The sequence below is a fragment of the Hetaerina americana genome, unplaced genomic scaffold, assembly GCF_022747635.1.
Source record: "Hetaerina americana unplaced genomic scaffold, ioHetAmer1.1.p SCAF_21, whole genome shotgun sequence".
NCBI classification, from domain to species: Eukaryota; Metazoa; Arthropoda; class Insecta; order Odonata; family Calopterygidae; genus Hetaerina; species Hetaerina americana.
The window spans coordinates 2,930,532-3,218,889 of NW_027286775.1; the positions used below are offsets into that span (position 1 = coordinate 2,930,532).

General features: G+C 41.0%; 4 protein-coding genes across 6 annotated transcripts in view; all 4 read right to left on the bottom strand.

Moving 5' to 3' along the window:
- Positions 1–8,480: 8,480 nt before the first annotated feature.
- On the bottom strand, positions 8,481–197,196 carry LOC139688654 (mucin-4-like). Of its 2 annotated transcripts, none has more exons than XM_071586220.1 (8): positions 196,853–197,196; positions 194,298–195,767; positions 107,479–107,602; positions 89,586–89,769; positions 48,306–48,598; positions 39,548–45,239; positions 17,184–17,484; positions 8,481–9,506 (listed from the first exon to the last, which is right to left on the bottom strand). In XM_071586220.1, the coding sequence occupies exons 2-8, from the start codon at positions 195,671–195,673 to the stop codon at positions 9,302–9,304; spliced, it is 8,175 nt and encodes a 2,724-aa protein (XP_071442321.1). In that variant the 5' UTR covers positions 195,674–195,767; positions 196,853–197,196; the 3' UTR covers positions 8,481–9,301. The 2 variants fall into 2 exon arrangements, 1 of the variants encoding a protein (XP_071442321.1); XR_011700775.1 differs by lacking the exon at positions 8,481–9,506 and adding an exon at positions 29,720–29,921 and having other exon boundaries at positions 17,379–17,484.
- A 23,746-nt stretch (positions 197,197–220,942) lies between these two features.
- Droj2 (DnaJ heat shock protein family (Hsp40) member A4-like) lies at positions 220,943–240,250 on the bottom strand. Its single transcript, XM_071586217.1, has 8 exons — positions 240,128–240,250; positions 239,891–240,037; positions 238,891–239,179; positions 236,378–236,562; positions 231,321–231,475; positions 229,064–229,182; positions 224,844–225,009; positions 220,943–222,179 (listed from the first exon to the last, which is right to left on the bottom strand). Exons 2-8 carry the CDS (start codon positions 240,020–240,022, stop codon positions 222,029–222,031), a joined length of 1,197 nt encoding a protein of 398 aa, XP_071442318.1. The 5' UTR covers positions 240,023–240,037; positions 240,128–240,250; the 3' UTR covers positions 220,943–222,028.
- Positions 240,251–240,363: 113 nt separating this feature from the next.
- Positions 240,364–257,158, bottom strand: LOC139688635 (acidic leucine-rich nuclear phosphoprotein 32 family member A-like). Of its 2 annotated transcripts, XM_071586195.1 has the most exons (9): positions 256,992–257,158; positions 255,476–255,619; positions 255,113–255,232; positions 254,935–255,038; positions 254,502–254,584; positions 253,583–253,624; positions 248,012–248,103; positions 241,417–241,576; positions 240,364–241,309 (listed from the first exon to the last, which is right to left on the bottom strand). In XM_071586195.1, the coding sequence occupies exons 1-9, from the start codon at positions 257,037–257,039 to the stop codon at positions 241,248–241,250; spliced, it is 855 nt and encodes a 284-aa protein (XP_071442296.1). In that variant the 5' UTR covers positions 257,040–257,158; the 3' UTR covers positions 240,364–241,247. The 2 variants fall into 2 exon arrangements, with proteins under 2 accessions (XP_071442296.1, XP_071442297.1); XM_071586196.1 differs by lacking the exon at positions 253,583–253,624 and having other exon boundaries at positions 256,992–257,157.
- An 11,951-nt stretch (positions 257,159–269,109) lies between these two features.
- LOC139688624 (sorting nexin-4-like) overlaps positions 269,110–288,358 on the bottom strand; it is a 32,369-nt gene continuing 13,120 nt past the window's right edge. Inside the window, exons 8-11 of the mRNA XM_071586179.1 lie at positions 284,245–284,455; positions 276,531–276,663; positions 272,211–272,325; positions 269,110–269,313 (exon numbers count right to left, since the gene is read on the bottom strand). Of these exons, the coding sequence (XP_071442280.1) occupies positions 269,263–269,313; positions 272,211–272,325; positions 276,531–276,663; positions 284,245–284,455 (510 nt within the window). The 3' untranslated portion in view covers positions 269,110–269,262. The remainder of the gene's footprint in view (positions 269,314–272,210; positions 272,326–276,530; positions 276,664–284,244; positions 284,456–288,358) is intronic.

Sequence of the window (288,358 nt, forward strand, 5' to 3'; positions counted from 1 at the left end):
TCATACGCAATAATTACTTTCAAAAAGATTTCTCAATGCTGGAGTGCAGCATACCATTAGATAGACCTCAGAAGTTACTGACCTGAGGGCCTGGGTTTGGTTCCAAGTGATGACATTGGGTCCCTCATCTACCATTGATCTACATGGTAACTACCCACAATTACTATGGCGTGAAGCAGGGCCAAATTACACAATAAGGATGTGACATCAAAAACTAAGTCTTTCATAATTTTTAGTCACAATGTATTTCTGTTAAGTTTCTGGTTTTGTTTCGTATGTCTCAGAAACGTGGCCATTGAAGCAAGTTGATAGGCGTAGATTGGAGGCTTTTTGGAGGATATGTGAAGTGGAGTAAAAGGAAAACAAACGGGGAGTGGCGAGGGAGGAAAGGGCATTGCTGGGGGAAATCCAAAGGAGCTAGCACTGATGGATTCAGAGCTCTCCGCTATCCAATCGCATTTGTCCAAAGCATCAGCAAAATTACATGCTCACGGATAACACTGTGACAAAGAAATTTCCCACATACATAAAAAGGCATACAATATGAATTAAATGCAGTTACAGCAGTCCGGATCATTTGGTCAGGTAATGCTGGGCATAGCCCCTAGAATGTGTGCGCGCATATATATCTCTATAAATTAAAATGTCCCTCCCCGGACTACAACCTTGACGTGGTGGAAGGGCTTGTGCATTCCGATGACCCCTAGAGCTGTGCTGGCGGGAGTAATAATAATTGCTCCTGGTAGGGTCACCCATGCCAGTTAGGTCAAAGGTTAGGAGCCAGACGAAAGGTAGTCCAAGCAGCGTCTGTTCCTCATTGAGGCATCTGCAATGGCGTCTGACCCCAGTGGGGCGGCCAGTAAGTGATGGTGTCACGTTAAAAACACTATTGAGGAAGGCAACGGGAAACCACCTCAGTTATCATTCCCAAGATTAACATGATGGACTATACAGAGATTTTGAGTTCTGGCAACTATGGGGCTCGGCCCAATCGGCCGTGTGTCGTGCCCGGCAGCGGGGGAGGCAAAGCTTCTGTGGTCGTCATCCCACGAAACCCTTGCAAGGGAAAACCAGCAGCAGCAGGACAGAAGACGCAGGAGAAGAAGACCAAATTAGTTAGAATAGGAACGTGGAATGTCAGGACAATGATGAGGACAGGGAAATTGGGGAATGTTAAGAGAGAGATGGAAAGGGGAAATATAGATATTTTAGGTCTATGCGAGGTGAGATGGAAAGATAGCGGGGATTACTGGACTGATCCGTATAGAATAATATACAGCGGTGAGGACGAGAGCCAACGAGGGGTTGCCATAGTATTAAATGAAGAGGTAGGAAGAGGCGTAGTCAACATAGAGCAGGTAACGGATAGAATACTACTAGTAGAGATAAAAGCAGAACCGACAAACTTAGTTATTATTCAGATATACATGCCACCGAGCAACCATAAGGAAGAAGAGGTCGATAGGATATACGATCAATTGGAGGACATAATCGCGTGTGTTCCCGTAGGGAAACATTTGATAGTGATGGGGGATTGGAATGCGACGGTTGGCGAAGGAAGAGATTGTGATGAGGTGGGGGACTACGGTGTAGGCACGAGGAATGACTGCGGGGAGAAAGCAGTTGAGTTCTGCAGGAGACAGGGGTTAGTCATCACCAACACCTTGTTTAGACACCACAAAAGACGCAGGTACACATGGAAAATGCCAGGTGACTCAGAAAGGTATCAGCTAGATTATATCCTGATTAGACACAGGTTTAGGAACAGTGTGATAAATTCCCACAGCTTCCTGGGAGCGGATGTGGACTCTGACTACAATTTAGTTGTTATGAAATGTAGCGTTTGTTTCAAAAAGATAAGGCAGGGGCGGCTAGACAGAAAATGGAATGTAGAAGCATTAAATGGTTTGAAAAGGAAGGAATACAAACAGGTGGTAGAGGAAATCATGGAGGATAGTTAAGAGCTAAGTACTACCGAAGAAAAATGGGAAAGTATCAAGAAAGGGTTGTCTAAAGCCGCAAAATACACTATTGGAACCGTTAACGCTAAAACGACTAGGAAACCATAGATCACGGATGATATGATTACAAAGATGGATGAGCGGCGAAAATGGAAGAATGTAAATACAGAATTAGGCAAAATGAAGTACAAAGAATTGAACAATAAACTGAGGCGGGCAACAAATAAAGCAAAAGAAGCATGGTGGAAGACGCAGTGCGAGGATATGGAAAGTCTGCAGAGGAAGGGTGAAATCGGTGCCCTGTACAGCAAAGTTAAATCTTAAGTAAGAAAGGGAGGTAAGGGAAGGGAAGTAAGAAAGGGAGATCAACGATAGCAGTTAGAGATAAGACGGGTAAGGTAATAGTTGATGCAGGGAAGATCCAAGAGAGATGGAAGGAGTATATAGAAGAACTGTATAGTAAAGAGCTTAGACCAACAAAGTTAAACATTGAAAAAGAATATGACGTAGAGGAAGATAGCTCAGGGCCAGGCATACTAGACGATGAGATAGAAAGGGCATTAAGGGAGATGAAACTAAATAAGGTGGTGGGGGTGGATAACATTCCTGCGGAACTATTGAAATGTTTAGGAAAATGTGGGAGGAAGAGGCTATATGGGCTGATCCGTAGTATTTATGAGGAAGGAATCTTGCCGGAAGACTTTGTGAGATCAGTTTTAGTTCCTATTCCGAAGAAGGTAAAGACTACATTATGTGAGGACTACAGGACGATAAGTTTGATTTCCCACGCAGCTAAAGTTGTTCTCAGGATCATAAACAAAAGGATAGAGAGTAGGGCAAATGATTACTCAGGGGATGATCAGTTTGGGTTTAGGAAGGGGATAGGTACGTATGATGCCATTGCAGTAATGAGATTATTAATCGAGAGGAATATAGAACACAACCAGGAGGTATTTGCCTGTTTTGTAGATTTAGAAAAAGGATTTGATAGAGTGAATTGGGAAAAACTAATGAGTATATTGCAGAAAATAGGAATAGATTGGAGGGAAAGGAGGCTAATCCGCAACCTGTACATGTCTCAGACGGCTCAGGTGCAAGTGGGGAACGGGTTGTCCAGATGGGCAGTATTAGGAAGAGGTGTAAGGCAGGGTTGCCCATTATCACCATTGCTGTTCAATCTGTATGCAGAGGAAATGATTAAAGAGGCATGGGAAGAACTGGAGGTAGGACTGAAAGTGGGCGGGGAATTCGTAAAATCATTTAGGTTTGCTGATGACCAAGCTTTAGTTTGTCAGTCAGCCAAGGGGTTGCAAGCATTGCTTGGTGAATTGGAAATTCAGTGCGACAGGTATGGGATGAGAATCAATATTAATAAAACAAAGGTTATGCGATTTTCTTAAAAGAAAAAGGCTAAGGCAAACATCAAAATAGGAGGGCATAAACTAGAGCAGGTAGAACAGTTTACGTATCTCGGTAGTGTTTTGGACCAACACGGTCAAAGTAGTAGGGATGTAAGTAGGAGAATTGCGGTAGGCAAAGAGGCTTTCACAAGGAGGAGGGAGTTGATGACAGGGACATTGAATAAGGATGTTAAGAAAAGACTCGTAAAAACTTTGATATGGCGCGTAGCTATGTACGGCACGGAAACGTGGTCACTGAGGCAGGAGGATAGATGTAGACTGGAGGCTTTTGAAATGTGGGTGTGGAGAAGAATGGAGAAGGTGAAATGGACAGAGAAGGAAACAAATGAGGAAGTACTTGGTATGGTGGGCGAAGAGAGGGGTTTGGTTGGATAAATCCTATGGAGGCAGGAAAAGTGGCAGAAGGGGGTATTGACCAGCAGCGGGACGTTGAAGGCTGTAATTGAGGGGAGAATGTTAGGCAAACGAGGAAAGGGAATGAACAGGATAGGGATGTTGAACGGGATGAAGAAAGTACTCATAGCTGAAGAGTCACCTGATGTAGAGTAGGATGTTGTGTTTTGCTAGGGGCCACAAATTATTTAATTAGTAATTACGTCCATCCAAAAACCTAACTTACCAGTTAGATTACCTAAAAAAAAAATTAAAATGTTAAGGCTTGTTCACTCAAAATCTTAGATCTTCAAAAGTTCTTCACAGATTGCTTTGAAATTTAGACACAAATTTGCATTTGAATACACGCATTTTTATGTGCCAACTACATATTATGTAGATGTCACACCTATGACAGGCAGTGCCATTTGTCGGACATACGTCTTATTAAATATAGGAAGAAATGCTGTGGTAACAGAAGGTTGTTCATGGTAATGGAGGATCCCATGGAAAAGGAAGACATACAGCTAAGATTGATGGTAAAGCCAAGAAGAAATCGATAATACATCAAGTTTTAAAAATTATTTTTCTTGTTTTTCAGGGCAGACAGCAGTCGATTTGAGCTCTGTCGATTGCATTAGAATCAAAATATTTTTTCAGCATTTATTTTATTTCTTCATTAGATGGTATTTTTCCCTTTTTTAATTTTTTGAAATTGAATATGTTTTTGTCATAACTTTCTCTCTTCTTTCATCAATTTAGGTCATCAAAAAAATGCCTTGCAGAAGGCTGTTATGACCAACAGAACAGCGCATCAAAATTATTAGATGAGCTAGATTGGGAATCACTCATGGAGCGATGGCTAAATGATGCAAAGATTAAATATCTTGCATAAATTATAAGGATGTCTCTTTAGCAGTAAGGTTGAAAATGTATCATTACCCCCATCATATTAGGGTAAGAGCGATCGTGTCAGTAATATTCTAGAGATTAAGTTTGGAACTGATAGATTTAAGATGTTATTTTTCCCACGAACAAAAAGGGATCACAATAATGATGATGCCCAACCGTGATAGGAGGGGAAAAGTATTGTGTGCCAAAAGTTTTGCTTGCAATCCCTCCTACCACAAACCCTAGCAGTGGCTTGCAGGGCACTTATGCACTAATGGTAATAAAATCAAAATGAGGAAAAACAGGCATCAATGAACGAGCAAAACAGACTAAGAATGGCTCAAATGTGTGCTAAGCAAGCAGCAGAGTGACATGTAGCCTGACTTCAGGAGGCATAGTTGTGAGAACAGCAATTACTTTCTGTAGCTTCAGATCTGCTTCGCTCTCAACAGAATGAAGGCTACAGGCTCAGAGTGGTTAAAAAATATCAACGAGAAACAGCAGTTCAGATTGAATTCACTCGATCCCCACCAGGGTCACCAAGGCATGTACTGCATTTGAACATCTTTGCATCAATTATCATGCTGCAAAACATCAACCAGCCAAAGCTTTGCCATGGAACGCAGCTAGCAGTAAAAAATTAATGCAAAATATCATAAAAGCAACTATCTTGACACGACCTTTCAAAAGGGAAGATATCCTCATTCCTTGCTCTCCCATGTTTCCGATGGATAAGCCATTTCTATTTTATAGACTGCAATTCCCAATTCGATCGGCAACAGCAATCGCCATCAACGAAGCCCAGGGCCAAACTTCAGAATTGCGTGGCTTAGATCTTGACACGATTGCTTCTCGCACGGATGTGTGGTGTGTTCTAGAGTTAGCAAATCAGACAATCTCCATAGACAATGAAACAAAAAAATTGTTTACCCACAAGCATTTTAAAATGAAACATATTAGTAATGTGTGCTTTCCCTTTTCTTTTGTTTCCATTTGACCAAATGATCCCCAACAATGCGTGGCCAGGTAGAGCTGGTATATATATAAAGGGTAAAGGAAAAATGAGATCAAACGCAAGATGTAAATAAATTGCCATGGAAATAATATGAAAAACATCTACGAACAGCCCGGGACTTCTCGGACGAGGGCTGAGGTCCTTGGTTGGGTTCCTGGACGTATGATATTTTTTCCATGGAAATTTACTTATTTCTTGCATTCTGCCATATATTTTTCATTGCCTGTCATTCATTTCCCCTACCCTGATGTGGTTTTAAATTCCCTAGGGCATGTGTGTGCAAGTATGTCTATATGTCCGAGTGTGCTCACACAGTCATTACAATCAATGTGTCTTGTTCAATGAAAGTTGATAATTTAAGAATGGAGTTCCTCATCAGATGAACATCAATTCATACTACGGCATTAGATTTTCTCACGTTGTGCCCTACTTTTAAGTAATATGCTTAATTTTCTTAAACAATTCATAAATATCAAAATAACCAAATGAAACACACAAAATCTTGTGAGAATATATATGTCATTAAGCATTCTTCGGAATTTACAGCTGCAAAAGGAATCTATTCCTACTTGCTGCACATTTTTTTGGACTCTCTAATTAATGTGTGTTTTACGCACGAACACGCATGTAAATATGCATGTGCGCGAGTGTGCGTACATATTTGCACACACACACACGCATACATACACACACACACGCACACACATCACAGACACCTGCAAATTCACAAACACACACGCACACACACACACGCACACACATTAACATACCCACACATTAATGGCTATTTATAAAACCAGTGCACACCTTCTGGTATTTTTAGAGTTTTGTGAAGGTCATTTTAACATCGCAAATACAGAATACATTTTACAGCATCCATATCATGATAAAATTAATTGCAGCTTGAGTGAAAATGGCATTTGCTATAAAGCTTCAAAATCAAGGGAAAACATGATATGCATCAATACTGAAACATAATTACAGAAGATCATGAGAAGTCAATGGTACAATTTACATTTTTATACAGAATAAACTATATTTCACTGAACAAAGTATAAAAACCTTTTAACATTCTACATAGTATAGACAAGCACAATAGGTAACAACAGTTTACAAAAATTTACAGTTTCCTCTTTAGTTTAAAGCCATATGTGGGCTCCTAACTTCACAGAAGTTCTTATTCCGTGCGTCTTTGGTAACTTGTGGGGTAAAAAAAGGTATTTTAACAATGAGGAATTATTCTAGATATATAATAGAGATGGATTCAATTCAATGTTTCAAAAGTTAGAATACTGAAATGAGTGTTAATTTATTTCACTCCTATCTCAATGCCAATCCATCACTTTCCTAAATAAGACTTGGAAATACATTGCCACCTTCCTCCGTCTTCAACAAGTGGGAAGAGGAGTTGATTCCTTTAGTGACTTGGTTCTAGTGATAAATTTTAAAATTGTATAATATTCCCAAGAATGTGAGGGTTTAATGGTTATTTCCACAGACCATCACCTAAACACATTCTACAGCAACATAATGCCACTCTATTTGCAAGGGAAATTAAGTTAGTCCTGCCAATCTGCCAGTCAGTAATGACACTCTATCCATCAAGACCAGATCACCCCTGACACACTAAGGAGCTCAACACATGCAGAAGTCCAATAAAACTGCTGTACTAAACACAGCAGCGCTCGGCAAACAATGAATAGTGCTTTATCAAGATACTCAAGTGAGTTTCTCATAAATATAATTTCAATGGTCTCTCTTTGGTGGGAAAACTAAAGCTAAATTGTGACATAACCGAGACTAATGAAATGGCCAAACTGACGGCACTATAGCAGCAGTCACAAGTAATCACATCTATGACATGTCACTGCCTACAATGCCAAAAGGAGAACTAAATACATGAATACGTTTGGAAATAGCATGATGCAAAAGCAAGAATTGCAAAGACACCGCAAGAAGTTAAATTTCAAGCAGACTATTTCTGGACGGCAAGTGTATCCCTGTCTCACTCTAGGCACAGATGATGAACTCCTATCAAAAACCAATGCTATTCCTATCAGTCCCTGAAACACCAATTTACTTGGATTTGGTTTTCACAAAGCTAAGAAATGGATAAAAAAATGAGAGGTCTGCTTTTTATAAACTGATAAAATTTTACCATACTAATAATTATAACAATAATAACAACATAATTAAATTTTTGAGATAATTACTTTTTGCAAACTACCTTAAACCATTTTATAAGACCGAGAAATTTCCACTATGTTCTAATAAGTATATAAAACTTCTGCAGAGTTACAAAATTAGTCACTTGTAACACTCTGACTCATTCTCTTTAGATATCAAAAAAGCCGGTGTTATTTTTTTTAAAAATAATTTTTTTATGAAGTCAATTCTTCAATAATCACTGGCAACAACAACTCCAAGGATTGAGGGGAGTTATTATAACCATTACACACCCAACTGTAAATAGCGGTAGCCGTTGATGGAGCCTCAAAACAATTCTCCAGCCACAATCAGTCACTAATTTCCCACACAAAGAATTTCAAAATCAAAGGTGAATTGTGATTCATTAATATATGCCCAAAAACCTCTTACCTTAAGGACTAAAAAAAATCTACAGATCAGGCAAACAAAACAATTTTCATTGATCACTCAACATTTCCCCAGAATTGAACTCAGCATATGCATAATTTAAAATAATCCACAAGCTGACTGTTCCATTCACAATCACTGGAATTCAAACAAGAGCCCCACTTCTCCCCCACCTTGACCCTAGATCACCCCTCTCCCACCATCTCTTCTACCCCCCCCCCCCAACACTGGGGCAGCACAGTTCTCCCTTCGAAACTGGAATGAAAGTCACACTCTGTAAACATTGCAGCATACAATATGTATCTTAACAGGCCACATCACTGGAGACTGAGATTAGTTATTCACCTGGATTAAATTACAACAATATTTGATAAATTGATCATATGCTTATTGTCTGCCATTGAAAGTATTCAAAAATGACGAAGCAGATTGTAAAGTGACTAGAAAGAAAAAGGCTTGGAAACCATAGTTTCCATAACTTATTATCACTGCTCCTTTCTTCTCAAGCATTTTCAACTTTACACATTTATGTACAACATTTTCTTGAAAGCCCAATGATTTTAAGTCCTGTACTTACACAGACAACCTATACAAGCCTTTGAGACACTGATATAACATAACAATCTCCATTAACACCATTTTTACCACATTGGAAATGCAGCCAACAAACACCAAGTCCTTCCAAAAAATGGTGACTAAGAGTCTATCACAAAATGCAACCATTATCACCCCAACACCAGAATGAAGACAAATAAGCAAGCTGAAAACAAAATAGACTCAAGTCTTGATGAAGTCTTCACTGGCATAAAATGCATTATTATTGTGGAAACCCACTAGGTGGTTTTCAATCAGCCAGGACAGGGAGAGAGAAAGGTGCTCCATTGTGTCTCTGACAAAATATAAGAAGTAGGCACCCTCTGCTCCCTGCTAACATTAATTAGGGCTATCACCACGACCATCTCTTTCATATATGTGCACCACACACACACATCCACACACACACACGCACGCATCCACACAAACACAGAAACTTTGGCATTCCCTCGTCATCGGTTCCTCCTTTGTCGACTGCCTGCCATGCCGGGCGCTGACCGGGGAGGTACCACTTGTGTCATTGTTTGTGCACTTGTGGTGCTACACTCCCCCCCTCTCTTCCACCCGGTGCAGCCACCTGCCTCCTCCGTCATTTTGTCCAGTTCCACCATAGCCTCCTGGATGGCGTTCTCCAGCTGAGTGTTCATTTTACGACCTCTACCATAGGAGAAAAAGAAGAGAAGGGGATGAGTCCTCAGGGGAGGAAAGGGCAACTCAATGCCAACATTTATGCACTGGAAATTTGACGAGTGCACGAACAAATTCCTTCCGACAACTTCCATCACATGCACACACAATCAGCTAAGCAGGTGATTGATTACTACGATAATGCAATACTAACTCCTTAAAGGCATATCTTTTCAACTGTAGGAGTTACGTTCCTCATACACCCCATGGCTAAATAACCTGCAAGTGGTCAACCACCATGGAGTGTACCATTTTCAGGGGCACCATTACACCGAACCTATGCAGAAAAATTATCTTCTCCTTTTTGTGGCGATCTTGTAATTAATATCTGACTGCTGTACCAAAAGCAAAGGACACACTGCCATCCATATTAAAATTCTGATTACAAATCCACTCACTCTGTCACCCTATTTATGGACAGTAGGAATGAATTTGAATGGCAGAATGAATGGCTCACTCTCTTCCCAGCACTTGTACATACACATCTTATTATGTTCCTGCAGAATTTAAGAGGTCTGTTCAAAAAGTTCCTAAACTTTTTTATTACAAAAAATACTTCACCAACAAATTATTGGTCAGGGTTAAGTACTCTCCTCCCCTATGAATACACTTTTCCCAACAGTGTTTCCACTTTTTGAAATAGTCCTGGAACACTTCTTCCCGAATACCCATAAGCTCCTCCGGCAAATTTTTCTCTATCTCTGGAATGGTGGCAAATCTTTTTCCTTTGAGCAGGGCTTTTCATTTGGGGACCAGGAAAAAGTCACATGGGACCAGGTCAGGTGGGTAGGGCGGGTGGGGAAGCAGCAGCAGTCTTGTTTTTGGCTCAAACTTCACACGAGTTCCGACTAGCGAATGAGTCAAGTTAAAAAAAACCACTCACTGCTCCTGCAAAGTTAGGGCCATTAATGCCTCATTCTCTCTCTTAGGTGTTTCATAACCCGGCTTTAAATGACCTTGTTGATTATTAAATGGTTTTGTTGATTAGTTATGGCTGCAACTTATCAACAAAGTGGTTGAATGTCGTTATTTGGGAAGTTTCCAAGGACACACCTCCAAGTGTGTTAAAAAATAACCACCGGGAGGCATGCTATTCAAAAATTCAGGAAATTTTTGAACGAACTTAATATGCAAAAACAAATAATTTAAAAATAGAAGAGTATAATTTTTTGGTGCGGTCTATGGTGAATTTTCCTCAGGTTTTCTCAAAATAGTCTAGTAATAGCACACAGTAGTGTCCTCATCCAAATGAGTCCAAATCCACATGAAACATTCCTGAAATGAATGCTCAGCCTTGAATATCTTACGCGTCACATTTTTATGATGGTTCTGTTCAAAATAATGGCATACCATGCTGAGAATGGTTTCATTACAGTGCATATTGTGCCCACAATTTCATTGCTAGCACTCTCCCCATTCAAAGTGAGTTTTGCTTTCACTTTTCAACCACCTATCTTATAATTAACGACAAACATTTCATTTTTCTTTTGTTATTCCTCAAATGAGCAATAATTTGCATCATTACTCAAACAAATTCCAAAGAAACTGCGGGAGATGCTGCAACAGTAACTTTTAACGGAGTCATCTGCTAATATGCATTTCAATGCTACAATTTCAGAGTACAAAAATCATTTGCCTTGAACAGGATTCGAACCCGGATCCCGCAATGTCCGATCGAATGCTTTAGCCAGTTAAGCTATCGAGGCATCCTCTTCAACTCTGAAATTTTGGGGCTTTTAATCCCCGTCAAGGCAAATGATTTTTACACTCTGAAACTGTTGCATTGAAATCACTCGAAGAGTTGGAGCAGATGACTCCAAATTCGTCATCAGTGATAACTGGACATATTATGTGTATTGTCATCAATGATGTATACATTTGTACATAGCCATCAGTGATGACTGGTCATTCATTTAGTGATTTTCTCCCTGTGGGACCTATTTTTACAGCAGGATACAGGATCTGCCCCAAAAATAAGTAAAGTGAGGGCCATCATCTTTTTTGATTCAAAAGGGGTTTTTCACAAAATGAGTTTATGCCTTAGGTAGAAAGAGTGAACAGTGAGTTTTACGTGGAGGTCCTCTGAAGGCTGCGGAAAAGAGTGCATCACATCAGGAAAGAGATCTTTGCTAGCTGCACCACGGCAATGCACCCTTCCTAGTGAAGTGAGTCCCTGGACAAGCACAAAGCGGCAATGCTGCTTAGACTACTACTGAAAATATTTGTTGGTCACAGAGTATAATATATTATTAAATCCAACCTGAGATTATACCTCTACATGTGATGCAAAGTTGTGGTTTTTGCCAATGCAGCCCACAAGGCATTATTTACCGTGGAAAGCTCTATCCATTGGTATCTAGACCAATGGACGGTCAATTGCCAATCAATGAGCCTGAACAGCTGCCTAAAATCATATCTTGTGAGCTGTTATTATTTACACTGGCCACACAAGAGAAGCCATTGATCAATTTCCTTCTTACTAACAACTTCAGCTACACTAGATTTACTGCGTATATAAACCCAACGCAATAAACCACCCCCACCCCTCATTTAATTATATCTGAACTCTCCCATGCATTACTTCCATGTGCTTGTGCACCACAAAGTTTCATTTATGAGCAAGATATCAAACAGACAAATGGATACTATGGCAAGCAGAAGGTAGGTCATGCCACAGAATCTAAATGCAAGCACATCTACATTTCACATGCAATGAACTTTCCTCAATAGATGCACACACATACTACACATCTTAAAATTTTGTACCACACTATATTTAACTTTCCTTATTCCTTCCAAGGTCATGCCGAACAAATTCAAGAGAGACGCTCACAGAAGTGGGGGAGGTGCAATGAGCAATCTTCTCATAAGCAAAGGATCAACCATACAATCAGCATATACAATGTGGCACCAAGGACATTTTCTACGTACTTACAGGATTGGACTTGGGCAAATGGATTAGACAACAGTGACAACAAGAGAGAAATACCGTTGACAACATAACTGTAATAGTTATTCTCCTGCTGTGCTCAGACAAAATTCCATGTAATGAGGAATTTTGCCTCTGAGTACAACAGGAAAAGATACAAATTGATATTTTTAAACGTCTCCACACTTACAGACATATTCCTTCAGTTTTTCATGATTGGTAACACTCCCTTGTGCCGCTCATTGTGTATTGCGTATACATGCAGATGAAGCAGAAGCCATTTCTGAAATGAGAGAGAGTTGGTTTGCTCTCATCCCACGTGCCTTGGAATTTCTCTCTCATTCTCTAATACCCAAAATCTGAAGAATATGGTATACTGCGGTACCCACCCCCAAGGTAAAGTAAACAGCAGAGCGTGGAATCTCTTGAAATAGACTTACATGGGAAAGGTCTCAAGTTTAGGAAAGCCCCCTCCAACCAACAACAGCTCACAGTAATTGCAGCCCAATGCTAGTGATTTCTACTCGGGACTTAAATGTTACAAAAGAAGGAAGGAATGAGCTTTCTGGTTCTGGCACTTGCATCACGTGGCCTATAGTTTTCACAGCCATCCTACAGACTCCTGTGGGTCTGAAGAACAACCCTTGTTTCACAGATATATGAATCTGGTAGGTTATGAACGTGCCAATACTAACCCTAAAACTTAAACTCAATATTTTAAGTTATTAGCTATTTTATACATTTTTTTCAATCACATTCTTCTCTGGAGTTTCTCTGATGATTCCTTCCAAAAATAGACAATAATCCATCCATTAAGCTCCAAGTCATTATTTAAGTCGAGGTATCAAGTTGGTCATATTCGAGGGATTTGCAACCGTGTATAAATTCAGCTGCCCACTCTTTAACGGTTGATATTGAAGGAGCAGAGTCCCTGCACACCTTTGTTAACTATGGATGAATTTCCTAATGGGTTAATCCATCCAAAATGAAGAATTTTATGACCACAAGAAATTCATGTTTTTCTATTTAAATGAAAAGTATGAAAGATATCTACTGGAACGCGTAAACAAACTACTAGAGGGAATAAGTTGAAACTTGTCTTAAGAACTAATTACATGAGCACCCATGCAGGAATCATAATTATTTGCTGATTGGAACGCCTGCTCTGTATCAGGTCGAAGACTTTTCACCTTACCCTCGCATGTACCCTTGGTATTCCTCCCAGGATCCACTCTCCCCTTCTGTGACTCCAACCAGCCCATCTGCGTCAAGGCGTATCCAGTCCAGCTACTTCTTTTTGCCATAGAGTTCTCCATTGAGTCCTCCCTCTTCTACATACTGCTTCTTTTCTCACTAAGCATGTTCATTTCATCATCTTCAGCATTCACCATGCTTCCAAGACATCTATTCTACACCCTGTCCACTCTTTCAATGTGCCATGCCTCTGATCCATGGAGTGCCTCGCTCCATACAAACATGCTCACTAACTGCCACCCGGTTTGCAACCTCAGGTTCTGTAAGCACTTAGTAGATGTCACTTATTCACTAACGCCTTCTTAGTGTGAGCTATTCTTCACTTAATGTCAGCCAAAATTTTCCCATTCCAGGTTATACTGCTATCCAGGTAGATGAAGGATTCCACTTGCTCTAGTTTCTCTCCTCGAATTGTTTACATCTGCCTTCACCTTGCTTCTCTCTTCCACACATGAGGATTTCACTGTTCTTCTGGTCAATGCTCATATTATATTCTCCAAGTACTCAGTCCATAGCATTCAGAGTTGCCTGCACATCATCTCAAGCTTTTGCAAATACTGTGATGTCATCTGCAAACCAGAGAATGCTAACGTCTTTGTCATCTACCTTGACTCCTTTGATGTCTACTAGTTGGGCTTATTTTATTGCCTCTTCTAGATATACACGTATGCTTCATAGTCCTGGCATGAGGTTGCATCCTTGCCTGACTCATTTGTTTCAAATGGCTTCAGTTTTTCATTTACATGGTTGTAACCCAATGTTTATGGAGGTGATTCACTCCAAACACTTCTAGTATCTTGGACATCCACATCCATCCAACAATGGCCTTCTCCCTGCGACATATTAAGGCTTTCTTAAGTCAATGTCACCAGCAGGAAAATTACGCATCATTAATTAATGCAGTAATGACACTCTACCCTAAGGGAATCAGTCATCAATATTGTGGTAGTTTCGCATGCACCCGGATGAGTACATGTGCAGGGCTCGCTGAAAAACCAGCCCAAATTCTCCCCTCTCAGTTTACTGCAACAGCAAGACCTCGCAGGAATTTTACCATTTGTAAAGACAGATTCACTGATTTGCTTTAGTATAAACAACCATTTGGCCATTAGTACCATATTTCTTAGCCCATAAGATGCACTTCTATTGCTTGTAAATGCGCCCTAAAATCAGCCTGTGTCTTTTAAGCGGCCGGGGGTATAACTTAAGACCTATTAGCACAAGCAGATTCACTGGAAAAATACTCACTATTTAGTATTTCCCCACATCAGGGATATAAAATGGTTGCCTTTGCAATGGAATTTGATAATATCATTGTTTTGTCTCAGTAGTAAGCAACAGAGTTTTAATATTTTGTAGGAAGAACTTTCTAAAAAATTCCCAAATAAATGGTAAATGTATACACTGTAGAGTATTTTGTTTCATCTCATGTGTGGTGCTGCCGTTCTTCACTTAATATGCATTGGGCTATCATGAGGATGTCAACCATCCCCTAACGCATTGCATCTCTCCCAATAAACTCAATGAGTCCGCAGGCACTCAACCTTAAGTAGTATGAGAGTGTTTTAAAGGCATACCTGTAGAAAATGGTTGCCTTCAATACAGATTTTGACATTATCAAAAAAATTCCAGAAATTAAGTTTCGCGTAAAATGTTAAAATATTATTAAACTCATGGGATCTTACGAGAGAAGGTCACTTTACACTATTGGAGTAAAATTTGTAGTCTTTAATCATGCTTCAGAACATGGAAACAGGGCAGCTGAAAGCATTTTGGCCAACTTCTATGGTGGACCTTGGAAGACAGTACAAGAATAGAGGGAACAGAAAATGGACTTAATAAATTCAGATATAAATTAAAAAATGTACATTCATGTGATTCTAAATGTCCAAAGATTGTCCCATAAACTGCCAATTGAATACAAAGGAATGGTAATAAGATGCTGACTCATGATGCCATACCGATAGGAAGAATGAAACAGACTAGTCTCAAGGGTTCTGCATTTTTGTTGCTGAAATAATGGCACACTTTTGAACAAATGTAAAAAAGATAACCCATAATGTACAAGCAATACTACTATCAAAATGCTGAAATTTAAAATTGAATATTTTTCTGGGAGTGATTGTAACATCATGATACATGTTAAGGAATACATTCAAGTTCAATCAGCAAATACAATCCTGTATTGTACTCTAGCTTTCAACAAAGGAAATGAAATTATTTGTTGACACATGCTGCAATTATTTAAAAGTGTGAGGTCAGAAATGTACACCAAAAACATATTTCACTAATTAGAGATCTAAATATTTTGAATTAATTTCATTGCTTTCTCTGAACACTGATTCAAAGATTGCTTTTCTGAAAAAGTAACAAGTTATGAAGATCTAAGTTGAGCATTAAAATAATGCACTATAATTTCAGCAGGCATGCCAAGAATTAGGGAATGGGGAACACATTCATCATATCAGCATTACATGGCTACCATCGCTCAGAACCCTCTTTGGCTACACCAAACTATTGCAGTACAGGTGTCAGCCAGCCACAGAATGCCAACATGGTGAATATTTTCATTGCCCCCAATTCTCAACAATTTCCCCTAATGCAATAATTTCAAAGGGTAAAAATCATTCGCCTTGACTGGGATTCGAACCCGGATCCCTCAATGTCCAGCCGAGTGCTTTAGCCAGTTAAGCTATCGAGGCATCCTCTTAAACTCTGAAATTTTGGGGCTTTTTAAAGGAACAAGATATTATGATGAAATACTGTGCATACAATGTCACAGGCATTCGCAGTTCTGTGTGACGCACCACAATCCACGAGGTTAAAGACAACTCTAAACACTCAGACTGTTTATACCTCAGACAAATTCCAAAGAAACTGCAGGAGATGCCACAAAGTTAAAGACTCCATTTAAAGTTATTGTTGCGGCATCTCCTGCAGTTTCTTTGTAATTTCCCCTTCTGCATGCAGGCTTTTGAAGATAAGAGTAGCAGCTCATCATCACTCCATGGCAAATGGCAATACATGTAAAAATTAATGTGATGTAACTCTTAATTAATCCTACAATCTGAACTTGCAACATCCTACAATGACCCTTACTGAAAAACGAACATTCCCTGAAAGTTCCTGAAAATGAACACTAGTTGCCCAAGCATCTATTTTTATTCTTTACAGCATTTCAATGCCAAGAGAGTCAATCACTGCTTGGTTAAGCAAAGCCCTCAAAATGTCAAGGCTTGCCACTCTGAAATGTATGCTTTGAATGAGACGCTATCCTTCAGCAAGCAAATAGCACCATTCTAAAATACAACCAATGCTGTGCATGGAAAATATGCTGTCATGTAGCATTAATGCATATGAATATGTACCTCTGAAGTCAACTGAAACTGACCCAAGGACAAAGGCTCATATTCAGTTAGCATCTGAAACCGGGGCCACTAAATTCTTTGGGGAGGTTCACTCACTTCCTGTACTTTTTCCTTGCTCTGTGATGAGCTTCCAAGCCTTCAGAGAGGGTTTTCAGTTTCTCGGCCTCCACCTGCACGACAGATTGGTTGCCAAACCAGCGGACCCACAATTTGGGCCCCTCTGTCACCCGCCCCTCTGCCACGCCCGATTCTTCCATGGACACAAGCTTCCCTGGCCAAGAGGGACACCCGCGCACCTGGCCCCACACAAGGTCCCCCACGGCAAACACACGAGGCGGTGACTCCTTCTCTTCCTCCTCCCCTGCTGCTCCTGCTCCTCCTGCGCCACCACCACACTCTGAGTGCGCCAACACACACACAGAGCAACATAAATTTCACTGCTCAAATATATATATATATATATATATATATATATATATATATATATATATATATATATATATATATATATATATATACACACACACACACACACTTATATGCATGTATGCACAGTCAAGCACTCAAATTTAGATATGTAAATGTCCTCATGGCCATGCATGAAGGGCAATAATAATTGTTGTGCAAGATTGGTAAGAAGAGCTCATGGAATACCACTCCAATTCAAGGAGAAGCCAATGCTGATGAGCCACAGCAGCATTTGGCAGGGATAATGCAAGAGGCCACCACCAGAGAATCAAGCAGGAAAGTGTGTGTCTGTGCATGTCTATGTATACACACACACACATACATATTTATATATGTACACATCTATAAAAAAAATGCAGTTCTTACATGGATCTGTCCTTACCATTTGCACCACAAACTGTAAATGTGCAAGTGTAGGAATGTATGCATGAATGGAAGTGTGTTTTTCAACCTGAAGGATTGGAATCACTTGGTTCCAATTCACTCTGCCCTTCAACATTTAAAGTTTGAAACCTGTCTAAGCTGTTGCCAACCTGCCTTCTTACGTGGTCACCCAACATCAACTTAAACACTTGGCTTCTGCAAGTGTGCCTGTATCTGGGTTTGAATTGATCACATTTTATCAATCCTCACCCCTCCTCCACCCATGATTCCCACCCTCCTCCAAAGCTTCCAGACTCAATTCGCAAATTGGTAGAATGACTCAATTTGAAGTTGAAGAATTTAATTTAGTGAATTTGAATGCCACCTACATCCAATACCATACAGCATATTTCTAATTCCATCCACGTTTCACGATGAATATTCTCCTTAATCTACTTTGGTTTTGATTGTCTATCACGGCAGAGGCATTTGCAGATAGCTTTGCTGAATGAGAAGTACACATTTATGCATTACGTGCAATAAGTTAAGTACAAATCAAATAATGTACAAACTGCTTGAATTTTACCACCACTTATTAAAAGAAGGTAAGGGAAAGCAATCATTTGCACAAATTTTTCCATAAGACCATCAAAATATAGAAAATTCAAAATTCAGTCACTTGGGAATATGAAGTACACAGCCATCAAAATAGAAAAAATAATTTTGGCATGTTTTCTTACTGTCCTTTTCACGCATAAATTTCACAAAATGAATATTAAATTGCATAGATTGTGTTTGCCAACCGAGGACAGATTATGAATCTGATCTGGTCTATTGATCATATTCACTTACTGAATTTTAATTGCATAAAAATATTCCAAAAGGAAGTAAATAACTGATGGTTTGGATCAGTGATCGGTTGCAATTTAATGATTGTGCTAAACAGCAAGGTTCTAGGGCAATATAGCAAGGGCACTCAAATGAACTATTTATGCTTAAGGGCAGTGCCAGTGGCAGCTGTAAAAAGAAATCAACATTAAATCTCTCAATGTTCTGAGCAGCCATCACTTGGTGGTGATGGTAATCCATTGTTTAACTGGAAGAAAAAGAACAAATATGTCCACTCTTAGCAAAGCAAAACATGATTTACATGCTTTCCTTGCCATGCAAGTCGTGAACTGTTCATTGGACAGAGTCAACTAAGTTGGGTGGAAACTGAATGACAGGTTTCAATAATTCCAAATATCATGCAGAAGCTTTGACATGGCCTCAAAAGATCAATGGATTACTATTATAGCAATACATACTTCAAAAGGAGAGACAATGTTAAAACAAAGGTTTGCAAAAGATTTCCAAAAAGTTTATGTACTGTGTTAACAAATTGGTATTAGCTACTTTTAAGATTTGATTGGGTCAAAATGTTTTTAAACAATTTTTGACCCAACTTAATCAAGCACTTCATTTCATGAGATTCTCTTTACTGATTAAATTCCTTTTTCAATAGAACTTACATATTTTTATTGTTTAATTTTCAATTTGCTTCAAGTTGATACCATATTTTCTAGCTTTTCTAAGGGTCATTTGCAATAACTGAAGATTATTTACATGAATATGAAAGTAAAAATTGGGCTTACAATAATGTTGTCTATTATGTGAACATCAACTTCATTGGCAATAACTATGAAAGCTCCATTATCTCAATAGTTTCAGCCTCAACTTTGTGGAAGTTCACTTTAATAAATGAAAAAGAAAAACTTAAAGTGGTGGATTGGAACAAAGTTTTTCTTTTTCATTTATTATGAAAGCTCCATTTGATGCAGATTTGAATAAAGGCTGATGATTCGATTTAAGATTTTATTCAATGGAAAACAAGTGATTCACAAGTCCCCCCATCAACCTCCTCCCTGCCCTCTGTCTCCTGCTTCAGTTATTCATTTCATTCCTACTCTTCCCTCTCAGTAGGTGCTGTTGCACCTACCAACCTTCAAAAGGATGCAGAGGGGCCCTCTTTTTACTTTTATTTGTTGTCTATTTTAAGTGAATATCTAATAACTTTTTTATCATGCTTGTGAGTTCTTCCACCTACTTTCTCTTTTCCTCTCTAATACACAACATATTTTCTTTCAAGTGTGTCACACCAGGCACAATGAACAAAAAAGGAAACGCACAAAAGAAATGTTTTCAGTGGTTCCAGCCCCTTTCATCAATGATAGAAGTGATCACTGTTGAACTCACCACTTAGGATATAGCCCAGAGGCACTGAGGGGGCATTCAAACCATTTCGTGGAGTTATAGACCCATTGACCACAAATAGCCACCATCGAAATACCCCACCTTCCTAAACTAATTCTCCCCAAGGACATCAGACTTCTTCACCAGAAAAACCACTGAAACGCCAAAGAAAAAATATTGCTGTCTTTAATGGCCTTTCAATGCAGACTGGAGTGTAGTCATGTATTTATGGGACATAATCATTGAGAAACAAAGACAACACATAAAAAGGAAACCTACGAAGCATGTTTTAGATGGTTTTGTCACCCTTGTCAAGAGAAAAGGAGTCTCTTTTAATTACTGATAATATACTGAATGCTAAACATTTGGCATTCTGTTTGAGTGTCCATTTTATGTTAGAGTGATGTTTTTTTCTCAGTGTTCTCACATTGTATTCTGTCCTCAAGAATATAACCATGCGTAAGTTCTTATGAGCAGAACATGTTGCAAGGGAACAGAAAAAACAAAATGAAGAACTTGAATACATAATTTATTAAGCTTTTAATTAATTTTCCAAAAAAGTTCTAAGTGTGCCCAATGGTAGGGGGCAATGGGATTGTTATGCCTTGGGTTCCCCATGTCAGGGTAGACCTGTCATCTGGTGGTTTGTGGAGGGGAGGGGCAAGAAAGGACATGTTGACAAAATGGGACTGAAGAGTACGAATTAGGGAACCAATGAGACATGCAGCTGATGAAACAGAATTATGTTTTTAAGTCAATATGGCAGCAATGAGTGTTTGAGGTCATTTTTATTAAGCAGTCATATGTTCAGTGAAAGGACCCTAACATTTGTAGATGCATTTTAATTTCTTTGACAAGGCAGTCAGTTTCCTCCTTTTTGTGACAAGTGCATTCATAGTAGTGCCAATGCCAACAGCAGGTGTGGTGTGTTGGTGTGTGTGCGTGCTGGTGCATCTATCCAATCAGAGTCTGGACGTGACTTTGTTTGCCAGTCAGCACGGACGCCAGGACGGAGGGGAGCAGAAGCTCTTCCTTTGCAGTGGCAATATTTCAGTCATTTTGGTATTTATGGTATTTGTTTTACCCTGTTGCTTTTTGTTACAGCAAAAGACAATGGGCCATCTTGAATGGCACGTCAGTCAGGAGGCAATAAAAAACCCCACTAGACTATTTGCTAATGTTGATTTGAAGTGACCATGGCAACAAAGTAACCGAATACCGAACACTGGATAATGTGCAGGTTAAAACATTTGCCTGAAGATCAGGGATGGAGTATTGAACAATGTCAATTCTACAGGTCATCATCCTAAATTGTGAATGTATTGCATCAATTATTCTAAATACATTTCCTGATTATGTTCTGAGGTTTTGGTTGTCCCTTCCCTTGGCATGGTGGAAGGACTTGTGCTTCCCAGAGTCATTAAGCTTTGCCAAATGTTCATTTGTGATCAGGCTCTCAAAATATGAGCATAAGAGGACCTGGCAGTTGACTTAAGGGTTGAGAGTTCTGAATCGAACACTGTTATGAGTCCCAGTGCCAATCCAGAGGTGCATTCTTCTTCACTGAAGATGTGGCCAAAGGTGAATCCCAAAATATGAATTATGAAGCAAAATATGAAAGTATTATTCAATCAGATTAATTCATGAAATGTGATCATCAAATCATTGTGAAACCTTTCACTGATAAGTGGAATAAATAAACCTAAATCCATACTCTTTAGGGGTATTGAATGGCAGAGAAAGTGGAATTTTACAGAAAATATGGTAAAATCAGTTCAATTGCCACCATGCATCACAAACCTAAGAGTGGGAGAGTGTGTGCACCTCTGGTGGTTTCCTTTAATTTCACCTTTGAGTGCATGCCATTCAAGAGTATCCACCGGGGCAATAAAATGCTCTTCAATGCACATCTGCCAGTGATTCCAAGATCACTGTATCACAATCCTGAAAACGTGAATGTGTGTGTGTGAGTTCAAACTAATACTAATCGCATTCCCTCCTTTTAATCTTTCTTTGTAAAACTCTACTTTGCTCACTGCTTTGTGTCCACTTCAAGATGTGACTTTGGATAATTTATTCAGCATTTCTTAATGCTCATATATTTAATAATTGATAATGCATCTTGCACTTGACTCATACTTCACCAGACTATTCTGCTCAATGCGACGCTACATGTTTTTATAGCGGTCATTGCTATTCAATTTCAATTTTTGCAGACATTCGACTATGCAAACTACATTGTCCTACGTTAATGCTCTCATGGACGCTCTTAGGATTGGTCACAAGCACTTATACTTGATGAAGTTTCTAAGGAAATGAAAATGAATAATGGTTCACTTGGAGAGTGGAAAAAAGTCTAATTTGTTTTCAGGGTGCCGTTAAGTAGCTTTGTTTAGTAGGGTGAGGGTCCACAATATACTGCCAGGTTCTTTGGTAGTAGGTTGGCAGCTGACTGTTTTCTAGTTCTTAAAATTCTAGGACAATTCTTCCACTTCTATTACTTTGAGATACTTAAGAGCAGTTATTGACAATGCTCAGGTAAAAAATGGTGCAAAAATTAATACCGTCAGTATTTCCCTCGTTGCATGGGTAAAAATTCATAAATAGAGGCAGAATGTGTTTTTCAATAAGAGGCTGCAGATATTTCCAGTTTGTCAACAAGGTGAGAGGTTTACGTAAATATTCATTGATTTTTGTCTTCTCTGTGTTGCAAATCCGTGGATGTGAGGGAGTAAGAATGGGATAAAGTGTATCAAGGATTTGGAATGACAGCTTTAGTAGTGCAAGTGACATACAGATATTTTTATGGGTATCACGCTGTCAGGGAAAAAGTCCCGTAACAATGAATTTTTGCTCATCAGTTAGGAAAAACTAAAGAATGCATTTTTTTGCAATGGACAGGGCACTGATAAGGACAGCCATTAAAAAATCTAGAGACCGTAACACATTTTCCCTTATTATTATTTGGTTAGTGAGGTTGATGCAGTAAGTTTTAAGTTCCTTGAAATATGTGCTGACTAAAATTTTCATTATTTTCACCAACATTTTAGCAGAAGGAAAACAATAGGTGAGAATATCCTGGTTTCACCAGTGTGCTGATACTACTGATATGAGGTAAGATATGCAGGTCAGCATTCATGTCCCAAAAGAAGCAGTGGAAATAAACCAGAAAGCAGTACCTTAGTCCATTTTAAAATCCATATATCCACCAAGCCACCATTTTATACCAATTAAAAATCACCTAAGGCATGATAATTACACAATGCTATCCTTCTATTCAGTAAAAAAATGATTTTATCCAAACCATCGCAATAATGAACGAATGACTGCGAAGGAAATATTGGTGTTCTTTCCCTTGATGAATAAACTTGCTTGAGCATTTAGAAATTAAAGAATGTCAACACGTAATAAGGAAGGGAGTCAGAGAGGATTGATAAATAGGTGGGCTTACATAAAATTTGCTGCAAAAGGAGTTGCCACTTAATTATTGGCACACCATATTTACATAAATTTGAAAGAAATATCAGATATAACCAATTCAGTGATTTTGCTCGTAACATCATTATATCCATCCATACTTCCAGTTAAGCATGAGGTGCATATTCACAGGATGAAAAGCATTCACAATGACCCATATCTCTCGATTATCTGTTGAATGCTTTGTCCAGATGTGGTATCAGAATGCCATACTCTGAAATTAGCATTTTGTTCTGTATTTATGAAGTGAGCAGTTCTAGGCGTGATGCGATGGAATTAGAACATAATGAAGAAAAGATAGTAACAATTTTCCTGAAGCCTGAAAATGAAGAAATACATGAAAACCTGGTCGTACTATTAAACTATCCGGTGGAAATTCATTACCATCTTTTCTTTATTTTGTTCTGAATTGATTAAATTTTAGACAATACACATCCTCATGATGTAAGTAATTATTACATGGAAATGCATGTAGCCAAATCATATTAGAGATGGGAAGGTCAATTACTATAATAAATTGGATAATGTAATATTCATGATATTCAATATTCAAGGAAAAATGTAAAGATTTACCTCGAATGCCTATAAAAACAATTATAAATGACAAAATTATGAAAATAATATAGATAACTAATTACAGTTACACTGGAGAATACAGAATGTTATAATTACTTAATTAATCATAGTTATGCTGACGAATATTAAATATTATAATTACATCCTATGATATATTAGAAGAAAGGATATAGGATGATAGCTACAGAGCATTTTGAACTGTCAATGACTACCTGCATAAATATTTAATAGTGTCCCTGGAGAAGGTGTGAGGCTTCACCATTTTGTCATTTTCAAGCAAATCAGTCAGAATTTGAGCACAACAAATTACACTTCTGAAGATTTTGGCTCCATACAATAAAAATTTTCTTATTTGCTGAATTTCTAAATGAGGAAAAATGCATACCTAGCCAGTTTCAGCAAAAGATATTAAGTACTGACGTGTGACACGAACCAAGAACTAGAGTGTTTAAATATGCTTAGTGATTATTTCTCCAAAAGCTCATGAAATTTACCAGCACTGGATTGAAAACATTTACTATGCATGGCGCTTCAAAACGATAAAATTAATTAAAATAGGTAACAAATTAGATTGGGAAAATCCAAGAATTTTATGTTGCACTTGAAATGTAGTACTTAATTAAATTTTGTTTATTAATAGAAAAAATGATTAAGCAAACATATGATTGTGTGATTTCGAACACCTAATGTTAGTGCATGGATGGTACATGTCAAGTGGAGTGCTCTTTGGCAGACACAGGACAAGATGGGTTTTTAGATGGTGTGGCTGTTTTCCACTGACTTCATTTGTGAAGCACCTACTCAAATTTAATCACATGCCACGTGTACCTTTTCCTCCCTGGAATAGCCACTGAAAAAGAGGGCATGCATCATACATGAGCTCCTCAAGTCTCAGCCCTTCACAGGGGGCACTTGGGTGGATGTGCCATTCTTCTGACCTCTCCCCTATGGGTCAAAAAGTTACAGGTCGGAGTCTTGGGGGCATTGGAACAGGTATCTTGGTTCTTATTTAAGGCTGTTGTTTTTTGCATAATTTTCTCGGAAAATATGAATTCCATAAATTTTAAACTATTTACTTCCATTTAAAATTAATTTTTTTTAAATGTGAGCATATCATTTTTCATTAATACAACAGGGTTTGCATCATATGTCAATTTATGCCGCATCATAATTAAATATTTAGCGACCAAAATAACCTTACATTTACACAGTTGGATTGGTATAAACAGTAAGAATCTTAATAAAGACCTTTTGTTGGATAGTGAATGAAAAATTAATCCTTTCCTTATGTATTGTGTGCGCAGAGATAAAATGTTTAATTTATAAGAATGGACAATGACAGTAAGGGCCAACTGCAGGGCTACATGAAGGGTGTGAAACGAAAGAATGGGATGTCTGGATCATATATTTGAAATCTATGCAGCTACATGCTTTCATCCATTCCCCAAATGAACTAAGAAATCACACAAAAGACATCCCATGACGGCATTAACATACTGCTTTCAATGATTCTGGAACACACTTTTAAGAGTGGCAGTGAGTGAGCAATTTATTGGATGATTTCAATGCCTGTGTGTGGGTGAAGCCATGAATCTCTCCAGACTTATTTAGTTAGCAGCTTCCACTTTCACTGCGGGGCCTCCCCTATGCTCCATGGAATTGAAATATTTTTAAAATAGTAAGTAAATATTAATCATTATTATTATTATGAATTCCTAATGAAAATTTAATTTTACAGGTATGATAATCACTTTGATCAAAGGAAAACTAATAATAAGGTACTAGGAGGCATGGCGGGTGAGGAAAGGGCAGAAATGTTGTGAGAAATGACAAGGAGGCAGGAAAAATGGATGCAAACATATTGATCGGCAGCAGTATGTTGAAGACTGTAATATATAGGAGAATGTTAGTTAAGACTATGAAGGGGCAGGAATAGGATAGAGATGTTGTACAGAATGAAGAAAGTATGCAGAATTGCTGAAGAGTAGGATATTGGGTTGTGTTTTGTTGATAGGGGCAAGGGAATGAAACAATATATAGCCTGTGTCCATCCAAAACCAACCTTAACCGGTTCATGACCTATAATGATAATGATGAGAGCTTGCAGTTGCTTCTGCACATTTGCATATTTTCTGTTTTCACTTCTTTTAGAGCAAAATACGTTGCTCGCACTTCCTTCACCTGAAACAAGCTGTTTAAAGTGATGGTCCACATAACTGCCTCAACTACCTTTATATGAATGCATGTATTAACTCTGATGTTCCTCTAAATTGCCAAACTTAGTTTTTTATACAAATTCTACATTTTTTATCCCAGTGTGAATGTATATTCAATATAGATGGATGGGCAGAGGGAAAGAAGTGTGAGACTTCAGTAGTCAGCAATAAAGCTAATTCATTTTTATTATTCCTGCATGTTTCTTTCGCTGTGATGCGAGGGGAGAATGTTAGGCAAGTGAGTAATGGGGAGGAATTACTGTACTGTTCGACATCAGGAGGCGTTTTATTAGACAGCTAAGAAATGTATTGGTGTTCTGTCCATGTTTCCATTGGTGCCATTTCACTTTAGCAGTGGCTAATACATTATTGTGACACAGTTATATGATTACTGTTTAAAACGTCAAGCATAAGCACATATGTAAGCAACAGATTGTAAGAGAAATTATTTAAATATTATTAAAAGAGGGACAAAAACCATTGTAATTTTCCAATAAATAAAGATTTACTTTCAACTAGTTTCGATTTCCTACATCATTTTCAAGTTTTGTTCATTTCATTTTTCATTTGTTTTGTTCAAGTTTATTTAGCTGGAAAATGATGTAGAACATTGAAACTAGTCGAAAAGAAATCTACATTAAGTGGAAATTGCAAGAATTTTTGCCTCTGTTACTATGGAACAGTTCCACCACATCACACCTGACTCTGTAATTTATATTAGATATTATTATGTTAGCAAATGATGCCAAACTTCAAATTGCTAAAGTAATAGAATAATGGATCACTTTCTATCACAACTTTGCCCTTTTTGGCTTTGGAAAAATGGGTGAAGTGGTTATAGAAAGGTCAATTTAATTGCAAAGGTCATTTACTCCAAGACTAGTCCAGTATGGTGCTATACCAGGGCTAACAATAACTATCAAAGTACATACCTTTCCAGAAATATTGTCTCATTCAGTTCATTAGATATGCCACACCCCAGTCATACAGAGAAGTTTCAAGAGGATGTTCAGGACCATGCTATAAAACAGTAGTACTTAAACCAATACCTTTACTTTTTCTGTAAATCTTGGCAATCATTTTCACAGGTCACAGTGGAACATACACATCATTCAAATAACTGCGAGTGATGCCGCTACAGTAACTTTTAACAGGGTTATCCACTGATGTGCATTTTACTGCAAAAATGACAAAACTATTCATACTGGTGATCAATACCAATTATACCGAAAATGCTTGGCTTCAATGATTGGTTCCATTTCAATTTGCAGAGGCAACAATAAAAGCTTGCTATGAACCTGAATAGCGCTATTGGTTACCATCAATTAGTAACTATTCTTGTCTTTGACCATAAAAAGGAAAGCATAAGCAGTTAGTAATGAATTAAGGGAAAAATAATTATATCATGGGTTCTCTTGGCGGCATATAGGTGATAAGTGGTGTCTTGGAATAGAAGTGAAACCTAATGGCAATGAATTGGTAACATGGCATGCCAATTTTACTAATGAAGGTGTATACTGTGTGCTCGGAGTTAGAAAGAGGTTTTTGCCAGGGAAGAAGGAAAGTATAAAACAAGTAAAACGGTTCAGTGGATAAGCACAAGTGCTTCTTGGGGCATTTACATTGCTTTTATTGATGGTAAAAATTAAACGTAACCAAACTATGAGAGACAAAACAGAAAGGAGTGAAGAGTGGTGTACTCCCCTCTTAGGTGAACATTGCTCCTGAATGCAGTAGTTTTCTTACGTTGCCTGCAATTCTGCAACCACATAATGAAGTTGGTACTTCCATGGTGAAATTGGAAAACTCTAAGGGAATGCTAAGTTTTCCGAGACAGAGTCAGAGAATAGAAAACTTAATATTTGCGTCATGATTTTGCATTGTGAATTTTCCATGGAATGTTTATTTGCCTGTCACCATTCTAAGTATTTAGTTAAGAGTTGGCATAATTTTTTGTTTAAAGGGAAAATGTAGTATTTCCATGGTAACAGTACTGATAATGGATGAAATACATGCACACAATCTGTAATACAGAATACACGTATGGCAGTAACTAATAATTATTTGGGAGTGAACACTGATAGTATGTCTGTACGTAACTAAGTTAATTGATTCCGTGAGTTGAATGCAGACATTTTAACAATATTGACTCAATTGGAATAAAAAGAAACTTCTTTAATCTCTTTGAGAAGTGACACAAATTGGTTTCCTTTGAAATTCATTGCATAGCCACAGGATGCAAAACATTTTTTTTGAGGCTCTATTTAAGCTCATCGGTATTTTTTTCATTACAAATCTTGAGAAAAAACACATAGGCTAATACTTGGCAAGATATGATACACCCTTAGTTTAGCTGCATCATCCTTGAAATGACAGAGCCAAACTAATCCTGTTGCATGCTCCACCCTTTACCTCTAAATGGGACAAAAAAACTCTTCAATGTGGGAATGCGGATAAACTTTAAATGGCTGAATGTAAAACTGGGATTACGCTGTTATCTTTCTGATAGTGAAATCATTTAACAGCATTGATGCAAGATGTTCCAAGATTGTGTACCTCCCACTATGCCCATGCTAGCTTCCCCATGTACCCATTGAACCCATGGCACCTTTCACTTGTTTGTTTCATATGATATGTTAAAACACTTGGTGTTTTCGTGGATTTTATATCAGGTTAATACTATGGCAAATAAATATAATGACACAGATTTAAGCATATACCTAATACTTGATCTTAGGAAAAATTATTTTCTTGTATTTTTCAGTTTTTGATTTTGATATTCAAGACAAGCATTGCGATTCAATTCCAGTAGGTATTTCAAATTTTTTAAATGGTATTCAACCCATCTATAGTTAAGATAATTAAGGTTAATGGAGACTTTGAACTCATTTTGTGTCAATTTGATTAAGTCCATGAACACTTGAGAAATGCAACCACAACACTGCATCAGCAGCACTATCAATGACTCATGTCTGATGCTTGAAACAAGTTTTTTGTCTGATTTTCTGGTATTTTCATGCTCATCAGTGCAAAACAGCCATTCAGTTAATGGCACAGCATTTCTCAGTGTTCATTTTCATATTCCTCCAATCAAGTTTAAAAAACAAATGGTTAATTCATACCGATAGGACTCCATTATTTTATTAGCGAGCTATATATGAAGAGATAAAACCTTGAATAATAGACAAATTATTCATTCTTGTAGTTACTTGGAGCTGGTAAAGCAGGGGACCAAGATCCCAATCTCTTAGTCACACAATATTATTTTAAAATTTGTTAAACATGCACACGAATGCTCACCAATTAGTATCAAACCATCTGCTTCAGCCAATACATCAACACAGACAGGGTTGCCACACTTTTGAATCTATGAACTCCCCTTCCCCCTCCTTTCAGGTGTTCCCATTCGGGCCAACATTTCGATTTAAATCCAGATGGGCACTTCGGCAAGGGTGCGACACAGGGTGGGAATGTGCCACTCACTCCAATGGCACTCTGCAAACTAGAAGATTAGATTGTCTAACTACAACAAATGCCACCAAAATAATACATTCACACTCCTGAAGCTAGGATGAATTATGCTGTGTCTTGTACGAACATACAAATAATTCACGATACACATGCTTTCTTTTTACAAAACTACTCATCTAACTAACTTTTTGGAACTATCATATTAAAAATATATTTTATCGATTTTTTCCCTTCAGACCCCCTCTACTCATAGTGCTTGTAACTTATGACCATTTGGTCTTTGGATTGCCCAAGTTTTGAGCATGAGAATTTTTAACCATGGGGTATTCCATATTTGCACCAAGCAAAGTTCATCATAAAAATGAATGACTTAGTCAGTATTTTGACAAGAATGAATGAAATGTGTTCTTTATATTCTCTCGCTATGCTACATTTTACTAAATTATTATCTTTTTAATACCATCTAATGCACTATCATTGATCAAAATAAGTAACATGTTTCACCTTTACTCTCAGATCCCACATGCAACTAGAAAAATTCATTCAATTAATCTTTATCAATCCCTTGAGGGAGAGAGCTGTTAGCCCAGGGATGTATGGTGAACCTGAATCCTTAATTTAAATGCTTGTTTCACTGTTAATTTCTCAGGTAAACAGTTGCTTATAAGACAATGGTAAGCCATTGTTAAGGATCCATCACTGTCTCATTATAGTCAAAAATTCTTGAATATTCTGTAAATGATCTGAAACAATACAAGTGAGCAGCAATGTCCCCGAGAGAAATGCAGTGACATTGCATGCCCAAAAAGTAGAGGTGTTAGAGGAGGGGTTGCTCATGGAAATCCTATGCATCTGACAGTAGATGAATGGGGCGATCCCAGTCCACCACTAGAGGACAATTTAATTCATGAGATGTCTATTCAGGCATGCCCCTTAAGTGTATCTAGTGCTAGTCATATACTACATGGGATGGCAGCAACATAAATGGAAGGCATTAAACATTTGGATCAACTGAATTTTGATTCCTAAATATAGCTCTTGCTTTGTGCATTGGTACTCTGTGAAAGAGAATTGCTTCCATGCAATGCAGACATTGTAACATCTTCAATTACCATCAAACCTCAACAAACGTGCAACAATGAGATAACAGAGAAGGATTAGAACAATGTGTACAATGTTCAACTTATCAGCGATGTTTCAAGGTCTAATAAATATTACAGTCGACATGCTATCACTACCTCTAATCATGATCTACTTATGATTATCTTCCATTTTCATTTCCAATTTTAGAATTTTTTTTTAAATCTTTTAAAAAAACAATGTTACGACACACAAAAATTGACACTGTAATTTTGGTAACCATTCATTTAAGACAAGATGATTGACAAAGAAAGTGCATTCAGTACAACTGTAACTTTATTTAATACAAATTTTTGAAAATCTTAGATTGCATGGGTAATAAATGGTAAGAAATGCACACGATTAATTTTGAATGCTAAAAGTGGATTTTGCAGCATGAATTTTGCGGACTGAGTTGGACCTTCCCCCACAACTTAATCCATTTTCCTGCGTTGTTCATGATGCTTGAACATGGATATCATTTCCATTACTAACTGGCCTAAGTTTCACTAAAATTTTTAAAACATCAAATATTTCAACTTGAGCAAATGAAGAGAAGAGGACAAAAAAGATATTAAGCTGAAAATGATATGTCAATCCTTGAAACAAGGTCTGTGTGATTACTTTGCAGGTAGAGTTAGCCAACAATAAGAATGATCTAAAATGAAAAAATTCAATCTTCTTCATTAAAATTATTTTCAGAAAATGCATAGATAGATGAGATGACCCTTTCCACTGGCGCTAGTGTGTTGGCGTGTGTGCGCAGACGCTGAATAGGTGAGAAAGGGAGGTTCCACATTGTGCAAGCGACAGAGCGGAAGATAAGGCGATGGTGATGAGAACATTTTAAGATTCAAGTTTCCTCATGAGAACGCAGATGCATCAGATCATATTTGGAAAACTATGACAGTAATGCTTCTGATACAACACAGAGTTATTCCTCTTTGCCAGCAAGGCTCTAGGCAATTACAAAAGAGACCACTACCAATGAGTAGGAGGGAACATCCCTTTCCTAAAAATAAATTTATTAACAACAACCACAGCAATCAACCCAAGGGCTGGCTTGATAGATGAAGTCAGAGATCATTTAAGTCCTGCATGGCCAGTCAAATTTGTACATTCTACTAGGGTATGAATGATTTATATAACAGAAGCCTTATACCCAGTGCATTTTCTGCAGTTTCCTGGAAGATCTGACCTGAAAACACTACTCAGGGGAATCGGCGGAATTATTGGGAGGGCTCTGGAGGCATTACTGGGAAAGGAACTCAGGCTCCCCGGTCAAGTTTCCCAACACTCAACCCGCTGGACTACTACGCCCAATAAATTAGTAAACATTTATTCACAAAATTAAGGGGAAAAATACCATGACTTTGATTTCCAATAACTATTGTTTTCACAACAGCGATTTAACTACCCATGGAGTTTCATTCCACGAGGTTGAAAAGGGTCACCTGTGTTTGGATAAATTTGAAGGTGTTCATGGAAGAAAATAATGACATGGAAAAGTTACGTTTGGGCACTAAAACAAGGCTGGGATATTTACAGTGTGAAGCATTGAGATTCATCTCAATATTATTGAGATATTGTCTCAAGCTCAAAATAGAAGACAAAATGGCCACAGGTAGTAAAAGAATTGCAAATTTAAAGCATTGCTTGGTCTGAAAAACATAAAGATCTTAAAAAGAAGGAGCACAACATGGAAGATGGCTACGTGTAAGATGGAATCATTTGGAAGATGTGTGAATGATACCTTGCGAAGGCACTCACATGACTGTATCTATAATATACTATATTCTAATTCATACACTCAGGGAAAGAGCATATTTTTGCAAAAATATATTATGATTCATGAATGTTTGTCATTTAGCCATAGAATCTTGAGTGAGGGCAAATTCTAGGTTGGTTTGCAATATGCGATAACTTCAGTATAATACACGTCATGTGGGGGTCTGGGGGGACCTGGAAGTGGGGAAGACAAAGGGATTCGGGAAGGAGGGGGGGAAGGTGATTACATCTAAGTTTTCCAATACAAGACTTTAATTGGCCTCCTTGGGACTTCCTCCATTCAATCTCAATGATAGTAATCCAGCCTCCACATTCAATACTATTAGAATATCTTTGTCTTGCCCATAAGCTGCACCTTTGCTTTCAGCCTAATCCCCACAAGAAAGAAGCACTGATACACCATTAGTTTCCATGCCAGTCAAAAATTTCCAACACTAGTAGTCAGTACTCATTTATTTAGATATTTTATATGACATGCTATCTTTCCGTTTAATTTCATTACCTTCTTAAAAAAGTGAATTCAAATTTGAAATAGTTTTGCAATTTGGTTTCAAAGGCTTAAAGTTTATTATTTACAATTTCTCGGGAAAAATATCCAATACATTCAGAGTAACTCCAGTTGCCAGTGAAGAATGAGAGGAGCAGTGTGCATGCAATTGTCACTTTTGCTGAATACAACAGGAGATGTCAGGAGCATGCAAACACATATGTACATGTACTTAGTTATGCACATTTTAGAATCATTCAGAAGCATACAGTGGAATGCACACATCGATGCACTACAAGACCATGCCATGGAATCATGCCATAAACCATGAGAACAGAGAGAAAAAAATAACATCATGCAAACAACATTTAATTACTCAAAATCTTTGGAAATTTATAACATGCTTTCATTATTTTTAAATCTAATGAAAACATTTTCTTCAACAGAATAAAATTACAACAGTTATGTGTTCATTATCAATATTTATATCAAATTTATGGTAAAAGTATTAGATAATAATGAAAGAAGTATTCATATGAATTGTGTTGCAATTCAAAAACATTATTCCATATTAAATTCAACAATTTATCCATGAACTTACAAATATTACTATAACTAATTGCTGAGCAGTGAGGAAAATGAAAAACAATGACCATCAGCCATCGGCTTCAACCTGGGGAATACGGAGACAGACCAAAAACAGTTCATACTCAAACAGAGCGTTGAACTTCATTAACTCAGACTTCTCTGTGTTGCCAGCATGCATGAGTGAGTGTGATTACACAGAAATCATTGCCTCTGGTAAATTGATGGCTGAGTCTCAGGGAAGGCTTACAAAATCAATCTATTCTGGTGGGCATTCAGCTGTGTACACGCTGCCAAATGGTATAATCTCGAGAAATATCTTCCCTCTCCTCGTCAAAGGATATGACTTTCACAATTCATTTAGGATAGAAATTCAGCACATAGGGAACTGACAATTGGGAGATGGGATGCTCAAGAGAATGCTAGCTGAATCCAGCAGCCACAAGGGAAAATGCAACTTTGCCTCTGAAGGCCTTAGTTTCAATGTTAACATTCTCTCAGCACATTATTTTCTGCGCATCAGTACTTCAGAAACAATTTTCATTTCTTTTCATCGGTGGGAAAAACTCCCATAGGAAACAAGAAGAAACTTTTTTGGGTTCTAATAACATATCTGAAGTATCCACAACACCAGACCCATTGATAATGACTATCTGTGGACTTAACTCTAGAATTTTGCCAGCTTCACTGCATGTTAAACTATTTTCTATCAGGCAGTGAATGCTAAATGGATTCGTAAAAAATGCCTGTCACTCACACTGGAAAAAGACAACCAGTTACAAAAACCATGAGAAAACCACAACAGAAAAATGAAGATATTTTCCGAACCCAAAAGAGAGAATTTTCATGGCAAAAAAACTGAGTTACAAATGCTTACAATCAATTCACTGAGCATTCCACATTCCTACTTAGCCAAATAATCTATCCATCTCACCCACTATTATATTGATGAAAAAAATGTAAGCATATTCCCAAGGTGCAATAATAAAATTTGTTGTCTCAGGCGTAACTTTGTGGAATTTGCATAACATATTGAAATGTAATGAAATAATTGACTTTGTAATTCCACACACTTTATTTAAAAACACACGACCCAGGTTTCGATGTTGAACGTCATCTGATGATGACGTTCAACGTCGAAACCTGGGTCGTGTGTTTTTAAATAAAGTGTGTGGAATTACAAAGTCAATTATTTCATTACATTTCAATGTGCAATAATAAATAAATTAAATTAAAATTCTAATAAAAATCAAAATTTCTAACATTATATCCATACACACCGACATATGCAGAGATAATAGTTTACACACTGTGTGTCTGGCACAGTTGAATGAACTTCCTTAAAGAAAAATATTATGCCACAAGAATGTAATAGAATCGAGAAATTTTAAATGGTTAAAAATTCTTCAAATTATCAATAATGCCTGGAAAATATCTATACAAACGACTATAGCCCATGTACATTAATTAAAATCTTTATTATCTACTATAAGTTATTCAATATATCACAGTATACTCTTTGAGAAAATAACGATGTTTTATTTTTTAAGGCTTGTTCAAGAAAGGTTTACACCTAAAATAAATACCCTGCATTATGTGCGATGCCTAAGTGATGCAAAGTATCTGAGTAACATGACAAATTATTCTCAATCAACTAACCTAATATCAGAAGTCCTCCTCTCCACGATATCTATCTTGATCCTTGATTAACATACATTTATGTATGTTTTCTATAAATACACAATATCTCAGGAACAAGGGCTCTCGGTTGAACAATTATCTCATCATATTAATGCTAATAAATTCATCGGAGCAGTTGTATTGAGAGGCACTTATAATGTACAGTTGCAATACTGAAGGTGAATTTTCGTGTCCTAGCCATCGTTGTTGTTTACCAAGTCCCTGGTGGTAATGATATACCCCATGCTCTTAGTCATGGTGTAGAATGTATCTCTCCCTAAAATATTGACAGCATTACATTGTTTGGTGATAAAAGCATTGATCTAATGACATGCTCTCATTGTCTACATTAGGGATTGCAATAACATTCCGTTAACTGTTGAAGTGAGTATCATTAATGAAAAGCCAACCTGAGTTGTGATGAGCTCAAGTACACTGACTAATCATACAATATCTGATATTGACCCACATACCTTTTGTGTCATACAATTAGTGCTGCTTTTTCAGACCACCTAGCGCTCAACAAAAGTATAATTTTCACTGCCTCCAGTAAAAATGGTCAAGCAACATATCTCAACGTCAATTTACAGCTGATGGTTTTCAAAACTTTAAGAACTGCCCATCTCAAGAATCATGGGATGGGCAACAGAAATTCAATTTGTTTATGAATATTTTATGGCCTTTTTTTTTCGTTAAAAGAAAGGTGGACAAAAGATTATGTGGGTACAGCTAAACTGCAGTCTCAAAAGCTAATGGCATGTATGTATATCAGCACCTATCAGTTTATCAAATTGTCAAATTAAATTTGTTGGTAGAAGTTTACATGATGCAAACATTAAAGCTTATAAGAAATTAAGACTTGCTGACTGAATGAGAAAAGGACCTATTATTGATACTGCTAGCCTTACAAGTTGATTAGAAATTACTAAGGAACATGGAATATTATAAGATATTGAAATGAAATGAAATAATTTACTTTGTAATTCCACACACTTTATTTAAAAAAAAACACGACCCAGGTTTCCACGTTGAACGTCATCATTTTCACGTCGAAACCTGGGTCGTGTTTTTTTAAAATAAAGTGCATGGAATTACAAAGTATATTATTTATTTTCATTTCAATACTTTATGCAAATTCCATAAAGTTATGCCAGAGGCAACAAAAAATAGAATATTATGAGGCATGACACTACCTGTATGTCTTCAACTATGAGACCCAGTCCCTATGCTCATTTCAATTCAGAAGCAATGTTAGATCCACTTGAAATAGCTAACTATTTTTGTCACCAATTGTGCAATAGCTATCCTCACGCCAAAGCCAGGGTGAGCTCCATGTAAGCCCCCAGCCTCTTAAGAGCTCCATGTAAGAAATTCTCCTCATTGATTTGTATCGTCCAGTCCCTCTGAGGTCTTCGGTAACATTGATTCTTTAAATAACTCTTTGGCGAGAACATTTTCTCAGATACGGCATTCCAAGCACCCAGTACCCATTTAGCAACAACTGCACGAGATGGGTGCATAACCATTCCAGTTACACCGCACCCACTCCTTCACCTTCCTGTTTCTCCATCAGGCACAGGTTACCTTCGATCTGCCCTTCAATTGTTTGTCAACCAAGGCATCCCGTGGCTGCAGTTGGTTAGTCATGCCCGCTGGGTCAATGGCCACAAGGTCAGTCATTCCCTTCATCACAATGCCGCTCTTTCTTCACTCCCTCACTCGCCAGCACTCCACACCATTTCGAATGAATCACCAGCACAAGCAGAAGGAGAGAGAGAGTTCAGAGGAGCCTCCTCTGCCCCATTTCTCTTTAATCTCATCAAGTCTTCTGCCATCCATCCATTTCCCTGTGCTCATGCATTAATGCTAGCATGGAATTTATCCTTATGTGTGATCTTTCACTTAGAAATGATGTAATGGAGAAGTTTCCTCTCATGAGCACTGACTGCAAGCATACTAGTGATTGTATTTTTGTAGCTACCTGTCGTTTAAAAAATTACGGATTCAGCACCCTGTCTGCCACCAAACTTCCTCAATATCTCCATTTCCTAGGCAATTGTCAGTACCTCAATGAAAATTATACAACAGGACACTGCAAACTGTCTCCACTTGACTTTTGCATTCAAAACCAACAACTTTCTCTCCCATGGCGCAAGCTCTACCCATAATTTGACCTCTAACAGCACATCGCAATGGGAACGAATTCTGGGTGTGGGATGGCTGTGTGCTCCTATGACTACTTCAATTCTACCTGAGCTAGAAGTAAAGAGGTGATGTCCATTAAAACTACCAGTTAACACATTTCTTTATTTTACCTGTACAACCATTATTCCCTCTGTAACTACCTATACATTATGACTTTATAATGTATAGGTAGTTACTTAATTAGACGATTTTATTATGTACAGGGTGTGGCTGGACAAAATTCAATTTGAACTTCCCACCGTTTTATACCACGTGTACAGGTCATCATTGGCACCCAAATAAGCTTGGCATATGTCATAAACTCATAATGGTTGCTATGCTGAGAACTAAAGTGACAGAAATTATTCAGTTCTCAAATTTTCAGAAATGCTCAGATCTCATTCGGCTCAGTAACTAAAATGGATGGCATATGATTTCATCGCTAAGTTTAATGAATCGGCAAAGTACATAACCGGTTTGGCAAGATCGGTGAGGAAAACTCACCCGAAGGAGCATGTTGTAATGATGCCTAACATAATTCAACAGACTCAGAAGCTCATTTATGAGGATTCAGGGCAATCGATATGAAAATTGCCGTCGGTTGTCAGTGTGAGTGAAAGGACTATGTATGCATCGAATCGTCGAGGAGGACCTCCGCTACAAGCCCAGACATCCAAACGTTGTGTCATTGAGAGCCATTGTTGAAATGACATTCAATGATACGGACATAACACGTTAAAATGGGCCTGTGAATGCTTCAGACCAAGAATGGAGGCCATGATTCAAGTAAGTGGGACATACATTGAATGAATTCATTGTTTATGATCATGCCAACATTTTAGTACAAAAAATTTCATCTTTGTAATACAAGATTTTTGGAAAAATTGTTCAATTTGTTCATATTTTTGCACTGCATATAAGGCAGCAAGTGATCAACACATTCAGGGATTATTTCATAAAGCCACAAATAAGTCACAATTCATACATATACTTCCATTTTAATTTGTAGCAATATCTGTCCACTACTATGAATGCCATGTTCGCTCCAAAATGCTACCATTATTTTCTCTTGAAAAGGCTAGTTTGTATCCATCATAGAAAAATACCAAGACAATATAGTAACATGGCGATTTGTCCTATTGGGAAATGGACCCCAATATACCTATTCATGGATATACATACTCAAGTTGTTATGACCTATGCACCAAGAAATTACCCATGAAACATTGAACTCACGAGAGAACATTAAGTATTACATGCACTTACTGCTGGCATTGATATCATTGATTTCTTATTTTTTGAGCGTAAACAGAGTCCCCTCTGCCTTATCCCTGAGGTATATCAGGGAAAACAGGGTAGGGACTGTATTCAGAGAACTACTGTGAATCAATTTTTAATTTGATAAACAGAAAGAAATTTAGACTCCACACTTAATCATATCATTGTATTATTCCATAGGTGGGAAAACAGGTATGTTCTTTTTAAATGCTAACTAATAAACAATCTTGCATCTATTCAAAAATAGAAGTAATCTTTTAGAGACTAGAGATATTCTATGACTGAAGTCTTCATTAGCAGTTTCTACCACTTTAACCAGGCAAGTGAAAATTATTAGGCCAAGTATACCAAGGTAAATATAGTTTGGCCCATTAATCAAGTCTCATACCATTTGGCAACATTTCAAATACACAGAATGCCACTGTAAAAAATTTCTATCCCGAGAGTGGTTCTACTATTCTCCCCGAATACCTATAAATCATTAGGATAAAGATGATGGATGATGGCATTGGTGTATGGTAGAATGCACCACTAACCTTCCTCATTGGCATCAGCGTGCCCTTCACCGTGGCCCTCCATGACTAAAGCATCACTGTGCTTCCGCCTATAGCCCTTGATGCTCCTGTCCTCGGTCAGCCTCACATCTGCTGAGCTGGTGCACAACTTGCCCCCATCCACATGGTCCCCAGAGGTGACAAACACCACATCCCGCAATGATCCCTTGCCCTCAGTGGACAGCACACCAGAGTGGTGAACACTGCCATAGCCGAGAGCAACAACAACCGTGGACTCCACTGGGGGGGGTCCCTCCGCCCTGCCCAAGTACCCGCCTCCCCCTCTCACCTGTCTCACTCCAGCATCCTTCTCACTCACTCGTGTCAGTCCAAGGCCACCCTCTAGGCGATCACCACAAGCACTCACAGGAACAAACCCAGAGGTAACTGGTGCAGAGCCACTGACAGCAGAATCACGTTGAGGTGATGACTTACTGACACCAAACCCAGGACCACTTCTGGTGGCAGAATGGATGTTATTGTGTCCCTTGTCCACCTCACTCCCATCCTCCGTCTCCCGCTCTGGAGATGCCGTTAGACCCACGGACACAACCCCAGAAGGAGAAGGCTCTGGTTCACTACTAGAGACAAAGTGGACAGAGCATTGAGCCTCGGCCACTGAACTCCTTGTCGGAGATACACCACATGAACTTTGATTGGGAGGAGGATTTTCAGGAGAGGCAAAACCTTCAATGGACCCAGACACCAGACTCGTAGAGGCAGTTGAGGTGGATGAAATGGAAGTCTGTAAATTTGAGGCAACATCACTTGTTGTGGTGTCTGCTGGGCTAGCAGTGGCACTGTGGGTAGTTGTATCGGGTGGACTTCCAGCACTAGCCATTATGCTATGCCCATGAACCAGTTCACTACTTGATTGGACAGTAGCAGTTTGTGGCAGGGTATCGCCTGATGAATGCGGGGGAGGTCGTGACTGTGGAGGAGCAGTCGATGGAACATAGCACGTGGAGGCAGATAGAAGTCCTTGGTTGGAACTCTGCACTGTGGTAACATACACTGGAGGAGAAGTAGCCTGAACAGACTGATTCACAGCCGTCTGTGTAGACACCGAATGGCGGAGGAGAATGGCAGCCGAAGGGTGATTAGGAGATATAGTGATGGGGGCATTGTTGGGAACAGATTGCCTGATTCCGGCATAATGATGGAGCAATGGAACAGTCATTCCTCCACCTCCTTCTAAGATAACATTTTGCTGGTTAAGTAAAGTTGAATCTATTTCACTAGGGGCTCCATAATTGGTTACTATTGAAGGCTGTTGCTGAGGCGTTGGCTGTGAGTGACATGGATGTGGCTGCTGATGTGATGAATGATTATTAGATACCATCATCGTCTGCTGCTGCACTATTGTGGTTGTGTTTTGTTGAACAACTGTGGTGTTCTGTTGACTGCCATGGATCTGTGCCCTCACCTGATGGGTCGTTGGAATGGTGCTACCATGAGGGATAGGTGAAGGAGCAGTGTGCAAGGTTTGCCTCGGATGCTGTTGCTGCTGCTGGGATAATGGTACAAGGACATTCCCACTACACTGAATAAATTCTCCATTTGGCCTCATAACTGTCCCACCATTACTAACGAAGGAGTCTGCAGTACCTGACTGATTCACTGTTATCTGATGATTGCCTTGAAGAGTGGATCCATGAGGAAGCAATGTCCCAGGGTTGCCAGAGTTCCCTGCTGCACCTCCATTCACTAAAAACTGCCCCTGTGACAAAACTTGCTGTGGCTGCTGCTGCACTATTTTGCTGTCTATGTGATGATGCTGTGAGTTTGGCAGTGTTGACGGAGTATGACCCCTGATCACCATGCCACCAGTGCCAGTTGTTACCAAATGGTGATGATGAGATTGCTGTGTTTGTTGGGGATGTGGCTGAAGGGTGTGTTGCTGATGAGGATTCACAGGCCCAAATATATTTTGAGCATGAGCAGGTTGAACTTGAGTGAGAACGTTTTGTCCATTTAGATTTTGTAGTTGAAGCTGCAATGGAGGGAGGCCTTGATTTGAAGTGTCAGGGTTTGATGTGGTAGCTCCAGTGGGCACCAATGTACCATCTGGAAGGGCACTCATAACCATTCCTTGTAAACCTGGAACGGCTGCCACCACAGTTGCACCAGTTCCAATCAGTTGTTGAAATGGAAAATTCTGAAGGAGTGTGGTAGTACCAGGAGTACCTCCAAGACTAAGTGGCTGCAATAGATTTACTCCTGCAGTATGCAGAGCCTGTGAAGATGAAGCAGTGGTTAACAAATGTTGTGGAGGGCCACCTATTTGACTAACTTGCTGGCCTAATGCTCCATATGCAGAGGCTGGAGTTCCGGCATTAGTTGGTGCACCCCCAGACGATGCACTAGCAAACTGATTCATTAGGAATTTTCCACTTCCAGGCACAAAAGCAACAGCCTGAAGCATTCCCCCGGGAGCTCCATAATTGCTCGTTGATCCTGGAACAACCACCTGCTGCTGAGTATGATGATGGCCAACTGGTAGTTGGCCCTGCTGCTGTTGGTGCTGAGTAGCAATATGAAGCATAGAGGCAACTGTTTGCGGTGAAGGTTTCCTCTTCTTGCCCTTCCTTTTGCTGATACCAGGTGAAATAATTTGTGGTTGCAAATGAGATTGCTGAATAGTTGCTCCAATCAAATCAGCAGTGTGCACAGTGCGAGGTGATGAACCATCCACTGGTAAACCTACAGCCATCTGGTGAATATCTGAATGGCAATGCTGATGCTGCTGAGGATGATGCTGCAAAAGATGCAACTGGGGAGGTCCACCACCGACTGGGAGAGCATTTACCAGCTGCATTACAGGTTGAGTGGATACCAGTGGTATTGATGTAGAAGAAGAAGAGGGAGGATGAAATTTTACTATTTGGCCCTGTCCACCATTATGTGATGTCCCATTAGTTGATCCAGCCCCAGTAGCACTAGCAACAATAAACTGTCCATTACCATTTGAAACCAGAAAGTGTCCAGGAGGTAAACCTGTAGGGGATGTTTTCAAAATTGCTGGCTGGCCCACACTGATTTGCTGAGGGTGAACAAGAGAACCCCCAAGGTCCAATCCTTGGGGTTGATTGCAAGGTACTTGTATGCTACTAACCACACTCTGTACCATTTCTAATGGTGACTTTGAACTTGAAGAAGAGGATACTGTAACAAATGCTTGTGAAGTTGGAATGTTGGAGAGTGAATAGTGAGAGGTTGGAGATGAAACTGGCGGAGTTGATGTTGAAGTGTTACCGCCTGACACAGTAATTGTTGGTGTTTTGCCTGCTTGCACTGATGTTATGGTATTGCTACTCACAGTGTGACCACTTGCCATGGTTGTTACCACCGATGGAGATTGAGAATATTCTCCCAAATTACTCTTAGCACTGCTGGCACTGATCACCTTTTGATCACAGCCATTTAATGATCCACTAGATGAGGTTGAGGTGATATAGATGTTACCATCTAATGTTTGGCAAGTTAACTGTGTAGAAGAGGGAACACTTGTTTCCTGTTGCAATACAGGATGACCCCCTACCTGAGCAATTGAATATCCCTCAATCAAAACATTAGGTCTTTCACTGCTGCCAACATTATCTTCAGTTTTTCCAACTCCTTGCGTGGCAACACTGGTTTGACTTGTACTCACGGTTCCTCCCTGTATAGGTCCTCTGGAATCTGGTAACTGATGTTGATTTTGACTACTTTGCATAAAATGAGTTGTTTGCTGCTGTGGGTACACCTGAAGCGTTCCTTGTTCCATAATAGGCATCTGCTGCACCTTAAATTGAGCTGGGATACTCTGTGAAACTGACTGACTTCGATTAACTTGAGATTGAGAATCAACATTCATATCCTTTTGCTGGCATAATGTCTTCTCTAAAAATGTTGATGATGTCACTGGATTATCTTCAGGAGATTGCTGTTGTTGGGCAATAAGCTGTTGCCGGCACTGATTTGAAACCACAGAAAAATTGGTGCCCGTTTGCAAAACTTGTTGATGTGTTTGGTTTGGTGAAGATATTTGCAATAAATGATTTTCATTCATTTGATGGGGATTATTGTGGTTGCTTATGACAGAACTAACCTTTGGCTGTCCAATAGTAATATTGTTTCTATTAGAGATCTGATGTATCCTATGATCTTTTGAAGTACCTACTTGATCGGGACCAAACTCATTTAAAGGTTGCCTCAGGATCAATTGCTGATGCTGAACTTGTGCACTTGGTTTACTAGTTTGAGTCTGAAAAATTATGCCTTGGCCTTTCACAGAGGCACCTGTCACATGACTCTGGCATAAACTCACTGGGGTGGACATTGTAGTTGAAACTGTAGTTATTGTTTGGTGACATCCACCCAATGACGGGGAGGAGGAAATGAACGAATGCATGGCATGACCTTCTGCAGTTGCTGGAGTAGCTGTGTTTATCAAATTGGTCATATGGGAATTGGAACAAGATTTCGGTATACCACAGGAAGTAGGAATAGGAATGGTATGTCCAGGGGTACTGTTGGCCTTAGTTGTTAGCATGCCACTAGGGATTGACACAATTCCAACAGTGGAAGATGAAATTAAACCAGAATGATTAGCCTCTAAAGCCTGACAGTTAGATTGAGGTGTTGATGATTGTCTTCCACTAGTCGGGGACACAGCATCTCCCCCAAACACAACACTTCCTCCCGTCTGCCTTGATATTGTGCTGTTGAGCAAAGCAGTTTGCTGTGCAAGGTAAGCTGTAGGGTCATCCATGAAGGAAGGAACACCCATTACTGTAGTCACTCCAGTTGAATGAGGTTGAGCTAAGGAGGGAGTCGAAGGACTTGGGGTGGAATTGCGTGCAGTTATGATCGTGTAACTTCCACTAACATTAGGAGGGGGGAGACGATGTTCCATTGGTATCTGCCTGACATCAACATTTGGGCATGGGGATGATTCACGCTCCAGAGCACTATATTTTGTCCTCTTTACTTTGCCAGTGATGTTAGTAGTGACATAATTAGGACTACTACCTTTTTTCCTCTTACATACATCATCCCATTGTTGCTGATGAGGAGCTGATACACGATCAAAGGTCTGTGCTTGGATGGCTGGAGAATGTGGAATAGTAGCTGGAATGGAGATATTGGGTTGTGTTTGAAAGGCCCTGACACCAATGCTGTCCATCACCAACTGGCCTTGTGGTATCTGAGGTCTAAATGCTTCCAAACTAGGAGTGGCCACGATTCCATTAGGAACAAAGTGATGATGCTGGAGATTACGAGGAACTTTGCAACCTTCTTCAGGCACTAAACGAGCTCCAGGAGGAAAATGCTGCTGCACTTTGACCAGTGTATCTGGATTAAGAGGCTGTCCCTTTGGAATGTCCTCACCAAACATAATTCGACCCCCAACTACACTCATTCCCTGAAGACCATAACCACCACTCACTGAACTGCCAGGTGTGAATCCATTGGAGCCACTGTGAACGAGTATCCCACCAGCCCCATATCCCACACTACCCGTGAGATGGAAATTGACAGCTGGTGTGGTGGAGGAAGGAGAGGAGGTGGATGACTGCATATTTGAAGAAGACACAGGAACTAGGGCTGATCCAAAACTGGAAGTTGAGAGTGCAGGAAGAATTGGGGCCCGGACAGGAGTGGGGGAGTCCCTCTCGTTTGCATTCCACAACTATGAGAAAAGAAATTCTATTATTAATTACAGAAGCACACACATTATTGAAATGAGACAACGTCATCATGAGGACATGTATATTACTACTTTGATTATGAAATTGCAGGAGCACATTTCCACCAGTAGCTTTATGAAAGCAAACACTGGAGATAGATATATATATATATATATATATATATATATATATATATATATATATATATATATATATATATATATATACACACACACACACACGAGGGTCATCCGGAAAGTAGTACCCGTTCGTGCCGCATGAAGTGCTGACGACGCGAGTAGCCGCTGGACGAGGTCAGATAGCTTCAGTGGCTTGTCTGCCTTCTCTGAGCCAAGTTGCGTGACGCTAGCATTGCCTGTGTTGTTTCTGTGATTGTTTACAATGTTTAAAAAAATTGAGAACGCCGCCAGTTGTGAAGTGAGGGCAGTGATTAAATTCCTCAATGCAAGAAACGTTCGCCCATGTGATATTCATCGCCAATTAAAGGAGGTGTATGGAGACAATGTAATGGACGAGTCGTCTGTTCGGCGGTGGTGTCGCAACTTCAACATGGGGAGGGGGAACACACACGACGATGAGCGTTCGGGGAGACCGTCTGTCATTACAGACCAACTGGTGAGCTCAGTTGACGAATTCGTGAGGAACGATCGGCGCGTCACAATTGATGACATCTGTGAGCATTTTCCCAATGTTTCTCGAACAATTGTTCATGAAATTGTTAAACACCATCTGCATTATGCAAAAATTTGTGCAAGATGGGTCCCTCGCGTATCTCAATGAGCTGGCAGCGAAGGACTATGCAGCAGGAATACAGAAACTTGTCACACGTTATGACAAATGCCTTAATTTGCTTGGAGATTATGTTGAGAAGTAGTTTAAAGTATCCTCTTTCAAATAAAATTTTTTATGTTTGTTAATATTTACTTTTGTGTCTTTATTTCACGAACGGGTACTACTTTCCGGATGACCCTCGTGTGTGTGTGTGTGTGTATATATACATATATATGTATTATATATATATGTATTATATATATATATGTATTATATATATATATATGTATTATATATATATATGTATTATATATATATATATATATATATATATATATATATATATATATATATATATATATATATATATATATATATATATATATATATATATATATATATATATATATATATATATATATATATATATATATATATGTATATATATATATATATGTATTATATATATATATATATGTATTATATATATATATATATATGTATTATATATATATACATTCAAACACGAAATCCCGCCAAACGGCGAATAAATACTCATATATACAGAAACATATATAAGGAAAAGGGATAGGAACACGTATAAAGGACGAACACAATAGAGGTGGGGAAGGCGGAATCGAACGGATCACAAGAGTAAAAATATTTCCTCAACCGGGACTCGAACACCGGATCTTTCCACTTGCCGGGCGGATGCTCTTAACCACTTGAGCTATCGAGGATATGTAATTTACCCTGAGATCCGTGGGTCTTATATGTCGCCAAGCGCCCCGATTCTTTAGGCAAGAGATGGCGTCAGGGGGCTGTTTCACCCACCAAAGGAGAAATAGACAATACACAAGAGGAAAGGCCAGAGGTTAGAATTCATACAACATCATACAGGAAAAGAACAGTGCGTTTCGTGGCACGCATAGCCAGAAGAAAGAGATGAGCCACATTGGCCAAATACACATTCAAACACGAAATCCCGCCAACTATTTTTACTCTTGTGATCCGTTCGATTCCGCCTTCCCCACCTCTATTGTGTTCGTCCTTTATACGTGTTCCTATCCCTTTTCCTTATATATGTTTCTGTATATATGAGTATTTATTCGCCGTTTGGCGGGATTTCGTGTTTGAATGTGTATTTGGCCAAGGTGGCTCATCTCTTTCTTCTGGCTATGCGTGCCACGAAACGCACTGTTCTTTTACTGTATGATGTTGTATGAATTCTAACCTCTGGCCTTTCCTCTTGTGTATTGTCTATTTCTCCTTTGGTGGGTGAAACAGCCCCCTGACGCCATCTCTTGCCTAAAGAATCGGGGCGCTTGGCGACATATAAGACCCACGGATCTCAGGGTAAATTACATATCCTCGATAGCTCAAGTGGTTAAGAGCATCCGCCCGGCAAGTGGAAAGATCCGGTGTTCGAGTCCCGGTTGAGGAAATATTTTTACTCTTGTGATCCGTTCGATTCCGCCTTCCCCACCTCTATTGTGTTCGTCCTTTATACGTGTTCCTATCCCTTTTCCTTATATATGTTTCTGTATATATGAGTATATATATATATATATATATATATATATATATATATATATATATATATATATATATATATATATATATATATATATATATATCTCTGTATATATATATCATGTTTTTATGCATGACAATAAGTAAACCTATTTTCTTCGGCTATTACTTTACTGGAAATTTATTTATTTTAATTTTGCATTAGTCCAAAAATAGCACTTAGAACTTTACATTGGACTTTGAACATTGATATACATTTTGACAATTACGTACCCCCATGCCCTAGGTGGAGGAAAAACCACCTAGGCGGGAATCAAACCCATGACCTCTGGGTTTGCAAATGAGGACGTTACCCTACCGTCACCTGGGCTGGCAAGATGATATATCTACATTTTCATTTTGTCTTTCAAAATTCAATGCTGAGTGCAACAACTTTGCAGATCACAACGGAAACTAAATTCTACGACTAGCTGAATATCATCAATCCCACATTGGAAAAATACACTCTTAGAACCCCGAGTTAGTAATCCAGCCAGATTTTTAAGATATGTCCATCATTTAATTTTGGCAATCTTCAGTATAGAAGAGTAAGAATTTTACCACATAGCAATAAAAAATTCTTCACAAATAATTTCAATTGAAATATGAATTTAGACTTTGTGTACCATTTATATTTTACCAATCATAGATTCAATAGACAATTTTAGAGCTCCCAAAATAAAATTAAAGGGAACATTCCTGACCTGCGCCACAGAGCGCTGATTCTGTTGGAGTTGAACTTGAGAATGCAGCAGAGCAGAGTGTGATTCGGAAACTGTTGGCCCACTTGCCGCACTGGTGCTTCCGAGCAGAGGATTGACATTAAGACGGTGAGGCTGCAGAAGGGGTCGAGGAAAAGTCTGAACTAAGCCTCCCCCACCAATGACACTGCCCTGATGGTCCTTTGGTGCAAACACCAGGGGTGTGGAGGCACCATCATAGGGGCTTCCTGCCTTTCTCTTCTTCCTCTTGGAGGTTGTTGACACACCACCGGTGTCTAAAATAAAAAAAACATAGAAATTCACATTTTTAGTTGTCTACAATGATATCTGTAAAATAATGGTCCCGCCAAAGATTGAAAATTGGAACGAAAAGTCATGTCAATTGTAATATACCCCTCAATATTAAAAATCAACATTTCAAACAATACCTAGAATTCAATTTTTATTTTTATTGCAAAATAAAATCAGCCCAAAATAACCGAGAAGCAAAATAGAGGGTGGATACATTCATGATACAATATGATACATTTATCAAAGTTCACCTGTATTAAGCAATTAAGTTCACATCAATATGAGAGTTGAACAGCATGAAAATACATGTTTATATCAAGTTAAAATGAATTAGAAAAATATTTTTTATACCATGTAGCTGCATCACAACAGATGCAATCAACACAAATTTTATGATACAATAAGGTGAGTTTCTCATTTGTGTTCATTTACCATGAGATAAGGGCTATTACACATCTGAAAATATAGAGGACTCTTAAGACTATAATCTAAGGACATTCAGTAGCCCTTACCTGATTTTTCTGGTTAATAACTGTAAATACATTTATATACGTTAAATTAAAGCAGCAATGAAACAAAAAACATTTTTCTCTTCCCTATGTTTTTGAACAATGAAACAACTAATCAAAATTGCTTTTTAAGTAGCTGGAAATACATCACAAAGCTTCTTGAAAAATAGGAGAATCTATTAAATAAAATGAGAAATAAAGACATGCATACACATATATACAAATATCATTATACACAAACACAACCACATATATAAATATATATGTAAAAAAAATATATGTATATAAATATTTTATACATGTGGGTCGCGGAAGTACAGGAGATAGAGTATTGGACTACTGACCAGAGGGTCCCGGGATCAATTTCTAGCAGCACTCTGGGCACCTGCAGCTCAACACAAGCTATGTTATTTTTTGGGTACCAGATCTTCCTGGGACACCATAATCGGAACAGGGAAAGGAACTGGCACCCCTACCCTGTTGTGTGAATTTCACATGCCGTTGTGCTTAGTACCGGGTGAACTCTACTATCACCTACCAAACCGACCTTTGAGTCCATTACTGTGTTTATGGTTTTATATATGTACATGTATGTATACATATACATTATATATATATATATATATATATATATATATGTATGTATGTATGTATGTATGTATGTATGTATGTATATATATACACACACACACACACACACATATATATATATCCCTCCCCAGACTATAACCTTGACGTGGTCGAAGGGCTTGTGCATTCCGATGACCCCTAGCTGTGCTGGCGGGAGTAATAATAATTGCTCCTGGTAGGGTCACCCATGCCAGAGATAGGTCGAAGTTCAGGAGGCAGATGAAAGGTAGTCAACACAGCGTCTGTTCCTCAGTGAGGCAGCTGCAATGGCGTCTGACCCAGTGGAGAAGCAATTAAGTGATGGTGTCATGTTAAAAACGCTATTGAGGAAGGCAACGGGAAACCACCTCAATTATCATTCCCAAAATTTCAATGATGGACAATACAGAGATTTTGAGTCCTGGCAACTACGGGGCTCAGCCCGCTCAGGCCGTGTGTCGTGCCCGGCAGCGGGGGAGGCAAAGCATCCGCGGTTGTCATCCCACAAAACCCTTGCAAGGGAATACCAACAGCAGCAGGACAAAAGACGCAGGAGAAAAAGAACAAATTAGTTAGAATAGGAACGTGGAATGTTAGGACAATGATCAGGACAGGGAAATTGGAGGATAATAAGCGAGAGATGGAAAGGGGAAATATAGATATTTTAGCTCTATTCAAGGTGAGATGGAAGGATATCGGGGATTACTGGAATGACATTATAGAATAATACACAGCGGCGGGGATGAGAGCCAACAAGGAGTTGCCATAGCATTAAATGAAGAGGTAGGAAGAAGCATAGTCAACATAGAGCAGATGACGGGTAGATGATTACTAGTAGAGATAAAAGCAGAACCGACGAACTTGGTTATTATTCAGGTATATGTACCACCACCACCGAGCAACCATAATGAATAAGAGGTCGATAGGATATACGATCAGTTAGAGGACATAATCGCGTGTGTTCCCGCAGGGAAACATTTGATAGTGCTGGGGGATTGGAATGCGATGGTAGGCAAAGGAAGAGATGGTGATGAGATGGGGGACTACGGTTTAGGAACGAGGCATGACTGCGGGGAGAAAGCAGTTGAGTTCTGTAGGAGACAGGGATTAGTCATCACCAACCCTTGGTTTAGACACCACAAAAGACGCAGGTATTCATGGAAAATGCCATGTGACTCAGAAAGGTATCAGCTAGATTATATTCTGGTTAGACACAGGTTTAGGAACAGTGTGATAAATTCGCACAGCTTCCCGGGAGCGGATGCAGACTCTGACCACAATTTAGTTGTTATGAAATGTAGCGTCCGTTTCAAAAAGATAAGGCAGGGGCGGCAGTTTAGAAAATGGAATGTAGAAGCATTAAATGGTTTGAAAAGGAAGGAATACAAACAGGCGGTAGAGGAAATCATGGAGGATGGTAAAGAGCTAAGTACTATGGTAGAAAAATGGGAAAGTATTAAGAAAGGGAGATCTAAAGCCGCAAAAGACAGTATTGGAACCGTTCACACTAAAAGGACTAAGAAACCATGGATGACAAATGAGATGATTACACAGATGGATGAGCAGAGAAAATGGAAGAATGTAAATACAGAATTAGGCAAAATGAAGTACAAAGAATTGAACAATAAATTCAGGCGGGCAACAAATAAAGCAAAAGAACCATCGTGGAAGTCGCAGTGCGAAGATATGGAAAGTCTGCAGAGGAGGGTGAAATTGGTGTATTGTATAGCAAAGTTAAATCTTTATCGGGAAGTAAGAAAGGGAGATCTATGATAACAGTTAGATATAAGGCGGGTAAGATAATAGTTGGCACAGGAAAGATCCAAGAGAGATGGAAGGAGTGTATAGAAGAACTGTATGGTAAAGAACTTCGACCAACAAAGTTAGATATTGAAAAGGAATATGACGTACAGGAAGATAGCTTAGGTCCAGGCATACTCGACGATAAGATTGGAAAGGAATTAAGGGAGATGAAACATAATAAGGCCGTGGGGGTGGATAACATTACCACGGAACTACTGAAATGTTTAGAAAAATGTGGGAGGAAGAGACTATATTGGCTGATTCGTACTATCTATGAGGAAGGAATCTGGCCGGAAGACTTAGTGAGATCAGTTTTAGTTCCTATTCCGAAAAAGCTAAAGGCTACATCATGTGAGGACTACAGGACAATAAGTTTGACATCTCACGCAGCTTAAGTTGTTCTCAGGATCATAAACAAAAGGATAGAGAGTAGGGCAAATGATTACTCAGGGGATGATCAGTTTGGGTTTAGGAAGGGGAGAGGTACGCGTGATGTCATTGCAGTAATGAGATTATTAATCGATAGGAATATAGAACACAACCAGGAGGTATTTGCCTGTTTCGTAGATTTGGAAAAGCATTTGATAGAGTGAATTGGGAAAAACTAATGAGTATATTGCAGAAAATAGGAATAGATTGGAGGGACAGGAGGCTAATCCGCAACCTGTACATATCTCAGACCGCTCAGGTGCGGGTGGGGAACGGGGAGTCCGGTTGGGCAGTGTTAGGAAGAGGTGTAAGGCAGGGTTGCCCATTATCACCGTTGCTGTTCAACCTGTATGCAGAGGAAATGATCAAAGAGGCATGGAAAAAACTGGAGGTAGGAATGAAAGTGGGAGGGGAAATCGTAAAATCAGTTAGGTTTGCTGATGACCAAGCTTCAGTTTGTCAGTCAGCCAAGGGCCTGCAAGCATTGCTGAGTGAATTAGAAATTCAGTGCGACAGGTATGGGATGAGAACCAATATTAATAAAACAAAGGTTATGTGATTTTCTTAAACTAAAAAGGCTAAGCTAAACATTAAAATAGGAGGGCAAAACGAGAGCAGGTAGACCAGTTTATGTATATTGGTAGTGTTTTGGACCAACACGGTCAAAGTAGTAAGGACGTAAGGAGAAGAATTGCAGTAGGCAAAGAGGCTTTCAGAAGGAGGAGGGAGTTGATGACAGGGACGTTGAGTAAGGATATTAAGAAAAGACTCGTAAAAAATTTGATATAGAGCATAGCTATGTACGGTGCAGAAACATGGTCATGGAAGCAGGAGGATAGACGTATATTGGAGGCTTTTGAAATGTGGGCGTGGAGAAGAATGGAGAAGGTAAAATGGAGAAAGAAGAAAACAAATGAGGAAGTACTTGGTATGGAGGGCGAAGAGAGGGGTTTGTTGGGAGAAATCTTATGGAGGCAGGAATAGTGGATGAAGGGGGTATTGACCGGCAGTGGGATGTTGAAGACTGTGAAAGAGGAAAGGGAAGGAACAGGATAGGGATGTTGGACGGGATGAAGGGAGGAGGAAGGTACTCGGAGATGAAGAGGGACCTGATGTAGAGTAGGATGTTGTGTTTTGTTAGGAGTCACAAAATATTTATTTAGGAGCTGCGTCCATCCAGAAACCTACCTTAACCAGTAGATTACCTAATAATAATAATAATAATATATATATATATATATATATATATATATATATGTATATATATATAAATATATATATATATGTATATAAATATATATGTATATATGTATATATATATATATATATATATATATATATATATATATATATATATATATATATATATATATATATATATATATATATATATATATATATATATATGTATATAAATATATATGTATATATGTATATAAATATATATATATATATATATATACACACACACACATTCAAACACGAAATCCCGCCAAACGGCGAATAAATACTCATATATACAGAAACAGATATAAGGAAAAGGGATAGGAACACATATAAAGGACGAACACAATAAAGGTGGGGAAGGCGGAATCGAACGGATCACAAGAGTAAAAATATTTCCTTGACCGGGACTCGAACCTCGGATCTTTCCACTTGCCGGGCGGATGCTCTTAACCACTTGAGCTATCGAGGAAACGTAATTTACCCTGAGATCCGTGGGTCTAATATGTCGCCAGCATTTTATGGCATTAAGGTCATCTGATAAAGCTGCAATGTCGTAAGGATCATGGATATCACAGTAAACCACTGCATCGTCGGCAAATAAATGCATCTTGCTAGTGACTACTGAGTCAATGTCGTAAATGTTAAGTAGGAATAAAAGAGGTCCGATGACATTTCCCAGGGGAACACGTGAATTAACTTCTACTGTATTTGAGCAAACTACATTATCGTTATTGGTTGTATCATTACCCAACCATTCAAAATATCTTTAATCCAATCCTGGATATTTTTGTCTATGTCATATGCTTCTAGCTTTGCGAGTAGTTTACTATGAGGTAATTTGTCAATGGCTTTCTTAAAATCTAGACAAATCTTGTCCAGTGGAACTATGCTCTCTCCGGAAGTAAGTATATCATGAACAAAAAGCGCAAGTTGTCCCGGAGGATCTACCAGTTCGGATGATCTTTTTAAAATGTCAATTTTTCAATGAATGATATGGGATCAGAATAACATTGTCTGATCGCAGTAGGGGTGATATTCGGTTCCAAATTAGTTTGCTGTGTATTCACACCCAGCCACATACCCTTGGGCTGGCTTGCAGGGTACTTAACTAACTATTTGTGTGATTGTATGAGCTTCTTAGCCTACTGGAAAAAAATCCCCATTGCAGTATTTCCAATGGATCCTGAATAAATGAGAAGGAATGAAAAAAGGTTTATCTTATACTCCCTATAATTTAGGTAAATTTAAAATGACTATCCTAACAAAAACCATGTACACTAAATATCATCCAATTCAATGTGCTAAGAGCATGAATATAACATAAAACAGTGATCTCACTTTAATGAGCGATTTAGGAAGAAGCAAGTTTCCTAATTTTTTCCAAAAGCGTGTCGTGAAGGTAGCCTATGACACACGCACCGTAGACATATATTTTCTCTACCTAGGAGTTGCAAACGAAATTATATCAAAGTATAGCAAGTCAAAGAGTCCCCGGCACACTTTCCGATGACTTAGCAAGAACTTGCTACTTCGAATTTTTGTTCGCGTTACGGAATATTAACTACGCAGACTTTTCACTCTCCAAACATTTCATACTACTACGGCAAAATGTATTTTTGAAAGTGATCTCGAGTTAGGCGGAGAATGGCGTCACCAAGTCGCGCATTCGCTCGATCGACTGAAAGCCTATCGGAGACACGGCGTCGCCTAGCAGTAGACCCAAATGTAGTGACGTCACATCTAAGCGCTCGGGCCTTGAGAATCTTGGCGGCCGTGGCCCAGGTGGAGCGTCGAAATCACGGGGGGAGGGGGGAGAGCATATCGCTGCCCCCCCACCCACAACCGAACGCCGGGAGGAGGGGAGAGTCGCCCCCCTCCTCCCATCTCCTCATCCGAGGGGTTTGATGACCCGCCGAATTCTTCCCCTCGGGGCCGGTCGTTCAACCTGCCCCATCGCCCAAACGGGATAAGGGGGGGTCACGCCCCCTTCTCCAATCCACTCGCAGATCCCACCTCCCCACCGGGAGAGGGCATCGCCAAATGTACACACCGGGGATCGTCGCGATGGCGTTGGTCACAGCGGTACGCCGCTTCACCTCCCTAGGAAAAAGTCGACGCGTGGTTACATGTTACAACATCTAAATAAACTTGCGGTGAAAAATTGCGAATCATAGCTGAAAAAAGTACCCATATTTTGAATACTTACGTTATAATTGATACAGCTAATTATAATTAAATTTCGGAACAATAGTCACTCACGGAGCGAGGGTTATACCACACATTAAATCTCTTGAATGAATTGGAAGGATGTCGCCTTAGCGATTAATTTGAACATGCATTATTAGCCCCACCGTGCTCCGATAGGAAAGATCAACGATGCAGTGGTTTACAGGGACAAGTGATCAAATCTAATTAGCAAGAGTCACAACGCCGGTGTAACATTTGGCCATCAGAATTGAACTTAAAAAAGTGCGTAGTCATGAATTTTTGTCAAAGACAAATTCTCACCCAAACGCCTACTGCATTGGGAACACCGAAACACAAAGAGTACACTCGATTAAATACCTAGGCGTTACCCTCACTCACTATCTCTCCTGGGTGAAACACATACGGGGAATAAGCGGACAAGCTAACAAAAATTAGGATTTAATAGAAGAATGCTGGGTAAATGTAATGAAAGGGTTAAAGAGAAATGTTATCTGTTGTTAGTTAGGCCTTATTTAGAACAGTACATCGCATCCTCACACGAAGTTAGATTGATTGCTGAATTGGATCGCGTGCAGCGTAGAGGAGCTAGATTTGTAAAATGTTGATATGATAAACTTAGGAGCGTATCCAAAATATTGGAGGAGCTAGGCTAAGAATCACTCACGGAGCAAAGGTTAAATTACTGATTAAATATCTTGAAAAAATTGGAATAGGCGTCTCTTTAGCAGTGATGCTAAAAATGTATTATTCCCTCCATCGTGCTACGTTAGGAGAGATCATGTCAATAAAATTAGATAGATTAAGTGTAGAAAAGATAGATTTAAGATATCATTATTTCCCATGAACAATTAGGGATCAGAATAACATTATCCGACCGCCGTAGGGTCATAATCGGGTCAAAATTAGTCTGCTGTACATTCACCCCCTGCCACACAACCTAGCAGTGGCTTACAGGATACCATAAAATAAATAATAATACATAAATACCAAGAAATCATAAGGAGGAAGAAGTCGATAGGATATACGATCAGTTAGAGGACATAATCACATGTGCTTCTGCAGAGAAACATTTTATAGAGATGAGGGATAGGAATGCGACAGTAGGCGAAGCAAGAGATGGTGATGAGGTGGGGGACTATGGTTTAGGTACGAGGAATGACCGCAGGGAGATAGCAATTGAATTCTGAAATAGACAGTGGTTAATCATCACCAACGCTTGGTTTAGGCACCACAAAATGCGTGGGTAAACGTACATGGAAAATGCCAGGTGACTCAGAAAAGTATCAGCTCGATTATATTAAGGTTAGACACAGGTTTAGGACCAGTGTGATCAATTCGCACAGCTTCCCGGGAGCGGATGCAGACTCTGACCACAATTTGGTTGTCATGAAGTGTAGCGTCGTTTCAAAAAGATAATAAGGCTGGGGCGGCGGGTTAGAAAATGGAATGTAGAAGGATTAAATGAATTGACAAGGAAGGAGTATAAGCAGGCTGTAGAGGAAATCATGGATGAAGGTAAAGAACTGAGTACTATCGAAGAAAAATGGGAATGTATCATGAAAGGGATATGGAAAGTCCAAATAGAAACTATAGGAACCGTTAATGGGAAAAGGACAAGGAAACCATGAATCATGGATGAGAGGATTAGAAAGATAGATGAAAGAAGAAAATGGAAGAATGTAAACACAGAGCTGGGCAGAATGAAGTACAAATAGTTAGTTAATAAATTGAGACGGGCAAAAAATAAAGCAAACGAAGCATGGCGCAAGACGCAGTGCGATGGGAAGTTAGCAGAAGATGGGTGAAATTGGTGCGCTATACAGCGAAGTAAAATTAGTATCCGGAAGTACGAAGGGAAGATCTGTGCTAACAATTGGAGATAAGTCGGGTAAGGTAACAGTTGAAACAGAAAAGATTCAAGAGAGATGGAAGGAATATTTAGAAGAACTACATATAGTATATGGTAAAGAACTTTGGCCAGCAAGGTTAGACATGGAAAGAGAACATGGCGTAGAGAAAGATAACTTAGGTCCGGCCATACTCGACAATGAGATAGAAAGGGTATTAAGGGAGATGAAACCAAATAAGGTCTTGGGGGGTAGACAACATTCCTGTGGAACTACTAAAAGGTTTAAGAAAATGTGGGAGGAAGACTATATGGACATCATGAAGTTTTCTCGGGTCTTCCACCGGGTCAGGGGTTCCATATTGGCCGACGTTTCGATGCCCGACTCGTGCATCGTCCTCAGGGTAGACGATTTCCACTCTGTATTTGGTCGTCTTATAAGTATACACTTGCGCTCTCGGGTCAGGTGTCTAGTGATTGGTCCGAAGAGGAGCAGCCTCCTGATTGGTCGCCGGGCCGTTGTGGTCTGTTCCTTCCTTTTCTTACCACCATTAGCAGGGGTTTCCATGCATTGCCGAGGGAATAGCCGGAATCCCTGTTGAAATTACGTCCTGCCATTCTAATTTCAATTGATTCTTTCATTGTTCAGTCCCAGTAACCACAGGCGCGGACAAGTAACTTCGTCCCATAAATCGAATGGCACGAGCCAATCGATATGTTTAGGTCCTCAGCAAGTTCTCTAACGGTGATTCGACGATTGGCCGATACTATTTCCTTCACTTCATCAATGTTTTCGTCTGTTGTTGACGTACTCGGGCGTCCACATGCCACAGTAAACATTCGGAATGTGTTCGCGCACTTAATTTCGTTTTTCACGCAAAATTTGCTACAGATTATTTGATCCATTTTTTGGAACTGGCCAAAATCGAAGACAAGCCAAAGCACATCCAAGCAAAAACCTGTCAAAAATTAACTGAACATTCAAAAAGACCGAACTTTTCGGCATAAGTGAGGGAGATAAGTGTCCACATACGGCCACAAAAAAAATCGAAAATTAAATTTATCTAATCCAGGAAAATTCAAAATTCGCGATACTTTTTGAACAGACCTCGTATGTTAGGCAAACGAGGAAAGGGAAGGAACAGGACAGGGATGTTGGACGGGATGAAGGGAGGAAGGAAGTACACAGAGATGAAGAGGGACTTGACCTGGAGTAGGTTGCTGGATTTTATGTTTTGTTAGGAGTCAAAATATTTATTTGGCAGTTGCGCCCATCCAAAACCTACCTTAACCGGTAGATTACTTAATAATAATACACAAATATTTCATTTAGGAACTATAACACTACCTTTCCCCGTGCCCAATCATGCATCAAGGCGTTATTGGCCAATGGGAAAATCGATCGAATCAATTACATAAGATTGGAAATTTTACATTTGTTTTCGATGAGAAGGATTTTACCTTACACAAGAGTCATTTAATAAAGAATTTATCCGTGTAGTTATGAAGTGGGAGTAGACAAACATTAAATAGCATTTTTCAGTGATTATTTGTGGTGCGTGGGAAATCTGAAAGGAGGAGACATTAGTCGTGAATTATATGTCCATTTAAGGAAATGATTTTCGTTTAATTGCAGCGGCTTTCGACATTTATTTTTCGAAAACACTCCAGGTAACATTTAAATTATTTCAACATATTTTGAAATGCTACGCATTGAATGACCTTTCTCAGATGGTATCCTTCGGAAATATCACTGGATGAATCCCGTGCACGTGTAACTTCACCACTACTCCAGGCATATCACAAGGTACACTGTTAACCACTTTTAACGAATAATTGGAAGCGAAAAAAATCTCGACAATATGGGCGCTGCGTTTGCCCTCAGTGGGAGAAAACACGCAATCGTGTGGTCGATTCGTAGGCTGGATTGGCCCTCTTCCTTCTCAATCTTGACAAGTCGCTGCGTCGATAATTAGCCGCGGGCGTAATGTGGATACACTGCTACACTCCAGAGAGGAAGGAACAGTTCAAACGGGATTTCTAAGGGCGATCCGGCTACAAAGGATGCGAAGACGGTGAAATCGGCCCACAAGGTGATGATGGCCACGGTTTTTGGTATGCACGCGGAATCGTCAGCATCAATTACTTTGAAAAACAACAAACTATACCTGGAGAGTAATGCGCGTCATTCTTGCGCCTGTTGAACGAAGATATCAAGAAAACACGTCATCATTGGCCAAAGAAAAAATTATCTGTCATCAAGATAATTAACAGATACGTTTCATTGGCGAAAATATATGGAATTAAATTTTCAATTATTATTACAATATCCACTGTATTCACCCAATTTATGATCCAATAAATGACTTTTTTTACTCCAAACTTGAAAAAATAGCTTGGCAGGAAACGATTCACGTCGAACAAGGAGGATTTCCAACCCAAATGTCTATTGTGAAGAAATTCCAAAATTATACTTTTTGGACGGTTTAAATAGTCAAAAGAACAAACGCTGGGAAGTGTGTATCCAGCTGAAGGAGATTATGTTGGAAAATAAAAAAATCTAACAACAATTTTTTTTAAGGACAGAGAGGAAACCACGTATTCGGATGCAACAATTTCAGAGTGTAAAAATCATTCGACTTCACCGAGATTCGAACCCGGATCCCTCAATGTCCAGTCGAGTGCTTTAGCGAGTTAAGCTATCGAGGCGTCGTCTTAAACTCGGAAATTTTGCTGTTGCGGCATCTCCCGCAGTTTCTTTGGGAGCACGTATTAGGAATTCCTTTGCCAACGCAAAAATATAACCAATTGGCAGCACTCTCTTGCTTCATGCGTCTATTATTCAGGAGTTTTCTTTAGTTTAATTTTGACTACCAAGGGTCGCACGAACATAGTATGCATAGCATTAAGGTCGCCTGCCATGGCTACTTTATTCTCATGACAACGGATCTTACGGTAAACCACTCAATCGTCGGCAAATAAACGTATTTTACCATTAACCACGGGCATGATGTTGTTTACTTAAAGAAAGAATTAAAGAGGTCCGATAATATTTCTATGGGGAACATCTGAGCTAACACTACATTAGTACGTATGCTACTATGAGAATTTCGATCCAGTCCAGGATATTTTTGTCCAGGCAATTAGCTTCTAGCTTTGTGAGTACAGTGCTATGAGATACTTCGTCGAGGGCTTTTTCAGAAACTAGAAAACCGCGTCCATTGAAACGGTGCTCTCTCCCGAACCAAGGATATCATGAAAAAATGGGTAAGTTGTCTCTACCAAGATTTAACCTTTCGGAAACGTTTAACATCAACAACTTCGAGGTGTCTCACAATCGAACTAGCAACCCTATGTTCCACTACCTAGCATGAAACGTAAGTGAGGGAAATAGGGTTGGGTTATTGCTTGGTTCCTCCTTGTCTCCGTTTTTAAATATTGGTATTACGTTGGCCGTTTTCCAGTTTACGGAAACCTTGTGATCTACCAGCGACTTCTTAAATATTATTTCTAGATATGGCGCAATTTCCGAAGCTAGATCCTTAAATATACAAGCGGATATTTTATTGGGCCCGGAGAATTTATTAGGCTTGATATTTTTCAGCAAACGCTCTATTCCATTATGTGAGATTTCAATTTTGGTCATCTGTGGTCGCTAATTCCTTTAATGCTTTCAAATTCAAGACCTTTTCGGATATGATCGCTGCTTGAGACTAGAGAATATTAGCGCCCCTAGTTGGACAAGCGACAAGTGGATTAAGGAGTTCAATGTAAAAGAATTCAACAGCGACTCGCACTTTAGCCCCCGTTTTAAAACTACACGTGCTCCAATCAACATATGGGACATTGAAACTTAATATAATTTTTATTACTTAGATATAATTAATAGATTTTTATTAATAAGATTAATAATAATATATCGATCGTTATTTTGATAAGAGAAACTTTCGATTTGTTTGCCTAGTTCTAGCACTGAATTTACTTCGAAGTCCGGCGACCTTTAAAATGCGCTCACATAAATTACTTTGAATTCAGAACTTTTAATCGAACACCAGGCACTATCCAAACCGTTATCCGGAATTATCTCAGCCCTGCTGACACAAAATTTTATCAACACTCCGCCTCTGATTTTATTTACCGTCATTTCGGTAAGCGGAAAAAAGCGGAATTTTGGGAAAATCACACCGTCGGCATTACCTGTGGATAACCACCTTTAAGTTCCAATAACCATACTGTACGATGCACACATTACGAATATTATACTGTATGTAACTACTCCACTGACTATGCCAAAATGAAATTTAAGGAAACCCTTTTAGAAAGCGGGCTCATATGTAACGAATGCATTAAATACCAGTTCGTGTTCCACTTATCCTGGGCAGAGAATTCACACATACGTTATTTCTAAAACTTCATTTACACAGCTCGCCAAAACCCGGCCCGGGGGCGGGGGGCAGTAGTGGAGTGAGTACGGGAGTGGCGTAACTCGTATGAACATCATGATTCATCACTGCACACACAAATCCTTCTTAGTGCTTCCCCCTTGGGTCATTGTTGATTCGAATCGTGGGCGGCAAAAGCGAAGGCTTGAGTCAATCCCTTCGGCAGTACATCTCTCTTGCTATTTGGTGATATTTGACTGTCCTGATTGAGTGCTGAGGCTGGGGGGCTGAATTGCACCCTTTACGTGAGACGCAAAAGCGCACACGATCAGTATCTTTGCAATAGGTTTAGTCTATATCTGAGTCTTCCCCTATCAATGAGTTCCCATCCTAGATCTGGTAGCACATGAGTGGCGCTTTGTGTTCTTCCGTACGAATATTTCACGAATTTGGCAACCCTGCACGCTGCCTTGTTCAATCCAGTAGTCGGTCAGCGGTTCATGTGATGGATCCCAAATTCACGCTGCATACGGTATGCTGGGTTTTAATGAAGAGAAATAAATAGCACGTCTCATTCACTTTCTCATCGCTTCAATTTCCACTTACATATGGAGAATTCTTTAGATACCCCAGCTATTATTTCGTGAGTTTTTCCCATGAAAAAAAAATATTTATATATATATATATATATATATATATATATATATATATATATATATATATATAAATATATATACCGGAAGGTCGGCTTGGTAGGTCATTGTAGAGTTCACCCAATGCTAAGCCCGACTGCGTGTGAAATTCACACATCAGGGTAGGGGGGCCAGTTCCTTTCCCTGTGCCCGTTATGGTTTCCCAGGAGGATCTGGTACCCGAGAAATCACATAGCTTGGGTGGAGCTGCAGGTGGCCTGAATGCCTTGCCAGGGAGTTGAACCCGGGCCCCTTTGGTCAGCAGTCCAACGCTCCGCCCATAGCTCAAGTGGTTAAGAGCCTCCGCCCGGCGAGTGGAAAGATCCGGAGTTCAAATCCCGGTCTAGGAAATATTTTTACATTCGTGATCGGCTGGATTCCGCCTTCCCCACCTCTCCTGTGTTCGTCCTTTGCGTGTGTTCCAATCCCTTTTCCTTATATCTGTTTCTATATAAATGAGTATATATATATATATATATATATATATATATATATATATATATATATATATAATATAATATATAATATGTATACACATACTCGTATAAATTACCTATCTGCGACATTAGCTACCCATGCATCGTAAGCTACTGCCATGCTTAACCGTATGCAACGCTCATCCGAACACCTCCGGTTGGTAAAGTCGCTGGTGTTGTTTTTAAGAATTGCATAGCCGCGTGGTGGGTGACACCGGTGGGGAGGGGGATGAGCACCGGCGCCCACGAGGCGACGGACGAACGCATAACGAACTTGACGGGGGCAAAGGCGATTGCTCGGCAAGCGTGGCTATTTACGGACATGGGTCTCCTCGCCCCACTTTCAGAAAATACGCACAGTGTGCCAAAAGAGAGAAACAATGGCGAAGACTGTTCGCCGCGAAAGGCAACCGCACATCTGTGGCGACAATACACCAAGAGCACGCCGCAGATGGTGTCTCCGCGTATGAAGGTATTTCCTTTTTTTTTGGGCGGAAAAGAATCCAAGAATCGCCAAGTGAGATTTGATTCGCGTGCGCTGTGCCTCATGCGCTACATCCTCCACAATAAAAGCTTATTTAACAACCTTGTAATTTCATTATTCGTTTTTAAATTGCCAGCATGGTTTTGTAGCTTTTTAACCGAAGATTATTCACTTAATAATGCTGGTCATCTGATTTTGGCTGACATTTTCCACTCAGAATCAAGCTAATGGAAAAGCATAAATTACCATTGAAATATTTTTAAATCCAATAGCTTTCCCTATTGGCCAATCCGATTGCTGTTTTTAATTTTATCGTTTACTCCGGCGAGGAACGTATAGATGGGTCCATTTCACACTAAGAAATGAACTAATCAATGAAGTTTCCCATTGATTTTTGATTGACTCTTTGTCTAGCATAATAATTTATCCACCTGTAGTATACCCCATCCTTACACGGATTTGTACCCATTTAGGGGGGGGGGGTCAACGTTCATTTCGTGTTCCACAGGACAAGGGAAACCCGCCCTTTTTTAATTTCTCTGATGTCTGGACTTTACTATTAAATCTGGATAATAAACAGGAAATTTATGTTCAATCAAGTATTTTCGACAACCACACAAATAAAATTCAAAGCTCAGGCCTAACCGGAGTTTCGCGGGCTTCCCTAATTCCGCTGCCGAGCGACTCTCGACCATGAGAGATAGCAACCCTCGCTAGGGGGCAACGGGACGCGCGCTTGCGTGTCGCGGCAGGGTGGAATTGGGGTGGAAGTGGGTTTGGGGCGGCGAGCGGTTGGCGGCGACCGACCGCCCTCTGAGACGGACATCATCGCTCTCCTGCGGCTTCGATCACTGAATAATCGATCCCGCGGGATTTACTATCAATAGGTAACGATAAGTTCGATCTCGATCCCAAACGATGCCGAACGGGCTACCGATATAACTCGCTCGTGCCACCCTCGATCACGTGACGAAATCGCCAAAAATTCCCCTCGTGACCACCACTCGGATTATAAAGCCGCGAAAATCACGCCTTACCGATTCGATCTCGAATGCTAGAACAACATAGGGTTGGATTCCATTCACAAAGGAGAAGGCCCCGGGGAGCCCGAGGGCATCACATCCGTCCCATGAGCACCAGAGTGCAAAGGCTAAAGGGAATCTTCGACAGAGATGTGTCAGAGGCAATATTGATGGAGATGTTAAATAGGTACGTTTACTTTGCAAAAGAAACACTTGGTTTTTCCACATAAAATATTTATTCACGACCTAGGTTTCGACGCTCAGCGTCATCATCAGGTGATGATACCTGATGATGACGCTGAGCGTCGAAACCTAGGTCGTGAATAAATATTTTATGTGGAAAAACCAAGTGTTTCTTTTGCAATATGTATCGTTTCCACAAAGTGACGCCTGAAGTTATCTCCTTTAGGTACGTTTACGTCGAAGGTCATGTCCACCTCTTCCATTACTGGCGCACGAAGGGAACACTGCTCCTCTGTCGCCGTTTTCGTCGACAGTCAATTGTGAGGCGAAACCACCGAAGGCCACACAAAATACACACCCAACCGGAGCAGCGGTATTCATCGTGACCTCTTGCTCTACCCAACGACTTTCCGTTGCGCAGCCAAGTTTAAAAACATTGCTTCAGGTTCATTTAAATCAGCGACATTCCAAACGGGACCCCAAAAAATCCCCACGTTCCGGGGGGCGTCATCGGGAAGGTGACAGGCCTTCGATCAATTTCGCGATGGGCGCATGCGACTCGCCGATGGCGGCGCCGTCAGAGGGCGCCAAACGGCGAGTGGTCTGCAAGGTCTTCTACGCCCTCTGGCGGCCTTGCGAGGGTCGCTACTCGCGCGCCCGAGGATTGCGCTGGAGCCGCTATTGAGGCGACGGGACTGTGACTTCACCGTATACAGTGTTTCCCAACCATAGGCTCATTTCACATGAATGGACCCTGCAGGCCAACGTCAGGGTTCGTGGCAGGGGTGATCACTTTTAACGCAAAACATTATTCCCCCCTAATGAGGTCGGATAACATTATTCAGATCCCTTATCGTTCGTGGAAAAAACGGCATCTTAAATATATCCGTTCTACACTTGATCCCTCTAATTTTACTGGCATGATCTATCCTACCGTAGTACAATGGGGGTAATAATACATTTTCAACATCACTGCTAATGAGACGTCCTTACCATTTATGCAAGAGATTCAATCTGTAATTTAACCTTCGCTCCTTTTAGTGATTCCCAGCCTAGCTCCTCTAATTATCTAGGTACGCTACTGAGTTTATCATAAAAACATTTTACAAATCTATCTCCCCTCCGCTGCACGCTATTCAATTCTGCAATTAATCCAACTTCGTGAGGATCCCATTTACGAGAAGCATATTCTGAATTACCCCTAACCAGCGTAAGATGACATTTCTCTTTGACCTTTTCATCACATTTACCCAGTACTCTTCTAATAAATCCTAATTTTTTCCTATCTTCGCCACATATTCCTCTTACATAATGTACCCGGGAGGGGTCGTGACTGAGGGTACCAACCGAGTATTTAATTGAGTGTATACCATCTATTTCGGCAACCCTGATGCAATAGACGCTCACGTGGGAACTGATCTTATTCCTAAAATTCATCACTACACCTTTTTTACAGTTTAATTACAGTTACCAAGTGCCGCACCAGTGTTGTATTGCATTGAGGTCATGTGTTAAAACTACAAGTATAAACAAACAAGTACAAACTTTTATTGTATCCTCAAGACTACGCATATCTCTGTGAATCACTATAGTCGGCAAGTAAACGTATCTTACCATTGACCACGGAGTTGACGCCGTTTATGCAAAGGAAGAATAAAAGAGGACCGAAAATACTTCCGTATGGAACACCCGAAGTGACTTCGACTGCACTATAACTAACGCTATTTATGACGCAACCTTTATAGTCCACCATTTAAAAAGTCTTTAATCCATCCCAAGATATTTTAACTACGCCATAGGCTTCTAGCTTCGGGAGTAGTTTACCATACTATGCGGTACTGTGTCCACAGCTTTTTTAGGAACTAGAAAACCCGCGTCCAATAGACCACTGCCCTCTCCCAAACCAAGGATATCATGAACAAAAAGCGCAAGATGTCTCGCATGACCTAACCTTTCGGAAAGCGTTCTGATTTTTCATGAGTAACTCTTGACTACATTACTTCTGAACTAGCAATTATATGTATGCTTCATGACCTTACTCGACATGGATGTGAGGGAAAGAGGCCAGTAAATTGCTCGATTCCTCCTTGTCTCCGTTATTAAATACAGGTGATACATTTGCATTTTTCCAATCACGTGGAACCTTTAGATCTACCAGCGATTTCTTAATTATAATTTCTCGATTAAGTGCAATTTCCGACGCTAGTTTGTTGATTATATGAGCTGGTATTTGATCGGGTCCGGAGGATTTATTTGGCTTAATATTTTTCGGGAAACGTTCTATTCAATTATATGAGATTTCAATTTTGTTTATCGTTTGGGCGGCACGAGTTGGTAAGCTATCCACCCCTTCCAAACTGCCGGTTACTCTTTCGCCTTTTATCATTTTTGAGTGAATTAGCTGCCGACCTACTATAATTCCCTGAAAACCTCGGACTTATGACGAAAATGCTTTTGGATTGCCGTATAAATTTTCAGCTCAACTTTTCCTTATGAATTCGCTCACCGCCCTTCGAAATTCTTTCCAGGCATTTGCCCTAGATATCTTATAATCATAAGTGATCTCATTCCGCTAATCGCCAGAGATATATTTTTCATCTTAGCATGAAAAACCTTGGGTGTCCCGACGATTTTCTAACAAGGGTTGTACCAACTAGGTTCCTTTTTATATTTTACCAATTTACTTGGAACGAATCTGTTGACCGCTGAGCGCGTGATGCCAAGAAAGTAATTCAACGTAACCTCAATATTTCGGCGTTTTCTACGAGTTCGTATCTTCCCAAAAATTTGCAAATAAACTATTTAAGCCATTATAGTTCCATTTTTTTAAACAAGTAATTTTTTCAGCTTTCTATTCTGACCCCATCTAGAGAAAATACATGGTCTGAAAAGTCTCCGAACTAACTACGATACAAGACATTTTTTCTGAAAGTTTCTGAGTCGGAAACTTTTCAGACCACCCATGTATATACAAAAACACATGAAACAATACATATATGTAAATACACACATGATATACATATATAGATTACAAATAAACATTTTTGCCTTAAGGGATAGGGCGGGTAATTCGGTAGGGGTTTCAGGAGGAGGAGGAGGAAGTGTAGAGAGAAAGCCAGCGTCGGCATTAGCGTACTCGGAACACGAGGCGCCAAGGGATTCACAGCTTAACGTCTCCACTGGCGGAAGGCGTATTCAAAATGCTCTCCACATGAAGCACCCCATGATAATGATATCACCGGAAAATCCGGCCACCACCATGAATAATTCTATATTTAAGCCCCGATTGAATTAACTACCTAGCACACTCAGAATTAACTTAAAAATTTATCGTAAATATAACAAATATGTAGTTACTCCCATGAGAACTCACTTAAAAAATTATCCTATTTCTCCAATGAATATGATTCATTTTGGAATCTGCCGAATAGTTTCAAAGTTCTACTTCGTAAGGAATGTGTACCAACTGTAGAACCTGAAAGTCATTCTCTCTCTCTTCCTTTGGTTCACACCCGTACTCAATTAAAATTATTCCGTTTTAGGAAACTTTCATCAGTCGAATTAACTTTTATACTGTCATATAGTACATCAAAATTATTATCACAATAAAATATAAGCTTACCTTAAAATGTTAAAACGAATTAACAAGTATACGACAACTGTTGATGAATTCGATGGTTTTGAGGCTCTACTTGTGAAAATTCAGGATCACTGAATAAATAAACATGGTATTTTTTCACACAAAAAAATTATCATAATACTACCGGTTTCGACGCATAGGCGACATCATCAGGTATCAAGGTATACTACCTGATGATGTCGGCGTTCAGTTATTCAGTTTACACAGTGCTTCAGTTTATTTATTCAGTGAACATAATAACTCGATTATAATCAACTTTTTCACCAAAAGAAAAACTTCTCATCAAGGTAGACACGCCGCTGAAGTGAGAGCGAGTCCACCGGCGGGAGAGCACCTGCGAAGTGGCGCGCACCTCCGCGGCGGCTTGAAGAGGAGGGGGGGCACCCTTCCCGGGCCCCTTCTCCGTTTCGGGGGTCGCGTCGCCCATCATTTGGAAAATCTTAATTGCTGCCGCCGCCAGAAGGACACCCCCAGCACCTGCAAGCCCTCCCACTCCGCCCCCCTCGATGTGGGTGGCGTCCGCCGGAAGGAAGCACCGAGGGCCGCCTCCTCCCTGACGAGACTGTGACGCGCGGAATGTCATTTCTTCTGTTAGCTCAATTATTGTGAATCACTCTGTACGCGTTAGCGAAGTGAATTACATGTTCAACAAACGGGTATTTAATCTGACCCGATAAAATAGTCTTCCGTGAACAGGAGAGATAGTTAGATTTAAATATAAAGGCTCCCAGTGCAACCATTTCAGAGAGTGAAAATCATTCGCCTTGACCGGGATTCGAACCCTAAATCCCTCGATGTCCGGTCGAGTGATTTAGCAAGTTAAGCTATCGATACGTCCTCTTAAACTCTTAAATTTTGGGTGTTTAAAAGGAACGATGTTGTGACGGAATACCGGTACATACAATGTCACAGGCATTCGTAGTCGTGCGCGACGCGCCACAGTCGACGAGGTCAAAGCCAACGTTTAAACACTTAAGCTGTTTTTACCTTTGACAAATTTTGACATCATCTAATATGCATTGAAATGCCTATTAGCGGATGACTGCGTTAAAAGTTACTGCTGCGGTATCTCCCGCAGTTTCTTGGAATTTGATAAATGCTCTATTTAGAACTTAGTTAACTTTTCATTCTGATGCTTTCGAAGTTATTTCAGTGGAGGGCTCCTCTCGCTGGGGAGGGGGGGGGGATCTTTCCGCCGCATTACTCTGCCCGTGTTCGTCTGCATATCCTTCGTCATAGTTTAGGGGAAAATGATACGGGGGTCCTTCATTTCAAGTCCTAAGAGAATCAGGAGGTAGCGCTCGTAATATCGGAAAGGTTTTGCTTTTAGGGAGTTTCATCTCTCACTAGACGGCTGTTTAAGTTTCAGCTATACCCATTACGTGGTTTCATTTTCATAGCCGATTGAAGGAAGAAACTTTTTCTAGTTAGAAAAATGTGTACAGAAAAAATAGGTTTCGTGCAGTGATTAAACACCTCTATTTTAACAACTTAACGCCAAAAGAGATCAAAGCCGAGTCGAATTAAGCTCAAAGTACATCCGCTCCTCTGCTTGAGACTGTTTACAATTTCGTTTACGAGTTTAAACGTGCCCGTACATCCACACATGAAGAACAACGTTCCAGCGTTCAGTGGAAGTGACTGCCTCCAAAATGATTGATAAAATCCACGATAAAATTTCGATTAATTGGCGAGTCAAAGTTCGCGAAATAGTTGACGCCACAGGCTTAATTACGAGGTAGTCTTTCAACTGCGCACGCAACTTATGGGGCGGAAAAATATCTCGGCAAGATGGGTGGTGCCTCGTTTGCCCTCAGTGGAGATGCAGTCGTGTGGTCGATTCGGAGGCTGGTTTGGCCCTCTTCCTTCTCAACCCGGACGAGTTTCTGCGTCGATAATTAAACGCGGACGTAACGTGGATACACTACTCCACTCCGGAGACGAAGGAACAGTCGAAACAGTGCGTTTCTGAAGGCGATCCGGCTCCGAAGGATTCGAAGGCGGTGAAATCGGCCCACAAGGTGATGATGGCCACGGTTTTTGGCATGCACGCGGAATCGTCAGCATTAATTACTTTGAAAAACAACGAAGTATTCGAGGAGGTTATTGCGCGTCAAAATTACACCTGCTGAGAAACTAAATCAAGAAAACACGTCCTGAAATGGCAAAGAAAAAACTCGTCTTCCACAAAGACAATGTGCGGGTGCACCCTTGATCAGCTTGGACGGGGAAAATTATGGAATAAGAGAGAATTATTGCATCATCCACAGTGTCCACCAGATTTGGCTCCCAGTGAATTTTTGAAAGCTTGAAAAAATGGCACAGCAGGAAACAGTGCAGGCCGAACGAGGAGGTCATCGCCAACACAAATGCCTCTTGTGAGGACCTTCCGAAGAAGTAATCCTACGTTTTGCACGGCTTAAAAAAGTTAGGAGACACGCTGAAAAAGGTACATCGAGCTAAAAGGAGACGCTAAAAAGTTAAACAAAATCTAACCAAAATATTTTGTTTTTCTATTTTTTCCTATGGACTTATTGAATGACCCCCGTATAAGATGATATGCTGCAGGCTGGGAATCAGATGAGTACGTATTGCACATCGCAGGAATACTCGTATAAGCTCCGCCTAAAATTAGCTAACATTTTCTGAAGAACACAGTAAAACGATAGCCATGAGGCGATGTTAAGGAGTCGTTAAGGAGACATTTGCCCAGGCGCTTCATCGAATACACAGCGGTCATAAGGGATGGAATCGATTCTTCAAGAGATATGGCGCGACTGCTCGGATCCCTTACGCTTGCTACCTCCAACACCTCGAAAAGCAATACACTGATACATTTCGGAAACAGCACCTACCGCTGCATACGAATTTTAGCTGTTCAAGACTGTTTAATCAAACATGAGTCTCTATATTGCATCATTTGAATAAAAGTGTTCGGATTCTGATAAATATGCAGTCGAGTAATAGCGCAATTGTGTTACACACGACCAGATTCAAATCAACATATTCACAGTTCCAAGTGGAAAGAGAGAAACAACGGAATAAACCATGGACTGCGATTTCAGGACACAGGGACGATTCCTCTCGAGGGCTTAAGTCTTCAGGCAATTAATGCAAAGCTCTATCCATCCATCTATGGTACAACACACTGCTGGATACCACTAGCACATTCCTGGTGGCGGGGCACATCTCTGACAAAATGGAAATTCAAGGTGTTCGCAAATTTATTTCCCGAGATGAATACACTGCAGCACATGCAGTGCGCGAGTATAATCCCTGGGATTACGTGCATGTACATGATTCTCATATGACGGTCATGTGGTGAGCCTGGTGCCAAAAAATCATTGAACTATTCATGTTCGTCAAAGAAATAAATGCAAATAGAACAATAAGCATTACTATTAGGCAATAACACGGTTATAAATTAACATATTTTTGGATAACCATTTGTTTTCATGACATTTTTCTTTTCTTTGTTTTTATTAAGCCAATCAATATCTCGAAATGTGATACTCATAACATTTCATTTTATCACAGCAATTATTCATAATATTTTCTGCTTTCTTTTCTCATTTACGTTCTTGTAATTTAATCACTGCTGATACTGTTAAAATAATATCTTTCGAAATTGCCTGCGAAGAAGAAGCCACGGATTTCAGAGGGCCATGGGGGCTACCTGAGGTGGAACTGCGCTTCGTTAAGTTCCTAGTGCACCTTCCATAGACACGTCTATGACATCATCATGAGAAGTATCTTCGACGGAAAATGTTTAAATCCACCTGCCCCAATGTCTCCTTCTTCCAAAGCTTTTAGAAGGCAAGTTCCCATATTAAATGGGTGTATTTTGTAACAGGAATTTCATATTGACCACTTCGAGAAGAGCGATAAAGCGCAGTAGCAGAAATTACCGCATTCGCTCTGCAAAGGATAGTGGGAAATCATGCCAAAGAATATTATCGAGATGTTCTTGAACCACGTGCAATTTTTATTGGAGGGGCTACTTCTCAAGGAATACCAATGCGCATTGCCGCTGCCGTGTTGAACCAAGTAAATGATGGAAGCTTGATAATGCCCGAGTGTGTTTCTGCTTCGCAATGGATACGCTTCTCCTACCTGACGAACAACAAACGAAATCCGCCTCTGCGTGGTGCTTCCATCCGTGCGCGGCTCAAGTCAACGCAGCCCCGAGCCTTTTTCAGTAGAGTGAGGTAGCAATGCTTTTACAGAAAAAAGTAGCATTAAAATATATATTGCAGCACACAAATTGAATGACATATTTTACCAAACCATACAAAAACGGATTTCTAGAAATAAAAAAATGCAAGTACACGTTCTGTGTTCATGAAATTATCTTGATTCAAAAAACTTTTCCGACTCTTTTTTTCACGTAGTATGTCTTAAGTTTTGCACACTGCTCTCAAAAGACGCACGCTTTCAAATGACGGCATTTAAGGATCGCGTTAACGGTAATATCAAGGCATAATATTAACGTAGTAAATAATATAAAAGTGCTAGTAAATCTGCTGGTAGCTTAGCAAAATGGACACCAGATAACGGCGTGGAGTACCACCCACAACACGCCACTGTCTAGTTTAAAAGCTGAATTAACAAGGAGTCTAGTATGAGAAATTAAATGGTATAAATATGGTGGACTGAGTAACAAACATTTTACAAACTACATTCACCTACTTACACTAATTGTTAATGTTAGCCCACCATAGTTTTTGTGGCTTTAAGTTTTGTGGTTGAAAAGCAAGAGAAATGACAAAATAAAACCTAGTCATAGACATGACGTATTTCTTCAGGGGCCACTTCGGCTGAAATATTTTCACTCTTCAGAGCGCTTTCAGATGAAAAATGGACTCGCTCACAAAAACCATACGTTTTACACGGAAGTTAGTAAGAAGGTACATATTGTTGTAGCTACGCAGCGTAAAGAAATCGAGGGCTTACTGTTACATCTCTATTAATACCAATATCAACGCAAGATGTCCAGTTCCAAAATGTAACACCTACAGCGCCGTTACAGGATGCAATGGTTTTCAGCGCGAGAAACTAAGGGGAACAATGGAAAACCGTTTGTTGACATTTATTAACGTATTTCGTCAGAGAAATCGGCGATTATTCATTTACTAGTGAACCGACGGCACATTCCGCAATTACTGGGAACCTGCTGTTGAGAAGAATGGTTACGGTGGAAGCGGCAAAGGTTAAAATTGCCTTCAAACCGGATCGCCCTCAACGTATCAGCGGTAATCCACTTCCGACGGCAACGGAGATTTTCCTCGTGGAACATTGTATTCTGTGTACATGTCAAATGTCTTAAAATAAATTAATAATAACTTAATTCGTAATTTCATTCGCCATTCATATCATGAAAGAGACGGACCTTCGTGACGTCAGTGTGTGGAAAATTATTCAAGAAGAACTGCACGTGTCAAAGGCGTCAGCACGCTGGGTTCCGCGACTACGGATTCCTTTCTGGCAATCAAAGCGATCTGGCTTTGAAATTGTACCCCATCTGCCCTAACCTTCCGATCTCGCCCAAGCGAATTTTCCTTATTTCCAAAACTCAAAAAACTATCGCGGGGTCGCAGATTTGACAACACAAATGACGACATTCAAGAGGTGGTTTTCTATGCTATCTGCTTAGTTATTAAAATGATGGCCTTAGTTATTAAAATGAAGGGTCAAGAAACATAGGGAGAAATGTAAAACTCAGGATAGTGCTTAACGATTTAATGGCCAGATAATTACGTGCATCTTCCAAACATTCCATAAGAGCACAATTTCAAGATTCCATTCCTCTTCACTCCGAAGGATAGAGAGATTGTTCGGACGACTGGGAAGAGCACCCACCCCTCAACCCAAAGCCTCCGTGTTTCAAACGTCCCTCTCCCTACAACTCGACAAATAGGAAACACATTCGAGCGCCCGTTTGCTCCTTTGAACCGGCCCGACACCATTCTTCCCGACTTCGCGTCCACAGGTGGGCCGGGCGTTGTCCTCATTTAATGATCTGCTGAGTGCTTGGGCCGATGGGAATGCACACCCATCGGTGGATATAGTACTCGATACTCCCCTAAAAAAACAGTTGTAGCCCATTGTTCCGCTAATTACCTTAATATGACCCACTGAGGTTTGTGCAGGCCGACATGGAATTAAGAGGAAGGAACGCAGAGAAAGAAAAAACTAAGTCTGCCTTCATATTGCGCCTACTGTGAGGGATGCCACCATTTACTATGGGATACAAGACTTCATCGATCATATTCATTGAAACGGGAAGAGCGATGCTTGCTACGCTACCTAAGATACTTTCCAATTTAGGATATGTCTCTAAGTAACCGACCAAATGTCGAATGAATGGAGCACTCTTGTTTTTAAACATTCTTTAGATTCAGTAAGGCATGAATCGCTCCGCTTTCGCCGTACGGCATAACTTAAATGCTGGGAAAGCTCGGGATATTGCGTTTCCTCCTTGTGAATGGACCCCGTTCCAAAGGCAAGCTGTAAACGAGCAGAAACAATCATCGCGAGTACAAACGCATGAAAATATTCATTTCCACACAAGGAGCTATTTTGCTACACGAACGGGAATTTCGATAAGTGTTCGGAAATGTTTGCCAGACACCCGGTTCCTTGTTCAGCGGCACTTGGTTCGGATAAATTCATGAGCACTACGGTAGATGGCGCTGGGAGAGGTGGCTCCCAGAATACCCCTCCCTTAAACAATCTCACCACAGGAGTGGGGCACCAGGTGAACTCATCGATGGAAAACCTTTTTGTCCTCTACTCATAAATTGATCCGATTGCAGACCACGCTTTTTATGCGATCCGTCGACACTTAGCAAATGTGGACAGAGAACACCTCGTGAAAACACGCAACCGATGTCGCGAACAACGCGGGAGTCAGTCGCTGGATCAATCTCATGGAAATAGGGAAGCGTGATTGCGGGCGAGCTTCGTTCGGTGACTCGTGCGCTCGGCAAAGAGGGGCGGCACGGAGGGCCCCTCGTGGTGGGGCGAGGGCCGACTCACTCCTCCCGGCGAGGGTTCAACAATCGCGGCCCGCCCGCCCCGAGGTGGCCGGCCAGCCGTATTTAGGAAACGGACGAGGGGGGAAGTATTGATCGGAGAGTGAGTTCGGGGGACGCCCGTGGGGTCGGAAAGGGTTGGGAACCGTCTACCACAGCTTTTGGCACCCCTAGGGTGCGGAGGCCCGCTCGGCCGCAGTGGGGAGGCGGCGGCGTCAGTTGACCGCTCGACCCCGAAAGGGGAGCGGGGAGACCGCTCAGAGGACACCGCTCGGCAGTTGATCCGTCGATACGAATGGCTTTGTTTCCAAGAAGACGGTACGCCGCCCCCCTCTGCGTCTGCCGGCCAGTCCGCAGAGTCTCATATTTCAGCAAATTTGAAACGGTAACGACGCGAACTCTTTGAAACGCTCGTAAAATGAAAACGAAGGAAGAGATGCATCGGAAATGCCTAAAATGTAAAAAGAACACTAGCATTAACAAACACTGCTTTTCAAAACCAAAAAGGCCTACTAACCAAGAATCGCTTAACTGCAGGCAAAAGAAAGAAATTGGTCAAAGCCTGAAGCACATGAACAAATGGCAGCAAGACGTGTGCGACCTTAGAGAAGAACTTCGTAAATCGAGTTCAGAGGAGAGCAAACAGAACGGGTCGGGTAGGCAGGGAAATTAATGTTGAAATGTAAAAGGAAATGAGAGGCAGATATATCACGGAAATAACGAAAGGGAAAATTTAAGCAACGTACGATGGGACAACAATTTCGACCATTGTTACATTGGGAGGAAATATCTCAAAAAAAAGGAAAACGAAAACTTGCACTCATTGAGAGCATTATGATGAGTAGCTAAAACTAGCAGAGAAGAGAAACCAGTGATTTCAGCGACAAGCTCTGGCGCCCAGAATAATGCTCACTTCCATACTCAGCTTCTCTTTCGTCGCTCGCTTGACCTTGATTACTATGGGCTGTACTCCAAGATGTGTAACACATCGATGTTCACTCATTCCTACATTTTATAGAAAATGCAATTTCACTTCTACTTATCTACAATCTTATTTTGCAACCAAATGGCAAATTTGAAAAATAAAGATTACTCAAAAGTAACGTGCTTACTGACGCTTTGGAGGTGAAGAATGGGAATGAAGTTAATTAAATATTATGAAAAGTGAACTCTCAGTCAAATCAGCCGATTTGCGAGTGTCTCCACCTCGTTGCCCATGGAAATCGCGCGCGCGTATGCATACAATGTGCGGCAAAATAACTTCCTTTTTTAAAAGTGTTTTGCGTTTGGAAAAAAGGAAGTTATTAAACCACAATATATATATATATATATATATATATATATATATATATATATATGTATATATATATGTATATATATATATATATATATATATGTATATATATGTATATATATATATATATATATATATATATATATATATATATATATGTATATGTATATATATGTATATGTATATATATATATATATATATATATATCTATATATATAAAGGAGAGTGTTTGTTTGTATGTATGTAATTTGTTTACTTTTTTGCTGTCATAGAAACAGCATTTTTCCAACTATGCCAGCAGGATACTTTTGCAAGAACACTATTGTATTCAGAATTGCCGAGATATTATACGTGGAATACATCAAGGAAAGTCTTTTGTAGAAGAAAAATGGGCAACTTTGATCCTGAGAATAATATTTATTCATGTGTCGCATTGGGCCGAGTCTACCCAGTCCATCCTAACAACGCCGAATGTTATGTTTTAAGAATGCTTCTACATACCATTAGAGGACCTCGCTCATTTGCAGAATTAAGAACGGTAAACGGAGAAATATGTGAGACATTCAGAGAAGCTTGCCAGAATTTAGGGTTGCTAGAAGGAGATCAACACTGGGATGACTCATTGCGAGAGGCCAGTTTGATTTCTCTTACAGGACAAATCCGAATTTTGTTTGCCATCATAATCACCTCCTGTAATCCATCTAACCCAAAAACATTATGGGAAAAATATAAAGAATCAATGAGTGAGGATATACTGGCTAAAGTTCGAAGTGAAAATCCTACATTGGATATTACGTTTAACTCCGACATTTTAAATAAAACTTTGATTATTTTGGAGGAAAAGTGTATCACCATGGTTATCAAGACTTTAGTGGAACTCGGTCTTTTTGCACCTGCACAAGATCAACAGGGTGTATTTTATCCAGATTATATACGTGAAACTAGCTACAATGTCTTAGACTTAGAAGCATACATCGCGAATAAAAAGCCACTTCTTAATGGAGATCAGAAATTCGCGTACGAAACAATAATGGATCAAGTAGATAAACAAGAAGGAGGTATCATTTTTCTTGATGCTGCTGGTGGCACGGGAAAAACATTTTTAATTAATTTAGTTCTCGCTGAAATCAGGGTTCATGGAGAAATTGCTCTAGCCGTTGCATCTTCAGGTATTGCAGCGACATTAATGGAAGGAGGAAAAACAGCCCACTCTGCCCTAAGTTGTCACTTAATATTTCCCGACAAGAAAATCCCACATGTCATATAAATAAAACAAGCGGCCAGGCACAAGTTCTTATAGAATGTAAATTGATAGTATGGGAAGAGTGTACGATGGCTCATAAAAAATCTCTTGAGGCCCTCAACGCAACACTTCAAGATCTTAGAGGAAACTGCAGTTTAATGGGAGGAGCTCTGGTACTCCTGTGTGGAGACTTCCGTCAAACTCTGCCTGTCATTCCAAAATCGACTCCAGCCGATGAAATTTATGCCTGTTTAAAACATTCTGTTCTATGGAATCATGTCCAAGAAATTAGCCTTAAACAAAACATGCGAATCCTCTTAAGAGATGGGAATGCTCAACATTTTGCAAATAAACTTGAGGAGATTGGAGAAGATAGATTAGTTATTGAAGCATCTGGTATGATAAAATTGTCATCAGATTTATGTGTATCGGTGAAAACTGTCCGCGATATGATACAAGCAGTCTATCCTAACGTAAATCAAAATTATAAAAATTTAGAATGGTTGCGAGAAAGAGCCATTCTTGCTCCTAAGAACGATGATGTTAATGAAATTAACAAGGAGATACTAGCCATGCTGCCAGGAGACGTGATTGAATATAAATCGGTTGATACCGTAGTGGATGCTGACGAAGCCGTCAATTATCCAACGGAATTCCTAAATTCACTTGATCCAGCTGGATTGCCACAACATCGCCTTATGCTTAAAGTAGGATCTCCAATCATTTTATTGCGAAATTTAGATCCACCAAAACTCTGCAATGGGACACGATTGTGTGTGACAAAATTAATGAAAAATATAATCCAGGCAGTCATTTTAACTGGAAAAGGAAAAGGTGAAATAATTTTTATTCCACGGATACCTCTAATACCAACTGATCTTCCCTTCAACTTTAAAAGATTACAGTTTCCAGTCCGGCTAGCTTTTTCAATTACCATTAATAAATCACAGGGACAGTCTTTAAAGTTTTGTGGTGTTGATCTAAGATCGCCATGTTTTAGCCACGGGCAACTTTATGTTGCTTGCTCCAGAGTAGGTTCGCCTAAAAATTTATATATTCTTTCTCCTGGATATGAAACAAAAAATGTAGTTTATAAACAGGTGTTAAATAAAAAAGATTCTTAAATTTGTATGAAGTAGTGTATTATTGTACTTTATAATTTGTTGTTTTTATTTATGCAGTATATTTATATTATTGTTTCTCCCTAACCCGTGCAAAGCCGGGTATTCAGCTAGTATATATATATATATATATATATATATATATATATATATATATATATATATATATATATATATATATATATATATATATATATATATATATATATATATATGTATATATATATATGTATATATATATATGTATATATATATGTATATATAGATATATATATATATATATATACTTTGACCTTGACGTGGTGGAAGGGCTTGTGCGTTCCGATGACCCCTAGAGCTGTGCTGGCGGGAATAATAATAATTGCTCCTGGTAGGGTCACCAATGCCAGATAGGTCGAAGGTTAGGAGCCAGACGAAAGGTAGTCCACGCAGCGTCTGTTCCTCAGTGAGGCGGCTGCAATGGCGTCTGACCCCAGTGGGGCGGCCAGTAAGTGATGGTGTCACGTTAAATACACTATTGAGGATGACAACGGGAAACCTCCTCAGTTATCATTCCCAAGATAAATATGATGGCCACTACAGAGAATATGAGTCCAACAACTACGGGGCTTAGCCCAATCGGCCGTGCGTCGTGCCCAGCAGCGGGGGAGGCAAGGCTTCCGCGGTCGTCATCCCACGAAACCCTTGCAAGGGAAAACCGCAAGCAGCAGGACAAAAGACGCAGGGGAAGTACAAATTAGTTAGAATGGGAACTTGGAATGCTAAGACAATGATGAAGACAGGGAAATTGGAGAATGTTAAGCGAGAGATGGAAAGGGTAAATAAAGATACTAGTATTTTAGGTGAATGCGAGGTGAGATGGAAAGATAGCGGGGATTACTGGAGTGATAAGTATAGAATAATATACAGCAGCGGGGACGAGAGCCAACGAGGGGTACCATAGTATTAAATGAAGAGGTAGGAAGAAGCGTAGTCAACCTAGTGCAGGTAACGGATAGAATACTACTAGTGGAGATAAAAGCAGAACCGACGAACTTGGTTATTATTCAGGTATACATGCAACCTAAAAAACATTCGGAGGAAAAGGTCGATAGGGTACACGATCAATTAGAGGACATAATCGCGTATGTTCCTGCAAGGAAACATTTGATAGTGATGGGAGATGGGCATGCGACGGTAGGCGAAGGAGGAGATGGTAATGAGGTGGGGGACTACGGTTTAGGCACGAGCAATGACCGCGGGGAGAAAGCAGTTGAGTTCTGCAGGAGACAGGGGTTAGTCATCACCAACACCTTGTTTAGACACCACAAAAGACGCAGGTATACATGGAAAATGCCAGGTGACTCAGAAAGGTAACAGCTAGATTATATCCTGGTTAGACACAGGTTTAGGAACAGTGTGATAAATTCGCAAAGCTTCCCAGGAGCGGATGCGGACTCTGACCACAATTTAGTTGTTATGAAATGTAGAGTTCGTTTCAAAAAGATAAGGCAGGGGCGGCGAGTTAGAAAATGGAATGTAAAAGCATTAAATGGTTTGAAAAGGAAGGAGTACAAAAGGTGGTAAAGGAAATCATGGAGGATGGTAAAGAGCTAAGTACTATGGTAGAGAAATGGGTAAGTATCAAGAAAGGGATATATAAAGCCACAAAAGATACTATTGGAACCGTTAACGTTAAAAGGACTAGGAAACCATGGATCACGGATGAGATGATTACAAAGATGGATGAGCGGAGAAAATGGAAGAATGTTATTACAGAGATAGGAAAAATAAAGTACAAAGAGTTAAATAATAAAATATATGGCGGGTAATAATGTAGTTGACACAGGAAAGATCCAAGAAAGATGGAAGGAATATATAGAAGAAGTGTACAGTAAAGAACTTCGAACAACAAAGTTAGACATAGAAAGGAACATGACGTGGAGGAAGATAGCTTAGGTCCAAGCTTACTCGACGATGAGATAGAAAGGGCATTAAGGGAGATGAAACTAAATAATGCCGTGGGGGAGGATAACATTCCTGCGGAACTACTGAAATGTTTAGCCAAATGTGGGAGGAAGAGGCTATATGGGCTGATTCGTACTATCTATGAGGAAGGAATCTGGCCGGAAGACTTTGTGAGATCAGTTTTCGTTCCTCTTCCGAAAAAGCCGAAGGCTACATCATGTGAGGACTACAGGACAAAAAGTTCGATAACCAACGCAGCTAAAGTTGTTCCCAGGATCATAAACAAAAGGATAGAGAGTAGGGCAAATGATTACTCAGGGGATGATCAGTTTGGGTTTAGGAAGGGGAGAGGTACGCGTGATGTCATTGCAGTAATGAGATTGTTAATCGAGAGGAATATAAAATACAACCAGGAGGTATTTCCCTGTTTCGTAGATGTCGAAAAGGCCTTTGATAGAGTGAATTGGGAAAAACTAATGAGTATATTGCAGAAAATAGGAATACATTGGAGGGACAGGAGGCTAATCCGCAACCTGTACATGTCTCAAACTGCTCAGGTGCGAGTGGGGAACGGGGAGTCCGGTTGGGGAGTGTTAGGAAGAGGTGTAAGGCAGGGTTGCCCATTAACACCGTTGCTGTTCAACCTGTATGCAGAGGAAAGATTAAAGAGGCATGGGAAGAACTGGACGTAGGAATGAAAGTGGGCGGGGAATTCGTAAAATCAGTTAGGTTTGCTGATGACCAAGCTTTAGTTTGTCAGTCAGCCAAGGGACTGCAAGCATTGCTCAGTGAATTGGAAATTCAGTGCGACAGGTATGGGATGAAAATCAATATTGATAAAACAAAGGTTATGCGATTTTCTTTAAAGAAAAAGGCTAAGCCAAACATTAAAATAGGGTGGCAAAAACTAGAGCAGGTAGAACAGTTTACGTATCTCGGAAGTGTTTTGGACCAACACGGTCAAAGCAGTAGGGACGTAAGGAGAAAAATTGCGCTAGGCAAAGAGGCTTTCAAAATGAGGAGGGAGTTGATGACAGGGACGTTGAGTAAGGATGTTAAGAAAAGACTCGTAAAAACTTTGATATGGGGCGTAGCTATGTACGGCGCGGAAACGTGGTCATTGAATCAGGCGGATAGACGTAGATTGGAGGGTTTTGAAATGTGGGTGTGGAGAAGAATGGAGAAGGTGAAATGGATAGAGAATAAAACAAATGAGGAAGTACTTGGTATGGTGGGCGAAGAGAGGGGTTTGTTTGGAGAAATCCTCTGGATTTCCTGCAAGGAAAAGTGGATGAAGGGGGTATTGAACGGCAATGGGATGTTGAAGACTGTGATTGAGGGGAGAATGTTAAACAAGCGAGGAAATGGAAGGAACAGGATAGGGATGTTGGACGGGATGAAGGGAGGACTCAGGATGGCACTCAGTAGGAAGGAAAGTACTCAGAGATGAAGAGGGACCTGATGTAGAGTAGGATGTTTTGTTTTGCTAGGGGTCACAAATTATTTGATTAGTAATTATGTCCATCCAAAAACCTACCATAACCGGTAGATAACCTAATAATGATTATATATATATATATTTATATATATATATATACACACACACATGCATATAGATGTTCATTTTTAAAACATAGACACACAAAGAAAGGACACTCTTTTGCAGAAAGAAATTTGAAGGCGGGTGTTAGAAAATCACCAGAGACCCGTCACTTTTAATTTCTGCTAAGCAATTGAATAGAAGAATGTCACCATTAGGCTAGCATTATTTTAAATAGTAACGATCCCAAAGGTTGGTCACTTCTTTGCTTTGAATGTCTTCGAGGTACTGGAGTAAATTTAACGTAGTAGATGGGAAGAGGCAATGTATTAGTCGTGACAACTTTTGGAAAAAGCACAGTACGCATATTGAGATGTTTGAAAATCACTTTCGAAGAGAATCTTTCCGTAATATTTCACTTAATTCAATTAAAGAAAGAATAGGAATTGGGGTAACTCCGTTGAGAAACATTTCGAAAGTTATAAATAATATTGAACTCAGCTATAGCGATTTTGACCAGAAATCGGAGTGGTGCGAGATAGGGGGTGCTGTATGCATTAAATATCAGAAAAGGTACAGCAATGAAGTTTCGGAATGAAGTAATAGAATAGACGTAAAATATAAAATAGATGGGATCGAGTTACACATTTTGGACCGAGTCAAATTACCGGGTGTTGCAAAGGCATAAAAATTTTCATGGGGACACACTATAGTACATAGAAGGATATGCGGGTGAGCCTTAAAGAGATTAGGTTCCATCAGTATGAACAAATAACAAAGAAAGAGGTAAGTTCACTGTTCTTTCGTTTTGGCTAATTTGAAATCTGCTGCAATTAACTAGGATCCATGGGAGGAAAAGCCAATTCAGGTCTTGTATAAGATTAAGAGAAAATCCACTGGATTTGTTAAAACACATTTAAACGCGTGACGGGTCTACAGAAGGAATTCGTTTGGAAGCATCTTGATTTTCGAAGAGCAAGCACCACGCTTAGCCTACTTCCTTTCGCGATAAGCAATCCATAAAATTCAGTTCAAGCGCCCGAATATTTCTCTCTGAAGACAGAAATTCAACGATTCAGAAAAACACCCACCGTGTTTACAGTATGTATACAAGTATATATGGGAACGAATGCATATTAGCAAATGCAAATTCACACGTATGTAGGAAGTATCCGTATCCGTGCACGAATGGCTGGTGCCCCAAGATCTCACCTGGCACGCGTCCTCGCGGCTGCCTGCGTGGCGGGGACGTACGAGTACTATACCGTGTGCATGTGCTAATGAAAACGTACCCGAGATGTGTTCTTTCATGTTGGTTAGAGTTCACCTTGGGTACGCGTCGAGCTTTTGGGATTTTCGCGAAATGACTTAATTTCAGAACTAAACGGCAAACTAGGATAAGCCGCTCATTTCGTGATGAGTCACACGTATGTGAACAGAGAGAATCTCGGTACTAATGGATAGCTTAAGTTCGGATAGACTGGATGGAGGAAGATTACATCGAATCGAATACATTAAATCGAGATCGCAATGCAAATGGAACTGATTCCCTAATCCAGGACACCTAAACTCAAATGAAAATCCTCGAAATGTCTTTGATTTATTTACCCTCGTGATGGCAAAAGTCGCAATATCCGTATTAAAAAACATGCACATCGCGTGGTCTCAGTAGTGCAAATGTTTTTCGAGCGCCTACACATTAAAAAACATCGAAAGACCTTCGTCGTCATGTATGTAAACCACCTCGTGAGGTTGAACTGCAGCAATCAGCGACTGCAACATTCCCTCAATCCTCAACTTTCTCACCTCAAGTGCTTCTGGTCGATACCCGCCGCAATTCTGCCACCCCACCCGCGGAAAGGGCGCACCGACGCGACCCAGCGAGTGGCTGCTGGACCACTGCCTGCGGATCAACGTCAATTCACGCACACCTCCAGCCACGCCAGGGTCTCTCCCTCGTCCTCAGATGCGCTCGCTCTCATTCACTTACTTGTATTTCACTCTCCACTCAAGCTTAAAAAATATCCCCACGGCGACACTCCCCCAAGATCAGCCCTCCGATCGCGCGCCAAGACCCTGGAAAACGCTGCTCTTTCTTTGGCAAACCCCTTTACTACTCCTTTCAATAAATACTTTTCAGTAAATAGAAAAACATTTTAGATGTCACGAAATTTGATTGCGGTGCGACGGATTTCATCATACATGTAACATCTTTTGATACATTGCAACGTACGCAACTGTTACACATATAATACATATGATAATTAAATTTTTTTAAAGTTTACCCCAATTTTGTACCCGAGTACGTGGTACCTGAAGATGTCACATAAGGGATTAAACCTGTTGTACCGCAATCAAGTTGCGTGAAATCCACGAAGTTTATTTATTGCTCAAGATGCGGCTTCACGAGGTTGCGCCCGAGAGCACTGCGTTGTAAGTGTTTCAGCGGTAGACTGCCCTTCGTGAAATACAGCTAACTTTTCCCCTTCATTAAATTCTGAAACAAGAGTCTTCCTTTAAATCCTATCGCCCTACCCGTACTATTTGCACGAGCGAATAATCTTCCAGCGCAATTTGATCTTTCACTGCTCCTTCCATTTCTGAATGGCAGTTTGGCTTCCTCCCTGGAACATCAACTCTAAGTAACCTCTATATTTGGCACCAACATTTGAGGTTTTTTCATGCTCCTCATAATCAAAAGTCTGCTACATTGATTTTGCAAAAGCTTTCAACAAAATCAATCACCAGTTGTTGCTTTTCAAACTAAATGGTATCTACAATATTTATGTAAAACTGACACTCGGGAGTTCACCTTGAATTTTTTAGGTTTCTTCGGCGTTCCCCAAGGGAATGATCACGCGCCTTTTTTATTTGCATTGCATGTTGATGGCTTAGTTCACATAATTTACTCCACAACAAGTTGTCCAGTGCGCCAATGATGGCAACAGTTTCTATTAAATTGATTCTACTGACGACGGTATTACCCTGAGACATACTCTAGACACCCTAGTTAATAGATTTAATACTTGCCACCAGAAAATAAATCATTAGTTTTCGATTCAGTCTTCCACTTTCCGTGCAACTCCTCAAGCACGTGACTGCCACACTTTTCACGTCGAAGTCATCCGGCAGTCAACACTCTAGACAGTAATTAAACGTAGGACCCAAAATTTCTTTTTTTGCCACCAAGCTTCTCTCTCGTGAACACATCCAAAGTGCATCTTGCTGCATATGCTGCCAAGGTGATAAACGGGTTTAATTTATCGGCATGGAGTGGCATTGCTCTGACCGCCCTCCGTACTTCATCTTTGCCGCTGTTTTTCCTGTCCTAGAACTTGCTTCCAAATTTGGGCCCACAACCAGCATCCCTAATTCAACATTCTCTCTCATTGAAATCTGACCTTCCCTCATCATTTCTCCCTTGATTGATCGCCATGCCCAAGATGAGATACAACAAGTCAATGGAAACCCCACCAGAACTCCATTCCCTTCTCAGGGCTTTCATGTAGGGCGAGACTCAATTATCGACACGTTTCACTCCTCTATCTCTCTATCACCAAACACCCATTCGTCGTCCTCAGGACTCCAATCAGCCTGCAATCCTTTCTTCCAAAGACCTCCAAATTTAAGGCAGAGATTTGGTACCACGAGATTTGAGACTCGTATTTGAGATACATATTTGATTGTATTTTATAAATTGCATTGATCGATTTTTCACGATCGATTACATTGATCGAGACAAAAGACAGACTGGTTTAGATATCATGATAAAATGCTATGGGAAAATTTGTATTTTATGCCACCCCGCAGAATAGTATGCTCTGTGTACGCCTTCCTCGAGATTCTACCCCTTCAGGCATCTTGCTTTAAAACACTTGATCCGGGGATACGCTGTGTACCAAAACTGCCATTGCCAGATGTGCAAGGCACGCAGTCCAAGAGAGTCTCGGCGGCGAGGAGCGAGGAACCGGAGGCTCACTTTCAACAGACTCTCTCCCCTGCCCACCCGCCAAGCCTCCATCGGGCTACACGGGAGCGCAGGGAAGCACATCACGATCACTCCGCACTCTCCCATCCCATTTCATTTGCCCTCTGGACACCTCGAAATATTACAGTAATTCATCATTTTCTGTGAACGCAGCGACTCCATCGTAACAATCGATCCTGGATAAGCAGTGTACCACACTTTTTTGATTCTCATTTAATAATCTTGATGTAGGTGCAAAAATAATTGGCATATCACCTTGGATATGAATGCTTTTCATTGACTAACTTATTTTTTTAAATCGTTAAAACTGAAATAAAATACCAGTTTTCTTCCTAACTAAATGACAAATCTAAAATTATGCGAGGTTGTACTTCATTCCTCTCTCTCTCTCCCTTTTCCAGTACGTATGTTCATTGTACCTACTTGCATAAATAGAAAGCATAGCGTTTAGACGCCCTGTGAAGGTTTACATTGCAACCACACATTGGATAGGTATCTCCTGTTTATCCCGCTTATTCCGCTTTTTCGGGGAGGACGGGGGAGAGCATGGCACATTTACCTTCGACTTGACCACCAATTCTGACCATTGCTCGGCCCCGTGGCGAGAAAACGTGATGACACACACAGGGAATCAGCGTACAAAGCACTGTTCAATGTAATGCAGTTAAAAGCGAGGAAAGAAACGATTTCACGCGTTTCAGAGCTGGAGATGGATGGTCCGAAACTGGCCCCTGGCTTGGTAAGCATCCGCGAGTCGGTCGTCACGTCAACACTAATCCACAGGGAAGGAAGTTGGGACCATTTTACAAATAGGTATCGCTACACGGAAATAACAAACTACATTTAAATTGAATAGATTTGTACGCATATGCCTAAAATGCGTGAATGAGTGAGTTCCGGTGAGCTGATGTTTATTCCCATTTGTCACGAATTCACGAAGAAATCCCAGTTTTTCCTAAGGGAAAGGAACAAACGGTTTTCTCATGCCAATACCATTGATTACCAATTCCTGTAATGACTGGTGACCGAACAACCCCTGCCACACGCCCTCTGGGCGGATAGGATTTCCCCGGCTTCGCCTTATCTCTTCCGCCGACGGACGACCTCCTTTCGATTCCTAGTTCTCCTTCCACGTCCAACCCGCTCCAACCACCCCCCCTCCACCCACCCACACACACACTGCCAACACACCAGAAACACGGCACACTCAGACATTCCGGGACAGCTTCTGCACGTTGAAATTCACCCATGAATGCGAAGGGCACCGAGCAACAGATGGAACGTTCTTGTTTTCAGTTCCCGGGACGCCGCTCGAAGGCTCATGAATTCAAACGAGTAAAAACAAATGAAAATGTGCGAACTGGCATTTCCTCCTCCCGCGAATCTGGGAGCCTGACACCCCGCTTGGGGCGCCGCGTTGGATCCCTCGACCACCGCCATAGCGGTCTGCCCCCCTACACCCCACTCCTAGAGTTTTCCAGGGTATTTAGGGAACGTTTCCAATTTCTCAGGGCATCCCACGAGGGCAAACAAGTTTGTTTGGCTAAATATTGGTCATGTGGTAATACTTATTGTCTTAGAGAGTCAGAAATGCTCAATAGTGTCACTGTGATCTCGAGCGAGTGGCATAATAACCTGCCGTCATTCCTGAAGTATACGTGAAGAAGTGCAAAACATGGATTAAACGCGCCCACAGACCAGGAAATATTTTGTAACCATTGGTTACTGCCATGGAGTAGAGTTGAGTAAAAGCAATATGGCTCTCCTGGATGATGAAAGCAATACTGTAAAATATTTGTGACACGCTGTCTTCCTAAAACGGTACACCATTTTATCCCAAGGACGTATCATCGGACCTCTTTCCTTCCTTCCTCCCATTGATGACCCTAACACCGCCATGAAGAGTAAAGCTCGCTTGCCGACAACGACAGAGGTTTACAGAGAACTGCTAACTCTAAGAATGAACCAGCATTAGTAGATGAAACTACTGCAATAAAGCCCTGGTGCCACACACGGTAGTTAGAATTGAACTTAAAAAGTGTACAGTGAAAAATATTTGGAATAGGAGTGGTTCCCTCCCGAACGCCGACTGCTTCAACATTACCGACACAGCAAGTTTAGACCATATTAAATACTTGTGCGATACCCTTACATACTCTCCTGGACGACACACGTTTAGAATATGCTTCTAGTAGTTCGTGGGACCCTAATGAAGTTGGATTGATTGCCGAATTAGATCAAGAGCAGCAAAGAGGAGGTCTACTCAGATCGTAACATGGAAGCATGTGAGACACGAGAGATCAAGTGCGGAGCCAATAGATTCAAAGGGTAGTTTTCCTCAAAGAGAATAATGTGAATTTTCATATTCTGAGTAGCCTGAAATGTTAACTGCTTCATCAAACACTTGTCCTGGGTACTAGCCGCTCGTCTTACATGCACGTTTAAGTATTTCAAACTTAAATGCCACACAGCACATGCCGATTATTTTAAATAAAGGGAGCGTTCCAAAAGTAATGCAATATAATCTATTGCATTACTTCTGCATGCCTGTATTCTGCGATTTTATTGGTACCTAACATTTAAGCTCAACGTAGTTCTGATGTTGCATGCCTGGAGTGGAATCACCACACGAGACATGGCACCCTGTCACACACTTCACAGGAGACTACCAGGGTACCACTTAGATAGACTGACACCTCAAATGGCACGCCGAAAGTGGAGAGGTCAGTTTTATTACTTGCATTGGCATTCTACCGTTTAAGGTGGGTTTTAACAGTATCACATTAAATATTCGTACAGCATTCGATCAACAGAAAGTCTGAAAATCTTCTCTTGACACACATACGGTCCAAGTATGATGAAATATTTCCTGTAAAGTAAAGAATATGGCGAACAAACGGGTAACCGGAAAAAATTGGCATAATAAACTGTTGAAATACAAATATATCAATAGAAAAAACTTTCGGGCCATTTTTTAGCTTAAGTAAGATTCACTGCCTCATTTTATGCAATTTCTACGCGGTGTCCTTCAGTGGAGAGTCGAAGTGAGGCGACATACGAGGCAGGAGGACGAGAGCGGGAAGCCGACTAGTTATACGCACGCGCGTCGAAACGACAGGCGAGGCGTTCAAAAGCGAGAAACTTTCTTTCGATCAGGTCATGATTTTTCCGGCACATCCGGCCCGGATATTCCAGGTTGCTGGAGAATGCCAAAGCCAAGAGCTGCCTGCACCTAGAGACGAAAGGCGGGCCCACTTGGAGAAGCAGACCACCGGCCCAAGGGCGACACTCACCCTTCTTGCCTCGGGGGTCCGCGGCGGCAGTGGACGACGCCAGCCTCTGGTGGTGGACACCCCCTCCGCACCCCGCTTCGCCCGCCACCTGCACCATTTTCCTCTTGTGGCTGCACAGCTTGGCGAGGTCGTGGGTGGCCGACAGCAGGGGTCCCGTCATCTCCGACCAAGGCTTGGTCGGGACCTGCGCGGGAGAGAGATGAGGGGTTACGCGGGGTTCAATCACAGGATCGGGACCAATAATTCTCAGGCCGTCTTACGATCAAGTTATGTATGCCCTGCTGGACCAATACGTTGGAGAGAGGTCGAACGACCAATCAAGAGAGAGTAAGAACAATTTCCCTCACGCTGAGAGAGAAAGCAATTAAACGTCATCCATCTTTTAGGAGCTCGATAACACAAGCACCGAGGTTTAATCAATGTTGCAAATAAATTTCATAATGCCACTAATATAAAGGGGGCTCGGGAGGAGGTCATAATCAAAGTCTCGCATTGCAAAGAAGTCAAAACTTGCAGATGAAGGAACATGCTTATCGTCGAAATTTGCAAGAAGTACTACTATTTGCAAACATTTTTCTTTAAAATTCTACACACAAACTGATAAATATTTAACTATTTGAACACAAACATTTTTCTATATTTGTTGTTTAAGATAAGATTTTAGATTTTTAAGGCTTACACCTATAAAGAGAAAAAGTTCTTATCTTATACGAGCTCTGAAATCCCGTACATCGTATGTACGAGATTTCAGAGCTAAGACGACATTTGGAAATGGCAAAACACGCAATGTTTTTTAAGGTTCTAGAGGTGGATGTCCAGCAGGGAACGGAAAGTCTACTTCGTGTTCCCTGTGTGTATTGGGTTATTTGAGGGAGAGAGAGGTCTTAATCCAGTAACTAAAAATACCGTACGCATTAAAAGGGAGGATATTAACATATTTTCTTTTTATTCTATGATAATACGAGGCTAGGCTGAAAATTAATGCACACATGCTTATAGGCGCGAACGATATGACCTTCAGAAGCTCGCCCGGTAGGATGTGGAAGTAACATTCCCCCACAACACTCGTGCACAGGTTTGAGGTCGTTGCGTTAATCCAGTGTATTTCGAGAAATCAAAGTATGGAGCCGTGTTCTAGTGCTATGTCAACGCGAGACAAACAGCATGCTGTTATCGAATTTTTAAATGCTGAAAAAATGGACTCCTCCTGAGATTCATTATTGTTTAAAGGCTGTTTATGGTGACGATGCTGTTGATAGGTCTGCAAATCGATGGGTGGTAAAATTTCGTGGTTGCGAGACTGGAAAAGCCATAAGTTTTGTTTTGGGATGCTCACCGAGTTTATGTGACCGATTTTCGGTAACGAGGGGCAACGGCCAATTCTTCTCAGTATATACAACATACTCCATAACAGCTCCGACGTCGAGTTTGTCATGTTAAAGACGGCATGGCGCCAATAAACTTGCAACGTGACAACGCTCGTCCACACACCTCGCGCGCAACTGGAGAGGCTCTGCGAAACGTGAAATTTGAACCGATTCCACAACCTCCTTATTCCCCCGATCTTGCGCCTTGCGATTTTTATTTTTGTCCTAAACTCAAGATAGACCTAAAGGGTAATCTTTACACGTCGGACGATGAGGTGAAGGCAGCTGTCAAGTCCTGGATTTGAGAAAAGTCGGAAGAGTTTTTCAGTGACGGAATGAAAAAACTTCTTACACATTGAGAGAAATGTGTTAGCCTTAACGGTGACTATGCTGAAAAATAAATATATGATTTTGAAACTTAAGAATTGTCCGTAAATGTACTTCTTTCCCGATCTTGCCATTTGTTTTTGTTCGCGCTCTATAAGCATGTGTGCATTAATTTTCAGCCTAGCCTCGAATTTTCATAGAATAAAAAGAAAATATGTTAATATCCTCCCTTTAAATGCGTACGGTATTTTTAGTTTCTGGATTAAGACCTCTCTCTCCACCAAATAACCCAATACACACAGGGAACCCGAAGTAGACTTTCCGTTCCCTGCTGGACATCCACCTCTAGAACCTTAAAACAATATTGCGTGTTTTGCCATTTCCAAATGTCGTCTTAGCTCTGAAATCCCGCACTTATGCCTTTTGCTTGATTTTAGAATTTATGTAGATATACTTAACAGATATTAGCAATTTTTACATGCACGTAAAAAAATAGGCATTCACTAGCAATTGCCAAATGCAGGTGTCGGAATCGTAACTTAATACAACACCGTCAAATACTAAAATAATCAACGTTCGAGTGTTCGCAGTCCAGCCTGAGGCTGGCGGTCGTCGGTGGACGAGTCGGCCATCGGTCCATCCGATCAGAGGACAAGGGGCGAGGCAAGAGTGTCCCACCGACTCGGGGAGGAAGCTCATGAAATCCGAATTTCAAACCCAAGCAAGCACTGGCTCCAAGTCGTACATGCTATCAATTTGTAGACGCCAACTTTCCCATAATTTAGTGATCATGGGGCCAGTTTTTAGAAAAATTGCGCCCTTTTCTTGGAGCGAAAAGCGCGTCAGTTTTCTGAACCACCCACCTTTGTGAGAGGGAAGTGGGTATTTCCTAGGGGGAAAAAGGACAGTGGGGCAAAGTACTCAACACAGGTAAGAAGACATCATACGAGTATATGCGGTGTCCCGACTGGTTAGGCACTAGGGCGTGCATGTTTAAGGTGGGTGCCTAAATGTAAGGCACCTAATTGAATGGCAGCTAGAGTTTGGAAACGCTAAGCAGTAGTACTCCCATCTATGCAGCTGAGAATAAGGAATAAACAAATGATGTTGGAATATTTTGATATACGAGATAGCTTGCGCAAACATTTGTTAGTGGTTACAAAACCTCGCAATGGTTTTTGCGTAATTCTGAGTGCACAACTCATTCACCGATCTCCTATTGAAGATTTCCATTTCTTTCTTTCAGTTTAGTAAATTGGGCGATTTTTGGTACTAGTTTCGTATTCATATCCTCAATTGAACTACATTTCCCCTTCATAGATTATCCGCTTATTTATTTTGCTTTAATTATTAGGTCAGATGATATCCCATTTCCATAATTTTAAACTTTTTATCTTATTACATGGTCTTTTACTCAAGGGAAATTTTTCGGTCTGGTCCGTAATTGTTTCAAGATATGCTTTGTGTCGTGTGCACTTCATTTAGATTTATGCGTACTTTTGTTGCTTAATGTTTAAGATTTTTAGGTTTAGCTTAGTATAAATCAAATATTTATCCTACAATCATTCTTGGTCGGTGCTTTTTCATGCTCGTGGATTTGATTACTTTGTGGGCTAACGTAGTGAAACGGTGACTCCCTTTGCCATGGATTGGCGAACGACTTATGATTGATTACCCAGTGACAGCTACCGATGCAGACAGCTCCATTTCTACATAGGACATTAATAAATCCTTACACTCTCCTAGCACAACATTACGCTTGAAGATCATTTTCTGCAATGTTTATGCACCAAAATAAGATTTAACAAGCACACAAACGAGGCACGGCACCAACACGGTGATATGCCGGGGCTTGCGATAGAAAAAAAGACGTTCATAGTCATGAAATGAAGCACCAAACAAGTAAATATGTTCTTACCTATATATTTCAAGTAGGAAATATGTTCTTACCTCTACATTTCAAGTATCTGTATCCAATAACTTGATTAAATTAAGGATATTACAAAAATTGAACCACATTTATGCGGAAGACGCCAAATTTTTCTTACCTAAGGAAAGCACCGCCTTTTCCCATCTCGCGTTAGCAAAGCCCTTCGGTTTTTCAACGAGCAAAATTATACTTTCTCAAAGAAATAAGCAACGTTGCCGTGACCAACATATGTATATAATACACACCCGCCATGGCGATTATTCTTCTGCTAGTTGTCTCGCTTCTATCACTTGGAATTATGGGGTCACGATATGGTGTATTTAGGATACACCTCTCGTATGCTAATTCCGGGGGCCGAAATAGGAGCCTGAATTTGCGCCCTCTTGCTGCCTAAAGAGTTTGGACACCCTTCCAGATGGCGTCCACCCTAAATTTGAGCGATCGTGGAGCATAAGTGGCGAGTCTGGGCGCAGCTATAGTCGCACCCAACGTATAGCGTCTCGGGAAGAATCATCGTCCAGCAGGAGGAACTGTACAATAAACGAACTCCACAGTGCGAAATTCTGGAGAGGCCTCGGCCCCGATATTAGGTTGGTTCCCTCGCGCCCTCGCATACGTTACACGCACCGCTGGGCGCGCGCGACAGATGGTTCGTCGGTTGGCCCACGAGGAGTCGAGCGAGATGCGTTATCGGCAGACCGCTCGATCCAGATAAGACCAGAGGCCACGGCGGACACGCCAGCCCCCGTCTCGCCACTGCCCGCCCCCGTTAGGATAACTCAGGTGTGGATAAGGGCGCCGCACAGTTGGGGCCCTCCTGCCGTTGGGCGCGACGCACCGTCGCCCCAGTGGCCACCTCTTCCAGCCCAACCCGCGAACTCTAAGCCAACCGCTGGAGGTGGCGAGTCCGGAGTTGACTCCGGATGATGGCCACTGCATTATTTAGAAAACCCGGGAGCGAGTCTTGAAAGGGGGATTAACCTAGTGATGTACATACAGATATGATAGCCGATATCATGTGAAATTTTATTATAGCATTATATTTTGAATATGCTAACTTTATTTTCTGAAAAATTGAACGTTTATAACAGCAGTTATTCTGCAGGTCTCTGCTTAGAATTGGGGCCTTTATCGAGCATTTAATCATGTAACGTGCATGAGCTTAAGATATGATTGGCATGGATGACATATCTGTGACAAATTTTCAGTGTTCTTCAATAATTTAAATTAGGCAACAATAACGTAAACCAAGCCAAAGACTGGACTTCACTAGCCTCCTGTCAAATAAATATGTAATGTTTAGGCATTGCAAATAAATACTTCAATATCAATGCCCATTTTCAAATATGAGATTCTATTTTGGAGAGTGAGAGACTTCAAAATCTTCCACTGATGCTAGTCGCATCCAAACCAATGACATATGTTGGTTAGATATTTAATTGCAGTAAAGCTTCGTAATACAGAAAATATTTATTTTAAATGTCTACATATTTAAATTTGTGCATATTCACGTCGGCAGCCCAATTCTTATCGAACAATTTAACTAAAGTCCTCAGACATCAAGGTTTGTTTAAGGCAACGGACATCTGAACAACTGCCTGGCCTCGATTACCATCACGACATAGCAGCTGGTTAGGAATAGGGATCCTGCACATACTCATGAACGTCACACAAAAACTTACGAAGATAGTTAATTAGTCAGTCAACAGAAATAGTAAACCTGACTATTTGAAACACAATTCAACAGAAAAAAATGTCGAAGCACTATATATAAATTTGACAGGAGGGTATAAGTTTCCAGTCTTTGGCTTGGTCTACGTTTTTCTTGCCTAATTTACATATTAGCGGAGCACTAACATTTGGATTATCCTAAGATAAGGCTTTCGGAATCGTCAACCATACTCCTTTAATTACATAAACCGAGAAATGTTGTCAATATCGACGATCCTCCATTTGCCATTTCCTCTTTCTCAAGCACCGCTCGCAGAGAGTGGTGGTCGCTAGCATCTCCTCTCCATGTCTTCCTTCCCGTCCCCTGTGGCGTCCCGCACACGTCCCGTCCTCAGACCCCTTTTCTTAACCTACTACTTCCATTATGTCCGGCGTCTATTTGATCAACAGTCTTACCAACAGGACGAGAGATACATATTGAAGAGAATTGCTACAATTATTCCCTCCAATCTCCTCTCCGATTACTTGATGACCGGTGGTTTAAATGAATTAAGATCAATCAATTTCTTGAAGTCAGCCTCATTAAAACTGAAACCGCTGCGCAGCCATTCTTTAACAGGCCAAATGATCCCGGTCACTGCATCATACAAGGACATCCACGTTACTTTTGGCAATAAGCTCAATATAATTTAATGCTAATATTTATGTGGTAAATCATGCCGCTAATGTATAGTCACAAGAGGAGGGTGCATGTAGCACTTCCCAGCTGGATGCTACAACACAAGCTTCCGAGCTCATGCCTTACTCGAACGAACTGACTTCTCCACCAACTTTCATTCCTATCTCCAGTTATTCCCATGCCTCGTAATTCATTTCCTGTACAATGTAATGTCGGGGCAATACGGATTTTTCCTTCTTTCTTCCTGATAGCGCTTTCACCTTCCTGTCAAGTGCACCAATTTCACCCTACCTTTGTAAACTTTCCATGTCCTCCTACTGCGCCTTCCACTACGCTTTTTACGCCCTGTTAGTCTCACGTATAAGTTTATCATTACATTATTTATACTTCTACCTAATTCTGTTTCATTCATGCCGTAAATTCTTCCATTTGCTTCTCTTGTCTCTCTAATCACCACGGGCGTAATCTGCGGTTTCCTTTAGCTTTTCCTCTTTAATAATTTTTTCGCTTGCGACTAAGGATTTTATCTTTTTTTTCATTATATCTTCTACAGGGTCTGATCAAAAATTTCCGAAACCTTTTTATCACAGAAAAATACTCCACTGACAAATTATTGGCTAGGCCAAGTAGTCTCCTCCCCAACGTATACACTTATACCAACGGTGTTTCCACTTTTTGAAACAGTCCTGGAACACTTCTTCCGGAATGATCGTAATATCCTCCGACGATTTTTTCTCTATCTCTGGAATGGTAGCAAATCTTTTTCCTTTGAGGGGTGCTTTTAGTTTGGGGAACAGGAAAAAATCACATGACCAAGTGTGGTGAGTAGAATTGGTGGGGAAGCACAGCGGTCTTGTTTTTTGCTCAAATCTCACGACTTCTAACAGACAAAAAGATACGTCGTGGTAAAAAAATCACTCACAACTCCTCCCAAGTTCGGTCCGTTTTCGCCCGATTCTCCTTCTTCGGCGTTTCACAGCACCCTGCCAATACTCCGTGGTGACTGTCTGGCCTTCAGATAGGCATTCATGATGCGCAACCCCCTTTGCATCGAGAAAACAGTCGTCAACTTGACATTCCAACGAACTTTACAAGGTTTTTTGGGGTGGGAGGATGTTTCACCAATCCATTGTGAAGATTGCACTTCTGTTCCGCTGTCACATCCATAAGCCAAGACTCATCACCAAGGGACGATCCTGGACAAGGATCCACGTTCTATCTTTTTCAGCTCGATCAAACGGTTCCTGACAAACTTGAACTCGATGTTGATTCTGGTCTGCTGTCATCAGGCGAAGCACGAATTTGGCGGTGACTCGATGCATCCTCAAATTTTTAGTGAGGATCCATAGCACGAACCAATCAAGATGCCACACTCTTCTACAAGATTCCTGGCAGTCAAACTTCGATTTTCACGAACTGGATCGTCCACTTTTTCGATATGGGGGTCATCAGTTGACGTTGATTGTATTCCGGAGTGCTCGTCGTCTTCCACCGATTGCAGTTCCTTTTTGAACCGGGTAAAGCACTCATACGATGCGGTGCATTTTATGGCATCCTCACCATCATCCTTGGTAATCAACTCCAAAGTTTCCGTGAACGATTTTCAGAGTTTCTCGCAGATATCCACTGAACAACGCTACTCCTTCAAAGGGCTCCCCATCCCGAGGATCCGATTTATCGCCGCACTCCACGAACCACCCTTCACATAAACGGCCGTAACTAATCAACAAAACAAGATATCAACAATTCGGTTCAAGGCGGGTAATTCGGGAAGTATCCGCGGAAACAATGCCTCCAAGTGGATTAACAAAATAACCAACTGAAGGCGCGCTATCCAAAAATGTATATCTTTCGAAGATTCCTAAAACCTGTGACGGTAATCTTTGATAAGATGACTTTTTTAATTTGCACAATGGCCGGAAATAAATATCATAAATAAGAATATCACTTAACAATACAAATTCTTATATACATCATAAACTACAAAAAAGGAATACAAATGTTACACCAAAGTGCTAAACACACCATGAAACATTTGAGAATTTCTTGGCAAAATAAATTATTCAGACGAATAAAAATATCCCTAATGTTGAATCATCAGAAAGGAAATTCTAAAAAGTCAGAAACGTTACAAATTACTCAACTTCCATATTCAAAACGTGGACCCCCACATGAGCCATTTTCAGCACTACTAGTTTTGACGATCGAAAAAATGAAATTTTGTCAGCGTGGGGCGGGGGCATGAATGAAAGCCCTCGTGCGCACACCACACTCCTCGGGTGACCCCCACGGGGTCAGCGCACTGCATGAAGTACAAGTGCGGCTGGATTCACGGTCCTCCGGATTGCGAACCCGGGAATCGGGCGCGGCGCGGCCGCCTGCCTCTTCTCTCTCGCGAGGGGGAGCCCCCCCCCCTCGGGTCGAGGCCGAATCGAAGGCCGAGGGGGGAGGGTGCGCCGGCCGCCGGAAACCGGTTCCCAAGAGGTGGTTGGTTGCATTCGCGGTCGGCGCGCCCCCCCTTTCCTCCCCGCCCGTCTCACCTTCGAACCTCCGCTGGCGTCATTCTGTTCTGCTGCATCGCGACTGCGAACGCGCTCCACGCTCGACTACACTCGCACGCACGCCTACCTCTTCCTTTTGGACATGCCCGATTACTTACTCCGAATCATAAACCCGCGTGCGCCATTCACTATACTTTCCTACATCGGCGAGAAATGAAAAGGCGTTGCGATAAATTGGTGAAAAATTGGGTCACGGACAGTTTTGCAATGATATTCAAATTTGAAAACGTTGCCGTTACGCATCGAATGACGTTACCGCAATGACATAATGATCACTTTCCTCCACATAGTTTTTATCGCAATTTGGCCATAGTGATACAATTTGTGGGAAGGTTTTCCCTGGCCAACGGTAGTCCCGTAAGTGGATTTGGTAAGCTCCTAAATTCAAGAGCCCTTAGAAAAAAAAGAGAATGTATGTTGGCTGACACGTACTCGTATTTCCATTTGACTCTTCGTTGGAGACCATATGAACATTTATTGGTATAGGGGACTTGTTCAATGATTTGAGGAATTTGGAGATGTCCTTTTCAGCATAGCAGCAATGTTCAATAGTTGATATTATCTACTAAGATGTCAAGACCCATTGTATTTCTTGAGGAAAAAACCTCCGATATTATAACACATACATTATTGTTTAAAATACACACTTCCAGTTTTCATCGTATCACAAACTGTGCACCAAATTGTCGCTTTCAAAATAACTACCGGTCCATTTAAAATATGGTACAAAATACGACCGTAATTATTTAGATGATAAGCAATTGAAAAAATTAAACTCGGCAATAATTAATATCGTATATTTTCGTCGAAATAGCAATGCGCATCTTTCGCATTCACAACAACTTCTTCTTAATGGGAGGCGCTGGGCATACGATCATTCTGGATGGAAATGCTGGCAGATAACAGGAGCTTAGTAAGCACGAGTCCACTCTCTTTCACTAACGGTGCTTGTCTCATGAATTTAGTAGTATGTCGAAGGATACGAAATATTAATGCGACTAGAGGCGAATTTCCCAATTTCATACTTCACCATCTTCGCTACATCGTCTGTGACCCGACAACTATCTCCCCCCTGGCCGCTAGGGGAGCATGTTTAATGCTCGATTCGGAGTGTAGGGTGGTCCCACCCCCGCCCTCCGGGCAGTCACCGCGGATCGGCCACCCTTCCCCCCCTCGCTTCGACGCGCCCGCGAAAACATTGGCATCGCCTCTCTGGCACCAAGCAGGGGCAAACATTAGGGTTGGCGACCTGCAGCTTAACGAGGGTATGGGGAAAGAAGGGTGGATAGGGAAACCTGGCGTCGAGTTTGGCCGACTCTCAGCGAAAGGTGCCTATGGGGTCGAACAGTTCGATGTTCCATCCAACGGACGGCTGGAGTCCACTTGAAGTACCCTCGAAATACGGCAACCATTGTAAGGAATGGAAACCAACGAAATATCCTGCCCCCCCCCCGGTGTTCGAACCCGGACCCTCTTTAAGGGTGGGCCGCCTGGGCACTAGCCACCGCACCAACCGATCCCGGCACGGAGATGCTCAGAATATTCAGCTGGGCCTTATACTGGTGTCATTCGCTTGCCCAATGGTTCGCAGAGTGAATACATCGCGTTCGTGGGCGGTGGCCGCCGGACGCCCCCCCCCCCGGGTCTCATCTCGTAGCAACGCAGGTCGTCTCAAAGTGTAAAAACTTGAGTCATAATATACCCTTTAAGTCTATTCATTGCATCCATTACCCGAGCATTATCACACTAACTAGTGTACAATTAGAGCTTTGGATTCGATGTTTACAGTGCTGCGGAAAACGTTGAGGAGTAGTTATGGAGGCTCTCCGTAAGTTATCTGAAACGTATATAAGATACAGAAAACAAGACAGCGTGTCCATCGGGATGTCTATAAACAGCTTTAGGAGAGGAGACGACCAACCAACACTCCTTTCCTCAGTTTTCCACAGCGCATGGCGTTCCCTGCCCCGTTGCGAGTGAGTGAGGTATTCGCGTTCTCCTCCCCAGGATTCGAGGGGGGTGTGAACCGCGTCCCGTGGCATTTCCCATCGAGGCGGGGTCGGAGGGGGGGGGGGGACCGCGCAGGCAAAGTGGTCGACTTAATGAAGTTTTCTTGGGTCTTCCACCGGGTCAGGGGTTCCATGTTGGCCGACGTTTCGACACTCGACTCGAGCATCGAAAGCCTCCGGGCTAATGAGTGACCAGTCATCTACCCTGAGGACGATGCGAGAAAACTTCATTGAGCAGATACGCCGGGAAAGCACCAGATCTTACATCAGCCATTAATTTGGTCCCATTCATCGCGGCCCATCACTCCGAGGTTTGGTCTGTGACATCTCTCCGCATTATCTCGCTTCCTGCCAACCTCTTCTTCGTTCCATCCTCGCACTGTTCTTTCCCATTATTTGCTCATCGGAGCACACCGTTTGTCTTCTTCTGTCATTCTTCCCCTCCTTCAATTATGATATTTGGTGAACTATCGTGCCTCACGATATGCCCAAGCAGTCCCTCTCCTCTTCCTGTAAGAGTCCTCCTCCACAGGCTCCACCAACGCCCGTCATTTTCATCATGCTTCCTCGGCGCCACCTTTCCTTTGCCTTCATTCTTCTTTCTATTCGCTCCTCTTAAAACTAAAAGTCTCACATCGTCGAAAAGGGCACTTAATTAATTACTCAGAACTATCGCTTCTTTATGCCAATGTGAATGCAGACAGCCATTAATAGTTACTTCTTTTGAAAGAATAATGCTTCTTCGCCATTTCTATTCTGCTTAGTAAATCCCCCTTGCCTTTTCATTCACCAGTAATCCTGCAGCCTTAATATGAAAGCTTTTCACTATCTCCAGGGGGTCTTTCCTCAGTCTTCCTTGGATATTGCCTTCCCTTCTTCAGCAGACCAATGCCGTAGTTTGAATCTTGCTTATCTTGAGGTTAAACGCTTTCATTCCCTCTCCAATGGCGGCTAAAGGGCAATCCCAAAATTGAGGTCTCCAATATTTTTAGAAACAGAAGGAAGCGTTTATTTTTAGTGATTAATACATAATTTAAAAGAACAAATTAAGCCGTTTCAGGCGTGATGTGGTAGAATTCGCACATAATAAAGAACAGATTGAAACAATTTTCCACTAAGAGGAAAATTATTACTATTTGTTCATTATTATCATTTCAAAGCTCGAGTATTCCTTTATTTTTATGACATTTTTCCCAATGGATCCCAGATATCTTTTCCTTATTCTAAATGTGGCCAAACTAAAGGAAAGACCTCTCTTCAGCATTTTCATTGCCTTTCCCGACAACCCGTTTAATGAAACCTAGCCTGTATAAGGCTGACCAACATATTTTCCTGATCTGTGTACCATTTGAGTGGTTCGCTGTTACTGTCACACCAACGAGCACTTTTTGCGAGTCTTAGAGCAGAGTGACTATTTTTTTCAATTTGAAGGCACTCATCCTCATTGGAATTACTCGAAATTGGTTCCTTTTCTGTCCAACGCATCACTTGTTTTTCATTCTGACAAATAAGGAAATGTCATTCCTCAATTATTCCAAACTGATCCATAGTTTCCTTTGGAGTGGCCAGTGAATGAACTCTTTCGGGGTTCATAGTCTGGAGCAACTGCTCTCCCATTAACTTCCAACAGTCAGTCAGAAGAATAACCACGATGACAGAAACAAATTTCTCAGCGGAAGTTTCGTTCGTAAAATACTGTCGGGACTTGTTCAGTTTTAGAAGCTATTAACACTTTTCGGTTACACTGGGGTAGGAACCAATAGAATCCAAGAGTTCATCAAAGTATTTGGGTTAAAATAGCAGACAATCCAACGCATCTCTCCAACGCTTATTAAGAAGAATTCTAGAACGCTCTGACACCCAGAATCAGTTTTACTAGTTCCTTCTAACAAGCCGCTTGGGACGAATAAATCAATGTGTCCATCGCCTTTTGTGGAACAAATATTTTACAAGGTACTCCACCTTGGAGATCCTCCGTTTCACTATCTTCACTGCAATTTTCTCCACAATCGACTGGACGTTAAGCATCAAGATTGGCATATTCCTACTTTTTCCGAAAAACAGCTCGATAGCAGCTACCATATTCCAAGCACATTTTTAATTTGTTTTATCAGTGCGGTTCGTTCGTTCGCAATTCTACCCAACTGACTCGGTCTTTCCATTACCAAAGAAAATAAATACAACCTGACTGTATTTAACGTTCCTCTCCATCAATGATCTAATTACTGTAATGACTTCAGGGGTGTCTCTGCCCGTCCTAAACCCAAACTGATCATCCCCTAAGTAATCTTAATCACTGGTCTCCGTTGTCTTAACGATTATGATAACGCGACATACCACACACTGATGTAACAAAATATTTTGATAAAATTCCTCCCACATAAATGCTAAAAATTAGCCAAAAATGCTCCAGCTTCATTTTTCACAAAACCGTGACGTAGTTCCGTGGGAATGTTATACCGTGGAGTTAGCATATATATACAGGTATATGCTAACTCCACGGTCTAATTTGATTTAAATCCCGTTAGTGCTCCTTCTATCTCGTAATCAAGTATGCATGGACCCAACCTATACCCATCTATGCCATATTCTCTTTGTATGTCAAAAATTGCAAGCTTGCGTAATATCTAGAAGATATAAATGGTTAAGATATGATATTGGCAAGGGAAGCTACCCTAATAGCTTAGCCAAATATGTACTTTTTCTCTCTGTATTGTCCTGTTTCAATTTAGAAGTTCATTAAAGGAGATAAAAGCACTGTCAGGAAGTAGGGAGGGAAAATCCATTCACACTATCAAAGATAAGACAGTACGCTAGAAATTATTATTACTATTAAGTAATCCACCAGTTAGGCTAGGTTCTGGATGTGCACAACTACCAAAAATATATTCTACGACTCCTTTATTCGCATGCGCATTCTCTATTCCTCTCGATTAGTGATCTCACTACTGCAATGGCATCGCGCGTGCCTCTCCCATTCCTTAACCCAGACAAATCATCCATCATTTGCCTTGCTCTCCATTCTTCCGTTGATGACCTTCAAAACTACTTACAGGCCGATATCTGCTTGGGAAATCAAACAATATTCTGTAGTCCTGACAAGATGTAACCTTTAACTTTTTCGCAATAGGTACAAACACTGATCTCGCCAAGTCTTCGGCCTGATTCCTTCCTCACAGATACTACGAATCAGTCCTAACTGAGTCTTCCACCCACACTTCACTAAACCTTTTAGTAGTTCCGCAGGAATGTTGTCTACCCTCGCAGACTTATTTGATTTCATCAACCTTAAAACCCTTTCTATCTCATCGTCGAGTATGCCTGGACCTAAGCTATCTTCCTCTACATCATGTTCCTTTTCTATATCTAACCTTGTCGGCTTAAGGTCTTAACCATACAATTCTTCTATACATTCCTTCTATTTCTCTTGAATCTTTTCTGATTCAACTATTATCTTACCGAACTAATCCCTAACTATTAGCACAGATATTCCCTTCTTACTTTCCGATAGTGATTTAACCTCGCTGTATAGCCCAATAATTTCAACCTTCCTATGCGAACTTTCAATAACCTCGAACTGCGTCTTCCACCATGCTTATTTTGCTTTATTTGTTGCCCGTCTCAATTTATTAACTTACATCTTGATATTACCTTCTGCCTAGATATGTATTTACATAGTTTCTTTTACGGGTTTCGATATCCCTTTCTTGATACATTCTCATTTTTCTTCGATAGCACTCGGCTTTTTACCGTCATCCTTGATTTTCTCTACTGCCTGCTGATACTCCTTCCATGTCAATTCATTTAATCCTTCTACATTCCATTTCCTAACCCGCCGCCCCTGCCTTATCTTTCTGAAACGGACGCTACACTTCATTAAAACCAAATTGTGGTCAGAGTCCGCATCTGCTCCCGGGAAGCTGTGCGAATTTATCACACTGTTCCTAAACCTGTGCCTAACCACAATATTATCTTACTGATACCTTTCTAAGTGACATGGCATTTCCCATGTATACGTACGCCTTTTGTGGCGTCTAAACCAAGTGTTGGCGATGACTACTGAACCCCTGTCTCCTACATAACTCATTTCCTTTCTCTCCCCGGTCATCCCTCGTACCTAAACCATTGTCCCCCACCGCATCACCATCTCTTCCTTCGGCCACCGTCGCATTCCAATCCCTCATCACTATCAAATGTTTCCCTGCAGGAAAAAATGCGATTATGTCCTCTAACTAATCGTATATCCTATCGACCTCTTCTTCCTTATGGTTGCTCGGTGGCATGTATACCTGAATAATAACTAAGTTCGTCGGTTCTGCTTTTATCTCTACTAGTAGTATTCTATCCGTTACCTGCTCTATGTTGACTACGCTTCTTCCTACCTCTTCATTTAATACTATGGCAACCCCTCGTTGGCTCTCGTCCCCACCGCTGTATATTATTCTATACTTATCACTCCAGTAATCCCCGCTATCTTTCCATCTCACCTCGCATAGACCTAAAATATCTATTTTTCCCCTTTCCATTCTTCGCTTAACATTCTCCAATTTCCCTGTCCTCATCATTGTCCTAACATTCCACGTTCCTATTCTAACTAATTGGGTTTTCTTCTCCTGCGTCTTCTGTCCTGCGCTGCTGCTGGTTTTCCCTTGCAAGGGTTTCGTGGGATGACGAGCGCGGAAGCCTTGCTTCCCCCGCTGCCGGGTACGACACACGGCCGATTGGGCCGAGCCCCGTAGTTGCCAGGACTCGCAATCTCTGTTTGTCCATCCTATAAATCTTGGGAATGATAATTGAGGTGGTTTCATGTTGCCTTCCTCAATAGTGTATTTAACGTGACACTATCACTTACTGGCCGACCAACTGGGGTCAGACGCCATTGAAGGCACCTCACTGATGAACAGACGCTGCGTGGACTACATTTCGTCTGGCTCCTAACTTTCGACCTATCTGGCATAGGTGACCATGCCAGGAGCAATTATTATTACTCCCGCCAGCACAGCTGTGGGGTCATCGGAATGCACAAGCTATTACACAATGTCAAGGTTGTAGTCTATGAGATGGACGTTATAAATATTGGCCTGTAATTACTCCTATCCTGGCAATCGCCGCCTTCGCAGATTAGCCTGACGAGAGGCATCTTCCCGTCTCCGGACATTGATCCTCCGGCCACAGACTAAGATTATCCCTTGTAGGTAAGGTGTGACTTCATCGGATGCGCCCTTAATGGTTCTAGCGGGATTTCCTCCCGGACCCGGGATAACATTTGCCTTTATGCATCGAAACTCTTTGGCTATGGCTCTATTTCAAATTGGTATGCCCAACAGGAGGCCGACAGGTGCAATGTTTCTGCCTATTATAATATTCCTACCATATAAAGACAATATTCTTAGACGTATTTACGCCGATATAACTTCTCAGTACCGCCATCTCGGCTGTTTACAAACGCTTGTGAGTTAGGAAAACGAACTATTTCTCGAAATCCCGCGTAAAATTTTCAAGAAGAGCATCTAGGTACTCTCCGTGTTTGGCCTTAAGGCTTTGATTACGAATTCACCAGTTTGTTGCAAAATTATCAAAATTGCAGTATGATAACACAGGTCAAGGGAAAAATCTCTATTCAATGGTATTATATTTTCTAATTAAACTTAAGTGAAATAAGATCGCTGAAATTTACCATTAATCAATTTAGAATTTTGCACAAAAGAGAAAAATTTAAACTACGTTTTTCATATTCAGCTTTACCCGGTTCAAAAAGAGGCTGTAATCGGTGGAAGACGACGAGCGCCCCGGAATACCATCAACGTCGACTGATGACCCCCATATCGAGAATGTGAACGATCTCGTTTGTACTAATCGAGGCTTGACTGCTAGGAATCTTGTAGAAAAGCGTGGCATCTTGGCTGGTTCCTGCTATGACACCCTGACTGAACATTTGAGGGCGCATCGAGCGACCGCCAAATTCGTGCCTGGCCTGATGACAGCAGACCAGAAACAACACGGGAGTTCAAGTCTGTCAGGAACTGCTCGAGGAGCTGAGGAGAATGGAACGTGGCTCCTGGTCCAGGATTATAACAGTTCATGAGTCATGGCTTATGGATATGGAATCGGAACAGAAGTGCACTATTTACAGTGGATCGGTGAAACATCGCCCAGGTATATCTAGATTATATTGGCTGTTTTTTCAATGCAAAGGAGGTTATGAAGGGAGACAGGTGGCATTGTAAGGTCACGTTTTAATACTTCAATGGCGGATGCCGCCTTCGCTGGCAACACGCACAAAACTTGACGCTGCAGGAGTATGCGGCGGACGGTCGGAACATGCAAGAGCTCCGATCGCAACAGCTGGCATAGTAAATTGAGACTTACTGCATCAAGTGGGTACTGTCCAAAGCAGTCGACAAGACGTTAATCGGAAGATGAGTCACAGGCTCTGGAGAGAATTAGCTCGAAAGATGGAGCCACTGCGCGCATTTTACTTCATAATGCACACCTACCTAGGGATGCATCCTAAGCTTATTAGAAGAAACTCATCTACACCCACAAAATATCCCGTAAACCCCCGAAAAAGATTGTGGCGGGGGTTTAATTCACCGTCGATACTTGTAAATATATTACTTAAAGTTCAAAAGTTGTCTCAGAATCATACTGTAGACAAAAGTTTTTGTTCTTTAATTGTCAAGTTTGATGGAAGAATCTGGTCCGAAGTAATTAGGGCATGCGACACCGGAGACTTCAAAGCAGATCATTGCTTCCAAGTGTCCAGCATGCAATGGAGAAGGGGAACACATTCATCGAAACTAGTTTTGGTTGGATGAGATGGGACGGCAGGCCCACGGGAAGGCTCCATCCGACACACGGGGGAAAATTATCAGCAAGTACTGCTTTGGTATGCGTGCATGTCGCCCGCAAATGACTTTCTCCCCGTCATTTGTTTCAAGACAATGACGGCCCCCAGAATGGTCCCAAAGCATCCTCAGAATCCCAATAAAAATCTAGAAAATGTGCCCCAATCTCTTGACGGTGAAATTCATTTAAGTCACAACAGTAAGCCAGAAGCGATCGCCGTTCACGTTGCGCTTCTAGAGGACATGCTCGACGACGGAAATTTTGAAAAGCCATTCCTAAGACGCACACCACAGCCCTCCGGCGAATCACATTCCCCACGGGCGCCTTCACGCGTCCTTAACCCTCGATTCGCAAGGCATGCAACGCATCTTCAAGGAGTGTCCATCACCGAAATCGCCAAGTTATTTCTTCCACTATTAGCAACATAATCATTTAAGACAAAACTCGACCATTTTAGCTATGGTCTCAATAGGATATGATAAATAAGTTGCAATACTTACTTTGGGGTCGAAGTTGAATACAGCCTCGAATTTCAAAGGGCACTCCAGACCGCATTTACAAGTTCCATGCGTTTGTAGATACTCCTTGACGTGGTCCAGGGATGTTAGCTGGGTGCTGCTGGGACTGGTGAAAGATAATAAAAGTATGTCAGAAGATGCATGCCGCATTTTTGATCAAACATTCAATATGCAGTCGAACCAATTCATGCAATCCACAACGTGACATAACATCGATCTTTCCATTACCCTTTCTTTAGAGCTCGTTTTGTTTTCAGTGGTTAATTTCGAAATTGGAATTAGAAGAACTAATGTTGCAAATCAGAGCAGAGGACAAACACAGCAAATATATTAAAAATGAAAAAGATCGATTGAGCGTTTACCATGTTTACTCATTGGAGCTGCAAGCGGACACCAAACGTTTTAATATCTTCAAATAGGATACAAATTCCATATTCCAAAAACGCGAATGTTAAATTCCAAAGACGAATTTCCCTTGTCTACGGTACTGACAAAATAATATTTTAACTTCACAATAGGGCGTCGATGGATTAGCTCGTGATATGTCCCGCTCGATCTCCAAGAAGTCCTGCAGAGACAACTTATGGTGGAAATGTTTTCAAACGACTGTTTGCCGCGAACACTGAGTTTGCACATTCTTTTTTCCTGCCTTCCGGATGTTACATTGATTGGCTTGTTCCTGGACTAACCCCCGATGCACATGTTAGAGCAAACTAGGACGGAAATCCCAGAAGTCTAAATCTCTGCACAGAAAGCTAAGTGTATTCACCTTTTGTTTTGGGGTGAAGCATTACCAAGTCCATCCAAAAATATCCGGACTATTTGAAGAGCGCGCATCCTGTCAGTTATTTTTTAACTGCTTGGCGGCCTTGTGTCCGCGGAAGCTTCCTCATAAACCGACTTTAACCAATTTGATGATATCCTCTTTTGTTGATTAGTTACGGCCGTTTATGTGAAGTGTGGTTCGTGGAGTGCGGCGATAAATCGGATCCTCGGGATTGAGCCCTTTGAAAGAGTAGCGTTGTTCAGTGAATATCTGCGAGAAACTCTGAAAATCGTTCACGGAAACTTATGAGTTGATTACCGAGGATGATGGTGAGGATGCCATAAAACGCACCGCATCGTATGAGTGCTTTACCCGGTTCAAAAAGGAACTGCAATCGGTGGAAGACGACGAGCGTTCCGGAATACAATCAACGTCGACTGATGACCCCCACATCGAAAAAGTGGGCAATCTAGTTCGTGAAAATCGGCGATCGACTACCAGTAATCTTATAAAAGAGCGTGGCATCTCCACTGGCTCGTGCTATGAAACCATGACTGAACATCGACACATGTACAAACCAGAATATTGTGTATACGACTATATACTGGAATATATAAGACATTAGCTAGCATTATTGAGGTTTGCGGACATAGTTGGTGCGGCCCTTGACATGATCCACACCGCATAAAATAAACTTGCAACTATTGAGCCTAAATGGATTTCCAGTATCAGAATGTACAGCACAGTACATTGAACGGGTTATGACAGGGTACTCGTATAACTGGAAGAGGTTACGCGACGAAATTTGGAGCGAGTAATAGCCACGATATTCGAAAATTCCAATGCGAGATATATGGTACCCAAGAGATCAGGGAATTACAGTGATGGGATGATTGAGTCTTGGTAATCCATGGAGGGAAAAATGTAAATAATTATTTCCTCATCCTTTAATTTCCGAGAAACGAGGGATTGACAAGAGGTGTATGGTACACCTTGAGAATGACCAACTCATAATGGTATTTTAATTAATTTACCTTATATTCTTATTATTAGGTAATCTACCGGTTATGATAGGTTTTAGAATTGACAGCTCCTAAATAATTATTTTGTGACTCTTAGCAAAACACAACATCCTACTATACATCAGTTCCCTTTTCATGTCTGAGCACCATCTCCCTTTCTTCAACCTGTCCAACATTCCTATCCTGTTCCTTCCCTTTCCTCGCTTACCCAACATTCTCCCCTCTATTACAGTCTTCAACATCCCACTGCCGGTCAATACCCCCTTCATCCACTTTTCCTGCCTCCATAGGATTTCGCCCAACAAAACCCTCTCTTCGCCAACCATACCAAGTAGTTCCTCATTTGTTTTCTTCTCTGTCCATTTCACCTTCCCCATTCTTCTCCACACCCACATTTCAAAAGCCTCCAGTCTACGTCTATCCTCCTGCTTCAATAACCACGTTTCCGAGCCGCACATAGCTACGCTCCATATCAAAGTTTTTACGAGTCTTTTCTTAAAATCCTTACTCAACGTCCCCGTCATCAACTCCCTCATCCTTGTGAAAGCCTCTTTGCCTTCTTCAATTCTTCTTCTTACGTCCCTACTACTCTGACCGCGTTGGTCCAAAACACTTCCAGGGTATGTAAACTGTATTACCTGCTCTAGTTTTTGCCCCCCTATTTTAATGTTTGGCTTAGCCTTTTTCCTTCTAGAAAATAGCATAACCTTGGTTTTATTAATATTGATTCTCATCCCATACCTCTCACCTATTCTCATCACACTGAATGTCCAATTCACTCAGCAATGCTTGCAACCCCTTAGGTGACTGACAAACTAAAGCTTGGTAATCGGCGATCCTAACTGATTTTACGAATTCCCCGCCCACTTTCAATCCTACCTCCAGTCCTTCCCATGCCTCTTTAATTATTTCCTCTACATACAGGTTGAACAGCAACGGCGATAATGGGCAACCCTGCCTTACACCTCTTCCTAACACTGCCCATCCGAACTGCCCGCTCCCCACCCGCACCTGAGCAGTCTGAGACATGTACAGGTTGCGGATTAGCCTACTTTCCCTCCAATCTATTCCTATTTTCTGCAATATACTCATTAGTTTTTCCCAATTCACTCTATCAAAGGCCTTTTCGACATCTACGAAACAGGGAAATACCTCCTGGTTGTATTTTATATTCCTCTTGATTAACAATCTCATTACTGCAATGGCATCACGCGTACCTATCCCCTTCTTAAACCCAAACTGATCATCCCATGAGTAATCATTTGCCCTACTCTCTATCCTTTTGTTTATGATCCTGAGAACAACTTTAGCTGCGTGGGATATCAAACTTATCGTCCTGTAGTCCTCACATGATGTAGCCTTTAGCTTTTTCGGAATAGGAACGAAAACTGATCTCACAAAGTCTTCCAGCCAGATTCCCTCCTCATAAATACTACGGATCAGCCCATATAGCCTCTTCCTCCCACATTTTCCTAAACATTTCAGTAGTTCCGTGGTAATGTTATCCATCCCCACGGCCTTATTATGTTTCATCTCCCTTAATGCCCTTTCAATCTTATCCTCGAGTATGCCTGGACCTAAGCTATCTTCCTCTACGTCATATTCTTTTTCAATATCTAACTTTGTTGGTCGAAGTTCTTTACTATACAGTTCTTCTATATATCCCTTCCACCTCTCTTGGATCTTCCCTGCGTCAACTATTACCTTACCCGCCTTATCTCTAACTGTTATCATAGATCTCCCTTTCTTACTTCTCGATAAAGATTTAACTTTGCTATATAGCAAAGTTAATTCACCAATTTCACCCTTCCTCTTTAGACTTTCCATATCCTCGCACTGCGACTTCCACCATGATTCTTTTGCTTTATTTGTTGCCCGCCTGAATTTATTGTTCAATTCTTTGTACTTCATTTTGCCTAACTCTGAATTTACATTCTTCCATTTTCTCCGCTCATCCATCTTTGTAATCATGTCATCCGTGATCCATGGTTTCCTAGTCCTTTTAGCGTTAACGGTTCCAATACTGTCTTTTGCGGCTTTAGACAACCCTTTCTTGATACTTCCCCATTTTTCTTCGGCAGTACTTAGCTCTTTACCATCCTCCATGATTTCCTCTACCGCTTGTTTGTAATCCTTCCTTTTCAAACCATTTAATGCTTCTACATTCCATTTTCTAACTCGTCGCCCCTGCCTTATCTCTTTGAAACGGACGCTACATTTCATAACAACTAAATTGTGGTCAGATTCCGCATCCGCTCCCGGGAAGCTGTGCGAATTTATCACACTGTTCCTAAACCTGTGTCTAACCAGGATATAATCTAGCTGATATCTTCCCGAGTCACCTGGCATTTTCCATGTATACCTGCGTCTTTTGTGGTGTCTAAACCAAGTGTTGGCGATGACTAACCCCTGTCTCCTGCAGAACTCAACTGCTTTCTCTCCGCGGTCATTCCTCGTGCCTAAACCGTAGTCCCCCACTTCATCACGATCTCTTCCTTCGCCTACCGTCGCATTCCAATCCCTTATCACTATCAAATGTTTCCCTGCAGGAGCACACGCGTTTATGTCCTCTAACGGATCGTTTATCCTATCGACTTCTTCCTCCTTATGATTGCTCGGTGGCATGTATACCTGAACAATGACCAAGTTCGTCGGTTCTGCTTTTATCTCTACTAGTAACAGTCTATCCGTTGCTTGTTCTATGCTGAAAACGCTTCTACCTGTTTATTTAATGCAACAATTCAACAATTTCAGAGTGTAAAAATCATTCGCCTTGAATGGGATTCGAACCCAGATCCCTCAATATCCGGTCGAGTGCTTTAGCCACTTAAGCTACCGAGGTGTCTTCTTAAATTCTGAAATTTTCTTTGGAATTTGTTTATTTAATATTATTGCAACGTCTCGTTGGCTCACGTCCCCACCGTTGTATATTATTCTGTAATTATCACTCCAGTAATCCCGCTATTCTTCCATCTCACCTCGCATTGACCTAAAATATCTATTTACCCCCTTCCCGTCTCTCGCTTAAAATTCTCGAATATCCCTGTCCTCATCATTGTCCAAACATTCCACGTTCCTATTTTAACTAATTTGTACTTCCCCTGCGTCTTTTGTCCTGCTGCTTCCGGTTTTCCCTTGCAAGGGTTTCGTGGGATGACGACCGCGGAAGCCTTGCCTCCCCCGCTGCCGGGCACGACACTCGGCCGATCGGGCCGAGCCCCGTAGTTGCCAGGACTCAATTCTCTGTCGTGGCCATCATTTTTATCTTGGGAATGATAATTGAGGTGGTTTCCCGTTGTCTTCCTCAATAGTGTATTTAACGTGACACCATGACTTACTGGCTGCTCCACTGGGGTCAGACGCCATTGCAGCCGCCTCACTGAGGAACAGACGCTGCGTGGACTACCTTTCGTCTGGCTCCTAACCTTTGACCTATCTGGCGTGGGTGACCCTACCAGAAGCAGTTATTATTACTCCCGCCAGTAGAGCTCTAGACATATATGAAATACTTATATATACAGGTACATACATACATATTCACACCATTCATTTTGAAGCCCATCTAGATCTACCTAATGCTCCACAAGCCACCGATATGCAGTCAAGCCACGGTGGTGATTTCACACCATGAATTCACTATTTTCCCTACATGTAATATACCAAGCGGTTGATAACCGTTTGCCAGGTTGAGTAAATGACGGCAATTGGAGTATTAACCCCGAAATGACAAATTCAATACGATTTTTTAATACATATGCACCATTATTTTGGGACAAACATTATTCTGAAAGGTATTCTGCATATTTTACAATACATTTAGAGTGAAGCCTAGAAGTATATTCGAAATGCTCTTGCCTTTGGTTACTATTTATCATGTTGTCGACTTCTATCTTAAAAATTATGGTCACTGACCGTACGCGAAAAATCATGTGATGTAAACCTATCTCTTCCACAATCGATCTCCCCGGTTTTATATTTATGATCCAGGCTGCCGAAACGAGCGGTTTCTACTACGTCCAGGGTTTTCGACATCTTCGAGGTGAAACAGGTGGCCTTAGCGGTGTCACTAGGAATCGATATCGGAAGTAATTATTTACTCTCAAAAATATGGAATCGCATTAAAAATCTCTGGTCCTCGGACCATTACGGGGGCACACGCGATGCGGCCCGCCAACTAGCGGAGGGCGCTTCCACGCCGGTGCAGTGCGCGCCACGCGGCGTTCGTTGTTAAGTGCGTGTCTTGTATAAAATGGAAATCAATACAAAGAGCGAACACGCACTCGCATGCTTGTCCTCCCGCCTACGCATCGTGGAGTGGGTGGGGGGCAGCACGCCACCGCGTGACCGTGGGCCCCGCCCCCCCGCTGGCCATCCCGCACCCCCCCCCTCAATGTTTGCATTTCCGCCTTCACAGTCGTCCATTCATTCGGTCGTGACACCCAAAACGCGTGTCTGTCAGCATCCACGCGCACGGGAGAGAGCGCTCTCGTGAAATACGAGAAGGGAAGGGCACGCCTCGCTCTCCCGCAACACCAGACTCGTATGAGTCCGCCAACATTGAAGACTGGGTATTCACCCCTCAGGGAAAAGTCACGGAATTCGGGGGACGTTTTCCAGGACGAATCTGTATTCGACGCATTTCATGAGAGAATTTTCTTCGCTCTTTCATTATGAGATTCGTTCGAGAGACGCATGTAGTCCGCTTCAGTTGTCTTGTCCTTGCCCTACTTTGCCCTCCATTTCACATGCAGACCGCCCTGATTTGTGAGCTCTAAATGTGTTAAGGTAAGGCTGGTATTGTCTGAAAGGTAACTTTATTCTTCCGATCGCGTTTACCTATAAATACATTATCCTCTGCTGAAAACAATAATATATCCGCATACATTATTGTCTCCAACAATATGAAATATCCTATATAATGCAGAGTAGCGTGCATTGGAGGTAAATAGCCCGAGGGCCCCGAGAAGAAAATACGCCAAGAGACACTCCGTCGATAGAAACTGAAAGAGGATAGAGAAACTCGTGGACAGCATCTCCGAAGGGAAGTGCAGAAGAGAAATACGGGACGGCACCCGCTGTCCCAAGCGCACGTGGGACAGCGGGTGAAACCAAGAGGACGGACACATCGCACCTGGGAGGAGAATTTATTACACCGAGGATATTTTGAGGGTGCACAATGTAGTACGCACCACACAGAAAAGATTAGAACAGTAAGAGGATGTCGACTGAGTTCTACCAGGACGAACTAATATCAGAAGCATTATAGAGGCACCTGGAATAGCCAAGGCACCTTCTAAACATGCTCCAAGGCATCTTATGAGGACACAGCGATGAATTTTACAACTTTAATGCGAATGAAAAATTTGAGTACTGCAAGAACACAAGAGGAATATTTTTGACAATTATTGACAGCGACAAGGCAATAATAATCATCAATATTTGAATCCAAAGAATGTTTCACTGCGACGCCTCCCTTCTCCTGACCTCCCTCTCCCCTTGACATATTGTGCATTTACATCTTCTTAATTTGTCCTATGACCTCTCTCTTGGTCTTCCCGGTGAGATCTTCCCTTCCACTTGCACTTCTTTTAGGTTTCTTAATCATCCATCGAGTTGTTCTTTGCCAAAGAGCATAAGCTGGTCCTTTCCTCTTCCGCTCTTCTACGTGCTCCTCACTTCGACTGTTCACGAACGGTCCCTTGTCCTTAACGACTGTCGAAAAACTGTCCGAATGATAGCTCATGATCTGAATTTAGCAAATTCAATAGTGGACACTATTTTAACTAAACATTTGGGTTTTAAAAATGTGCGCAACATTCGTGCCCAAGCTGCTGACGCCAGATCAAAAGTTGAAAAGAGTTAAATTTGTTAATGACTGGAAAAATTCACTTGAAAACGATGCTGGATTGCTCAATAGGGTAATCACTGATGACGAATCGTGGTTTTACGAGTATGACATTGAACTAAATTCGCAAAGCAAGTGTTGTCAAGCAAAAGATGAACCTCGAACCAAAAAATTAAGGAAAAGCCGATCGAAAATCAAAGTCATCCTCCTGGTTTCCTTTGATGTCGAAGTTGTGTTGTGCACCACGAATGTCTTCCTGAAAGACAAACAGTTAATGCTGAGTTCTGCTTTAAAGTTCTCAAGCGGTTGAGAGATCGCTTGCGTCGCGTGCGACCAAATTTGACTCAAGGCGATGGATGGATCCTTCGCCATGCAAATGCACCTGCACATTCAGCGTTGATTGTTCGCCAGTTTCTGGCAAAAAATTCAATCACCATCCTTGATCATCCTCCTTAATCGCCAGATCTCACCCCCTGCGACCTTTTCATATTCCTATAATATGCAAGAATGTGATGTGGGGACATCTTTGGGAAGATGTGGACACAATAAAGGAAGAAACGACGGGAAAACAAAAAAGCCAAACTGCCGAGGACTTCCAAGGGTACTTTAAACAGTGGAATGGAAGAAGATGGAATAAGTGCATAGCAACGAATGAAAAGTAATTTGAAAGGGACAAAATCGATGTGGATTAAAGTTTACAAAATAAAGTTTTTGTGGCCTCAGTTCGCGTATTTATTGGACGGACCTCGTAAGCCTCGGCAATCTCCTTCAGCACCACGTTTCCAAGGCTTCTATCCTTCAGCCTCTCCACTCTTCCTATGTCCCATGCATCTGACACGTCGATTGCCATGCTCCATACAAACATTTTTACAGACTGCTTCCTTGCTTGCAGCCACAGGTTCTTTGAAGGTAGCACTTGACTACTCTTCGCGAACGCCTCTCCCTCTTGAGCCATTCTTCACTTCGAACTACTCTACGAAAGTAAGACTGCTGCACAGGGAGATCAAGGATTCCATTTCCTCTCGTTTCACCCCTCGAGTCGGGCTATCTGTCGTCCGCTTCTCCCTTACACACACACACAAAAATTAGTGCTGCTCTTGTTGCTCACATGCTATCGACTCCTTTAATGTCTAATTTTTCTGGCTGCTTCTTTTATTGCCCTTTCTCGTATGTAGATATTCATTGAATAGACCTGGCGAGAGGTTGCATTCTTGTCCAATCCTTTGCATATTTTCGGTTGTGATTCCATTAGGTTAAGTATTTCCGTCGCTGCACTTCTTTCCAAGCGTTTCGGGGATGCGAAACATCTAGATACGAACGACGATGTCGAAGCCCTTCTCCGAGTCCACGAATGCCACAGAGTGAAAAGCTGGCTGTTCGCGTCTATCATTTTTCCAGTCAACATCCTCAAAGTGAGTATAGCTTCCCCTGCTCATCGGTTCTCCTGAATCCGAATTGGTTTTCCTCCGGGTGCTCTTCCAGCTTTCATTCTTTCTTCGGCTCATAGTCTCAGAAATAGTGCTTCGCTAATTATGTATTTTTCATGCGTGAGACACAAGGTTCAGTATTCTGTCTTCTTCGCACTTGCCTTCTTCTTCTTGGTTTCTTTCGTTTTGTAATCATTACACTCTCCTCGAAGTCCCCTGGTAGTTTTCCACTCTCGAGATTACCTTTCGATTATTCCGAAGAGGGTATCCATTGTTTTGATCCCGAGTGTATTAAGTATTTTTCTCCCTTTACGTGGGCCATACTCCGATTAAAATTCAAGAATGGCTTTTTTAACATCAGAAAAGGTTTGCTTTTAGTGAGACTCACCTTTCAAAAGACTGCTATTAATTTTCCAGCTATATCCATCACGTGGTTTCATTTTCATTTGAAGCATAAACTTTTTAATTTAGGAAATTTGACCAAAATAGGTTTCGAGCAGTGATTTCACAACTCTATTTTAAAAACTTAACGACAAAAGAGATCAAAGCCGAGTCGAATGAAGTTCATGGCACATCTGCTCCTGTGCTGGCGACTTTTTACAGTCGAGTTTATGAGTTTAAACTCGTGCCCGTACATCCACACATGAAGAACAACGTTCGGGACGTCCAGTGTGACTTCCTCCGAGATGTTGACAATATCCACGACATATAGTATGTAGTTTCGAGTGATGGACAAGTCAAAGTTCACGAAATAGCTGAAGCCACAGACATATCACGAGGTACAGTGTTTTCAATTGTGCACGGAAAAATATCTCGGCAAGATGGGTGGTGCCTCGTTTGCCCTCAGTGGAGATGCAGTCGTGTGGTCGATTCGGAGGCTGGTTTGGCCCTCTTCCTTCTCAACCCGGACGAGTTTCTGCGTCGATAATCAAACTCGGACGTAACGTGGATACACTACTCCACTCCAGAGACGAAGGAACAGTCGAAACAGTGCGTTTCTGAAGGCGATTCGAAATATATCACGCGAGCAATGCCGTCGGCGCCCACCTCGGGGACAGCTCTCTCATGTTCGAACGTTGACGGAGCATATTACGCACCCACCCATTCACTCGAGAAGCATTGGAAACCCGCCGCACTTCACTCTTCTGTCGTCCATCATAGATGTCATTCAAAATTTCTGGATCACCGCACTCGACAGGGTCTTCGGGAGGTTAAGTGTCACTCCGCCTTGGGTGGAAATAAATGACTCCTAATAAAAACCCACGTTTTAGCCGAAATTGCCAATTAGTTGGCAAAAACTCATGACAACTATCCGGTTACTTTTGAATTTACTATGTCGAATACTTTCAGCTTTTCAATTCGATTTTCCGCGTCCACTGCGGGCGCCTCCTTATTTTTCGGTTAAATACATGCAATCATTATGGTACAGTAGCTGCGGAAGTGAAGAGGAAATAGAAACATGAAACTCACGATCACCTGCGGCCCTGAAGCGGCAGCAGCTCTTATTACGTACATTAGGAGTAGTGAATGGGGGGGGGGGGAGGCGGAGCACTTGTCGTAAGTGGGAAGGGGCGTGATTCGCTGGAAATAATAACATTAGGGACGGAGTAATCGTGCAATCAAGGCTTTGTACAGCGCAATTGACAATTCTGTGTTTTCAGCTCCATATTCGAAGCAGCCGGGAGGATAGAAACCGTATAGTAATCGTAGTACGAAATATTGTGCGATATATTTTGGGGCGAGAAATAGCCACCGCCAATGCTTCCAACCTTCTAGAATCTACGTACGTATATGTTTTCCCGCCTGCCCCGAATAGGAACGTTCCCTAAAACGGGGATTCCGGATCGTCGCATTGTTATACTGTCCATATCACACTGTCCACATCTGCATTTATGCATACATATGTACATACACTCAATAGGGTCGCAGTAGCCCAGGGGGTAGAGCGATGGACTACAAACCGGAGGGCCCGGGTCCGATTCCCGCCTCTCTTGGGCACCTGCAGATCCACCCAAGCTGTGTGATTTTTCAGGTGCCAGATCTTCCTGGGAAACCATAACCGGCACAGGGAAAGGAACTGACCCCTCTACTCTGATGTGTGAATGTCACACGCCGTAAAGGGCTTAGAACTAGGTGAACTCTACCTCACCCAACCAACCGACCTTCGGGTAGATTACTGTGTTTATGTATTATTATTTATGTATTATTATTTATGTATTATTATTTATGTATTATTATGTATTATGGAGTTTTAAATTCATTCAACACTGTGTTTATGGTTTATGCATATCTATTCAAGCACATGATCGCGGAATTAATACCTTTAAACTTGAATACAAAATAAAAAATGATGAATACCGATTACAATGTTCCAGGTATGCACAGTTATTTGAAGTTCAGTGACCAGAGATTACATTGGAATGCTCTTACTTAACCTATGGAAGTTATCGTTGAAAATTGAAAGCGGGGAGGGGTTTGTGAACATGGAAACGGAGGTCGAGAGGAGATGTTTCGAATCGTGGCCACCAAAGGATAGAAGCCACAATTTCGGGGGAGGAAGTTGCGTCCGGAGGGCGATGAGCAAGTACACTTAGGATGCTGGGGTTGGCGGAGGGTCATTAGCATGAGATCGCGGGGCATTTGGTAACAATGTGCGATGAGATGGAGGTGTCCTGGAATATGGGCAAAACGTCCAAGTAATTGCGTCACCACGTGCATGCCAGGGAAGCAAATGGTTCCGAGGGGAAGCCGTGTAGGTTTGGGGCGCGCACGGGTCCCATGCGCGCGCGGGGAAGGCGGCGGTTTGGAAGGAAGAGTGAGCGGTCATGTCCGAGGACGGACAATTTGAGGTTGCGCGGATGATATATAATTTTATTATTGAATATTCGGTGATCACGGATTGAGATCGACTCGGGGATGTTTGCGCGCACACGGCATGCGTGCGTGCACAGAGAGAGAGCACGGGTTGGGCGGCGGCGCATCCAGGCACGACCCGGAGAGGGGCTCCAATCAGGCCCCTCGGAACAGGTCGGGTGCACATAGCTGGGCCTCACCACTTCCTCCACGGGGAACGCACCCGGAGGGGGACGCGAGGGTCGGCTCCGAATAAACGAGGTTCCGGGGTATTTTGTAGACGCACACAAGAGAGCGTGCTCATAGGGCGGCAGCTGTTAAAGCGAAAGCGTATACTGCCGCCGTTGGTGGAATTGATGCGACCAGAGGTGAGGTGAGGAGCTGGTCGTAGGAAAGGGAGACTGCGGTGTCTAAATAAGTAACAAGGGCAATGTAGGCCAAGGAGACAAACGAGACGGAGAAAGATGAATTGAGGTGGGAGACGGATTTGGAGAGGGAATCGGGGCCGCGAGCAGAAACTAAAAAAAATAGCGTTTGAAAGCGGACCCGAAATAATGGTCGGAGTGGCCGCGAGGAGCCCATACTAGTGCCTTCGATTCTCGGGGATTACTCATCTCTGAAGGAGAGGGCAAAACGGCTCACATCGAGGAGGAAATCGGTGGAGGGGACGAAGAGGGAGGATGTGCCATTGCGATGCGAGACCTTTTTGATTTCAGAGAAGAGTATGAGTGCCCTTAATGGCTGCGTAATTCATGGATCAGTTTGCAAGCGTGTCAATGAGTCGGTTATTGCAAAGGTCTCTTCTCCTAATGATGGGCCGGCTTCTGGGCCCCGAAAGGTTCGTGACTTTCATGTGCATATTTCCTATCCCTTGTATTTCGAACTATTTTTATTAGAAAGGCCTTCATGGTGCAGTATTTTCCATGACCATCCAGGGGTACATGAAAAGACAGCGACTGCCGCGACGCAAGTGGAGGAGGAAGCCTCGAGGGAAAGATTTCAGAAAGGGAGGTGGGACCGAAGGGGGGGAGGCGCGGGGCCCCTCTCCCCCGGCCTCTGGAGCCTCAAGAGGAGCAGCTCCGACCACAACACTTGGCCGTCGCGGCCCTCGCCGCTGGAGGGCGCGGGAGTCATGACGACACCGCCGCCCCGACGAGAAAGCTCGGTGGAGATGGGAGACCGCGGAGGGGGGGGCTGCGACGCGTAGCACTGTTTCGCAATTCACCCCGGAAAATATGCAGGTGAGAGAGCACCATCGGGCGGCGTACCCTGGGTTGCGCAAAGGGGTGAAGGGGGGCAAACCCCGAAAACTGTCAAGGGTTAGAGGTATCGGTCGAGTCCGTGTCCCGCAGGGGAAAGGGGCGGAGACAGGGAGTGGGTTTGGATCCATGCCCCCCCACCCCGGGATCAAGGGTGTCGCTCAGGTCCGCGCTGCCGTTGTGCGCCGAAGGAGAGTTGGAAGGGTGGGGGGGGGCAAAAATGAAACTGCCGCATGCCCCCCCACCCTGCCCCCTTCTCTGCATTTGGGACTCCACATAAAAGTGAGCGCGAAGGGCGAGGGTTCTAAAGGGCGCAGGGGGGGTCGCGCCCCGAGCTCGCGGTATTTCCGGGACCGGTTACCGCCGCAAACAGGGGGGAGAGGGCGCGGGATCCCTCCCGGGAGCAGCAGATGATAGTGGGGGGACCGTCACACCCCCCCTCCAACCTCGGGGCTATGCACACCCAAGGGGGTTTCGCGCCCCTACGTGGCGAGAGCGAAGGACGGTCCCCCTTTCCGCAGCTGCACAACCTCGGTGACGGGCGGGGGATAACACACTGGAGCAGGCGAGAGCGCCCACTGTCTCGTCCCCCGAGGGGGAGAGGGGGTTGGCCGGCGGGGCTTGTGTGTGTGGGGCGGGGGGGGGTGTGAGTGAGGCGGACGCCATCTTCCGGTGGACGCGGTTGCGAGGGGAGCCCGCCAACACACGGGGGCGCCTCCCTCGGACGCCCAGCTCACTTCCCACTCGCACGCACACGACATTCGGCATACTTATGAAGGCCAATGGCTCACCACGTATTTCATGTGCGATTTGCGCAGATACACATCCATGTTTAGGAGTAAATGCAGTGCTATTCACAAATGGTTGGTGCAGCTCTTAACACTCCCCGCCATCCATCAGGTGTTGAGGGGATATTTTGTACACGTAGCACATGACATCGGTGATTTTGACCGTTGGACATATTCCGCAGGCACCTATTTCGCTGCGCTTCGAGAAAAGAGCCTCGATTATTTTGCACCTCACATGCGTTTGCGGAGGAGAAAGAAGTTCTTACTAACATCGCAGGTCAGGTGGCTTCCGGGGTCAGTCTGAGCCAACGGCCAAAAGTGCGCGGGCATTAGCGAGGGAGGGAGAATAAGCGCCCGTCCATTGGTCCACCGCCCTCCTTCCGCAGACGACCAGAGGCAAAACTCACGCTCCCCGCGAACCACGAGCCCTCCACCGTGAAGACCTCAGATCCGCACCTTATACTCCCACGGATTCAAATATTTGAAACAACAAAGCCATACTAGGTTACCCATTGACGCACATCCAGTTTTTGTTTGATTTCTCTCTTTGCACATAGATAGACACTAAAACGTGCAAATCAAAGTCACTATTTTCATTACGACATTTTATACGCACGAGGAGTCTATTAGCGAACTTATTTCCTAATTAAATTTGTTCAATTTGAATTGGTATCATTTTGCAGCCTTTATCTTAGATTCAACAGACTCATTTAACAGCATATAATGAATGCAAACAGTACGCTGTAATCCCCACGACCTAACAATTGCTACTCACGCGGCATTCACTGGAGAGGACGTAACGTAATGAATGAAGGCATTCCATGGACAAATTTCAAACAATATTCAGGTGAGCAACGCTCGGAAACCCTCACTGACCGCAAGGAACTCCCGTCGAGACAATCTTGGCTTTCGAGTTGCCATGGGAAACCGGAAAGAGGAGAGAGACGAGTAGAAAGGGAAAGGGTCACACAAGGCGCACCATATCCACCTGAGGATACGAGTGCCGTAGAGCTTATGACTAGAAGGATTTGTGAGGAACATGACGAGAGGGAGGGACCATTTGTTTTCGCGTTTAAAACAGATAGTTTCTGTATTTCAAGTATCCTCGCCCTTTCATCATCGGTCCCACCGGGATGCTTTAATTATAGTCTCCCGCTCTCGATACAAAACCAAGTTGAAATAAATAAATGGAAACCCGATTGAGACGATGCCGCTCAACGCACCACCCCGTTTATTTGATAAGAGCGAAATCGATGAGTATTACTGGGGGAATAAGTTCCCTCGCGGATGCCGCAGGGAACCGTGATCGGCCCTCTCATTTAGTCCCCATGGCAACGCCAGATCATTCGCTGATGATACGATCACCCGTCGCATAACATGCAACCAATCAGACTGCGAGGCTCTTTTCAAGGATCTCCAGGGTTAGGTTTTTGGTGTCCGGAGTAGTCTCTCCGATTGAACTTTGAAAAAATGTGCAACGATGAAATCCTGGGGGAGGAAGTCCCTCCACCCATCCGTCCTTCGCCAAGACTCCCGAGGGCTGGTGTAAATAAGATTGGTGGACCATATCGAGGAGCTATCGGGACTATTATGGAGATAAGGAAGGTCAACGGTTCCGAAGGGAGGAAGGGTTGGGAGCCACGGCGAATGCCCCGAGAAGAGCAAGCGCTCAATTCGTGGCGGGCGTTCGATTGGGGGGAGAGTGCGAACGACAACTCGACACAAATCATACGAACACCGTGCATTGAAGGCCAATTTCGACGGACGGCAAGGGAAAGGAGAGTCCACTGTGTGGTACACTTCGAGAGGGGACTCTCCGTCGGTTTTGATGGGACTAGCTCCGCGGTTAAAACTTGTAGGCCCTCCCTTACCCTTACATCTACTTCTGAACAATCTCCGTGAAACCTCGTCTCTCGAGCTTTGATGTCGATCAAGTCTCGTCAAATTGATGGCTTCCACTGAGAGCGTTGCGGTAAAATCATTTGGCCTACAGGGAATGGAATATTACAGTACCATCACACAAGACAGTGAAGAAAGGGATTTACTGAATATTCACCAGGGGAAAATCAAACGCCAAGGACCAATTTTCAAAGAAAAAGGCTGCATATTGATGCATGGCTAAACATCGTCAATGTTGTTGCCGTTTATCTCGCGAAATTCTATGTGAAATGAGTTTCTAACATTCCAGTCCAGTCTTGGCCAAATGCGGCTGCTTCATGTCCCCAAAATGCGAAAACACGCCTCCTTAGAATGCGTTTTCAGAATTCAGAAAGAGCAGGGTTAGAGGTTGAGGAGGCGATTTTGAATGGCATATAAGAAATAAAGTTTTTATCATGTATTGAAACACGGCAAAAAGCTGCCACTAGTGCATTTATTTCCGGGACTACTTTGGGAAGGACGGTAACAAATTTGGAAGATGGGTTGACGTATGTTGAAAAAAAGTATACTAATTTTTTTATTGAACTGCCATTTATTCCGAATTATCTGTCCAAAAATTGTTTCCAGCATGTCTAAGAAAACAGGGAAAACGGTGCGGCGAATGGATTGCATTTAATGGGCACTGCTTTGAAAAGAACCTGAAAAAGTTGCAGGATGAGTATGCTATTAAAAATTAGGCTCGTTATATACTGAACTGCCGTCTTACTATTGAGTTTGGAGTATTTATTTAAATATAAGCATCGCTATTTCGACAAATATCACCATTTAATATAATAAAATGAAAAATAATAATGAACATTTCTATATTTATAAATCACACCAACAGTCAGTGACATACGATCACCACTCCTACTTTTACCCATTACTCAGTTACTACCCGTGTAATCATTTTCCAAAGCTAAGCACTGTTTACAGTCCTTCACGAAAATTGTGAGTAAACCAGCCAGGAACAGTAAACGGGACCGTTGAAGGGCGAATCGAAAAACATGCGCCAATCAGAATTTAAGTCGTTTGGTTGGAAAGCGTTTGGTTTTTCAATCCAATTCCAAGCATTGGAACGTCGCTGAAAACCATTGAAGTGAAATGTTTAGAGCCATTTTATATTCGAGGAAGACTATATAAGTATATTTCGGCGTAGCGCAGCCAAACGAAATGAAATACATTTGAAAAAGATAGTTTTTCAAATTGCTCGAAAGTGGAAGAGAAAGGCGGCGAAAATATTCCCAATAGATCCCGACCACCATGCACTAAGTAGTAGTGGCGTGGGGTCGTCCAAATCACCATTACTCCCGGAGCGGTGAGCGAAGTGCGAATGCCCGAAATGCTGACTGCTCCTGTTCGGCCAACCCAACTCAACAGCTAACGCGGGGAATGAGATTTGCACGGGAGGTTGAGTCCTACCATATGGAGTTCAAACCTTGAGAGTTTCAAACATCAGAAAGAAAGGGAACGCTGCCCGGAGCAAGGCAGAGGCAGTCTGCGAACAGCATTTCAGGGAGTGAAGGATGGCAAACGAGGCGATTGCGGAACTGTCTGCACTTCGCATCATTTATTAAGAGTTGCCAAGGGGCATGACTGAAGGCCAGGGCGGCGATTAAAGGCACCGGCGAAATAAAAGGAAACGTTGCCGCGAATGGTGGATTGGGTGCTCGTCCGCGGAAAGGGTTGCCCGGCCCCGAGGCACACACCAGGGCCGGCGATGGGAACCGTGAGTTGGACTACGACGGGCGCCAGTTGCAAAGGTTCGTCGTAAGAAGGCTTTAATGTCGGTTGCTTCAATTATGGCCTATGGAAAAGCCGCCTAACATAAATTGTGAAATCAAACTACTGCTTGCTTTTTCTGGTACTGCGGAAAAATGACATTTCCGCAAGTACGTCCGATTCACGGCATTCCTCTCTTTGATGATGCACGTGAAAGAATAACCCTCAACTATACCAAATGTACATTTTGCGGAATTGAATCCATGGTTCACGGAAATGGAGTTTTGGATTTGAAAACTTTCCAATTCCGAAGCGGCTCTAAGCAATCTAGTGTCAGTTGGCATGATCTTTCAAGGAACTTGCTCTTCACTTGAGTTTCGGGGGTGGGGGGTGTAGAACACCCGGCAAGCACTCGTGGTATGAAGTTCTCGAGGTCGAGAACGAGCGGGGGAAAGAAAGGGTCACTGAGGGAAGACGGCGACATAGCTTCACACGTCTTGTGATACAGTCGTCAATCGTAAGAGGGAGGGGCAGGTGGATCCTTGAATATCATCTCATTGACGTACATGCTCATCAATTCCCTATTGCCTGACCAGACAATAAGTTGGAGGGACGAATTGATGGAAGGACACCGTAATAATCGGGCTGGAATTGCTAATAAAAGAACTCCACAGGTTTTCAATAAATAACTGTCGCCGGACTTCATACAGGGTTCGTCCGGAAAATAAGTGTACTGAGCTCAGGAAAAAAAATTTATTACACTTTTACATATCTTAAGCTAATATTCCTCAAAATAGGACCCTTGCGAGTCGATACACTTGTTCCAGCGGCGTTCCCATTCCTGGAACGCTACCGCGAAGGCATCATCGGGAACCTCTCGAAGACACGTCGTCACGGCCTCTTTGACGGCGTCCAAAGTCCCGTATCGCGTTCCTTTCAAACTCCTATTTATCTTCGGGAACAGAAAGAAGTTCAACAACGTTCTCTAAAAAATGTGGATCATTTTTGCAGTGATCCGCAAGTTGTGTCGCGATTTCCAAACGATTGAGTCTTTGATCATCACTGAGCACTTTCGGCACCAACTTTGCACAAACTTTTCGCATCTGTAATTGCTCCCTAATAATCTCGCGCACTATTGTTTTTGGCACATTACACTGCTCTGCTATCATCCGAACACTAAGACGACGATCAGAGTTCAGTACATCGCGAACTTTTCGCACATTTTCGTCGGTGAGTGTCGTTGATGGGCGTCCAGGCCGTGGTTCGTCGTCGACCTCTTCTCTGCCCTCCACGAACATCTTGTGCCACCGAAAGATCATGTTTCTGGACATGGCTGACTCCCCGTAAGCCTGGTTAATCATACCGACAGTTTCGGTAGACGATTTTCCAAGCTTTACCGCAAATTTGATGGAATAACGCTGCTCCAAAAACTTCGGCATCGCGTTCCGTGACGTGGGTCGAGCGTGGAGGTTCGCGTTAACAGAGCTCCTCACTACACCACAGCTCAGAGCCGACTGCCTTTTTCAGCGTCGCTTGCCAACATACCCCCCTCCAATCGCAGCCCGTCAGAGCGGTGCAGGGCGCGCCTGGAGCGGCGGGAAAAAATCAGTACACTTATTTTCCGGACGAACCCTGTATGCCTAGATAATAAAACCTTCAGCCTGCAGTTCTTAGATGAACACAATTGAACCCGCACAATCAGTCCCGGAAAGGAACAACACTCTTGGAATGAAACCTTGGGGTTTTGGTAAAAACGCTAAAAAGGTTACTCGGAACACCACGAATGGTGCAGGAGGAGAACGCGTAAGTTGGCGCGCCGAAGGCAATAAAAGCATACGCGCATTAAGACCCCAGTGAATCAATCGTAGGTCAGCAATCCGTGGTTACACGAGGATGAAAGAAGGATGAGTAGCGAGGGGGAGGGGGCAGAGGTGCCGGTTGAAACCGATAGAGTTATTTGGCCAGCTGATGTTGCGGGAGGCTCTTTCATCCGAGGGCGAGGGAGGAGCTGGCCCGATGCCGAGCCCATCGCGCACAATCTGAACATCCTTAGGCTCCTTCCTTACTCAAAGAGAGATCGGGGGGAAAGTACGCAGCTCGGCTGCAGGTGCCCATCGGATGTGGACCCTCAGCAAAATCACCTCAGCAAAAACTTGAGCCATCACTGTAGTTCAAATCACAACTGCATATAACTTTGCCCTCCAATAACTCGTTCGCGTATCAAATAAATTTCATACACTATCATCTTTCCATTCCCCACCAGGAGGGTGGTCTGAAATATCCTCGGTCTCACCCATTGATGGCTTCAATGCTCGCCTGGTTTTTTCTCCCATGTTGGCACAACTGTAAAAATTTACCTCGTAAAATTGCAAGCCCTATTATCCAGTAGTTCACCACAAGGGCAGTGGTTAGAATCAGTTGCGGTCCGTGTGCTATTACAAATGATAAAATTCGAGTAAAGCGCAGCGATAAAATTCTTCGTAAAAGAAGGTTTATTGCCGACCGAAATTCATTCGAGGATTGTAAATGTGCAATCGGGACTCTTCTCCTTCAGTTTCCACCGGGAAGAAACGGGTGGCCTAGTTTAAGCTTGGCCGTGAACACACCGGGAAAAATCCAAAATGTGCACGATATGATTTGGCGAGCACGGCGTACGAAGGAGTGCGAAATTGCAGTAGGGGTATCAAAAAGTCGTGTCGGTTTAACGTTTCACGAGGAATGGCACATAGCATAGCTTTGCTCAAGACTGGTGCCAGGCGTGCTCGGGGTTCATTCCCAACAGTGCTTGGCGCGCCTTTTGAAAAACGAGATGGATTCTCTTCGTCGATATGTGGCGATGAATTAAACGTGGATTTGCCATTACACACTAGAATCGAAACAAAAGAGACCATGCAGTGGGTAGAGGTCGGTTCTTCAGCTCGGAAGAAAGTGAAGACGGTGCGCACGGGAGCAAAGGTCATGGCGTAGGTGTTTTGGGATACGAAAGAAATCCTGCTGATTGCCTACCTTGCGAAAAACCAAAAAATAACTGGGGAGTACTATTATAACCCTCCAGCGAAACTGGAACCAAAAATTTGTGAAAGCAGGGTCGGCTTGCATAAGAAAAAACCGTTTTCTCTTCGGTCAATTCACCTGCCCACAAAGGACAGCACCTGCCCGCTGATGTGTCTGGACGATGGAAGAATTGAAGGATTTCCACTAAGAAGTGATGGAACATCCATCCACCGTATGTCCAAGATTTGGCTCCCTTAGACTTCCAGCCACCTCTTCCGAAAACTCACACGTTTCCTCGCTGCCCAACGTTTTCGTCCAACCAAGAATCGATTGCGGCTGTAGAGGAGTCGTTTACTAGTTAGACTAGTAATAGTTTATTACGCAGCACTTCCGGAGGAACACTACAGAGACGGAATAATGGCAATGCAACATCGCTGGATGAAATGCACTCAAGGTCATCATGTTGAAAAATTATTTTTTTCAAAACACAAATGGTCAATTTCATCATCGGACATAGAAGTTTTCAGATTACTCTTGAATAACCACGAACTACAAGAAAAATATGTTCAATATTCATTGCAATCGTGATTTCTTTTTCGATATTGTCCCAATATTTTTCTAAGTGGAGAGCTAATGGAAAATAAAAATTAAATTTGGATTCAAATTTTATGTGGTACTCCATACACAGCGGAACAATGGTCAAAAGCGATCAAATGAAAGCAAGAAAAGTTTCATAAAGGTTCCGTCCAATACCTACAGTAGAGTTTGATAGAAATGTTCGCAGATTATTGCATACAATGATCAATACACTAAAGAAAATATACCAAGACGTTTTAAAGCGAACTCGGTCCAGCTGAAATACGTTGATTTCTCCCGAGGCATCGCGGGAAGGGTTTGCGAGCCGAAACTTTCCGCGTAACGGGCCGGGCATTAGGTTATGCAGTAAAAAATTACGGACTCATAATTTTTAAAGAATGCAGAAGACATATGCACTGTCGTTCATTGCATATAGGCTGCGATTAATAGCCGCGTCGGTCGTTGAATACAAAAGAGACATCTAGAAATATATTTCGATCGATTCTCCTGGTTTACGACTTCTAGGAAATCTTGCTGGCGAATCCGACTCGACAGTGAGTTCGTAAGTACTAAATGGCAGTCAGGCTAAGTAGGAGATCACTAATCTACGTCAGACCGACTCCAGCGCACCCACGTATACACTGAGGTCGGCCGCCACCATCGTGACGCACAGCAAAGTTGTTTACCTGGATTCACTCAAGTTTTGAAGGAGACAGCGTTTAAGGGAACGACTACTAAGATCAAATCCAACATTTTCACTTAGGAAACAAACATCCATAACCGCCAAAAACACAACTCACCATTGTGACAGCTGCTGGGAGCGTGGCGGTGCAGTCGCAATTGAAGTGTGTGGCGCGCAAACAAATTAACCGTTTCAACGCGATTGCAATTTTTAATGTAATAGTTCCTCTAATAACCTTTATTAACACGTTTTACAAAGCCACCTCCTCTGCACTGCACGCGATCTCTCATTCGGCAATCAATCCAATTTTATGACAATCCCACATAGTATGTAGAACTAGCAACATTTTCTAAATTAGGCAAAATCAGCCAAAGATAATATTCCTCTTTCACCTTCTCATCACATTTCCCAAATTCTCTTCCAATAAATCCTCATATTTTCTCAGCTTGTCCACATATTCCCAGTAGTTGTAGCTCCCAGTTGTTTGTTTTCAAATTTCCCCTTGAATCCCTCGTCTGTCTCTCTCTCTCTCTCTCTCTCTCACTGTGGGGGGAGGGGGGTGGAGATCCGAAAGGGTTAAATTCCCTATCTGTAACCTTAGGGGTGGAGACCACTGCATATCGCATATGGTGGTGGAATTTCGCCCTCTGGCTTTTCGAATTCTGGCTTGCACGTTGTTGGATAGATATTTACTACATTCTATGGCGCATGTGTTTGCTGGTTGATGGTGTGTGTATATGTATGCGTGTGGGTTGGGAGGGTTTTTGCATGAATGCATACGTCACTATGGGCGTAAGTTTGCATGAATGAGTTGATTTTGCATGCAGTTTTGTTCTCTTCTACGGGAGGTGACCAAAGACCCCCGCCACACGCCCTTGCGGCGGCTTGCGAGGTATTACGTAGATATATAGGTTTCACCCAGGAGAGGTCGTGAGTGACAGTAGCTAGTAGCAGTTGTAGTATTTAATCTAGTCTTCACTTTCTATTTTGGTGTTCCTGATGCAGTAATTGTGTTCGGGAGGAAATCGCTCTTTTTCCAAAAATTCATCACTGCGCACCTTTTTTTAACTTTATCTCTGCGAAGTGTCGCACCAACGTTGCATACCATTAAGGCCATCTGCCAAAGCTACTTCATCCTCAGGAGTACGCATACCTCTGTAAACCACTGCGTCGTCGGCAAATAAACGAATCTTACCATTTATGCCGTACACTTTTCGGATGCTACGACTACGAGGCGCATTGCTCGCAAATGTCCGATTTCTGAGAAATTAAACACTCGGAAAATTCTGAGCGTGGTTTTATCCTTCAACGAGAAAAGTCCGTAGATGCCGCTTTCCTCGTTATTGGGCCATATAAATTCATGGAATTGCTGCTCAAGAAGATATGCGTATTTACTAAGCTCTTCCCTGTGCAACTACAGACGTATAACGCTCTCGATCGATTGAGTCATGCTTTGAGAAGAGGGGCATACAAGTATTTTGGGATTTCTGCCATCAGATAGTAGCATTTGCGGATGGAGTCCAGGCAATGCTTGGTGATTTGAGGGGCAGAGTAGTACCCATCAAACTATAGACATTAGGCAGGGCCATTGCTGTCCTCATCAGTAGGATCAAATTGAAAAGAAAATACTAGAAGCTGTTATCAATGACAGCGTTAAATGTTTAAATTGTATCAAATCAAGGACATCGAATGCAAGACATTTCACCTTATTGAGTGAAAATAAGGGTAGCTCACAGAAGATCCTATTGATTCATACGGATGTCAGATGAATCTCGCGGAAGTGTTGACAAGGTTTTGTGAATTAAAAGATAAAATATGAATTTTCTCAATTGAGCATGCGTCTAAATTGTCCTACCAATTAAATTATGCATATTGGAGTCGAAAATGGCGTCTCTTGCAGTTATTATTTTGAATTTTAACGAACATAATACCTATTCACGCGATAAAAAAAAGTACCAAATATATTAGATATTGCTGTTCTCAAACTGAAATGCTCGACTTACTGTATTTTACAAGGAAATAGCGATTGTTATCTTCATTTATAAAATATGTTGTTAATCTACAGCGTTAAGCCCAATAAAAATGTCAAATATAATTGCAGTTGGTTGTATGATTTATAAGATTCACAAGAAACATTTTTGGAATATCTTTCCAAAAACAAAAATAATCTTGGAATCAAAATTCTCTTGAAGACTATTCTGTTACTTAAAAATTTCCAGCAAACGAGAAAGAACACATTGATGTATTAACTGACACCTTATTAAGGATAACATTTCCTCAAGATATATTTACGTATTGCTGACTCCAAATAATGAATGAATATCCTAAGATGCTCAGAGAGCTTTAAAACATTTCATGTCGTTCATATCATCATCCATCTGTGAAGGATCTTCCTCTCAATACGGAATGACAAGGAAGAAATACAGAAAGAGGTTAGAGGCAGATGAACGTCGCTCTTGCCATGGCTGCTCTCAGTTTGCGAGAAATTCCTACCTCAACTGTGGAATAAGATAAAACACCGCCCACCTGAAACTCCATACGCTTTGGAACCTTTTCGGAGCAACAGTCGACATCAAAACCGCGACCGTGGGAAGCCTAGCAGTGTAGTCGTTTCTCCATTATTTTTCCACGCACAGAGTGCATCCGAGGATGTCGACAAAGAAACTAAAAACACACCTTCTCCTCCATCTGGAAGTAGTGCAGTGTAGTCGCAATTACTCCCACTCAACCCACTCGGATGCACTCAAAACCCACGGCAGAAACCCTAAGTTTTCGTTTCTATTATTCCGATGATTCCTGCTTCGCGTCGTCTTCAAAGAGGACGGAGAGCATGGGCAATAAAACGGGCATTTAAATGTTTTCAAATTATATATATCCTACTTCAGTTAACTGGGTTAATGCAAATGCCCACGGGTAGCCGTCGTTTTTGAATGCGACCATCCATGGATATTTCCTAGTCGCGGAGTGCAATTCCCCAGTCGCCTTTGAAACTCCCGCGGCCGGTGGACGACAACGGCTTTTGAGGAAAACGCAGGCGGGAGTAATGTCACGCGTAGCCGGGACGATGACGGTTATGACGTCATAGATCACGTCACCGTCTCCTAACAGCCGGGGGTTGAGGAGGATCAAATTGAATGGGAGGCTGGGTGCGACTGCGGGGGACACCGGAGAGGGCAGTGGGCCGCCGTCGGACAGACGACCGACCCTCCACACACGAAAAGGCGCGAGGAAAATCTCGGGACTTGGTTCAAGAGCATCGAACAACGGAAGAACTATTTACAATAGCCTAGCACCCCTCCCTCTAAATTAAAACTAAGCAAGCACGCGCCGGGAGACCACTTCTGTTCGCCGATCTGCCTCTCGTCGCGGCGTGTCTTTGCTCGAACGCGTTCATTTTGCAGTAGACAGGGCGAGCAAGTTGAGAGAAAACCAGACACATTGCACGCACTAAATATCGGCAGTCTCATCGTAAAAAAACAGGGCCTAATGCACGCATGGTGTTCCAGAAAGGAGCCGCCAACTTTGTCGCTCACAGTTTATATTTATCCATACGCCGACACATCAAAATACTGATTAGTGAGTGGAGCGAGCGCACATTCCGTCTTCTATTACGGGGCAGGTTGACGAAGATGCAGCCATCGACGCACGAATAAAATTGGAGGTGAAAAATGTTTGCCGATACGACTGATTTTCATGCCCCTGTTAAGAGGCAAAAATTGATTCGCCCAGGATGGACACGGTGTTTGCGGGCGATTGGGGAGGAGAGGAGCCCGATCGAAATGCAGCGAATGGTCAGCCGCAGCAGTCGAACAGGGCCCACCGCATGCATGGAGCAAACCCCGGGGGCAGCCAGCACCGCCTCCGATCGGTGGGGCCCTCGGCCTGCACGGCTCCTTCTCATGGGGCAACGACCCTCCACCCCCGCAGCCCTCTCCCGACAAGGACAGCCGCCGCAACGACACCTGCTCCGGATCGAGGGCAGAGCGGCGGCCGACCGGCCCTCCTGCACACCGTCGCGCGGATCGATAGCGTTGGTGCACGCTCCTGCGAGGCGGTGCGGGGGTCCGATTTACGGGGGGGGCACGCCTCCAGCGGGGGAGATGCTCTCCTTTCTCCATCGCGCCCCGAAGAGGCGCTTGCCACCGTTTGCCAAATGCTAGGGTGTCTGTCCCCCATCCAATTATGTTGTTATCTATATATTCAAAGTTTTCCAGGGAATTTTTGTTCCACATTCCAAAATAGGTTAATCTTTGGAAAAATATCGATCATGCGTCAACATTTATTGAAAGCAGTTATGAGAATTTCTCGATGCAAGAATGTGATGACGCATCGGTGACGATCTAAATTTAGCTACACTTGCTCTCCTCGGCAAAATTTCCGAATAATGTCGAAAAATATATTGGTGTTCACGATCCAATAAGCAAAGAGACGAAAGCTCTCTTTTTAAATCAATAAATGAATATTGACAGTTTTTCAGGGCTGTTAGTAGGCAACCCTGGGATGGATCCTCAGCTGTTCCACTGTTTTGTCAATATATAACCTCTAAATCTTCAGTACACCATGGCAAGTCCGGCAAAATAGGAACATATTATGGTCAACATTAGTTTGCCGTTAAAGAGATGTCCAGAGAGTAAGAGTATTGAATTTTTATATTTTATTTAAAAAATATATAAAAAGTTACATGATATTGAAGGTACCTACAGGGTCGCACCCAAAAGTGGTAGGACTGATTTTCTCTGGCGCGAACGGAGCGGTTGAGGGGGGTCTGCCTGGCAGGGTAAGGTGGAGGGGGCTCTTAGCAACAGACCGACACCAACCTCAGTCGCCTGCGGGCTGTCGTTGAGTGAGGACACCGTTTTTAGTGAAGCAAGTTTTTTGTCCGCGTCGAAAAACAAAATGAATCTGAATTTGGAGCAACGTTATTCCGTGAAGTTTTGTGCGAAACTCGGGAAGACGGCTACTGAGACCCTCGATATGATCAAGCAGGCTTATGGGGACACTGCCTTAAGCCGTTCCACAGTATTAGAGTGGCACAAGTTGTTTAAAGAGGGTAGGGAGCTCGTTGTAGACGACCATCGCTCCGGACGGCCGTCGACGGCAAGAACCGACACGAATGTGGACAGAGTGAGGACACTGCTGAACACAGACCGACTCTTAACCAGTGAAGAAATTGCAGACCAGTTGGGTCTGTCTGCATCCAACGTCCAACGCATTATTTCACAGGATTTGGCCATGCGCAAGGTGTGCGCCAGGATGGTGCCGAAAATTCTGCCATGGCGCGCTCGTCGTCAGACAGCTGCTGGCCAAATACGGCGTTGCCACGTTGCCGCACCCGCCCTATTCTCCCGATCTGGCACCACCGGACTTCTTCTTCTTCCCCCTGATGAAAAGACAGCTCAAGGGACGACGTTTTAACTCGATAAAGGCCGTTCAAGAGGCTTCGACGAGGGTCATCAACGGCATCCACAAAGAAAATTTCCAGCGGGCCTACGGGGAATGGGAGCAACGTTATACTAAGTGTGTAGCAGCTCAAAGAGCATACTTTGAAGATTATTAAGTCGATGTAAGTATATCGTCAATAAAATTCTTGTAAAAAAATCAGTCCTACCACTTTAGGGTGCAACCCTGTATCTTACTTATTTTTCCGCGTGGACACCTTCCCGTTCTATGCAGGTTTTAAGCCGTGGCACAAGTTTTTTGATTTCCTCCTCACAGGACTCTTTAGATAGATTTTATGTACGTCACAGAAGGTGTGAAACCAAGTGAAATACTTTCTAGTATATTGATACAATACGGGAAACGTTGCGTGAACCGTGAAAATGTTTGCAAGCATAGTGATTAGTTTAAAAGTGGCCGAACAAGAGTGGGCGATGAACCACTAAGTGGACCTCCCTTCAAAGTTTCTGGTCCATCGTTGGACTCGACGATCGATGGACTTTTTCGCGAAAGCAGAAGAATTACAGTGGAAATGATCGCTAAAGAAGCTCAAGCAAGTGTTGGAACTGTTCATGATATCACCATTTAAAACCATTTGAAGAACAGAAAAGCGTATGCAAGACGGGTTCCCAGGCAGCTTACTGATGCTTATTAAGAATCGAGACTTTCCATTGGCCATGACTTTAAGAAATTAATTTTGATTAAATGAGACGCTTTTTTTAAAAGAATAGTGTGTTGCGACGATGTCTAGACCCATCGCTACGATCCTGAGACCAAAAGGCATAGAGTATGGAGGGGAAACACACCAGCTCTCCCGTTGGCAAAGAATTCAAGGTTCAACCCTTTGCGGGTGAAGTGATGCAGGCTATCTTTTGACACTCACAGGGTCCAGCCTACTGCGATTTCATTGAAGATCTGTCTTGAACTGTCAATAGCCAGTAATACTCTGGGATGCTGTACCACACACTTAAACCAGCTATCGGGAGCAAACGCCGTGGACTCTCGGCAAAATAAGTCAATTTCCAGCACGACAACGCCCGCCCTCATACGGCCCAGCGTACCCGTCATAAGCAGCAAGAATTGGGTTGGGAGGTCATACCTCCTAAAGCGTACAGCCCAGACCTTGACGCGTCTAATTATTGCCTGTTAGAACCACTCAAAGACACCTTACGTGAAAAAAGATTCGCCAACAGCGAAGAAGACAACGAAGCGGTGCCAAAGTGGCGTCGGGGGTAACCGGAAGAATTCTTTGCCAAAGGAAGCTACAAGAAAGATGGGTCAAGTGCATAAATGTTGGGGGCGATTATGTTAAAAACATATCCAAAATTTTGTGACAACCCAATAAACGTTTTTGAGTTACAGCCATTTGTCTATTTACTCGTTGAATGACCCTCGCGTATGAAGTCCTTTGAATTGTCGAGGAGAAATTACGGCAACAGTCATTGTAAATTAACCAGACAACGGCAAGCTTGGTTTCAACTATGTATTTACGTGCGCATACCGACGATTGCGATGGATGAAACTCGAAGCATGTTAAGATGCTTCCTTACATCATTAGGTAGGTCCGTGGATACGATGACAGGCAGGACTAAGAGGCAGTATACTTTGAGCAGTATATACAAGTATGTGTACTTTGAAAAGCAAGGAACTTGGATTGCCGGAAAATAAATTCAATGGCCTGACTAAAGGACCATCAAACTCAAATGATACACGGCAAGTAAGTTACCAGTGGCGATGGCGGTGTAATTCATTTTATCAAAACTTTGATTTTGCATGTGATTTAGTTCCCTTTGCAGGTGGTGACCAAACACCCTCCTCCACACCTTGCGGCGGCTTGCGGGGTATTGTGTAGATAAAGTTGTACATGTATATAATACTCATCGATCGACAGGAAGCCTGAAATCATTCACACACTCAAGAGAACATACTTGCCATTTGTTACTAGCGCTTGAAGTTATTTTTTTGACTCAATAGTCTTCCGCCTGTCGGTGAGCAAAGATATCAATGTTTGCAAAAATTCTTGCTCCCACCAGCTGCGAAGGGTGTCCTGTGATTTTGTTTTTGTGTGTTTAGGGATCGTCAGCAACCAGCATTCATGTAATGCGAGTTAAGAGTAAAGGAAAGGTTAGACAATGGTTTCGAGACCTCAAAAATTGCTCGGAGTGCTCTGGCTAAATTTCTTCTGGTTGAAAACAACAATATTTAAACAACTGTTACGTGACAACTCAGACATCACAAATTGCGTGCAAGTTTGGTACGGAAAATGTTTCCCGATCAACAAAAGAGCCAAGAATGTTGAGTGGCCGCGCGTTTTTGGACCGCTACCGACAGTCCCCACCCTGCACCTAGCGACTATTTCCTCTTCTTCAGCGTCTTAAAACGACCTTAACTTCTTAAAAAGAATAGTCACAGGCGACGAAACCTGGGTTTCGATTGGGAAGGGATAATTCATTATGAATACGTCCCCAAAATTCAAATGGTGAATGGGCAGCACTAAATGGAAGTTATTAGATGTTTAAGACTAGCCATATTGCGAAGGAGATAACAGATGTGGAAAATTAGTCATCACGACAACGCTCCGGGGCAAACAACTTTGATTATTACCAAGTTTTCGGCCAAACACAGCACACCGGTGATCCCCACTCACCCTACTCTCCGGATCTTACTCCAGCGAACCTTTTCCTATTGACCAAGTTGAAATTCACCTTGAAAGGACGCCGATTTGAAACTATTGAAGACATCCAACAAAATTAAAGACTCTAAGGCCATCCCGAAAGAAGCGTTCCAGGCAGCATTCGAAGGCTGGAAAAAACGTTGAGAGCGTTGTATCCAAGGCAGCCAAGGGCTGTATTTTGAAGGCAATAAGCATGATTGAAGGGCTATTGATAAAATCAAACATTCTCATCTTTTTTGAACGGAATAGAAAAATTCCGGAAACAAAATTGAATTTATCACCCACACTAGATAGATGTTCCGTTGTTACTTGGGCTAAACGCGAAGCGAGACAGGCCAACGAAGCAGAAAGTACTGCACTAACAGAGAAGCAGTATTAACAGAAAAAAAACTAACCGATGTTAATTTTTAGAAGCAGAGGATTATAAAGAAATTACTTAGTTTCCTCTCCTTTAGGGCTTACGTAAGAGTGATGAGGCAATACCTATTAGAATTATGAAATAGGGTAATGTTACCAATGCAATGTACCTCGAGTGAACGGATACGAAGCGGACAGGGCTCTACCAAAAGCGGCAGGGCACGGCTCCACGCGCTCGGCTGCAACACCTGCCCCTTCCCGGTAAGTGGGAGCGAGGCGGGCGAGCCGTGATATTTCGGAAGGCCGCCCGCGAGGGGGCGAGGAATCCCGTTAACCACGGGGAAAAGGGGCGGGGAGGGGGAGAGGTCACAAATTCCAATACGGAGGACGTGGGGGCTGCGGAGTTTTCGCTTCCTGAAACCATGACCAAGTCACGCTCCGCTCCATGGGGAGATGGAACCTTCATGCGTTGTTTAATTAATGTGGGTGTACATTTCCACTTATTTTGTGTCATGGAACTTCATAAAAGGAAAAGGGATAAAAACACAATTGAAAACGAACACAGATTAACTGGGGAAGGTGGAAAAGTGCGGATCACAAGCGGAAAAATGTTTCCTTGACCGGGACTTGCCGATTCACTTGCCCAAACAATAGCAGCTACAGCTTTCGAAGCAGCTAAATGGTTGGATAGGTAATTGCCACCGAAATCCGCAGGGTGGGTCTATGCAACCAATAGCCCAGATTCTTGGGCTGATAGCTCTCAGGAGCTCGTTCACCCACAAAAAGGAGAAATGTACGAGGGCACAAGAAGAAAAGAGAGCAGGGAAAGCAATGATATATAGTACATGTATTATATCTGCCGGCGAAGTCAGTCTTGTGCCAACGGTCACTTTGTATATATATATTTTTAAATCATGCTATTCCACCCGACCTAAATTGTTCCCGCTAGCCGACACCTTCCTTTCAACCAATCACCGCTTACGTATGCCCCTTAGGTTAACCCTCCCAAGTCAGTATTGCTTCGCCTCCTTTCAACCCGTTAATGTTTTCTCCTACACTGATTACGTGGCCAGGAGCACCGAAATACTGAAGTGAGTTCTCGTTTTGGTCACTCTTTTTTTTGCCTATAATTAAAGGTGTGGTCATCAAGAATTAGTGAACGCTTTAATAGGTGCTATATGTACAATATATATATATGTATATATATATATATATATATATATATACAATATATATATGTATATATATATATATATATATATATATATATATATATATATATATATATATATATATATACTGACGCCGATTCTTTAGCCAAGAATTGGCGTCAGGGGACTTTCACCCACCGAAGGAGAAATAGACACCACACCCAAGAGGAAAGGACAGTGGGTTAGAATTCATACAACATCATACAGGGAAGGAACAGTGCTTTTCGTGGCACTCATAGCCAGAAGAAAGAGATGAGCCACATTGGCCAACCACGGATCTCAGGGTAAATTACGTTTCCTCGATAGCTCAAGTGGTTAAGAGCATCCGCCCGGCAAGTGGAAAGATCCGGTGTTCGAGTCCCGGTCAAGGAAATATTTTTACTCTTGTGATCCGTTCGATTCCGCCTTCCCAACCTCTATTGTGTTCGTCCTTTATGTGTATTCCTATCCATTTTCCTTATATCTGTTTCTATATAAATGAGTACAGAATATATATATATATATATATATATATATATATATATATATATATATATATATATAGTTAAAGGCTACGTAATGTGAGGACTACAGGACAATAATTTTGATATCCCACGCAGCTAAAGTTGTTCTAAGGATCATTAACAAAAGGATAGAGAGTTGGGCAAATGATTATTTAGGGGATGATCAGTTTGGGTTTAAAAAGGGGAGAGGTACGCGTGATGCCATTGCAGTAATGAGATTATTAATCGAGAGGAATATAGAATACAACCAGGAGGTATTTCCATACTTCGTAGATTTCGAAAAAGCGTTTGATAGAGTGAATTGGGAAAAACTAATGAGTATTCTGCAGAAAATAGGAATAGATTGGAGGGAAAGGAGGCTAATCCGCAACCTGTACATGTCTCAGACTGCTCAGGTGCGAGTGGGGAACGAGCAGTCCGGATGGGCAGTGTTAGGAAGAGGTGTAAGGCAGGGTTGCCCATTATCACCGTCGCTGTTCAACCTGTATGCAGAGGAAATGATTAAAGAGGCATGGGAAGAACTGGAAGTAGGAATGAACGTGGGCGGGGAATTCGTAAAATCAGTTAGGATCGCCGATGACCAAGCTTTAGTTTGTCAGTCAGCTAAGGGAAGGCAAGCATTGCTTAGTGACTTGGAAAATCAGTGCGAAAGGTATGGCATGAGAATCAATATTAACAAAAAAAAGTTATGCGATTTTCTAGAAAGAAAAAGGCTGAGCTAAACATTAAAATAGGAGGGCAAAAACTAGAGCAGGTAGAACAGTTGACGTATCTCGGTAGTGTTTTGGACCAACACAGTCAAAGTAGTAGGGACGCAAGGAGAAGAATTGCGCAAGGCAAAGAGGCTTTCACCAGGAGGAGGGAGTTTGTGACAGGGATGTTAAGTAAGGATGTTAAGAAAAGACTCGTAAAAACTTTGATATAGAGCGTAGCTATGTACGGCACGGAAACGTGGTCACTGAGGCAGGAGGATAGATGTAGACTGGAGGCTTTTGAAATATGGGTGTAGAGAAGAATGGAGAAGGTGGCATAGACCGAGAAGAAAACAAATGAAGAAGTACTTGGTATGGTGGGCGAAGAGAGGGGATTGTTGAGTGAAATCCTATGGAGGCAGTAATGGTGGATGAAGGGTGTATTGACCGGCAGTGGGGTGTTGAATACTGTAATAGAGGGGAGAATGTTAGGCAAACGATGAAAGGAAAGGAACAGGAAAGGGATGTTAGACGCGATGAACGGAGGAAGAAAGTACCCAGAGATTAAGAGGGACCTGATTTAGAGTAAGAGACTGGATTTTGTGTTTTGTTAGGAGTCCCAAAATATTTATTTATTTATTAGCTATGTCCATCCAAAATCCTGCCTTAACCGGTAGATTACCTAATAATAATAATAATTATATATATATATGGGTCGCGGTAGTCCAGTGGGTAGAGCGTTGGACTGCTGACCGGAGGGTCCCGGGTTCCATTCCCGGGCAAGGCACTCTGGGCACCTGCAGCTCCACCCAAGCTATGTGATTTTTCGGGTATCAGGTCTTCCAGGGAAACCATAACCGGCACAGTGAAAGGAACTGCCCCCCTACCCTGATGTGTGAATTTTCACACGCCGTATAGGGCTTAGTACTGGGTTAACTCTACCATCACCTACTAAACCGACCTTCGGGTTGATTAGTGTGTTTATGGTTTATATATATATATATATATAATTTTTATTATATATATTATATTTATATATATCCCGGTCTAGGAAATATTTTTGCAAACGTGATCTGCTGGATTCTGCCTTCCCCACCTCTCCTGTGTTCGTCCTTTATGTGTGTTCCTATCCGTTTTTTATGTTTTTCAATGTGAATGAGTATATTGTTCGCCGTTTGGCGGGATTTCGTGTTTGAATGTGTGTGCATATATATATATATATATATATATATATATATATATATATATATATATACATACACACATACATATATATACACATACATACATATACATATATATACATATACATATATATACATACATATATATATATATATATATATATATATATATATATATATATCTTCAAAATGGAACGCTCTTCGGCCACGCACAAATATATAAAAACACAGATGTAGATTTTTAGAATATAGAGACACAAAGAAAGGACACTCACAATTTGTTATTTGACGTTTCGACGGCTCGGCCGTCGTCTTCAGAATGGCATTCTCGGGGAGGAGCGGAGAGGAAATGTGCGGGGGAGAGGTGGGGGAAGGAGAGGTAAGGGACCAAAAGGAAATGAACAAGGGGGTGGGAGGGGATATGTAGGTAGCCATATGATGCCTTCAGTGAGCTTGGTTCAGTCCAGGTGGTTTAAATGACTGGGCCACCCAGATATGCGCCATCTCGCGGGTTCTCACCTCTATTATACTCGCAGATTTGGGAAGGATTTCAATCACCAAAACGGAGAAGCAGTCATCAAAAGATTGATTGTGGGAAGCAGTGTGAGTAGGGATGGGATAATAAAGAAAGGTGGAAGATTTGGTGGAATATCGGTGGTTGCTCATACGTACGGAAAGTGCGGTCGTGCATTCGCCCACGTAGAAGGCAGGGCGGGAAGTTACAGGAGAGGCGATATATAATATTTTTTAGGTACAGGTACGAGTGGTTGAGAGTTGGTACTGAGTGAGGGGGTGGGTCTTACAAGATGACAGGATTTGCAGGGTGGGCGGTTGCATGGTGCGGATTGGGGCGGGGGAGAGACGGGGGTGCTTGAAATTGGTTTTGTGGACTTGAAGATGTCTCGCAAGTTCGACGCGCGTTTAAACGAAACAGAGGGACAGCGTGGGAATAATAGTGATGTGGACTGAGTGTTATTAATAATTGGGAAGAGGTCACGGATTAGATGTTTAATTTTGTGTGTTCCGGGAAAGAAAGTGGTGATAAGATTAGGGCATTTTGGGCGGTTTAGTTTGGGAACGGAAGTGTATTGGGTTGACAGTTTGAGGAGTTTACTATTTAGTAGTTTTTCAGGGTACCCACATTTTCTGAGACCGTCTTGTAGCTGGTCCAAGTATTTCTGTAGGGAGGGGGTGTTGTTGCAGAGACGGACCCGCACCATGCAACCACACCTGCACAGTATCGATGGCGAATATTACGGAAAGTTCGAAAAACTATTACAGCATCCACCGCATTAATCAGATTTGGCTCACACCGACTTATTTCAATTTCAAACTTGAAAAAGTGGCTAGGCAGAAAATCGATTCACGTCGAGCGAGGAGGTCATCGCCACCACATATACCAGTTTTGTTGACCTTCTGAAATCCTACTTTTTAGACAGTTTAGAAATGTTGGAGAAACGCTGGGAAAAATGTATCGAGCTAGATTAAAAAACCCATTTTAATTTTTTTTCCTGAGGACGTATTGAACGACCCACGCATACCTGATCCTCTCTCGGCATTTCTTCTCCAACTCATCGCCTTTGAATGATGGAAAGGTAATCGGAGGAGTCGTCCATGGTAATTACAGGTCTCTTATATCCACAATGTACCTCTTCCACTACCTCAACGTTTGACCCGGTCGGATAGGGGCTTCCATTCTATTACCCCTCGCCTCTCAATCACATAACACTCATTATCTTCAGATTTCCATCAACCTCCAATGCAATGCCTCCCTCACCCATTCGACCCGCTCCAACTTCCTCATACCGTGCATTCTTTCCGTGCTCTTTCTCCCTTCCGTAATTTTCTTCGGGCATCTTTTACTGCTCACTTAACACTCCCCTTTCTTACAAAATTGAACGCATATGGTTCGTGCTTCTTAACAACGCTATTATTATCCCCAAACGCTCGTGTAAAAAATAGCATCTTAAATCTATATCTGTTTTACACTTAATCTCTCTAATTTTATTGACATGATCTCGCCCACCTTAGTACGATGGGAGTAATAATACATTTTCAACATCACTGCGAAAGAGACCTTCCAATTTACGAGGGCGGTTCAATAAGTACCCGTTTTTGATGACAAAGGGCGTTCCTGAGGGAAGTTTATGTTATCATCGTGTGCTGCCATCTGTCAAACGACGGTGAAACAAATTTCAGACTGTTTCAAAGGTTAGTTTGGATTTGGCAGCCATTCGAGTACGACGTGTTTCGTGATTTTCGCTAAGATGGGAAAAGAGCAGTATCGTTCGGTAATTCGCTTTTTGTTTTTGGATGGGAAGAAAGGCGAGGAGATAAAAGCAAAGTTGAATGCTGTTAATGGGGACAGTTCGCCATCTATGACCACAGGTATTGGTTCAACGAATTTAAACGTGGGCGAACATCTGCTTTTGATGAGGAGCGACCAGGACGCCCGGCAGACACGGTTACTATACGTGGCTATAATTCAAAAAGTGCACGTCATGATTCTCGCTGATCGACGAACGAAAGTGCACGAAGTAGCAGAGGCCGTGGGTGTGTCGACCGGAACGGCAATTAATATTTTACATAATAAGTTGGCGATGAAAAAGTTGTCGGCCCGATGGGTGCCGCGATTGTTCATGGTGGACAACAAGCTGATCCGGCTGTCAGCTTCGAAGCAGTGTTTGCAGCGATTTAAACGAGATCCGAAGGTGTTTTCGCGTCGAGTTATCACTGTTGATGAAACCTGGATTCATCATTACGCACCAGAAACTAAGCAATTATCAAAAGGAAGGAAGTTATCTCCGAGACAGAGGCGTATTTTGGAGAGTTCGACAAATCCTATATTTGGAGGGTTTAAAAAAATGGCCGGAACGTTGGGAGAAGTGTATCTTTCTAAAAGGGGACTATGTTGAAAAATGAAATAATTGTTTTTGAAAAAATGGTTTCTTCATTTCTAACACGGGTACTTATTGAACCGCCCTCCTGCGAGAGCGATTTAATCTGTAATTAAACCTTCGCTCCGTGGGTGATTCCCAGCCTAGCTGCTCAAATATTTTGGATACGCTAATAAGTTTATCAAAACAACGTTTTCCAGATCTAGCTCCTCCACGCAGCAAACGAACCAATTCGGCCGACATTTCGGGATTATAGCATTTATAAATATTGAATCCCTCACTCTAAAGCGGGCTTTTTACCCAAAATGTTGCCAATTGCACACGTAAATTGTGTTCAACTGCCGTAGCAAGTGATATTCTTTGTGTGTGCGCGCACGCAACAACAGACTGTTACGCTGTTGCTATATTCCATCAGCGGGTACCATAGCGGGCTTTTATACAAATGACTGAGAGAGTAAGGTGATCATGCGAGAGATGCTTCCAGGTAAACGATAATTTCATCAAGTATTATCCCAGTTTTCCAAGGAACTATTATCGCAATCATTGTTGAGTGCGTTACGGGAGAAATGCAATAAATATAGGAAGAAGGTATGGGATGAGCCAGAAGACAAAAAAATCAATTAAATCCCCAAAGAGGAGAACCGCTACGGCAATAATGACAGGTGGGCCAAGTACATGATTGATCGTGAAAAATCTTAAGTATGAAGAGAGGCGTTCAATGAACCCGATAGCATGTATTTGAATCGCGAACGTGAGCTTAGATTTAGGGCTTTGAAGATGCGAGGGCGGAGAAAAATTGAGGAGATAAGCTGGACAGAGATGGTTATCGCGTCTCATTTTAAAAATATGGTGGAACAAGAGAGCAGAGGCTAGGTGCTGAACGAAGAACGCATCAAGTGGGTAAATGTCGCAAGAGGGAGAGAAGGAAGCATGTCCGATGAATGTGGCACAGGTGCGAAGGGAACAGATTTAGTAGACTGCCTGAAGGAATAAAAACTGAGGAAGGACGAAGAGGAAAACGAAAAAAATGATGCCATGCAAAAAAACAAGAGGAAAGGATCACAAATACAATGATGATAAACAATCATCATCAACACTTGACAATCATGACATCTCCTGCGTGAAACTTTTCAATTATTGCTGAGATTAATTTAATGTTTTGAGAAAACAAGGGATATAAAATCATTATCGCGGTTCACAAAAATGATCTCCATTTCCAGGTGGTTGCTCGTTCCAAGACTTTAGCATCAGCGCCTCTTTTAAGGCCATGGGATTTCTCGGGTGGCTTCGCAACGGTGTACTCATCAGAAAAGAAAGAACAGGAATCGATTGACGCCGAGGTATTCATTTCAACTAAAACTCACTGCTAAAGACTTCATTTTTTATTTGCAAAGAAGAGGCCCACGCGTTTTCGTCTGATTTACGAATGGCTTACATTTGATGGCATTAATCACATACTTTACATGTGAGCGTTGCGCCTAAACAGAAATGTATATTAAATTAATACGATATAAAGAAACAACATTATAGTAAACGCAAATACCATAATATATACTATAAAACAAGTATTTTTTCCCAGGATTCGTGTTTTCGGTATTAATTCTTATTTGTCATTATCCCATTACCTTTAACCGTTAGGGTCATAAAGGAATCTAGTAAAATTGCGAGCTTTACTAAGAATATTAATTATTGTTCCTCATAATCCGCCAAAGTAAAATGTATCGATAAAATTAATGCATATCCGATGAATCTACATGTAAAATGGTAGGCACTATTTGGCCGGCGTTCGAAATTGACTTTTAATTATGTTTTACCTACTCCATGGTTACAACCCTTATTTACAATCAAATATATTATCAACGAATTTATAAAAGGTAGTTTCCCACCGATAGTATTATAAAATAATATCGCCGTGGGCGAAAAATTGGGAGGGGAGGGCTAAAGAAGAGGGATAGTTTTCCATGTGTCTGATGAAAAATACCGAAGTAACTGTACATATATTGGTGCCCATGGCTAACACTGACTCTCGGATGGATTTCCATCATCGGCCATTGGATGGACGATCGCGCCTCTCGAGTCACGAGCGAGCCCCCCCCCCCCCCCCGCGCACGCCCACGGAAACGCACTCGCCGCCCTCCCCCCCCCAGAGCGTGTGGCAGTGGGTGAGGCTCCCGCCGGTGTGGAGAAATCGACATTCCTCCAGACGGAGTTTGGCCCACTTCCAAAAAAGTGAAAGCCGGGAAGGAGAGCGGAGGAAGGTGGTGGGTGCCCCCGCACCAGCCCCGGCGCCCTCCTCCGCTCTTCGGCCGCCCTCCGAGGCGGCGGGAGGAGAAAGCGGGGGCTGTGGGAGGGATATACTACATAGAGGTCCAGATTACAGATCTTGCTGCTCAACATGAATTCAATAGTGCACGACACCCATCATTATTGTTATCACAACATTATTGGTGCATTAAACAATTTATTCTCCCGCTGGTTGCAACAAATTCGGTAAAATAACACTACGATTGGGACGCTGCATTCGCCAATCTTCACTCATTACCCCGATTGCAAGAAAACATGTCAGAACATATAAAATCCTACAAATGTATAACTGACAATACAATATACACACATATTAAAATATAAATATTTATGATAAACTTTTTGATGAATATTACTTTAAGCAGCGACTATGATGATTATTGGTAATTTATAAAATTTACATTAAATTTTCTTCATAACATCATAGTTTGAAAGGTATCTTAATCCGAACTATTTTCTTCTTCACACACTTCCTGACGTATGTTTACGGAAGAATATAGCTGTTGTTCCCAATTCTTTATCAGCTCCTCTGTAAACTTTATTTACCCGAATTATTATTTCGCTGGTTATTTGCAGATTTTATATCATGAGCAGCATACATTACAGGCTTATCAAGGTGTTCTTCCTCGAAACTTTCCTTGCTCACCATAACGCTGATTTAATGCGAGTCTACAGGGTCTGTTCAATAGTTCCCGAACTTTTTTGTTACAAAAAATATTTCGTCGGCAAATTATTGGTCAGGGTCCCCTTCAAAGTGATCTCCTCCCAAATGTATACACTTCCCAAAGGTGTTTCCTCTCTTTGAAACAGTAGTTCCGAAATGCTGATGAGCTCCTCCGTCGACTTTTTATTTATCTCCGGAATAGAGGCAAATGTTTTTTTCCTTTCAGCGTGGTTTCGGTTTGGGGAACCGGAAAAGTCACCCAGTCTGGTGAGTAGGGTGGGTGGGGAAGCACAGCGGTCTTGTCTTTGGCTCAAAACTCATGAGAGTTCTGAGAGACGAATGAGCCGTCGTGGCGAAAAACAACACTCGCCTAACCTTAAAAGCTCGGGTCGTTTTCGCCTGATTCTCTCTCTTTTCATGACCCCCAGGTAGAAGTCCGTGTTCACTGTCTGGTCTTTAGGTAGGTATTCGTGATGCATAACCCCCATTGCATCGAAAAAAACAGTCAACATCACCTTGACATTCCAGGGAACTTGTCAAGATTTTTTGGGGCAAAGGGATGTTTCGCCAATCCATTGCACTTTTGTTTTGATATTCTTTAATTCATGAGCCATCACCAATGGATGACCTTGGACCAGAATCCACGCTCCATCCTCTTCAGCTCCATCAAAAAGTTCCTGACAGACTTGAACTCAATGTCGCTTCGGGTCTGGTGCCATCAGGCGAGGCACGAATTTGGCGGCGACTCGATGCATCCTTAATTTTTCAGTCAGGATTTTAAAGCACGAGCCAATCAATCGTTCACTCTCTCGATGCGGGGGTCATCAGTCGACGCTGATTGTATTCCGGAACGCTCGTCATATTCCACTTTTTGCAGCCCCTTTTGGAACCGGGGAAGGAACAAACCACTTTCATCAAGCGTTCACCGCAAACACTGCTCGCCGCCAACAATATATTGGCAGCGTATGGTCCAACATCCTTGGGTCTCAACCAAATTCTTCCCTGGCATACGCGTAGCCTCGATTCGGCAAAACAGTTTACCTAAATGCCTGTAAAATCGACCGAAAACGAAGGTAATAACATACTGCCATAGCATTCAATTCAGCAACAGTTGAATTTGCCCACACGCGGTGCTTTAAAATTTGTTAACAGGGCCCTAAATTTAATAACCAAGGTCAAATTTAAAGAAATGCCAGAGATACCGCGACAGTAACTTTTAATGACATTCAAATGCAGGCATTTTAAAGTGCAAAAATCATTCGTCTTGACCGGGATTCGAACCAGCACCCCTCAAGGCCAGTTAAGCTATCGAGGCGTACTCTTGCATTACGACATTGGGGTGGCTTTTGACCCGTACTTTTTATACCTGTGACATTGTATGCACGATATTTCGTTATATATTATTATTATCAGGTAATCTACCGTTTAAGGTAGGTTTTTCGATGGACATAATTACTAATTAAATACTTTGTGACCCCTAGCAAAACACAACATCCTACTCTAAATCAGGTCCCTCTTCAGCTCTAAGTACCTTCTTCCTCCCTTCATCCCGTCCAACATCCCTATCCTGTTCCTTCCCTTTCCTCTTTTGCCCAACATTCTCCCCTCTATCATAGTCTTCAACATCCCACTGCCGGTCAATACACCCTTCATCCACTTTTCCTGCCTCCATAGGATTTCTCCCAACAAACCCCTCTCTTCGCCCACCATACCAAGTACTTCCTCATTTGTTTTCTTCCTTCTCCATTCTTTTCCACGCCCACATTTCAAAAGCCTCCAGTCTACGTCTATCCTCCTGCTTCAATGACCACGTTTCCGCACCGTACAAAGCTACGCTCCATATCAAAGTTTTTACGAGTCTTTTCTTAATATCGTTACTCTAAGACCCTGACATCAACTCCCTCCTTGAGAAAGCCTCTTTGCCTAGTGCAATTTTTCTCCTTACGTCCTTACTACTTTGACCGTGTTGGTCTAAAACACTACCGAGAAACGTAAACTGTTCTATCTGCTCTAGTTTTTGCCCTCCTATTTTAATGTTTAGCTCAGCCTTTCTCTTTCTAGAAAATCGCATAACCTTTGTTTTATTAATATTGATTCTCATCCCATACCTGTCCCACTGAATTTGCAATTCACTCAGGAATGCTTGCAACCCCTTGGCTGACTGACAAACTAAAGCTTGGTCATCCGCGAACCTAACTGATTTTACGAATTCCTACCTTCAGTTCTTCCAATGCCTCTTTAATCATTTCCTCTGCCTACAGACTGAAAATCAACGGTGATAATGGGCAACCCTGAGTTACACCTCTTCCTAGCACTGCCCATCCGGACTACCCGTTCCCTACTCGCACCTGAGCAGTCTGAGACATGTACAGGTTGCGGATTAGCCTCCTTTCCCTCCAATCTATTCCTATTTTCTGCAATATACTCATTAGTTTTTCCCAATTCACTCTATCAAACGCTTTTTCGAAATCTACGAAACATGGAAATACCTCCTGGTTGTGTTCTATATTCCTCTCCATTAATAATCTCATTACTGCAATGGCATCATGCGTACCTCTCCCATTCCTAAACCCAAACTGATCATCCCCTATGTAATCATTTGCCCTACTCTCTATCCTTTTGTTTATGATTCTTAGAACAACTTTACCTGCGTGGGATATCAAACTTATTGTCTTGTAGTGCTCATATGATTTAGCCTTTACCTTTTTCGGAATCGGAACTAAAACTGCTCTCACAAAGTCTTCCGGCCAGATTCCTTCCTCATAAATACCACGAATCAGCCCATATAGCCTCTTCCTTCCACATTTTCCTAAACATTTCAATAGTTCCGCGGGAATGTTATCCACCCCCACGGCCTCATTTAGTTTCATCTCCTTTAATGCACTTTCTATCTCATCGTCTAGTATGCCTGGACCGAAGCTGTCTTCCTCTACTTCATTTTCTTTTTCAATGTCTAACTTTGTTGGTCGAAGTTGGCTTTACCATACAGTTCTTCTATACACTCCTTCCATCTCTCTTGGATCTTTCCTGTGCCAACTATTATCTTACCCGCCTTATCTCTAACTGTTTGCATAGATCTCGCTTTCTTACTTCCCGATAATGATTTGACTTTGCCGTACAGCGCACCGATTTCACCCTTCCACTGTAGACTTTCCATATCCTCGCACTGCGTCTTCCACCATGCTTATTTTGCTTAATTGTTGCCCGCCTCAAGTTATTGTTTAATTCTTTGTACTTCATTTTTCCTAAGCCCACAATATTTCCAGTTTTAAAAGGGCGTCTCGTTATCTGAACTGGTTAAAGTACTCGGCCGGACTGCGAAAGATCCGGGTTTGAATCCCAGTGAAGGCGAATGATCTGACTTGCAGGCAAAATAATGTTTCTCCATTGCAGGAAGTATGAATATTTGAGTTGGATGAAATTTCAGATAAGCGTTTATTTACCTAGTCCCAAAATTATAATTATATTTTTAAAACTCGATTACTGTTCGTTTTACTGAAATGCATTTCATGGCGATTAAAAGTCACTCTCTGAGCAACTGGCGACTAGTATCTCGTAAATATTACGCGCGCCGTCTGATGATCGAGGAATTCCACCGACGTATTAGATAAATAATTGTCAGGGGACTTCACGAATGTTCCACAATTGGGAGACCAGAAGCTAGGCATTTCAATGCTCAAAGGGAATGGAGATAGCAGACATATTTGGAACAACTGCAACTCCAAGTAAAAATGGAAAGATCAGGGTCAAAAGTTTCGCTTAAAAAGACGATAGAAAACCGGTGCGTTCCCACTGCCTCATTGCTGTCTCCACCTACCGGAAGGACTTTGATTATGGAGGAGAAAAATTATCTGCAAAAGGTTTGCCGCTAGTGATGGGATAATCGATTATACTAGAAGGAAGGAAAGACAGTTGATTAACAATAGTTGTTATTTTGGATAGAGAGCATTCGATGTATCCCTTGTCATCAAATCCTTGACATCCGGGAAATTAACACAGGTTTTGGATTGCGTCTTTATCCACCATGTAGTATAAGTATATATTTTACACGTCATTTGATGATTTAAGTGAGTATTTTTTATCTTTTCCCTCCCTCTCCACTGTCATCCCTTATCCCTTAACCGTCACGCCCGGTGCATGAGCCCCTGCCACACACCTTTTTGGTGAATCGCGGGGTCGTTTGGTAAATGTGGATGAAATCTAATCTTAAAAATATTAATTGAATGCAGTTTTCTACCGATATTAGTGGAAAACATTGGTGCATACGATCTATCGGGGAGATTAAAATTACCGCTGGTGTTTGATATAAAATACAAAAAGATGGCAACATCGATTATTCGGGATATTTTGGGCTGCCCTAAATCAAGACTTTCTTCGTTTGCTGAACATTGAACATATTAACAACATTCTCCACCAGCTTCAATTTTCTCGCCAGTTTGCACATACTTAGCCGTATTTACTCTTAATGACCGATCACGCGACGAAAAATGACGGAGCAGATGACTTACATACGTTCAAAACGTATAAACCCACCGATGTAGAAATTCTATTTAGTGTTTATCCCGGTGGCGTCAGCCGACAGAACGCTCGGCTCTCCCGCCCTGTTGCATAAGAAAGAGTTCGGAGGATGCGGGGAATGGCAGGGGGTGAGGCCAACACCAAGACCCGCGTGGGGGTTGGGGGTCCACCGCACGCGTTATCCGCTGCCTCACGAGGAAGTGTCCCTGCCGTGCGGAGGACAGAGCGAGGAGGCCCTGCACCCTTCAATTGAGCGGCCTTTGGACTTGTCGTGGAGATTCTGGTATCGCTTGCTTCCTTAACACTTTCCGAACGAGACAGAACGGTTTGGGAGTACGGCGCGGCATCGGCCGGGGGTCGTGTCAGCACTGCGTCGATCCTAAGCCGGCGTCGGACTTGCGCCAGAAAGGATTTCGCGCTGGGGTTGGTCGCATAGCGTTGTCCGATGATCATTAATATCGAGATCAATTCGCCGCTCGCTTCCGCCCTCCAACTGTTGCTCTTGGCCGCCACCCTCCGGCGCCCATCGGATCGAGCGCGCCGACCCACGAGGTCGAGGACACCGCGCAGTACTCGAGGCGGCACGGGGTTGCCCTCGGCACTCGTGCACCATCGTCTCTTCCAACGGTCATCACGCGTGCACCCTAACCTCCGAGAGAGAGAGGGAGGAGTGGCGCGCGCGCGCCACTCCTCCCATAGAAACCCCCTAAAAATAATCGTCCCGAAATAGAGGGGCCCCGGCAATTCGCACTGGCGGGGATCGGCCACCCAACCGGGGGCGGCACGACGAAGAGGGGCGGGAGAGGAGGGGAATGGCGCGTGTGCGGGGTGGCACCCCGGGCGCCGCCGCGACAGCCAACGCCTAAACGACACCAACACTCGAGGCACCCACTCCCACGCGAGGAAGAGCCCGCCATTTCAAGTGACCACCACTCGGAATAAATGTCGACTTTCGATACTAACATGACAGCACATCTCCCGCCCGATTCTAGAACCCTGATAACCTTTTCCCAGCGAGGACATAGCATTTAACCGCCGTATGCCTCGTTCCCCGACTATGACCAAATCTCAAGAACTGATGTCGAATCTAGAGTTACATTTTTCACAACATATCACGACAATGAACAACTACCATAACTTAATGCGAATTGGTACATTATGAATATATCGACTGCTATAATCATAACGAATGATCGCGGTGGTCTGGCATACGCGTGATTCACGAGGCCGAGCGAGTCACGAGCGTCGAGGAAAACCGAGACGTGGTTTCGGCAACTCACTCCCTCTGCCGAATCAGAGTCCGCGGTCAACGCTGTGAATTGGCCAAGGGTCGTATTAAGCACTGCACTCAAAACAGCACTTCCACGGACGTCGAGCGTCTCTTAAAAGATAATGAAACTAGGAATTGACGGGCTCGCAGAAATGGATCGATTTTATTCGGCACCAATGTTGAGAATCGAGAATGACAAACTTCATTTTGGTATTCAATAATTACTACTAGTTCTTAGTTTACCAACGACTAACCTCGCAAACCTAACATACGAGGGCCATCCGGAAAGTAGTACCCGTTCGTGAAATAAAGACACAAAAGTAAATATTAAAAAACATAAAAAATTTTATTTGAAAGAGGATACTTTAAACTACTTCTCAACATAATCTCCAAGCAAATTAAGGCATTTGTCATAACGTGTGACAAGTTTCTGTATTCCTGCTGCATAGTCCTTCGCCGCCAGCTCATTGAGATACGCGAGGGACCCATCTTGCACAAATTTTTGCATAATGCAGATGGTGTTTAACAATTTCATGAACAATTGTTCGAGAAACATTGGGAAAATGCTCACAGATGTCATCAATTGTGACGCGCCGATCGTTCCTCACGAATTCGTCAACTGAGCTCACCAGTTGGTCTGTAATGACAGACGGTCTCCCCGAACGCTCATCGTCGTGTGTGTTCCCCCTCCCCATGTTGAAGTTGCGACACCACCGCCGAACAGAGGACTCGTCCATTACATTGTCTCCATACACCTCCTTTAATTGGCGATGAATATCACATGGGCGAACGTTTCTTGCATTGAGGAATTTAATCACTGCCCTCACTTCACAACTGGCGGCGTTCTCAATTTTTTTAAACATTGTAAACAATCACAGAAACAACACAGGCAATGCTAGCGTCACGCAACTTGGCTCAGAGAAGGCAGACAAGCCACTGAAGCTATCTGACCTCGTCCAGCGGCTACTCGCGTCGTCAGCACTTCATGCGACACGAACGGGTACTACTTTCCGGATGACCCTCGTATATACATTGCCGCTTCATTGATTATTTTGTTATGGACACTGGAAAAATTAAATGTGTACGTCCTCTCTCATTTGTTGTATACGTATACGTTCTCTCTTGTTCTTTATACTTCACCACCCACTCACTAATGACCTCAAATCATCCGGTAAATAACCATATAGTCGCTAGCATATGGGAAGGAAAAACACCTGAACAGTAGCTGTCCGCCATGGTGCAGTATGTACGACATACAAAGGAAATTTTTGCATGGATGAGTTCAACTCGGACACTTTTGAAAAGGAAAAGGAGCTGTTGAATTGACGCAGCATAAATGAGAATATCTTGTTAGGAGTGAGCCAGTGGTATTATTTACATTTGAAATCATCATTGGTATGCTTTCTACAATGTTCCCTTCTCCTCCATAACGCGCAACAACTCCCTTTGAGTAATAGTGTACTTTATAATGCTCCCGTCTTCTTATAAAGACAATAGACACGGAATTTACGTCAGTAGTCACACTCGGACATTCAAAGCAGTGTTAACGTACTGTAACTACTGTACCACTCATAACACTGGCTTCGACTCATAGCTTCATTAACAAAGGCTTGCTGAATCATTCCAAATGTCTCCGAAGCACTTTTGCCAAGTTTGAAACAAAATTTCACGCACATACGCTGTTCCTCTAGCTCCTTCATTGCTGCCGTTGCACGCGGCGACGAACAGGTTAAGCGACACGTACCGCTGCTGCTGCGTAACGACTTGACGTAAACAAATGCAACACCTCTCGTTTCAGTCGTCAAATGTGTCACTAGATGACGCACTGTATCTCGTTTAGATCCGTTGAACGGTTTGCGCAGAAAAAATCAGTCTGGTCTTTTTTTGATCAAACCTGTATATTCAGCTTTTTAGCGAAAAAATCTAATAGCCTTTATTAGAGCGATTAGCCTTTTTTTTTTAGAGCGAATAGCCTTTCATTAAAAAGGTTATTCGCTCTAAAATAAAAATTGCCAGGATAATTCTATCCTCAGTAATCAAGTGAACTTCTAACGAACATATGAACTACAAATATATCACCGTAAAGCATTTGAATTTCTGCCCGTTTTAGTTTTAATCTTCCCTATATTGTCTGCGTTTCGGCCGCGATGGACGATAAGGAAGACGGAAGAGACGAGAAAAGACTTCATGGTCCGAACTGCACCCAAACAATGAGTTAACACTCAGTTGTCTCTCTATCATTCTACAACAAAACCCTTTTTTTAACACGTATCACAAGAATACATTGGCAATATTGAATGTGTGAGAAGCCATTTCGAAATGTAGCCCCCAAATGAAACAGGAAAAACAGCGACGGCCGGGGCATACAAAGGAAATAAAAAAGCCACCCGCAATGCGCACACTAAGAAGGGTTAGCAGTCAAGTATAAGGTATTAAATAATCTGCCCTCCTTATTTCACATTAGATAGAAAGTAATTCGATTCCAAAGACAGCATACGATAATTTATACGGTGTAGTGATAATATATCAATTAGCGGAAACAATAAAACGGAGAGCGCACAATAAAATGATGGAGTTCAGAATGAACAAACGGGGGAGATGAGAGAGCGAGCGCACGGAGACCACGCGGCATTTCGAGTACGATCGGGGGTGCGTAGGGGGGAGGGACCGATTTGAATCATTTCTGTAGGGGGGGGGGGCAAGGAATGGAGGAGTCTCGGGCGGCGGGGCAAAGGGACGGGCCGGAAACCAAGGAGCGCATTCCAGGACGGGGGCGGAGCATCTCCGTCGAGTCGCGCCGACGGGACACGGGCCGCCGGGACGCGGACCAGAAGCAGGCGAGAATTCGGCGCAGCACACAAGGGCTGCCGGCTCACCTTGGAAACGAATTGTTCACCAGAGCGACCGAAGGTTGGCAAATGAGAGTGCGGCCCGCGCGCAAGGCCTCGCATTCGCGACGGGCTCGGAACGACGGAAGGGGGGGGCCAAGGTGGCCGGGCGGGGAGGCGCCCAGACAAGGTGTCAACGCCCCCCCCTCAGGGTGCGGAGATCACCCGAGGCAAGGAACGGAGAGAATTCCCCAGGACACGACCTGCGGAGGGAAGGAGGGGGGGAGGGAAAAGAGGTGGCAAGCACGATCATGTCACTTCCGCCGCGACGCCCTCTGCACGGTGACAAACCGAAGGAGAGTTTCCTCTCCTTTCCTCAAGAGGGTGTATAGTAGGTGTGTGTGGGTGTGTTCGCGCTTAAGAGAGGGAGAGACCAGCGAGCACATTATCGATTCCTTTCTTTCTTTTCCTTCAATTCCCCCTCCGCGGGTGGGGGCGGAGGGCATCGGCTCGAGGGGAAGCAAGAATGGGGTCGCAAGAGAGAAGCGCGCGGGAAGAGAGAAGGGGGCGCGGGGGAAAGTGGGTCGCCTCCCCCCCCCCCCCCGACCCGCGAGGCGGGAGAGAGGGGTGATGGGTTGGGGGAACGGGGGACGGGAGGGGTATCGAACCGACGACGCCCATACCGGCCCCTCCCGCCACAACAGGAGAGGAAAAGGGGAATAGAAGCGGGGTTGGGGGGGGGCACACGCATCGGCCCTCCGCCCCTCCAGCGACCCCCAGTATCGATTCTTGTAATAAACTGCACGGCAAACGTCAACCGTGAGACGCGATGGCCCACTTAGCGGCGGCGTGAGCCCGATTCCGGCTAAGCTGCTCCCTTCCCTCTCCCGAGTCCCCTCTCCTCCTCCTACTCACGACGCTAAGAAAACGCCGCCGCCTGACGTACGGGACGTCGCCTCCCCGCCGGACAGAATCGACCGAATTACTCCAGAGACCCCTCCCGATTGCATCACTACGGAAACACACACACTCCGAGGCGGGAGTACCACCTCAGGGTGCAAGGCACCCAAAAACCCCATCCCTCCGGGTTCCCTACAAAGGCATTCGCTCTCCAAATCTGCACCCTATCGACGAAATTAAAACGTAGCAAAGGAAAACGCCGAAAACGTTTGTAGTCATACACTTATAATCATACATAAGTGCATGTGAAAATTTATTTTTATACATAAATCCCATATATATATATATATATATATATATATATATATATATATATATATATATATATATATATATATATATATATATATATATATATATATATATATCTGGGCACTTGCAGCTCCACCCAAGCCATGTGATTTTTCGGGTACCAGATCTTCCTGGGAAACCATCACCGGCACAGGGAAAGGAACTGGCCCTCCTACCCTGATGCGTGAATTTCACTCGCCATATAGGGCTTAGTACTGGGTTATCTCTACCATCACCTACCAAACCGAACTTCGGGTTGATTACTGTGTTAATGGTTTATACATATATTATCATAAACACAGTAATCAACCCTAAGGTCGGTTTAGTAGGTGATGGTAGAGATCATCCAGTACTAAGCCCTAACGGCGTGTGACAATTCACACATCAGGGTAGGAGGGCCAGTTCCTTTCCCTGTGCCGGTTATGGTTTCCCAGGAAGATCTGGTACCCGAAAAATCACATAGCTTGGGTGGAGCTGCAGGTGCCCTGAATGCCTTGCCCGGGAGTTGAACCCGGGCCCCTCTGGTCAGCAGTCCAACGTTCTACCCCCTGGACTACCACGACCCAAATATATACATAATATATGGCCGGTACAATAGAACGCAAATAAAATAGTAAGACTTAAAAGGACACTCACATTGTAAAGTGTTTAAGCTTCCGGCCTTCTTCAAGTAAGCCTGAAAATTTTTTTGGAGAGCGGTTAGGGGTCTGGGGTAGGGGGAGGGGAGGTGCAGGGAATGCTGGGAGGGAAATTAAAGATGGCGGTTAAGGGTGGGAATTTTGAAAGATCGGAAAGCTAATTTACACGCGGATTCTCGAGTTCTCACCTCAACATTGGTGGCTGAATCGGATAGGGGATGGTAAGGGAAAAACACTAGTCGAATGAAAGGTTGTGGGAATTAGCGGGTGAAGGGATAGCAAGAGAAGAGAGTGAGGCAGAATTGCAGGAGTACCGGTGATTGTTCATTCGAATGGATAAGGGGGTAATGCATTCGCCTATGTAAAAGGAAGTGCAATGTTTGCATGATAAAAGATAAATATTGCTTTTGGAGAGGCAATTAGCGTGAGAACGGGGCGAGGGGGCAATGAGGGGATGTGGGGAGAGGGGAGCAGATCCAATAAGTAGACAAGTTTTACATCGGGAGCGGTTGCAAGTAGGGGAAATATTAAGAAATTTGTCGCGGAGGGCGCGCCAAAGAGTTGGTGGATCTCAGAGGGTTTTTGAGATTGGCGGGTCGTCTGCATGCGAAAGATGGGCATTGGGGTAGCAAGGATGATGTCGCGCCGTTGTCATGTAAAATTGGAAACAGTTCTTTAAGGAGGGTTTTCAGTCTGTGTGATCCGGGGAAATAGGTGGTGCAAAGGTTGAGTCCTGCGTCAGATGTGGGCTTGTTTTTGTGTGGTGTGTGTGGTCGGGTGGAACGGTGGATTTTATTTTGTAGGAGCTTTTCTGGGTAAGGCGTTTGAGGAGTGCAAGATGTAGATTGTCGAGGTATTTGTTGAGAGTGGCTATGTAGATGCAAATTCGAGTGTTGGGTGTGTTGAGGATGACAGCTTGTGTGGTGCATACATACACATACACACACACACACTCATATATATATTATTAGGTAATCTAATGGTTAAGGCAGGTTTTGGATGGACACAGCTACTAAATAAATAAATATTTTGGGACTCCTAAAAAAACACTAAGTCCATTCTCCTACTCTAAATCAGGTCCCTCTTCATACTTTCTTCCTCCATTCATCCGGTCCAACATCCCTATCCCGTTCCTTTATCCTGTTCCTGCCCTTTCCTCATTTGCCTAACATTCTCCCTTTTATTACAGTCTTCAACATCCCACTGCCGATCAATACGGGCTTCCTCCATTTTTCCTGTAACCTTAGGATTTCTCACATAAAACCCATCTCCTCGCCCACCATACCAAGTAATTCCTCTTTTGCTTTCTTCTCGGTCCATTTCACCTTCTCCATTCTTCTCCACACCTCACAAACCTGCAGCTCCACCCAAGCTTAGTGATTTTTCGGGTGCCAGATCTTCCTGGGAAACCATAACCGACACAGGGAAAGAAACTGCCCCCCTACACTGACGTGTGAATTTCAAACGCCGTCGGGCTTAGTACTGGGTTAACTCTACCATCACCTACCCTTCGGGTTGATTACTGTGTTTATGGTTTTTTTAATGCCCTCTCTTTCTCACTGTCGATTATGATTGGACGTAAACTATCGTCCTTTACGTCATGTTCCTTTTCTATGTCTTATCTTGTTGATCTAAGTTCTTCACCATGCAGTTGTTTTATATATTCTTTCCATCTCTCAAGGATCTTTTCTGAGTCAACTACCATCGTACCCGACTTATCGCTTGACTGTAAGCACAAATCCTCCCTTCTTACTTCTCGATAGTGACTGAACCTTGCCTAATAGCGCACCGATGTCACCCTTCTTCTACAAGCTTTCCAAATCCTCGCACTTCGTCTTCCACCATGCTCTTTTATATTCACAGACGCCGGCGCGATGAACAGAAAAGTTAACCGAGGACAAATGTAAAGCCAATGAGGAAAATAAGGCTGAGAGAATCACTGAATGTGCTCACTGAGAGAGCTGAAGGCGATTCATACTGAGGAACACACCATTGAGAAAATATTTTGAGAAAAAAAATTAAAGGAGAAATAATTGGTGGAGAGGTATTCGCATTGACTAGGAAACAATACATATAGGGAAGAACTGTAGAGAGGACAATGAAGAAGTGATATCCTGGGAAAAGAGCAAAGAGATCCAGACGAAGGAACTGGACGAACCACGACCATAACGGAATTTGATCAAGCCCTCGCGGAGTAGTAGTCCAGAAGCAAAAGAATACCAATAAGAGGATCAATTAGCTCAGAACAATGATGTACTAAATGTGAAAAGTACGTAGAATATTAATACATGAAGAAATCAGCACAGACATTAGGGAACATTTCATAAAAATACCTATGGACGGATTGTGGCATTTTTGAAGAGTTATAAAGCTCGAGGAAGACGAAAAGATAATTTGAGTTTTTGAAACGTTGCGCTGGTGCTTAATTCCCTGGAAAAGAAAGCAAAGGTGAAGTTCTGGATAGAGCGAGGAAACGGTGCCAGTCGACAGAAGCAATAGAAAATAGAATAAGCACGCCCTGAAATCGGTGTGCGAACTTCATTGGGGAAAGATCAGAACCATAAAATGGGAGAGAGGTGGATGGAAATGATGGATGGCAAACAGCAGAGATATTGATTGGCATATGAAACATGTAACATTAAAGAGGGAACCCCTCACCCGGAGATGCGCACCCACGAACTCTACAGGTTGTCCGGTTAGCAGAATTCCTCCGGAGCTACTCAGTGGTACAGCAGCACAATATGGCACACTTTTCCGCCTTCTTCACGATGAATGATACCTTAAAACAATGCCAGACTGAGGCATCGTTTTCACATTAGATTCAATTTTGTATTTATGCTATTAACATTCTGTGGCCATTGTTAGCCTTAGCTTTTATCTTAAATAATTCGTAAAGTTTCTTCTTAATCTCACTATTGGTTTTAGCCGAGCAGATGATTTGGCATCGCATTTTAAATACTTTGTAATCCCTTCATCAATTCCATTGCCACCAAAACGTTGAGAGATTATGGAATAACACAGTTTTTTCTTTCTTTGGTCCACACTACTTTAATCAACTTTCAATGTTTTAAATCCGTTTCTATAGTAATTTTCTATTACTATAACATGCTAGATGAATCCTCATCAAAGAACGGTATTCAGAATCACATATGTATATGCTTTCTATATTATATTCATTTCACTCTTCGTCCTATCCAATATCTTCATCTCCTATCTTATATATCATTTCATAAACCTTGTAGGCAGAATACCCAGCAGGATCTTGTGTGATTCTATGCTCCTCGTTGTTTCCCTGAGCCAAAAGTAATGCCAAATCTTAACATATTAGCCGAAGACAAATAATCTACATAATATTTACACGAACAAAATGTTTAATATTACACGTCTAATAGCATTATTTACCTGACCTACCATATATCTAACCATATTAATGCTCTTTGAACTTCAATGTTTGGTATGTTATATCGACAAATTCATTACATCATATTGACCAATCTACATACACGTAATGCCCTTGGTTATGATATTACATAAGGCAGTTGCCTACGCATTGTAATACAAATATTAATAAATCAGTTATCATATACCTAGGTATTGTTCGGCACCTACAACCATTTCTTTTTCATAGTATGCATGATCAACGAGATGCCTGTTTTATAGGTAGTCTGTGCCAATGAATTAAAAATATTATTACAAAGATTGTAAAATCAGTGGATTCGGCATTTCACGCTAAAACAATAAATAGCTAAAAAAAAGACCGGGACAGGAAAATGGAAGTGTTTCATAAATTCTTCATTAGGAATTTTGAAGTACATCCAACACACGCCTGTCCTTTCGCACATTAATTCCACACACATAAGTTCCTACACCACTTTGCCGATTGTGCTCAAAGGGCTAGTTTGATTAACTGAACTGAAGTCTTTACAATAAATAATTGACGATTCTCCGGAATCGTCAGTCAGAAATCAAAAAATCATGCGCTGCATAAAATAATGAGCATCAACTATACGAAATTATTGATTAAATGCATTGATAGAACACGTATAGTTCGGCGTAGTTCTTACGATATGTTTTTTAAGATCCAATGTTGCCCCTTGTACTTCACCCGATTTTACTCAACACTTTCGGCCATATTACACGCAAAAAAGAGCGATGAACACCCTTCTTCCCTAAATGTTAATGATTATAATATTCTGGCAGACCTGGAGGAAGCAATGAAAGTCGGTGGGGAATTCGCAAAATCAGTTAGATTCACTGATGACCATTATTTAGTTTGTCATTCAGCCAAGGGGTTGCAAGCATTGCTTAGTGAATCGGAAATTCAGCGCGAAAGATGGGATGAGAATCAATATTAATAAAACAAAGGTTATGCGATTTTCTAGAAAGGAAAAGGCTAAGCCAAACATTAAAATAGGAGGGCAAAAACTAGAGCAGGTAGAACAGTTGACGTATCTCGGTAGTGTTTTGGACCAACACAGTCAAAGTAGTAGGGACGCAAGGAGAAGAATTGCGCAAGGCAAAGAGGCTTTCACCAGGAGGAGGGAGTTGATGACAGGGACGTTAAGTAAGGATGTTAAGAAAAGACTCGTAAAAACTTTGATGACCGCGCTTCCGCAATGACCACGTTTCCGCGCGCGGAAACGTGGTCATTGAAGCAGGAGGATAGACGTAGACTGGAGGCTTTTGAAATGTGGGCGTGGAGAAGAATGGAGAAGGTAAACTGGACAGAGAAGAAAACAAATGAAGTACGTGGTATGGTTGGCGAAGACAGGGATTTGTTGGGAGAAATCCTATGGAGGCAGGAAAAGTGGATGTTAAAGGGGGTATTGACCGGCAGTGGGATGTTGAACACTGTAATAGAGGGGAGAATTTTAGGCAAACGAGGAAAAAAAAGGAACAGGATAGGGATGTTGGACGGGGTGAAGGGAGGAAGGAAGTACTCAGAGATGAAGAGGGACCTGATGTAGAGCAGGTTGCTGGATTGTTTAGTCAGGAGTCACAAAATATTAATTTGGTAGTTAAATCTATCCAAAAACCTACCTTAACCGGTAGATTACCTAATAATATTTCTGGAAGAAGACCGCCGATTAAACCGAACTGCCTTCACATTAAAATGTAGGGAGGCGTAGTTATCAAAGTCACGGTAGCTTGCCGTGGCACGAGTGTTATCCCAGAAGTACCCCACCCAACAAAGAAAACACCAAAAAATCTGAAAAAAAATTAATTTATTTTACAACATAATCTCCTTTCAGCTCTATACACATTTCCTAGCGATGTTCACTAAATTCGATACTCTTTTTATAATAAGAAATGTCTTGCTCCTCCAAATAGCCATTAACTGCCGACATCTATTCTTTACGGTCGGAAAATCTTTGAACACCGAGCAATATTTTCAAGTTTGCGAACAGAAAATAATCTTAGGTGGCTGAAACTGACGAATAGGTAGTGGATGAGGTAGTAAGTCAAACTTTAATTTATGAATTTTCGCCATTACAATAAGGGATTTGCGAGATGGCCCATTCTCTTGATGAAAAAAACTTTCTTCTTAGCCAAATGCGGCCGCTTTTGCTTGATTTCTCCGCTCAAACGTTGCAATAAGTTTGCATAATAATCGCCGTTGATAGTTTTTCCTTTTTCAAGATAGCCAATGAAAATAATCCCACGTGCATCCCAAATAACCGACGCCATGACCTTGCCTGCCGACGAAACGGCTTTCGCCTTCTTTGGAAACCCTTTAGAATTCAATGCTTTGATTGTTCTTTTGTCTCGGGTGTAAAGTAATGGACCCATGTTTCATCCATGGTTATGAAACGGCGCAAAAATTCTGCTTTGCTGCCGTTAAACTTTGCTAAACACTCAATTGAAACATCTTAACGACACTGGTTTTGCTCTAGTGTGAGCACCCATTTTGCACACAGCTTTCTCATGTCCAAATTTTCAGTTAATATGCGATGTACCGCACTGTTTGAAAAGCCTACTATGTCTGCTTCTTGCTCACTTTCAGTCGACGATCATCCAGTATCACTTTGTGGATTTTCTTCACCGTTTCTGGAGTCGTCACCTCATTTGGTCGACCAATGCGATGCTAGTCTTGACAGCTCGTACGGTCTCGTTTAAGGTCTGCTCCCTAATGTTTTACTGTTGTAAACGAAGGAGTAGACTCATCCAGAGCAGAAACAAGTTAAGCTTTTGGTTGGGCTGAGGCCTTTCAAATTTGAGCATTGCATCACATAACGAAGACCAATTTTCTCCAGTTTCATAAATTCACTGACGACGTTCACTTTATATGGCTGCGAAACAAATACTAAACAACTTCGCTCCTTCAAACTTGAAACATGCTTTATAACTGTAGATTGCATGATTTCTAAAACAGTAAAATTTTTCAAACAAATACCGCCATTTCTAGGGTCGAAGTGTCTGCCGATGCGTCCATGACCCACTTCGTCATCGACTTGAGGTCGTTGATGCGTTTTAGTTTTCTTATTGACAGCATATGATATTGGGGGAAGCTTGTACTTCACATCATAAAACATACATTCATTTCTATGCGAATGAAGAAAGAGTTTTCACATACCAAGTTATTCAAAAGAATTACAAACGATTTCCAAATCGATTTTAGGTGTAATAGAAGCTCTCCCAGCACAAACTGGCGACTTTCCACAGTCGGTTATTTTCCATGTCGAATAAAAATAACCATAAAAATGGGAATTGGTGCATCATCTTTGCATTAAACTATTAAATTACACGATGCGGCCAGTTTATTAGACGCTAAACTTTATTCAATAATGAAATAGCTTTCTCATTCACTATTAACAATGACATTTTTTTAAATAGCTTAAAGGGAATGTTGATAACTAGTGGAACCCAATGAGTAAACTTAAAGGGGGTAGGGGGGTCGTGGATCCCCCAATAACCCGATTCCAGGGCCGAGCACCCCCTGAAACTCATTACGCAATCTGACATAGAGAGCAATGGGTGGATAGTCTACAATTCCATCATTATATTCGAAACATACCGATTGTCCGTTTTTCCTTCGAGTCTTCATCGTACAAGCATTTAATTTTGTCATATTGTTCGTTTGATGTGTAATGTATGTGTGGCCCAACTTCCATTGATTTGACTCCAGCATTGCGAAAGGGGCAGCCGTTGCAAGCACGTAATGGTTGCGTCGTAGTGCTCTTTCACAATGCTTTCCAAGGAGAGATTCCTCTTTATTATTTGTTTGATTAAGAGTTGTTTACTGATGCAATGAAATCTGCAGTCTCCGAAGACAACATATACATGTAGTGATAGGAATATTAAGTGAATAATCGATTGGTACCGGGAGTCGATCGCGGTATCGGGAAACGGACATAGAACCAGTGTAGCCATCTCCGCCCGATGGTTCTTCTCGGGGGATTCTAAAGCACGCCACTGGAGTCATCAAATACGTCGGAACACGGGTCGCCACGCCCATTTCAGCTTGATGCTCGAAGCCTCCACATTAAGCGAACCCCGCCTGTCTGCACCATACTCTCAACTACCGTCTACTTGCCTTTAGACCACCTCAAGTAGTATAGTAGTATGGGAGGCGACCGACAGCTGAGGTCATTTGCGCCATTAGGGATGGATGGGAAAGGATGAAGTATGGAGGGAAACCCGGCGTCGGCATCAGCCTACTCTAGTCGAAAGGCGCCGAGGGGTCCGCAGTTTAACGTCCCATCCAACGGACGGCGTACTCACTCAGAGTGCTCTTCCCAAAGCACCTCAAGTAGAGACCGGGATACCGCTGAAAAACATTTGTTGTATCCAGAATTCAAACCCGGGCTCTCACGGTGGGAAGCCTGTATGTTAACCACCGCACCATCCCGATCCCCGACCATCTCAACTACCGTCTGCTCGCCTTTAGGCCACATTTTCCGCCGGACATGCTCGATGGCTCAACGCTGAAGGCAGGTTCCCGATTAATGCACTGCAGTCTCGATAATCGGTCGATGGCGTCCAGCGAGGGGGCCAATGTCCGCCGTGTGTGCGAGACACGTCGTGCTCGGTGACTGATGTTGTTTCCGTTCGGAACGGTGTCCATCGAGGGGGCGGGTGCAATTCGTTAGTAGATGCAAACAAAGCTCGCCTTGTCGTGGGAATATGTACTTTCCGCTACGTTTTCCCCGCCCCCGTTTTAAGAAGCGCACACTTGGCTACCACCTCCCTCCTCTCTTCTATTCCTATTCCCATCCCCACCTCGTTGTCCAAGACCCGCCAACAGTGGGAGTGTTATATGCTGAATTAGACAATTTTTAAAAAATCGTGTTCAAACAGTCGTCCTGGACGGTGTATCATCCGATACTGTTAAGGTCACGTCGGGTGTACCACAGGGAAGTGTCATAGGCCCCCTCTCGTTTCTCATTTACATAAATGACCTCAGCGCCGTGGTTAATAGCAGGCTCCGTCTTTTTGCTGACGATGCGGTGATTTATGGGGACATTCGAAGTCGCGATGACAGAGTCACGTTAGCTAACGACCTAAATGCAATCCAGACTTGGTGCGATACATGGCAATTGGAATTAAATTTGAATAAATGCGTAGTAATACATTTTTGGGGAAAAGAGTAACACCCCCCATTTAGTTACAAAGTGAAACAAACAGAAATCGCGAGGGTAGGTTCCTTTCAATACTTGGGTGTAATAATTACTCACGATCTGTCCTGGGGAGAGCACATACGGGAAATATGGGGTCGTGCTAATAAAAAATTGGGATTTGTAAAAAGAGTGCTGGGTAAATGTGACGAAAAAGTGAAGGAACGATGTTTCCTTGCCCTAGTCAGGCCCCAACTAGAGTATGCTGCCAGTATACAGGATCCTCATGAGATATATTTAATTTCGGAATTGGATCGAGTTCAGCAGAGGGGGGCTAGATTTGTCAAAAATTGTTATGACCAACGCAGTAGCGTTACTACTTTGCTAGAAAATTTAGGCTGGGATTCCTTACACAGCGGCGTTTACAATATAGATTAAACTTATTAAAAACATTTAAAGATGGGTCCTTATCCGATGACATGAAGAATATAATACGAACCCCAACGTATTACGGGCGGAGGGATCACGAATATAAGATTAGAGAGATTGACTGTAGACAGACAGGTTTAAATGGTCATGAAGACAGACAGACAGGTTTAAATGGTTTAAAGACAGGTTGAGCCGGGAACAATTGAATATTTAAATGGCCCAGATGGCAATCCCCCACTAGTCGGCTCGACATAATAAGTATTAACCTACAAGGTAGCGACTACGCACGGTTATACGATTATATTTTTATATTTTTTTGCAGGTTCCCCTTACCTTTCCCCATCCATTTGGAAAACTTAACCCCATCATCCGTTACCCTTTCCTCCTCGTGCTGCACCCCCTGCCACACACCTTTTTGGTGGCTTGCAGGGTATTGATGTCATGTAGATGAACACACACAACCGACTACCCGCCGGGCTATCGCGAGTTTGACAGCAGCGGATTACCACCTCTTTGTCCTCGCATTGCTTTCACCCTAGTTCTCGCACTGCTGTTCGCGAAGAGCAAGGAACGCGCACCGTCTTTCGTAGCCTCGAAAATGAAACTGGACGTGCAAGCCACGTCCGCATTTCAAAACGAAACAATGGATGTTCCCCGACGATTAGTGTCTCCATTCATTTCCACTCATCTGGGTCAAGAGTCGTGATCCCGAGGCCGAACACACAAATTCGGAGGGCAAACGTAAAACCTCCTTCCTTCACCTAATGTAATCCCCCCTCCCCATGGTTTATATTGTTTACAGAACAACAAAAGATGCCAAGTAAGGAAACGGAGGAAGGAATAAAACCTCAGATAACTTCGAAGCGGGGGTGGTGGAAATGATTACTACTAAATATCAATAAATGCCTTAAAAGTGACACCCAAAGGAAGAGGCAAAACATCCGAACTGCATTCTCGATCCCCTTGATCGGCGACAGCGGCCATTCAAGGGTGGAGAGGATGGGAGACAACGCGCGGAGGAGTGCCCTCTGCTTCACCAAGGACCAACCGACGGGCGGACGGACTCTGTGCCCTGTACTGCCTCCAAGAGACCCTCTAGAAAGGATATGGGACTGCACGGCCGAATAACCTCCGGGATTCGAATCCGGGCCTCCGCATTGTCGGGCGAGGGCAGCAAGCTTTTCCGACCCGTTGTGGAAAGAAGCAGGGCCCACGATAACACCTCATCAAAGCTTTATACTGTCAACGAAGAAATCACAAAGGAAACGTTTATTGCAGTGGAATTCTTTGCATCTCGCAGTCCACACAAATACTGACCACATCATTTATTCATACGCCTCGGAAAGTTGGTTTCCATATTCCCTATCCATTGCGCATATCCTGAGCATGAACCAGGCTTTGACTCCATTTCGCTAGGGGAGTTCCCTTCACGATAAATCCCTTGACCACCGATACGGTCTTCGGGAGAGTGGTCTCCATTTATGTCCGATAATGTCTCCCGGAGAGAATATGCTATCCTTGAGATCACTGGCAATCACGTAGGGCTACTGAAATTTTAACATGGCGGTTATCAGAAACTGCCGTCGTGAAGGCTTCGGGGGGGGGGGGGGGAAGGTGGGAATGTGGGCCACGGGGAGGGGAAGTGCACGCTCCCTGCCCTCAGCGCACACACCCACACACACCCACGAGGCTGCACTCCGCGCGATCAATACGCGCTCACACACACTCGACGATTCCGCGCGAAGAAGAATGCCCATGCACCTCGCGACATCCGCAGAAAGGGGGAGGAGCCCCCTCCGCTGCTCAGGGGCAGTTGTGTACGGCGTGGCCGCAGCCCCGTTCGCCTAGCGTGCACCAGCCAGGGAAGCCGCGCCCTGTGGCAAAGACCGCTGCACGAGCCTTGGCACTTCGGGAAGGCGCATGGCTGCGAGCCATTGGGTGGTGGCGTGGCGAGACAGGTTCACCATCGAGAGCAACTCAAAGCAGTCAAATTCCTTGCAGTTCATCCGATGCTAGCACAGAAAAATGTGCCCGCCTAATAAAAAGAATTGACTCAGGAGATGGGTGAGAACAATTTTTAAAATTTGACAGAAAGACGGAAGAAAATTGAGAACTTATTACTATTAATCTTGTTGATTATATGTTGAGATATTTCAATGAGAATAAATGTAGTTCAGTTGTCCGCCAGGCGGGAAGTGTGCCGCGTACAAAAATTTTCCACACCAATTTATTCCTACGACTCGGGAGATACTGTATGGACTAGAATATATGAAAATTTTCTGGTGGCAAAACAATGTCAAGCCTCAAAAATCTGCAATTCAAAACATTTGCAGAGACATTCGTGTCAACGGTCTTTTATCAGCAATACCCAGCACAAGGCACACTCAACGTGGTTCATTACCTGCCTCTCCGCATATTCATCTCGTGTTCTATTCGCCGAGGCGGAGAGAACATTCAGGGTCCCTCATTTACCCCGTATTAGTGGCCGGCGAGAAAGCACGCACCCACCAAGGTATCGCATTCGAAATGTCACATCATCTCAACTCCAGTCGCGTCCGATTAGATCCTTACCGAACCGAGCTGCGAGGGTTAATCGGAAAGTAAGGTCCGAATCGCCGTAGCTAATCGAATGTCGGGCGAATATTGAAACTCGCAAGCGCACCAACTACCGCCATGCCTTGCGCGTTACACCACGTCATTTGCATTGGTATTGTTTCAGTGTGGCTCGTAAATGGCGTGGATACACCTGACGCTGCTCCGGAGAGTCTTAATGGGCGTAGTTCACCGATATAAAGCAAAAATATATTTACTAAAGGCCTCTTCCAACTCCGAACTTCAGTGAGCCAACAGACTGATGTCCACCTCATTGCCTGATTCACGAATCAGAATACGGACACACGCATAAAACCAGCGGCCCATCCGCTTCTTGAATGTTCCAGCAAGCGTCAATATCGTGGTTGTCATACGGCGCACGCTGAACCAACTGATGTGCCAACTGCGGTAGGTAGATCCCACACCGCCGACCACCACGGTTTTCTACACAGGCGTGCTACAAAGAATCCGCGAAAAAATGAACAATGTCATGACCGAGTTTTTCGCGGAAGAAGCCACCAATGGAGCGACGAGGTTGGTCGACTGTTCGTCACGTGACTCCGGCCGCCGGTGTGTCTAGTTCGCCGTTCGGAGTGCATTTGCGTCCCTGCCGAGAACTGCCAAGGGGAATAATTTTTCCAAAATAAATACCAACAATACCCTGAGTGGAATTTGGTTTCTCCAATAGCAATGAAAATGGGTGTTAATTCTTTTCTATACTCCAAGGGAATCTTCATTCAAAAGAGGCTTTATAGATCTCGATAAAGCAGCCATGGGAACTACGAAATAATTTTTATTTTCTTTCTTACTGAATAGAGACGGTGCTACTCAATAGAGATTAAGCTGCAAATTACTCGATAAATAGGGTGATGTGAATTCCTAAATACGAGCCTAATACGCCTCGTAGATCCGAAGATAGCGGAACGAGCACAGGTTATGCAGGACTATAACATTTCGTTGATTATATCTCTAGCTAAACTCGTAGAATACAATGAAATACGATTTCGCAAACTTGCATTACAACGTGAGTAAGTTCTAATATACACTAACAAAGGCTGAATAATGCCAAAAAATTCCTAATCTGGCGTTAAATCCTTGAATGAGGTATAACAGTCCGGGGAAAGTGGTCCTCATCCAGCACCGCAATCGAAAACCAGCGAAAACTCCGGCGAAATAAAATCAATTCTTGATTCTCCGACCTCATCAAGTAACTAAGGCACAAAAAATAGCCAAGTTAGATATCTCCTCAGATGGCACATTCTCGGTTCAATACTCCTCGTCAATGCGTAACACTCTCTCCGGCCTCCAATCTAACGACAGCGTCGTCGAAGTCCAGGAGCATGTGAAAGTCCCCTGCCTAAAGTAAGCGACCTCAGTTTCATGTCGTCTATTCCATTTCCAATTACCGCGTGATCCAAAATGATTGCACCAATCGCCAAGAGGGCGACATCCTGCATATCTAGACAACTGTCCCTCGTCACAACCTTCATTTTCCTATTTGGCGTAATTTCTAGCTTGATAACTGTCAAATCTACACTTCTCAATACACTTCACTTCTCACTCAGCACAATTCATCCGCTAACCTCTGCCGCCTAACCTTTCCTCACAGTCGATGCACTTTCTCCGAAATTCTCGCGACATTGCCGTAAGAGGCGGAGACTTCAACGCCAACGAAAATGCATGGGGATGCACGTCCAATACACACCGCAGCCCTGCCCTGGAACCCTTCGATCACCCCACGCCTTCTTCTACTTCACGCTCGCCACCAACCTCTCGACCCCCTTTCCCCACCCCCACACACGCACTCTTAGGCCGTGGCATTGCACTTATATGGTTTTCTATTCTTCTCCTTCAGGATCGAAAAAGAGTGATGGCTGGTGGCAATCTTCATGGCTCGATATACAGTGCGGTGTTCCACAGGGCACAATCCTGGAGCCACTACTATTCTCGTTGTACAGAAATGAAATTTCTTCATCTCTTCAATACTCCAAATATCACCTGTAGGCAGACGACCTCCTGGTACATTTATATCTAAGTGCCACCATCAATACCCTTCCTTTCGCTACACAATAAATTAATGCTGTCCTCAGTAACATAACGAGATGGAGCACCCAAAATGTTGTTAGCCTTAATTCGAATAAAACGCAAGCTATAGTGATTGAATATCCCAAATTTTGTATCTTCAAGGCACACCCATTCCATTTAAGAATGTTGTCACAAATCTCTCCTCCTCATTGCTGGACATTTTCATGGTCTTCGAACGTTTTCAACACTTGCAGATCGTTAGTCAATCCCTCCACGTCCCAGGTAAATATTAGTCTTTTACGCCAATCCCATTAAAAAAGCAGGCAGTTTCTTCAATCATTATTCCTCACTTTGATTATGGTAACTTAGCGTATCAAGACCTTTCAAACGAGCTATCGGTAAAACTACAAAAGGGCATTTAACTCCTGCATACGCTTCATTTACACTTTGAAAATTGGAGATCGCATAACAGAACATTTTAACAAACTTAACTGGTTATTTAAGGAATCTCGCAAGGGACTCCATGCGCTGTCTTTATCAAATTTTGTATCATAAAACTCCTCAGTATTTTGCCAAAGACTTCAACAGCCTCTATAGAATAACAAAGTAAATACCAGAGGTAATCATTAACTCACTTTCAGAAATCACAGAACATCTACATGCCCACACAATTGGTCATTTGCAGTCACAGCATGACTGCAGTGGAAAGAGCTATCATCCGTTATAACGAATGCACCCTCTCTCCCAAAATTCAAGCGCGCACTTCAATAAATCACTAATTTCCCAGCAAACCAACCAGTAAAAATAATTATCCAGCTTTTAAGAGAATTCAAGATCTTTCCTTTTTCTTTCACAATAGCATTATATTTGTATTGGTATAACAACGAATATTGTTGTACAAGTATTGTCCGCATGTATTGGTATATGTATGTATAGCGTGTGTATATATTGTATGTTATGGATATTGTGTTATAGTTTGTATTTGAACTAGGCAACTAATAATGTATTTTGTCGTTTTATGTTAAGTCCTAAGATACTATATGCACTAATTTTATTGCTATTCGTGTTTACTTTGTGAAATTTATTTGTAAGTTTAATCTTGCAGAATTGTGATAAGAGGTTAGGTGGTAGAAGAGACTTCATAGTCTCAATCTCACCCCAGAATGAAGACGACAATCAATCTATGTATCCACCTCTTGCCCTCTTCCTCCTCCACATCCACCCTGAGGCAGGTTGAGTTGACGTGGAGAGCATCACGCATCAATTCACCCCGCCGGAGGATGGCTGCTATCTTGCACGCCGAACTTGCATCCGCCATCGACTCCTTACGCTATGCAAGCACCGACTACATGCGCAATCCACTTGGCCCCCCTCCGCGTGCCGAACGCCGCCTCCTCCCTCAACAGCCGAAGTCAGCCACCCGCCGCCCACGGCAACGACCGAGATGATTACCACCCACACACACGAGGCCCTCAGCAGTCGCGTCGCGACTCTTATCACCGCGAGTTCCCCCGAGACGCAAAGATCGCCTAATTCAACCGAGTTTATCATCTAGTATGGCAAAACAGAAATATCATCAACCATACGTGGACAATGGGGAGCTAAAATAACGAAAGCTTAGGCAGGGTTCATTATCACCCCTACATCTTTAATGAGCACATTTTGAGTGGGGGGAAAGAGGTCAAGGACAAGTTATAAAGGCGTAGTACGTGTACGGCGGGAAGAGGTCGCACGCGGGCGACACGGCTGTACTGACTGAGAGGAAAGAAGAGCTGGAAATAACGCTAGCCTTTATGAAAAAGGGGACAAAGCACGCAAAAACAAAGCACAACCTCGTGATAAACAACATTAAAACTTAAGCAGTGGTCAGCCGTCACAGTGGGGAGGATAATTTTCATATAATGCCAATTCATGACCCAAGAAAATAATTTTATTTAGGATGAAATGGGGATTTAGTGCCCGGAATGTTGCAAAGAATAACACCTACTTCGCCTGGTTTATTTACAACTAATATTTTTGGGATTGAAGAAAATGGTGAGAGAGATTGATTAATGATTAGAAATGCTTTAATTGGGTTGTTTAATTATGAACAGGGCATGGAAAGACGAGTATTGCAACCCTATAAGACGGAGTCTACCTGTACTCCCCCCCTCATTCAATTACCTGAAACATTTCTTGACCGCCCTAGCGAATTATCTCTTGCACAATTTTTTTCCTTTTTGGAATATTTCTCCGGAGGATTGCTAACACTCGGCATTTCCAAAAGTGGCCCAACTATTGTTACATAACACTTCTCATTTCCTTTAATGAGCCAACTTTCTTTAACGTGGACCCATGTAGTTTTCCTGTGTCCCTTCCCAACACAACAACCGAAGGTTCTCCTCTAGCCCTTGTCATGTTCCGAGTTATGCCATTCAATTATGTCTATCCCTCATTCAATGCTGTTCCCTATATTTCTCGGAAATTTCACAAAACAGCACTTTTTTGGTTTAAATTCTAACTATAATCACATAGCCAGCCGTAACTTTTGCCTTAATCAAATGAGAATATTTACAATTGGTTGAACCAAATGTTAATGAGTGTCATTTGATTCATGTGAAGTTTATAACTAGCTTAATTATTAGAGTTTTATGACATAACTCATATGGGAGCGTAACTAACTTCCTCGCAGCACTCTTAAATACATGAAGCCGCGGGCCCACCGACGAGCCCGTGGCGAAGAAACTCACCTCGCACACGAAAAATGGTTAAATTGGTTCAGCGAAGCCGGACATAGCCGCTAGTTCAACATTAAAGAAGAAATGTGAACGTAACTATGGACGGGAGCAAATCAAGTAAGATGCGCGTTAGCAAATAAATCCTAATTGATATCTCCATCACTGGGTTACTTCTGCGGCACTTTCAAATAGCACTATTTTTTTAATTTAACATTATGTAGTTAAATTTCTCGTGCTTTCAATTAGAAAAATATTGAATGATATAAAAATAATACATTTTCCTTTTTAAAATGCTTCTCCAGTTCATATGGGCATAATTTCTAATTGAAAAATGCCAAATAATTCCTACGAGCGATAGGAAGGAACTCTCCACACATTTCTCATTCTACAATGTGTTAAACATTTCAAAATATGTTAATCTTGGGAAATGTATTGATCATGTGTCAACACGCACTGAAAACAGTTATGGTCAGTTGGGAGAATTTCTCGGTTCAAGAATGTGACGAGGCATCGGCGACGATCTAACTTTAACTGCTCTCCTCGGGAAAAATCAGAAAAACAGCGAAAATTATGTTAAAAGTTTTGTCGAGTTTTTTTCCAGTCGCTTGAATGTCTAAGGGAAATTAAGGCAACAATCGGTGCAAATTAACCAGGCAATGGCAAGCCTGGTTTCGACAATTTTCCATCACATGGACAACAACCATTTCGTCGATTGTGAAGTATTATCATGTATCAGAACCTCCTCGCCACGAATGATTCTTCAATGTTGCCTGACCAAGACATTCCTCGACTCCGGTGACAGACATACTAGGGTGCATGTACAGGGTCCGTACAATTAGTATCGTGACTGGTTCGCTGTAGCCTCAACTGAGCGGCGGATGGGGGTCCGACCGGTCAACTCGGTAGAGGGGTCCCCCACCACTCCAGCGCACTTTAGTTCAGTCGCCTCCAGGCATGCGTTGAGACAGGAGGTGGATTTTTGTGACGTGTGATTGTTTGTGGTGTCGTCGCGCCAGCATGGAGCGCACCGTCGAGCAACGCTACTCTCTGTAGTTTTGCGTTAAACTCGGGAAATCCGCGTCTGAGACCCTTGAACTCATTGAAAAGGCTTATGGGGATGATGCCTTAAGCCGCACAAGAGTTTTTGAGTGGTAAAAAATGTTGAAGGAAGGCCCGGAGCTCGTCGAAGACGAGCACCGCGTCGGCCGCCCAACGACCGCTCGAACCGATGCTCAGGTGGCCAAAGTGAAAAAGGTTTTGGACTCTGACAGGTGTTGAATCGTCGCCGTGATCAGTGAGGAGACCGGCCTTTCAGCCGGAACCGTCCATATCATTGTAACAGAGGATCTTGAGATGAGGAAAGTGTGGGCGAAGTTGGTGCCGAAAGTCTTGAGCGAGGAGCGACTGTCGCGGGTGGAAATTTCACAAGAAACTTTGGACTGCGTCGAGGAAGATGAAGATTTTCTCGACAACGTTATTACCTCAATGGATATCTCAACAGGAGCTCAAAGGATATCGATTCGACTCCATTGAGGCCGAGTTCGACCTGAAGACGCCGAATGCAACTTCGGCTGTAGTCAGCATCAAACAACGACGCGGTGAAACCCGAGAATGCAGAATCCTTCAATTGACACGAATGTTTCACGAATATTCGTGGAGAGGGCGTGTAGATTTCCTGGATTATATGCGACGAAGATATCGGCTGCTGTTTAGAGACATGCAATGCACATCGCAACCCACAGAAGGAATTTTTTTCTAATGAAAACATGTGATGCAATAGGGGGTGCAATGAAATTAGAGGGGGAACGTGAGCATCACCGGTCGCATACTATATTCCGTACTTCCCGTGCCGAGTAGTCGAAATATGCAGGAATCATGCAATCGAATCGATTTTTCCTAAACTAACAGCGATAAAAATGATCGTAAAAAGCAACATACAGCGTACGATAAACAATATTCGTTGTTTAAAGTGGCCCGCGTTGAACGTTTTGGCAACTAACGTCTGATTCGGATGGAATGAATGATTTACTGAAAATTTTGATCTCACGGGGCTCCTTCGTTGAGTTCGCAAACCCTAGCGGAGAGAAATCTTAAAAATTGCATTCTCACATAGCAACCTCGATGAAACAAATGTCCGTTATCACAACACTACTAGTAATCTCGGCCACTTTAACAACTAAATTCGCAGCTGTTCCAGTATTCATAGTGGATTCATAGAAGACGGAAGGGGTCCAGAAACACAAAAGCGAATTCACAGAGCCGTGAAAGACCAAAAGAACAACGAGGCAACAGGAGTTGACAAGATAAACGAAGAAATAATCACGGCATTAGGAGTCAAATCGATAGATAACCTCTTGAGACTAATCAAAGATGGCTCCGAAGGCGGAAAACTGACAGAGGACATAGACAAGAGTTCAATGATTGCAATACCGAAGAAACCAAGACCAGATAAATCCGAAGAATGGAGAACAGCGGGCCTGATGTCAGACGCACATGAAATACCCACTCGGATTCTAAAATGCTTACCAATTTTGATTCAGGAAACGCCTAAGAACATTAGAGGAATGACTTAGCCATAAAGTTCTGACAAAAAAATTTGAATCACACAAATAAGCGAATTCGGGGACGTGGAGAAGGAGGCCGACAACTTCGAATATATAAAAACCTGTCCAACACACTAAAGCGCTAGCAATGGACTACAACGGCAAAAATGTAATCCAATAACTATGGAAAATTCCGGTAACAACAATTATTATCATTATTAGGTAATCTACCGGTTAAGGTAGGTTCCTGGATGGACATAGCTACTAATTAAATAATTTGTGACTCCTAGCAAAACACAATATCCTACTCTACATCAGGTCCCTCTTCATCTCTGAGTACTTTCTTCCTCCCTTCATCCCGCCCAACATCCCTATCCCGTTCCTCCCCTTTCCTCGTTTGCTTAACATTCTCCCCTCTATCACAGTCTTCAACATCCCACTGCCGGTCAATATCCCGTTCATCCACTTTTCCTGCCTCCATAGGATTTCTCCCAAAAAACCCCTCTCTTGGCCCACCATGCCAAGTACCTCCTCATTTGTTTTCTTCTCTGTCCATTTGACCTTCTCCATTCTTCTCCACACCCACATTTCAAAAGCCTCCAATATACGTCTATCCTCCTGCTTCAATGACCACGTTTCCGCGCCGTACATAGCTACGCCCCATATCAAAGTTTTTACGAGTCTTTTCTTAACATCCTTACTTAACGTCCCTGCCATCAACTCCCTCCTCCTGGTGATTGCCTTGCGCAATTCTTCTCCTTGCGTCCCAACTTTGACCGTGTTGGTCCAAAACACTACCGAGATACGTAAACTGTTCTACCTGCTCTAGTTTTTGCCCCCCTATTTTAATGTTTGGCTTAGCCTTTTTCTTTCTAGAAAATCGCATAACCTGTGTTTTATTAACATTGATTCTCATCCTATACCTGTCGCACTGAATTTCCAATTCACTAAGCAATGCTTGCAACCCCTTAGCTGACTGACAAACTAAAGCTTGGTCATCCGCGAACCTAACTGATTTTACGAATTCCCCGCCCACTTTAATTCCTACCTCGAGTTCTTCCCACGCCTCTTTAATCATTTCCTCTGCATACAGGTTGAACAGCGACGGTGATAATGGGCAACCCTGCCTTACACCTCTTCCTAACACTGCCCATCCGGACTGCCCGTTTCCCACCCGCACCTGAGCAGTCTGAGACATGTACAGGTTGCGGATTAGCCTCCTTTCCCTCCAATCTATTCCTATTTTCTGCAGAATACTCATTAGTTTTTCCCAATTCACTCTAACAAGCGCTTTTTCGAAATCTACGAAACAGGCAAATACCTCCTGGTTGTGTTCTATATTCCTCTCGATTAATAATCTCATTACTGCAATGGCATCACGCGTACCTCTGCCCTTCCTAAACCCAAACTGATCATCCCTTAAGTAATCATTTGCCCTACTCTCTATCCTTTTGTTTATGATCCTGAGAACAACTTCAGCTGCGTGGGATATCAAACTTATTGTCCTGTAGTTCTCATATGATGTAGCCGTCAGCTTTTTCGGACTAGGAACTAAAACTGATCTCACAAAGTCTTCCGGCCAGATTCCTTCCGCATAAATACTACGAATCAGCCCATATAGCCTCTTCCACACACATTTTATATATATATATATATATATATATATATATATATATATATATATATATATATATATATATACTATATATATACCCACACACGAGATCTGTTGAAATGGTATCGCGAATTTTCAATTTTCACGGGTAACGTATACTTGATTTTCGACTTTTTGTGGCGTTATGATGGTTCTTATGTCTTTCACATATGACGAATATTTTCAGTTAATTGTTGATAACTGTTTTTCATGGACGTGATTGTGCTTGTCTTCGATTTTTGCCTGCTCCAAAAAATGGATCAAAGAATCTGTATCAAATTTTGTGTGATAAAGAAATTGACTGCGCGAATGCTGAATATTCTCAGAGGGCCGAGAAGATGCGAACGACGCAGAGCGTGCCAGACGCCCGAGCACGTCAACAACAGACGAAAACATTGATGAAGTGAAGAAAATAGTACTAGCCAATCGTCTAATCACCGTTAGAGAAGTTGGTGAGGACGTAAACATGATAACATTGCTCTTTAACTTTTTCATCACATTTCCCCAATACTCTTCTAATAAATCCTGATCCTAATGTATAGGGGAGAGGGAAGTGGAGAGAGCAATGGTTCGTGATCCATCGAGAATTACACAAATAGTTAAAGAGGCCACTTTCCCCACTCTTGTACTTCGTGGCCTCCACTTGCAGCCCCCATTGACAACGTGCTATAGGTCCAAATAGACGTTTTCACCAGCTGTGATGAAATCTAATTTGAATTTTTGAAGGAAACCAAATGGTTAAGACACTAAAAGGAAGGTCACGGATGACCTAAGAGCAGCGGACCATGAAAATAACCCGCACCAGAAACTATGACGTTATTACGGGATTTGGCAGCGTAGAGGATGCGCGATGGAAAATAATGAGTATAAGTTCTGGTCCGTATTATGAAATAGTTTCACCCCCGTGCTTGGTTTGGCTTTGAAGAGCGTTTGTGCCCGGTCGTTGGTGTCCACCACCATTCCCGAACACCAGGTCCCCCCGTTGAGGCCGCCTTATTCGTGGATTCCTCCCCCCCCCCCACCATTTAAACATTCTCTCTCTCTCTGCATCGCCCGGGGCGAGAGGAAGGACACATTCAGTTATAATTTTACATGAGAAATAACAGCACTTCGCAGTTATGCTCCGAGGAATCATTAGCGTCCTGAGTATTGGACATTTTTTTATGAATAAACTTTCATGGGACTATCAATGAAAACAAAAAGGAGAAAAGCAATCATCATAAATGACTTCAAAAACATATAAATAATGAGATTTTGTGCTGAATATAGGATATTTGTGGTAAAAATATGATATTACGTAGGCACACACAACATTTCCTGAGCAATATGTGTATCACACAAGTGATGTAATCTACACCTAAATACATTTATATATGTGGATGCCCGAACCGATGAAGTCTGGAGTACAAGCTATTCAAGTATGACGTGAGGAAAATTATCTTTAGGCTGGCTAGCGAGTGCAATTAAATCAAGATTTAACTCCAGCAACTCTGGTCCTTTATCATGCTTTGGACGGGTCGTGGTAGTCCAGGGGGTAGAGCGCTGGACTGCTGACCGGTCCCGGGTTCGATTCCCGGGCAAGGCACTCTGGGCACCTGTAGCTCAACCCAGGCTATGTGATTTTTCGGGTACCAGATCTTCCTGGGAAACCATAGGGAAAGGAACTGGCCCCCCTACCCTGCTCATGGGTGAATTTCACACGCTTTCAAGCTTAATACTGGGTGAATATCACCTACCAAACCGACCTTCAGGTTGATTACTGTGTTTATGGTTTTTTAGGGTCATGTTTTGGCACGCCATACAGCTTTAACGTGTTCATCCCGATTCATTCCTAAAAATTTAATTTACGTAAGGTATATATAATAATAATATAATATAAATATATATAATATAAATATATATAATATAAATATATATAATATATATATACACCCTCCCCGGACTACAACCTTGACGAGGTGGAAGGGCTTGTGCGTTCAGATGAGCCCTAGAGCTGTGCTGGCGGGAGCAATAATAATTGCTCCTGGTAGGGTCACCCATGCCAGATAGGTCGAAGGTTAGGAGCCAGACGAAAGGTAGTCCACGCAGCGTCTGTTCCTCAGTGAGGCGGCTGCAACGGCGTCTGACCCCAGTGGGGCGGCCAGTAAGTGATGGCGTCACGTTAAAAACACTATTGAGGTAGGCAACGGGAAACCACCTAAATTATCATTCCCAAGATTGAAATGATGGACGAAACAGATTTTGAGTCCTGGCAACTACGGGGCTCGGCCCAAACGGCCGTGTGTCGTGCCCGGCAGCGGGGGAGGCAAGGTTTCCGCGGTCGTCATCCCACAAAACCCTTGCAAGGGAAAACCAGCAGCTGCGGGACAGAAGACGCAGGAGAAGAAGACCAAAGTAGTTAGAATAGGAACGTGGAATGTTAGGACAATGATGAGGCCAGGGATTGAAGAATGTTAAGCGAGAGATGGAAAGGCGAAAAATAGATATTTTAGGTCTATGCGAAGTGAGATGGAAGGATAGCGGGGATTACTGGAGTGATAAGTATAGAATAATAAACAGCGGCGGGGACAAGAGCCAACGAGGGGTGCCATAGTATTAAATAAAGAGGTAGGAAGAAGCGTAGTCAACATAGGGCAGGTAACGGATAGATTATTACTAATAGAGATTAAAGCAGAACCGACGAACTTGGTTATTATTTAGGTATACATGCCAACGAGCAACTATAAGGAAGAAGAGGTCGATAGGATATAAGATCAGTTAGAGGACATGATCGCGTGTGTTCCTGCAGGGAAACATTTGATAGTGATGGGGGATTGGAATGCCACGGTAGGCGAAGGAAGAGATGGTGATGAGGTGGGGGACTACGGTTTAGGCACGAGGAATGACCGCGGGGAGAAAGCAGTTGAGTTCTGCAGGAGACGGGTTAGTCATCACCAACACTTGGTTTAGACACCACAAAAGACGCACGTAAACAAGGAAAATGCCACGACTCATAAAGGTATCAGTTAGATTATATTATGGATAGGCACAGATTTAGGAACAGCATGATCAATTGGTACAGCTTCCCCGAAGCGGATGCAGACTCTGATCAAAATTTAATTGTTATGAAGTTAAGCGTCCGTTTGAAGAAGAATAGGCAGGGGCGGCGGTTGAGGAAATGGAATTTAAAAGCATTAAATGGTTTGAAAAGGAAGGAATGCAAATTGGCGGTAGAGGATATCATGAAGGATGGTAAAGAGCTAAGTACTCACGAAGAAACATGGGAAAGTATCAAGAAAGGGTTGTCTAAAGCCGCAAAAGACACTATTGGAACCGTTAACGCTAAAAGGACTAGGAAACCATGGATCCCGGATGAGATGATCACAATGATGGATGAGCAGCGAAAATGGAAGAATGTAAATACAGAATTAGGCAAAATGAAGTACAAAGAATTGAACAATAAATTGAGGCGGGCAACAAATAAAGCAAAATAAGCATGGAGGAAGACGCAGTGCGAGGATATGGAAAGTCTGCAGAGGAAGGGTGAAATCGGTTCGCTGTACAGCAAAGTCAAATCGTTATCGGGAAGATCTATGCTAACAGTTAGAGATAAGGCGTGTAAGGTAATAGTTGACGCAGGAAGAATCCAAGAGAGATGGAAGAAGTATATAGAAGAACTATATAGTAAAGAACTTAGAACAACAAAGTTAGACGTTGAAAAATAATAGTTCGTTTTAGTTCCTATTCCGAAAAAGGTAAAGGCTACATCATGTGAGGACTACAGGACAATAAGTTTGATATCCCATGCAGCTAAAGTTGTTCTAAGGATCATTAACAAAAGGATAGAGAGTTGGGCAAATGATTATTTAGGGGATGATCAGTTTGGGTTTAAAAAGGGGAGAGGTACGCGTGATGCCATTGCAGTAATGAGATTATTAATCGAGAGGAATATAGAATACAACCAGGAGGTATTTCCATACTTCGTAGATTTCGAAAAAGCGTTTGATAGAGTGAATTGGGAAAAACTAATGAGTATTCTGCAGAAAATAGGAATAGATTGGAGGGAAAGGAGGCTAATCCGCAACCTGTACATGTCTCAGACTGCTCAGGTGCGAGTGGGGAACGAGCAGTCCGGATGGGCAGTGTTAGGAAGAGGTGTAAGGCAGGGTTGCCCATTATCACCGTCGCTGTTCAACCTGTATGCAGAGGAAATGATTAAAGAGGCGTGGGAGGAACTCGAGGAGGGAATAAAAGTGGGCGGGGAATTCGTAAAATCAGTTAGGTTCGCGGATGACCAAGCTTTAGTTTGTCAGTCAGCCAAGGGGTTGCAAGCATTGCTTAGTGAATTGGAAATTCAGTGCGAATGGTATGGGATGAGAATCAATGTTAAAGCAAAATCAAATGTGAGCATTCCAGTTAAACCGACCCATCCATATTTTCTGGAGGCCGTGATTCTGGGATATCTCGCGCGACAAGAGCAATGGAATTGGCACCAATTAAACCAACCAGGAGGTAGATTATAATAGACAATTGAGGTCATGATTATTTGTTGCGGATGCTCGCATATTCAGCGGATACGACTTTCAGAACCAGGTCTCTGCCGTCAAAACTCTATCCAATCTTCAGATTTTAGGCGATTCGTGGGGGTATCGTTGAGTTATAATTATCCCCAATATATAACTGAGATATCTGGTTAAAATTTACTCTCCATACTAATTGATCCTTATACACATGACGTTACAAATTATAGCAAATAATGTTGGTTTTGTTTCAGGAAGTCGTAGATGCAAGTAACACGCATTATGGAAAAGATAAAGAGGCTAAAATTGTGATTGCATGGGTGACGTCCCATCACTTGAAAGGTTACTCCGCCCGACAAATCCACGATGAAATGATTGCTGTTCACGGATCCAACTGGTCACAAGTCCCTACCAGACGATCCCAGAAGTGGAAGACCATCACTCAGGAACGATGACGCCCAGGAGTGAAAAAAGTGGAGGACTTGATCTTATCCCCTAGTAAAGAGCAGCCAGCCAAATGATCTTGAATGAGACTGATCTTAACTGCGGCAATATGAGGAAAATTATTCACGACGAACTGCAAGTACCATACATACCATGACGCCGGGTTTCATTCCACGACTACAAACTCCTTTTCAGAAGCAAACACAGCACTGGTCCAGGGAAATGTTGACTCTTTTGAAGCGAGACGAAGAGGATTTTTTGGTCGCCTGGTAACAATGAATGCCCGCTTGGATCTATCAATATGACTCTGGGACAAAAGAGACAAGCAAGGAAAGGAAGCACAGAAACTAGCATCCCTCCAAGAAGGTGGATAAGATTGAAGGAAAGGTCATACTGTCTGTTGTTTGGGTCTGCCGTGGAGTCACCTTAACAGACTACCCGGAGAGGGGGCAGAGCATCAGTGGTGCCAATCACTGCACAATGCTGAACAAACTATGATGATGCTCTAAAAAAGAACCGGTGCGGTATGATCACAAAAGACACCCGTCTCCTCGCCCACAATGCACCCGCTCACTCATCTAGAGGTGCGGCTGAGGAATCCAGGCGATGCCGTGGCTGCTCTTTGGAGAGGTTGTCCCTTCCACCCTATTCTCCCAAACGCATCCCAAGGGACTCTTTCCTATTCCCAGAACTCAAAAAAAAACATTGCAGGGACGGCGAATTAACCACACCAATGAACAGTATAACTAATGTGGTGCCTATGCAGAAAACAATAAAAAATTAATATTAAGTTGCTATCTCGATTATTTTTAGTAATAATTAAAACTTTACGTTATCACCTAGTAGTTTCCCCAAGATTCACGGTCGCATTCGTATTCCCAAAGTTTAGTATGATTTTGATCGGAGCCCTAAGGCGGGGGGGAATCGCACACACTTTCTTTCCTTGTGACACCAACTGTTTCTCATTAAGTTCTGGTGGGGAGAATGTAGAACAGCTTCGAATTTTTAAAAGGTTTTCTCCTGAGGACATCGCCCGCGCTCGTCAGTCAGCATCCTAGTGCTTGCCCGCTGAGAAATACCACATTGCCCGAATCGAGTCCTCTTCGACTTAATCGACTGCTTTTTGCTAGTTATAAACTATTAATCGCACTCTACCGATGAATGGAGGTTTGGCACAGCCTAGCCAGCCACCGTTACACTTCCGCCATCGCCTAAAAGGACATACCGTGACACCTAAGCCAACCCTTCTCCAATTAAGCACACTGTCTTTCTTCATTCATTTCCTCCACAATGCCTTCGTCCATGGGCACTTACACTAAACTGACGAGGTCTTCGAACCCTATTCCCCCTTCCCCTCACAAATGCTACGAATCAGCCCATAAAAACCCCCTAACCCTCCCACATTTTCACTAAGAATTAAGTCCCTCGGGGCCATCACCTGTCCTCACTGATTTATTCGATTTCATTTCCTTAATGCCTCTTTTACCCCTCAATCAAGTATGTACAGGGTCGCACCCAAAAGTGGTAGGACTGATTTTCTCTGGCGCGAACGGAGCGGTGGAGGGGGGTCTGCCTGGCAGGGTAAGGTGGAGGGGGCTCTTAGCAACAGACCGACACCAACCTCAGTCGGCTGCTGGCTGTCGTTGAGTGAGGACACCGTTTTTAGTGAAGCAAGTTTTTTGTCCGCGTCGAAAAACAAAATGAATCTGAATTTAGAGCAACGTTATTCCGTGAAGTTTTGTGTGAAACTCGGGAAGACGGCAACTGAGACCCTCGATATGATCAAGCAGGCTTATGGGGACACTGCCTTAAGCCGTTCCACAGTATTTGAGAGGCACAAGTTGTTTAAAGAGGGTAGGGAGCTCGTTGAAGGTGACCATCGCTCCGGACGGCCGTCGACGGCAAGAACCGACACGAATGTGGACAGAGTGAGGACACTGCAGAACACAGACCGACGCTTAACCAGTGAAGAAATTGCAGACCAGTTGGGTCTGTCTGCATCCAACGTCCAACGCATTATTTCACAGGATTTGGCCATGCGCAAGGTGTGCGCCAAGATGGTGCCGAAAATTCTGAGTTTCGACCAACAGGCAACGCGTGTGCGCATTTCCGAAGAAGTGTTAGCCAATTTGCACCCTGATGAAAATTGTTTGGACAATGTGATAACTGGCGATGAAACATGGGTTTTTCAATATGACCCCGAACGAAACGAAAATACAATCCGCGGAATGGCACACTTCCGCGTCCCCACGTCCAAAAAAGGCTCGCATGAGCAAATCAAAAATCAAAACGATGTTGATTGTGTTTTTCGACCGTCATGGAGTGGTTCACAAGGAGTTTGTCCCACCAGGGGAGACTGTGAATGCGAACTTTTACGTGCAGGTGCTCACCCGCCTCCGAAAACGCGTGAAAAGAGTCCGACCGGCCGTCGCTGCCGCAACTGCTGGGTGCTTCATCATGACAACGCGCCGTGCCATGGCGCGCTCGTCGTCAGACAGCTGCTGGCCAAATACGGCGCTGCCACGTTGCCACACCAGCCCTATTCTCCCGATCTGGCACCACCGGACTTCTTCTTCTTCCCCCTGATGAAAAGACAGCTCAAGGGACGACGTTTTGACTCCATAAAGGCCGTTCAAGAGGCTTCGACGAGGGTCATCAACGGCATCCCCAAAGAAAATTTCCAGCTGGCGTACGGGGAATGGGAGCAACGTTATACTGTGTAGCAGCTCAAGGAGCATACTTTGAAGATTATTAAGTCGATGTAAGTATATGGTCAATAAAATTCTTGTAAAAAAATCAGTCCTACCACTTTTGGGTGCAACCCTGGATAGACCTATGTTATCCGCATCAACATATTATTTACTTTCTTTATTAACTTAATGGAAATATCTTTATCATATTTTTTACCTTAACGTATTATTTCCATTTCTCCCTGAATCTTTCGGGGTCCACCAATAATTTCCCACTTTCCCATAGCAGATACATACACACACATTCATCTTCATACTAACTGACTATACATTCAATTTCCTGAACTGCGGACCCATTCCCTTTCCAACTCTCCACATTTTGGCCCTGCTTCTTCAACCACGTTTCGTCGCCTGATTAGCCCCTCATCTTACTTTATCTTAATCCCTTTGAGCATTACCCTGCCTATCTCTATGCTTGTATTTTCCATTTCCTTTCCTTGTGGTATCTTCCTAATCATTTCCTGCATCCAACGGGTTCTGCTTTCTTTTCCTATCGCTTTGCGTGTGGCGTTTGACATCCCTTTCTTGAAATGTTCACAACTGAGGCTAGAAGAAAACGAAAATTCTTTCGCGACAACGTTCAAAGATTGGTTTTCCATCAAACTGGTGGAAATTTTGCGGGAGATCAGGAAACTCCTTCCGTTGCCTATGCGGTAATCAATATTGCGATTCCCATCATTGCATAGACACGTACTAGTCACAAGATTGACACTATCTTAGAAAACTGCTTCCTAATTCTTATAATTCACTTATTTCATGCTATCGGAAAATAAGACAACGACGTGACAGCAATATTTAAGTATATGTATATATATATATATATACACACATATATAGGTATACACACACATATATAGGTATACCTAGGTTTGGTAGGTGATGGTAGAGTTCACCCAGTACTAAGCCCGACTGCGGGTGAAATTCACACATCAGGGTAGGGGGGCCAGCTCCTTTCCCTGTGCCGGTTATGGTTTCCCAGGAAGACCTGGTACCCGAAAAATCACATAGCTCGGGTGGATCTGCAGGTACCCAGAGTGCCTGTCCCGGGAATCGAACCCGGGACCCTCTGGTCAGTAGTCCAACGCTATATATATATATATATATATATATATAATATATAGAAATTTTAAAAAACGTTCCGTCAATACAGTCTAAAACATTTTATAGCCACAATTGAAAAATAAAAATTCTAACTGGCGTTCAACCGTGATTGCAGCACAATTCGGGATGGATAGTGCGATGGATATCGACCGACCCGCGACCACTCCACTCCCTCCTCGTGAAGGCCAGGCGCCACTCGTCATTTAATACACAGCCCGAGGGGCGCCAAATGCACAGCGACCCATTTTCTTTAACGAGGGCACTGCAATCTCCCTTGACGAGAGCACTGCATTCACAAGAGAAACAACATTCGAGGCGTACCATGGACGTAGGTTCTGCAGGGTACCTTTTGTACTACCAATGCTACACGATTGCACTATTTGGTACTATCATTCCGAATAATACGCGTCGCGTATTTCCATAGCACGTTTTTGCAAGGGAGCAATTGTGGTCACTGCTACTATGACGGAAATGAAAATTTATAAATAAGAGATGTTTTGATTAAGTTGTACTTATTTTATAAGGTAAAAGTGTTAAAAAATTTTATAGAGTTATATGATAGGTTTAAAATTGGATTGGTATTATTTTTTTGGCATCGCTACCATGGCGAATTATTTTTAGTGACTAGAAAACGATCGGTAGGGGATTTGTTGAGTTTTAATACCAGAGTTAAGCTGCACATAACCGAAACCGACAAAACTAATTCTACTAAAAGAGCCATTTTATGCCATTTACGTTGACGCAATATCGCAACGGTCTCAGATTCTGAATAACTTCGCCAGGCTGTCGGAGACAAAACTATTCCTAAAACAGCCCCTAAAGAGAGGTCACATCGTAAATGGGGGGTGGCGCACGCCTTCCGCCACCACGACAGGGCGGCCGAGCCGATATTCGAACCGGGTCCCGTTGGCCTGAACTGACCGCGCAAATCCACGGGGCCCTGACCTTCAGTTTCGTAGGAACGACACGAGGCAAATGAATGATGCGCGGATGGGTTGGTGCACCGCGGACGACGCCCGAGCGCCCCTCGGGGTGTGTTGACGGCCTCTCTTTCGGAGGCGACGACGCAGGAGCCGAACTGCAGCGCACGGGGGGGAGGTGCAGACACAGGCCCCGAGACGCAAACACTGAGCTAAACCTTGGGTGAATCGCAAACCGGCAATAACGACACCGTGCGGCAGGGTGCGGGGCGACGGCATGGCCGGCCGACGGGTGAGCCCTGGCTGGAACAATCGACGGTATTGAACGGCTGATGGCGAATTACGCAACAAAAGCCGAAGGAGAATCTCGGGAGGGAAACAAGACGAATGGGTTGGCGGTTGCGAAGAAATCAACATCGGAAGAGTAGGATCACGGGGAACGGAGAATCAGAACTCTGAAGCAAAGTTTACAATATTGGTTGGTGCAATTTAAATCGAAATCCCTCCCTCTACGAAAATGAGTCGTCAGTAACTTGTTCATAGCTTCGTTACACAAATTAGGCCTACTTCCCATCGGCCTTAAGGAAAGACTGATATCGTAATGCTTCTTATATAATTGCAGCCAAACGAAATAAGTGGGTCGTTCACAATAATTCCTAAGAAAGAGATAGCGCTCGTATTATCGGAAACGTTTTGCTTTCAGTAAGACTCATGTCTCAATGGACTGCTTTTAAAGTTTCGGCTATGTCCATCACGTGGTTTCATTCCCATAGTTGATCGAAGCATAACACTCCTGTTATTTTGAGAAAAAACGGAAAACATTTGTTTCTTGCTGCGAGCATATGAAAAACCTCTGAGACTTTACACTGAAAGGGATCAAAGCCGAGTTGGATTAAGTTCATGCCACATCTTCTCCTGTGTTTGAGACTATTTACAATTGAGTGAATGAGTTTATAAGTGACCGTACTTCCGCAGATGGTGAACATCGTTCGGGACGTCCAGTGGAAGTGATTTCCTCCTGACAACATCCACGATATGGTTTTGAATGATTGACGAATCAAAGTTCGCGAAATAGTTGAGGCCATAAGTATGCCACAAGTACAATGTTTTCAATTTTGCACAAAAAATTGGATGTGAAAAAATCTCGGCAAGATGGGCGATGTGAGTGCTCTCAGTGAAGAATAAACGCAATCGTGTGGTCGATTCGGAGCCTGGTTTGGCTCATTTCCATCGAAATCCGGTGAGTTTTTGCGTCGATACATAACTAAGTATCACGGTCGAAACAGTGGGTTTCTAAAGGCAATCCGGCTTCGAAGAAGGCGAAGACGGTGAAATCGGCCGACCAGGTGATGATGGCCACGGTTTTTTGGTATGCACGCGGAATCGTAAGCATCGGGATCACTTGCTAAAGGACAAATGATAAATTGAGAGTGCTTGTATTACGCGTCGTTAGTGCACTGTTCGGGCAAAGAAATCAAGAAAATACATCCTCATTTGACAAAGAAAAAAATTATCTTCCCTCAAGATCATGCACAGGTTAACAACTGCGCAGTTTCTATGACGAAAATTATCGAATTCAAGTTCGAATTACCATTTAAGTCTCAACCGCATTCAACAGATTTGGTCCCCAGTGACATTTTTTACGCACAAACTTGAAAAAATGGCTGGGCGGAAAGAGATCCACGTCGTTATTGCCAAAACAGATACCAGGGGACCATCCGCAATCCAACATTTTGGACGGCTTAAATATTATGAAGAAACGCTGAGAAAAGTGCATCAAGCTAAAGCGAAATAATGTCGAAAATTAAAAAAATACGAACTCAATATGATTTGTTTTTCTACTTTTATGCGAAAGACTAAATGAACGACCAACATAACCATGAATGATATTTAACAAGAAATGTGCTTTGCGATAAAAATATTCTGGGAAAAGTGTAAAGATTAAAGCATACTCGAGTTTGTAATAGGTAACAAAACAACTACATGTGTACTACCGGTGAAAATCGTCGTGACATCACGTGACACACGGCAACTTTAAAAGGTAGGCCCGTGTGGGTGTGTGTGTGTGTTGGTGCGCGCGTGCGTGTGTGAGTGCGTGTGTGTATATATATATATGTGTATATATATATATATATATGTATATATATATATGTACATATATAATAAGGTAATCTACCCGTTCAGGTAGGTTATTGGATGGACACAAGTACCAAATAAATTTTGTGACTCCTAACAAAAAACAATCCAGCAACCTAGTCTACATCAGGAGGTCCCTCTTCATCTCCGAGTACTTCCTTCCTCCCTTCACCCCGTCCAACATCCCTATCCTTTTCCTTCCCTTCCCTCGTTTGCCTAACATTCTCCCCTCTATTACAGCATCCACATCCCACTGCCTATCAATTTCATCCATTTTTCCTGCCTGCATAGGATCTTCTTCCCACAAACCCTTCTCTTCGCCCACCATACCAAGTACTTCCTCATTTGTTTTCCTTTCGGTCCACTTCATCTTCTCCACACCCGCATTTCAAAAGCCTTCAGTCTACGTCTATCCTCCTGCTTCAATGACCACGTTTCCGCACCGTACTACGCTACGGTGCGGAAACGATATCTTAATATCCTTACTCAACGTCCCTGTCATCAACTCCCTCCTCCTTGTGAAAGCCTCTTTGCCTAGCGCAATTCTTCTCCTTACGTCCCTACTACTTTGACCGTGTTGGTCCAAAACACTTCCGAGATACGTAAACTGTTCTACCTGCTCTAGTTTTTGCCCTCCTATTTTAATATTTACCTTAGCCTTTTCCTTCTGGAAAATCGCATAACATTTGTTATATATATATATATATATATATATATATATATATATATATATATATGTGTGTGTGTGTGTGTGTGTGTATATAATTTAATATATAATATTATATAATATATTATATTATATACATTACACACACACACACACACACATATATATATATATATATATATATATATATATATATATATATATATATAATATCTGGTCTGCCCAACTGCGAGCCCCTGGAAAAGAATGTTTAGACGAACAGAAAGTTTCCGTTGGGCTTATTGTTGAAGCCGGTGCTTCCCTTGGAAAAAATTGTCATCCACATGTAAACCGCATCATGGTTAAGTTAAACTGGTTCGTTTACCAAGAAGCGAAAGCTGAAACACGTATCACCCGCGCCCTCGCACAGCAAGAGACTGTCATCCAGAAATTGAAATCAAACGGAGAAATGAGTCAGCAATTTAAATTATGCATTTCAGCTACCGAACTTGCCCAATGAATGGGTGCATTATAATTTAAGCAATTGATTACATTCAAATTCGACAATAAACACGGATAGTTTACACGCAAGGCGAAGTATAGCCTTTGTCGGTACCTCAACGGTAATAAAAGGTTGAGCTGGAATGAAAGGAACTTTAACGTAGGCAGTTTTCTTTTACGAACATGTTACATATAAATCTTAAGATAACGATCCAGGGGGGCTAAAATAATTCAAAGTTTATTTTCATATCATACGTGAAGAGAAATTACTGAAATAGTACACGAGGTTCGTCCATCAATCATTCTTCCCGATGTATCTTGATAAATATTTTTAAATTACCTTAGTTTTGAAGAAGACAACGATGTTCTCACAGACTGACTTGACATATCCTGCTATAAACATTATCCGTTCGTAAGATAAAATACTGTCCGCTTCACAGAAAGCAGAGTAAAATAATCAACTCGGGAAAGGTTATTGCGAAGTATTATGTAATCGCAAATGTATTCAACAGAGGATTGAAAGGGGCAAAACTTAATCTGCTACGGAAAATTAATATCGAGTAGTCTCCGTAGGTGATAAATTTGCGCAGATATAATAGCGAGGTACTGTGAGTAAATGCATAATGGAATCGAGTAAATATGGAGCAAGTCGAACAAATGGAATCCGAGGAGCAGTCTCTTCAGTTCTAGGATATATTTGTGATATTTAGTCATTTTGGGAGGGGGGGTGTGTCGACCGACAGCCGAGGTCATTTGACTCATTAAAGATAATAGTTTGGGGATTTGACAGGGGAAGTATTCTCAGGGAATTGAGGAAGAAGGGTGCAGAGTCCGGCGTCGCGTCCGACTCGGATCGAAAAGTGCCCAGGGGTGCACCGTTCAAGCCCCATCCGCCGGACTGCTCGACTCCACTTGGAAGTACTCGACACATACGGCACCCCAAGTATGGATCGGGATGCCAACGAAATAAGGAACCCGGGCGGAGTGGGAATCCATTAATCAAGTCACCGAACTGACCAAATCCACATAGTTAAAATACGTGTAGCAATTAGTGGGAAATAGCGGCTGTCAGATAGCGACCAAAGAAAGTAATTTGAGGGATCCCTAACAGCCGATGGGTACTCCAAATAGCAATTTCTAATCGAAAAACAAAATAATTAAGCCTCGAAATTTCCAATTAACATTGCGTGACAAATTATTATTAATGCAGAGACATGGTGTTCACACCTCCTATTCGCTAGATTCGACTTTTCCGCAGCGGGGGGCGATTAACATTGATCATGATTTCGGTGGCCCGAGGGAAAACAAAAGATATACTGTTTTACAAATGGCTGTAGGCAGCAGCATGGGTGTACACGGTCAACCGTGGCGTTCAGATAGACACTCATTCCGTGGAATTCAGGAAAAGAAGAAACATCAGATGATAGAAATTTGGCGAGAGTAATTTTCGTCTCTGAACTTCCATATCCAACGAAGAATTCCAGATTGCCTCACACTGAAGGCTGAGTCATAAGAATGCTAAAAGAAAGTTTCGAGTATTTATACACATTGCAAATATGTCGTGTATTATTCTTAAAAAAAAAAGGGAAGTTGCCGCGATTATGAATTGGAATTAATAAATTTTGGATGAGCCAATATTTCTGCGCCTAAGTCACTCGTCCTAACTCGGCTCGGCTAACACGCCATTCAAGAATAACACAAGGCATGCACTGATTGAGAGACCAGACGATTGCTTACAGCGATCGCATTGGGAGAAGAAGGATTCGGAGCCTCAGGGACGGCGAACCAGCCAAAAGAAGACTACTACTCACACAAATCACAACTGAGACCACGTTACTGATAACCTATTTCACCAGGAATAACTCATTCGACCACACGCACATAGGTCAGTTTTGATGCTTCAAGGGTGACGATTAAATTCTGACACGAAATCAAACGTTACAAGGAATACGGGTGAACTACCGCCAATCCGAAAGAGATGCGATGCGGACATCGCCCATAGATGTGAGCATTCCTCCAACGAAACTCTCAGCACATTATTTCAATTTGAACGAACAAATATACTCGAATAAGAGGGTGAAATGAACATAAAAGCAAGTTTAACAACGGCAAATTAAACACGATTAACATTCGGAATGGGTAATGATTCTCCCAGATTACCAAAATGGGCACAAATGATCCATTTACTTTCATAGTAATCTGATATTGGTGACTTGATGAGAATACATGATCCAGCTGATTCCAGCCAACCCTGGAGGCGACAGGCAGTCTCAGTCTGCCAATCCTGAGATCGCGGCCCGAACCGACGCCTAGGTGCGATTTTCTCCACTCGGAGCTCGGGTGTTTCCTAGTCTTTGTTATTTTCAAGTTTAAAAATCCGATGTCAAGGCCAAAAAAATGGGCTTTCGGTTTGATGACAAATAAATGAACCGCTGCAGCCTTTTCAAACACTGCCTATCACTGAATTGTCATTTAACCGACGACCAAATTGCTATTGGCGTACGTTTGGTCACAAAAATCTATCTATAATTCTTCTTAATTGTAATTAAGTAAGACTCATAATAATTACACAGCCATCATTGTCCCCGGTCTTGATGGTCATCAACTCGAACCCTTGACCTTCAATGATCGCCTATTTTTTTACGCTGGAATGAAAACGAAGTGCAAAATCAGAACTGAACGGCGACCGAATGTCCATGGAAGCGTACCGTCATGAAAAGATATAGACATGGCCATCTGAATTCAAAAGATTATCATAATTTGCTACGAGCACTTGCGGAGAGCCAACACTTACTAAAGATAAGAATTTTTAAGGATACATCAAACACCTTAAGTAAAGGAAGTCATTTGAGGAAGTGGCTAACCAAAAGGGAGCCAGCTAACCTGAGACAAGGCCAGCTGATCTCCAAGAGTGCCTGCCTATTAGCAAACCGTCTCCGGGAGAGGAAGGTCCGGTGCGTGACCGGCCGGACACATTTCGCAGGGACCCGGGGCATGAGAGAGGCACTCACCTTACGTATACGATGGAACCGCTGGTGGAGAGCAGCCTCTTCCAACCGAAGGGGATCGATATTCCGCCGGGAGTTGAGGTGGTGGATTCCGCGACGGAAGGGTTAACGACCACGGGGGCAGTCACTCCCACCGGGGGGGTGGCAATGGAGGGATGCACGGAGAGGAGCGGCTGCGAGTTGATGGACCCACCGCCGCCGTGCGCTAGGGTCACGGTGGGTGGTGCCAAGGGGCCCGTTGAGGCCAGCGAGCCGACGGTGGTGAAGGCCTGGAGCACCTGGCCTCCCGACGCCAGGGCACCCGTTGGCACCAACTGAGGCACCGTCATCGTTAGGACAAGATTCCCGATGGCCTGCTGGCCGGCGTGATGGCCAGCAGCCCCTCCGAGGGTCTGCTGACCGTTGAGGACGACCGTTTGGTTCCCGAGCACCACGCCCCCGCCGGGACATGCGATGTACGATTGCACCGCTTCTGGGTGAGGCGTCTGCGAGTGGTGCTGCGCCTGCGGAGACGTGAAGTGGAGACCCGCCTGTCCGGAGGCGGAGGATGAGGTCAATTGCGCGATACCGTGAGGGGGCCCTCCTTGCAGCAGGATCTGCCCGGCCGCCAGAGCGACCGACCCGGTGCGGCACACCACGGGCGGGTGATGGTGGGCCCCCGAGGGCCCCTGGATCATCGGATTGGGCGCCGCCGAGGCCTCCTGCTGTCCGTCGGAGCTCAAACTACTGCAGCTGGACTCAGCGGCTTCGGAGCGGGCAGAGTCGCAGCGCGAGGAGGCCCTCGGGCCCGGAGGAACGAGGGCCCCCGGAGTGGTGGGCGAACTCTCACCGCAGAGGGTCACGAAACCTCGAGGCCCCACGTCCCCGGTCCCCCGATCCACGGTCACAGCCGCTACGTAATTCCCCTGGATGACGTCCGCGTCGGCGCCGGTAGGGGCCCCCCTGGCCCCCTTTTCGATGAAGGTGGTCCCCGCGCAAATCCTGGGGTGGGCGGGCGACGCATAGCTGCAGATTTGCTGCTGGTCTTCTCCGGCAGAGAGGGATTCGATGTGACCGCACATGTGCTGACCTGCCCCGAGATTCTTGAGGATGCCTGTCGAGCTCCCGCCGTACGCCAAGCTGGTGCCGGGGTAACCATTCGACTGAACTGAGGGGGGGGTGTATAAACCTCCGGGGTTGGGGCTGCCATTCACGAATTCAGCTTTTAGACCCGACTTCTTGCAAGTTAGGGGGGTCGCTGATGCAAATCCCCCACTCTGGGGATGCTGAAAAGCCACATTTTGCTGGCCAACAGAATAGGATTGGGCGAAATTATCTCCGGTCGACACGTATACTACCACATTTTGAATGGGTTGTTGCTCAGGCTTCCCGGACATCATCCCGAGCACGCGTAGGGGTGACGACAATGGGCAGCACCATCACTCGCGGTAATAAGTAATTTGATGCAGCTATCCTGATAGTTTTCAAGTTACACTGAAAAAATAAAAGAAGAGTTATTAACGATGACAGCGTCACAGTCTGCACGCACATTTATCCAAGCGTAAGTTAACATCTACGCTCTATAAATACACCCAGCATTTGCCTCCCAAATATTCCTCGAACTTCAAAAATGTATATAATGCCTATATTACTAACGCTAATGCGGCACGATTATATCCCTTGAGTCGTTCATGACTTAACGTACACTGCGTATGAGTGTTTGCGTCTGTCATGCAAGAGCTGCACAAAATAGAATGGATGCCAAAAAAGTATCGCGACAAGAGGATATTAATCTTCTTGAATATTCACCACGATTAGATTTTGACGATATCTGCATTCTTCCTGATCGTGTGCTGTGTTAAATCTGTACATATGTCACACCGTAACACTACTACACTGCATCTTATGGATTTCAAATATTATTAAATTGATAATATATCCACGACAACGGATTCCAATGCTGTTTTATGTTTACAATGATTTGATGTGCACTTTTTTCTAATAAGGCAACCGATGAAAAATGGATGAAAAGTAAATCAATATCGAACTAACGTTAAAACATACTTCAAATGAGATTATCTGGACATCATCTTTTTCAAGGCTATAATCATCCATCATCAAGGCAGAAAACTGAAAATTTCTGCTTTTGAGAGGCTAGGAGTAATCAAAATCTAAAACAATAATGCAAACCACAAATCAGGGCATTAATCTTTCACAAGTAGTACGAAGCCAAACATTATCTGCGACATAAAACTACATTGGTGGCGTTCCAATAATTTGAAACGATTAGTGTTTAACAAAAAATGATTAAATGTAAGACAAAAATCTTTCATTCCCCACATAAGGCTTTCCTAATAACCAAACAAAATTGTAGCATTTGCGAATTGAAAATGAATTCTCATTCTATAACCCAAAACACAGTTCAGCTAACTACTGAGAACGTAAATAAACCACATTACAAAAGCTCGGATTACATATGATAATTAATCATCCACTAATGGATGAACACATCCTCGTTAAATGAATCAACGATAATTAAGACTACTCACAACAGAAATACAATACCAGTAGAATATTACCTGCATGTCGTATATCATCGACGCAAATATCTAAATTCAGAAGAGCTCATATCCCTTCGCTGTTCACTGAACGTTACACGCAACTCACAACCAGTCGTATCAATGTCATCAACAAAGCAATCTCGAGCACTGTTCAACACCTGCGCGAAAACTACTCAATTTGGTCACTTACTCCGCAAAGGAACAAAAACATAAGTCTCTAGACGGTCTGCAAATATACACACAATAAATGAAACGTCTGCAACCCTGGAAAGGCAACATCGCAATAAACATATAACGACGTTACCTTTCCCTCCAGAATATTTCCGCCTATATGATGGGAAAATATGGTTTCCGTCCGACACTCCCAAGATCCTTCACGGACTAATCTCCAACCCAAACCAATGAATCGTAGATCCATGATGCATCTGTCGAGCTAACAAAACACTAATGTAACGCGTGGGGGAAGGAGTACGTTGGAAGTTTTGAAGATATATATTTAATATTAAAAATAGTTTTTATGAATGCTACTCAGCTTATTAGGGTAGTTCTTGTGAAATTATAATGAATCGATAGAAAAACGGCTGCTAGTTATGTTTAAAAATTCTCAATTTCATTTTCTTTCGTCACCATCATGGCCAGGTCGAGTATAAATATTTTTTTAATTGCCTGTTCATAAAATTAAAGATCTCCCTGAATTTTCGTTCCAGATAGTTAGTTGCCAACGCATTCATATAAACTCATAATATCTGAGCTCATGATGCAAAAAAATTTTAAAGTAGCTCAAGCTCCTTTAATTTTAAATTATTTCTTCAAGAGGCAATCCATTACGTCTGAAATAAGGTCAATTATTGTACAATATCCGTTCATAACCCTGAAACAAACACGAACTCCTGACCCAATGAAACAGTATTTTTTGCATCAGTGTGTGTAAAGTTTCGCCTAGTAAATTGGTATCAAAGTTCAATAATAAATATATTTGTTAATATAAAAAATACTTAACATTAAAATGTGAAAATCAAGTATAATCTAACCACTTGCTTTTGGAGGAGTAATATTAAATTGTTGGAGAGAAATTTCAGTTTCCAAATTAATACATGGAATGGAATAAATTTTTGTTTAAGCAACAGATTTAAATATGTGCATGCCACTCAAATTGGTAAATATTTTCCTTTGGGAGAGACAGAACTCTTCAGCCCTGCATAGCTGTAGATTATTCAACGTGTTTACGATTTTTTTGTTCAAAGATTTTACCTAAGCATCTACTGTCTCAAAAAATTTAAACTTTTATTTAGCAGTCTGAGGAGAGCTACTGATAGAACGATTGACCCTGAATAAAATAGTAACTTGCCGTGATTTACGACCAAATTTCTGGTATTTTGCGAAGACATGATTTTCACAGTTTACTCATGGTGAAAGTCCTTGAATGACTTTAAATCCCGTATTCATTTTCAATCATTAATTTTAATTGAAATTTTAATAAAAACAACTACAATACAGAGAAGCACATCCACCTTTTCTGCCTCCTTCAGATTTATCCTAACTATCCACACTCACCATGCTTAGTATTTATTTATTTCCTTTCCTTCCATTTTACTTTTGCCATCCTTTGGTACATTTCATAATTCAGCATTTGAAGCCTATAATTTTGCTTCAACAGTCAAGTTTCCGTTTCATAAAAAACCACACTCCATATCAAAGGTTTTACTATTATTTTTCCTTAAAACCCATACTTAAAGTCCCTATCATCGCCTCCCTCCTCCCTGCTAATCCATCTTTTTATAACACACTTCATGTCCGTAATGCTTTAGCAATCTTGGTGCAAAACATTTCCTAAAGAGATATCCTGATCAACTTGCCCCATTTTTTCCCTCCAGTTTTCATTTTTAACTTAGCTTTCCTACTTTTCAAAAACCTTTGTCACACATCACAATGGATGTTTTATGTGCTCAAACAACGCTTGTAACTCTTTAGTTGAATGGCAAACTAAAGTTTAATTATCCACAAACCTAACTGATTTAATTAATTTCCCTCCAACTTTCATTCCTATCTCAAGTTTTTCTCGTGCCTCACCAAGTTTGGCGGTAACTTGCCTATCCAAACAATCTACTCCTATCTTCTCTGACATGTTCATAAATTCAACCCAATTAACTACATCGTATGCCTTGTCTAACTCTATGAATCAGTCTAATACACCCTGATTGTACCCGATATTCCTTTCTATTAGTGACCTCATTTTTTTATGTTATCATGTAAAGTACTCTCCTTCCTGAACCCAAACTGGTTATCCTGAGAACCACCTTTATCGTGTGGCTGATTGCTCTCAAGTCCTCACATATAACTGCCTTTCCCTTTTTGCATTGGGAACTGGCACTCATCTGAGAAAATCTTTCAGCCAAATTTCTCCCTCATAAATGCTACAGATTAGCCTATAAAAACTCATGTTTGCTTTTTCCTAAACCCTTAAGCAGCTACACAGGGATTTTATTTATCCCCCAGGCTTCTTTTAAATTCAAACCCTTAATGCCCTCTCTATGTCACCATTGAGCAGGCCTGGGCTTAAGCTATCCAATATCATATTCTCTTTCTAAGCCTGAACTCACTTGCCAATTATTTTATCCATATATATCCTCCATAAATATGTATTTTTTCCATCTCTCATGAGTCTTTCTTGGTTTGATAAAAAACTGTCCTACCTTATCTCTAGTAGTTTGCATGAATTTTCCTTTCACCTTCCAGCAGAGCACACACATTTTTCCTTTCCTTTTTCCTAAACTCTCAATTTCTTCATACTGCATCTTCCACCATGCCTCTTTCACCCTATTAGTTTCATACCTCAGGTTATCTTCTCTTTGTACTCCCTCCTTCTCCCTAATTCTTTGTCTACATTCTTCATTTCCTTCTCTCACCTATCATTTCATCTGAAATCCTGGATTTCCTCATCCTTTCATATAAAATGTTCCTATTATTTTTGTTTTACAGCTTTTGATATAACTTTTTTAGCATTCTCATCTTTCTTCTATTGCGCTGTTTACCTGTCTTCACTTATAATTTTTTCTAATGCCATCTGATACTTCTTTGTTTCAGTTCTGGATAAAGCATCTACCTTCCATTTCCTAAACAATCTCCCCTGATTTTTCTTTTTGAATCTGAGGTTTCAGTTCATTAGTACTAAATTACGATCTGAATCCATATTGGCTCATTGGAAACTGAAATAATTATGCTATTCCCAAATATGTACCTTATTATTATATAGTCTAACATATTTCTCTGGATTACCAGGCATTCTACACTTATATATACTATTGTGGTGAACCATGTGTTAATTATGATTAACCCTGCCTCATACAGAACTTTATGTGTTCTCCCCATGGTCATTTCTTGTTCCGACACCATAGTCTCCTACCTCACTAGGATTTCTCTCTGCCTATCACAGCGCTCTAAAATGATTCCTCCCCAGGACGCAAGTGATTATCTATTTTAATTAATCATAAACCCTGTCTATTTCTTCCTCCCAATGATTTCATGTCGGCGTGTACACCTGAATGATGGCCAATTTCATTGGTATTACTTCCACTGGTTATATTCTTCCACTCTCTTGCTCTGTGTCTGCTGTGCTCCTTCCTACCTTATAGTCCAAATTCATTGCCTTCTCTTCCTTGTACTTTTCCCTTCTGCTCGTTATTATTTTTTAATTAGTTTGTCGCTTCAATCCATTATGACAGTGAAACCACATGATGGAAATAGCTGAAACTTTAACAGCAGTCTTGTGAGAGATGAGGCTTACTAAAAGCAAACATTTTCCAATACTTCGAGTGTCATCTCTTGGGTTTCCAAAACACTTTTTGAATGATCCATGTATTTGAATAGTACTATAGTTTTGAAGAGGTTTTGGGCTTTGCTCATGGTGCTTTTTGTTTCTCCACAGTATTTTCTTGGTTTTTATGCAGTTTACTTGTTGGCAAATTAGAGCCAGATCTGTAGAAATCTAAAGTAAGGATTGTAATGCTTTGTAATAGAGACCTCAGCAATTGTATACATATTTTGTTATAATGAGAAGACTCCTGTATGATGGGGACAGTTACCTCAGAAAATGTTGCCATGAGACAGAAAATAATTAACTTAAAAAAGTAGACGTTTTGGCTCTCCAAAAATCCTTAAGAACTGTGATGAGAGCTTCTTAAATAGGAAAAGAAAAGTTACCTCTCTATTTTTTAAACCATCCAAGTGTACTTTATAGGAGAATCCATCACTAGAGTTAACCTTTTGAAGAAGGACTGCACTAAAGGGGGAGAGATTGGCAAAAAAGTATGCATCCATAATGTGCACACACACATGTTTACACTAATTCTTACCAGGGGAAAGAAGTGGAAGAAATTAAGAATTTGTAAACTGGGCATCAAAGAATGCACAGCAATTTAGATACTTCACCATCCATGAAGGTGTAATTATTTAATGCCAGAGTCCATGGAGCTTTATGCGACCATATGACCAATTATTTTGGCTCGGAGATGGTTCTTAGGGGCTTTTCATCCTATACAAGGGTTGGAAAACTGTAGGATGAAGAAAGGATAAATGGTCAAACAGGTGTACATTCTGGTATAAAATAAGTAGTGAGAATAAAGCAACATATGGCCAGAAGAAAGAAAGGAGCCAATTTGTCCACATACACACTTCATGCACGAAAATCTAGACTAAAGAAAAGCATTCTCAAGGATTTACATATATAATGAGTGTGTATGCATGCATATGGATGTGTGTTTGTGTAAAATAAGGAAAAGGAAAGATCAAATATAAAAAGGCCAAACTCAAGGTCGGTAGGAAATTTGGAAGGAATCAGATTCCAACCAGACAAAAGTTTCCTAAATTGAGAAAGTTATTAGGTCCGGGGAAGAATACAGGCATAAAGGAAGAAATGTAGATCACAAAAAAGAATTAACTCTAGGTTTAGTGAGCAAGGACAACAAGGAAGAAGATGCCAAACAGAAAAGACCAGAACCCCAATCAGTTCATTATTCAGGATCATTATTTTTGTTGCTAGGAATCCTATTCCTCTTGCCTCAAAACACCCAAGAAATTTGTGAAAAAAGTTAAATTCTTGAGCATTTAATGTATGAATGTAAAAATAATTGGCAAAATTAAACTGTTTTGTGTTTCATGTGAAATATATTCCTCATGGCCATAGTTTAATATTCGGGTATTTCAATAGCTGAATCAATGACAGGCTGTGTGGTCTTTTGGGATTTTTCAATAGCATTTCCTGCACATTCCAATGGATATCATGTTTTCTTCATCCCCGTGGAGGGGGCCGGGTAAAAGAGACTCCATTTGGGATCTCAGAATTTTTTTATAAGCTGTCAGTGTGATTTAAACAATTTTAACTCTCTTGGTCTTCTGCTAGTAGCATAACATTTTCTAACACACTCACACATATACATACAAAAAATATGGAATTTCACCAATGCTGATACATTTAGGCTGACCAAATCTTCTTTTTTCCATACAACTCATCATTTAAAGAGTTCAAATTACTGTCCAAGAAAAACTAGGAAAAATTAAAATGTTCTGCAGTATATCAATACGAAGTGAAATAAATATACTTTTCTGAATGTAATTTTTATGCTTCATATTTAGGAGACCTAAACTGTATATTTCCTTTCTTTGTCATCCGGGAAATTATTTTTATGCAAAATAATTTATCAGTCTTAACATTTCTTGCTTTTCAAATGTATGTAGGTGTAGCATTTCTTTTAAATGACAATTTTTGGCTCTTATGACCATATTTTATGCTTTTTGTGACTCCTTTATGCATTTATATATTTCTATGTTATACTTAAAGTGTTATATCAATGTTTTCAAACTCTGCAAACTTTTGTTTGTCCTCAAAATTTAAAATAAGATTGTTGTTATGACAATACAATGTGCTTTCTCAAGTATCTTGAAGGGGAAGCAAAGTATAGTGCATAAGAAAATAAATCTGGCAATATGAATACCTCACCTTGAGCAGCAGGCGTGAGTACACTTCTGTCCACTCCATTTCCAGCCGCTCCTACAGCAAAAGTGACCCAAGGATCTTCTAACCATTTAAACCAATGCGTGTGTCATTTCATCAAAGGACAAGGGACTAGGTGCTGACCTTTCATCTATTGGCAGCTAGCATGAAATTTACTTCTAGGCATACCTCTCCCATCACTAAGCTGGTCCACATATTTCTGTCTATACTACCCTTCTGACTCAGGATGATGTAAATTTCAGGGCCTAGGACCATGTGGACAACCCCAGGAAGACATGCTTCCCATCACCATAGTGTTTGAAAAATATAGAATCTGAATAAAAAACTGTAATGATTGTTTGGTATATTCTTCAATAACTTCATCACATTATCTTCCTTTTGTAAAAATTTGAGTTTGGCTTCTGGATATAGCTAAACCAGCTTAGTTTGCAATCACTGAATTATCATCATCGTGGAGACCTCCCCACCTTGAATAGGGCCATAATGCACGGATCAAAAGTAGGCTATTGGCCCGCTCAATTCCGCAGTCCAAGAGAGACAGTTTTTAGGCAATTTTTTCTATCTACATCATTCTTACCACCTAGCCGATCAAAGCTGGATTGTGGTGCAGTTTTAACATGCTAGATACCATTCACCCTCACAAACCCATCAACTTCCCCTGGCCTGAGATCAATTTTTCTTGAACAGGTGACTTGGTAGTTTATGGAATGTAGGTAGGTAAGTGCAGTGATCCACTCCCTTAGGCCATTCCCTCTGGTTTTAATGGAGCCACTTTGATTGCTCCACTTCTGCCAACTCTCAGAAATCATCCACAATAATGCCCATGAATTGGCCAAGGATACTTGTGATGCAACATTCACTGTGGCTTATCTGGAACACCCAGGGAATGGTGAGTATCCATTCCCAACAATGAAGGTGTCTGTCATAACAACTAGAACAGGAGAGTACCCAGTATTTAATTTCCTTGTTAGCCAACACACATATTCCTACCCATACAGCCAAAATCCATCCACTGTACATAAATATACCATGACGTATATCCATTTGAGGTCAAATGACATATCTATGAATATCCACATGTCCTCCAAATATTCAAACATATATATGGGTTTGCAGATATAAAATGTATAATAATAGCAAGAATAATAATGATAAATATGGTAGATATTATTAATGAAAATATTGGTCACAGAAGCATTACAATTACCAAAGCCTATATTAAGATACACAGACAAACTTTTACCAATATATTATTAAAATGATTGGTAATCTACCATTTATGATAGGTTATGAATGGACACAATCTACAAAATGGTACAGCAGCAATTCCTTTTTATCAAGGGAATCAATTTATGAAGAGGGGCAACGATCGCCAATACAACATGCAACAATATGGAATACTTCCTTCCTCTCTTCCATCCAACATAGCTATAATATCCCTTCAATATTTCCATAACATTCTCCCCTCTATCTATCTTCAACATCTCATTGCCAACCAAAACACTCTACATTCATCTTTCCTGCCTCTTTTTGACTTATTCCAAAAATCCCCTCTCCTCCTCCCTATGCCCAACACTTCCTCATTTGTTCTCTTTTCTGCCCACTTCACCTTCTCCATCCTTCTCCAAACCTATGTGTCAAAAGCCTCCAATCTACACCTATCATCTTGCTTCAATGACCATATTTCCCTGCCGTACATAACTACGCTCCATATCAAAGTTTTGACGAGCCTTTTCCCGAAGTTTCTACTCAAAACATCAATCATCTATCCCTTCCTCATTGTAAAAGCTACTTTCCCTAACACAATTCTTCTTCTTACGCCCGTAATACTTTGACCACATTGGTCCAAAACTTTTGAAAGTAAAGTACACTGTTCCACCCACTCTTTCAATCCTATCTCGGGCTAATCCCATTTCTCTATTTTTACTTTCTTCACAAAAATGTTAGAAAGAACCAGTGATAATGTACGTATCTCACTTAGTCCTCATTCTAACACAGCTAACCTGATTCTTCATCTACGATATGCATCTCCAGCACTCTGAGACATGCACATGTTGCAGATAAGTTTCCTATCCCTCCAGCCTACACCTATTTTCTGCAATACCTTCATTAATTCTACCCAACTCACCCTATCTATGCTTTCCCGAAATCTACAAAACAAACAAATCCTGATTGTTGACCGCTACCATTGGCCTCATTACTGCCATGGCATCACGTGTACCTCTCCCCTTCCTCAATCCATTTGCCCTGCTCTCCATCTTTCCATTGATGATCCTGAGAACCACTTTAGCTGCACGGGAAATCAGACTTATTGTTCTGTAGTCCTCATATGATGTAGCCTTCACCTCTTTTGTAATAGGAACTAACACTGACCTCACAAAGCCTTCCGACCAGATTACTTCCTCATAGATGCTATGAATCAGTCCATATAGAAACTCCCTCCCGCATTTTCCTAAACCTTTTAGTAGTTCCATAGGAATGTTGTCTAACCATATGGCCTCATTTGATTTCATCTCCCTTAATGCCCTTCCTATCTCATCGCCGAGTATTCCTGGACCTAAGCTGTTTTCTTTTACGTCTTATTCTCTTTCTATGTCTAAGCTTGTAGGCCTAAGTTTTTTACCATACAATTAGTTCTTCTTCCTATCCTATATTCCTTCCTTCTCTCTTGGATCTTTCCTTCGTCAACTATAGAGGTGGCGTAGTTGGAGGTGAAGGAGAGAGAGAAGAGAAAGCATTGAGGGAGGAAATGAAAGTTTCAAGGGAATCTATACTATGCTGCCAGAGGTGGAATATATCATCTATATGTGCATCTGGCCAATAGAAACAGTTTCAGGGGGTAACCGGAAAGAATGTTTCATTCAAATAGGCCAAGGTGGAGGTTTGCATATAAGTGTCTTAATCCACTACCCATTGCAATGCCTTTGACCTTAGGGTAATATGTAGGTAAAGGTATTATTGTGAAAAGAGGAGTCATGTGTAAGGATGAGGTTTCACGGTTGGAAAATCTTTCACCACAGAGCCATTTTTTCAACTTTAAGAACAGAAAATAATCCGTGGGGGGCTAAATCTGGTGAATAAGGTGCATGAGGTAGCAATTCAAATTTAAATCCATGAATTTCGGCCATTGCAATAATGGATCTGTGAGCTGGTACATTGTCTTGATGAAACAACACTTCCTTCTGAGCCAAATGCAGCGGCTTTCCCTTGATTCTTCGCTCAAATGTTGCAATAAGTTCACATAATACTTGCCATTAATAGTTTTTCTTTTTTCAAGATAGTCAATGAAAATAATCCCACGTGCATCCCAAATACCCGACGCCATGACCTTGCCTGCCGACGAAATGGCTTTCGCCTTCTTCGGAAACCCTTTGGAATTCAATGCTTTGATTGTTCTTTTGTCTCGGGTGTAAAGTAATGGACCCATGTTTCATCCATGGTTATGAAATGGCTTTTGGAAAATTCTGCTTTGATGCTGTGAAACTTTGTTAAACCAATTGAAACATCTTCACGACACTGGTTTTGCTCAAGTGTGAGCAAATGCAGCACCCATCTTGCACACAGCTTTCTCATGTCCAAATTTTCAGTGAGTGTTCAATATACCGCACTTTTTGAAATGCCTACTATGTCTGCTAGCTCGCTCCTTTCCAGTCGACAATCATCCAGTATCATTTTGTGGATTTTCTCCACCATTCCTGGAGTCATCACCTCATTTGGTTGACCAATATGATGCTCGTCTTGACAGCTCGCATGGCCCCGTTTAAACTCTGCTACCCAATATTTTACTGTAGTAAACGAAGGAGCAGACTCACCCAGAGTAGAATCTAGTTCAGCTTTTTATTGGCTGGGCTTAAACCTTTCAAATAAAAGTATTGTATCACATAAGGATGACCAATTTTCTCCATTTTCACAAATTCACTGAAAACCTTCACTATTAGCTGCCAGATCCCTGCAAAACAAATACTTAACGATGTGGTGTTTTCGAACTTGAAACATATGCTTTATAGATTGCATACTTTCTAATACAGTGATATTTTTAAAACCACTACCGCCATCTCTAGGTCAGACTGGGTACTTCCCGGACCAGTATTCACCAAACTATTTCCCAGATATGCTCAGATTTTCAACACCTGCTTTGCTAAAACTCTCTTTACATGAGAATATAGTTAACTTCATTGTATTATTAATATTATGGGGATCAGCTGCTATTTCTCAAACCATCTTTAAAATGCAAAAGAAAGCAATTAGAATCAACACCAGGAAACCTCATAATGCTCCATCAAGGCCTATTTTCCATTAATTAAATTTGCTACCACTCCTGTGCATCTACATTATGTTTTTAATTCTATATACAAAAAATAACATTTGCAACTATTCTTTTAACTCTGCCTGTCATCATCATTACACCAGAGGAAGGAATGACATCCATTATGGGAATATAAGAACTAAAGCATTGAAATTAGGACCGAATGAAATGGTCATCAGATTATATAACGAACTACCCCAAAGTATCAAGGATACTAAGGGAACTGCTGCATTACCACCGTTAGGGGTGGTGGGTTACACCCACCGGGATGGTCACTCCTGTATGATTTTGTACAGTGTATTTGCACTGCATCAGACAACTGGACAGTCTCGATTGTTCGCCACTCCTTCCTCTTTCACTATCCTATTGTCACGTTTCCACCATGAAGAGGAATGCTTTCCTAAATTGGGGTATCTGTTATGTTCTTGTTATTTTACTTCAGAGTTTATACCTTATTTTGCTGTATCTGTACATGTCGGAAATAAAAACCTTTAAACTGAAAATCTCGAAATAATCAGCCCTGAGGATGGAAAGCGACCCGTTTTCCCAAACGTTGGCATCATCGATGGAGGAACTGACCCGATGGAAGACCCTAGTAGCCTTTTCCACAATCATAATAGTCCTGCTGCAAATTATGGGACAGATAACTGGAGAGACAAAAGAAATGTAAACTTCATATCACCTTGGCGAAACCGGAGAGAGAGAAAAGCAGTTTAATCTTCTCGCTGATATTCTTTCCTGGTCAACCAAGTGAAATTCAGAGAATGACTATCCATTTTCAAACACAAAACTACCCTCACTGGTCAAATCCGGAAACCTTTGTGAAAGTAGAAAACAAGTAGGATTTTTCAATTTATTTTCATCCATAAAATAATTGTAAAATATTCAACCCCTCACTATGGACTGAAACCTTGACATGGTGGAAGGGCTTGTGTGTTCCAATGACCCCTAGAACTGTGCTGGTGGGAGTTATCATAGTTGCCCCGGGTAGGGTCACCCACCGCAGATAAGTCAAAAGTCAGGAGACATATATAAGGCAGTCCAAGCAGCATCTGTTCCTCAGTGAGGCGGCAACAAAGGCGTCTGACCCCTGTGGGGCGGCCAGTAAGTGATGGTGTCATGCTAAAATCACTATTGAGGAAGGCAACGGGGAACCACCTTGTCATCTCACGAAGTTCTTACAAAGGAAAACCGACAGCAGCATAACAGAAGACGCAGAAGAAGAACAAATTAGTTAGAATAAATACTTGGAATGCAAGGACAATGTTATACCATCAAATATTATTTAATAATGATACATTTATATATCAAAGGGAAAACCGGAAACAGCAGGACAGAAGACCCAGGAGAAGAAGACCAAATTAGTTAGAATAGGAACGTGGAATGTTAGGACAATGATGAGGACAGGGAAATTAGAGAACATTAAGCGAGAGATGGAAAGGGAAATATGAATATTTTAGGTTAATGCGAGGTGAGATGGAAGGATAGTGGGGATTACTGGAGTGATAATTATAGAATAATATACAGCGGCGGGGATGAGAGCCAGCGAGGGGTTGCCATAGTATTAAATAAAGAGGCAGGAAGAAGCGTAGTCAACATAGGGCAGGTAACGGATAAATAATTACTAGTAGAGATAAAAGCAGAGCCGACGAACTTGGTTATTATTCAGGTATACATGCCACCGAGCAACCATGAGGAAGAAGAGGTCGATAGGATATACAATCAATTAGAGGAAATAATCCCGTCTGTTCCCGCAAGGAAATATTTGATTGTGATGGGGGGTTTGAATGCAACAGTAGGCAAAGGAAGAGGTGAAGATTAGGAGGGGGACAACGGTTTAGATATAAGGAATGACCGTGGGGAAAAAGCCATTGAATTCTGCAGGAGACAGGGGTTAGTCATCACCAACACTTGGTTTAGACATCACAAAAGGCTTAGGTGCACATGGAAAATTTCCGGGGAATCAGGTCAAAATCATGTTCTGATTAGGCACAGGTTTAGGAACAGTGTGATAATGAATAGTGTGGTAAGGCACAACAGCGTATTCAACTCACATAGTTCCCCGGGAGCAGATGCTGACTCGATCCACAATTTAGCAATTATGAAGTGTAGCGTCCGATTCAAAAAGGTAAGGCAGGGGAGGTGGTATAGGAAATTTAATGTAGAAGAATTAACTGGATTGATAAGGAAGGAGTATCAGCAGGCTGTTGAGAAAATCATAAGTGAGGAAAGAAAGCCGGATAATATTGAGGGAAAATGGGAACCTATTATAAAGGGATATCAAAAGCCTTAAAATAAACTATGGGAATAGTAAATTCGAGGAGGATAAGAAAACCATGGATTATGGACGAGATGATTAGATCATCAGAAGAGAGGAGGAAATGAAAGTATTTATATACATAGTCAAGTAGAAAGAAGATTAAGGAGTTCAATAAAAACCAAGGCAGATAACAAAGATTCTCATCCACGCAAAAGAAGCGTGGAGGAAGACGCAATGCGAGCACATGGAAAGTTTGGAAGAGAATCTGCTAAATTGGTCGACGAAAAGGAGCAGGAGCATTAGCAGTGTTCCTCTAAAGCAGTGGCGGCCAACCATAAGCATACCACACGCCCATTTTTTCACAAATGAGTTCAGATGCGCCATGCAGGTAAAGCAAGTTTGTTACCTTTTTACTTTCACGTTTGAGGTTGCAAAATAGGGAGAGGAGTAGAATCTGCTATGCCTTAAGGGAAGAAAAGGAATAACTCAATCACAGAATTGAATTAATTAATTAATATACTCATACGCCATTTCAAAAGAAAAATGTTTATTATATGGAAAGGGTCCTGGAATATAATTAATAACAGCGGTAGCCTTTTAAACTTAAAATCCCTTTTAAACAAAAGTATTGCATTGACATAATCAACATTTGTAAATGAATTGATTATTTTATGGAAAACAATATATATTACAAACCTTTTTTGTAACTTTTGCGCTCACTTGGATTTCGCTAGTTTTTTAATTTTTGTTATTAAATTTGTCACTGAAAGCAGCAGACTTCACCAAATTTGAGTCAATTATTCGCCACCTTGTTTTGCTATTAATCAATTTCATGAATGAAAATGCTTGTTCACATCTGTATGCCGTTCAAAAAGCATAATAGATAAAATTTTACATATTTTATTAGCTCTAGGAAATGTTCCCTCGGTAATGAATGCCAGACATTAATTATATCAGGAACATTTTGAAGTGGAAAAAGCTCATCAAATTTCATTTTCAAAAATAAATTTGTTTTTAAATCTATCAGTTCCATTTGCATGTCACTAGTCATATGGATTACACTTTGGTCACTGAGTAAAAATTATTTTTGTAAATGCGAACATGTAATGGAAACGACTTTCAAATCACTCTTGCAATATCTTGATTTTGCCAATGTATTTGGTCAAACTGCTATTATCCGCAGCACATTCACTGTTCTTCCAAAGGTGAACATTGACTAAAATCCTTATTTTTTAACTGGGAGATGAACAGTTTTAATTTCATTTTAAATATACTGATGCTATTTACTACGCTAGGAAATAATTTATTCTCGCCCTATAATTTTAAATTTAGATCATTCAGATGCTATTGACATAGATTAAATTAGCAAATGAAATAGGCAGTAATTTTCAAATAATAGGGTTCTTGGATCAGGTATTTCATTTTCCTATTCCAAAAACTTAGAAACGGCATTTTTCTATTGCTAAAATACAGGGTCACACCCAAAAGTCGTAAGACTGATTTTCTCTGGCGCGAACGGAGCGGTGGAGGGGGGTCTGCCTGGCAGGGTAAGGTGGAGGGGGCTCTTAGCAACAGACCGACACCAACCTCAGTCGCCTGCGGGCTGTCGTTGAGTGAGGACACCGTTTTTAGTGAAGCAAGTTTTTTGTCCGCGTCGAAAAACAAAATGAATCTGAATTTAGAGCAATGTTATTCCATGAAGTTTTGTGCGAAACTCGGGAAGACGTCAACTGAGACCCTCGATATGATCAAGCAGGCTTATGGGGACACTGCCTTAAGCTGTTCCACAGTATTTGAGTGGCACAAGTTGTTTAAAGAGGGTAGGGAGCTCGTTGTAGACGACCATCCCTCCGGACGGCCGTCGACGGCAAAAACCGACACGAATGTGGACAGAGTGAGGACACTGCTGAACACAGACCGACGCTTAACCAGTGAAGAAATTGCAGACCAGTTGGATCTTTCTGCATCCAACGTCCACCGCATTATTTCACAGGATTTGGCCATGCGCAAGGTGTGCGCCAAGATGGTGCCGAAAATTCTCCCATGGCGCGCTCGTCGTCACACAGCTCCTGGCCAAATACGGCGTTGCCACGTTGCCGCACCCGCCCTATGCTCCCGATCTGGCACCACCGGACTTCTTCTTCTTCCCCTGATGAAAAGACAGCTCAAAGGACGACATTTTAACTCGATAAAGGCCGTTCAAGAGGCTTCCACGAGGGTCATCAACGGCATCCCCAAAGAAAATTTCCAGCGGGCATAGTGGGAATGGGAGCAACGTTATACTAAGTGTGTAGCAGCTCAAGGAGCATACTTTGAAGATTATTAAGTCGATGTAAGTATATCGTCACTAAAGGCCTTGTAAAAAAATCAGTCCTACCACTTTTGGGTGCGACCCTGTATACTCAGAACCTGACTTATAGAAAGCCAGCGCACTTCACAATTAACAATACGTTCACCATATTCCAAATCTAACAACTCAGAATATTCTCTGAATTCCCGTCTCTTAAATGCTCTTGCTCTAATTTAATTAACAAATTTCCCAACTGGCAACATAACATGCTGCTTATTTAACGTTTTCCCACACAGTGCCTCTTGGTGCACCTATACTGCAGTGATATTTCGGTATAAGACGTTTTAAATAATGTTCAATGGCAAGTTCTTCAAAGACATTAAAATTATCATCAATTCCTCTAGTAAAAATGTTTAACTGGACAACATGACATACGCCCGTTGATTCATCCAAAGCTAGAGAAAAGAAAGTACAAGGACGGGCAAGGTCTTCCAGTTGCTGAGATACATTGAGAGAGTTCCTCGATACGCCTCGTAAATGACTATCTACCTTGATTTAGCGATTCGTCGGCTTTCCTTTCAAAAACTTAATTACCAAGATGGCGAGCACATATTTGGAGGTAAGGCTTACCAATTTTGTTCCACCAGAGAAAGTTTTACTTTTTACGCCAATGCTAAAGCAATTTCATAAAACGCTTCTGTCATTGACAAGTCTTCACTGCTTACTTTAACAAATATATTTTGTCTTTTTCTTAACTATATATTATTTTCGTAACTAAAACGCAAGATTAAGCTTAATTTTTTATTCTATATTAGTCTGATGCTGCGTGGTGTAGAGTTTCTTACGATCATGTTTTCTATTATGTGAAAGAGTACTATCACAAAAAACGCAAAAAGATTTTTCTGATGGGCTTGCTATTAATAGCAATTCATTTTCCCACTGTTCTTTGAATTCGGGCTTACAATCACTTTCTCGGCTACTTTGTTGCGGTACTGGATAGCATGAATTTAACCATAGAAAAGTATAAAACTAAAAAAAGAACAAATAGATCACACGTACGAGAACGTCGTATCACACAGAATACCAACTATCCGCAATTTGAATTTTATGTTCGCGTTAAGAAAGGGTAGTGGCGCTCTTCTTTGGCAAACGTTCCTCAAATTTTATCCTGATTCTTTCAATCACTCTCAATGCAAAAAGCACACTCAATAAAACCCTGCTTTAAAACAAAGACCCTGCCTGTTAGCAATTAGCTAAGGTTACTCGACAATCAGCACGGACGCACTATGTTTAATTACCGGACAACCACCTCTAAAATACGAGGTTATGGAGAGAATCAGCATAATCGAAGTCAAATCGGGCCAAGGCACAAAATACTTCAACTCCGAAATCGAACACAATCACGCCCTAAGCAGAAACGAATTAAAAACAATACTCGGGGAACAAACGATTCGTCAGTGGAATAAAGACTGGCTGAATTTCGATAAGGGTATTCACACTAAAGAAATATTCCCAGACGTCATTGAAAGGCTAAATATAAAATTCAAGCCAACTAATAAAGCGACGCAAATCCTATCAGGCCATGTAAATTTTGGACACTACCTCAATAAAATAGGAAAATCAAGGACTAATCTATGTAGTACGTGCCTAACAGAAGACACCGCTAAGCCTAGAATAGAGGAGTACCTAGTGTATGAAAAACCCAGACATGAAATTTGGCACAACATGACTTATAAGAAAACCAAGATGCGTGAGATTGTGCTATTTTGCCTTAAGCATAACAACGACCAATTATTTAAAATGGTGCAATGAAATTTGATAATTGTAGTGACATTTGAGGTTGGTACAATAAAGTATGATAAAACTAGTAATTGCATTGCTCGTTTATTGTGTAAATAAAATTGTATGTAATTGCTATTGTAAGTTAACGTGTATTATTTTGCCTAGTGTACGATCAAAAAAATCTTGTATGACTCTGTAAACTGAAGTGTTATCATAAAATAATATATTTATTTCTTATAATAATTTTTATCTCTAATTGTACTAAATTTGGGTTCTACATTACTTCTGTAATTGAATGCTACTGTGTCATCTTGTTTGATATTTCTTTTCCTCAAGTTGTGTAATTGATGTTAATTATATCAGAACACTAAAGGGGGATTAAGCGAGAGCAGGAACCCCTCAACATATTATGCTATTTTATTGTATGCTATTATTTTTTTGTATTTGCTTCCGCAATAAAAAAAGGAAAGGTGTGATTGAGGAAACTCCTTCACCACATTTCCTTATTGTTATTTATCACCACGATGTCTCTCTCAGAACTGACTGACCATATCGAACGCTCATTCGCACGTGACTTCAAACACATGATGTGTTGCTGGTGCGCGGTATTTGCGATCGTTTGAGCATGAACGTGCAATGTCAAGACCTAGAAAAATATTCGTATGTTTGTAAGTCCGCCTCAAGTAACACCTCACAGGTTCCATTCTAAGTTTCAGACACCGAGAAGTTGAATATTACCGAAGGTCGTACGAATTGAACTGCGATCACTTTGGCGTTGAAAATATCAAGATGGACTCAGTTATGACACCTTTAAAAAATAAGTAGGCGCAAGGGAGCAATGCGCCACTCGTAATCATCCCATGCGCCACGATTCGGCCGCCCCTGCTCTACAGCGACCAGGTGAAACCTCAGCACCTGGGAAACGCGATGAGTAGATGCATGAGAATTGTGGTTACCAGGATGGGGGTGCATCAACTCTTCCCGGAACATACATTTCATCTGACGCTGGAGAAAAGCGGATTCGACACGATGGAAATTCCGCTGGCGAAGCCATGCCCATTCCCTGGTGGCGCAGATCCCGCCGTGGTCCTCCTCCGGTTTAAATAGGCAATGAAGGAAAATGATCCTTCGACGACGAAGATAATCAGTCGAGCGCAAGATGTAGAATAGCTCACACCGCCAAGACGTGACATATTGTTATTTTAACAGCCCAAGGAATCCGATAAACGGATCCCATTCCACCTTTGATCAGAAGTCGTGTGAATCGAGGTCTTCACACGTATCTAGCGAACGCTGAAACCTTATAACTCTTTAAAGCTGCAGAAATAAACAAAGAGGGAGGGCGAGGAAGTAGCGAATGCGGGTAATTGGGATGCTCGCCGATTTACGGCGCAAGTATGAGTCAATGAAGACGAGGGCGTGAAGAGGAAGGCAAAGAGAAATATGATGGCGGGAATGAAGCTGGAGAGAATGCCAGTCGCTGGGAAAAAGGGTGACTAAAACCTAATCGTGTACGCAAGTACAAAAGTTCCAAGTCAAACCGTTGTGTAATGACGCGTTCTCTTACCAATGAAACGCGGCGCGTCCGTCACAGCGGTGGGATATTATGAACACGGAGAGAATGCGTTTCGTCCTTCTTGGACCACTCTTCGCCCGCCGTTTCGGATGGGCATCAGACGTTACCAGGGCATTCCATTACAACACAGCGCGACCTACTGACGGATGACCAAATACGTTTCCCATGAAAGGGTACAAAGATCATTGGGATGGGAATCATTAGAAGAGAGACGATTCAGTGCATGATTGAAATTACTAAATAAATTCAGATATATTTCAGCACCGAGGTCTCGAAAATTATTCGCACTCCTACATACATTGGTCGCTTGGATCATGCATATAAAATTCGGGAAATAGATGCCAGAACTAGCAGACTCAAGGACTCCTTCTAACGGGCAATACGGGATAGCAACTACAGCGTTATAGATAGCAAAAATTCCACTGAATTTTCACTGACCTCGTGTTTTGTTGTCAAAACCTCATTAGAATGCCATTAAATGGCGTAGCGTCTCTCTCTGTGGAGGGACCCTCCTGCTGCCTGCAGCGTTGGGTCACATTCCCTACCTATGTTCTTGGGGGAGGAGATCGTTGCATGCAATCGTCGTAGTGGAATTTCGCTTGCACGTTATTGGATAATTTTTTTGCGGCATCCTAAGGTGTAATTGTTTGTCAGTTGATAGTGTATGTATTTGCATGCATGTAAGTTAAAAGGATGTTTGTATTAATGTATATGCCGCTGTGGGTATAGGTTTGCATGGATGTGTAGATTTTGAATGTGATTTTGTTCCCTTTTACAAGTGGTCACCTATCACCCCCGACGCACGCCCTTGCGAGGTATTAAGCATAAGTAAACCTGAGCGGAACACACCTGAACTTTACTACAAGGATGGAAGCGACTGCCAGGGAAGCGATGCGGTGAAGGGGTACCTAGAGCGTCGACAAACACGGCTACAAGAGGTACCTCGTAACCGCTTTTCCGAAATGATAGGGGTGGTACCTGGACACTAGAACGCACATGAGCAACACACCGGGGTGAACGAGGGTTTCGCTGTCAAGAAAAGATACCATGCAGTACCATGGTGAAATTACTCAACTTCAACAGGCCCGTACCAAATTACGTACAGATGGATTTAGCGTTGGGTTTTGCCGGGCCTAGTTTCATTGATTGAGAAAGGAGTCGAGAAATACACGGTGAATATTTTGGAGGCCACTTTGTACATACTGCACGAGGATATCCGCTAAAAAATTTACTTTGCTAACTTCGCCTTGTCGATAACATCCCGGCGATTATTCCGTACCGCAGGATGGTCCTGAAGGACTTTTAACTCTTCCCAAGAATACCCAAGTTAAATAGTGCACATGGCACGGTGTCGAGTCTCCTACCCTAGTATTCACCCAGGACGAAGTTTATTTGGGAATGAGGAACAAGAATACCTTTCCATTCCAGAATGAACTTCCAGTGCACGGCAGACTTTGTTACCATCGGTCGAGTGCGGTTTTCCGAATCCGAGAAAAACTTCACTCGCACCTTCTAGGACAGATTGAAGGACGCCCAGAATGCGCCGCGACTGCTACTTCGGCAACGGGATGAACTTAGTTAGACAGGACGATTCTCTCTTGGGATTTCACCCCAGATCATTCCAGGCCAACTGGCTGCATAAGCGTCACAGATAACGGGGGCAGATTTCGAAAGCCACGGTCGATTAAAATAGGAGTGCATCGCTCATTATATTAGCACGCATGATATCGCGAGCGTCCTTCGCTCGAGCGAGATATCCGCACGAGAAAATGTGCATTTCTCCCGTGGGACAAGCTGCCGAACCGTTAACGGAACTACGGGCCCACAACAGTACACAAGGTGCTTATACACGCCAGGGTTGTCTAATGGAAGATGTCAGAGACCTGTCGGAAGAAGCGGAACCCCAAGTACGTCTGAAATTTTCGTGGGCATTTTTATGGAAAAATCTCTCGCGAGTGCACGATGGAGGACTTACTCTAACATATATTAGTTAATTCCGACCCTCACATTAGCAGCAGAGGTTCCTCGACAAAAAACAGCCTCCGGGGTCTCCGGGGTCTTCGGTGGGAAGACTGAAGTCGTTCCATCCATCTCAACAGCCGAAGAGTCAGATGCTGAAGAGGCATTTGATGCAGATGAGGCTGGATGCGAGGAGAATATGACATGAACGATAATACGCAACTGTAAATATTGAATATGTATTACAATTGTCTGTGTGCATATACAAGGCCTGTCCAATAAATACGCGTCCAATAAAACTATTTTTCAAAATTTAGTCTACATAGATTTCGTCCACACCTCTCCATTCGTTGCTATTCACTTATTCCATCTTCTTTTCCACTATTTAAAACACCCTTGGAAGTACTCGGTAACTAGGCTTTTTAGTTGTCTTGTTTCTTGTGTCCGCATCTTCCCAGTGGTCCCCTCACCACATTCTTGCATTTTGAGAATAGGAAAAAGTCGCAAGGGACGAGATATGGCGGAAAATGAGAATTATCAACGATGATTATTGAATTTTTTGCCAGAAACTGGCGAACAATCAATGCTGAATGTGCAGCTGCATTGTCAGGGTTTCAAGGACCCATCCGTCTTGTTCGGTTAAAATAGTGTGAACTGTTGATTTTCCTAAATTCAGTTCACTGGCTTTCATTCTGACAGTTTTCGACGATCGGTAAGGACAATGGACCGCACACGATCAATGTTGTCGTCAACACAGGTGGTTGAAGGTCGTCCCCGGCCTTGCATCATCCTCGGCATCTTGTCGGATATCTTTAAAACGGAATTTTCTTCAGAGCATTGTCACGGTAAACAACCGTCAACATTTCGGTATTTTATTGATAATTTTTACCGCACTTAACCGAAAAACTTGATGTTGATTTGTTGCTCCGAGATTTCGTCAATTTTCATTTTAGACAGTCAAAACAAGGGCAACAGAAACAAACGTAAACGACACCATACGCACAGCTCGACGATCCGCCAGGCACAGACGGCTCATTGGGTCCCAGGCAACTAAGCGCCGTTAGTAGTCTGCGTCATGACCGCAATATTGCACCAGTCCATGCAATTACTTGCTCAGACCACGTGTGTATATATATATATTTCAAATACTTTATAGTACCACAACATTAATTATGTTATTAGAATTTAAATTGAAATATTATTAAAAACTTGAGCGTTGTTTGGCAACAAAGTGTACACTAACGTGTAAAAATCTTAGTATGGTAGAACAGTCAATAGGGGTAGGCAACTTAAATCTGGGAGTATGACAGTAGTTTAGTAGACAAGTGTTTGGTCTGATTAAAGCTTCCAATGGCAATAAAAGGGCAAGCATTATTTTCTCATCAATCACTTCCCCTAATTTTTATGGCATCCATTATAATATATGCATTTTTATTAAATAAAAATAAGCTTGGTAATTCAGCGAAAATTGCAAATAAATTGGCAATAATATATTATTTTCAATGTGCAGAATAAGGATTCATGTTGAGCAACCTCAAAAACTTTAGTGTACTTTTCTTTAATAAAAAAGTTTGGCAATTCTCTGAAAATTGCAAACAAGAATAAATTGGCAAGAATTTATTTTTTGCAATTTGCACAATAGATTCATGCTCAGCAACGTCATATACATTAGTGTACAAATTTTAGTTGAAATTATTTTATAATATAACTTTCAGGTGATATTGACCAATGAGCGACGGTCGCAACAACTTTGACCTCATCAACATGAGCCTTCTGACACTACTCAGTGGATTTTCATTTACGTGATAGTATTGGGGAAGACAGAAGTTAATTATCTTACGCTATGCTACCCATCGTTCCTGGAATTGTGAAATACTTCCACATTTTCACAACATCCAGTTGGTAATCGAAGCCTCACAGAATTACAAATCGGCAATTTGTTGGGAATTTAGCCTTTAAATCCTTAAATTCACATTTGAAATCCTAACCCATTTTGGTACACCTTCCATAAACGACTGCCTCGCCACATTCATGCCATGAGTTTGAAAGAGGTGGAAGAGGATGCATTTTCTACCCGAGATTTCAACACCCTTGCCAGATGAATAGAATGATTTGAATCAAATCAAATTCAGAATAAAATGTTCAACCGCACAAGGAAGGAAAGGTATTAGGAGTCAAGGCCAGTCTGGTGTGTTACCACCCCCTGCCACACACCATAGGTGTTGTTTTGCAGGGTACTAAAACCCCAATTATACCCTACACAATGGAAAAACCCTCCTTGACATCTGAATACTTTACTTTCTCACTTCATTGGAATGTCCATTTAGTGCAGTAAAATACATGAAGGTGAAAAAATAGTACTGGGTTTTCCAACTACTACTTGCCATGTCATAATATGAAACAAAGACACTATGATCCCAGAGACCAATTGTTTAACTGATTGAACTTTAAAATTGTCACTAAGTGCACCAGAGTTTTAGGTAACATAACTGAATCAAGGCTCATCAAATTTAGTTTTATTATGATACAATTTTAGGCAGTTACCTTCCGCAATGATAGGTTTTAGGCATTATTATATATAACTATTTAATATTAATTGTGGAATTATAAAGAAAGAACCCATTTATCATAGGCACAGGTGGAACAACTAACTTTAGAGTTATCAGTAACTAAAATGAATGACGATTCTCAACAAATGATAAATGTAATGAGCATGTTAGAAAATATATTATTTCCCGGAAACTAACACTATTCAGATGATCATACTCTCAGTGCCCTTAGGGTGATTTAAGCATTTCCTCAGCCTAAAACATAAGTGCATATTTGATATCAATTTTAAGTCATGGCACCCAGTATGGCCATCATATCTTAAACAGGTAGAACTGCACCACCCATAATAATAATCCCAAATAATGTTTCTCAAAATTTAGGCATTTGGTCTATGAGGCTGGAAAATTTATTTTTTTAAACTCCACCCAATGCACAGAAATTTCATAATAAATGAAAGTCAGTGAACCGTTAATTCACCTATAATAATTAAAACTGCAGCATAACATCTTTGGGATCCAATAGTATGTAACTTTCTTCTACATACACTAATCACTACATCACTAATGTTTTGATCAACATAATCGAAGAGGGTAAATCCCAAAAATAACGTCTCCAATTGTTCTGGAAACATAAAAAAAATCTTTCATTTTCAATTATCGAGACATCATATCAAAGCTTAAATGTTCTCTTATTCAGATCATAATTGCCATTTTGGCCAATTCATTTTGGGGGGTGCCAGGGGAGATTTTGTATGCCAATGCAATTCTAGCTCTCCATAATGCCCTTGATGAAGGATTGGACATTCTTTTCCACCTCATCGCTGACCCTGAAGCACCTTCTGGCCTACTGGACAAAGGGCAGATGTGCCATTCACCAGGTGCCAAGCATGTTGCACTCTAAGGTGGTGGTGAACCCAACTGTTGAAGGAGATCAACGGTAGACGTGCTGTCATGGAAGAGGCTTGCACCATTGCTCAACATTCTCTTCACTGGTTCTTAATCACCAGTCTGAGCTGTTGAAGGGTCTCGCAATACCTGTCAGCATTTATTAGAGTATTCCAGAAGGACGAGTTAAAAGGAGAGGTCCAATATGCTTCACAACAAAACGGTGGAGAGCTGGTTTAGCAAAACAAAAAAAATTCAGTAACTGCCCTGGCACCTACAGAAGTACACCATCATCACAACTGCTGATTATGTAAATTAATAGAGAAATGTTCAATAATGATGTATCATTTATTGAAAATGAACATTTATAAAAATATTGGAGATTTTAATTTTGGGATGACCCTTGGGTGTTTCTAGTTATAAATTGCCTTGCCAAACAAAATATTTTCATAGATGAGCTAAATCGAGGGCATTCAAGGTTACACTTGAAATATCTCTTACTTTGATAATTTAATGCTCACTGATTAATGAGTACATTGAAAACAATGGTAAAAGGATTGCCCCCCAGAACTACCTCATCTCCTTCAGGCCTCCTCTAAGTAGGACGACTGCTACTTCTGATTATGATGTTTATATTAGCATCACCACCCACTGCAATGTTTTTGCAAGATTTAAGAGTTAAAAGATTTTTAAATCAACAGACTGTGCCAAATACCCCTATATCTGAAAACATCTCTCCATAAAGAATACAACACTGTTTTGGAAAAGATTTTATATATATATGTACCATCTGTAATGCTCAGTAACATTGATTGATTGGTTCAGAACAATTGCTAAACAATTGCATTGGCCATTATCAACAGTATATTGCAGATACAAGAAAGGCAATTGAAAAAATTATTGATGCTAAGAGAAAATGCTGCTATTATTCATGAATCAATATAACTCCATTAAATACATACCATAAAAACAACCACTGTTACTCGCAGTTTCAAGGAAAATAAATTAGATTATCCTAGAATGTGGATCCAAGTAGGAATATCCTTCACACAAGGCTTAGATAATGACAATGCAGGATTCTATGATATATATTCACTCTTCCAGCTTAATATCTACTTTAAAGTGTGCATGAGGTCCATAAATTATTAAGCCTATTAATTTCAACAATCAGCAAATAATGCACTTAACTTCAAAAGCATCTAACAATTCCTCCACATAGACTGTTTACAAACATTAATCAGATTACACCAAAATATGGACTTGACACTCAAATACCCAAGTTCTTCATGTCATTCTAAATCTGATGTTAAAGATTCCAAGCCTTGCAATGTCATTCAAGAAGAATGCTAATTAAGTACCATGCAGCAGGTAATACTTAGATATATCTACTTCTTATTCAAGGGAGTAAAGGCATTGTAACATTAATTCTGAATTACTGAAACAAAATTTTTGCAGAAGTTGTAGGGACATCTCCAAGAAAGAATGCTGTCTCAACCAGCACCATCCTTCATTCGGTTAAGATTCATGTTCACAAATTTCCCTATTAAATAATTAATGAACCCCTAGTAAGCTGACAATTAGTGAGTTTGGCAATTCACTTTGTTAGGTCCATTCCCCATATCATCTTCATCATATGCATTCTTGTATTCCTGCCGTCTAGCCTCCTGTACAGGATCTAGATCTTCCAAAATACATTCCTCAGCTCCATCAGCAATGATAATTTCAGGCCTATGGAAAAATAAAAGAGCAAGTAATATTAGATCCTACCTCAATGGCCAAACTCTTGGCAAAAACCAAAGATCACACCCATCATTGAACTCTTCATGATTACTCTACAATCTCCTCCAATTCGAAGGCTGCCAGCATGACACACTGTAACCAAATGACACACACTAACAGATTACACTAGAGGGTGTCTTCTACAGGTCTGCAGCAACAGTGCACTCGAATCACTTCAGCAAAAGAACAGAGAGAATGTATAATGAAAAGACAATAATGCTTTCATTTATAACGTTGCTACAACATAAGCCATGCACATTTTACGTTAAATTCTGTGAACAGTAGGAAAGGTAACCACTTGAAGGAAAAAATAGACAGCAAATACAATCACATACATGGAATAATTGCAATGTTCAGGGAAGGAAACAATTGACAGATATGGGGTTAGGAATGCGATAGTTGGTGAAGAGGGAGAGCTAAGAGAGAAGTAGCAGACAAGAAATGAGAGCGGGCAGACAGCCACCGAATTCTGCAATGGGAATGACTTCATCTTATTGAACACACTGTTTACGCATCAACAGAGAAATAGGCCCGCATGGAAACTAACCAGGAATTCAGCAGTGTATCAGTTTGACTATACTGTGGATACACACAGATATAGGAACAGCACAATTAATACACAGTTCTCTAGCAGAGTAAGTAGATTCAGATCACTACTTGGTACTATTGAAGTGAAATGTCAAATTCAAGAGGACAAAACAGGGATTCCTGATGAGGACATGGAATGTAGAGGCTTCATCTGGAATGGAGCACTAGGTCGGTATTAGAAAATATTATGAGCAAGAACAAAGAGATGGGCATATTGGACGACAAACAGGAATACGCATAAAAGAGATATCAAAAGCCAAAACTGACACTATAAAACAATACATAATCAAAGGATAAGGAAATCAAGGATAAAAGGTGAGATGATCAGCAAGACAGTCTATGGAAGGAAACAGATGCGACAAAAATATAAATAATAACCTGAGGAGGGAAACTAACAGAGCAAAAGTAGCATATTGGAAGAGGCAGTGCAAGGATATGGAAAGTATACCCAAGAAAGTTAAAATTGTTGCTATGTATAGCATGGTATTAAAAGTATAAAAAGAGAATATGATGTACAAAGGTATAACTATAATTGATGAATACTTGAGAATGAATGAGTATGGCATACCCTAGATACAATTTATATAAGATTCGTGTACATTCTAATCACACATCTATGCAAAAATAAAACTGCTTGGATAATAAAATTAATACGTAGGAACTCTTTTTTATCAAAATAACAAACATCCGCATAAGCAAATGTTTGGAAAAATATAACAGCATGCAATTCACTTTGAAGTGCACATGCAGTTATTACTTAGGACAACTGGCAGCACTGGAATTTCCTGTGGGTGCTCCATTCATATCCAGAATAAAAACTAAACGATAAATGACAACAAACTGCAGCATTTACAATGTTAGAGGCCAGGAGAGCCACTACTCATCGAGCGCAAACTCATTTCACAAGTATTTTGCAACTCTCTATGAGAGATCATTCCTGAAATTAGCTACCTAGTACCATATTTCCTGACATTTCAGGTTAGAATTTAAGTAAAATATTTTGGTGAGACAGAAAAGGAGAGTATTTTGATGTTAACACCTGACATGAAGAAAAGAGTTATTTCATTAAAATATTACCAACTACACTTATATTAATGCTTATTCATCAAATAATGACAGACATTTACCATTACAGCTACTTAATCATTTCAATCAGCAGGTATTTATATACAGCCCGTCACTGGGGTTGTCACTTTCCTCTTCAGTACTGGTACCTTGATATCCATGTAACACATTGCTAATTTCACATATTTTAAAAGACATTATGATTCCGCCAGGATTTTTTCAATCATAAACATAAATTGACAGCCATTTCGTTTTTCCTGCCAGTATGAAATCATGAGTTGGTGACTTTTAATCTTTCTTTCATGCATGATTGGCAGTTAGTGTGTCACTTCCAGTGAAAGCTTTAACCATTTAAGAGCATTTGGAGGTACATTTTTTACTCATATCTGCATTTACCAATTGACATTATCAAAATGTTTTAAAATCAAACATTTTTCTATGCCCTTACAGCACTTGCACTAATTACGGTTGAATGCTAGTAGACTCTCAACTTTATCAAGAGAGATACAAGGTATCCATCCTTGCTGGCCCATGTGTTAAGTTTAGTGGCAGCACCACATGGGAAATTAAACTAAATGCACTATGTTGCATACTATTATCGAACTTTAAAATCACAGAAATCATTTTCTTTGCCTGATACAGAAAAAAGTACTTAAAAAAGGAGTATTTTCTGCCTGCGCTTTAAGGTCTCAGTTACACCCGTGCGCTACAGCCTGTAACATACAGCTTGATTTTGGAGTAAACAAAAGTACACCTTATGAGCTGAGAAAGAAATATGGTATTCATTCCATTGTCCTAGACAATACTTCAGGGGGACAAGTGATTGAGGACACACATCGACTTGAGATTCCACTGTACTTAGTACATGATAATCTCCAAATTTGAAATGACACTTCCCAGAAGGCGGCAAAAGAGAGACATTTATGAAATAATCAAATGCACATTGGAAAGAGCTTATACCTTGGTGGCAGGCAATGCTCCAGCATGGTGATTGCATCTCCAGGAATGGTGGTTGGAAAATTCACGAAGAACTGGATAATCAGCCGGCCCTTTTCAAACGGATTCTTGTATTGAGGCATGCCTTCATTCAGGATGCACTTCACATCAGCATGCTTAGTTACATTGCCTTCAAAAATAAAAAAGAATGATTAATTAGAAAAGAAAACTTAATTATTCAATAATTTCTACAGTACAACATATTCTTTACTATTGTTATATTAGCCTTTTATACCCCAAAATTTCATCACAAGTGGCACATCTCATGATAATAGTTACGGCCATTTTGGTTCTTCCATTCCCAGTTCCAAAGCTATTATCAGAATCAAAATGAAAAACCTTGTGTCCTGAACCAATATTCATGCCAAGTTGGATGATCTGCACACACTTAAACCTCTAACACACATACACCTCTAACATGATTGGTATATTGGTATTTACTGAAGAATTTCAAAGATCCCATTAACTATTTTTACTTCAAAATATTAAAATGCCTTGCCTCTAACACACAAACAGAACACACTAAATACATTGAGATTCCCCAAATAAAGATCACTGTACAAAACTAAGCAATGATTTCAGATTGGAGAAGGCAGCCCTAGGGAAATGATTCACCAAAACCAATCGTGCAAACATGTAGTCTACCTCTTCCCTGTTATGAGGATATGCAAGCATATTTAACACAATGCCCCTCCGGCTTAAAAACAGCTCCCTAACAGTGTAAATAACTGGGAATTGAGAAATCAGACAAATACCCATTATCCTACTGTACTTGCATAATTGTGTCTACTATGTGTGTGCTCAGCGAAAGAACGTGAACATATCACGATGCCTGTAATTGTCATTAATCATACAATTTTTGTTTTATAAAAAAGGGTGAAGTGATTATCAGTTTTAATAAGCATTGTGCCACTGTATAATTCCAACTATCCATTCCACGAACAGCTGCTATTCCCTCAACGTCATGTTGTCACTGGCAGAAAAAATACAACATGTGGTCACGTGTTGTCACTGGCAAAAAGATGATGTATTTTGTGAGAATATGGCAGACTTTTCATTCGCAAAAGAACCTGCAGTGCAAACCCTTAATTTAGATCCTCGCTTGATGCCCCTCGTTGCTTGGCATTAAAACATTGGCAGAATAATGGATGGTTCCATGCTGATTCCTGGAATTCACACATGCCCCTTAAACAAATCCATTCCAATCGCGGTCCCTATCATAGCTTCATTTGTGGCAACTTCACTTCCCTACCAACAACAGATTACGTTCCCAGCACACCTACCCTTCCCCCAAAACTCAATTGTTTCAGTAAAAATAATGCCGCCATATTTTTTAAGGCAAAGGGCACCTGCATTGACCTCCACTGTGAATCCTGGATAAAAGGCACAAAAAGTATCCCTAAAATAAATTACTTGAGGTGTTGATACCAGACACCTTTAATAGTAAATGCAGATGATACAATTCAACGGATGAGCTCTGTGCATGTCCTCAATGTGTGTGGGCCAGGAATAAATTTCTGATTGCAATGGGATATGTTTCTTATATTTCTGCCTGTGCTAGCCGACATTTACATAACTTGAAAAACTATATACATAAAGTAATATATGATTATTTTATTAATAAATAACTACACTTCAATTAATGATTTTGAAATATCCCACTGTTCATGACAACTGGCAAGAAGCAAATTAGTGGCTGGCACACAGGAAACACTGCAAATGAGGCAGTGATTGCACAGGTTATATACATGTACAGTCCTAAGCATGAAATATAAATGTTGGCCCATTTGTTTTCCTAAAACATTTATTTCTTTGGCATAGTGCATTAAATCACAGTCATGTATTCAAAAATATCATACAATGCAACATGGGCACAAAATTAAGGATGCCATAAGTATATTTAATTAATATGCTATTTGGCCAAACATCAGCACTACTTGGAACTCGTAAATTAGAAAGATTGAATATCTTATTAATTATCATGGGTTATTTTCAAGTTGGATGTAGTCCCTCACTATATGTATCAATTGAGTGGAGTCAAACACTGATCACATTTTGCCACATAATGCTATTCTATTAAGAATGAGACAGTAGCCTGGAACAAATTAAATCATAGCACAGTAAGCATCATAGTAAGGTCAGAAATGTGGCAAAGAAAAAATGAATTGCTTCAGTTTGTTGTTTAATTTTTGTTTAAAATAGTACGTTTCATTTGTGAGTGTACACACACAGGGGAGTTTATGGTTTCTTCATTGATCACGCTGCCTTCATCAAATGGAGAGCAGTGAGTCAAGGTGGGTGTGATCGGGGGTGGAGGGTGGGAGATGGATAGGGGATGAGGAGATATGAAGGAGTTTAAGGGTTAGGGGGGCAGAGGGAGGGTAAGGAGGTTGGTCCATGGGAGGGGTGATTGCAGGGAAGTAGTGGAGGCTGAAGAGGGGGGGAACCCAAGGACCACATGAATGAATATCTCACACTCTTTGGATTTCACCTCGAACCTGAATCCAGTCCTGGTTAATGAAACATCCCTGTGGTCTCCTGCTCCTTTCAACTTTAATTTTCCATTGTGATCACAATCAAGAGGACAGATAGAATCACTGAACATACGGAACACTAAAGCAAGGAAGCAAGCAAATTTTGCCTCAGAGGTGCATTTAGAAGAAACTAGTACATGCAATCCGTTGCTTTACAAAGTTTGGAGATGTTTAGGCTGGAACAGTTTTCATCTTTCTAAATTTAAATCATATCTTACTGCAGGGAAAAATACTGCCAATGGGTCAAGTGAAGTGTGGAACTTTATTCACCACAACTGCTGCACAATCCAGTTTTGTCATGTGCAATATCAATTAGACAAAATTGTGAGGAAGGAAATTAACATCACGAGTGCAGTTGAAAACCCACGAAGAGGCATAGCTCGCAAATTTGCCACCAACACTAGCGAAGAGAGTGAAACTAAGGAACAAGAATATGCATGTATTCTGTCATTTTAAGAGAACACACATTCTCCTCTTCATGCTGAGGCTCCCACATCAGATTGCTCAATCCCACGCTCAGTGCAAGGGATTCAGGCATTCCTAAAATGACCGTATCCTTGCACCTCGTATCCATATTGTGACCACTTCAAAAATATCTGGTTCTTCTGCGGAGGAAGAACTGGAAAGGTGTTTTAGGGAAAGAGCTTCTTCTTCCCAAGAAACATATAGTTAAGAAAAAGAGTGGCATTGAAGTTTCCAATACTTCCAAAGCTAGCAGGGAATGCCACTCTGCACCTGAAACAGTTCACTCACAATCTTAAAGACTTGAGGATAACTGCATTCATGAAGAGGAATCATCTTGACTCTGAAAACTTTATATACTCCTTTTAAAGAAAAGCATACACATTTTTTTTGTATTCACTTTTTATGTGCTTTATATTACATTCTAAGGGGAAAATGAAGAATTTGGGTTGCAAATAAAATAAGGACAAATTTTGGATACAGATAAAAAAAAGGATTAGAAACATTTCTTCAGTATTTTTTCATCTTTATCAATAAAAATTTATCCATTTAAATATCAAAGGATTGTGAAATTTAAATGTGATCTAAAAATGTTTTAGGTCCCACATAGAGAACAACCACCACATAGTATCAGGCAGAGAGAAGCAGAATAAAATAGACCCTTGGACTCATATTCAATCGCACCTCCTCATTTGCCCTAACAGCATCATTCTTTCACAAAAGGATAAATCACCTCACTGATTAAACATTATTTTCAGATATTTGTATACTTATCAATATTAAAAATGCTTTCCTTTTCTTCCACTCTGATTACGTGGTAATCATGGCAATTGAAAATTTCACAAATTTTGAATGAATTCATTCTCCAATAAAATAGTCTGTATTATTTAGGGCTAGATATGCTACTTTGCAGCCCTAGTCTACTTTCACTGCTTTGAAGAAAGATTTCATCCTCCACTTCTATTTCTGTATTTAAATTCATTATTAAACCAGTTTTAAGCATTGGATTTTTAGATATATCACAGCAAATTAACGAACCAAATATCGCCAAAGCAAATAAGTTTAAAATAGATGTCCCTTCCACATTCAAAATTTTGATTGCATTACCTCTTCAATTAAATTTCTCCAAATGTGAAATCAATGTATCATTAAATCATAAACCCCAATGAGATTAAGAAAACTACTCACCAGGCAAATTTGTTATCAGTAATTCTCTATCATCCAAAGTTTTAATAACCTTTTGGAATCCACACAGGGATTCCACAAGTTCAAGATTCATCCTCATGATAAGGTCATTGCCAGACCGTCTGAAAGTGAAAATATCAAGCGTCATCAGTACAATGTATAAACATCACACATATATAAATAAATAAAAATATATATATATATATACGAATGTCACGGTAGCCCAGGGGGTAGAGTGTTGGACTGCTGACCAGAGAGTCCCGGGTTCGATTCCCGGGCAAGTCTCTGGGCGCCTTTAGCTCCACCCAAGTTATGTGATTTTTTGAGTACCAGATCTTCCTGGGAAACCATAACCGGCACAGGGAAAGGAACTGGCCCCTCCTACCCTGATGTGTGAATTTCACACGCTGTCGGGCTTAGTACTGGGTGAACTCTACAATGACCAACCAGACCGACCTTCGGGTTGAAAACTGTGTTTATGGTTATATATATATATAAATATAAGTAACACAGGATTGATAATATCTCTTACAGATGATTCACTTAGCCAAGAAACTACCTCTTCTATTGCATCATGTATTTCTTACACATTATGAGCATCACCCTGACATTGACTTAGGCCAGCCAAGCTAAAAAAAAAGACCTAGCAACATGGGATATAAATTATTTCCACTGAAATACTGAAGTCAATGGAATCATTTTTTGTGTACAACCGGTACTTAAAACAATACAAATATTATACAGAACTGTCTTGGGCATTATTTGATGTAAGCCTTGCATACTAGGCATAAATGAATAAAAACTAACTTTGCAAATTCCAGTAGATTTTGTATATTTCAAGACCATGGTTTTGTTGCAAGGCAATATCATCAGGTGACATGGTGAATTGCAGAGTATATATACGTGGTCTGTTCAAATGGCTCCTAAAGTTCTTATAAGGTTTCAACTTCTCATTCGTGATTTCATGGCACGAATCAATCAAGATGATCAGTCAACATTGATGTCTTCCTGAACGCTCATCATCTTCCACTGATTACAGTCCCTTTTCGAACCAAGTTAACCACTCATTACACACATCATCAGAGCATGATTATTGTCATACCTACACTTTTTTCTTACGTTAAAATGTCCCTTCCTGACTATCAGTTCCAATTTATTTATGAAACCCATCTTACCATTACACTTCACGTTAGGTTAATGTCCACGTTAACTATCCATTTGATCTAACCAATACTTTTTCAAAATTTCATTACGGATGTTCTGTTGAGTGAAATTATGATGGAAACAAAAGCATACATTCTGCACACTCAGTGGTGATGGATGTCTTACTCCAAATGCTCGGGAACAAAATTGGGAAAAAATAGCACTTTCTGACCTTAATGCTTTTGTTGCATGCACTTGGAATATAGGTCTAGTTCCAAGGTCAACAATTGAATCTTATTGGTTCACTCAAAAATCGCAATACATCAAATGGTTTCATGAGAAATTTCCTGGAAATGGATTCAAGTGGATCTGGAAATTTCCTAAATAATGCTTCAACAAAGACATTCCAATATTTTTTTGCTAATGGAACTAATTCTTATATAATAAACAAGGAAAATAATTTTCAATTCAATGAATATGTTTCGGTGGAAGAAGGGACTAGAGAGTCAATCTCACATTCACAAATATGGAGAAAGATTGAGATGATAAAATGGACCGAAAGGAAAACAAATGAGAAAGTGGGAGGTAATGTGGGCGAAAAGAGGGGATTGTCGGGAGAAATCTTAAGGAGGTAGGAAAAATGGATGAAGACCGTATTGATTAGCAGTGGGATGTTAAAGACTTACAGAAGAGAAAATGTTAGGTAAGTGAGGAAGGAGTAGAAATAGGTTAGGGATGTTGGACCGGATGAAGGGAAAAAGGAAGTACACAAGAGATAAAAAGGGACTTGATGTAGAGTGAGTAGCTGGATTGTGCTTTGTTAGGGGATATTTTTTGGTAGTTGTGTCCATCCAAACCCTACCTTAACTGGTAGACTACCCAAATAATTAATTCATAAATACATGGCTGACATCCAAAAGATAACATTCTACTTGTGGATAACATAATTTATTAAGTGCAACGACCACACTTGCCCCTAGCTCACAACATTTCTTTTTGCTCTTCATAAATATTTCAGTTTTTCTCAGTTTTCTGGCATGCTCAGCAAAAAGAGCCCTCAAGATACAATATGAGCAATTGCAGAGATATACAGAAAGGTACAACATTGACCACTTACTTGAAGACATCATGCTCCTTCTCTTCTAATACAATCACAATATCACCTGGCTCCAAACCTGGCTCTTGGTCTCCTTCTCCAGAAAAGACTACTTTCTGGCCATCTACCATTCCTTTGTCTACATGAACTTCAAGTATTTTACGCTCCCTAACAACCTAGCAATGAATGAAAAAAAAACAATTTCACTCTAAATACATATAAAATATATATATGAATAAAATTGACATAGAGAAATCCCACAATTCAGGTTACTGTTTTCAAGTATATAACACTATTAAAGAGTAAAAAGCGATGAACACAATACAGTCGAACCTTGCTTAATGAGAACCTGACTGGGTGAGTATTTGGCATAACAAGAACAAGTTTGGCTCCCAAAAATGAATAACTTAACCAGCTTATTCTTCAAAATGAATAATGAGCAGGGAATTCCTGAAATGATAGCGCACAGGCTACTTCAATTTGTGTTTAGGTCTCTTTTCACCAGCATCTTAGAGCTGTTAGTACGTGCACAGAAATTTATGCCATTACAATGCTGAGTGCCGGCTGAGACTAAGTCTCTAGGTAACTTTCTAGTAGAAAGGTACTTTTCATTAATAATGAACTATTTATTTTCTTTTTTGTTACAAATACAACTGTTTTTGCAAATTGAGCCCGCATTCCTGGGTGGTTCATTCAGTGATAAGAAGTAAGAAAAGATGAACATGATCCACAATCCAAAACAATATACTACCTTGATCAAAAAGTTCCCGGAATAACCACCGTGTGGCGCTCCCATCGTTCCGATTTGAGTTCTGTTTTTTTTGTTAAATTGGTACATCTGTTGTTGATATTCCCTTTAAATCTTAGTGTCATAACTTGACATTTGCAAAAGTTACGGTCGGTTTTCGGTATGTCCATCAGTGCTTCCTGCGATTTTTCCATTACTTCCTCTCGGCTGCTAAAACGCGTTCCCCGTAATGGTTTTTTAACTCGATTGAACAGAAAGAAGTCACAGGGAGCCAAATCAGGTGAATTCGGTGGCTGTTGGATGGTATTTGTTGCATTTTTCGTCAAAAAATTACGAATAATGATAGCACTGTGCGACGGTGCGTTATCATTGGTGCAAAATCCACGAGTTTTCTGCCCACATTTCTGGTCTCTTTCGGCGAATTGCTTCACGCAAACGTCTCATAACGCCCAAATAATACTCTTTGTTTACTGTCTGGCCTTCTGGCAAAAATTCATGATGCACTACACCGTTGTAATCCATGAAAACCGTCAGCATTGCCTTCTTTTTTGACTGAAAACGACGTGGTTTTTTTGGTCTCGGCTCATTTGGTGAACGCCATTCACTTGCCTGATGTCTGGATTGCGTGTCGTACTCATAAGCCCACGTCTCGTCTCCAGTAATGATCCTTTTGATGAATGTGGGATCGGATTCAGCCTCGCAAATCATGTCTTTTGCGACGTCAACACGGTCTCTTTTTTGCATGAAATTGAGGTCTTTTGGCACCAACTTTGCTGCTACACGACGGAAACCCAAATCATTAACCACAATGTCTTGGGCGGATCCATAGGCAATGTTCAAGTCCTCCGCTATTTCTCTGATGGTTAATTTGCGGTTATTGACCAACATTTCTTTTACTTTATCAATTTTTTCACCGACTTTCGATGTCGATGGTCTGCCACTGCGTTCATCATCTTCGATTGACTCACGACCACTTCTGAACCGCTCGTGCCACTGGTAAACGACCGTTTTTTTAGAGAATCGTTGCCGAAACACTTTTCCAACATTTCCAACGTCCGTGCGCCACTAAATCCGTTTTTTACGCAAAATTTAATACAAGTTCGTTGTTGCAAATTTAAATCCATTTCTGCAATTGTAAAAAATCGCCAACACACACAGAGATAGATGTACTCTTGGCTACGTAACTTTTGCAAATGTCAAGTTATGACACTAAGATTTAAAGGGAATATCAACAACAGATGTACCAATTTAACAAAAAAAAATAACTCAAATCGGAACGATGGGAGCGCCACACGGTGGTTATTCCGGGAACTTTTTGATCAAGGTAGTATATTTAATTTTCTTCAAATAAACTGTTGAATAATTAATTTTTTGGCATGACACCCATTAATGAATTTTACACGAATTTATATAATTAATGGTTTCTGGCGTAACTTTATGGAACTGATTCATTATAAATAAATGAAAGGACTAACTTTGTAGTTCCACACGAAAACGATTTATTCACACGACCTGGGTTTCGAAGTAAAACTTCATCATCAGTAAAGTTTTACTTCATCGAAGTAAAACTTCACCTGATGATGAAGTTTTACTTCGAAACCCAGGTCGTGTGAATAAATCGTTTTCGTGTGGAACTACAAAGTTAGTCCTTTCATTTATTTATAACGAATTTATATGCAAAAAATTGTTTCACTATATGTGTTCCACTACACGAGAAAGATTGCGGGATGAATAATGCTCGTTGCAAGAGGCTCCACTGTACATCTGAAGCTCTGTTCATGAAAAACACTAGAGCATTTAAGTAATTTGGTAGAAGAGCCATGTGGATTGGGCACTCATTTAGACACAGCGAAGTGATAGCTACAGAGGGGAAAATACAAGGGAATTGTGTCCAATGGAAGCTCCCAAGAAGGAAATAAGAACAAGGGAAATATACTAGGAACAAAACAAGATTGAGTAAACCAAGAATTAACCCAGATAATTTTTGTTTAAATAAAATTATCAGAGAACATAATACAGATATAACAGAAGAAGCATTGCTTACTGTTAATAATATAAATTTTAATATCAAAATTTCAACTAAGGATTTTACACATAGTATTAAAAAAATGAGATATATACTCCATTAAATCCAGTCGAGAATGACTTCTTCTATTACAGTTAACTTTGGCCCATACTGAGAGGCTCATGTATCTAAGGTTGCCTTTACCTTTGCCAGCAGTGATCCATGGCAAGCAAGGACAGAAATGACCTAGGCTACATGACTCCCTGCAGGAGGTTAAATTCTAATGCATACCCAAGACAGGCTGATAAAAAATAAATCCTCTGCATCTGTATAAATAGAAGTTAATCACACCAAAGAAGGTCCAGCACTTTCCGGAAAAATTTAAGTTTTTGTAGATCATGTTCCACACATGCCTGAGCTATCTACAACGCATTGCCTCGGTACGAGGATCGAGCAAAAAATAATGGCATCCCATGCAGGGAATGGATTCTCACATGCTACATCTGGTACAAACAATTTCGCAACTTTCATTTAACATTTCACTTAGTTTTTTCTATTCCTCACATGAGTTCTAGGTAGCAAGAATTACATTTAAAGCAATTCAGAAATAACTAGAGGAACACAAAAGGGACCACGCCCACTAGTCATTTGATATTATAAATGATTCAACATTTTCTTGCCTTAACCTAATTGTACGTGATTTCTTGGTGTGTTTGCTTTCTGTGGCATTCTATGCCCCATGGGTCTTCATTTCAACTATTCAGCAACACCATCACTGCTTCTTCATGGACTCAGATTAAAATGGAGGATGCCATGAATCTGCCATTTTCAAATAATTTTGTCATCAGGGATGAACAGCAGAGAAAGTTATTTCACACCAGATATCAGCAGCACCATTAAGTTTCACAATTATATCAGCACCCTCTACAGAGGAGGTGAAATGGGGCTGTCATACACCCTTGTGCGAGTACCAAATGTGATGGACGCAGAAGATTATTGCGACCTCTTACACAAAGTTGCAATGACCCATTGCGTTTGAAGTAATCTTTCAAGAGAAAAAGGACTGTGAACAAGATAAATGTAATATCTAATTTCAACATCCATTCACAAAATCTGTCATTGCTGGTAAGCAGAGTGACATTCAAGAAGTACATTGGTCTTCCATCAAATGACAGTTTTGATAAATATATCAAGCAAATGATGAGAGAGCTAAGCACTAAAATGTTTTAGTTCTAAAGGCTCGGGGAAAATTAATAATTTATATCCTTGCCTATTTTTACTGCCATCATACATGCAGAAGATAGTATGGTGATTTTGCTGCAGAATTTGTTTGTAACCTGTTCTTTATAAATATTTTTAAGCATGTATTTACAAATTTAAATTAGGCAAAAAAGATTCAAAATTATTTTTTCGGTTTTTGCATTAATATTCTCAAGACAAGAATACTTGCGGCCAATATTTTTAATACCTACAGCCAATGACTTGCCATACTCTCATTATCTTAACTAGTATTACTACCAATTACAGGACTAGATCAACTACCAAACAGTTGAATGCATATTACTGTAGCAATGAATGCTACGGAGATCCTCGTCCTAAAATATGCATGAATTATTATTGATTCCAACTTATGCAGCTCTACCTATGACCTAAAATACAGTGTTATAATATTCTAATCAGAAAAATTATAAAACAAGTGATCATAAAATCATTATGACCAAGGTTGACAGATATGAATCCATACAGACTTATCTCTTGTTATATCAAGATTCTACAGCTATTCAGCATCAGTAATCCTTTATTACAAACAGGAATTTAAATCCCAGAGAGACTAAGTAAACATTTATTTATTACACATTTCATAGTTCCAGCAAACTGGAATCAACAAAAGGAAATCAAATTACCAGGAACTTGCTTAATTAAAATGAAAATCATACAAAACTGATTCTGTTGCGGTAACTTGAGGGGTATTAGTTCAGCAAGTCGAGACTGGGATAATGACTAGAGGCCATTGCTTTATACCCCATGTTATGTTAACTCCACAAAACCTGTGTAATTTTTCAGGGACCAGACCACCTTCCTCCAGGTAGAATGATGCTGGCACACCAATGCTGCTTTGTTTAAGACACTGGTTGCAGACAAATATATCTGACCTAGGAAGGTTAGGTTCATCAAAGGGCCCACAGACCTCCATTTTGTGTATCATGTCCCCCAATGCTATCAAGTTTGACAGATCTATGACAGAACAGAATACTGGAAAAAAGTACCCTAACATATAGTCGCACAACCCATGACGCAAATAAATAACCTAAATTTAATACAAACCTTGTCACCATTACAGGTCTTGCATCTGTCCTTGGGGTTTATCCGTTCACCCTGCCCATGGCACTCTGAGCACATCGACTGTATCTGCTGAATCATATTTGGTCCAAGGTGCTGAGTGTGAACCTGCACACCCGAGCCACGACAAACCGAACATGTTTCCACAGCGCCCTTGCGACCTCCTCGGCCTGAAAATGGTTTCCAATCATTCCTCTCTTTCTATATAATAGCTTAAACACAGCACCTCTTCAACACATCAATTACACTAAATAAGGAGGGAAGATGAGCATCCACCACCATTTAAAATATTAGCGTCCCATACAATGAGACATCAAACATCACAATATTAAGCTTTCCCTGTGGTCACAGGTTTTGCCACTAAACACATTTAAAATTACCCCAAGACGGCATTTGATAAATAATTGTGAACCCTTTCTAAGCTATTCCACTCATAATGTGGTTGGATACATCCATGAAGGAACAATAACACCATAAACGAACATTTTACTTTAAACAGCAATTTTAGTTACTCATTGGAATTCACATCTTTACTAACTTGTAGGGTGAATTCATAACATGAGATTACGTCACGTACATCATCATTACATTATTCACTTTAGATTAAATAGAGAAGGGCACATTTTCGAACAAAATATTATGAAATACCAAAATGGTTCTATCTTTAGAGTTAGCATTATGCTTCTGGTTCCAAACTGAAAGAATAAACACACAAATAAATATAGCCCAAGTTTTCCTGTTAAAGCATTGCTATCATCTACAGTAATTTTCAGGTGAGAAAGCTTTTCCATGCTTTTCCAGTCATTGCCATGGCATGCTTAAGTTAAAATGGCAATTGTCTCCTTTGAGTCACACAACAACGTATTCATTTACAAATAATGAGCAATGTTATGTTAGTTACAACATAGCATGTAACCAGAAAATTTTGAAAACACCTGGCAGTCACTTCATCATCTCAAAAAAGCAATCAATTACTCATTCAAAAAAAAAAACACTTCTTCTATTTAACCTGGAAACACAGGCTTAATGCATTATTCTTTATGAAATCACCATATGAGATGACATTATTGAAGATAAGTCCACTCAATGTTATTAATAGCGCGTTTTAAGTATTTAATATGAAGTGTACATTTACCCATGAGTTGCCTAGTGGACTAATGTCTTCAAAGAGTATTGGTGCAGTTAACAAACCATCTCCCACTTGAAAAATAAATACAAAACTGAATGCAAAAGTTGATCACTTGTATCCATCCATCCCACTATGAAGCTTGCAAATATGACAACTTAGTAGAAGGGTGGAACTATGTATTAAACACAAGGAAGGGAGAGGCATTTTAATTACCTATAGCCCAACCCATCTCTACTATCATTTTATTGGCCAAAGAGACAAGGTTCCTATCCAGTACCGGCACATGAACCATGGATTGTTTCAAAGGATGCATAAAACAATACACAAGAGGCAAATTGCTCAGTTTGTCAAACAGAACTACTTAAATGACACCAATGCCACATTATGAGTCAAGAAGCATATGTTAACAATGCTACTGATGGATTAACAAAATGGAGTGTGCAATTACTAGGAATATTTTACACATTTTAATGATAACGACATTATGATTAACTCCTAAGTCATTTGGCCAATTATATCTAAAATTTTGGCAGTACAATACTTATGGAATACCACTATTGGAGATAAAAGTTTTAGCCCGATAGATAATAAATGTTGACCGACCCTTTTCGGAGAGCGCATGGCGCAAATCCGTACGCATTAGCACGAGGAATGAACAAGCCAACACCTCTAGCGATGAAATGACAATATCACGAGAAAAAATTTAAGAGGACGTAAGAGAACCATACAGATATTCTAAATGTCCGTTAATAATATCATTTTTCTTCACAGCATGAGAGAACAGGCTGCGGGTCTTTGAAGACCTCGATTATTTCAAGAGAATTAACTATTATTTCAGAAATGAGACATGGTACTAACCGTCGCAAACGAGAAATTGAGAGGTTAAGTATGCGCAAACATAAAATTTCGTATGGTCACGTAACTCTCAAGAAGGATGAAGGATCTTCCATCAGTAACTGAAGCGACTTCGCCTGACGTTTCCCCCCGTTAAATTGACACGGAATGCTCCAGTATACTGGTGTCATTTACGCAAAGACTACTAAGCCAATTTTAAAATACATCTTGGCAATCGAAGCCTTAAAAATATAATAATTATTTTCAGTTGTATCAAATGGGCTCTATGCGATTAAAAAATCCGTAGTAACTTACAACTAGCTTTAAGGATGCAACACAAACAAGTTATCCAGTCATACTCCGGCCAATAACAATGAGCAAATATTAACAAAAATTTAAATGATCTTTTAGAAATGTTTCCCTTGTTTGACAAAGAAATTTGAATACATTAATGGCTTAAAGTGTAATGTGTACTTACAATTTTGAAACAAAAACTACACCACACACTAATAGTAATTATTTTCAACTTACTAACCTTCGCACTTTTCACAGATAACCCTCTTCTGAAGAGCCAACTTCCTCACAGCACCTTTGTAAAGTTCCTCCAGGGACACACTCAATTTATGAATAAGATTTCCTCCCCTCCGTTCACGTCGAGACCTACCACCACTTAATCCTCCACCAAATATCATATCAAAAATGTCCATGGGTGCGGAGAATCCCCCGCCTCCACCTTCCTTCAACGCCTTTTCACCACCACGATCATACAATTGTCTTTTCTCTGGATTCGATAAAACTTCATAAGCCTGAGATATCTGCTTGAACTGTAAATTGAAAGCAACATATTGAAATTAATTCGAGGGGTTAAAACTCCATCACGGTGGCACTATGTCTTGTTAATTTTCGGTAGGTGTTTAGAAGTACAAAACATTAATAATAATCAAGTTTCAATATTTTCCGAGAGCTCGACTATTCCACGCCATTCGTAAGGCTAACTTGTAAAATTGAGTAACATGGCCAGTATAACGTGAGAACTATGAACATGTGGCCTTGCATCAAACAACCAATTATTAGCCGCTTCCATGCTGCTTACCCTGCCGGAGAGATCAAATCGATCAGAAAAATATACGATGTTTAGTGTCCTAGGCATTTTGTTTATTGGAGAAAAAAGGCATGCTCCCAAGTTCCAATATAAATTACGTCACGAAATAGGGTTTCAACAAGAATTCCATGATGCAAGTAAGACCACTAATCGATTTATCTTAAAAAAATTGATAATACTCCAGTGTCGAAACATTAATACTTTAAGGTTACACACGAAAGACGGTTTTGAACGTATGACGTCCATTAGTAATTCCTGATAGACGAAGGATCTACGCCATTGAAGAAGACAAAGGATTGACAAAATATTAACAATTATAGTTCCTACGGCCACGACGAATTAATTGCAACCATCTACGCAGGTCTTACAAATATTAATTCACGTAATAGCAACCAAATGTCACAGCCAGCTACAGCTTAAAGACTTAAATTACCTTTTCCCCCTCCGTGGGATTTTTGTCAGGATGATATTTCAAGGCTAACTTTTTGTAAGCCTTTTTCAACTCTTCGGTAGTTGAATTAGGTTTGACACCAAGGATATCGTAATACTTCGTGTCCTTAACCATTTTGTAGGGTATTTCCTAAAACAAGCAGATACATTAGTACACTCAGACAAAGCAAATGTGCCTGTAGCTGCAAATAAGTTAAATTGCTTAATTCTAATGTTCAACCTGGGTTTCCTTCCAAAATGTAACGTAGAAGCAACCGAACAAGTCGACACTAAGGGAGGTTCGTTACTGATGCACCGCAACTAACTGCTCCGCACACTAGTTCTCGAAGGTTCCGAATCGACGAGAAATATTGAGAATTGTGACGTCACTCCAGTGGAAACTAGTGACATCAATGGGGTAGTTGGGGAACCACAGATTTCTTCGAGCAATACTGAGTATTTAATCAAAACAACAAATTCTTTTGTAAAAAATTTTAATTTCAACAGAACATTATGTACCTGGTCATGTGATGGACAAAATACTATTTCTGTTACCCAATTGTTTGATCCAATTCCAAAGATGCACGGCTTGTGCAACAGCCACAAGCATACTGATAAACCATGAATACATTTACGTTTACAAAATATTGTTTGTACTCTCATGGTCTTCGATTAATGCTAATCATATCCATTCAAATGCTGGGTCGAGGACATCATAAAACGAAAATCACAAAACAAGAAGTAGCCTAATAAGACATCAAAACTGAGGAAATTATATTCACGTCAAATTCATTGTAAAAATAGAGGTTCTAGGTAATGTTTCAGAATTAATTTACATAATTTAAAAATTGATCATTAAGTCATATCAAGAAATGCATATATCAGCCATAGCTGCAGTTGCCTAATGTAATGGTATACTAATACCTACGTTCTAAATTACAGTGCAATCGGTTCTGTACAAAAGTTGCAGCCATTGTCCAACCAATCTCCACAAAGAATGTTGATCCATGGCCATTGACTGCTGTATTATTGGCAGAAATGATGTCCCCAGTCCAGCATGGACTCTCAAACATCAGTATTTTACTCACGGATAGGTGGCCACAAACTTATTTGTTCAAGTTTTCTTTAGAATGATAATTCATACAGTCACTTTTCATTGGTCAGGTCATAAAAGTGTAGGTTCTAGTGCTGCTTCCTATGTACCACTTTTTCCTCACACCTCACGAATGTTGTGCATAACACCTCCCTTTCTCCTCAAACAACACACACCATTAAAGGTCAAGTTAGATGATAATCCAGATTTGTTGCCACAAAATGTGAAATTATAGATAATCGACTTCTGCCAAAAACACAGTTGAATCTTATACATCTTGACCCTCTTCAGCATCTTCATGCTTCCTCTTTTTACCACGAGGTGCTGCATCTGCAAAAATTGAGAACATCAGTTTTATATAGAAAGTGACTACCTATAAATCTATTTTTCATCAAGTCAAACAGCACGTTATTCAAGAGTATCTTAACGGATATTACCTTCCTCAGAAGCAGAAGCTGGGGCAGCAGCCTCCTCTTCCTCTTCTTCATCAACCACATTGGCATATTCCTCTTCCTCCTCCTCATCATCGTCAAAATCATCATCATCCTCCTCCTCTTCAACACCCTCTCCATCATAGTCCTCATTGTCACTATCATCCTAACAAAATTCCTTCATTAGGGTAGGCATATATACATATATATACTTATACACACAACATAAGAAGCACAGAGATAATTTATTCATTGTCAAGGAAAGGTTAACAAAACTTAAATTTTAAATCATTTTGCTTTGAAATAAATACCATACTTCAAAAGTGCATTAAACCAAAATCTGAAACATACACAACATGGAAAGGAGACAGTAAATCAACCTGAACAAATGCAATTGTACAAAAGCCACAATGCCTTAGATTATTCTTACATTTATTTCTTCGTTGAAATACGCTACACATCAGCATCAGTTTACGGGAAAATGTACCTAACAAGTTCAGCCCCCAAAATCAACGAGATGGTTAAGTATTAAAAAATTGGGTTTAACCTGAACTCGCTAAATTTTTACAGCACTAATTTTAATATTAAGTTTTGAGTTCCATCCAAGCACTAGATACTGACAACAGAAAGAGGTTGGTGGTCAAAACTAACGTCTGAGATTAATTTTAAAATAAGCAAAAATATTTTATCACGCAGACTAGGACTGACAATTATTTGTTTTTATCTTGCCCTCCATAGTATTCAAGTGGCTAGAGCCCAGTCATGAAGTGAAACATTTAAGTCAATAGCAATATTGCTATTTCAAATTTCAATGTTCCCCAGCCTTACCAGACCAAACATTTTGCCAATTAATCTCCTTAAGATTTGACTGAAGTAAAATATGGTTACTAGGCAACTATGTAGTGGTTTGCAGTGATTGCGATTTTTTGTGGATTAGGTAGCATTATCATATCATCGCAATGCAAGGCAGTTCTTGTGTGAAACAGCAATTAGAATTATCTAGAAATTAAGTAGTGATGAATTTCTGGAATAGTAGTAGTTCCTTCTCAGAAGCACATTGTATCAACAATATCGAAATTGGCAAGTGTTGGCACCATTTAATACTTTGGTGACACCAGAGGCTGGCAGGACACCATGTAGAAGTATAAGAAAACACAGTGAATGTACTGCATCCTACTATTATTGACGTACAAAGTTGAAGTACTAAGTTTTAGCCCTCTTTATGTGATGAATGGAAACCATAATATAGAATTTCAAATATTACATTGTGAGTATACAGAAAAATTTATTATAAAATAGTTAGGGTCCCTCCTCCATGGACAGCTATAAGATGGCCTTTCACCAGATGATGAATCATTAGAAACAAGTCACTTCCAGAGAATGAAATGTCAACCACATGATACAGACACGTGTATATCTTGTCAATGGAGTAGTTGGGAAATAAAAAAATTCCTTCAACCATTACTTCAATTATGCAATGACGGTGGAAAATGATTGACATGGGGAAAAACATTAATAGGCATAAAAATTCACACATTAGGGTCTTAAGGGCCTTTGCCTCCCAAGGTTTCCCAGAATAATCTAGTACACAAAAAATCACATAGCCCAGGTGAAGCTGAGGAGTGCCTCAGAATTGAATCAGGCCTGCTGGTTAGTAGCACAGAACTCTTCCCACTGTACTACTAATATTGTTAAAATTGTTTTTTTAATAAATTAAAACTGATACAATTAATTGTTGGTAAAATTGAATTTAATCAATTGAAAATTATTTCATGCTGATATATAATCTTATTGTAACCACTACATGAGAGTATAAAAAGTAAATGTAAAAAACATTGAAAGAAATATTTGGTCGAGAGGTTGGGATAGGAATTGGGTACTCCACTGTCAATATTTTTTTAAAATTTGTCATGTAAAACTCCAAAAACTGGCTTAAATTTGAGCAATTTGTATTATTTTTCAACGCATTTAAAAATAAGTTCCTATTAATATTATTTGAGTAATTGTTACTTCAATTGCTTCACTGTATTCATAAAGGGTATTAAAATTTCACATGCTCAATAACTAAATGGACTTTAATCAATCAATGCACTTTCAAAAATTACAACAACATAAATATGAAGATTTTCCTATTTCAGCAAGACAATTTCATCTAATTAACAGAATAAAGATTATCACGTTCAAGATAGCTGCCATGCCGGGCGCACATGGTTTTATCTAACTGCTTCTTGTGTACTTTCTGCTGGTTCAACTTTGTTTTCCCCTGAGTTTTCTTTCTCTGTGCAATGGTGAGCCCTTTCCAGTCACAATCATAATTTACGACACTCATGATGCAGTATGTATTTTTCCTGTGCTACTGCTGCTTGGCCCCACTCCCGTCTGCTTACCCCCCCCCCCCCCCAGGTCCTGTGTGAGCCCTGCGGGTAAGCCATCTCCCACCACCAATGGCTGGGCAATACCTCTCCACCAATGTCCACACTCATTTTCCCTAACGACCAGGAAATACTAGCACCAAGCCTGGAACTAGTTTCACCTGGCATTTCCCATCCTACAAGCTAATGATGTGAGCGTTAATCCTGCTCCGGTCTGTAACTTTTACTAAGAGAATGTCAGGAGCATGCAAAACAAGCTCTCGACCATTGCTACTCACATTATTGAACTCACTTCTTTCCAAGTGAATGCACCAACTGAAACTTGGCTCAATTACAAAGTATCAGATTTTGAACCTACCCCACAAATTTTCCGACGCCATCTTAACTCTAAAAAAACTAAAAATTTGGTGGAGGCGTCCCATTGGCTATTGACTCCCAACTTCCCAGCAACTTGACTGTCTGACCTTGAATCGATTTGTGAAATTCTCTGGGTTCAGATCCAAGTGAATCGTCTAGATAAAGGAAATTGTTCAATTGGTTGCTTTTATCACCCACCAAACAGCAGTTTAACGGCCCTCTAAGCCTGTTTCCATTCTGTCCTCAGAGTTTGTTCGCTAGGTGATGTGATTTCATTCAGAGACTTCAATCTGCCAGTACAATGGACTTCACACACTGCTGGTCATACGGTATCCTCCATTGACAATTATTCATCGAGTACTTTATTGATGGACTTGGCCTCAAGCAGTGCAATCCCTCCCTATCCCACTAGAAATCTAGCAACGCAGTATTTGGTGATATCCTCCCTCCAACAATCCTCGGTGGCGGCGGGTAAGAACATCATCTGATCACAACTCACTTTGCACCCTTACCCTACCTGTTTCCCTAGCCCCTTGACCTTCACCTGCTTCCAGGATCACTAGAGCCTGGAACAAAGGTGACTGAGCCGAAATAAACCATGTCATCCTCATTCCCTGGAACCTTCTGGAGTTCAGCAGACCCGAGGAAGGCTTGGATGTCTTTTACGATCTCCTGAGCGGCGCCATGGTGGATTTTGTCCCCTCACGACATGTTTCAAAGAAGATACACTCTGGCATTCACTGGAAACTACACTCGCTCTAAAAAACAAACTCAGGGCTTAGATATGATGGAACCATCACCATTATCCTCACGCCCATGCCTTGTTAGTGGCCCTTCGATGCCATACGTGCTTTCTCCTTCGTTGCAACCACAAGAACTATATTCACAGAATAACTGAGGACAACTGCAGAAGATTTTGGTCACTAATCAATACCAGACGGAAGTGACATCAAATCCCAATTTCAGTTTTTCATAAGGATGAATGATTTCTGGGTAGTGACTGTCCCTCTGATTATAACAACTACTTTTCCTCCAACTTCAACCTTGCCACTCTCACCTCCCTTAGCCCGCAGCTTCAATCTATTTGCCCAGGAAGTTTTCAACTATTTAACCGCATTACCCTCTTCAAAATCTATTGGATTCGACCACATTGGTTTCTTTTTCTCAACTGCACTGCTTCATCACTATATCCTATTCTCTATTCTTTTCTACAGATTCTTCTCCAGTGATACCTCCCCAGTCTTCATGGAAGACTTCTAATGTAACCTCAAAACTAAAATCGGGTCGTACATGTTTAGTTCAAACCTACTGTCTTGAGCTCCATATTGGTGGTGCTTTCAATTATATTCAAGAGCATCATTCATGATCATCTCCTTCACTTTACACTCCCTCACATCGCTCCCCATCGGCATGGCTTTCTCCCCAATGGATCATGCCTCTCTAACCTCACCAACCTACACCACCATATAACAAACTCTTTTGAGCTCAACTCACAATTGGATGTTTGCTATATTGACTTCTTGAAAGCATTTGACTCCATTAACCACTCCCTGCTGGTCCATAAACTCAAACATTGTTACAACATACATGGTATTTTCCTTTCTTTAATCCACAGCTTTCTCAGATCTCGAAAGTGTGTTCTTATTGATGGCATTCTGCTCTTAATCCCATCACAGCTTGGTGTTCCGATTGGCAGTTATGCATTAATCCCTCAAAATGAACAATTATGACTCTCTCTTTAAAGTGCAAACCACTTCTGCTTTCATCCACTCTTACAAACAACACTATCCCATCTGCCAGTTCTCACTGCGATATCGGTGTAATCTTTTATGCGAAGCTCACCTCCCGCAAGCACATTTAAAGGATTGTCTGGAAAGCAATAACAATATTCCGCCTACTTTATCACCACACTGATGTTCGTGATCATCTTGCCCTTAGAACAGTGTTTTTTGGTTGGGTCTTCCCAATTTTAGAATACTGTTCGCCATTCTGGTCGACCACCTGCCCAATTACTTTAGCGCTACTCAACAGATCTCTGTATTTCTTTTTTGTCCATCATTTCACATCAATCGCATCCCTTCCCACAAAAATATAACCTGGGTCTTTACTCTCCCATCTTTGGTATTTCCCATTTACACCATCATTGATTTTAATGTGATATGAAATGCTTACATAGCAACTTCAACGGAACTCTCTGTACCAATGACCTTCTTCCCTATTCTCAATTCGCATTCCCTTCGACCAACACGTAACTTGAGTCTGATGCAGATTCAAAATTTTCATCTCTCGATCTCTCAACGTTCCCTAATCCGGAGACTCCCCGCTACGATTTCATTCCCTAACCATTCGGTATCCTTCCTCAAATGCTGGATATTAACTTATCCCTCTCTACTTGCATATGTGCTCTCATGCTATCTGATAGCTGCTCTTGACATTTATTTTGTTAATTTTCATTATTGTTTGCACTTACCATTTATTTTTCTTAATTTATATTATTTGTGTTGCCTGTCAGTTAATGTAAAAGCCTTTGTGCAGTTTTTGGCTACACTGTTTCATATAAAAATTAAAACCCAATATGCTTATCAATAATTACAGGTGATCCAAAAGTGTTAACATGTTTTGAAAGAGCAAGGTACTCTCAATGCAATTGTCTGGCATATTTGACTGAAAGAGCATATTCCAAGAATAGGACTTGAAATGGATCCCCATTGCAGGTGAAGAGTGGACAAGAGGAAGCAAGACATTTATTACTTCATTACTGCCTAACTTCTACAAGAATTTTTCCCTAAGGTAGTTAAATTTGCTGAATTAATACCAAAGGAGGAATGAGAAATTATGAAACATTTGACATACTCCACACACATGAACCCTCTGCCAATTCACTTGTTCGCATAAAAAAAGGAACCTCCTTGAGGAAGGTGATTAGAAAGGCACACTGAAAACGGTGACATGTGACCATCCAATACGAATGATAGCAGAAAACGGTGACATATGACCATCCAATACAATATGAATGATAGCAGATCTGCCGACTGAATTGACAGATCCTCTCAAGTTTTGGTGATTATAATGAAAGAATGGAAGGCTTCATTAAAGTTGGGAAACAATATATATATATATATATATATATTTAAAAATACCAGTTTTTCTTATTCAAATCAAATTTAAAACGCTAGACATATTTTTTTGGATGCCAGTTAAGGAGGGAAGAAATCACCATAAAATTTTTTTCTTGCTCAATTGACATTTCCAAAAACCTGGAGTCATTTTTAGTTTTAGTCCATTACATGAAATGTTGTAGGGGTCTATCAATCTACACTTGGTCAAATCTTGCTAGAGTTCTTCTCTTGGAAAAACGTGGCATATTTACTGTCTGCTATTTAAGAAACCAGTCCCTACTCCAAATTAGCTATGCATTATTTTATGCCATTCATTATTCAAAGGGTGTCTATATTAGATTTGAATGCATTGCCACAAGGTCCTGCATTCACTAAGAGAACTACATTTATCCTTTTCCCTAGCATCAGAAAGCTAGGTTGTTGGCCAGTGCTCTACAAGATTTATCCTTGCAATAAAGCCGGTGATTAACATGAGTACTGCCACACTAGGAGTGGTATACCACTGCTTTAAGTTCTTGCCACAATATGTGACACTGACCACTGTATTTTACAACACACAAAATTGCAGCAAATTTTTTCTGAGTAATCTTGGATAATGGAAGAGTATTTTTGTGGATGGCAAGACTGCTTACATAACGTTTGAATTTGAAGATTAGTTCACAGTTGAGTAATTTAGTGGTAAATTGATGAGCAGTGTAAAACATAACTCCTTATTAAATTGTAACATTTTGGAATAGATAAAAATATGTTTACCTTTAAATCAGGACCATACACTTTCTCTAAATCATAATCATCATTTTTGATTGATAAATCTTCATCAGAATCATCATAACCAGTAGAGGAACCTGTTGAGCAAGGAGCCAATTATTACTGCCAGAGGTTAAAGCATTGATGACAAAATAGGAAATGGGCAATTTTAAATTAAAATGGGAAACTGTATTATCTACCAATTCTAACTAGTTATTAACAAATTTATCATTAAAAAACTAACCAGGCACATGATTCATTTCAGATTCTATGCTGCCTTTTGAAATCAGGGAAGCAAACTGATCATATGATTGTCAAATAAAACTACAGTTTTAAACCGAAAAATAGGCTTTTTGGGTGAAAATAGAGCCCACCTATCACCCAATCCACCAGCAAGTCACACATCAGCACCTAACATACTTAGATTCAATAACATGCCCCATTTTGTGGCTTCAGGGGAAGAAATCCAGTCCATGCACACCCTGACTTGCAAATCAGGCTTGCACACTGTGCATAAAAAATTACTCAATGAGTTAATACCACACCTACTGATTTTTGTTCAAAGTTTGATGGCTGTCAGACACTGATTTATGAATTTGTATTGGAGGGAATGAGTGTTTAATTGTTCAGTAAGGATATTTGGTAGTCTTAGGTTTTATGGGATGCAACCGACAGCTAAGTGTTTGTCTGCAATGGTTTGACCTTTATTAGGGGACAGTGGATTATCATCACTGCCTTGGTGGGGTTGGTGCGGGGAAGACATTTGAGTCCCTTAAGAATTTAGGAGGGGGGACGGGAGAGGTATAATGTTTCATTATATCTCTCCCGTTCTGACCACCTCAAACCTGTCAGACTGAAGGGATTGCCAAATTTCCTACTCCTCCACAGCATTTAACTTGCGTCATTTCATTAAGTGTATGGAATATCTGCTGTGAAGTTGCTGGGGTGATTTTTATCTATAAGATGTTTGGCAAGTTGGTATCTGCTGACTTTCTTCGTCAAGCATGTTCTTTAATCCTAATCTCAAATGCCCTCCCTGTCTGTCCAACGTAGATGGCATTGCAGTCCACACAATTGAGTTTCCTAACCCCGCTTTGTTGCATTATGTCAATTTTGTCTTTGGCTGAACCTATTATATTTTTAAAAGTATTTGTGTTGTAAAAACCTGTCTTGATTTTGTTTTCGGAAAGTATTTGTGAAATGTGGCCAAGAAATAGAATTTTTCACCATCGGTGCTCGTCAAGTTTAGATGTGTGGTGTACAGATTTCTGTGCTATCTGTGTTTGTTTATTGCTGTACATGTCAATCATTACTTTCCAGTAACCATTGTGGACTGCAATGGGTTTAATACTACCGAGTTCCCCTTGTTTGTTGTATGGTGACATGGGAATATTGCATACCCTGCGTAACATGGCCTGAAAGAATGCATGTTTTTGTGAATGATGATGCTTGAATGTGGAGGCGATAATTTGAGTCTGAGTAACAACTTTTGATTAATTATATTCACAGTCAAATTCAGGAAATTTAAGGGACCGTCTTCAACTCACTTGTGAATTATATACATACAGCTTAAGCATTTAACAGAGTCAAAAAATTGTCTAATTGTCCAAACACAAAATATCGGAACCGAGACCATTATTTTAGGGGATGGTTTAAAGCAAAAAATTGTGTTTCCTAACCGTCCATATAAATGCCCGCTAGGATGAGGAAACGGCCAGGCCTTCCAATTGTCTATAATGTTGACCATTGAACAAAAAACCAATTTGATTCATACATATTGCTAATGTAGTAGTAGTTTTGAGGGGAGGCGACCGACAGCTAAGGTCATTTGCGCCATAGGGGAAGGACAGGAAAGGATGAAGGGTGGAGATAAACCCGGCGTCGGCATTAGCCTACTCTTTACGAAAGGCGCCAAGGGGTCCGCGGCTTAACGTCCCATCCGACGGACGGCGTACTCACTCAAAGTGCCCTCCACAAAGCACCTCAAGTAGGGATCGAGATACCTCTGAAAAATATTCAACACCGCCGGGATTTGAACCCGCGCCCTCAGGGTGGGAAGCCAGTACGTTAGCCCCCGCACCATCTCGATCCCCCATATTGCTAATAAATCACACAATTCACTCATCACAGGAGGTGGCTTATTGCCTTTACAAGGGCAGCTAGTTGCAGGGACTCTGTCCTAGGGATACTTGTGTACATGTTGGTAACATCAAAGGACACCATAATATATTTTGGCTGTAATACTATATCTGACAACCTACTCGTGACCCTGCATGAACTTGCAAGTGCCCTTGGAAGTTTGGCAATCCCTCAAGTCTGACAAGATTGAGGTTGTCAATGAAACACAGTGACCGATAATCGACCGTCCTCTAACAAAGGTCAACCCATTGTAAACAAACACCCCCCCTGATTAAATGTAGAACACAAGGTGTTTGTTTTTCCCCTGCCGCTACTTCAAAGAACGGTGGAGTGCTTAATTTTCTTCTTCATTTAATGATCATTTAATTAACAAACTTCCACAAATTTGAGCCAGTAACCTTCCAATTCATACCCTCCCCCTCCCCAAGACCCCTATCACATTGCTGCACCCCCTCTCCCTCATTCCCCTCCTGGAACCACTCTATGAAATTGAAACTATGGTGATGCATGTCACCTGATGATGATGCACAGCATCATATTCATCAAATATTAAATCTTTATTGTGGAAGTGTCATGGTTCTTTTTTACCCCAGAAGGAATTCCACATAAATAAACCTGAAACTGTCATGTTTAGCCGACTTTTGTCTAGAGGTGCCAAGGGGTCTGCAGTTTGACGTCCCATCTGAGAGCCATCGTACTCACGATCAAAGGGCACTCCACAAATCACCAAGTAGGGATCAGGATGCCACAAAAAAATATGTTGTCTCCGGAATTCAGAACCCAGAACCTCTTGGTGGGAAGCCTGAACCACTGCACCATAACGACCCTGGGATATTTGGTTAGTCCCTCAATGCCCATAGGGAACATATTTTGACAACAATTCATTAATCTTTACAACACTAAAACTTACATTGTGTTCAATTTTGAAAGAAGTTTGCAGTAAAGTAAAGAGCATTGCTGTTGTTAGCAAGCCAACCATTTCCTCTATAATAAAACCCCACATGAAATACCCATGTCAAAATATTGACTTAAAATCACTTTTATTTGAGGAGCAGAGTAACTAAATAAGTCTAAAAATAAATGTGATGTCAACGCTATAATGATGCTAAGTTACTATTTAATGATCACTATATTTTACATAAGAATTAAATTATAGTTCTCAATAATCCACCCAAAGGATTTGAGGATAAAGCTTGCCAATATCCCATCAAAATTACTAACAGCATACATGATATATCAAGTAATAAAAATTTTATATCAATGCAGCTGAAACCATTTTAGAAATTATGGAGATATCCTCATTCTCCATAAATGCAATTTTTCTTACTCATAAGGCATCAATAATGATTAAACTCTATATCAGTTCACATATTCGTTTATGACCCTGACATCCACACTAGGTTTGTTCAGTGCCAGGTCATCAAATGGAAACCTACCCACATGGAAATCACATGTAAGATCAACTGACAATACTAGTGAGCAGGAAAGTGCCATTAAAACAATCGAATTTAACAAGCTGCAACCAATAGATTAACTACATCATACCCCACTGGAATTTCAAAAATTAATCATCTCCTTTTTTATTTCTATTACCTTTCACTGAATGCTCCTAGTAGACTGCTAAAACCCACCCAACGATTAATTATACACCTAATTCATACATAGGTTTTTGAGAAATAATCTGCTAGAAGATTATGGGTTGAACATTTGGGAAGAATGTCCATTTAAGATTGTGTAATGTAGGTAGTATTTACTATCATCATTACCCAAGACATAATATAGAAGCTTGGTATGTAATATGAACATTATCATGGTAGTGTTAGGGGAGGCGGACCACAGTTGACCACAGGTCATCCGCGATTAGGGATGGATGGGAACGGAGGAAGGATGGAGAGGTGCCAAGGGGTCTGCAGTCAAATGCCCCATCCTATGAACAGTGAGTTTGCACAAAGTGCTCACCACAAAGCACCTTATTAGCGATCAGGATACCACTGAAAAATATCTGCTGCACCCAGGATTTGAACCCGAGCCCACTGGGTGGGAAGCCAATATGCTAGCCCCATCTTGATTCCTGGTTAATATTATTATTTAATAACAATGTCAAGCTTCTTGCAAAGCCATACTGAAGTTTGCTAGAAATAGACTTTATGCAATGCCACCATTAATTTAGAGACAGAAAGCTACACGGTAAAAGTAAATTCATTAGGTGGCTGGACATGGCACAATGCTACACCAAATCTGGAAACTATCCTAGTGGCCTAAGTGCTTCCAAGACATACGCTGGATGTGAACAGTTCCTCGGAGTACGTATTACGCCTAGTGCACAAATAGCATTAGCCTACTCTTTACAGAAGGCGCCAAGGGGCCCGCAGCTTAACGTCCCTTCCGATGGACGGTGTACTCGCTCCACAAAGCACCTCAAGTAGGGATCGAGATACCTCTGAAAAATATTCAATATTGCCAGGATTTGCACTAGAGCCCTCTGGGTGGGAAGCCAGTACGATAGCCACCGCACCATCTTGATCCCCCTTCATATTTTCCACAACAATTCTTAATTTGTATTACACAAAAAAAGGCCAAAAATGTCCCCTCAGCCGCCAAGACCACATTTTTAAAAATTTCAAGTTACTGTGGATTGTTACAAATCAACCTTTATTTAATATAAGGCAGGAGTCAAATCATGCCTTCATCAATGCAAAAATTATCCTGCCCCATCAAGGCAACCTTAAGCATTGGCCAGCAGCATAATTGCTTTTCCTCCACTCCTCCACTTAAATTTGATTTATATTTTTGATGATGAGAGTAGAGAATAAATTGGATAACTATGAACAGTTAAAAAAATTCTTGCACATATAGGGATCCAAAGACTAATATTTGCTCTATTTTTCAGTCTTCCCCAGTTGTTTTAGAGAGGAATACCTACTCCAGGACAGCATGCCACATTAGTTTAAAAGGCAGTAGATAATTATAGTATATGAGCTCAACAGTGAATTGGACAAGGGGAAAACGAACCAGCAAGGCATACATTAATGTGCAGTATTTAAAATTCTAATTTTTACCCACTTTTAACAAAGAAACATCAGCAAAGACGAGTGATGTGGACATTTAAAGAATTTACTTTGCACTGCCTCAATTGCCCCAATTCTGTTGAAATGGCATGCTCACATCACAGCAAAATTCTCAGCAGCAACTATTGGCATATCCTCATTAATCAAACCAAGCTGAACACCCCGAGATTTTGTCTGACTCAGGCCAATCATAACTCAAAGCAATGCATTGTTCAATTATAACTGAGCCAGGATCATAAAATATAAGGAAAGGGAGGCTGGGAGGAGTCTTAATTCTCTCCGAAACTCAATTCCGGCTAGAGCATTGCCTTGTGGTTAAACTAATAACACGTAACTATCAAAATTATCACTTATCGCTAAGTTTACTTACTGGAATACTCGCTGACTGATCCCTCCTCATTTCCATTCACTTCTGCACATATTTTTAAATCACATGAAATATAAAAAATACTACCTTTGAGTATTTAGGAAAGCAACTTAATGTTTTTAAAACTATACCAAAATCAAATGCACTTATGGACACCAACCTTGAATTCAACATATTCAAAATATATGTACTAAATAGGCAAGCGAATCCCATAAAAAGATGATTCAAACGTATTTTGAGTATTAAAAAAATAAATTTCTATAGTAATCTGGTAGATATATGCATACGTACAAGACTTCCATCAATCAATTATCCAATCGTAAACTTGCATTTAGGTACCACAAGAATTGAGAACAACATTGCAGCAGCTTGAGGAAAAATAAACAATACCCAGGAAACAACATTTTGAGACAACTGTTCTCAAAGTTACCCTTCTTCCACGCACACCTTCCCCAATTAATGCAAGACACTTGAAGAGATAAAATGCTGGTTTGCAAGTAAATTATCTGCCATGTCAGATACTAAGGCCTACAACTCACAAAGGAATGAAATACCTTGTGCTCCACTTTTCTTTAGGCGATAAACATACTAATTTGCCAACAAACTATTCAATTTCATTACAATAACCAAACACATGCCATGGGATTTGAGGGTGCATCATGCACATTACTCTTTTGCATTCCAAACCAGTGCTGGAATAGCAAGCAAACAACATAGGCCTTGAATATGGCAAAGATAAATCATGACATATCGGAAGAGAGCATTCAGTTGAGTCACTATTTCCTAATCTTGAGGCTTGTCTTCATCAACAAAAATGCTCAATACTCTTAACCATTAAATTAAACAGCAGGGCTATATTTAAAAATTTAAAACTATTAAGAGTTAAACCCTCCTTTCATGCCACCACAATACTGAAACTTACTGGACTCTTCACTTTCACCCTCATCATCGTTTCCATTCACCTCCTCCTCGTCTGAGTTCATCTCTTTGTCATCCCTGTCCAACCTTGAAAGCACAAACGAACATTGATGTGTTAACTTATTCCAGACCAACAGAGAACATATCACGCTCTGCCAATATTTTAATGCAGCTAAGCTAAGGCTAAATTATGAAGTAACAAAGAAGGTAGAGTTACAAGCTACACCCTTCTCCATCGTATTGAAATAAATGAATCCTTACTCTAATCCACCACAAATCCAAACACACACACACACACGTGTACGTGCTAGTTTCCAAAGGGTGAAAATCACAATTCATGCATATGAACACACCCAATACTTGACATATTATAATAATTATATCTAAAGAGGAAAAACAAAACTATATGTACAGCATAACAAATTTAGGATACATACCCATCCAGGAAGGCGAGGCTGGGAAGGAGATCAAATACCTTTTCCTTGTAGCATTCAATTTTATTAGCAAAAAGGTCCAAACATTTCAGGTGCTTGAATTCTTGCTAAAAAAAATGTAACAGGTTAAATGAGAATAAATATACACCGATATAGAACTCACATATTTGCACATACTTACAAGAGGTTCTAAAGCTTCAAACTCTGAAATTCTGTTGCCACCAAGATTAATATGTACAAGTTTTGGACTTCCATGCAGGTGATATAGACCTCCTGAAATTCTGTTGTCGCTGAGTTCAATCTATGTTAACAATGTAATAAAAAAGAAAAAGGGTTTCTTCTACTACCACACGAAAATGCTTACATATTAAATGAAGAAGCTATATCCTAGTTACGCACGACGTCCAAGATTCAATTCCACGTACATTTGTCCGAGTATGATTGTGACACAATATGTTCAGCAAAGAGCCAGAAACTTAATATTAATGATTTAGAAAAGCATTACAAAACGTACAAGTCTTCAAATGAAATTAAAATATCAAACCTTGGTCAAATTCGGTAATACAGGAAAACCCCTCAAACTTATGAGACCAATATTGATGAGACTTAAGGTTCTGAGGTTGCTAAATTCGTCCGTGAGACCAACTATGCTCGTACTCCTGCAGTTATCCAAAATTAATTCGAAAACCTGTAAAAAAAATGCAAGCATTAGGAAGTTATTACTCAGGCCCTTCAAAATGGAAATTCCAAGAATTTTATCACATATGGCAGAATTCCAGATATGAAAAAGAGCGCGTAACCAAAGGACGATTAGTGAACCACTGAAATAAAGACCGAAATATTAGGGTCCGTAGTTTAGTTGTTTTTGATTGGTTCGACCACGGCGTTAAATACTAAAAACTCATTTTAATGGAAGTATAAGACTTCTTGAATTTTAAATGAAGTCGTCAATATGCATTTATTCATTTGATTGGAGTGTCGCACGGGTTTTGCCACGCATTGTTATCTCATCATTGTTTATCAATGAACTTCAATAAACACCTTCGCGCAGCTTTCGAACTATGGAGACGCGCACTTGGATCCTCCTCGAGCGCAACCATGCAAGATGGCCGACATTTTCGCATTAGTTAATTATTGCTAGTGTAGATGATCAATCCATTATACAGCAAATGCAACCAACTGATTACATCCTTCACGATCCAGATTTCGAAACCCCGAAACCTTTGCCTTGCATGGGACACTATTTCAACTCCAAGACACGTAGAACTCACGATTCAGCGCCGCTCCCGGTCAACGTTACTTCGGTTTGATACAGAATTGTTCAAATTTTAACGGATAAATCAATGCATGCCGTTACCTGTTATATCACTATATTATATATATCTTTGAATTCAAATTTCGGAACTGATATATTTTGATGTGGAAAGCAAATAATATTCAACATGGCGTCAAGGATGGCATCTTGTGAAAAATTACCACCGCTGCTAATAAGCTTCCCACATCAGTAACGATAACCATGAAATCACGTAATCCATAACATGTCTCAATACGGACATTGTCTTAGTTTTAACACAATTAATATTCTTATATCCCCGCTTGCCTTTGAATATAACACGCTTTTGCGACGCTTTGTTTACTATTGATACATATTTATTATTTCCAGCAACTGCCAATATATTAACCGTACGAACACTAGGGGGTAATTGTCAAGAAGCAACGGGACCGTAAGAGCAAATAAATGCATTATTATACATTTAAGGGGCGAAACAAATTGTCCGTCACAAATTATCGCGTCTTATGACACTTACTTCGCAAATCACCATGAAAGTATAAGTTAAACAAAATCTAGTATATTTGTCGCATAGTTGGCTTCTAACTGGGAAAAATGCAATACCGCACTGGAATACCACAATAGTAGGCAGACTTCTAAGTTTACGATTTAAAAATGCAGTTGGGCAACCATATTAACAACAATCAAACAACTTTCTCGAACATGAAAGCGCTGAAAATGCTATGGAGAATAATTATTAAATGAAAATTCAACCGCTTAATATACTCACGCTGCCAGGGGGTTGACCCCGCCTCTCAAGTTCTATCCTTTTCTCCATGCCGTTCTCCAGGACCCAGACGCGGCACGCGAGATCCGACTAGCCTACTTGATCAACACCTCACTTCCACCTCAATCCGTGACTCTCGAGCGGGTATGACGGACAGACACCACAACGTATTCGCGACGGTCTCAATGAAGGCCTAGAGGGGTCGCCACAATAACACTGCCCCAGAGGCGGGAAATAAAAGACAAGTCCGGAACTACTTTCGAAGGAGCCAATCAGAGCTTTTCTCAGAAAACGCGCTCATACGCCATCTACGGTGAGAATGGATAGATTTTTAACTGACGGACTCGATAGATGACGATAGATGTTAGCCATGTAACTAGAAGGTCGTAGGTCCGGTATGGTATTGTTGATATATATTCCGAATCACTTTTTCCAAGTGTTACTCCTTATTTATGTCCAATGTATTTACACCCGAGCTTTACTGGTGCGATTAATTAATTAAGATGTAAGTCGGCAGCATTCATTTTCGGTGGCCACCGTTGACCCATTGACATTCTGGAAAATTTGGAGAAGAACGTGTATCCCTTTGTATTCTATCACCTGGTTATATTTGAGCACACTATAATATGTTTCCATGATCATTAATCTGAGTCCCCGTGTATCAGTATGCGACGCATTGCTACATCTTGAGCGAATGTCTAATTGTCATTCTCCCGTGTATAATTTGTTCAATTAATTTGTATTTGAGATCAATATGGGTATAGCAACTTAAAATGACCTCCCCTAACATTTGGAGCGTAACAAATCCTCAGCCATTCAAATGTTATTCTTATGAAAGCTCCTTTTAACTTAAGTTTCTTGGGGATACTTTTCTGGAGAATACTGGAATGGGACATAATGGTACGTGCCCTGGATACTTTACTTACACAATTATTTATCTACATTACGAGCGACGGGAATAGAATACGTAAGACGTAAAAGTGTAATCGATAACCTTTGTAGAGTCGTGGTTTGGCTATAGGAAAATCAATACAAAATAAAGTAGGAACTTCATATAAAGCTTCTTTATGGTGGAACCTTTTATTGTGTTAAATACGTAACGAGTAATGTCAAAGGAAAATTCCGTCGAATTTATGTCAACTGCTGCCACATATCTTATATGGGAACATGTCATAAATATAGACGTGGGGTATTATCGTGATTTTCTGGTTTCAGTACCATAAGGATATTTAATTAATTTGTGAAATAAACCATAATTTTATGCGACTAGTATAAATGATTAACATATGCGCCATAATATCTACAGAAAGGACAACACCCCTGGCAATACTATTAATAGGTGTAAGAGTGTCATGATTGCTACTTTTTCAATAAAAATTAAATCTACCCAATTTTTTGTTTTAATGTAGGCAATATTCGGAAGCTGTGCATTCCCTCAGAAAAAACGTCGTTAATTCGTTGGTGCAGTACCAACGGTCGAAAGCCGCGCATGATATTGTCTCCTTCAATATCTTATTATTACCCCACCTTTTGGAAGAAATCTTTGAAACATGAAGCTTGAGAAATATTAATTTTCCAGTGAAATCGTCTTAAACAAATTGAAGGTTTTATAAGAAGTTAGGCTACTGATTATATGTATACTTATGGAAGGGGGCTATGGGCCATCGTATCAGAATTCTTGTTTTTGGAAGAATGAATTCGTTGATAGCCCCGAATGACCAACATTATATCCGTGAAAGAAAGGCAGTCCCCGCTGGTATTTCATAGTATGTGAGCAAAGACCCAAACTATTGGTATGGTGTGGCTCTGAGGTTTCAAATATAGGAGTACCCACGTCAATTTGCGGAGAATCTAAAGAAATTGCTTTTGAAAATGTCAGGTGAAATCAAATTTAATTCCCAGGTAATTTGCCACTTGTCTCCAGCAAGAGGCAATTCACTTGATTGCCCACCCTCGAACAGATGTATATACACTATCGTTTTCCTGCCAAGTTCTTTCCTTTTGTCCTTGTGACTGACCATCAGCTTAAATAATTGAGCACCAAATCCCCTGGGTTACATTATGTTTTACTTGCAAAAGTATCGATTTATGGCTATTTTGGGCTTGGAGCATTTGTTTATGGCTTTTCAATATTTCTCAATAGCCATATTTTAAATAGTAATGGGTTTTAGTTCAGAGCCCTGGATGCCATGATACTACAATTTTTGAATGGGGATTGGATGAACTGCGAAGAGCGAGGTAAAGTTCTGTGAGACATTGTCTGAAGTAAGAACACCCAATCTAATTTGGTGGGAAAATATTTTAAATTTGGCATTCAGCTTGGGAGTAATTGACTGTGTGCAGCTTTTCTTTAGTTCACAACTGAGGAACATTCAATTCACTAAACAATGACACTGTAATTATAGGATTTAAAACATCAACAGAATATTCCTGGACATTGTAGTTGACCTTATCTAAGCTTGCAGATTTTCTGGTTGGTGCAGCAGGTGGCACAGTGCAGATTTAAGGGCCGGAGTAAAAGATTAATAAGATCAAGTTAAATACTATAACTTGAATCACATCATATTAGGTGTTCTCACCTTGTTTACAGTATACTTGCCTGGGGATCATAACCTCAAGCTGTAAACATTTTTAATAAAAAAGATGTCTGCTCATTTGATTGCTTAAGAAACCTTTCTTGCTCCCTGTTGACCTTATGAAAAAAATAAGCATTTTACCTAAACCGTGTGCATAGATACTGAAGGATTTGATATGTGTAAGATGTAACCTTCAGGGATATTCCATGAAATCCAGCATACATAGTTACTGTATGAGACACCAGAGGGACATGGATGCCCCATATATCAATAGAAAGGAGACTGCTCTGGGTCCTGAAGTTATGGTTTTGCATATGAATAATACACTGCCTTTGGTGCTAAAAGCTCTCATGAGTACTCTTGTTTTGTTAAACTCAGTAAAAGCACTGAAATATGCCAGGCAATATATTTCTCTCAAACCATCCAAACCCATTCCCCCAACAGTGAATAGCCAAAATATAGAATTTATCAACTCCAAAAAATTTCTTGGCATCCATTTGGAGTCAAACTTGGCAAGGTAAACCCATATAAACTGGCTTTCGGGAAAATTAAGCCTGGCATATTTCCTCCCAAGAACTTTGAAGAACAGTGAGCAAAGATGAGCTAGTAATGCTTTACTAAAGTCTTATCTACTCCGATATTACAAATGGTATCATTCTCTGGAGCTCATCTCCTTTCTGCCAAGTCATATTTGAACTGCAAAAGAAGGCTATTTGCATCCCGTCACATCTAAACCTCCAATTTCATCAACACGTCAAATCTTCCAAGATCTTAGGCTCTTGCCTTTCCCATCCATATACATTCTATTCACGGTAACATATATGAAACCACATTTGTCACACTTCCCATGCAAATTCTTACTACCACTGTTAAATACCAGAGCCCAGGCAAATCTGCATATAGAATCAAACCAAAGCTGCAAGCCTAAGACTCAAATCAATAGGATTTAACCAATATGATATATTACCATAGACATACAAAGGCATACGAGACATTGCACAGTTTAAAAGACAAAAAAAATCCAGGAAAAAATTAATACACCATGTCTGAATTTATTGATGGCAACATATGTGTAAAAGTAAAACCTTCGTATTTATGTATAAGATAAAAATGCATTCATAAGCTTATAATAAAGCCTCATGGATGTGAATATTAATTTAAATGAAGGAGTGAGATATTGCTTGTCAACAAAAATGCAGAGAAAAACACAAATGAACCTCACACGTATTCCAAATTTTTCCCAAAGGTAGGTGTTTTGGCCAGTGAAAATTTGGAATGTCATTTGTGGTGAGAGTCATTTGTGTGTTTCTCTGGGTTTTTGCTGATTAGTGATTTCTCGGTCCTTTGTTTAAATTAGGTTAAAGTCATTTCTTCTCTGTATATGAATGCTTTCAATACCTACTTTGTTTATGTCGTGTCCTATGTTATAGTAGTACACCAAAACTTGGGCCAATATTATTATTATTGTCCTACTAAATGAATACTTCTATATTATTCAGGAATTCATAGAACAATGAAGCTGCATTTCAATTGCTATATATACTGCTATTTCCTATGTAATTGCTACTTTTGTGTATATTTGTATATGAGTGCCTGTATCTGGAAAATTCATCACTTGGTAAATAAACTATTATTATTATCGATATTTAAGTCAATCCCTATGAAAAGGTTAGCAGTATGCTTTTGGAGAAAGTTCAAGACCTCTTCTAGTTTGTTTACAGAAGACAGTAAATTCACCCCAAGATGCATGACATAAGCTGACAGCAATTAAGTTACTGAAAGAAAACAGCAGCAATTTTAAATTGCAGGTCAACACTGAAACACTACACATCTTAAATCTTACACTCTGACATAATTGTCATAAATATGTAGACAACACCATTTTTGAGTTATTGACATCAGTACATTTTGCTAAGATACAATCCTGAACTGTGGTAGACATCCACTTCATCTTCATAAAACCAATCCTCCATTAGAATGAGGATCTTGAACTTTCATGATATCCTACTTGAACTTGATAAAAAGAATAATATGCGAGGTGAGTTCAACAAGTAAGGCGACTTCATATTTCGCAGGCAACATTCATTCAATATTTCCATTTTGCTGTGTTGGTACACATTTCCCAAACATTTGTTTACAGTTTCAACTATATAGCATATTTAGTTTGCTTTGGACATATACGAATGCTGAAGGGGATCGAGATGGTACGGGGACTAATGTACTGGCTTCCCACCCAGACGGCCCGGGGTCAAATCCCGTCGGTGTTGAATATTTTTCCAGAGGCATCTCGATCCCTAGTTGAGGTGCTTTGTGGAGGGCACTTTGAATGCGTACGCCATCCGTCGGATGGGACGTTAAGCCGTGGACCCCTTGGCGCCTTTCGTTAAGAGTAGGCTAATGCCAACACCGGGTTTCTCTCCACCCTTCATCCTTTCCTGTCCATCCCCTATGGCACAAATGACCTCAGCTGTCGGTCGCCTCCCCCTAAACACTACCACTACAAATGTTGAATGAGTGTTTGTGTGCTCGGCGATTTTCTGCTATAAACAATGGATCAAAGAATTTGCATAAATTATTTTGTAAAAAATGGAATTAAGTGCTCCAAAACGCTTGACATGTTGACAGTGGCACACGGTAAGTCTGATCTGAGTAAAAAATATGTTTATAAGTGGTACAAGCTCTTCCAAGATGGCCGAGAAGATGCCAATGACGAACCTTGCTCTCGACGCCTTAGCGTGTCAACAACATAGGAAAACGTTGAGGCAGTGAAGAAAATTGTTTTGAAAAATCGTCGAATCACTATTAGAGAAGTTGCTGAGGATGTTGACATATTGGTTGGCTTGTACCATGCAATTTTTTTGATGTTTTTGACAAGAGACGTGAGTCAGCGAAGTTCATTCCGAAACCGCTTAATTTTGACCAGAAGAACCATCGCATGAGCATCATCTCAGGAGCCGTTGAATGATGTCAATGATGATCCTGATTTGCTCAAGAGGATCATAATTAGTGACCAATCATGGCTATATGGTTATGACATCGAAAAAAAAAGCCTAATCGTCCCAATGGAAGAATCCAGACCAAAAAAAGCATGCCAAGTTTGATTAAATGTCAAGGTTTTGCTCACTGTTTTCTTCGATTACCGTGGCATAGTGCATCAGGAGTTCTTACCACAACGTCATACGGCCAATAAGGACTATTGTATTAAATTGTTCCCGGCTCAACCTTGTGGAAATTCATTTTAATGAAATTAAGAATACAACGTAACTTTCCACTGTCCTTTATTAGCGTCATGTGGTTAATGATTTATGGTTTGAATACCTCTCCCCAATGCTGGAAGTACCCCTTTCCCTCACAGATAGACCCGACAAACCCCCCCACCCCACCCCACTCTAAACCAACCAAGCACCTGTCCTGACACTTAACACCCCTCTTCCCCCTCCCCATCAACGCCAATCGCAACTCCATTTTCTTTCGCCTCCTCCTCGTCCCCCCCCTCTCTCACCCACCCCTCCTCTCCCTCATGACTGGTATATAAGTGAACTGCGACTGATTTATTTTGTACCTGATGATGACGCTCGAGCGTTGAAACCGGTTGTACGCTAATAAAGGACAGTGAAAAGTCACTTTGTATTCTTAATTTCATTAAGGACTGTTATCTTGAAATTATGCACTGTTTGCTGGAAGCAATGCAAAAGAAACGTCCGGAACTGTGGAAAAACATTCATGGCTTTTGCATCACAATAATGGAACTGCACACTCATCGTTACTTGTGAGAAATCTTTTGGCCAAAAACAACAACACACAATCACGCCTCAGCCACCATATTCGGCCCCCTGCGACTATTTCCTGTTCCCGAAACTGAAAAGATCTATGAAAGGACGGAGATTTGTAATAACTGAGGAGATAAGGACTGCATTGCTAGGAGAGCTAAAGGCTCTCCCAATAAGTGCTGATAAGAATTGCTTCGAGGATTGGAAGAAGCGTTGACACAACTGCATTAAATCTGGGGTGGGGGGATTACTTTGAAGGGACAATTTGAATATTGAAGAATACATGAATATTTTTTCATAACATATGAAGTCACCTTGCTTTTTGAGCACACCTCGCAATTGGTGTTTTCTATGGGCTGGTTTCTATGGTTTTATTGATAAAAAGGCTTATGGATCAGTTGATTACATAGTATTACTGAGGAAACTTAAGAATAATGGAATCTCTGGGATAGCCAACCACTGGTTAAAATCTTTTTTAACGGGAAGATCACAAGTAATTAAATTGTACTCAGCTGAATTGAAATCATTCACAAACTCAAACTCCTTGATGATTGACAGTGGAAAGATACATTGTATTCTTCATTTAATTGAGAAAGGTGTTCTTCAAGTCTAAACTGTGCCCCCTGCTTTCTTTCTATTAATAAACAACCTTCCTAATTATTTCGTCAATGTATATTTATGCAGATGATCGAACTCACCTAATTTCTTTGAAGAACCTACACCATGCCATAGTGCATAGGAACATGGACTCTATGAGTAAATTGTGTGAAGATAGTTTGGTTTTTATTAACAATGAGAAAACAACATTTATTCAATTTCATCCCCACTAAAGAAAAATTACAGCCTCCCCTCTTTTGAGGATAAATGGTTCATCTATTGAGGGCCCTACGTACTGTATCAAAATTCTGATGGATACATATTCATAAGCCAATCCTGGGATGCTAATGTTGATTACCTATGCCCTCAAGTTGTCACAGGATGATGCTACCTTCTGAGAAAAATTGTGATCCTGGTTGACACTGCTACTGCTCTCTCATTCGATTATGAATTTATTCACAATAGACTGAAATATGGCATTGCCGTCTGGGGACACTCATATCATTTCATGCACCTCTTTAGACTGCAAAAATGGGCGGTAAGAATCCTCGGAAAAGTTTCAAGGGCAAGCAGTGACAATAAAAGAATCAACATTCTAACTCTTCCCTGTTTGTACACGTTCCATACTATAATCTTTGTAAACCAAAGCTGATGCCCATGGGTATAAAAGAATATGTAGCAATGGCTTTAGATTAAGAGCCTGCAGCTCATCCATGTTTGTTACGAACATTGGATGTTCTGGTGTGAAATTCTTGATAGCACTACCGAAAAAATTAAGGGAAATAGATAATTTTTTGTTATTTAAGGCTAAACTATATCAATTCCTTTGTGATCATCAATGTATGTATTGTATAGTGAATTAATTCATACCCCTTTCTCTAGGTAAATGAATTCCTTCATAAATAACTCTTGTTACTTCTCACGACTCGTTTTGGGTTTTTACTCCGTACACTTACTTATATAAATATTTTGAGATATATGTTTACTCTGTAATATCCACTCTGTGATGTCTGCAAAGAATATGAGCAGACAATGTGACATGCTCCATACTTATTTCAAGCGTGCCTTATAAGAACCCATACACATTATTGTTATGGGGGTTTGGTGGCCGAACAATAACCAACTTCGTTGGTTCCACTTTTACATCTACTAACATTATTCAACACCACTTACCCGCTCTATGTAGTTCACTATGCTTCTTCTGACCTTTTGGTTCGATTTTCCAGCCACCTTTCACTGGTTCTCTTCCTCTCAGTTCGTACTCTATAAATATCACCCCAGTAATCTCCAATAATCTTCCATCTCATTGTGCACAGCCCTCAAATATCCATATTTGCTCCCTTCATCTCCTCCTTTACATTTCCTTATTTCCTTGCTCGCCGAACTGTGTGTTGTTGCTGCTCGACATTCCTCCCAGAGTGTACGCGTTTACATACATATAGTGCATAATCTAGATACCATTCAGTCAAATAAAAAGGATTATTATTATTAAGTAACCAACCGGTTGGTTAAGGTAGGTTTCAGGATGGACACAACTACCAAATAAATATTTTGTGACTCCTAACAAAACACAAAATCCAGCAACCTACTCTACATCAGGTCCCTCTCCATCTCTAAGTACTTTCTTCCTCCCTTCATCCCGTCCAACATCCCTATCCTGTTCCTTCCCTTTCCTCGTTTGCCTAACATTCTACCCTCTATCACAGTCTTCAACATCCCACTGCCGGTCAATACCCCTTCATCAACTTTTCCTGCCTCCATAGGATTTCTCCCAACAAACCCCTCTCTTCGCCCACCATACCAAGTACTTCCTCATTTGTTTTATTCTCTGCCCATTTCACCTTTTCCATTCTTCTCCACACCCACATTTCAAAACCTCCAGTCTACGTCTATCATCCTGCTTCAGTGACCACGTTTCCGTGCCGTACATACTGTAGCTACGCTCCATATCAAAGTTTTTATGAGTCTTTTCTTAATATCCTTACTCAATGTCCCTGTCATCAACTCTCTCCTCCTTGTGAAAGCCTCTTTGCCTAGCGCAATTCTTCTCCTTACGTCCCTACTACTTTGACCGAGTTGGCCCAAAACAATACCAAGATATGTAAACTGTTCTACCTGCTCTAGTTTTTGCCCTCCTATTTTAATGTTTAGCTTAGCCTTTTTCTTTCTGGAAAATTGCATAACCTTTGTTTTATATAAAGGATATGCATTCTTATATTTTGATGGTCATGTCACCTCCATTGAATGGAGAAGGATGACATTCTCAGAGTGAAGGTGAGGAGGAGCAGGCTTTGGATAGAGGGGGTCAAAATAAGAGAGGTGGAGGGATGTCTTGGTGGTGGAGAGGGTGCGAATTTTGGCTATTGTTTAGCACAGGTGATTCAACTGCCCTTAGCAGATAAATATGTGACTACTCCCATGTTCTCACCTCGCTGACTCTGGGAAGACTTCTATTGCTATGTATGTAAGTGGGGAAAGTATCAAATGATTGATTCTGGGGGGCAATATATTAAGGATTTGGATGACTGAGGAAATAAGGAGATTTTGTGACGTAGCACTGATTGCTGATATGGATGGAAATGGTGGTCATGCATTCATCAATGTATAAAAAGGGCAGAAGTTGTAGGAGTGTCAGCTTATGACATTTTCAAATCAAAAGGGGCCATTGAGGTGTGCTTGGGAGAAGAGAAACTGTGGAGCAGAGAAGAGGGTAGCCATTTACACTTCAGGCGGTAGCAGACTGAGGACTGTGGGGGAGGTGGGAAATGGGGCAAAGTGGGAATCTTGTGGATTTTAGTAGACCCCACAGACTTGCATTTCAAAGAATCAACAAAGAAGGGCTCAACATACTAAATGCTTCCAGTTTGTCAGTGCTACAAACTGCACAGCCAGTAAGGATGAATAGTGCTAGTGCAGGGATGTGCAATTTGTCCATCTCACAACTTTCATGGCATACTGTGGTGGCAAGTGGAAACCTGATGCTCACTGTCTGCCATTATTAGTTCATATCTCATCAAAGCATACATGCAGGGATTAATGCCATCTTTACCTAATTTCCATTACTGCCATGGGCATGAAAACAGTATTTTGCATGACAGTTGGTAGATGACATTTTTGAAAGTGCAAGTACTTTAGGAAAGAGTGCTCGGTGCTTGACAGGAATGTAAGGGGCAGAGGAAAGTGGACAACTTACGACATGGGGTGTATGCACAGAGAGAGGTGGGGTGGGGGTTGCTCATAAAAGATGATGGGGAATAATTGGGTGTGATGTGAAGTGAACACATGGCTACTCAGAGGGGAATTTTAACTCTTGAACAATAGATTTGTGTGCACGGGGAAAGTTAGTGGTAGCCATATTTAAAACAAATGAAATGAAAATATGGATAGAGGAGGAATGTGATGGGAGTATTCCAGAAATAATAATTAACATTGTGTGAAATTTGAACACCTCATCGTAATAGCAGTCATGTTTTGATTTTCAAGATAATCTTACAGTTCAAGCTGTGCCACAACTGATTTGAAAAAAATTAACACTCACTTGAAAAAAAAATCACATCACTAACCATTTTCAACTCGATAGCTAAAGGTTCTTGGTTGTGAGTGGGCAACATTTTCATAATTTCCACCAATGATCAAAGAGCAGCCATCACATTCCTCCTAAAAATGATGGAAAAACTACAAGCATCTATAACAAATCAAAAACTTGCATGGTATTTTAATGATCAGATAAAATAGCATAGAGATTTTACTTGGAAAATATGGAAGAGTAGTAAAGCTTTTAAAGTTGGTTTATTTTTAACGAGGATATTTTCAAGTCCAATTTGGTTGGTCCCTTCAATATCAATATAATGAGATTTTTACTTTTGGGTAATGGGGACACCAACTAATAACACAGTAATATACAAAAAGGACACATTCTTGTTGAACATTTCAATGGCACATATACCTACAGTGAAATGTTGATAATCAGCTTTTTACTGTGTACATTTAATCATAACAATATTTGGTATTACAGTTAGGATTTCAGTTATTATAAGGAATAATTATAGACAATATCTGCCAAGTATTCAATTCAATTTCAACATTAAAATAAACTTCAACAAACAGCTATCTATAAATGAAAGGAATGCTATACCCCTTGAAAGATATCACTAAACAGAGAAACATAACTACATATAATTTTTTCCATCCATACAAATCAGAGTTTTAAAACAAAATTAAACTTTTCTTAGGTGTACCTCATACTGGTGAAATACAATCAAATACTAATCAGAACAATGAAATGACAATGCTTAATGTTGCTGAGATTATTACATTTCAGAGATTATATTTGGTACTTACTGTAAAGTAGAAGGCACCGACATACAATGTTTTCACAATACGCAAATGAAAGATGGAAAAGTGACAAAGGGCTGCAAGAGAAACAGCAAGACACATAACATCAAGCAACTGCTATTAATATTGGTGAAATCTTTCTATTTTCATGGCTAAAGCCTGAGGCAAATGAGCATCAAATCATATTCACAACCATTTCACAATATATACCAAGTCCTAATGCAGCTAGCTATAGGCTTTGCTTTATTCTTAAAGATAGCTCTGAAATATTAGTTCAGCTCAACATTCGCTTTAACACATGACATACTTATTTTGCCAGAGCAAGTATCACCTGAGGGCATACATTTCCACACAAATTGGTCATACATACAGAATAAATCAACAAGTCACATTGCCATTTCCTTAATAAATACAGATATGTGTTTAAATTAAGAACAGCACCAATACTTTTTTATTTTGTTGCCAAAGCATATAGGCATTATGAAAAATAAATTAATAAATATATAATTAACATTAAGTTCTGTTATAACCGATTTTCACATGGAAAAAAATATACATACATTAACACACACATCTTTACCTTGCCCTTGTTGAGACTATTCACAATTATGCTTGTTCACTAAGGAGTGACTGTAAATTATCAACTTTACACATTATGCATGTAGGTATGAATGGGTGTGTGTGTGTGTGTATATATATATATATATATATATATATGTATATATATGTATATATATGTATATATATGTATATGATTTTATATATATATATATATATATATATATATATATATATATATATATATATATATATATATATATATATATTTATATATGATAAAATCTTAATTGAATTTGAGGGGTTGGTGGTTATTGCCTTCAGAAAATTAACAAAATAAATGCAAAATGCAAAAAGTTGTGAATAGGCACACAAATGAATACTTTACAAATTCTTTGCTGTGAAGTGCTTATTCACTAGGGAAGAATACAAAATATTTCATGGTATACTTTCTAGGCACTTACAGATACGAATCCAAGTTTGAAGACCCTGAAAGTACAAAAAGAAGTATTAAAAATAAGAATAGATGTTTGCATAATTTCATGTTTATGCATATTTTGACAATTGCATTAGATTATAAGGTTCCTCTTAAAACATCAGAACTGTTTGATTTCACTTAGTAAGGGGTTAGAATTTGGGAATTTATTCGAATCCTTAACCAAATTCATAAAATCTCAAATCCCTGTTCAGTGGATTATATATGCGCTGCACCAATTGTTAACAATGCATCCACAGAAAGGTGTGTATTACTCTAACATCCATCTTCACCCTACAAAGAGAAGACTTTCCATTGTCTGATTTACTTTAAATTCTGAGTAATAATAAGCAAATCAGCCAACCTTCAACTGGGTAGCAGCCAAAGGGTTTTTGAAAATTCCATGCAAGGTCAAAGAGATGGCATGAAAGTTGCGCACAAAATCAATTTCAATTAGTTGCTTCACTTGAAGGAACACAGACCTATTTTCATCCAGCTCAGCCTATTAATCTTGAGTTTAGAGTTGGTTTGAATTGAGCAATTTGATTGACTCCCAAAAAATGGATAGAAGAGAATTTGGTGAGTTTGTCAAACATTATGGTGAATACTCTGGGCCATTGATTAGAATGGTTTATTGGCAGTTTCTGAGTTGTCAGGGTGACCTCACGAGCAAGAGTGACTCTGAACCTTCTGAACACCCTCTTGAGGTTGATACTCCAGAAATAATCAATCAAATACATGATATAGGGAGGTGAACGACAGAAACAATGCACGAGTGTCATTTGTTTCAGAATCTTTCCCGTAAAGTGAAACACTCGTTAAACAAAACAATTTTTTACATGGAAATTAATGTAAAAGAAAATAATGCATTTCAAGCCAAAAAAATTACCTGCAAGGTATATTCACAGAAAATTATAAAGATGTTGTTCAGGATTATGCATTGCCTTCATCTTTCTTCCATGAAAGTATGAACAAAACTGGAATGCAAATTTGATTTGTAGAAAACAATAAAGAATAAAAATAATTATTCCTAATTCTTTTTTACAAGAAAGCTGTCCTGAGACATTTGATGACGTAATGCATCAAAACCTGGTCATATAATAAATCTTATCAAGTGAAAAATTGCAACCATATTTTCTTTATTAAAGATATTTGTTTTTACCGATGCTAAACAATTTTAGCTAAGGCAACATAGCATTATCATTGGATAAATTTATAGTGCAATGATTTCCACGTAACATTTAGCCGCTTTTCTTGACTCTTACACTTCTTGAAGACTCTTGGAGTTTCTCTATGGTAAACAAGCAGGGATTTAATTTTCAATCCATCACTTGAATTGGCATAAGATAGCAGCGTGAGATGGTCTTTCATTAGCTTGTGGGTGGGCAATGCTAAGTGAGTAGAATGTTGAAATCTGCTTTTGTATTCCTTAAAAAACAATGCCGCTGGACAAATCAGATTTTTTTCCCATGAAAACATTTTGTGAATGCTAAAACCAATTGTAGGAATGGCTGCTGGCTTGTCCACGAACTTGAAGATGTCCACATTGTCCGCAGAATGAAATTTCTTGCAAATGTTCATGCGCTAGGAGCTATGCCTAGTGTGGGTAATGTCATTTCACTGCATTTCTTCAACAAAGGGGAAAATATTAACAAAGAAGTTCATTTGCATGTTCTGACAAATATAGTGAAGCCGTGGATGGAAACTTGGTTGTCTGACAACATTGATTTGTTTTGGTCCAAAGAATTCTGGTCTCCCAAAATAGCCCATATTAAAATCCTTTGGACTACTAAGTGTGGAGCATAATCGAAAGGGTCATCAACTAGTCCAGACATCCAAATGTTGTGTCAGTGAGGGCCATTATTGGAATGACATTCAACAATATGGACGTGACACGTTAAAATGGGCCTGCAAATACTTCAGACCAAGAATGGAGGCCATGATTCCAGCAAGTGAATACAACCAAGCAAGGGAATACATTGAATAAGTTTGCTGCTCATAATCATACAAACAATTAAGCACAATAATGTTGTAAACATTTTCATTTTCGTAATAAAACCAGACAGTCAACACGAAGTACTACCTGGGGGCTATGTAACACCTAAGAGAGAGAATCAGATGAAAACTGCCTGAACTTTGGAGGAGTGGCAAGTGGTTTTTTCACCATGACGGCTCATTTGTCACCCAGAACTCGTGAGTTTTGAGCCAAAAACAAGGCCACTGCGCTTCCCCACCCATCCTACTCACCAGACCTGGCCCCATGTGACTTTTTCCTGTTCCAAAAACTAAAAACCCTGCTCAAATGAAAAAGATTTGCCACCATTCTAGAGATGGAGAAACATTCGATATGGGAGCTTATGAGACCTTAGATATGCAGCAAATTCCAAAGCATGACCCCAGAAATATTGGAGGATGAGCTTCAAGCTCTGGATGCTATAATGGGGTCTCAGAGCAGGAAAATTCGGCCATTTATTGATCAGTGTCCAGCCTGTCTACCGAAAGTACACTTTACAAATGTACAGTTACAATATTTTCCCGGTAATTGTAATAGTGAGCTCCACCCACTGGATTAACGTATGATTCACTCATTTAGGGTGCATTATCGCAGAGTGATTGTGCAGAAATTTCATGCCTCTGCATGATTGCGGTAGGAATATGAAGGGAATCAAATTGAATGCACTGGATGCTTTACACTCCATATCATGGGCTTAGATGCAAGTCAAGGATTCTACAATATATAACTATTTTAGGAAGGCGGGATTTTATTTTAATTGTGATGATGGAATTCCAGGTGATGGCATGCATGATAAAGATGATGCTACAGACAATGACTACAGTAATTAAGCACCCAAACAATAATAATGCTATACAGATGCCCTTGGTACATTAACAAGAAGAATACCACACATACCTTACGTGACATTTTGATTTGAAGGACGATATATGATGCTAGAGTTTCCCGGAGATCTACTGCTTTCTGTGACTGAAATCTCTCTATGTCCACAAGAGCCTTTCCTGAGAATGTACTGCAACACAAAGGCAAAATTCATTATTTTAAAATATACCCTCGATCATAGGATTTAGCATATTCCACTGAACTAATCTGTCTAACTCATTCAACTGAAACAATAAACTTCCAATGACTGTCAACGCATGCAATTAAGCACCATTTAACCCAGCCCTTGAATAAAAAAATCATTCAACTTGAAAGGCCTTGTACTCAACACAAAATGGATAAAAGTAAAAAATATTCTTACTAGAACTGCACTAGAAACCAGTGGCGACAAGTGAGCACATCTTCTGTGCACACAATTGCATTGCATCCTTTTGAATTTTTACAGACTCAGTGTTTTCTGACGACATCATTTTTCATTAGACTACATCTATGGATCAAGTTATCTAGGGTACTTTATCAGATTGTTATATGACACTGAGTATCTTTCAGGAGAAGATCCCATCCTATAGATTCATTGGATATTTCCAAGACACGGTGAAAAATTATCAAAACTCACAAACTTCAAAGGCCATATACTTGTAGATATTCAGTGATACACATTCCAAACAAAACTCAATGAAATGCAGAAATTTGAACGTCAGTATTTGAATGAGGGGAATTTAAGGGCATTTAGAATTAATTTTTATCCTCAGATGACCAAGAATAACATTCATACAATGTTTTCCACAAATTTAATAACCTCCTTTCATTGTAAATTCACAAATCTAAATGAATATACATTATTAAATCTAACTTTTGGAACAGAAGTCATACATGGAAAAAATATGGGCATCAGATGTACAATCACTTGCAAATTTACAAATCATCTTTGTCAGTTTTACTTGGCCTAATTAGATCATTAAAAAATCATTTAAAATTGAAGTAAAATCACACGTAAATGAGGTCAATAATATAAGAGAAAGTGTTATGGGATGAACCATAATTTATCCACCGGTGAAATTGTGAGAGCCTTCTTTGGAGGAAAATATTAATTCTTGTCTTGTCTCATTCCCGAAGTTCTTTTATCATGCTCAATGCAAATGTCATCTCTGGGTCACATTTTGTCAACTTCCCAGCCATTTGTGAGAGATGCTGCAAGCACACAGCAAGTGGTGTCAGCTCAGCTGCGTGTGAGGATCTGCTATGTCCTTGACGTTTTAAGTGTGCCCAAAATAGTCAAGAAGCTGTCAGGGTGTGTAAATGTAGGAACCTCATTCAAATTCTACATTTCAATCAACAAGTGCCATTTCTTGATTACTCTGTTGTTACTTTTCTGGAATTAATTACAAGTAGCGGGCCCATTCGGCTGCAATATTCATTGCCTAATAATTCTTTAATTGATAAAGTGCAATCAAGTGCAGTTCATGCATTATTTCCATACATAACTAGGCTCCTGTAACTACAATTACAAAACTGTCTCAAACGTTCTCCAGGATATAGTGGATAATTAGTGCACCATAGAATGAAAGCACTTTGCAATGCCTTTTGTTAATAGCAGGTATCTGTGGCTGGTGTCACTATTCCATCTAGAATACAAAATACCAGTTTTACAAATATCAGGGACATCTGTACCAGGTGCAGAGAAACAAAATTTTACTGTTCGTGGACTTCCATAAAGAGAGAAAAATTTTGTATTCACATTAATTAAAATAAATATTTTATATCATATTAATACGCTATAAAAAAAACCATTCACACAGTGATCAACCCGAGGGTCGGTTTAGTAGGTGATGGTAGAGTTCACCCAGTAATAAGCCCGAAGGCGTGTGAAATTCGCACATCATGGTAGGGGGGCCAGTTCCTTTCCCTGTGCCGGTTATGGTTTCCCAGGAAGATCTGGTACCCGAAAAATCACATAGCTTGGGTGGAGCTGCAGGTGCCCAGAGTGCCTTGCCCGGGAATTGAACCCGGGACCCTCCGGTCAGCAGTCCAACGCCAACCCACTTAATATGTATCCTTTAAAATATCATTGGTTCATCACCAGCATCGCATTGCAAGTTTAACACATTTTGCGTACCAGGTACCTGGTGATGACACTTAAGTGTTGAAACTAGTAGTGTACGAAAATAAAAACAGAGGAAAATACATTGCGTTCTTCATTTAATGAACATGATCTTCCACAAAGTTGAGCCATAAACAATGGAATACAATCATCCTCTGCTTTTGAGTTGTGAGTGTTCATGTGTGTTGGTGATGACCTCTTCACTCAACATGAATTGTTTTCTGCCAAACCATTTTTTCAAGTTTGGAAAAAAATAAAAAAGCCAATGGGGGCAACACTTGATGAATACACTGGATATTGTAATGATTTAATCTTTTATTCCATAATTTGCCATCGGAACTGGACAGGGGTGCACCTGTGCATTGCCTTGGTGGAAGGGAATTTTTTTCTTCAAGACATGGGAACTTTTTTCCTTGATTTCTACGCTCAACAGGTGCAAGAGCAATGCACAATACTCTCTCCATTTAGCATTTGACATTTTTGCTAGTAATCAACGCAGACGATTCCATGAGCCTTCCAAACAACCATGGTACTCATTACCTTGTTGGCTGATTTCAACGCCTTGGCCTTCTTCAGAGCTGGATCGCCTTTAGAAACCCACTGTTTCGACTGTTCCTTACTCTTTGGAGTCTAACAGTATATTTTTGTCCACAGTTATGTATCCACGCTGAAACTTATCAGTATTTTGATTGAAAGGTGCCAAACCAATCTCTGAATCAACCACACAATTGCATTTATTCTTCTATGATAGCAAATACCTAGATGATTTTCACATCCAATTGTTCATCCAAAATTGAACACAATGTACCATAAGATGCCTGCATATGCCTGAGGCCTTAAATATTATGTGAACTTTGATTTGTTGATCACTCAGCACCATATCATGGATTTTGTCAATCATGTCAGAGAGAACCACTTCCACTGGGTGTTCCAATTGATGGTCGTCATTTGTGGATGTGACATGAACTTCATCCAACTCGGCTCTGATCTCTTTTGGTGTCATGTAATAGAAGTTATTTATCACTGTACAAAACTCATTTCTTTCCATTTTTGTACATAAACAAAAGTTTGTTGGTATGATTGACTATGAACATTAAAGCACGTGATGGATGCAGGCGAAACTTTAACAGCAGTCCAGTAAAAGATGAGCGTTGCTAAAAGCAAACCTTTTTCGATACTACGAGAGCCATCCCTTGGATTTTCTAAGGACTTATTGAAGGACCCACATAAATTGATGATAAATGATGAGTTATGGACAAAAGATTGAATACTTGTTATGTTAGATTTTAGCAACGTCTTCGGGCTCACTAGACTTTGATATCCTTCTGCAAAATTAAGGTGCATGGGCTTTTCTGCTTTGGCTACTAATTGGATTAATGCATAGCTATCAGATATCGACAACAACGCACGCTCATCATGGGTAAAGGTTTAAAGAGTTGGCCCCAAGGATCAACCCTTGGTCTACTCTTATTTTTGTTGTCCATCAATGATTCATTATTCCCATTGGTATAACCATGAGTTGTTGCCTTATTAACTTTATTTCGTACTCACAAGGCAGTTTTCGTGCTATTATAGGTCTGATATATGCACAGATCATTTCTCTTCATGAATCTCTAGCAACATGACACATTGTAATTTTATTTTATTTCGCACTTTACTTACAATCGCTGAGACAATTTCTACACTTTGTTGTTATGATTGTTATTGTATTTATGCATGCAAATGACGAAGGGACTATCTAGTCTCATTTTTGGCCCCAATGGAGATGTTTAATTATTAACCTTCCCTTTCTTCCTTGTCGTCAGTCCCTCATATTTTTGGGATGGCAGGCAAACAGTACCATTGGCTCCCCGGAGGGAAAAAGGTATTGGAGAGCTGTCGCTCTAAATTTCTGTACTACTGCACGAGTTAATGTAAGATAGATTTCTTCCAAGTTTTGTTTAGTTTAGATCAGCAAATAAACTATAATAATGGCTAACAGTGTCAAAGCACTTTAAATACCATTCTATACAAATGAACTGCATGCAGTCATTATGGGGAGAGAAAGGAAGGAAAACTTCAATTCTATAATTTAAAATAGAAAACTGGGAGGCGGGTCAGTCTTGAACAGCGTGCATCATTCTCCTGAATGGCTTTGTACATTTATTGACATTGGATGAGTAAAATGAGTGCGTGCCCATGGCAAAGAGGGCATCGTTCAAACTATCCCATGCAGGGAGTGGATTGAGACTCACTTGAGTCTGTCCCGAGCCACTTTGACGGAGCTCCTCCCCTCCTCAATCCTCTCGTCCAATGCACTCACTTTCAGCTCCCTCACCTCATCAGTGTCAACGGACCCAAACAGACGACACATCAACCCCACTTTCCCTGAAATACAATCAAAACTATCATCATTCCTATAAAGAGAGTGAACAATCATTATGCATAGAGTAACTAGGTTACACTATTTCATATTCAGTAATTCATTATTTAAGGTAAAAAATCATTTCTCAAGGTTTATGGAGATATCTGCTGGGTTGTTAGAAGCATGTCTCTTATTCATTCAGCATGATAAGTTGAATTTTAATGGTAATAATCACCATGACACCATTCATGGTAGAATAAGTTGCAGTTACTCCGATGAATGATCCAAGTTTAACATAATTTGCATTTATAGAAATGTGCAGTTTATTTCTCCAATGTAAAGGACACATCAGGGAATTGATATCAATGTCAATGTTTTTATGAATACCAAAATTTATATTGACCAATGACAACGTTTTTGCATGCATGACTACCGAGAAAGATCTACTGCAGTTTAAGTGCCAACAACTGAACATTATGCGTAGCAAAATTGCTGACACTGCATGTCACTATGGGAGGACGAGGTCCAGGGATTGCCAATTTCCCTTAAAATGCGGCCTCAATCAGATCCTCCTTAACTCTCCGAATACAGAAATACCCCCTTCTGGTCAGAGATAGCCCACTGTTTATGTTTCAATAACATTTAACGTAGCAAAAAGTGTCGACTGTCTCTACAAAATACATTTCTTGATAGGTCATCAAGGTCACCAAAACTATAGCTTAATTTTATTTGTTTAAAATGATTACATAATGCTCACCAGAATGGAAATCCCCACTTGAAATTTAGCTGATGGGGATTTTGCACTCAAGTGGCAAAGATATCCACAGTAAAGAAGATACATTTACTGAAGCCACACATGTTTCTGCACCTAACCTCTTCCAGAAACTGGCATTGTTTTGAACCACATATCAGAAAGTGGGACTGCATTGTGAAATGAATTGAATTCCAGAATTTTGGATATGGTGGATGAAATGTCATCTAAGAAAGGAGAAATTCTGTTGCTGATCCAGAATGCTACAATGGATAGGTCCAAAGATGAAGAAGATCTATGCCATTCAGCAAGTTCTTCCAATGAATGAATGGATGCATACTCTAATCAATAGCGCACCATGCATGGAGAAATCAAAATTAAAGTTGTCACACCTGCTAGATTGTATGCAAATTGTTTTGAAGTCATGAAACTAACCATGAAGAAACTCTCTCTTTCCAGTTGAAGACTATTATTTAATTGTTTTATTGCAGCAGCAATATAAATGGTGCTCAATACTTTTTTAAAAGTCTTCGAACCTTCTACACCCCATTAAATTTATGACCTTATGCCTCTTGACCTTGACTCAGAGAATTTAGTTTCAGATTAAATGAGTTTATTTTATTCCAAGAAACTGCAGGAGATACCACAACAGTAACTTCTGACGGAGTATTACGCCAAGTATGCATTACAACGCAAAAATTTCAGAGCATAAAAATCATTTGACTTAACTGGGATTCGGACCCGGATCCCTCAATGTCTGGCTTGCCAAGTGCTTTAGCCAGTTAAGCTATCACGGCATCCTCTTACACTCTGTGTATCGATATTTCGTCACAGTGTCTTGTTCCTCTAGTTTGAATTTAGGTCAATGCAAATATTTTTTTATACCCTGAAATGATTGCATTAAGTTTAGTTGAAAATCTATCATATGAATTCTTATATTTTCTACCAACACCATCAAATAATGTGAGAGTGAGAGAGCGCTGACAGAAGTTTGGTTGTTTCTCCATAACTGCTGATCCGGGATTCTACAAAATAACCACGTCTACAGGGTGATACAATCTTCATCAAAAAGATCAGTGGAGAAATTACTAAAAACTACAAAACAAATGAATACGTATTGGACATGTTTTTGCTTAAGAGCAAATACTTTTAGTTATCTCTGATTATATTGCGGGCATGTATTATTACCACAGTTTACAATAGATTAAATTATGCAGGAGAGGGAAATATATGCTTCATTCAATGTCATTTGTGTGGCCTATTATAGCATATTTGAGCTACAATAAAATAGAAAATTAAATGCTATATTACGGACTTATAACATTCTCTGGTATTTATACTGAGAGTGATTATAATGTTGTAATTTTATTCTTAGACAATAAGAGTTGCTCAAAGGATTTCATTTTGAAATTTAACACACTCTAGAAAACAAGTAAATAGATAAAGTTCATGCTTGAATTTGCCAACCCTTCTCAACTTACAAAATATTAGACCCTAACCTTTAATTCATTACGGTGGACATCATCGAGACCATTACTTAATTGTCTTTAGACATTAGAATTACGTGATTATTCAAGTTTCGTGTCCAGTTCAAAGACCAGTAATTTTAAACAAAGATCTCATTAGCGAAATAAAATGAAAACTCCTATAGCTGTAATAAGTTAGCACCCCTCGTCCCGCAGGGCAAACAAATTTTGTTGTGATGTTTTCTGGTAAAATAAAGTCCACGACAGTGACAACCTCTCAACAAGAATACCCTTCTGTATGATAAAGGCAATCTTAGTGTTATCATGAATGAAAAGGATTATTACGAGCAAGTAACCTCTTTGCTATCATCTGCGCCATATACTGAAATAAAAAAGAATTCTCTCAACAATATGGTCACTTCAGTTACAAATGCTCTCAATGATTGCCCCGCCCTAATTGATAAAGAGACCAAATTCACACTTTCAGTGTCCAATCTGGTGTTACTAAGATTATATCACTTGCCTAAAATACACAAAAATGGCTGTATGATGAGACCCTTAGTTTCCGGGATCAATTCTCCCACTTATCTCTTGTCCCATTGGCTTGTACCTCAATTCACTAACTTAAGTTTCCAAAGCTCCTATTTTATTAAGAATTATTTGGACTTTGTTAACAAAACCAAAAGCCATATATTTACCGAAGGAGAATGGTGTCTTTTGATGTTTCAAATTTATTCCCAAGGGTACCAGTTGACATTGCCATAGATTCACTCAAGAGTTGGTTGATTTCTATAAATCTCGGGGACAAATTACTTGACAAATATATTGGACTAACCAACCTAATCATGAACCAAAGTTTCTTTGCTGCTCAAGGCAAATTCTACTAACAGGAATTTGGCACTTCTATGGGTAACCCTCTATCCCCACTCTTGGCCAATATTTTCATGACCCATTTTGCAAAAATTCAGTTACTTCCCAACTGTCTATTTAAGATACATGGATGACATCTTCCCCATTTCTAATACTAACAAATATGACATCAAACAATTCCTTTGTGATTTAATGAATTATTTCCTTCCATTAAATTCACACCCAAAATGGAAAGGAATAACCAACTCCCTTTTCTCTGATCTTACTTTAACCAGGAATAATAACAAACCCACCTATGACGTACACGGTAAACCTACACACATGGGAAACTACATTCACTGTGATTCTTTTGTTCCCAACAGTAACAAACTTGCCTCTTTCCATGCACTAGTCCACAGACTAGTTAATATCCCATTTAATAAAAGTAATTATTTGAAAGAGTTGAAGAATACTAAATGGATTGACATAGAAAATGGTTTTAATGTATCTACAATAACAAGTAGAAACCTTAAGACAAGATTTAAGGAACACATGGCCCATTTTAGATATAACAGGCTGGAAAAATCCAGCATTGCTCAACATAAGACACGAAACCTCAGAAAACAATCTTCATCTCATCAAACAACCCCTGATTATTCACTTGATGCTTATGAAAGTCTATTCATGCACCAATTTAAAACGAACATTATAAATAGCTACAATGGACCTATTCCTTACCCATCCCTTTTTCTCTATTTAAAAAAATTTCAAATTCTCTGTCATTTTTGGAATGTTCCCCTCTTAAATCACTTTACTTCCTTTACCCCCTTGTTTCCTCCCCCTTAAGTTCCCTGAATAACATCACTTTTCCCACCTTTAAAGTGGTTGGGTCCTCCAATATTTGCCTTTTTACCCCCCCCCCCCCTCTTTAGCTGGGTGTATATGTATATTGAAAGTTTGTCCGTTTCTTGATTGACTTACAACTTTCTCTTGCAAGTGGCTTTTTTCCTTCAGTTCACTGAGGAGGGCTGCATCGTAGCCAAAATACGTGTATAACAATGCACACTCTCATCTTTTCCTCTTTGTTGTCATCCCTTGACGTTGCTCAACAAGAGAAATACTCTCCCAGTAGTGAGGCCCTTTTTGAATGGAATATGTGAGTGAGGGTGTCAGCTCTTTGTTTGTCCCTGGCGTGGAATTTATTCCCATAAACAGTCACTGATACTGTGAACGTGTTCATACACAGTATCAGGTATCCTTAACAGATTTCCTTTGACCCTGTGAATGATTCCAATTGGGTTTGAGTGTGAGTGCCTTTTTTTGCTCACTGGTGAGAAGTAACATTCCCGCAAACTACTACAGAGGGGTAATCTGGTTGAAAGGTTGTGGTCGGCCACTGTCGTGGAACTTCTTCTCCCACAAACCATCACAGCAAATTTAGCTTTCATTGCATGACGAGTGGTGCTAACTTGTTACCGCTATTGGAGTTTTCATTTTATTTTGTAAATTCACGAGGAGGTAGAGCTCTAGTTTCCTTGATTTTAAAGCTGTCATTTTCTTGAAAATATCAACTGGGCGATATACTGCATGTCTTGTAAACTGAAAGTCAATGATTATTCTACTCTTGATTCAATTATAGTTGAATGTTAAATAAAATTAAACATGATATCATTCAAAAGAAGATTAAGCAGCAGCAGCCATGACATGTAATGGTTTCCTCATGTATTGCACAAATTGATAAATTTACATAAAAGAGCATCCTAATGGCACCATTTAAATAAATAACCCATAATAGTCCATGGGAAGAAAAACATGAACAGAAGAGGGAATGTAAGACTGCCAAGCAAGCAGAATTAGAACAGAGTTTGTGTGTATCTTTATTGATGACCATTAATACAAGCTTTTTAATTTTTCTCTTTCTCGAGTGGAAATACTTCCTGACAGCTTTTAATGGAATGTCCTCCGTCACACTCGATCCCGAGGGTCTTCTTTCATTGGACTGTACGCATTGGCCATTTTCTATTCCATTCCAAGCCTGCTCCCTTTGCTTCCCATTCCTCTATTCCCTCCCTTCTGTCACCCTCTTCACCTTCAGAGTACTACACATAAGCCCCAACCAAGATGTCTATCTCTCCTTGATTTCTCTAGGCAGTGTTCTTCCATCTCCTATTTTTCATCAGCACTTTCTCAGCCCATCAGTTCACTTTACCATAAGAATTCTCCTCCACAACCATATTTCAAAGTATTTTTCACTTTTATTTTTTAAACTACCATGTTTTACTGCTGCAAGACACCACATCACAAACAAAAGATTTATGTGTATTCAAGGGGAGCCGGGCATGGTTCGAGAAATTAACAGGAAGAAGGTATCCACGGTGGTGTGAAGTGCATTCCCAGTTGCTTCATTCGGCGATGAAAAAAGATGAACATGATCCATGATCTTAAACAATGTACATAGTATTTTCTTGGAATAAACCAAGTACATAATTTATTTTTTAGGCATGGAATTCATTATTGTATTCTATATTAATGTATATTAGAGAAGTTGTTTCACCAAACAAGTGCTTTGCGTTTCGAGAAAGATCATTAAAGAATTATTCTTGCTGTGCAAGGCTACACTGCACAACTATCAGTGATAGAATAGTAAATATTTATCATAATCAGGCGTAGTATTATTTCTGCACATGCACATTTGAAAGGAAATTTAATAGAGTGCAAATATTTTTTCAATATTTAAAAGATGTACATATTTTTTATATATTTATGTAGGTGAATTAAACCAATATGTCCACATTTTTTTTACAACATTATTACTACAGTATCTAATTGCCAAATTTTCATAGAACATGGCCATTGGTTACAAAATGTAAACATTTATTTCAATACACAATAGAAACTTCTTTGAAATTTAATGGAATTCAGTACTCGCTTTCATTCTTCGTGACACAATGCATGGCCCAGCAAAATCAAATTAATTTTTCCCGAGGGTTAAATCTAAGTCGATAGGTGGTTATTCTATTATGAATTGTGACAAAACAGTTTGGCTTATATGTATGAGGTCTGTCTAAAAACAGTCCGACCTTTGGCTGGGAGAATATATTATTTATACACAGGAATTGGGACCCTAACCCCCTTCAAAGTAGGCCTAAGCCTTGCGCATCCTCACACTTAGCCCAGCAATCCTTCTGCTACCAAAAACAATTCTGGAAGGCTTCTTTTGGGGGACGGGTGTTCAGCTGCATCATTACCTTTTGCATTCTCTCTCCCCCATTAGAAAACGAGACCCTTTCAATGGCGTCTTCGATTTCGGAGGCAACCAGAAGTCAGCATGCCTGCTGAGTGGGGAGGTGGGTGAACAACCAGAGTCCCATGTTTTGCCCAAAAAATATTGTAAAAATCTTTCTATTGACAACTTTTGATTTTGCAATCAAAATTAAAACTTTTAAGCAAGCCAACAGAGTTCATACTTGGGTTTTTTCAAAAATTTATCAAGGTTCAAAGCATTCAATTATCTTTACCATTGAAATTTTATCAATGCATGCTGAGGGGGAGGGAGGAGAGAGGCAATTTAGTTAAAACTTTTATGTCTAAAATACCTTTCAAAACATCTCCAGTAACAGAGTAACTGTGAGAAATATTTGTACGGTCATTCATGCATTAGCCCTCACAATTGCACTTAACTTTAACAAGCAAACAAATGGTAAAAATTCATACCTCACACAAATTAAGGGCATTACAGTATCTTTCAAATACGCAGTGGATGTATGTGTCTAGGGAAAGTATGTAACTTTGTGTGCAAAAACAAAAACCCTCTTGCAAGACCCTGAAATACCTAACAAACTACACCAGCCTCTGTGTCCCCCTCCAACTTCAACATGATTTACATATTATATCTCTTCTAAATCATAAAAACAATACTTAAGACCATAAATAAATAGAACACAGTTTCAAACAATAAACCGCAGCTCTTTTGCAAAATCATCCCCTTTTACAGAGGCTATAAAGAGAAGCAGTTAAATGATACCACTCAGTAATTTCATAAAATTTCAATCAATCCTTTTTCCATTAAAAAGAATTGGATATAAGATAGATTATTCAAGAACTTTTGTTTATAATTTAAAGAATACCTCAAGGATAAGACTTCTAAATGCCTTTGGAATTTTTATTTCTTCTCAACAGAGAATTCATAAAGTAACATCAGAAATGAAATGAAGAACTCAATGACTTCAACATCAACATTAGTATTCAAATATTGAAATGAAATGATTGACTTTGTAATATATTATGTTATTATTTATTAATATTATTATGTCAATATGCTATGTAAATTACATCAAGCTATGCCAGAGAAAACAAATTTTAGTATTCAAATGGTTGAGATGCATCCAAAATATTTCTATCTTGCACAAATTTAACACAATTGTTATTACTAAAAATTGAGGAATGAACCATGGGTATCATTTATAAAAATCACAAATCGGACCAATGATTTTCCAGGTTAAAAAAAGAGGACTCAGCCTTTTAGCACAACTACTCACCCAACTGAACCTTTTCCTTCTCCTGACTTTTAGCAGACACCAGCCCTTCGGCTTGCTCCACTTCCAGTTGCAGGGCCTCCCGCCTTTTGCACACATTTTGAAGGGCTCCACCGAAAAAGAGGTACTCTTTGAACTGGTCCGCAATCAGCTCCTCTTCTTCCAGAATACTATCCACCCCCAGGGCTAGGGAGTCAAGATAGTGGCCTGCTTTCTGCAAAGAATTGAAAATGCTAATGTTACTGATTAGTTCACACCTGACATGTGGCCCACATGACTCGCACTTTCAGCAAGATTCCTTGCAATGAACATAAGACATTCAGAACTACCATAATATTCCACACACAGCTATTTGCCACTCTTTTTCTCAGCATGAAAGACCAAAGTTGGCGGAATAAAAGAAGAAAATGGACTAAAATTGTTTGACAAAGAAGTACCAAATTTATGGAAAGAATACACAGAAAACTTACATGGCAGCAACTGGTGGGTAATGATGAGGTAGGAGCACAAAACCAGATAGAGTTGAAAGAAAGACGCAAGGCTTGCCAAGAAAGAATCCGACCTGATATTTTCCCATGCAAAGTAGGTATGCTAGGGCAGCAAAATTGTTCAGAGCATCACAATTTTTGTCAATAGCTTGGGGATTCTCGAAGGGAAACAATTCATAAGATTCAGTTGGTGTTTGGAGACGACGAAGGGGATTATACATTCTAAGGAATGGTCCAACCGATTCAAAAATGGCCACACATCAGCAGAGAGTGACCAGGGAGGCCACAAACTGCTCTGATTGCAGCTGATGTTGAGAGGGCGGAAAATCTGGTGACAGGAGATTGTCATTATGATGTAAGTGTACTAGGCTGTAGATATGTACAGGATAAAAGATATTATCAGTTTGCTTGTTTCTTTGGAGTTGCTTATGAATTAAAATCTCCCGTAATGTTATCAAACGTTCATGTCTGTGACCAATACTTCATCTATAAAATTTATGATAATACATATCCAGGCTCTCCCTGCCTGTAATTTTAACGGTTTGTTTGAGCAAGTTTCTCTTCAGATTTCGAAGGCATATTTCCCACTGTTGAAACACAATCTGCTCTTTCTTCTTCCATAAACCTTTGCGAAAATGGATTACTCTTTCTTATCATAAGTCAGTCCTCGACATTTTAAACAGCCAAACCAAATGCACAAATTGAACTAGCAACAGGGAACCCAGGCTCCCAATTCTAAGGTGACTTCACCTTGTCCACTATGTTCAAAGTTGTGCGCTTTCTTTTAGTTCCACACATTTTTGATATCATTTCTGTTGCACTGTTTTACTCCCAGAATAACTCAAAAATATTTAGGTATGCGCAGTTACAAAAATACATGGAAAGAACTGGTTTTCCATTGCAAATAAATGTGACAGGATTATGTAGGTAGTGAACTATTTGCTTCATGTAGCACTGTAATTCATAACTTACAATAGCACTGGAAAAATGATTTATTATTTTAATAATGTTTTCATTCATGCCAAAAGAAAATTGCAAGCAAAATGTACTTCTTTTGTAATGTACTATATAGCCAGCCATCTTGTGACCCCATAAGAAACCACTGGCACTAAATGGCTGGACACAGTCTGGATTAGCAACCAGTTCACTCAACCAATATCCTCATAATTATCACTATTCCTCACGTAACCCTTGCAAAAATGCAACACACAAAGTGTTCTATGTTGCCAGTCAATGCCCAGAATGGTCCATCACAAACTCTTCCAAGAGACTTTATTCCAAAATATGTTGACGGTTTATGGATGATTGACTTCAATTCAGGCAGATATGGTACATTGTGAAACGTAATATGCCAAGGAGTTTGCATAGAGAAACGAAACAGGATGCTAAAGCTTATGAACAGGAATACTTAAATTCTAGGCAAGAAAATCATTCAGAGAAATGAAATCAAAGGCTGTGTGATTCTATATAATCCCCGAAAACTAATCATAAATGAAGGAAAAAAGAGGAGGGAACAGTTTTCATCGATTCATTTGTAGCATTCATGAGGGAGGAATATGGCCTCAAGATTTTGTTAGTCAAGTATTATACTCATTCCAACAAAGTAAGAGCACCATTAGAAGAGGGACTATAGGTTCAATTTCATGCATGGCAAAGGCTATTACTTGGGGTCATCAACAAGTGCGAGATGTGGGAGAGATCAAATAAGTACTTAGGAGAATATCAGTTGGGTGCAGAAAGGGGCGGGTTACACATGGCACCAGAGCAACAATGAGGTCACCAGTAGAAAGAAACATAAGGGTTCAATAAGGACTCCATACTTCATAGATTCTGAGAAAGCATTGCCAGAGTAAAAAAAACCATAAATGCGGTAATCAACCTGAAGGTCGGATTGGTAGGCGATGGTAGAGTTCACCCAGTACTAAGCCTGACGGCGTGTGAAATTCTAACATCATGGTAGGAGGACCAGTTCCTTTCCCTGTGCCGGTAATGGTTTCCCCGGAAGATCTGGTACCCGAAAAATCATTCAAATTGGGTGGAACTGGAGATGCCAAGAGAGGCTTGCCTGATAATTGAACACAGGCCCTATGGTCAGTAGTCTAATGCTCTACCCCCTGGGCTACCTTTACTCCACATTGACAGAGCAAACTGAGAAAAATTAATGAACATTTAGAAATAGACATAAGTCGATTAGAGGGAAGACAACACTTAAGGAACCTGTACTTTCTCTGACTGCTCAGTTGCAGGTAGCAAATGGGGAGTCAGGAAGGGCAAAGCCTGGCAGGGGAATAAGACAGGAATGTCAATTTACCGACCATTCTTGACAATACACATATGGAGGAAATAGTAAGCAAGGCATGGGAAGGGATTAAGGGCAGAGTGACAGTAGATGGGGAACTCTTCAGATCAGTTAGGTTTGCTGATGATGAAGCATTAGTTAGCTGGTCAGCAGTCATTACTTAGAATTGCAGATTCAGAGTAACAAGAATGGAATGAGAACTAATCATAAAAAAATGAGATAATGAGAATTGCAAGAAGAAAAAAGTCTAAGATAAACATTCCAGTTCAGGAAATAAACTAAAACACATAGAAAAGTTCCGTTATTTAGTGAGTACTTTGGAGGAGAAGGGCTGAAGAGTAGGGACATAAAAATAACTGCATTAGGTAAGGAATCAAATGCAAAGAAACGGAAGGCACTTAGGTGAAGATGTAAAGAGAAGATGTTTTGAGATGAGAGTAGGGAGAAGAATGGAGAAAATAAAACAGAATGCAAAGGAAAACAAACAATGAAATTCTAGGCATGATAGAGAGATGGCTGCCAGGAGAAATTGAAAGAAGGCAGGACAAGTAGATGTAGGAGACACTGAGAGGCAATGGGAAGCTGAAGACTGGTGTTATGTGGATAGGAGAATGGTGGACAAGCAAGGCCAAGGGGGAGGGAGGGAGGAGGAATAGGCATTATGGATGAAATTAAGAGAAGCAGAAAGTGTTCAGAGCTGAAGAAAGAGCTGCTTTAATATCTGGTTTTGGGTTTTCTGATATCTTTTGTCATATTATTTAGGGCTTAGGAGTAGAGTAGTGTGTATCTCAAGGTCCATCAAAAAACCTAAGCTGGTAGAATACAGCTAATAGTAATAGCAAACTACAATAGTTTAATCATTTATACTTTATATAAAAGCCAGAGGCCATAAACTTTGGGGCCTACAGCACTTAACACCAATTTTTGTTTCATAGCTTTGGTTATTTCTACAATCTTATATAGGTTTATTATTATGTAATCTACTGCTTAAGGTATGTTTTGGATAGACACAAGTACCAAATAAATATTCTGCTTCTCCTAACAAAACACCACCCAACATCCTATTCTACAACAAGTCCCTCTTCATCTCCATATAATTCCTTCCTTCATTCTGTCCAACATTCATATCTCCTATTCCTGCCCCTTCCCCACATTCCTAACATTCCCCCTCTATCACAGTCTCCAACATCCCACTGCCAATCAATATGCTTTTCATCCATTTATCCTGCTCGCTGATGATGTCTCCCAGCAATCCCCTTTCCTCCCCACCATACCTAGCACTTCCATGTTTGTTCTCCTTTCTGTCCTCTTCACCTTTTCCATCATTCTC

What these genes read in the sequence shown, in the direction of transcription:
- LOC139688654 (XM_071586220.1), bottom strand. Translation starts at nt 195,673, where the DNA reads ATGATGTCCGGGAAGCCTGAGCAACAACCCATTCAAAATGTGGTAGTA. An exon ending in GGACCCCCGAGGCAAGAAGG is followed by an intron (nt 48,599 to 89,585) that starts GTGAGTGTCGCC and finishes TTTTTATTTTAG; the next exon opens with ACACCGGTGGTGTGTCAACA. An exon ending in ATCAGCGCTCTGTGGCGCAG is followed by an intron (nt 45,240 to 48,305) that starts GTCAGGAATGTT and finishes CTTTTCTCATAG; the next exon opens with TTGTGGAATGCAAACGAGAG.
- Droj2 (XM_071586217.1), bottom strand. Translation starts at nt 240,022, where the DNA reads ATGGTTAAGGACACGAAGTATTACGATATCCTTGGTGTCAAACCTAAT. An exon ending in AGACCTGTAATGGTGACAAG is followed by an intron (nt 231,476 to 236,377) that starts GTTTGTATTAAA and finishes ATTCATTGCTAG; the next exon opens with GTTGTTAGGGAGCGTAAAAT. An exon ending in AAGGAGCATGATGTCTTCAA is followed by an intron (nt 229,183 to 231,320) that starts GTAAGTGGTCAA and finishes TTTCACTTTCAG; the next exon opens with ACGGTCTGGCAATGACCTTA.
- LOC139688635 (XM_071586195.1), bottom strand. Translation starts at nt 257,039, where the DNA reads ATGGAGAAAAGGATAGAACTTGAGAGGCGGGGTCAACCCCCTGGCAGC. An exon ending in TATTACCGAATTTGACCAAG is followed by an intron (nt 255,233 to 255,475) that starts GTTTGATATTTT and finishes TTGTTAACATAG; the next exon opens with ATTGAACTCAGCGACAACAG. An exon ending in TTGAAGCTTTAGAACCTCTT is followed by an intron (nt 255,039 to 255,112) that starts GTAAGTATGTGC and finishes CATTTTTTTTAG; the next exon opens with CAAGAATTCAAGCACCTGAA.